At 37.4% G+C, this 234,253-nt stretch overlaps 11 protein-coding genes across 19 annotated transcripts in view; 5 read left to right on the plus strand and 6 right to left on the minus strand.

Moving 5' to 3' along the window:
* LOC311094077 (CUB domain-containing protein 1-like) overlaps window positions 1-2,697 on the plus strand; it is a 10,075-nt gene extending 7,378 nt beyond the window's left edge. Inside the window, exons 8-9 of the mRNA XM_084131815.1 lie at window positions 1,017-1,104; window positions 1,189-2,697. Coding sequence (XP_083987941.1) covers window positions 1,017-1,104; window positions 1,189-1,741 — 641 coding nt within the window. The 3' untranslated portion in view covers window positions 1,742-2,697. The remainder of the gene's footprint in view (window positions 1-1,016; window positions 1,105-1,188) is intronic.
* Window positions 2,696-6,247, minus strand: clec3bb (C-type lectin domain family 3, member Bb). 2 transcript variants are annotated; one of them, XM_084131822.1, is made up of 4 exons: window positions 6,136-6,247; window positions 5,211-5,363; window positions 4,391-4,495; window positions 2,696-3,624 (listed from the first exon to the last, which is right to left on the minus strand). In XM_084131822.1, the coding sequence occupies exons 2-4, from the start codon at window positions 5,299-5,301 to the stop codon at window positions 3,242-3,244; spliced, it is 579 nt and encodes a 192-aa protein (XP_083987948.1). In that variant the 5' UTR covers window positions 5,302-5,363; window positions 6,136-6,247; the 3' UTR covers window positions 2,696-3,241. The 2 variants fall into 2 exon arrangements, with proteins under 2 accessions (XP_083987948.1, XP_083987947.1); XM_084131821.1 differs by lacking the exon at window positions 6,136-6,247 and having other exon boundaries at window positions 5,211-5,440.
* A 277-nt stretch (window positions 6,248-6,524) lies between these two features.
* On the minus strand, window positions 6,525-14,918 carry exosc7 (exosome component 7). Of its 2 annotated transcripts, XM_084131820.1 has the most exons (9): window positions 14,794-14,918; window positions 14,186-14,287; window positions 13,992-14,086; window positions 12,581-12,746; window positions 12,416-12,486; window positions 9,118-9,241; window positions 8,855-9,010; window positions 7,179-7,316; window positions 6,525-7,060 (listed from the first exon to the last, which is right to left on the minus strand). In XM_084131820.1, exons 1-8 carry the CDS (start codon window positions 14,848-14,850, stop codon window positions 7,212-7,214), a joined length of 876 nt encoding a protein of 291 aa, XP_083987946.1. In that variant the 5' UTR covers window positions 14,851-14,918; the 3' UTR covers window positions 6,525-7,060; window positions 7,179-7,211. The 2 variants fall into 2 exon arrangements, with proteins under 2 accessions (XP_083987946.1, XP_083987945.1); XM_084131819.1 differs by lacking the exon at window positions 6,525-7,060 and having other exon boundaries at window positions 7,166-7,316.
* Window positions 14,919-14,983: 65 nt separating this feature from the next.
* hgh1 (HGH1 homolog) lies at window positions 14,984-22,716 on the plus strand. The gene is made up of 7 exons (XM_084131816.1): window positions 14,984-15,060; window positions 15,707-16,305; window positions 17,317-17,417; window positions 17,493-17,591; window positions 18,204-18,295; window positions 18,973-19,095; window positions 20,716-22,716. Exons 2-7 carry the CDS (start codon window positions 15,764-15,766, stop codon window positions 20,890-20,892), a joined length of 1,134 nt encoding a protein of 377 aa, XP_083987942.1. The 5' UTR covers window positions 14,984-15,060; window positions 15,707-15,763; the 3' UTR covers window positions 20,893-22,716.
* Window positions 22,717-51,263: 28,547 nt separating this feature from the next.
* On the minus strand, window positions 51,264-129,284 carry bop1 (BOP1 ribosomal biogenesis factor). Its single transcript, XM_084130704.1, has 16 exons — window positions 129,179-129,284; window positions 128,403-128,666; window positions 115,156-115,311; window positions 73,654-73,808; window positions 73,456-73,573; window positions 71,175-71,276; window positions 70,505-70,717; window positions 69,026-69,187; window positions 67,910-67,990; window positions 67,403-67,472; window positions 60,096-60,228; window positions 59,216-59,396; window positions 58,437-58,728; window positions 55,871-55,955; window positions 55,609-55,716; window positions 51,264-52,052 (listed from the first exon to the last, which is right to left on the minus strand). Exons 1-16 carry the CDS (start codon window positions 129,254-129,256, stop codon window positions 51,899-51,901), a joined length of 2,352 nt encoding a protein of 783 aa, XP_083986830.1. The 5' UTR covers window positions 129,257-129,284; the 3' UTR covers window positions 51,264-51,898.
* On the plus strand, window positions 92,361-98,439 carry scxa (scleraxis bHLH transcription factor a). The gene is made up of 2 exons (XM_084131494.1): window positions 92,361-93,328; window positions 97,749-98,439. Exons 1-2 carry the CDS (start codon window positions 92,759-92,761, stop codon window positions 97,785-97,787), a joined length of 609 nt encoding a protein of 202 aa, XP_083987620.1. The 5' UTR covers window positions 92,361-92,758; the 3' UTR covers window positions 97,788-98,439.
* A 343-nt stretch (window positions 129,285-129,627) lies between the features above and the next one.
* hsf1 (heat shock transcription factor 1) lies at window positions 129,628-155,995 on the plus strand. Of its 2 annotated transcripts, XM_084130967.1 has the most exons (14): window positions 129,628-130,061; window positions 136,687-136,795; window positions 138,237-138,373; window positions 140,973-141,097; window positions 145,907-145,982; window positions 147,156-147,217; window positions 147,989-148,076; window positions 148,171-148,304; window positions 148,730-148,960; window positions 150,547-150,624; window positions 151,250-151,355; window positions 151,643-151,699; window positions 152,248-152,314; window positions 153,923-155,995. In XM_084130967.1, exons 1-14 carry the CDS (start codon window positions 129,936-129,938, stop codon window positions 154,117-154,119), a joined length of 1,593 nt encoding a protein of 530 aa, XP_083987093.1. In that variant the 5' UTR covers window positions 129,628-129,935; the 3' UTR covers window positions 154,120-155,995. The 2 variants fall into 2 exon arrangements, with proteins under 2 accessions (XP_083987093.1, XP_083987094.1); XM_084130968.1 differs by lacking the exon at window positions 150,547-150,624 and having other exon boundaries at window positions 129,631-130,061.
* A 267-nt stretch (window positions 155,996-156,262) lies between these two features.
* LOC311093807 (uncharacterized protein) lies at window positions 156,263-174,732 on the minus strand. The gene is made up of 41 exons (XM_084131400.1): window positions 174,667-174,732; window positions 173,884-173,951; window positions 173,721-173,789; window positions 173,264-173,296; window positions 172,072-172,113; window positions 171,721-171,762; window positions 171,495-171,533; window positions 170,883-170,921; window positions 170,686-170,736; window positions 170,549-170,599; window positions 169,787-169,840; window positions 169,658-169,696; window positions 169,028-169,174; window positions 168,438-168,470; window positions 168,293-168,331; window positions 168,161-168,184; window positions 168,018-168,065; window positions 167,883-167,927; window positions 167,716-167,760; window positions 167,539-167,583; window positions 167,405-167,452; window positions 167,294-167,329; window positions 166,881-166,940; window positions 166,003-166,050; window positions 165,667-165,714; window positions 165,260-165,319; window positions 164,851-164,895; window positions 164,632-164,673; window positions 164,523-164,552; window positions 164,368-164,415; window positions 163,042-163,077; window positions 162,906-162,959; window positions 162,153-162,197; window positions 162,001-162,051; window positions 161,885-161,929; window positions 161,767-161,799; window positions 161,160-161,204; window positions 160,810-160,863; window positions 159,880-159,915; window positions 159,624-159,668; window positions 156,263-156,750 (listed from the first exon to the last, which is right to left on the minus strand). The coding sequence occupies exons 1-41, from the start codon at window positions 174,675-174,677 to the stop codon at window positions 156,716-156,718; spliced, it is 1,908 nt and encodes a 635-aa protein (XP_083987526.1). The 5' UTR covers window positions 174,678-174,732; the 3' UTR covers window positions 156,263-156,715.
* Window positions 174,733-183,124: 8,392 nt separating this feature from the next.
* On the minus strand, window positions 183,125-195,622 carry stm (starmaker). Of its 4 annotated transcripts, none has more exons than XM_084131425.1 (24): window positions 195,479-195,622; window positions 194,760-194,821; window positions 194,459-194,476; window positions 194,055-194,087; window positions 193,908-193,958; window positions 192,871-192,909; window positions 192,758-192,793; window positions 192,101-192,136; window positions 191,266-191,310; window positions 190,938-191,024; window positions 190,816-190,854; window positions 190,687-190,731; window positions 190,163-190,201; window positions 189,814-189,873; window positions 189,374-189,433; window positions 187,826-188,548; window positions 187,703-187,747; window positions 186,777-186,827; window positions 186,319-186,360; window positions 186,168-186,218; window positions 185,891-185,944; window positions 185,607-185,660; window positions 185,456-185,527; window positions 183,125-183,903 (listed from the first exon to the last, which is right to left on the minus strand). In XM_084131425.1, the coding sequence occupies exons 1-23, from the start codon at window positions 195,487-195,489 to the stop codon at window positions 185,487-185,489; spliced, it is 1,722 nt and encodes a 573-aa protein (XP_083987551.1). In that variant the 5' UTR covers window positions 195,490-195,622; the 3' UTR covers window positions 183,125-183,903; window positions 185,456-185,486. The 4 variants fall into 4 exon arrangements, with proteins under 4 accessions (XP_083987551.1, XP_083987550.1, XP_083987553.1 ...); XM_084131424.1 differs by having other exon boundaries at window positions 189,374-189,436; XM_084131426.1 differs by having other exon boundaries at window positions 183,820-183,903; window positions 185,456-185,521; window positions 189,374-189,436.
* Window positions 195,623-206,093: 10,471 nt separating this feature from the next.
* Window positions 206,094-209,892, minus strand: LOC311093808 (uncharacterized protein; the record flags this gene model as incomplete). Its single annotated transcript, XM_084131401.1, has 9 exons — window positions 206,094-206,926; window positions 207,167-207,199; window positions 207,927-207,956; window positions 208,057-208,092; window positions 209,114-209,149; window positions 209,232-209,264; window positions 209,369-209,401; window positions 209,736-209,794; window positions 209,876-209,892. 9 exons carry the CDS (start codon window positions 209,890-209,892, stop codon window positions 206,763-206,765), a joined length of 441 nt encoding a protein of 146 aa, XP_083987527.1. The 3' UTR covers window positions 206,094-206,762.
* A 7,138-nt stretch (window positions 209,893-217,030) lies between these two features.
* Window positions 217,031-231,511, plus strand: LOC311093267 (casein kinase II subunit alpha). 3 transcript variants are annotated; one of them, XM_084130535.1, is made up of 15 exons: window positions 217,052-217,118; window positions 218,694-218,764; window positions 221,071-221,150; window positions 221,769-221,899; window positions 223,049-223,160; window positions 225,429-225,530; window positions 225,640-225,690; window positions 225,795-225,854; window positions 226,972-227,055; window positions 227,376-227,486; window positions 227,626-227,727; window positions 229,283-229,383; window positions 229,460-229,608; window positions 230,801-230,890; window positions 231,108-231,511. In XM_084130535.1, the coding sequence occupies exons 4-15, from the start codon at window positions 221,799-221,801 to the stop codon at window positions 231,224-231,226; spliced, it is 1,182 nt and encodes a 393-aa protein (XP_083986661.1). In that variant the 5' UTR covers window positions 217,052-217,118; window positions 218,694-218,764; window positions 221,071-221,150; window positions 221,769-221,798; the 3' UTR covers window positions 231,227-231,511. The 3 variants fall into 3 exon arrangements, with proteins under 3 accessions (XP_083986660.1, XP_083986661.1, XP_083986662.1); XM_084130534.1 differs by lacking the exon at window positions 221,071-221,150 and having other exon boundaries at window positions 217,031-217,118; XM_084130536.1 differs by lacking the exons at window positions 217,052-217,118; window positions 218,694-218,764; window positions 221,071-221,150; window positions 221,769-221,899; window positions 223,049-223,160 and adding an exon at window positions 223,840-224,215 and having other exon boundaries at window positions 224,955-225,530.
* The last annotated feature ends 2,742 nt before the right edge of the window (window positions 231,512-234,253 follow it).

Genomic DNA, 234,253 nt, shown 5'->3' on the forward strand with positions numbered 1-234,253 from the left:
TTCATTTCACAGTTTAGGGCGTTGTACACTGAGTCCGAAATTTTCAAATGCGTTTTTTCGTATTTGTCATTCGATGGCCCTGAATTGACCCTTCGCTAAGCCACGCCCAAGGGGAGAAATACCGGGCGTGGATCAAGCAGTGTGGGACGCCCCATTCACAACTAAATGTCGACAAAAACACCTACGTTTGCTCCACGACGTGTGAGCAGTAGCCTGGCGCGCTAAAAATATAAGCGGGAGAATGTTATCATTGCAAAGTGGTCAGGCTAATGTCTTGTGTTTATTCCACTAGATTTATGGATAAGCTGTTTGATTTATAAGTATTAGATTATTTTCAAATGTCACTTCCTCTGCTGTGCATGAACATAGCTGTTCCTCAATCTGTGTGTCTCCCATTTGAATGGTCCGCGTATGAGGCGACTGCTGCTTGCGCTGGGACCTATAGGCTTTAGCTTCAATTTTTATGAAATTATTCTCTAATCGGTTGCATATTATGTTGTGGATATACCCCTCGAACGCATACTGCAGTCACTTTTGTCTTGCTCTCTCAGATATTTCACCTGTTCGCCAAAAAAAATTACTTATTATCTCCTTAGGAATGTCTGACACCGGTGCATACATACTGTAATAGAGGTGCCAGGCGCGAAAGCTTGTCAGGCGTAGCAACAGTAACTAAGGAGGGCGGGGCTTAGCGAAGGGTCAATTGTCAAAACCCCTCTCAAAATGCTCTCTACAGATGCGAAATACTTTCGATTTGAAATACCCGATTTGATTTTTTTTTATGACAGACGAAAGTTTCAGAGGCAGTGTGTGAACGTGATTGAAATGTGAGGTCGTATTTATTTTTTAAAGTGCAAAATTTTTGAATGAGAATTTCAGACTCGGTGTGCAAGGACATTTTTGTCTTCATTTGAATGAATTTGTGCATTGATCACACTATACTTGGTGTTGTTGTTGTTAGAAGTATTGCAATGGAAGATAATCAGACAATCATTCCTTTTTTCCTCCCCTTACAGAGAACTTCCTGAGCATTATCTTGGCTGTAGTCGGCGTTCTGCTTTTGCTGCTAATCATCGCACTTATAGTTGTGTGCGTCATTCGAAAGTGAGTCTGAATTTTCTTCTGTATTCTCTTATGAATTTGAAAATACAATGAAATACATTTTCAAACAATTTTCTTCTCTTTTAGAAGGAAAAACAAACCTAAGACCAATAGGTCCTCCATCTTTTTGCCCAGAGGGAAACCTTTCCTTCCAGGTAATGCCACCTTCCCAAAATCCAGAGCAGACAATGAGTCCCACGTCTACGCCTCCATTGATGACCCAATGTACGGAAATTATGCGGACAAGAACCAACCAGCAGATGTCGACAACGGAGCCTGGAGCAACGGACATCCGGTGGACGCGTACCGTCCGTTCACGGGACCCTCGGACTCAATCCCGTCGGCTAAGGATTCGTCCGCTGAATATTCGATAGAAGGAAGAGGAGGAGATAGAGATGCATATCAGCCTTTCCTAAACCCGCCCAACACCTTCAATCTCCCGAGGCCTCGTTCGCCACTGGTATCACAGGGTAGCTTAAGATTCGAAGATCGTAGGATGATAGATAACGAGCTGCACACTTTCAAGAGTTTCGGGGATATAAATCCCATTCGCCTGTCTTCCGACGAATCCAGACTACAACCACAAATGGAATCGGACACTGATTCCAATGCTGAGCCGGAATACGAGGAGGCAATTTGAGGATAGAGCCGGATGCGGAGTGGATTCATATGATGATTTTATTGGGGGAGCGGAAAAGCTATTGGCTACAAGCCTAGAAAAATGCGCACACAAAGACAATGTTGTTGTGTAAAATTGATGCTCTCTTTTGCCACCCTAGTGGCCACAGGTGTATTTTGCATGTATAGTTTATTAAAAGTTTGGTTTTAAAGATTTTTTTTTTATGGCCTTTTAACCTGAATGTACAGAATTAAGCCGTTTGAGAGTTGAATCCCTTCATGGAAGTGTGCCATGACTTTCTCTATTGGATAATTGTTTTGTTTTAACTGTGATTGTCTCCAGGCTACAGGTTTCATACATGTTTCTGTTTTTCAGTTCTGTATATTTTCGTTGTGCATTTCTAAAATAAATTCTCAGATATTTTAATAGATGTTCTTCCCTGTTTAGAATGTATATAAAGAGTCAAAATAACCACACACAGACCAGATTAAGACATTTTTCATATTTCCCACAATGGATTTGGGGAAAAATCAGCAAAACTAGATGTTAAAAGGTATTATGCATTTTACATGGTAAAATTATGGAAGCACCATTTTAAAAATTATGTCAGATATTGATAAACTAATAATTATTGTCATGCCTGGCAACTGATAAATGGCTGATATTAAAGTATATAGTTTTCTTAATAAATTAAAAAGAATACAAGTAAATGTAGGCATCAGTTAGAAAAATGTATATTCATTTAATTAAAGCTTACATTTAACATTGTTTATGCCTTTGAGTGAGTGTTTGATGATGCAAGGCAATCTAAATGTAAAAAATTGGCAGAAATGAGCATGCAAAATAAAATATTTAATATTGACTGATAACAAACAAAAAAATCTGTAATATCAGCCAGTAACCAATATTGTGCATCCTAAGGTAAAATGTGATGCATGGATCTGACAATTCAACACTCAATTGTAGGTGAATGCATAAAAAAATCAGCCAAAATATTTAATAAATTATGGGCATATACATTTTCTGCAGAACTTTACATGGGCCTGTTTTACACCAAATGTGGTAAATATTATACACACACATATTGAATAAACATTTTATTGAGATACAAGGATATGTTCAGGTTATATCAGGCTAGACATTAGTTTGTTAGACAATAAACAAGTAACAAAGCTAGCTATCTGAAATAATCATCGTTCTGCTGGATTTTATCAGGTGGCTGGACTTCTTACTAAAAGACCATCTGATTTTGGATTCAATAATGTTTGTTTAGTTAGTGTTTGTTTTTGGCTGGATCTGAACGGAGACTGTCCAAAAATGTGCTTTATTACAGTGTTGTGTTCTTGATCTTTGATTATAGTTCAGCTTTTGTATCTGAACATTTTTATGGAGTAGCTAAAGTGACAATCTTTGGTCTCCTCAAGATAAAAAAATATACAATTACGGAGCAAACACAATGCAAGCAGGATTGTGCAATGGAAAGGACAGCTAAGGTCAAGGGGATCGCCACGCTGGATGATCTCAGACGATGTTGAACTCGCAGACGGAGGCCCGCTCCTCGCGACACCGCTCGTCGAGCCACTTCTCGCCGGAGAGAACGGCGCAGTTCTCCGCGATGCCGCCGTCAGGCTGAGTGAGCTTCCAGTTCTGGTAGCGGATGTTTGAGCCGGTCTGGTCCATCCACACGCCCTCGATTTGCATGTCGTTTACGCCCAGCCAGATTTCAGCGTCTGGTCCGAGGCTCTGGCGCACATAATCTCGGAGAAGCGTGTTTTCGTCGGAGGAGAGCGGAGTGCTGAGGATTCCTCCCTTGGCGATGCAGTCTTCGTTGGCCGTGTGGTAGCGCTTCTTCACGGTGTCCACCAGAAAACACTTGCCGGGGATCTTTATGCCTCTCAGGCAGACTAGAATAAAGAAACAGTATTTGCAATCTTTAAATGGCTCATAATGTAAAAAAGAAAAAGAAAAAAAGTGTGTGTTGTTATTTTTTTAAATAAAAAAGTGAAAGTTAAAACCCAGGACATTTTGAGCTCATTAATTACATACATGACTGGCCATATTTAGATTTTAACACCTGCAACTTGCCCCTCCCTTCCTGATACACGGATTGTGAGACACGCCCACACGCACAGGTCAGCCAATCACAACAGAGGTCATTTACATATATCTTCAGGTGCAGAATAAAACAGGCAGTTTAATAGCAAGGGTGAGTGGGAAACGATCATCTAAGATTAAATTATGACTGACTTTGGTGCTGGAAACCTTTATTTACATAAAATGATACAAAAGTGCTGAATATGGCTTTAAACAAACTTGTTGCTTTGGCTTGGAATGGCAGCTAATAAGAGTGATTTTTGGCTTTTGTTTTTAAATTATTAGCCATATAATCTAATAAAATATGACATATTTGTCTGAACATTTCCTCATAGATCAAAGACTGAATTACATCTGTCTCTATGTTCTCCATGGAAAACACAAGCTGTAAGAATCATCAAAAGCCACATGTGGATCTGGAGGCCATGTGTCTTATGCAAGTGGACAAACTAATCCAAACAATATGCCAGTCTATGGTACAATGTGTTCATTTTTAGTTTTTTACAGTTAAACAGACGAGTCAGGCTGTCTGGATGCTTCAGTAACGCAGATAGAGTCGAGGTGTGTAGCTCTCACCCGTCTGCAGAGCCTGCTGCTCCTTCACCAGATTCAGTTCCTCCACGATGTCTTTGATCTGCTGCTGAAGGTCCTCCAGAGCAACGCTGGCTCGAGCATCCGAGTCTGACAGGGACAATCAACAACCACCCAAAAGCACATGAAAAAATAATAAATGATATTCAGTTATAGTGAAAATTAAGCCTTTTTTAGTTTTACAGTTAATCAGTATCTGTAAGTATAAGTGATAAGTAGAATCATTGAGGATAGTGGGAATTACAAAAAAGAAAGAATTGTAAATAAAAAACAGCAAAATGCATGGATGAATTACAATAATTAATTTGTTTTCTTAATGCAATATATATATATATATATATCTTTATTGATTATTATATTTTATTTTATGTAATGAATTAATTTTACAGAGAGCACATGCATGGGAATTACAAAAATAAAAAGTTAAATTCATGGATGCATTTTAAAAGAATTTGTTTCTTAATGCTATAGTATTTTAATAAAAAGTTTTTATTTTGAATTGATTCATATTTTTATATATTTAATACTTTTTTATTACATTAGTTTATTAATAACATCAAATTTGTTTTTTTAACTAATTTTGAAACTTTACAATTGTATTCGACTTAATTCAAATAAGAAAAATAGTTCATTTAAAGATCAGTAATATCCAAATGTATTAAACATATCAATGCTTATTTTCTTCACACAGCAACTTGCGTTTCAAGTGATGCTCTCTGAACTTTCCCAACATCTATGCAGCTTTCAGCTTGAATAACCACACGAATAAATGATCTAACTGAAGACAGAAATCGTCCTGTCTTACCTTTCTTAGCGCTGGGTTTCTTTCTGGAAGTGTTCTGCTGCTGTGAGGTGTGTGTGAGGAGCAGCAGGACTGCGAGCAGAAGAAGTCTCATGGTGAAGTCTGGAGAGCGAGGACAGATCTCTGCTTCTCAGTCCAGCTCACGCAGGAAAACTGCTGTAATGGAAGCAGCAGTCGCTCTTCATCCTGAGAGGAGCGGAGGAGTGACGTCCTCACACACCCACACCCACACCCACACCTCATAGCACACACACACACACACACACACACACACACACACACACACACACACACACTTGTACATCTATCTTTATGAGGACATTCATTGACACAATACAATCTCTAGCTGCTTACCCTAACCTTACCCATCACAACTAAGTGCCTAACCCGACCCCTGACCCTAAACCGACCCTTATCCCTAAAGCCAAGTCTTGACCCTCAAACAGGCCTTTAGGGGTCTCAGAAAGTGAGGACCGGCCAAAATGTCCTCCCTTTACTCTCTTTGTCCTCACTCCAATGGTCTAAAACTCAAACTGGTCCTCACAAAGATAGTTGTACAAGTACACACACACACACACACCTCACAGATAAATTCACATACACTCACACACACACAGCAAACACACACACACAGCAAACACACACCTCACAGCCCACACCCACACCTCACAGCATAATTATTTTTATACTCTTCAAAACTGTATATTCTCTCTCCCTACACCTAAACACACCCATCACAGAAAACTTTCAAAAAACATCACTTAGTGATTTATAAGCCGTTTTCCTCATGCGGACCAAAAAATGTCCCCCACAAGGACAAGGATTTCGGATGCCATCTTTGTGAGGACATAATGGTGTGTGCTTATTTATATATGTGTGTTTTAAATGTATATTTCAAATTAATTAACAATAATAGAAACTGCCTTACCCGGTTCCTCTCCCCAATATGTTTTTCTCTCATTTAAAAACCCCTGATTTATATAGCAGATTATAAAACTGGATCCCTATTGTAACTTGCACAGAAGAGCCGGTTCTCAGAGCAGAGTCCAGGAGCATTCAAGGTCTCATCAGGACACATTTCCCATCATGCATACTTCTGGTGTATGAGGTTGTTATCTGTGCAGTGATTCCCACTGTTTGTTTTGCATTCAGGCCAGAGACCTGAATGCAAAGTGATTATGGGATGGACTAGATCCAGGCTCACAGCAGCTGTGCTCAGATCTTCCTCCGACGACACGTGGCAGAAGAGACACCAGCTCCAGCTCCACACAAGTCTGTGAAGTCACCATGAAATCAAAATGGAAACTTCTTATTTTTCATGGAATATTGCAGTATTTATTATGGTTTATCAGTGCACATCATTATTTTCTAAATTAATGTGCCTCTTGATCTTGAATCAGAATCACTTCCCCTCCCTCTCGCATCTCTTCTCTTCTCTGATGATGTGGGCGGGGCAACCTGTCACTCACATGAGATCCACCAATAGCAAACCACAACCATCCAATCAATTCCTCACAGACAAAATGAAGCCCCGTCCTACATTTGTTCGTGTTCGAGAAGCCGTTTCATTCGGATATACGTCACAATAGGGAAGAAAAGACTATCACAACTTCCGTTTTCATGCAAACATTATTTTTTCCTAACATCTGCAATTAAAACAAAAATATCCTTCCGCTCTGGGACATAAAAATCACCAGCTCACAACAACTTAAAGGATTCTTTTCTACTCATCTACTAAATTCAGGTATTAAAAAGCCTCAAATGCTTAAATTGCACTCAAACCACTCAGATTTATATAAGGGAAACGAAGAAACATTTAGTCATCTGTTAAAAGCACCATTCAAACCAGCCAGCTGGAAAAATGAACAAATCAAAAACAAAAACAGAAACGTTATATAACCTTGCATTAGAGGATTCTGTGTTAGCTGAAGTTATTAAGCAAGACATGGCAAACGTCATAGGAAACTTAACTCATTTATTTGAAAAACTAACAAACAAAAACAGCTATCCAAGGAATCCCACTTTCTGTCGTTTCTTGCCAAGGCTTTCTTCTTTCTGCAGCAGCTCCATGAGCGGCGCGTGAAGAGTCTTTCCCACTCGCTTCCCGGCCTGCGACACAACACAGCATAACAGTGAATAGACGAGTTCATGCAAGTCAGAGACATGTGAAAGTGTGCAAAAATAAAAGCTCGAGACAGGCTCAGACTGTCCGTTCACTGAACGTCTGATGATATTGCACATATAAACAACACGAGCCGGAGGAAATTCTCTAATATACACACTCCAGTGCACAGGTGCCAAAGTAACCCAATAAAGTCTACTGTATCATATATGACCCTGGTCATTTTTTTAAATTGTAGATTTATTCACAAAGCTGAATACATAAGCTTTCCATTGGCGTATGGTTTGTTATGACAGGACAATATTTGGCTGAGATACAACTATTTGTAAATCTGGAATCTGAGAGTGCAAGAAAAAATCGAAACATTGAGAAAATCTCCTTTAAAGTCCATTTATGTTGGCGATTGTGCTGAATTCACTCACAAAAATAAATGTTTTATATATTTACAGCAGGAAATTTACAAAATATCTTCATGGAACATGATCTTTACTTAATATCCTAATGATTTTTGGCATAAAAGAAAAATGGATAATTTTGACCCAAACAATGTATTGTTGGCTATTGCCACAAATAAACCCGTGCGACTCGAGACTGGTGACGTGATCCAGGGTCACATATATGATAAGCAAATAAATTCAAGCCTTCTTAATGATCAGCATGATAAAAACTTTGCTTAGAAACCTGTTGTAAATTCATCTGATTAATAGTTTATCATTTTTTTGCAAGTAAATGCCTTTTACTAACATTTTTACTAAAAACGTTCCCCTTCAGCTCTTGTCTTTTTGCTGTGAAATCTTTACTGATGTTTATAAAGTAAACAGTATAAAGAATAACTTTTATATTGATAGTAAAATGTTGACTTGATTATCCACACAGCATTTTGTTGGGGGGGTGGAATATATAATATGATCCATCAGGCTTTTGATTAACACTTATCTCTCTCAATTATCATTGTATTGAATTGCATTATGTGTTGCCATCCAAAATAAAAACTACAGAGCTCTGATTATAAACTAAGCCTTTAAATATCATCTTAAAACAACAGATTATTGAAAGATATGAAGGGACAACTGATATTTATCTGGATTTCATGATAGCAGTCCCTGTTATAAAGATCTCATTGATTTAATTTACAAGCATCAGAATTAAATCTTACTTTTTGCCCATATAAACATCAGCAAATGCAATTGCATATTTTTGCTCAGTTTGGGCCTCTGAATAAAACTGACTTTTTGTTCCCTCCATACTCTTACAATATAATATTAAATGAGCCATAAAAGTCTGATGATACTTTTAATGATACATATGCAAACTGTTTTGTACGCTTTTGGTGTATATTTTGTCTAAAGGTTCAATAAACTCTTCTATCTTATTTTGTTTATTATGCCATATGTCAGGCTTTGCAGGGTTAGGGCTTTGAACAAACTCTTCATTCTAAATAGGAGTAAAAGTGATTCCTTAGCAAACACCACTAATTACAAGATCAAGACAGTTTAAAACTGCTGTGGGAAGAAACTAAGCTGACCTCTGTCATCTCAAAGATGCTCTCCGGGTCCAGACTTCCTCTTCCCAGCTTCCTGACGCATGTGACCATTCCTTTGTGTGTGACTGAGATCAGGAGACTGGCCACCGAACAGGCCTTTTCCTGCAGTGTGGCGTCCACCACGTGTCTGTGACCGATCTGAAGGGCACAAACACATACGATTTAAAAAAGTTATACATAAACATAACTGTATATGACCCGAGGAGAGTGGTGCATTATGGGTAACGGCCCAGGCTCTGCTGTACCTTGCACAGGGTAACGATACAAGGCACATTCTCCACATTGATCCGCACGCAATCGTACGGGTCGTCTGACAGCTCGATCTCCTTCCCGCCCTCCTCGTCCTCGGATATGTGCACTCTGGGAATTCTGTTTAGGAGAAGGGATGTGCTTACGTTTCACATCACTACATTGAATCACCATTTTGAATGTTTATGATTAATGCATAAAAACTTTTAATAAAATAATTTGGTCACACTTTATTTTAAGGTGTCATTGTTACAGTGTAATTTATATACTGCACAATACAATACAATCATTATAGTTCTAAGTTGTTTACTAATAATTGTATATTGCATATTTATAGTCTGTTATAGTCTTTCATATTTATAAACATATGTATAATCTGTTCATAGCCTGTACATAGCTTGCACATTCACTACAGTTATAGCTTGTATACTTATATTTATAGTATATTCATAACATACTTTCATACTGTGTACATTTGTAATATATCTACAATATATCTATTTTTTTTTTACATCTATATTCTTGCTAAAGCACTTCTGGATGGATGCAAACTGCATTTCGTTGCTTTGTACTTGTGACGTGCAATGACAATAAAGTTGAATTCTATTCTATTCTATTCTATATAAGTACTGAGTAATATTAATTAACTACATGTACTTACTATAGGCTTAGGGTTTGGTTGAGGGTTAGTTGCATGTAATTATGCATAATTTACTTTTATTACTATATTAAGTACATGTAATATTTGTAACAAGGTCACTGTAAAATAAAGTGTTCCCAATAATTTTAGAGTGGATTTACAGTTGAATGCATTAATCCTTGGAATTTATACGATTTAATGGTTAAACTTTTTAGTACAAATATTTTTATAACAAAAAAAGTCCTGAAATATACTAAATATGGCTTATGGGAGAACTGCTTAAACTGATTAAATATTGTAGAATATAATTAAAAATACAGTGAGGAAAATAAGTATTTGAACACCCTGCTATTTTGCAAGTTCTCCCACTTAGAAATCATGCAGGGGTCTGAAATTGTCATTGTAGGTGCATGTCCACTGTGAGAGACATAATCGAGAAAAAAAAATCCAGAAATCACAATGTATGATTTTTTAACTATTTATTTGTATGATACAGCTGCAAATAAGTATTTGAACACCTGAGAAAATCAATGTTAATATTTGGTACAGTAGCCTTTGTTTGCAATTACAGAGGTCAAACGTTTCCTGTAGTTTTTCACCAGGTTTGCACACACTGCAGGAGGGATTTTGGCCCACTCCTCCACACAGATCTTCTCTAGATCAGTCAGGTTTCTGGGCTGTCGCTGAGAAACACGGAGTTTGAGCTCCCTCCAAAGATTCTCTATTGGGTTTAGGTCTGGAGACTGGCTAGGCCACGCCAGAACCTTGATATGCTTCTTACAGAGCCACTCCTTGGTTATCCTGGCTGTGTGCTTCGGGTCATTGTCATGTTGGAAGACCCAGCCGCGACCCATCTTCAATGCTCTAACTGAGGGAAGGAGGTTGTTCCCCATAATCTCGCAATACATGGCCCCGGTCATCCTCTCGTTAATACAGTGCAGTCGCCCTGTCCCATGTGCAGAAAAACACCCCCAAAGCATGATGCTACCACCCCCATGCTTCACAGTAGGGATGGTGTTCTTGGGATGGTACTCATCATTCTTCTTCCTCCAAACACGTTTAGTGGAATTATGACCAAAAAGTTCTATTTTGGTCTCATCTGACCACATGACTTTCTCCCATGACTCCTCTGGATCATCCAAATGGTCATTGGCAAACTTAAGACGGGCCTTGACATGTGCTGGTTTAAGCAGGGGAACCTTCCGTGCCATGCATGATTTCAAACCATGACGTCTTAGTGTATTACCAACAGTAACCTTGGAAACGGTGGTCCCAGCTCTTTTCAGGTCATTGACCAGCTCCTCCCGTGTAGTTCTGGGCTGATTTCTCACCTTTCTTAGGATCATTGAGACCCCACGAGGTGAGATCTTGCATGGAGCCCCAGTCCGAGGGAGATTGACAGTCATGTTTAGCTTCTTCCATTTTCATTTTGCTCCAACAGTGGACCTTTTTTCACCAAGCTGCTTGGCAATTTCCCCGTAGCCCTTTCCAGCCTTGTGGAGGTGTACAATTTTGTCTCTAGTGTCTTTGGACAGCTCTTTGGTCTTGGCCATGTTAGTAGTTGGATTCTTACTGATTGTATGGGGTGGACAGGTGTCTTTATGCAGCTAACGACCTCAAACAGGTGCATCTAATTTAGGATAATAAATGGAGTGGAGGTGGACATTTTAAAGGCAGACTAACAGGTCTTTGAGGGTCAGAATTATAGCTGATAGACAGGTGTTCAAATACTTATTTGCAGCTGTATCATACAAATAAATAGTTAAAAAATCATATATTGTCATTTCTGGATTTTTTTTTTTTTTTAGATTATGTCTCTCACAGTGGACATGCACCTACGATGACAATTTCAGACCCCTCCATGATTTCTAAGTGGGAGAACTTGCAAAATAGCAGGGTGTTCAAATACTTATTTTCCTCACAGTATTTTTAATTATATTCTACAATATTTAATCAGTTTAAGCAGTTCTCTCATAAGCCATATTTAGTATATTTCAGGACTTTTTTTGTTATAAAAATATTTGTACTAAAAAGTTTAACCATTAAATCGTATAAATTGCAAGGATTAATGCATTCAACTGTAAATCCAGTGGGAGAACTTGCAAAATAGCAGGGTGTTCAAATACTTATTTTCCTCAATGTATACATATTCACTAAAGAAAGGTTTGCTATTCTTATTGTTAACTAATTTTTTTTTTAATTAAATAGAGTTAAAAAACTTGATTTGGGAACCAACCTAAATAAGTTGAAGTACTAAAATTGCTAAAACTGAAATAATAATTATGCTAAATATAAATTTTTAGAAATGACAAAAAAAAAACAAAAAAAAATTAAAACAAATTAAAATTAAATATCATAAGTATAACAACAACAACAAAATCTGACTTTAAAATGACTTTACAGGCCTGGAAACTTTTTTGCTATTGTCACCTAAAACAATTGTTAAATTAAATATAAAGCTGAAATAAAATTAAATATAAATATTAGAATTTAATTAAAAAAAATAAAAAAAATAAATAACAACTGAAAATATAGAAATAAATAAGAAAATATTCTAATAGTATATAATTAATACTAAACTAGCACACTGCCAGTTGTAACATTTCTCGATGAAACCTCACAGTTCTGATGGGAACAGACACACAGTGACTCACCGTGTGTTAAACAGAGCAGCTTTGATTGCGATGGAAATGGCGTCGAACAGGTTTCCGTCACACTGCAGCAGCTGTCGAGACAATCATGCGTTTATATGAAGAATAAACCAACAGCATATAGATGTCTCATGATCTCTCCGGATGCTGTGACTCGGGTTCACTCACCAGCACGTCCACGTACAGCACCCAGCAGCTCTCTCCCGGGCAGATGCAGAGCGAGCGCAGGTCCACGCTGTGCCTGTTGTTGAACACTTTATAGAGGACGTTACTGAGCTCCACCCCCAGCTCCTCCCCCCCACGCCCCTCAAACTCCGGAGTGGCGTTTGCTGAGCTGCAAAAGAAACGTCCAGCAGTTTATACACGTCAGGAAGGAGAGGAAACTGCTGTGACTGCGTCTAATTAGCATGCAGATCATGGGCGTTTTCACTGCTAATTTGCATATTTATACACTGAAGCACCTGCACTACACATACTGTATGTACTAAACTGTCTAATAAACTACGTAGTATACGGTCTTATTAATTGTGCTGCATCTCATTCATTAATCCTTGGAATTTATTTGTTTTAATAGTTAATTTTTTTAATATAAATAAATACATTTAAAACAAAAAAATGTACTGAATATGGCTCATGGGAGAACTAAGCTTGTTTCCACCACAGAATAAAAAATAAAAAAGGTCATTACGAATTTTTATCTTACAGTTTTTCTTCTCAGAATTGCGTGACATAAACTCGCAACTGTGTGAAAAATATTGCGAGATAAAAAGTTGCAATTATCTTTCAAATTGTTTTATTCCATGGCGGAAAAAGCTTCCATAGAGAAATGCTTAAACAGAACTTAGTTTTTTTAAATATTGTAGAGTAGAACTTAATTTCTTTTTAAAAAAATGATATATATATATATATATATATATATATATATATATATATATATATATATATTCACTATAGAAATTGCCATGACTTTTCCAGACCTGGAACCAGTGTTGTTATTGTTGACTAATAATAATAAAAAATATTTTTAAAAAAAGTATTACTTGAAATAAAATAAAATCCCAAATATTGGATGAAAAAAAAAATTTTTTTTTTTTTTTTTAACGTTGCCTTCGGCTACATAACATAACTTTACGATGAAGTACTAAAATTACTAAATCTAAAACTGAAATAATATATTTCTAACCCAAATAGAAATATAAAAAAAACAAAAACTAATACAACAAATGACAAAAGCACATAACAAAACTACTAAAACGTAAAACTAAAATTAAAATGAAAACAATAAAAATTTATATTTGTAAATATAAATTTTATATTAAGTTTTAAATATAATTTATTTATCTTTTAATATTATATTATTTATATGAATAACTCGCATATAAATATTAATTATCTATAGCATATAAATAATAATAATAAAAAAATAAAGCTCCCAATATTCATGTAAACACACACACACACATGTCCTTCATGTTCTATTGTTCTTAATGATTTGTAATGATTTTTAAAAGCCACTGTCTTGGTGGAGCTGGTGGTGATTTACAGTGTTTGCTTGATGTGTTCATCTTTAAACACTCACCAGTCCACAAAGAACTCCAGATAACCTTCATCTGGTACCATGGGTCTGGGTTTCCCAATCTCTGCCTTTACTCCAACGAGAACATCAGTGTGACCCTGTCAAACACACACAACATCACACAACATCACACAAACACTGGTGGTGACAGGTAGTGCACTATATGTTATTATAACAAACTGTTTAATTCAGCTTACAAGACTGATTTTAGCAGAACCATCAGTGTTTGACACCACATCCGTCTCGATCTCCATGTGTCTGTAGTCTTCACATCTCCGTCCGTCCAGTCTCAGGTCATCCTGTCAACAACAGTCAGTTTAACCCTCATGATCTAACAATCAAGATCAGGCTGATGCTTCATGATGTTCCCAAATCTCATTAGAACTGATTATAAACTTCATTTCAGGTGGATAACATACTTCAAACATTTCCCATGACAAATGTAAGTCTTTAGGGGTTTCAGATGTTGTAGTGGTACACTCCTGTCAGCTCTTTATTCACATTTGCTTTATTGTACTGTATACATTTACATTTAAGAGCTGTCAATGGGGGCTGTTTAGGCCAGTGACACATTTAAAGAAGGAAAAATAGAAATTAACCTTAAAGGCTAGAGTCAAAGTTTCTATTATTGTCGTGTTTTTATCTGTTATTGACATATCTAGGACTACAAATAGTCAGTCTCAACACAGCATGAGGTTAAAACCCAACACAGACCACATCAGAATACACGCTTTTTTTCAGATGCCCTATTAATTGAAAAATAAATAAATGCAAATTATATTTTCATTCGTAAGATTTCACTTACTCTAACTCCATGCATAAGATAAACCTTCTCCGCTTCGCTCAGTTGAACTGCTGCCATGTTTCAAACACACGCAGTATATTGTGCGTCATCACAAAGCGCGAGGAGCGGGCAGCGAAGGCGGAGCCTGGCGTTAACCAACCAATCATATGCCAGTCCGGGGAAAAAAATGTGCGTAATGTGTAATCTGATTGGATCAGGAATATGTCAATTCCTCCAGCAGGAACTCAGTCCATTCAACGCACATGTTTTCTGTATTTCGCCAATGTGGTATGTATATTATATTTAAACAAAATTCAACAAAATGATTAATTGTATATCACATATTTTCTGCGCTCTATACAGTTGAATATATATATGATAGGTCAGATTTTTGGTTGTGCTTGTTCAGTTTACTGTAAACATGGCGATCGGTTTATTATGATTATTATTTTGCACTTCTTTGATGCTACACAATCATAATAAACTTTGAGTACTTATAAAACCTTTGTACTGTGGTACCATGGTACAGTGATGGCAATGCAATGGGGTTTTGATGGATATACCAAGACTGGAATTTTCAGTCTTTTTATGCCAATTGTAATCTAATTTCTATTTATTTTATTCTTATTTTATTTTATTTATTTTTAGCTGTCTGATATTATTATTATTGTTATTATTAAGGTAGTTCTTAAACTATCAGTGTTTTCTTTTGCAGGTTGAATAAAACTTATTGTTGAATACTGTGAAACCAATAGAAATAGTTCTTGCTTATCGAAATAAAGGTGAAATAAATATTTGGTGAAATTTTAGAAAAATGTAACTTTTACATTTGATCTTTTAAATTATTGATTTGATTATTTTTATTCTGTGATTTTAGCTATCCAATATTATTATTATTATTATTACTATTAAACTGTCTGTGTTTTCTTTTGAGGTTTGACTAAAAGGAAAAAAACAGGATTAAACTCTTGAGTCTGTCCCAAGAGCCACGATGCTTAGTGATGGAGAAGCTACAGAACTGCTGTCATTTCTCACTCTGGAGACCAGAGCTGATGTCAAAGGTCAGGCCTCGGAATACGTCCTGGGCCTCACAGGGAACCGGGACGGGTGCCGGTACCTGCAGTCCAAACCAGACTTCCTCCAAGCCCTGGTGACTCTAACCAGCGACCCCTCCATCGCCATCGTCAAGGACTGTTTTCACGCCCTGATTAACCTCTCAGCAGACGAGACTCTTCACCAGCCTTTGGTCACAGAGACGGGCTTACTGGCCAAACTGCTGCCGAAACTACTGGACCCGGAGTACGTGTTTGCGGATCGGATCTGCACCATCCTCAGTAACCTGAGCCGACACGAGCGGACGTGCAGAGACGTGTTCAGAGCTCTGCAGGAGCAGGACATCGGACTGGACAGACTGGTGGAAGTCTTCTGCAACCAGGGCTTCAATAAGAAAGCTTCGCTCCACTATCTGGGACCCCTGCTGTCTAACCTCACACAGCTGCCCGAGGCACGGCTCTTCATTCTGGACAGGGACAGGTACACCATCATTACATATCAGATTCACAAAACCATGGTATTATTATAGTATGTGTCGAACAAAACATGATATTACAATGGTACATGTCCAAAAACATGGTGTTATCATAGTACAGGTAAAAGAAAACCATAATACTGTGGAACATGTTCAAAAACATGGTATTATCATGGTAGGAGGAAAAATACATGATATTACCATGATAGTACATGTTAATAAACTTGGTATTATCATGGTAGGTGTAAAAATATATATTCTATTACCATGGTACATTCAGAAACATAGTATTATCATGGTAGGAGTAAAAATACTTGATATTACCATAGTACATGTTTAAAAACATGGTATTACCATAGTAGGAGTAAAAAAAATTATATTACTTTGTACGTTCATAAACATGGTATTATCATGGTAGGAGTAAAACAATAGCCTATATGATACTACCATAGTACATGTTAAAAAAACATGGTAGGAGTAAAAAACTGATATTACCATTTTACAAACATTTCAAAAACATGGTATTACCATGGTAGAAGTAAAAAAAAAACATAATATTAATATAAGTTAAACATGTTAAAAAAATAATATTACCATGGTAGGAGTAAAAAATATATGATATTACCACAGTACATGTTCCAAAACATGGTCTTATCATGATATGTTTTAAAAATGCTTGATATTATCATAGTACATGCCCAAAAATATTGCATTATCATAGTACAGGGGAAAAACTATGATATTACAAATAGTTAATGTCAAAAACATGGTATTATTATAGTACAGGTAAAAAAAAACATATTACCATGGAACATATCCAAAAGCATGGTATTAATAGTAAAAAATACATGAAATAACATGGAATTATCATTGAATGGGTGAAAAAATCATGATATTATCATGGTACATGCAACAAAAACATGATATTATCATGGTAGATCTCCAAAAGCATGGTAAAACAGTGGTAGTAGACAGTATGACGGCGGTGATATATTGTCTGTGGTGTGTTTGTACAGGTGTGTGATTCAGAGACTTCTGCCGTACACACAGTACGAGGAATCGAGCACCAGACGAGGAGGAGTGGTGGGAACGCTCCGAAACTGCTGCTTTGACCACGGTACAGAGCTCGTTTTTTTTATATCATTGAAAGTCAATGCAAAAATCTGTGCATTTAATCATTTTTGTCCTACAGCCCATCATGAGTGGTTGCTTAGTGATGCGGTGGATATTCTACCGTATCTTTTATTACCATTGGCTGGACCAGAGGAGCTCTCCGAGGAGGAGAATGAAGGTGATGCTCTTTAAATCAGATTTAAGCCTTACTTCATATCAAATGTGTTAATAATGTAGAAACTAAAAAGCTTCACTCTCCTTTGATTGCTGTTGCAGCACTCTCGCTTGTCCAGTAGATGGCGTTGTTTACTCATTTTGATGTTTATTATATTTCCAACAACATGTGTGAGGAAAATGGAATGAACAGAGTGGAAATACTGCCATTACAGCAGGAAGTTGTGAATTTGCTAAGTTAGAATCTTAGTTCAAAGTTTGCGGTTTCATAAAAGCTGTTTGAAATGTTTATATGCACCATATTCTCCTCTTAATGCACCATTGCTTTCTGACCAAAATAGCTAATAAGCAGATTGCTAAAAGGAGAGGATCCTTCCTAGTTAATAGGTGACCTTATATGACCTTTCTGAAGTGCTTTCATGGTCTGTATCGCTATTAGCCCAAAATACTCATTTAATTTGCAGTATGTTCGAGTGGCAACTTTTCTTATCACTTATACTTACTATTTTCACTTCAGACAGTGTTTTAGAGGTGACGTGTGTCATTTTTGTGCCACTATTTTAACAGTAAAACAATTACACACACTATTCATATAACTCAGTGTCTGTGTTTACAGGTTTGCCGGTGGACTTGCAGTATCTGCCGGAGGATAAAAAAAGAGAAGAGGATCCTGATATCCGCAAAATGCTCTTAGAAACCCTCATTCTCGTATGAACCACATCTCATATCTCATTTACCTGTCAAATCTATAATTTACCTGTGTTTCAATTATTGACATACACTACGTTCAAATGTTTGGGGTCGGTAAGATTTCTTAGTGTTTTTGAAAGTCTCTTCTGCTCACCAAAGCTGCATTTTTGATCAAAAACACAGTAATATTCTGCAATATTCCTACAATTTAAAATACCTGTTTTCTATGTGAATATACAACCAAATGTAATTTATTCCTGTGATCAAAGCTGTATTTTCATCATCATTACTCCAGTCTTCAGTGTCACATGATCCTTCAGAAATCATTCTAATATGATCATTTGATGCTCAAGAAACATTTATGATTGTTATCAATGTTGAAAATAGTTGTGCTGCTTCATATTTTTGTGGAAATCATGATACATTTTTATTCAGGATTATTTGATGAATAGAAAATTCAAAAGAACAGCATTTATTTTAATTTGTTTTAAAAACGGTAACATTATAAGAGTCATTACTGCCACTTTTAATCAATTTAATGCATCATTGCTGAACTAAAGTATAAATTTATTTTAAAAAAAAAACATACTGACCACAATCTTTTAAACAGTAGTGTAAAATCACTATATTTTTCCTTTTGTATGTTGGTTAGTCTGTTCTGTAGTTCAGTTTGTGAATGATCTGTTTGTGTTCAGCTTACAGCTACTAGATTGGGCCGACAGATCATGAAGGACAAGAACGTTTATCCCATCATGAGGGAGTTTGACAAATGGGAGAAAGATCCGCATGTTATTTCAGCCTGTGAGAAACTCGTCCAGGTATTGTAAATATTACTCTGAAAATATTTAGGCCGCATTGCATGTATCCTTTATGGAAAAACATTGCTTTATTCATTAAGCAATCAGCTCAGTGAAAAAAACTCATTCAAGATTGCATACGAGTTGGTATGTTTTTTGGCTTTTAGTATGATTATGTTAGCCTTCAGTTACCGATAATCTAGTGTGCTCCAAAACAATGACAAAATTCACATTTAGAAGACATAAGCATTCAAAACTTCATCAACTTCAAATCTCTCATTTCCGCCAATATGGATCAATGGTTGTCACTCTGCACTTCAGCTCCTCATCAGATTTTCTGTCCAATCAAATGCACTCTAGAATCTGAAGCTCCACCCCCTACATTATAAATAGACGCTGAAGCTGTGGCTGAAATCAGTCACTTGTTCACACATTTACTATTTTCTACATGCTGAATGGCGCACAGTGCACTATATAGGGGATAAGGAACGATTCAGACAGTGTAAATAATCTTTCCATTGGGGCGAATGAAGTCTGGTTTGATGTTAGTGTCACGCAAACCGCTACAGCTTCTGTTTAGAGACACAAAACACAGATCATGTGATCGAGTCGCCGCAGATCCAGAATTCTGAACAGAATGCTGTATTTTAAAGCGATATGGAGGAGATTAGAAGAAGAAACGGATAGAGATCAGGAGGAAACTGCGGCTTTACTGAACTCAACGGCTCTGGACGAGCTGTGATAGAAACTAAACGCTATTGGCTGTTTTATAAAAGGGGAGGAGCTGTTGAATATGCCCCGCCCCTTATTCCTGTTTCAGTGGGAATTATGTGACCACATTGAATAATGCTGCATGTTTCAAGGCCTTTAAAACCCAATTTTAAAATGGGCCTTTAAAATACATTTTTACATTCTTCACGCGGTGACTGCGGGGGCAGGATAGTCCGGGTTAGGGGGCGACGCCTCCTCACGCCCCCCTGCTGTTGCATCTCTATTGCATCACTTTTGCAAGGTCATTGCATGCAACATTTTCTATGGATGAGGATTGTTGTGCTTTGGAAGACCCCAGACAGTATGCAGATCAATTCCAGTCCTCCAAAACCAGGATTTATGAGTTTGGTCGAAAAAAGCAGGAGACACTAATTTGGTGGAAAAAGCCTGTTCCTTGCACCGTGGCAGGCTTATATTTGGGTACGGCCCCATGGAAAAGATGTCACAGGGTCTCCTATTAAAGCATGATATTCTCCATAACGTCTGGGAGATCCCTTTTGAACTCCGGGCCAGAAGCAGTGGTTCGGCCATTTGCCTCAACCCAACCATTTTAATTAGCGTCAATAAAACAGCTAATATGCCAAGCACAGAACGAGGCTAATATTTATGCAGGATTAATGGGTGCTTTTTCATAATGCAGCAGTTTCTAACTAACACGACTTTAACAGCTATCATGTTACTGAAGTTTTTCCATGTTGTCGGGTTCCCGAAATTGGTGCTTGGGAATGACAGTAAAACTCAAGTGCTGTCTGGCATCTCATTAGCTCTTGTCCTGCGTCATTACCACTTTTCTCTTGATATGCGACTCTGACGGAACGTATTCGGGTCCATTAGGGTTTCATGTGCAATTTTTGTGCGTCTTTGATTAAGGTTTTGATTGGAGACGAGCCGGAGGAGGGAATGGAGAATCTGATGGAGGTGGAGATTCCCAAAGACGTGGAGGAAAAACTGATAGAAATGGACGCCAAAGAGCAGGAACAAATGGAAAAGGACGAGCAGGAACAAATGGAAAAGGACAAACAGGAATCCGAGAAAAACCTCAAATAATCTCCAGAAGGCCTGGAGGGATAAATGGACATCAAACACAATAAACAAATGTTTACTTCTTGAAATGGACTCTATCAAGTTGAATGTTTAACATCGATGAATAAAAGGCTCTGTATAACAATGAACACCTGAGGATCATGATGGACAGAACATGTTGTAATGTCTTTGGTTTGATTATAAATGCACAAACCTGGTTTTGGGATAATATTGTTGGTTTCTATCTGTTCTAAGCTGGTTTATGTAGTTGACTAGCTGGTGGTTAAGATACCAGGTGGAATGACCAGGTCATACCATCCTAAAGGTCTAGCGTGAACCAGCTAGAAAACATGCAGCCACTACGTTCCAAAACACAGATCCCATCTGATCCCAATCAGGTTTTAGCTAGATTTTCCAGCAGCTTTAAAGACATTGAATGTGCATCAGCTGGATCTTGGTGATAATAAAAAAAGACTCATCGCAGTCAGGTGTTCTGACTTGAACATTTTTCCACATTTTTAGACATTTTTGAAATTGCTGTAGGGTGATTTATATGATAAAACTATATTCAAATTTAAACGTATATAGACCTAAAAACTTACATTGACTATAACTTCAATAGTTTGTGGAGTTAAACTAGTACAGTATTTTGAAGCTGGTAATCTGTCATCTACACACGTTCATGTAAAAGACTGAAATCTGGGGCTGTTTAGACACAACTATGATGACAGCAAATTGTAGTTTGCTGCTACCATGTGGATATACACATACAGTTTTAAAAAAACTTAAATGTCTTCTTCTAAATTGAGGAAATTCATTGTACGTGAAATTATCCTTTTGTCAGCTTTTAGTTGCTCACTGGCGGCATCAATTCTGTAGAACTGCTTTGAAACAAGATGTTATGTTTTATACAACTAAAATAGATTTGGCTAGAAGAAAAGTGACCAATATTACAACATGGTAAAACTAGTGAATACAATTAATAGTTGCAATTCTGGTGCGTCAGTAAAGCGTTGCAGCCGTGCTAAAATGCGGTATGACGCTACATAAAAATGGCGATTGCTTTAGTAAGACTTGAGAAATTAGAAAATGCCGGGCAGTCTGGTTGAGGAACGACCACTCCCCGAGAAGACAAAGGACCTTTCTGGAAATTAACATTTGAACTCTCTCTTGTGAACTTAGCATCACCATTTGAGATGTAAGTCTCACCTCAGAATACATCTCTTCCCCCACTCCCTCTCTCTCAAGCTGAGATCACCTGAAATTCACCCAAAAATCTATATGATTTAAATGTGAATTATTATCATACAGTTTTATACATGTTTGGTATCATTTGAAATGTCTCAGTGCGACTGGTATAAAGGTCTCATTCCCAAAGAAGTAAACCAAAAGGTAATAAGGTTTTTAAGAGTTTAGAGATAACTCGCACACAGATGAGGGTGTGTCTTCAGGCGAATGGCCTCCTGCTCCCAAAGGTGTAAACTCAATGCAAATTCCCATTGTTAGCAAATGTTTCCATGTAAATCAACTCCTGTCCCTAGTAAGTCTGGGACGGTGATCGATGCAAATTCCCACTGTGAACTCATGTTTACATTTGAAAAGAGGTTTCTGCCTTGGTCTGAGTGTTTAGGGAGATGCTGAAGAGGCTCGGGGCGATTTGTAACTCAGATCAGCCTGTGATGCTGAGAGCGGCCGAGACTCTCAGCATCATGTACTTTCTAATGTCAGGTTTGCATCTTTTCTCTTTATTCCAGAGCATTTGATGTTTTGTATTTATTATCTTTGAACTGATTATGAAATTGGCATGATACGTTTACCTGACATAATAAATTGTTACATCTGATTTTATTCTGACTGACTCTGCAATTGTTTTCCCAAGTAGATTAAACAGATTCGTATGTTCCCGCAAGTTTTGCGTCAGATTAGTGATGACTAATATTTGGCATCAATTCAAGTGTATGTGTTTTGCAAAGACAAGAAGTGAATTTCCATTTAGAACAGCAAAATGCTGCTTGACCAATCTAAATTTGGGTGTGTATTACCTCTGTTTTAATTTAATGTTACTTTAGATAAGTGTACGTGGGAAACCACGGCATGGCCAATCCAAAGCTATTATGAGAGAAGTAATGTTGGTCAACTTATATCTGCAATAGTGGCCATACCTCTACTGAAGTAAACGTTTAAATGAAATTAAAGTGAATGCAATTCCATGGGGGCTATACCAAAGTATCTTTGATTGTGTAAGTGTGAATGTGACCGATCTCAGGTATATAGCCAGTTACCTCTGTTTGGTGACCAAAACTGATGAGCTTGTGATTGTGAGACCCGCGTTAAAAACAGAAAACATGAGGACCTCTGAGCGACGTAGTTTCCTAATCTAAACGGAATAAAATATACCTAAAGAATAGTCAAGCATTCGCTCACTTTTAATGATGCTCAGATATCATTAAAACCTTTTTTTATTCATGCAGTCGGATGAAATAACGAGGTAATACATATGAGAAAATGTATTTCATTTAATCTTGTTGTGTTGCGTAAAAGGAAAGACAGTAACGCGCAAAGACCTTCACCCGTATTATTGGAAAACCGCCATTGGACCGATAAACGGACTTACACTTTGCTTTTGTTAAAAAAAGGTAGGCTACTAATAGATGTTCTCATGATGACTTCAACTTCCGAGAATCGCGGAAATGTGGAAAAGGTCAATAAGTGCATTTGCTGAACTAAATATAATTTGTAATTAAATGTTTAAATGAAAATCCATTTTAGATAAAAAAAAACAACAACAACATTATTTAAATTTAATTGTAAAGATAAATAGATTAAGAATATGACTGAAAGAAGTCTACATCATTGATGGCATGTTATTGAAAGTCATTTATCTGTAAACCCACAGGTGCCCGAGGCAATATTAATCCTTCTGACAGCCTGGTGAGTTTTAAAGTGGAGATTCAGGTTTGATGAGGCCCTCTGCTGAGCAGGTTGGTGGTATTGAGGCGAGATGTTGAACAGGTGGTAAGAGAATTAACCAGGAAGCCCAGAGAAACCAGATGGATGTACGCCACTGAAAACAGTCTCCTGCGATTCTACAGCAGGCCAGCGCAAACCAGCAAGAATAACACAAATCAGACAAAATATCACTAGTGCTTAAATAAATGTCCACTGGGGTTATCATCCACATTTTGAGGTGTCTCTTTCCATCCTTCATAGAAGAGGTCAAATTTTATATCTTCAAAACACAGGAATATGAAAGACAAAGTCTAACCAGGTTTAAGACTAGACTAAACCAACTAAAAGCCTTGAGGTTGTTATCATGGTCCACAAATGGTGTAAAAAGGAGACGATGACGTGTATCAGCCTACAATAAACCATTTACTTTTAAAACAGTTCACTAAGCTTTGGTAAGTGCAGCTTAAAGGATTATTGTTCAACATTTTATACTCTTTATTCTCTTTCCCGAAAGTTTGTGTATTTGAATTGATCTGGAATGGTGTTACGTTTTCTGTTCTGAGACTACAAGCATTGTTACACTGAAAAAAAATGGCCTTTTTGATTTTACTCAATGTTTTTTACTCAATGTTTACTAAATTAATTTATCTTCATTCAAAACATATATATTTTAGTTGCACTTAATCAATGTTTTTTAGTTATTTCAGTTCAAATACATTGAGTAGATTCATAAGTCTGTGATTTTGAGTAAATGGGAAAGACCTGTTTACATTCAGTTATGTTGTACACTTATAAGACTGTCTGCAACTAGCACAGCACAAGCAGAAAGATGCTTGTTACTGCACTGACATTAGCAACGCTTTATCTCATAGGATGGAGCATCTTTGTACATGCAGTTATCCACATCTTAACCATAAGCTCTACTCTTCAGCACAATGGTAGCCATAAAAACTTCAACATAACTGAAACTCATTAAACATTAACAGGTCTTTCCCTTCACTCAAAAACACATAAAATGTACAAATTTACACTTAATTCCAACATTTACTCTCCTGATCTTATGGCAAGCCGTTTTAGCTTAAATTGTACCCAGCGTTACTCGTCGTAATTGCATTTTTAATAGTAAGAATTCAATTAGAGAGCTCTACAATGTAAACCCTAATGCTCAAAATAATTAATTGGTTTGAGTAGGACAAACTTAAATTAAACTAATTAGTTCAGTCAAATTAACTTTTATGAGTATTTAGCTTTCTTTTTCTTTCAAGTTCACAGAACTGATATATTTTAAGTAAACTGAACTGTTTCATTGTTTTGAGTTTTATGAAATTATTTATTTTAATTTAAACAAACTTAAGTTTAACTGAAACGGCTGGGATGTCTATTTCCCAGCATGCTTTGCCGATGACACTTGAATGGGAGAGTAAATGCTAAAATTAAGTGTAATATAATGTTTGTTTTTTTGTGCAAGATTAATGTTAAGTGGGAGATTGAGTATTGATTAATGTTTTGTTATGCTAATTTAGAATAATTTCTGTTAATGTTGGTTTTAGGATAGTTACCATCATGGTGACAAGTGGTGCATGCGGCTTGATTTGAGAGCAAATAAAATCTTTATATTGTTGCACTCATACAGCAAGTGCTGTATAACATACTATTGTTAGCATGATAACATAATAGTATGTTAGCAAGCTAGCTTGTTAAAACTATAAGTTAATACTAATGAAAGTGTTCACATTGAGATTACATGAAGGTTTTAAGTTAAATATATGAAATAGTGTACTCTGATTTTAATTGTTCTTAACTTGAAATGTTTAAGTACAAACTTAAAATCTGCCAGTTCTGCTTACTTAAACTTTGAATTTCAAACCTTAAAAAAATTGAGGCAATCGATTGCCTTAAATTTTTTGAGTTCTGCTCTCTAATTCAGTTGTTACTAGTAACAATTCAATTGTAGAGCTCCGTAATTAAAAATTAATGGAAGTCAATGGAGACATATGACTAGTAAAAATTAATTTGTATAGCTCTCTAATTGGAATTGTTACTAGTAAGAATTTAATTGTAGAGCTCTCTAATTCAATTATTACTAGTAAAGCAATTACAACGAGTAATGCTGGGTACAATTTAAGCTAAAACGGCTTGCCATAAGACTCTGGATTAGCCTGACGTCGTTATACTCAGATTCTAGTCAGAATAATAGTCGATTCTAGTCAGATTCTAGTCAAACTTCCTGATCTGTTGTGTGCGGGGCTAAATTCGGCTGGCATCCAGGCTAACTCTGGATGAGTAAAGTCAGTAAATTTTAGTCCAATACAATAACATTAACTAGCATTTTTGGGTGCGGGAGAATCCTCTCCGGGTCAAAAAGATGCAAACACAACATGGGGGTTAAAATGAATTGGACTTTCCAATGCTATAGGCTACTCTTTTATAAAAAATAAAAAAAAACATTGATTTATCGTGTTATAATCACGTCATTTACAGACAAATCTATAGCTTACAGTAATTTTGAAACCAGTCTTTGCTAATATAGTCACTGGAAACAATATCCTCCGGTCTTTCAGTAGGCCTACAGCTGCGTGAAGCCGGTTCACCTGAGAAGCAAACTTTGTTATCGGAAAAGAAAAGGATTTCCAAAATCGCCGCGTCTTCCATACGTGGTGACGGGTGATATATTTGCGAATTCTCTCTCGCCTTCTCATGAGTTTTAACCTAAAACTGACACGTTTCATATCATAAACCCCGTTGTCTATAAATCAGGGTAACACCAGTGTTTTTGGAGGGGGAAATAAAGCTCCTGTATCCCAGCAGAATAAAGGCCGATGCCAAATGGCTCCACTTCACGGCGACCTCTGGCAACTGCACCGGTTCACCGACTCGATCCTCCTCTCGCGTTTATTCCCCTCCACAGTTCAGCTTTACTGCCTAATTGGGTTCCTTATACTGACCACAGTGAGAATATCTTTGTGTTTAAACAGCTGTAAACCACAATCGAGCATCTCAGGAGCGCAGTGAACACTTTCAGGGAAATAAGGGGTGTAGGCCTACTCCGTCCCCGATCATCTCATCTAAACGGCCCAGTTTGTAAATCACCAAATTTGATCGTGAAATGTTTAGTGCAGTGGTATAAACCGCACTCTTTCCTGAACGGTCAAGTTCTCCTTTTGTTTGGCCTGCATATTTCTGTCAATGACCGAACAATAATATTTTCATTGCAACCTTGAATACCGCAGTTAAAAGTGCAAAATGTCACGTGTTTGCCTGTTAAAGGAAGATGTCGGGTTCAGTAAAAGCCTGCGTCAACAGCTTTTGTGGCATAATGTTGATCACTACATACACTATTCAAAAGTTGGCTTTAGTATTCAGTTAGATTTAAAAAATAAATGAAAAATTAATACTTTTATTCAGCAAGCATGCATTAATTTGATTACACATTACAAAATACTTCTATAATGCTGTTCTTTTGAACTTTCTATTAATAAAATAATCAACTGTTTTCAACATTGATAATAATCAGAAATGTTTCTTGAGCAGCAAATCATCATATTAGAATGATTTCTGAAGGATCATGTGACACTGAAGACTGGAGTAATGATGCTGAAAATTCAGCTTTGATCACAGGAATACATTTTATTTTAACATATATATTTAAATTTAAAACAGTTAGGCTTATTTTAATTAGTAATTAAAATTTTACTGTATTTTTTATCAAATAAGTGCAGCCTTATGGAACATAAAGGACTTGTTCTAAAAACATCTGAAAAAATATTATTGACTCCAAACTTGAACGGTTGTGAATATTTAATAATAATAATAATAATAATAATAATAATAATAATAAGCTAATGATTATATATATATATATATATATATATATATATATATAGCCTATATATGTTTTATTATTATTATTTTATATAGGCTATTATTATTGTCTTATTATTATTATTACATTTTCACAATATATATATATATATATATATATATATATAACAGATCATAATTAGAGATATATGAGCCTATAGGCCCTACTGTGATAATAATTCTAAAAAATGATTTTACTATAAATATATGTAAAATAATTGCATTTTATTGTTCACCAACAAACGCCATAAATTTTTACCGTTTTCATTCTGTCACATAGACTAAAGTTATTACTTCAGGTTGACATTTGCCATTAACGTGGGAGAAGGAATCAGAAGCACATGTGCATTAGTGCGCGTCACAGTTTAGCGCTTTGTCAACTGAGCATTTCTGCCCATTTTTCCCACGAACTGCCTTTTAAAGACCTGTGATGTTGCGCTACCTGGACTGGGCCGCACGATCCGGGGGTCACGGAGCTCCACCGGTCGATGAAGACTGATGGAGGGGCGTCAACAGCGCTGGGAGTGTCAGCATGGGGGCAAACACGACAGATATTCAAATGATTGAGCCCAGTGGTGCTGTTGCCGCCCGTGACACGTGACACGCTCTCGCGCTTCCGCTGTTAAACGGAACCTGATCCTTCCGCGGGATCCCGGATCCCGGATCCCTTCCAGTCTCGGAACAAAACACAGGCTAATGCAGTCAGTCAAAACCGGGACCGGCCAAGGTCGTCTGAGCCTGTGTCTGAGAAGCAGAAACTAAAGCCGGTCACATTGCGCCTGACCTCGGCCAACTTTCAACGTTTTTTGCACAGAGTAGGCCTACATTTAAGGTAGCCTACTGCACTTTAATATTAATGAATCAATGATATTGACAAAAAACAAGTGAAAAACATGTTTAAATATATAGTTGGCTAACACTTTGTTTTAAGGTGACCTATACATGTTGGCCTAATTACTATTGTAATAACAGTAAATTAGGCTATGCATAATTACAATTAACTAACCCTAAACCAAACGCTAACCATAACTCTATAGTAGCCTAAGTATAGTTAATTAAGATTACTCAGTACTTATTTGAGTAAGTATAACTACATCAACTTAAAATAAAGTGTGACCAAATATAGCCTAAATATCTGAACAGTAGCCTATCCTAAACTTTTAAAAGGTTTTTTGGTTCACTTAAATTACATTTTTATATATTAACTTATTATTAAGTTAACATTAACATATTATTTAAAACATTTTTTTACAGAACAAACAAATGAGAATATTGGCTATTACAAAAAGAAAAAAAAGTTGCATTACAAAACACCAGATGCATTACAGTAATGAGAAACATATAAATAATGTCACAATGCAAAATATGCTTACTTTTCTTTCTTTATTTTGGGTGAAATGTGACCTGGTGAATTGTTTTTGTGACGTTCACTGTTTTTTCCTGTGCCTGAGTTTGAATCTCATCCCCTTGAACATCGACTCTGTGATGCTGACACAGATTTTAAGATGCTTCAAAACGGGAGCGAATCTGTGAACATCTTCTGCTTGAGCGTGAGCTGATGTACACTGACAGATTTAGATTCACATTTGTATCCAAAAGCACTCAAAGGGAACGATCCGGAGCTCACACACAAGCATCTGCCTCCCATTTAGCACGCTGCCTTGAACCGGACCACCTTAAGTGTGATACTGGATTTTAAGAGCTCTCCGGAGGCCTCGACTCGTTTCAGCAAAGCCTCATGGCTCTCTTAAGGTGGCCAGATTGATTGCATTCAATATGAATTGTATTTGGTTCAGACATACATCAGGTTTTACATTTCCACAAAGGTTTACGACCGCAGTAAATTGATATAATTGTTAAGATTTTGCTTGCTCATTTTTTGTGTGTGTGTGTGTGTGTGTGTGTGTGTGTGTGTGTGTGTGTGTGTGTGTGTGTGTGTGTGTGTGTGTGTGTGAAATTGATTGTTTTCAGCTTTTGAGCTGTGGGAGCCGGAGTGTGAGAGAGTGAGGTTTGGCTGTTCCTTCAGCTGGATGTACTTTGGACTAGAAGACGAGAAACACGCTATTAATTGTGACTTGCTTTATTTATTGTGTATTGTAAATTAGGCTAAATGTCTTTTTTGTTTCTTTAAAGGTTAAATACAACATGTGAGCAATGCTGTTGATTACCACAGAAAATAGTTTTGAATCATCCCTCAGGAAACTGAATATGCAGAAATGCTATCAATGGAAGTCTATGAGGCAGAAATGGTTTTTGTGCATATGGTGCGTTTTACAAGAAAATCTTTCTACTTTAAAATTTCATGTTTAATTCAATGCATCTTTGTAATTATTTGTGAAATTCATAAGCAAATCCTACAGCAATCTTTTTCAGTGTTTAAGGTTTAAAACCCCAAATGTGAAGCTTGTTAAATAACTTTCTTGAATTAATCAGCAACACTTTACAATAAGGTTGTATGTGTTAACATTTGGTAACTCAGTAGCTAACATGAACTAACAATAATCAATAGTTTTACATCATTTATTGATCTTGGTTAATGTTGGTTTTTATGTGTACTAATAATTTTCTTTTAACATTATAAGGTGTATATGCTGGTTACATGAACTAACGATGAACAATATAATATTTAAATGAACATTAACAATGAACATTTTTTAAAGCATCTTCGTTAATCCATGCATTCCTAATGCAACTAAAGCCTTAACTAAAGTTCACATATCAAACCTTCTTGTGAAGTGTTATCAAGTATAATATTAAGTAAAACAGTTTATTATTCTGTAAAATTGTCTAGATAATAATAGACAATAACTATTGATAATGACTTGCACAAATAAAGTAGCTAAAGTTGCATTCTAAAAGTGTATTATTGAGGTAGATAGAATAAGTTGACTTGAAACAGAATTAGAGATAGTCTTCCCTATTGTGACATATATCTTGAGTGAAACTGCTTCTCGGACAAGAACAAATGATTGTTTTTGTCCATGGGGAATTGATTGGATGGTTGTGGTTTGCTATTGGTGGATCTCATGTGAGTGACAGGTTGCCCCGCCCTCACTCCAGTAAACACATCATCAGTTATTTTGATTAAAGATTACGTGGCACATGAATAAACAAAAACATTGCACAGATAAATGATTTATAATAAATATTGCAATATTCCATAAATAAATAGTCATTTTTATTTCATTATGACTTTAAACATATCAACTTACTTTAAGTTTGCACGACAGCAATGTACTAAAAACGGAAAGGTTTTTCCTTTTTTACGTTTTTGAAAAGTTCCGCGTACCGACGACAACATTGTAGTAACGATCCGCGAAAACGACTGAAAATGCATGCCAGGCCAGTAGTTGGCGATGTCACTTTTAAAAAGAAACTTTACATGTAATACACATGTGCATGACGTCACCGGTTTCACATATTTGCATTTTTGTAGTTTACACGGTATCGTTTTAAAAGACCTGCACTTTGAAACTCATTTCCCAATTTTTTTTTTGTTTAGAATGTTTCAGACCTTAGATTTCCATTGCAAGTGCACTAATCCTTTTTTAAATTTGTTGTTTCATACGGACATTATTCTAAACATTATTATGAGTGAACTTTTCACCAGTGCCACTGTAATGAAGAGCGCATGTATTTTGTTTGTTTAATGAGAAATGGAGGCTGGAGTTCTGGAATCACCTTTTCCTTCGGAAAACGCTGGATGATGACCTAATGATGGGATAAACTGAAGGAACGGAGAAGCCTGCAGATGAATTCTTGATATGGTGGAGTTGAGACTAATTTTGAGTGAGTTTTGGGAAAATTGGCTCATCCGCAGTGAGGGCGGCCTGTCATTATGCAGTTACATCCACTCATCTGAAGGGATAAACCCTAATCTGAAGATCCTGTGAGGTCACAGAAGGACTTCACAGATGTTCAATCCACCAAAGAAACTCTAAGTCATCATGATCTAATTGGGTCATTATTTCCTCATTGTCCAATAGGAAGTGGGATGATGGCATTAGAACACACACATTGGCAGTGTACACACTTGATCACAACCTGCACACACTGAGTTTGGTTATTTACAATTCACTTCAGTAAAAATAGTAAAAAAAATCCAATAAAAAAAACGTAACACCAAATAGATTAAACATTTAATGGATTAAATCAAAAACAAATTATTATATCGTGTACATGATTTAAATCGCTCACACCAAGGATGATAACTAGTGAAAACGATAAAGGTATAGTTTTAAAAATCGTTAAAATTGTAAAAGAACAGCAGAGTCCACACCACAACTATAACGAACGATATAGATGGAATCACTTTAAAAAGGTTTTTTTTTTTCCAGCTGATTAACGATAAAAACATTTACAGCCAATCAGAATCCATCCTGCTTTTAAGAGCTGGAACATTTAAAGCAGCAGACGACAAAACTGCAGCAAATACTTAAAATAAACAGAATTATATCATTCGCTGGTGTGGATGCTAATATAACTATCGTTAACTATCTTTATAGTTATCGTTATTGGTGTGAACGGGCCTTTAGTAAAACTGTCATGGTTGGTTTTGGGTTTTGTAAATGTTTTGTTTTCAGGTCTTTTATTTTGAAGTCCCTTGTGATCCTGTCATGTGCCTCTTTGTTTCATGTGTTCTGTGTTCTCATTGGTTCATTGTTTGATTGTTCACAGGTGTTCCTTGTTTAGTGATTAGTCCTTGTGTGTATTTGTATATATCCCTCATTTTTCCATTGTCTCCAGTCTTGTGTTGTTCCCTGTACCGCTGTTTTATGTCAAGTTATGTTCAAGTTTAGGGTTCGCATTCATGTGCTCATGCTTATGTTATACTTCTGTCTATTTTCTATCACATTTATAAAACTGCATTTGGGTTCGCTACGCTCGCCTCAGAGGACTACATTACAAAAACAATGGAATTAATTATTATTTAGCTAACATGAACTAACAATGAACAGCTTTTGCTCATTATTAATTAATGAAATAACTAATGTTAACTTATTGTAAAGTGTCACCATTTAATGCAAGACAAATCTGACTGTTTACCACAACATTTGTATTCTTTACTCGGAATTTAGGTGATTGATTTCTCGCCAAAACCTTTAAAAAAAAAATGTATTCAAGAAACAGATGTAAATATACAAACACATTCAGGAGAACATAAAAGAGGTAAAACAAAAGTAAAATAAAAAGATTAAGTACCCTACATTTTCATAGGGAAACAATACTAACAAGAGATAGATAATCAGAAAAAAAAATATATATATATATATGACAGAAAGCTGGTTAAACATGAACATCAGAGCCATTACAAAAGAATCATTCATATAGTTTCAGGAATCTATCACATTTTTTATTGCTAGTTAAATTATAAGATTTAAGCAGTGAGTCTACTTCAACCAAAAAATGTGAGAGAGTAAGAAGTGAGCCCATAAATTTCTGTTTATGGATGAAAAATTTGCCAAACTAAATAAAAAAGTACAAAATATATTCTTTAGATGTGCTGGAGTCAGTGTAATAACAAATAATATCTTTCACATTAAAAGAGTGTGCATGAATGGGGGTTGTATTTAAATGAGAATATACGTTAGACCAAAATTTCTGAACCAATTTACAAGAATAAAATAAGTGTATCAATGTTTCATCCAAGTACCAGAAATATCAATATATTTGGACACTGTTGCATATCTTATGCAGTATTTTAAAGTGGACCTCTTTGGTCTTGTTGGGAATGGGGTAAAAATCACGCTCTTCTCCATCCCAATGGGATCTGCCTCTAGGGCAAATTAGGTCTCTTTTTTGAAAAACCTGGCGGATATGTTTATTATTACATTTCTTATCATAAATACTGATGCCCTCCAATAACAATGCCGACTCCTTCGTATCTTTTTGGTTGTATAATATGTGGCTCTTAACCAGTTGCACTAGACCTGTAGGAATAGCCTTAAGCACAGTATTGTATTCTTTAAAATGAATAGGGAAGTCATGGATAGTCATGACGCGTTCATAAGACAAGATGTTGCCAGAATTGTCAAATAAAGAAAGGATATAAATTAAATCTCTATTAAACCAATTGGGATAAAAGAGAGATTTGTTTCTAACAGTTATATTCGTATTATTCCACAAAAGGGTTTTATGTGGTGAGAAATTGTGGATGTAACACAATTTCCATGCAAGAAGAGCTTGCTGATAAAAATTAGATAGTTTAACCGGGAGTTTATTATACATATAATTACATTTTAAGATAAAAGGCAGGCCTCCAATTTTATTAAAGATGTAATTAGGAATGAAAAACCATATAGAATTTGAATTCATTAGACATCTTCTAATCTAAATGATTTTAAACACATTAATAATGTTGTGAAAATGTAGCACTTCTAGTCCCCCATCACTTCTACAATTGGAAATCACCGCTTTTTTAAGTTTATGAGACCTGTTTTTCCATATAAAGTCAAGGAAAATTTTATTCAACACCTTTAGCAGTGCAGTCATTCACGTATATAGAGAAAGTGATGGATACACGAAGCGAGAGTTCTCGCCAAAACCGTGCGGTGTGCACATGGCCATTATGACATCATCAAGCCCCACCCCTTTACTCACTTTTATCATAAACGGACCCTTTTTTCCCCGTCAGCCCTGTAATTACAGGCCATCTGAAAAGAAATCCGGCTAATGTACAGCAGACAGCCAGTCCTGCCAACCGTCCTCTCCTCAGACTAGCTCTGCGGCTCTCAGGGGGTCTGACCGTCCCCTGCTTAGAAGCTCAAAGCACCCATTAACTTATTTTCTTACCGGCCAGAGAGCCGCGGTCCAACAAACACCACGGTTCATTTTCAACGGTCCGCCTCAGGCCCCGCAGACTGTAATCTGTGATTGACACAGCCGTCCCTCGGCCTGGAAGACAGACAGGCGCTTCTCAACTGGCTTTGCTTCAGCTGGACATCACAAGGTGAACAAAAATATCCTTAAAATCAAATACTGACATGGACTACTATTAGTATAAGTGCTATAATATGCAAAATTATTAACATGACCTGGACTGAAGAGGCCATTTGACCAGTTTGGTTTATAAATTTTGAAGTGTTCTTGAATTTCAATAGTTCATGCTTTCGGCAGCCAATAATTATCAAGACGAAACACAACGTGGTCGATGCAAACCATTTCAACTCTCCTCTCATTCCTGCGATTAATGTAGTTTGGGTCATATTTTCATAAACTTTGTGTAGTTTTATCCATGGTTCCTGAGATTACATTAATGCATTTGTCAGACGTTTATCCGAAATCAATTGGATTCAACTGTTAACTCTGGCATTGCTTGCACAAGAATACAAGAGAGTTGGATGAATAACCCATGATGTCAACAAGATATGAGAAGTGTTTTCTCCTTCCTTAAAAACTTATTTAACATATATTTTCATATTACGAGTTCCTCTTACGTAACTCTACACAATTACTAGGTTATTTGTATTTTATTATTTGAATTTAGCACCGTTTTCCTGCTGTTCGTGACTCAATTTTAGGCTGCAATCCATCGGTTGAGTGCAGCAGGGAAACAAACAAATAGAGCAGGGATGCTATAAAAATGCTTCCGAACCCCTTCACATGGTACATTAAGAATCACAACCTTGCAGGACAAGGGATTTCCACTTAACCCTGTGGGAAGAGGCCAGTTACCCACAATGCATTGTTATATAAAAATACCTTGCTTCATCATCTTGATCAACAAGCCCGGAAAAGAAAAGGCTAACACTTTCCTAATGCTTCCCATCTGAATGTGAGTGATGTACTGTGCAACGGAGAAATGCATGGATTTGCGCTGGAGCAAACCACTTAGGCTAGCTTAAGGATCACGTTGCTCCGTCCCCCTCGTCTCGGCAACAAACACCCCCAGCTTCCTGCAGGGAATGCACTTTCTGAACACTGTCCAGGTAAGGATTTAGGGGCTCAGATTTATGACCCAGACGGGACCCCACAGCTGGGGTGGGGATTAGCCCCGGGCCGGAGCAGGAAGGTTTTTTGGGGAATAAATCAGGGGGTCTTGGATCAGCTGAAGAAGAATATTGGAGAAGAACGGAGGGATGGGAGAAAGATGATAATCACGGAGAGAAGAACAAGTGAGGAAGGAGCCAGTAATATTTTCATTAGCTTTTAGTTTGAATGATCTTTTTAAACTGTGTTATAAAATAAACTAAACATTTGATGAAGAAAATTTGTGATATTCATTATATTCGGGATATTGCATTAAAAAAAAAATCCGCTGGATGGAAACGCCAAGATGTGCATACAATTTTAAAAATGTGCATAAGACTAAGATGTGCTAAGACTTGAGTGGTTTAATTGAGGAGTTTAGTCAAAATTTTCTGATGAGAGACTATCGTTTTATCGTGAACAGATTTAATTTAGGCTTTTATTCACAAATAAACATTGATAAGCGAACATAAACAGAAGCTCAACTGAACCTGCGTAACACAAGAATGAACCTCATTGGTTCTTGCTGAAGCTCAAACGTGCTGCGTATCACGAGAATGAACCTCATTGGCTCTTGCTGAAGCTCAAACGTGCTGCGTAATACGAGAATGAACCTCATTGGTTCTTGCTGAAGCTCAAACGTGCTGCGTAACACGAGAATGAACCTCATTGGCTCTTGCTGAAGCTCAAACGTGCTGCGTAACACGAGAATGAACCTCATTGGCTCTTGCAGAAGCTCAAACGTGCTGCGTAACACGAGAATGAACCTCATTGGCTCTTGCAGAAGCTCAAACGTGCTGCGTAACACGAGAATGAACCTCATTGGCTCTTGCAGAAGCTCAAACGTGCTGCGTAACACGAGAATGAACCTCATTGGCTCTTGCTGAAGCTCAAACGTGCTGCGTAACACGAGAATGAACCTCATTGGCTCTTGCTGAAGCTCAAACGTGCTGCGTAACACGAGAATGAACCTCATTGGCTCTTGCAGAAGCTCAAACGTGCTGCGTAACACGAGAATGAACCTCATTGGCTCTTGCAGAAGCTCAAACGTGCTGCGTAACACGAGAATGAACCTCATTGGTTCTTGCAGAAGCTCAAACGTGCTGCGTAACACGAGAATGAACCTCATTGGTTCTTGCAGAAGCTCAAACGTGCTGCGTAACACGAGAATGAACCTCATTGGCTCTTGCTGAAGCTCAAACGTGCTGCGTAACACGAGAATGAACCTCATTGGTTCTTGCTGAAACTCAAATGTGCTGCGTAACACGAGAATGAACCTCATTGGTTCTTGCAGAAGCTCAAACGTGCTGCGTAACACGAGAATGAACCTCATTGGCTCTTGCTGAAGCTCAAACGTGCTGCGTAACACGAGAATGAACCTCATTGGTTCTTGCAGAAGCTCAAACGTGCTGCGTAACACGAGAATGAACCTCATTGGTTCTTGCAGAAGCTCAAACGTGCTGAACTTTTTGAAGTATCAAAGTAGGAGCTGCATATAAAGGGACCATACTGTCAATAGAGGGATAGAAAGCTCTCAGATTTCATTTAAATATCAGGTTTGGAACAACTTGAGAGTGAGTAAATGATGACAGAATTTTCATCTTTTTGGGTGAACTAAGCCTTTGAAGATTTATAGCAAATATTTCACAATATATTGGTAAAGAATCCATTTGATTATTGTCTGACACTGGTTGATTGTCTAAGGTATAAATTTTCCCCTTACAGTTGAGCTTAGTCTAGAGCCCAGGCTTACAGACCAAGACACACACACACACACACAGAGCTTGTGACAGACAGACACGCTCGATTTCATAAGAGTCCCTGCAGGCGGGCGGGCCGTCATAAGTGAAGCAGCAGGCTGACTGACGGAGTAGAAAACAGGGTAACAGGAGCCGGGCCAGCGCTGGTCATCCGTCTGCTGCTTAACTCGCTCCCCACATCCTGTTTTCAGAGAGATGCCTATGTCAATTTACAGAAGAATTGGTGCCGAAACAGGCCGCGCGAGCCAGGACGTGGGCACTGAGGCATTTTTATCGCCCACTGGCTTATACTTCAACATATCCCCTGACAAACCCACACAGAAGAGTGTTTAAGGTACGATCTAAAAAAAAAAAAGAGTTATTAATCTGTACAACATCCTTAAACCTCCACATGAAAACTCCCAGGAGTGCTGTTTGAGAGAGAACTCTGTGCCAGGGAATCATGGGATACGTGTAATCTCAGCCAGAGCCACAAACGCTATTGTAAATTGTGTTAAACTACTGTATGACTGTATTTAAAACAGCACACAAACCCACGGGGCCGAATGTGACTAAACGCTAATGATGTTCAATTACCGTGGATGGCCTCTCCATCATAATCTGTGTGGAGAATTTCACAAACCTCAAATTACAAGGAAAATTACCCAAGTGCACTCAAACACTACAGGTTATAAAAACAACAGACACCGCATAATATTGTACTCGCATAAAGGGACCGTTCACCCAAAAATGAAAATTCTGCCATAATTTACTTATGTCGTTCCAAACCTTTCTTCTGTGGAACACAAACTAGGATGTTTATTAGTTATTCAGTGAAAGGCAATGCGGTTTTGGAGCTCAAATGTGCCACACAAAAGGAAAAATGTTTATGAATGTCATATATGTACATATATGTTTACATACACACATTTTCGTCAATCCGAATGAATCCAAATCCGATTTCAGATTCTGAAAGTTTTGGTTATATTACTAAACTTTGTATTCCTATTCACATATTCTTTTACATGTGCATTAAATGTATTGCAAAGTCATAAACATTCAAAAAAAAAAATTAAATCAACATACCAAGAAGACTTAAAATGTATGTAAACATGCATATTGCTCATGTTGGCAAATTATTTTTGAATCTGATTGAGAAGAAGTCAGATTCAAGCGTTTACATGCTTCGTTTTTTCCTATTGATCAGATTATTGCAGGTCTACAACCCTTTCAATCTGATTGGATCTATGAAGGCTTTTCGCTCTAAGAGCCATCAATCTGATTGCTAACGAATTATTTGGTTGCTTGTAAAATTAGCTTGTGACTTTTCCCAATACAATGGCAGTGGATAGTGAATCACTTTCAAGCTTCCAAAATCATGCAAAATATCATCCATGTGACAGTCATCCAGTTATGGTGAGAAACAAATTGAAATTTAGGCAGGAATAGGGAAACTTCCATTGTTTTTTTCTTTAACTGGAAGTTCAGTGCTTTTCACAGAAAAAAACATACTACATATTTCCTTGACACGAAGCCTCTCTTAAGCGCAAAGGAGATCTTGACAGATGTATAGATTTTTTTCCCCACAACAAATAACGCCTTCAGAAGACTTGTTGTATGGATGGACTACTTTTTATACTTATTGCATCCTTTTGAGCTTGAAAGTGAGTCACTATTCTCTGTTATCCACTTCTGGGAGGATCATATTTTTGCAAAACATTTACATTCTGTGGAAGAAATAAAGTTATGGTTTGGAACAACATGAGGATGAGTAAAGGATTTTTGGGTGAACTGTCACTTTAAGACCATACATAGTGTTAGAACAAAGTTGGTCAGTAAATGTCACAGGTTTTAAAACCACTAACATTTGTTTAGAAAGGGAAAGTCTTTTTACAGTGATTATTTGATTAGAAAAGGCTCTGAAAAGCCCAAAACTGTCTCATCAACTGAAAAACATCAGCAAGGTCCCTTCAGAATCACAGAAAAACAAACGGACTTGTGCCAGAGTAGGTGAGAAAGTCTCAAGGCACTTCTATTCAAACACACACACACACACACACACACACTTACGGGTCCGTGCGTGTCCAGATAATAAGAGACTGCCGCCGACGGGCCTCTCTTTTCAAAGCTTCCCCTTCCATATCAAATGTGCTGCTTAAAGTAACCAGAGAACAGCCTTTTACTTTTCTCTAAATTAGCTCAGGCAACTCAATTTCGGTGCGGTTTCTCTTCCACCACTGTCTGCACGGCTCGAGTGCCATGATGTCATCGCGGGGTTGTAAGCACATGTGTGGGGAAAATGAAAAAGGTTCCTCTATTTAGCAGTAATTTGTAACAGATCTGAATGAAGGCGGCTGCCAGCAGTTCACAGGGCTGTTTTCCCTCCAATTAAACGCCCGTAAACTCCCAGCGTTCGGCTTTCCGCAGGTGCGGCAAATTGGGGTCAAGGAGGATCAGATCTGGCTGCCCTCTTGGTACTCTTTAGAGGTCTTTAACGTCAGAGACGTGGCCCGTTGGTTAGTGCTCATTGGGTCTGGGTGCTTATTTGGGAAAGTCCGTCTAGAGATAATTCCAGATCTCTTTCTCCCATAATTTCCTGTGCTCGCCCAATTTTTGGAGGTTTGACCATTACCACCTTGTTTTTAAAGTTTTGACTCAAATGAATCAGTTCTATTAACCTGTCTATCCATCCGTCCATCCATCTATCTATCTATCTATCTATCTATCTATCTATCTATCTATCTATCTATCTATCTATCTATCTATCTATCTATCTATCTATCTATCTATCTATCTATCTATCTCCATCCATCCATCCATCCATCCATCCATCTATCTCATCCATCCATCTATCTCCATCCATCCATCTATCATCTCCACCCATCCATCCATCTATCTATTTATCTCATCCATCCATCTATCTCCATCCATCCATCCATCCATCTCCACCCATCCATCCATCTATCCAAATATCCATCCATCTATCTATCTATCTATCTATCTATCTATCTATCTATCTATCTATCTATCTATCTATCTCATCCATCCATCTGTCTCCATCCATCCATCCATCCAACCATCCATCAGTAAAATATAAGTATTTTTTTTATATTCGTTTGACTTTGAAATTGACAAGTTAATTGTATTATTACAATATTCTCTATTACATGTTGCACCAAAAACGTTTATATAAAAATGAGATGCTATGAATGAGGTAGGGAATTTATATATTTTTTACAGTTTTTACACAAATGATTATGTATTATATCAGGATGTAAACAAATTTCATAAAACAGTTGATGCTATTCATGTGCTTAATGGCTTTCTGTGCCAAAATAAGTGCTGAAAACTCATTTTGATTAAATTACTAATAAATACAGGCACTTATTCAGACACTTAGAGTACATAAAATAGTCTAAATATGTCTAAATGTCTTTAAAAATGTCATGTTTAAAACTTTAATCGGTAACATGCCATTTGTAATGATGCAAAGAAGAAAATCCTTTTATTTTTTGAGTCCCAGGAGGAAAAATAAAAGTTGCAAATAGTCTCTTAACAGAATGTGGACACTTCCTTTTGGTTGGGGTAAAAAAAAGAAAAAAAGAACAGGAATGTGTTTCCTTTTTTTGCAGCATCTGCCAAAGTCTTCAAAGCTGAAGAAGGGCTTCATTGTCAGCATGGACAGACTGAAGATCTGTGAGACAACGGTCTGGCCCTGGATGGGATCTGGAGTTACTGTGCTGTAAACGAGCTCGGAGCATCCCAGAATCCCCTCCCCTCCTTCCTAAAGACGACACACTGAAGAACAATCAATGGCAGCATCCTTCCACAGGCTCAGTCCAAGGACACATGCATCACAGCGGCACGGCGAACGCTGGCCCAACTTGAAGGCCATCGAACGAGTGGATCCTTCACAGCGTAGCCAATCCCAAGATTTATTGTGTACCGGAGACAATTATTGACAACAGACAGAATTACACTTTGAAATATACTGGGTTTCAACTTACTCAAATGTCTAATGATACACATGTAAAAAAAAAAAAAAAAAGCAACCCTTTAAAGCAGTTCAAATGTTGATTTTATAGTTAATACTCTTTATGATGTACATAAATGGACCAAAGTGAAGATATTTAGACAGTTTGTGAACCCTGTTTTGTTTAATATAACTTTCAGTTATAAGTCCAGTACAAACATTAGGAAATAAATAAAATGAAATAATAGAAAAAGATAAATTAATAAAATAATAATAAAATATAAAGTAAAAAACAAAACAATAAAATATGAATAAAATAAAGACATTATTAATAAAAAAAAATAAAAAAAGCCTTTTCTACATATTTTTCATATTAATTATCCGGTTTCAATCAGAAAGGTCACATTACAGAAGTATCTATTTGGGTTGTTAAAAGCATTTGAACTTTTAAGGGTCTTTGATTAAAGAAGCGTTTAGTCTATTTCCAGCGTAAATCGAGCCATATATGGAAAGAAGCATCTGTGAAAGCCCGACAACATAAAGAATCCAGTCTGAGTGCTGGCGTGCGGTTAGGAAGAGATTTACACTGGTTTATTTATACATTAACACCGAGCTTTGACTGCGTTGATTTCTCGGATAAACCAGGTTGTATTTCTGCGTCAGGACCAGACCCCTCGGAAAACCACTTGGCTTGGAGTCGCAGGCTTCATCTCCTCACTGTGGTCATGATGAGGCAGAGGAACTCCAAAAAAAGAATGACAAAGTCTCTCAAATGAGATGCTAGGAAAATATTAATGTGCCCTCACTGTGTCAATAATGTGTTTGGCTGCTACCGTTTGGAATGACTCAACGACTGAGATGCAAAAAGAACCGTCCATCCATCTTTGGCTTTGCATGCTGAATGTTCAGGCTCGGATTTCTCAGTCGGTCACGTAAAAGCTTCATCTCTCCTCCCGAAACTCCTGCAACAAAATAGCCTGTCATATTCACGAGCGAAGCCTTACTGACGGGCCAAATGCACTCGCGTGGGTAAGAGTTTGACCCAGACACGACTGAAGCTCACCTGGTAAAGCATTTTATCACTGTTACTGACAATAAAAGCCAGAAGAAATTATATTTTTCAACTGCTGGTGTGCTGCGGCGCAGTTTGCAGATAAGTATTACATTCAAGAGCAGAAACTAGAAACTCCGTTCAAAACCCATTTTCCTTCATAATGCGCTGCATTTCTGGGTGTAACAGGATATTAGATGGGACTTGATTTCATCCATCAGGATTTCATTGCATGGTGAAAAGTGGCAGAAAGTTGAAAAATAAGAGGAATCGATGATGTTAGTCATTATTACAGTTTGTGAATGTAAAATATCTGCAAAGATTTAAAAATCAAAGTGCAGATAAATGGACTTATTGTCTCCTAAACAAAGAATCGATTCTGAACTGCTGAAACGAGTCGTCGGTAATTCCAGTCTCACTTCCTGTTACCTATGTAACAGTGTAACACATTTGCATAATGCCAGCCTATGATCTTCATTGGCTGACGGTGAATAACATCTACTTTGACCCTCAAACACTGCAGTTGTAGCTGAGACTGGAAGAGTTTGGATCATGTTGTCCACATGTTGAGAAGACGCTGTTTTCTGTGCTGTGAATCCACTTTCTGCACTTCAAAAGAATGAGACTCGTGCTGGAAATGATACGGAAAAACCAACGCCATCGTTACTGTTCGCATCACTGTGAATCAAGTGCTGAGGAAGATCCGGAGCTGAGATTCAGATATGGTAATGAGTGTTTTGTTTACAACACGGGCTGAAAGAGGTCGACCAATCACAAGAGACTGGGCTGTCTGACCAATCAGAGCAGAGTAGCTCACAGAAAGGAGGGGTTTAGAGAGACCGAATGTTCGAACAAACCGGTTTCAGACTCTTCGAGAAAAGAGGTGATGTGCAATCTATATTATGAGAAAATTAAACCTTTTTGACCTTTGATGCATGTAAACCTATTGTAGGAGACTCCAAAACAAAATTAGAAACCTTTAAAATAGCATGATAGGGGCAATTTAACACACTTTTGGAGTAACATTCACTGATGAATTGTTCACAATGAGTGTTCAATTTTGATTTCATGTTGACTTAAAGGCTTTGGGATCCAGCATTGGTATCATTTACATGCAGAACTTCACTAACATTGAATGTGAATAATTAGGTTACGAAGCCAGAGGATCAGATGTTTGACATGAGTCACAATGTTCAGCCAGTTTAATAAAACTGACAGACTAGTCTGCTGGTACACTCAATCCTTCTAGTATCCGTCTCCATCCAGGCTACAACTCCATGTAACAAACCTCACTCGCTCTGGGAGACATTCCCTTCTCGTATAATTGGAGTGGGTTATTCTTTAGGTTCGATATCACTGCATTCCCAGCTGACAAAATTCGCTGTTAGAGTTAGTGCAATATGTCCAAATACATGTTGTGTTGTTCTTTTGGAGTATCATCAGCAACCCACAGAAACTAGACCTTTCTCAAAACTTCTGAGCCCTCAATATTCAAGCCGAAACTTCAACTTGTACTTTTATTTTCCAGCCCAATCAAAAGCAGAATCTTCTAAATGAATCAACTTCTCAATATGAAATGATTTATGAGCATTTAAACACTCTGTTTAGGGGTGTTTTAATATATATGGGAACAGGACCCCGCAATAACCTCTTTTCCACAGACATGGTGTTAGTTCTGCAACTCAATCTGGTCATAAACCAGAAAATGTTTTCTGGTAGCCAAGTAAATTTTTCAGCAACACCTCCTCTTCCAAGACTAAACAAAATTATATTGTTTGCATTACAATCAATGAAACCGTCTACAATGGAAACACGGCGTGCGGTAATGCAACATGTTTAGTTGATGGACATCCTGTTCCCATGCATTTGACTTTTTCACTGTCCATCCAATGAAAAATTATTTTGTTTACAAATATCATGTGCAAATTGATTGCGGTGAATTCTTTTTTCATCATATATTTGAATAACTTGACCGTTGCATCAAAAGAGGCTCGTGAATCAAACGACTTTGGATGTTAAAATGTCCTCAAAACTCAAACAAAGACGGTGATGTGAGGTGCATGATTATATGAGCACAGGGTATGTCATCATTTGGCTCTGAAATCAGTGGAAATGCAGGACGTGTAATGAGAAACAGCACCATTTCTGTGAAAAGTAAGAGTAAATACACCTGATTCATTTAAATATCTAATTAGGTTAGATTTGGTAAACATCCTCCTAACCTATTAGTAATCATTTTTTGGTCCAACACTTGATTGTAAGATTTGAAACATGCATTTACTGTAAAGCTGCTATGAAATGATGTGCACGTGACAAATAAACATGAATTGAATTAATAATCTTCAGCATCAGTTTCGATATGGCTGAACTCATGGAAACTTGGGCTGTGTTTAACTACACTTTTAGACACACTCAAACTTCCCCAAGCCATTTTGAAGTGTGTTCAACTTCAAGTGGACGAGGGAGGTTTATTTGGACAGACCCTCAACCCCTCAATTTTAACAGAGGGAGCGAGTCTTCTCAACATGGACACTTCAGGCAGATCCATAGACCACAATGCAACACAACTGTGACGTCACAACAGCACCATAGCAGATTTCAAGTGATCAAGAGCTTAGGCCGTTCCATTACAAGGGTTCCGTTAGTAGTGGGCACTAACGTGAGAAATGAATGAGTGAATGAGATGGAGGGAGTCCTAAAAAAGGCACTGGCTGTGTCTGAAATCGCCCCCTATACCCTTAAATAATGCCCTTTTTAAGGGGACAGCCATTTGTAGTGATGTTCGAAACCGGAATGGACGTTTTCAAGTGCACTCCTTCAATCCCATAATGCACCGCAATAATGAGTGTACAACAGATCTATGCTCAATGGCTAGAGAATGCCCATAATGCACTGCGAGAGTCGCTCGTCGGATTAATTCCTGTGTCTGACCAGAAGATGGCGCTCACAGCTGAATCATCCATCCATCCATTTTCCAAACCGCTGGTCCAATGTGGCTACAGCGTAATATCATACAGGTATAAATTCCTTTTTAATTGATTATTAAATTGTTTAATTAAGGGTTATACATGACAGAGCTATACATCTTTTCATCTTCCTACTGGAGCTGCCAGTTTGCTAAGGTCATCTGTTGGCCTTGTCAGGAAGCAGCTCTGCCAAATATAAATGTATAGTTCATGTTAAAATTAAAATTCATAATTTATTCACACTCATGTTGTTCGTTCATTTCTTCTGTGTAACACAAAAAATAAATGTTTAACAGAGAGTTCCAGCTGTTCATAGGGAAAGTGAATGGGAAAAACACCATAATATATATGCATTTTTTTCTATTAATAATCTGACGGAAGAAATCTCAGGAGTACAATTTAAGTTAGCGTTATTTCATTAAGTGAAAATCTTCAGGCAGGGGTTAACTTATGGGTTCCTCGAGTTAAAACCCATCGGTCTATCTGGAAAACTGGCACAGCTGCTGTTCAGGTGGGCTGATGTGGATTCGGGTCAGAACACTCTTGACGTGGGGCATTCCGAAGAAAAATCCGCTGACAACATCGTTCCTCGCCAGCTCCAAATCCTACGGCTCTCAGCGGCTATCCCAAATTAACTTAGTGAATCAAAGCCTGCGGGAGCTGCAGGACTCCGGCAGGGACTCTAATTTTTTCCACTTATGCTGGAATGTGGCCTTCCAAGTGCCCAAGTCTCTCAACACCAACTATTTGCTGTTTGTTTTGACTGTTTTCCCTGCGGGGAGGGTGAGCAGAGGAGGAAAACGGTTTAGGGAAAAGCAATGGAAACACTCACCGACTGCCAAGACTGCATCCATTTTCTCCTGAAACTATTCAAAATGATGCAATGGGACTGTTATTGGGTTTCACCGACAGGAAAACCACAGGTACACACACACACACACACACGCACAGGCTTGTGGGCGAGACGCACCATGATAGACATCCAGAGCCTCCGAAGGCTTTTTTTTTTACCAGACAGTTTCAATGCCACCGTCTGAAGTCATACTCCAATTATGGAGCGCCGGGATGCAAAATATACGGAACACTTCATGAAACGTCTCTGTGCATAACCTGAATTTAACAAAACCCCATTCACTGTCCACTGTCTAGCAGAGCTTGTAAAAGATCAGGGGGTTTTTCTCACTGTTGGACAGACGCTCTCTGATGTCTCGTCAATGTTGAGTGTCTGACAAGTCCACTAAGAGGTCCCGACCGGAGGAAGTCATTATGAGGTCACCCCCGGTCCTCCTGAGCACTTATGATGTCATCTCACAGACTGGAGGTTTTTCCCGGGAATGCGTCTCGTGCCATTTTGGGGTCTGGAACGAGTCTGTCACGTCACGTTTTTTTTACACCTCAGAATTCTCTTGCCTCATGCAGGTCTGTCAGTCAGACGCCTTATGGCCTCGCTGGCTGTACTTGTACTGCGAATTTGGAGAAAATCCCTTTGCATTGATTAAAAGTAATTTTATGTTTCCTCCTCGTACATAACGTTATAAAAGACCCAGAGGAAAAAGAGCACGGGGATTGACGGCTGCAATCAATTGCGCAGTTTCCACGACTACTGACGCTTTTAATTGATAAATGTGGTTTGGTCGACAGAGAACATTTCAGCAGTGGAAACATATAATGGAGAAGTGTGTTTTATGAGCCCTGGCGTCCCCACCACCACCTCATCAAACAGCTTCCACCTTATTAAACGGACATTTGACCCAAAATATGGAAATTCTGTCATCATTCACTAACCCTCATGTTGTCCCAAACCTGTATGACTTCTGTGGAATGCAAAAGAAGATATTTTAAAGAATGTTACAACTGTTTTTACCCATACAATGAATGTCAGTGGGGTCCAAAACAACACATTTACTTTAATTATATGAACAAAGAGACTTTTTAGTGAACTAACCTTTAACATTTTAGTCAGAGACATTAGCTATGATTGATTTGTGGCAGTTTTTCTTTGTGTAGGAAAGCTGCAGTTATCATTTGTCTGTCCAAATATACATGAAGTGTCGTGTAAGTGAATATGTGAAGGATTATGTTGCGCCTCTTTGGAGTAACAAGTGTATTAACATCCTGAACAAAGCTAAAATCTCTCTGCAAGTCCTTCAAAATCTGGTAAAATTCAAGTCAGACTGAAGGCCTGTTCACACCAAGAACAATAACTATAACCATAAATCATTCTAGCTAGCTGCAATATCACACCCTGAATATAATGAGGAACAATATTGTTGGAATTATTTTCATCTTTTTTTTTTTTTACCTTCCTACTTTTAAGTGCACGCTGCATTTATGTTCAACTTAAAGTCGGCATGAAACAGAAGTCGCAATAATCTTTTCTTCCACATTGTGATGTATATCTGAGTGAAACGGCTTCTGGGACAAGAACAAATGTAGGGCGGGGCTTGATTTTGTCTGTGTGGAATTGATTGGATGGTTGTGGTTTGCTATTGGTGGATCTCTTGTGAGTGACAGGTTGCTCCGCCCACACACCGGTAATATTTTAATTAATGATTATGAGGGTACATAAATTAAAATGAAAAAGATGTGCACGGATAAAACATTTATAATAAATATCGCAATATTCCATTAAAATTTTTTCATTTGATAGTGACTAACTTTTAAAGTGCATGTTAACTTATCCAGGCCGCAGATCGGTGCCAGGGTCCACGTTAGGGGTCAATGTCCGGCTGGTTAGCGCTCAGTTAACCCCTTCTGGTAGATAACTACACCATCTGAGGGCAAAGAGCATCTTTCTCCACTGCTGGTCATGAAGTATCTATGTATTCTTATGAAAGACATCCTCGCTTCCAAAACTATCAGCCAGTTTTCCACAGTTGCTTTACAAAAACTCATCCATGCTTCCTGTTTAGCAACATTAATATATATATATATATATATATATATATATATATTGCCAAGATAGGCATATTTTTCGTGCATCAGGCTTCAGTCTCTTTCCATGAGCACAAGAGTCACGCTCCGCTGAATTACTGCTACCGCATTCATGTTTTTCTAGAGTTGAGGGAAAACCACTGGAGCGCTGACAATGACTATTTCTACAGTTATTTTTAGATATCTGACTTTCCAAAACAGAATGTGCCTGGCGTAGTGGATGCTAATCACATAAATAATATAAAACTTTCCAGGCAAACGCACACGCTGCCCCCACTGGACTGACATGGTGAAAACGTCAACTCTGGTTGAACTGATCCATGGATAAACTCAGCACTGACTGGTCATTCGGTTGGCAATCTGTCATTCACCGCTAAACTAATGCTGAAGCAGCGCAGAAGAAAAGAACAAGCGCTTTTCTGAATAGCTATGTGTGGTATGACAAAATACCACGGTGGTTCATGAACGATTCGGTCATTGCATGAAGAATGAAAGGCTCGGGAAGTAAAATAATCATTCATACCATTACCATCTATGGCTGCATTATGATTTCCCAGTTTACAGGAAGAAGAAACGTTCTTCCAGTAACGTCAACAGAACATTCGTTCAATGTTATCTAGTCTTTAATTACGTTCTAAAACATACGCACAAAAACATTATTTATACATCGTACATGGAATGTTTTTTTCTGAAATGTTTTAATTGGACATTTTATAAATGTTACTACTTGTTTCCGAATGTTCAGAGAACATTCAAAAGTACCATTCCCATAACATTTGAAATATTATAAAATGTAAAGTTTCCTTAAAGCTGCAGTCTGTAGTTTTTCCTCTGTGTCGCCATCTCTGTTCAAAATCTGCAATTGCAGTTATCCGCGGAATTATCAACTTTGCGTGGGTTGTGCCTCGGCATGGCACAGCGCGGATGAATCCAATGTTTTGAGGAGAATGTGCGGCTGTCAGTCACGGCGCAGGTGTTGATACTGGCATTCAGAATCACAGATTCTACTTTTTGGAAGTATGACCAACATAAGAATTTTCACCGGAAAATGTCTTCTGAATAAGTAACATCCACTTTTGTTCTGACCAACTAAGGAAAAAAAAGCATTGCAGTAAATCGCGCCGATTAAATCTAACGATCGCTTATCATATCACGTCAAACCGTGCAAATTATACTTTGTTCTCAAGTTGTTAATGTTAACAACATCAGCACTGCGTGACTATATTTAATGCACTTCCGATATTATCCTCGTTTTCGCATGGGCCGGTTTCAGTCTCTTTTTTTCTGTAGACGCTCTTAAGTCCGAAGTCTTTTGCATTTTACTACAGGTGAATCTCCAGTTGGTGACTGTCATTTGAATCTTTCTGGATCCGCCATCAAATTGATAAGTTTAATTATATCAAGTGCTGTGAGAAAAGGCTATAAATCTCCTCACACTCATAGCCTACTAGCCGAGACACCTTCGTGTACAGATGTGACACAAAGACATGCTCGAATTTCCCACGGAAATCCAGTACCACTGGAATTAAAAACATTATTACAAGCTTACCGTTTTTGAATCGCACTACGGCAAGCAGAGAGTTTTGAACACTGGCTGGTTATGTACTTGCTCAAATTGTAACCCAAAAAAAGTTACGGAATGCAGTTTTAAAGTTCACATAATCAAGAAACAATTTTAAAACATTTAAAAAACTGAACGTTTCGAATGATCAGTGAACATTCAGAAAATGTCCAGTAAAACGTTCTCAGAACATATTTCGTTAGCTGGGATCCTAATTTGGAATGTGATCAAAGATAGTGCATGTGAACGTGTATAGCGACTATATTAAAATATACCATACAGATTTGTTCATTTTGCTGAACGAGATCAAACGAGAGTTGGTAAAGCAATCCGACACTGGTAGATGTAGTGTATCAGACAGGCTATTATTAGCATATAACATGGTTGCACTAATATAAAAGTCAGCCGATGTGCATTCATTGTAATTCAACTATTTTGCAACTACTGTGAATGTGGCTCATTCAGTCAGTATTTTGAGTCATACAAATTCATTTTATTCATAATAGTATTTTATTCTGAAAAAGAAAGGATTTTGGATCTGGATATTACCTCACTAGTGAGAAATTCATGTAGCTTTTAAGTTGTGAAAGTATTTTACTGATAGAATCGTCAGAGCAGCGCTGACAACACCTTTCAACACACTTACCGGTAGAGTGTGTGCGCATTTGAGAGGGAGAGAGAGAGTATATGCTGTCCATACATATTAAAATGTAACTTTGTGGCAAAAAACATGTAAATAACATGTTTTTATCCAATGTTTACTATATTTATTTGCTTGTTCAGTGCCGTTCTGGGTTTTGGTTCTTTTGCTGTTGTAGTCTGAAATAACAAATCATTTGGCGAAGTGATATAGAGCTGTAATGCGGTTAGGATCTCTCTGAAACTACTTTAGCCGCGCGTTTCCCTGAAAATAATTGCACACCTTAGAACGTGTCAACAAATCAGATTCAAGCATTCAACAGCCCCATAGTACAAGATTTATTATTACATGAGAATAATGGAGCCATGCCAACATCAATACTACATCAAATATTAAATGAAGTATTCATGCTTGCGGAGCAATTTTGTGTTGTAGTCTGAGATCATATTATCTAATCTACACTGGAAAGTCTACAAACACGTCATTCCCTGGAGATCCTGGCAAATTAACAAAGGACTGCGACCTCCACACGGAGAGACTCGCAGCCTTGAGACTGACGAGAAGGACCCGCAGGTGGACGGCCTCCACGAAATATGATCTATAACACACACTGGCGTCTGATCAGCAGCGTCTGGGTCTCTCGGCGGAGGAAACGAAACCTATTCCCAGAGTCTCGCTGCATATAATTCAGGAGTCCTGAAAATCACCCTCGCTGACCTGTGGCGAAAAAGAGAAAACAAACTCCAAACGCTCTTCAAGAAACACCATGTTTAATTAAAAGGTAACTGGTCTCTGAAATACAACTGGTAGAGGTTTCAAAAGTCAACAGGTTAAGGTAAAAAAATAATCAAGACGTTAACAGCGGTGGGTGGCGACGGCAGCAAAAAATCTGGATGAAACGCTTCGTAAAGGGGTTTAAAAAAGCATCAGGAGGTGTAAGTGAAGGACAGACGTCTGCAGCTTCGTTTCATGTCTTGTTTCCTTTGGCACGGCCTAACGTCGGACATTTGTTTCATTTCAAATTCAGCTTCCTTGTCCAGGGATTAGCGGTCGGGCTTGATTTGCTGCGGGGCACAGACGGGCCGATGCGGAAACGGGCCTTTCCGAGCGATCACGGTTTTGGGTTTGAAACCAAACCTGTCTCTCTTTTTACAGCGTCAGTTACTCTGAACTCGAGTCCGGTGGGAATCTGCGAGCGGCTGGATGTATTTTCTTCTAACATAAAAAAGGCAAAACATAGCTCAAACACATATTATAATGACATGTTCAATATCAGATCAGGCACATGATTCCTGCCAGCAACATGTCGGCGTCCTCAGAGAGTTGGAACTGCTGTGTAATTTCTGGGTTTGAAAACTGGAGGGTTGTGGCTGTTCTTGTCTCGTTCTCTAGGTGAAGAGACGGACCGTCCCGTCGGCCCCCGAGGAAAACACCCAGGGTTGAGTCGGGTGGAAGGTCACATCGAGGACCCCGAGGTCGTGAGTGATGGTGTGACCCTTCAGAACCTTCACGGGAACAATCAGAGGATTCTGCAGCAAGTCACTGTAGGATAAACACACACACACACACACACACACACATTAGAAGCGTTCGAATAATCATTTTCATGATGTTTGGCTCCAATAACGGTTCTTGAATTTCTGAACTCTTTTCTGCCAATGGACATTTCTTCAACTATGAGAACTTTTATTAACCAGGGGTTGATTTTTATTAAAGCTAACAGATTTTTATTATATGAAGGTCATATTAAAAACATTCTATTTTATATTTGAAACAATTATTTTAGCTACTTTTTAAGCGTCTTATGTAATTAAATTATATTACAACTTTTTAAATGTCCCAGGTACATATTGTATTGTTTTTATTTGTTGAAAAAATGTATTAAATTACATTTTAACACTAAAATGTCTAATTATGAAATGCCTTGTCTACAGATTTTGTATGAAACAATTAAATTACATTTATTAAAAAACAGAGCGATTCCAAGAGGGTCCTCACACCATCGGTGCTCGGGCCCTAATTAATCCCTACATTTTAAACTGTGATACTGAAATGATTTGTTTTTCACTATTCACTCACTTTGTTTAAATTATTTATCAAAAAGGTTTATATAAATTTATTTCCAACCATTCATCATTTGCATCACAAAATTGACTATTAGAACAAAATTCACTAATTTTAGCCCTTACGCTTGTTTTCAGAGACATATTTCAAAAGGAAATGCGGCAAAACAAAATGAATAAAACGGCGCTCATCAAGCCATTTAATTTTAACATACACACTTAAAGGGTTAGTTCACCCAAAAATGAAAATTCTGTCAGTAATCACTCTCCCTCATGTTGTTCCAACCCCGTAAGACTTTCGTTCATCTTCAGAACACAAATTAAGATATTTTTGATGAAATCTGAGAGCTGTCTCACTCCTCCATAGGCTTCTCTGGGATCGAAACTTGCCGGCCCAGAAAGTTAGTAAAGACAATGTTTAAAATAGTCCAAGTGACTATAGTTGCTCAACCATGAGTTTATCAAGCGACGAGAATACTTTTGTTGTACGTCAGAACGTAGGCTCACTATTGGCCGACGCTGGTCATGTGTGATGCTGGCCAATAGTGAGCCTCCGTTCTGACGCACAACCCAGAAGCGCTGCGCTGTTACACTACGTGAACTCACTCAGAGGCACACACAGAAGAAAACGAATAGTTGAATAAAGTCGTTATATTTGTTTGGTTTTTTTGCGCACAAAAAGTATTCTCGTCGCTTGTTAAACTTAAGGTTGAGCCACTGTAGTCACTTGGACTATTTTAAACATTGTCTTTACTAACTTTTCAGGGCCGGCAAGTTTCAATAACAGAGAAGCCTATGGAGGAGTGAGACAGAATCAAAAATATCTTAATTTGTGTTCTGAAGATGAATGAAAGTCTTACGGGGGTTGGAACAACATGAGGGAGAGTAATTACTGACAGAATTTTCATTTTTGGGTGAACTAACCCTTTAACTCTTAAATATTAAAGCTAAAATAAAAAGTAGAATAGAATATGATCTACCTTAATAAAATAGTCATTTTTAGACTAGTCAACTACCTTAGTAAAAAAGTCTATTTTTAGACTCGTCAACCATCCTGTCCCATCCCAACAGAAATAGTTTTTTTTCCCTCTACCAAAATGTGGTGAGAACGGTTGGCCGGTCTGAGGGCCATAAAGGCCATAAAACAGTGAATTCTGGAAATATGGTTTGCTGTATATGCATCAACAGTTTGACTGGGGAAAGTAAGAAGTGGAAAAATAACATGACATCCTGTGTTAGAGTTTAAAGAGATCTATTAAGGCCAGCTGATGAAGGGTTTTCATGCAGATCTGGCTTGCCCTCCACCGTACACGGACCATTAGCTCCTCTCAAAGAGCGTTCCTGACTGTACTTCGGGAATGATAGTCTAGCCCAGCAGAAACACTGGACACAAGCCCGATAGACAGACAGACCGAGAAGAACAGAAACAAGAGAGAACTACACAGAGTTAAGAGAGATCACCACACTACTCTGTTTATGCAGTATGTACTGTATACTAATGTTTCTCTATGCATCAAATAGCTGGGAGACACTAAAGGCGTTTTAACACCTGGCTTGTTTGGAGCATTTGTTTCGGAAGCTGGTGTGTTCTATAGCTCAGTTCGGTTCATTTAGGCACATATGAAAACTGTAATCACGCTCGGATCCACACCTAAACAATCCGAGATCGCCCGAACGAAGTGGTCTCGGCCCGACTGAAAATGAACTCGAACTCCAAACAGAAAGCAACGAACATAATTCATAATAGGAAATGTGTCATGTAAAAAGCAGCAGTATTATAAATAAATATATAATTGATCAGTTGTGTGTGTGTGTCATCTTGATGGATGACGCAGAGGAAACTGACCAATAAGAGGACAGTTTTACTCACATGTGACCTGCATACACACATTCTGGTACGCTCTGAAATGTTGCCTTGTGATATCGAACCATAAAGAAAATGCAAAATACGAAATGATCTACAGGTCTGAAAACGCCCAAAGTGTGCAGTATAGAAACAGAGCTCAGAATACAGTTTCCCACAATGCATTGCCCTTTCCAATTCCAGTGTGAAGAATTTTACAATTTTCTCTCCTCATTATTTGATTGGACTGTGTAAAGATAAAACATTTTATACATACAATTAGATAAAAAGTCAAATAATTTATTCATGTAATTTCATCTGCATAACACTGTAAATTGAACATGAATATAATGAATCTGTTTCACACAGAATTAAGTTAATGCTTAATTCACTGAATTAAGCACGAGATATAATTGAAACAATACATCGTTTTTAATATTTATAATTACATACTGCACAATTTAAATACATTTCATTATACTATATTTATTAATATTTATATTTTTTTAACTAACATTAAATTATTAAAATGTATCATTGAATACTGCATAAAATTGTAAAGTATATTTCATTATTAATATTTATATATTTCAAAAGGTCAGCAGTGCACAAACATTACGTTTTTAGTATTTATCACTCCATACCGCATACAATTGTAATTTAATTATCGATATTTATGTATTTTAAGTAGTTAGCAGTACACATAATACACAGTATGCACTACAGTACACATATAGCTTATGTTAAGAACAGAATACTAGCTTATTAGCCTATGATTTAAAAAAATATATATTAATTGAAACAATATGCATTATTACACGATGAACCTTTCAAACAATATTATGCTTCATTGTCACATGACCTAATTTCAAAGTTTTGGCAGTCCACTAAAACAATTAGCCACAAAATCACATCTGATCTTAATTTCAGTTCATTTGTCACACTGATAAATGGAAACTCGAGTGCATTGCATTGTGGGATACAGCATTCCTGGAAATGCACTCTTTTGAATACTTCACATATTCAGGTATAATATGCATAAAGAAAATTGTCCAGTATATATTCAATTTACTGCAGCAACAGTACGGATAGTTTGGTAGTATTATTTAAACACAGCCATAGAAAGAAGAGAGATTAGAATATTAAAAAAGAAAGTCAAACAAAAGCCGGAGAGGAAGAGGATCAGACTCACTTGTAGACCATCCCGTGACAGACGATCACGCTGCCGTCATCAGAGCCCGACGCGAACAGTGGGTAGCGGTTGTGGTAGGCCACGCTCCTCAGAGCCTTCTTGTGATGCCTGTGCGGACAGAGACACAAGACAGACCCGTCAGCACACGTTACACAGAACCCAGGAGACATTCATTCATCTGACAGCGCCAGCATTAGCAACAATTTCCCTCGAGTCTGACCCAGACTGCCCAAATTATAAAAACCTGCTCGTGCTGACTCACCGGAGAACTTTGTACGGTTTCGTGGACAAGTCCAGATCGAACCAGGCCAGACGACAGTCGTAGCTACCGCAGATCACGTTGTCACCTGTGGAAAATGGGCGAGAGAAGAAACCAATCACATCTGACTTGCAGAAAGTGGTCACTGATGTCACATCACTTTGGGGACATTTAGATTCAGATTAAGCCAGAACAACTTTCCTCTGGTCAACTTCAAACACTCACTTTTATATAATATACTCTAACTGGCTGAGGAATGTGCCAGTTTTCATTCTGAAAGGTTACCGTAAAACGCTAACGTTCATAATCGTTCATCCAGAAATGAATTTCTTCTCGTTTATTCACAGACATCTCATTCCAGACCCATATATCTTGCTTTCTTCACACAAAGTATTTTTAAAAGTCTCCAAGCTGCTATTCTGCATTCATTCAAAGCCTATGCTGGATCTCTAAAGCTCCCAAAAAGACAAAAGAGCGCCACTGACCATATGACCCGAGTCGTCTGAAGTCTTCAGGAACAGAGCGACATTTACATCAGCATTCACTCAAAATCGTTCCCTCTGCTGTGGCTCTCAAATCTTTATGCATTACATTCTTTTATTCCAGTAAGTTGCTAAGGCAAAATTTCTAATTTTATTTTATTTTATTTTCACTTTATTTCAATTAACTTGTGGCTTTAGTTTTAGCTAACAACCCTTATTCAGAGGTGGACAAAGTACACAACGTCCTAACTTGAGTGAAAGTACAGATACTACTGGTCAAATATTACTCCGTTACAAGTAAAAGTTGTAAAGACCGATTCTTACTTAAGTAAAAGTACAGATGTACTTGTTTTTAGAAGTACTTAAGCATCAAAAGTAAAAAGTAAATGTCAATGCATTGTTTTATTATTGTTGCATTGTTGAATGTAATACTTACAGTACCTTATGCCTCTGAATCTATGCCTGCCCTCATATCAATATCACATTTATTTCTAGAACACAGTTCCAGTAGTGGGATTGAATATGAGATTGAATAAGTGCACTCAATAACGTCTACAATGGTTTCGGACACCCAAATGGCTGTTCCCTCAAATAGTGCCCTTGGCTTAGTTTTTTGGTTTTGACGTCAACCCGACTTTCATTTCCAAACCAAAATCATCCCCTGACTGACGTTACTACTTTCTACTCAAGGACCTTGACAGAAATGTAGTGGAGTAAAAAGTATGATATTTGTCTTTCAAATGTAGTGAAGTTAAAGTAAAAAGTTTCCAGAAGAGATAATACTCAAGTAAAGTACAGATACTCAAAAAGTGTACTTAAGTACAGTACTCAAGTAAATGTACTTTGTTACTGTCCACCTCTGCCCTTATTGATGCAAAAAAAAACAAAAAACAAAAAAACAAACAGAAAAGGAAATACAAGTGGTAGTTTCTGGAGAAGTCAATGTGGCTCTTATTAACTGGAAGATCATGTTCTTGACGAACCTCAGGTTTGCAAGCGATTAGTAGCTGATGGCTTCTATCTGTAACATTTAACATGACTATTCTGATGTGCATCAAAGAATACGTAAATGTGCTACCATCTTAGTTTATTCACATGAGTATCTCTCTTACTTCAAGCTTGCATTTTGTGCATTTGATATTAAGTTTCCATCGTTTTCATGCAAATTTTGAATCTAAAAATGCTGGATGGAAGCAAGATGCAAATATAACGTCCAAAATGCAATATCTGATCTAACATGTAGGAACTATGCAGAAACTGAATAAAGTTAGCAAACACTTCACAGTCTTCACTGTATGAATTATAAATTTGATATAGATTAATCCTTAAAAAGCTACAGATGTTATTCAGTCAAGAGCAGCGAGTGATTTTCTCTGTCTTTAGTTCTTTGATTTATATTAAATGACAGACATCACAGCAGCAGCTTTATTAGGCTGCTATCACTAAGATCTGAAGCACATCCTATTTTCTCACAACTCTTTATGGTTATTTAAGATTTTATTTAACTAATTTAAGACAGAGCTTACGAGGATCGACAAAGCTGGCGTTTTGACAGTTTTGTGTGTTCAGGAGATTCACTGACAGCACGTCAGCACAGATTCAAGTTCTTTTTTTGCATCTTATCGTGATTGAATGGCTTGCATGGTTTAATAGCACTTGAACGAATGATAGCGTTATCATATACTGTAGCGCAGCCAAAGGATGACAGAAAAACACGTTGTGTTAAATATTTACACGTTAAACTGAAAAAAGTAAGTATATAAAAAGTAAGAATGTGCATAGGTAAATCTCTTTGCAACAGGAAGTGCATCAAATTGTTCATTGCGCTGACTCTCATTAAAACGACTGGATTTTACTCACAAAATTTTGCCAAGCCATGATAAATATAAACCGCACTCATACCTTGCTCTTTTCATTTGACAGCCCCTGTCTTTAATCGCACAGAAAACAGAAGCTCTGAGATCATCCAAAACTACTACTATTATGTTTTACAGAAGAAAGAAAGTCATACAGTGTTTGAATGAAATGAGGGCGAGTAAATGACGGTGAATGTGAATTAACCCTCTCAGAAACGTCTTGTTACGCACCTGCCGGGTGGACGGACATGCTTGAGATCCATTTGCAGTTGGCCATCAGCTTCTTGGTGAGCTCCTGCTTGATGAGGTTGTAGACTCGCACGTATCGCTGCGTGGCCACGAAGAAGTAGGGCCTGACGGGGTGGAAGGACACGCACTGCACCAGACCCTTGCTCTTGCGGAAGGGGTTCTGCGTCCGCCTTTTGCTCACCTGGTGGATGACCACCTGCAGGTTGCTGCTGTTGTCGGGCATGACACACGCCAGGTAGTCGCCTTTCCCGTGCCACGTCACCTGCCTCACGGCCTTCACAGAGAGACGAGAGAGAAATCGGCAGAGGTCAAAGTCATTCTGTGGTAAATCCGCAGACGATTAATCCAATTATAACCTCAAAGACACGCTGGGACTAAATTTACTGCCGTTATTAACACCGGCTCGGCCTCTGCCAGTCTGCCAACGCGTGTCGCTGCTTTGCTTTTTCCAGTAGTTTTAATTGGACACTAGAGGCGTCTTAAATTTCTTTCCATTTCAGGAAAAAGACGACCACAGGCTTGTGGCTTCTGCCAATAGTTAAAAGCCTCTGGCTGCCGCTCACGTGAGGGACGGACGGACGCTCTCACAGGGGATACACGAAAGAAAGACATTTTCATTTCTATTGTTAACTGGAAAATACTGAACTGAACAGAGGAGAAATTTGCCTGGCTAATGGTTATCGTGATGATGTCATTCCTATGAATATAAGAATGAATGGTAACGCTTTACCATAAGGTCTCTCTGTGTGCGTTTTGATTACCTTGGGGTGTTTGAGGACGAGGCGGTGACCCTGCTCGTGACCTTCGCCCTCTGAGACGGCCCACTGCACAGGCTGGTCCTTGGCTTCCTCTGGCTCCTCATAGGAAGAGATCAGCTGATCCGTGGCGGTGCACAGCAGCCGGTCGCCCAGGCCAGGGTTCAGGAGGAGGATCGTGTCATCACTGCACACACACATCAAGTTAAATCTGATCCGTCTCTCATCTATCCATATGTCCATGTATCTAACTAACCTATCTATCTATCTATCTATCTATCTATCTATCTATCTATCTATCTATCTATCTATCTATCTATCTATCTATCTATCTATCTATCTATCTATCCATCTATCCATCTATCCATCTACTCCTCCATCTAAATCAATCAGTCTATCTTTTATTTCTAATCTATCCATCTATCTGTCTGTCCATCCATCCATCCATCCATATGACAGACCAAACCATTTATCTAACCTACCTAGCTATTTATCTAATTCTATTAAACTAACTAATCAACCAGTCAAAATAATAATGTTTATCTATGCATTGTATCTAACACTATTTATCTAACTTGCCTTCCTATTAACCAACCAACGAATGATTAATATGAATCACTGGCTAAATAATAACAAATACTAATTTATATACTAATAATGTTCCTCCCTAGGAACATTCAGTTTTTGTAAATGTGTTACTCAAATTCTGAAATGAACACTTCTCATAATTGGCCTTTCCTGATGCTGACCAAATTAACTGCAGCTCTAAACCCATCCAAACTAATGCTGCATAACTTCTGCTGTAAAATAATAAACAGCACATAATGAAGGTTACAAATACAGATGAACAACTTTCAGATGCAGAGAAAGAGGAGGCGTGTCTTACTAGCTGACAGCGACCAGACAGACGGCGGGATTGGGATTCCAGGCCACGCCCTTCACGGCTCCGCCCACATCCAGAGTCTTCAGGCAGCGCGCCGTACTGACCTCCCAGAAACGCACCGTACAGTCATCAGAGCCTGAGGTCAAGGGGGCAAACAAACATGCTGATTCATACATACACAAATTTGTTTACTATCTACTGATCTATTCAGCATTCTAGAATGTTTCGGAGTGAAATGCCTTAAGTGTGAATGTGTGGACACAGACGTTCGGGACGCTGACAGCTCTAAGACCCAGTGGTCTCAAGCACAACAAAAGCGTTCTGTCAGCTCGATGGCACTTTGCTCTCATCGGCACACATGGAGGATAACTCATCCTCGCTCTAACGCAACCACTAAGACAAATACAGCAGCGCTTTGGCATGAGTGAACAGTAATAATACAAGATTACTGTAGGTGACAGAGACAAAAAAGTCAGGTTTTTAAAATATATGTGCGCTACTGCTGTTAAGACGGTCATTATTCAAAAAAAGAGCCATTTATGTCCATTGTATACAAACAGTGTGAGTAAAATGACTAATAATGAATAGCTGATTGTATGTGTTAACATGCCCTTTTCAGTTGCACTTTATTTTACAGTACGTGCACTTGCATGTACTAACAGTGTACTTACCAAGACATTACTGGTAATATAAGGTAACTACAAGGGTTAAGGTTAGGTTTAGGGGTAGTACCTAGTTATTACCCAGTTTTTGTAATTACTATAAGTATGAAGTATGTACATGGGGAACAGGGCTGTAAAATAAAGCACTACCCCATTTTCAAAACAAATTTAAAAATCCAGCAAATAAACAACTTGTAATTGAAAAGTTCAATTTAATTTAATCAATGTTAAATTGCTTTTCCAAGAAGCACCATGTCGTTTTATAAACTGAAAAACGTTACCATCCTCAAAGTAATGAAGGCATACAATTATAACACTAAATAAAATATATTTATTTTATGGATGGCATAATGCAATTTATGAACACTTGATGCATTATTTATCTTTAAATTCACTTAAAAATCATCTTATCTAAAGGCAAACGGCTCTGTTTCATTTTGCAGATGGGAAACCCCATCCTCGTATCAGCCACACATCGAAATCTGCCGTAAAATCTCATTTTAACTTTTATACCTGCATGCTTCATAAACGCAGGAAAAACAACACGGGGGAAACGGGCCAGGCCCGGAGGGTGGAGTGTAATAACTCCAAAAGCCATAATCACTTTTTAAGTATTGAGCTGTATGGCGACAGATATAGCAGGAGGGACGGGCTCTGTGGCGGACACCCGCTGGCGGTCAGAGAGGCCTGTCTGGAGCACACACACGCCGATGTGTGTGTGTGATGCAGGGGACACCGAGACTTTCCTGTAGACGCTCAAGTATGGACTCTGACCATAAATAAGATGGAAATGAGGGTAATATTTGCCTTTATGGAGGGGAAAAGCAGCATGAATGTTAAAAGTCCATTTTATAGGACAGTAATGGCGCTTTGAGACTGTAATGTGTCCCAAAGGATGACAGAAATGAGACGTTAAAGTCAACAAGAAACAGCATTTGCAACCCATTTTACTTCAATAATGTGGCATTTCGGAGTGTAACAGAATATTCAAGAAGGAAAAAATAAGTCTATTATAGGACAGGGCTTGAATTTATCAGTATTTGCTCATCAAAAGTGGGAATGGAGCCCGACCTGAATGAAAGCTTGCCAAAACTGTTCACAACTGATTCAAATCGTAAAAGAACCAGAACACGAATTTAGGCAAAACAGTACAATTTTGATTTCATTGTACGGCTATTTTGTGCCTATAAATGGCTGAAAAACGACAAACTTTAATGGTCATGTCGTGAACACTTTTTGATCTTTAAAAGAATCCACTTCCCATAGTTTGTATCCGGAAACACCCCGGTATGACTAGGGTTTCTCACACAGCGTCGTGTGTGTTGTGTAGCGTGTTTTTGGGAGCGTATGGATGTTCCTGTGGCTGAGCAAGGCTCCCGCCAACCACTCTGATCTCTTTTAGCCGCTCCGTTAATTTGTAGTTGTGTTTCTGGACAGAGCCCAAGAGATTCATTTTTATTTTAAACTCCAGCTTTATGAAATGCACCCAATGTTCATGCTGACATTCAATCCCCACATTTCTTCATCAATCTGTTTTTTTTCTCACAGTTACATCTCACTTAGAGCTGGGTGTTCATTACAGAGAGGTGTAAGATTTGTTTTCTTAATTTTTTTTACTTATATTCAGCAAGGTGACATTCAAAAGTGACATTAAAGACATTTATAATTTGCGAATAAAGCAGCGTTTCCATCTCATGTGTTCAAGATAACAAAATTGTAACTTCCTGGGAAATTGGCGCAAAATATCTGTAATAAAAATGGAAATTGCTGCGATCGGGGAAGAAACAGTGTCTCTTTTTCCCTCCATCATAAATGACTTGCGTCTCAGAGCATGCAGACGAAACGCAATGAACGCTGTCATATTCTCATGCGTTCGGGAACACAATTCACGTGAGACGCTTCTGGGAGGTCATTACACACAATCATTCTGATGACAGACTTTGGCTCAGGCATTTCAGAATCATCAAACCAACATTTGAGATGCTGTGCGATGTGATTGGTCCACTGGTTAGTCCAGTTATCCAATCACATCTACTTTGAGTACATGAGTTTTTTTGTTGCACATTGAGGGCTTTATTCTGTAAATGTGTTTTCATTGTAGTTCAGTCTTTTTATCTGATACAAAAATGTCTTCAGCTCAATTGAGTGAATACGTTTTTTAGGGGTATAGAATTTATGTGCATCATGGCATTGATTTCCATCCAGTGTTTTTTTTTAATGCGATATCCCAAAATGTGCATACAAATAGCTATAGAATTAAATAAACTGATAAAACATAGCTATTGATAGTAATACCAAATATTTCTTGAGCAGCAAATCATCATATTAAAATGATTTCTGAAGGATCATGTGACACTGAAGACTGGAGTAATGATGCTGAAAATTCAGGTTTGATCACATGAATAAGTTACATTTGAAATTATATTTAAATAGAAAAAATATATATATATTTTTTTTTAAATGGTGAGAATTAGAGACTTTCCCCACAATTTTTCAACAGTATATAATATATACCATCTAGTCTCAAGTAGTTTTGATTTTACAATGGTTTTAAATAAAAAAATGTAGTGTATTCATTAAGCACACACTCTCACACTAACAACTTCTAAACATTTGAGACCCCTTAAACATGGTAAAATCACTGCCATGTACAACCTCTGATGACCTCTAGTGTTTTTCTTGCTTCATTAATTAAATCATTCAGTTCAAAACACTCATATCCCAAATAAAAGAGTTTCCAGAAAAGGAGGTCCGCATCGATTAAAGCAGAACATGCGGATCACAGCGAGTTCATGGTGTCCTGAGTGACAGTCAAGCTTCAGTTTATAATGTCACCGCTCGTCTTGGTTTTGCCACATCATTAGTGAGGAATGCCCATTTGAGGCTCTCTCGGGCCTTGATCTGAGCTCCGTAAACGTAAATATGCACACAGTCGTGTAACCTCAGGCCGTCCTCACCACATTCTCTCATGCCGTACACTGCAGTCTGACTATAGCGCAAAAACTGTAACTGTAGGTTTCACGTGCTGTAATTGCAGCGTTTTTGGTTTGCAAGACTGTAAACAAAATTCTTGCAAGATTCTCATCATTGATGCATTTCTGAAGTCTTTAGAAAAAAAATGACAGAAATCTTCACATCTTCTAAATTTGGTCTCACCAATGTGGGAATTTCCGCTTGTTAAATCGTCGTTCGGGTGAAAATTGTACGTCTGAACACTTAGTAAGGTACAGTACGAGTTACATGCCAAAGCTGTAAGCAAGTTTAATACTTCGATTTCCATGCAAAAGTCGTCAGAGGTCAGTAAGATACTTTTATTCCACAAGGAAATATTAAATTCAAGACTTTTATATTGTTACAAATTAATTATATTTCAAATAAATGCTGTTCTTTTGAACTTTCAATTCATCAAAGAATTCTGCAAAAAAAACCTGCAATGTTTTCAACATTGATAATAATCAGAAATGTTTCTTGAGCATCAAATCATCATATCAGAATGATTTCTGAAGGATCATGTGACACTGAAGACTGGAGTAATGATGCTGAAAATTCAGGTTTGATCACAGGATTTTTTTTTTTATTGTAATAATGTGTTAGCCTGGAAATCCAGACCTGAATCTGAAAGATTAATGGTCTGGCATCGACTAATGAAAATCGTCCAGCTCGAGGGGCGGCACCAAACATGCATTTGAAAATCTCACTGCACGCAATTGGATAACACTACAACCAATCACAACAAGCCCCATACGCTTAGCTACCAGCGGACTCTTGCCGTATCCGGTCGGCAAAACAGCAAAAACGCCCTTCTTGCAAAGGAACAATTCGAGCACCGTCTTCTGTTCCTCTTTTAGATGAAAAGCGAGGTCTAAATCGTTTATTGTAGCGGCCAAAGCCGTTTCAAACAACTGGTCCATAGCCATCTTGCAATGTTTACTAATGACTTCAACGTCGCAGCGCTGTCGTCATCTGTTTAGCTCGCCTCTGGCCCGCCTATATCAGATAACCCGATGTGATTGGTGCAGCTCGGATCGAGGGGCATATTTAATGAGCATCATTACTAGACACCAGAGTAACTCGCTGAACAAATTCAACTTGTGCTCTCGCGAGAACTCTGGATTACCAGGGTAATAATATGTCACAATATTGATATTTTTATTGTATTTTTGATCAAATAAATGCAACTTTTGTGAGCAGAAGATGACTAAAAAAAACTGAATGTTAGTGTATGGTAATACATTTGATCAAATCACTAACCCTAAAGAACCAACTTCCACTACTAGAATTTGTGATGCTTGACCTAGTAAACACCACTGACAAGAACAAAAACAAATCTGTAGAGAAAATTGCTGGCGCTTCCTGAAATTTGCTGGCATTTGCAACAAATTAGTCCTGTTTTTACAACCACTGGCTGTACAATCTTTTCACAATAAGACTTTCCGACTTGCAAAACCCAAATCAGCAAATGCAAAATTGGAAAACCCCAATGCAGAGAGCGAACAAAGACCAGGGACAAAAGACTCACTAGTGCTTTGTCATCAGCGCCCAACCCATTGATATGGAAGAAATTATCTCTATTAAACACACACACTCACACACACACACACACACACCAAACAAACCAAAGGAAAGTTGGGCCGGCCCAGGGCGAGAAGGGTTGCGATGCTTGGGAGGTTGTCAACTGCCATTTTTTATTGTGGGAAAGGGCATTTTATTACTGCTTTAATATATTTTATAGCTAGACAAAAGAGCAACCCCTCACTGTAGTGGTTTTGCATATGCGCTTTATGAAGTTCTTTGTTATGGACGGCTGAGCAGATATTGCCACTAAACTGCAACCAGCCCCCATCTACACTCTTTCCCCTGCTTATCTGCCTTATTTGAACACCAGCTGCAATGCATTCTGGGAACCCATTGCCATTCCGCGTCTGAAAGGCCAGTATTGTTACCTGGATCACCTCATTCAAATCAGATGGGCAAATTCAACCACATTTTCATACTGTACGAATATCATTTGGTTTCTGTGGATTTGGCCACACCGCTGCCATTGGTCACCCTGAGTGAAATTGACTGCTTGTGTTATTAAAATGATGCTTTCTGCTCGCTTCGTTCGAGTAATTTATATCCCCCTTGAGTTAATAGCAGTCAGATGGCGTCCCTACTGAGGGAATACTCGGGATTATAGCGTGCATTTATGTATCTAAAGGACCTCAAACCTAAAATACGGATAATGATCAACAGACTGCACTCGAGAGAGAGGCCTTTCCTCCATTATGAATGAAATATTTTTATAACGACACAAATTATTCTCACAGAACTGGAATCACATTCGCATTTTCTCCTTATACTGGGGGAAAATCGAGATTTAGAAAGTGTTGTCCAGCATTCAAAATGACAAATAACTCAAAACGGACACAACAACAAATCATGAAGCAGCTAACAATAAACAGGGCTGCCAAAAGCCATAAAAGCACAACTGAAATCCATCTAGAGGGGGGAAAAAGAGAGCCGTCACGTGTGGATGGTGATTGATTTATCCGCGTCGCGGAGCGCCAGTGAATGTGGACATTTGAGGCGCGTCTGTACTCATCCTGGCTCTGCCCGGGACCGCAGGCCCGTCCGAGTCTCTCTCATCTCCGAACGGGTCGCTCGCCTCCCTGCGCCAGAGCTCTGACATCATGGCGGGTGAGTGAGGAATGGTTTCAGCAGCTTGTTAGCTACCGCTGAGGTAAGAGCGCTCAGACAGACTTCACCTCAAATGGTCCAATCACACCTCAGATACAGAGCAGGGGACGCATTTACCATGACAAAAATATTCCTGAATCTATCCTAAATGATTTTACAATCACACACACACGAAAACATACTTATATTCACAATCTAGCCTGGCCTTGAGTGCCATATTGCTTAAAAACATAATATAACATATATAATATAATCTTTTTTAGAGAAAACTATATATATATATATATAAAATATTCATTTATATATATATATATATATATATATATATATATATATATATATAAATAAATTACATAAAATATTCATATATATATATATATATATATATATATATATATATATATATATATATATATATATATATATATATATATATATATATATATATTCATATATATATATATATATATATATATATATATATATATATATATATATATATATATATATGTGCATTGCATAACATATTTATATCAATAGTAACAGATTGTTAAATTACGATAAATGCACACATATACAGTAATTTAATAATAATAATAATAATATAAATTTCATACTAAATTGTAATTATAGAATAGAATTATATATAAGTTTCATTTAAATTATTCATAGAAAATGTCTGTATTAAATACATCTGTGTATATCTATCTATTTATCCATCCATCCATCCATCCATCCATCCATCCATCCGTGTATATATATAGGACAGGAAGATAGATGGGAGAAGAGATGGAGATGAGACTGAACGTTGCAAGCCAAACTGCAAACCTGCATAGACCATTCACGCACCATGGAGCAATGTGTCAGAGTACATGCAGAAACCACTGAGCAACGGCTGCAACAACGTCTTTCGATAATCACAGTTTCAGCTGCAATATCTGCATAACATCAGGGTGAGACAAGACTCACCGGATACAAGCCACTGTCCGCTGGGAGAAACGCTGATGCTTCGGACCAGACTAGTGTGTCCGCGGTACACCTGTCAGACACAAACACACACGTCAGAGAAGAAAAGCAGACAGAGCAAGATCATTCCAGGACACGTTCAGGACTCTATTATTTCACATTAGTCCCATTACCAGCAAACATATTTGGGTGATTTATGACCTTTTTTTGTTCTTCTCTAATCCAGTCCAAAAGAATGACAAACCCTGTTTCATGTCTGCAGTTTTACAGCCACGGCTGTCTGAAAACGCTAAGGTTTCAACAACAAAAATATTCGTCTTCTGATCTTTTTCACCCACGCGGTCCAGTAAGTAATACGGTTTCCTGTTTAAATAAAATCAAAGCTCACTGTCCTGCCATTATAAAGTCTAGTCCAGAAATATCACAAGTTTCTGATCTACAAGCCTTGGGCTGTCATCATCACAATCAGGCTGTAAAAACTGATCCCAGGCCAGCTCAACACTGACGTACCAGAGACTGTGTGGTTGGGAAGGGCTGCAGGTCTTTGGGTTTGGGAAGTTTGGGAATCAGGTCTTCTGGGTTCACATTCACCTGGACAAAGAAAAAAAGAAATCAAAAACTGGTCAATATTGTCGTTAAAGTACCAATACATTTAACGCTTCAAATTCAAGAAATAATGAAGGGAAGAGCTCAGTTTTATCACGTCAATGTAATTGGATTGTGAAATGTTAAGCTGTTATAATTTATAGGTCAACATTTTTAAAACTTCTTTATGCAAAAAAAAAAAAAAAAACTCATTTTGGAAAGGAAGAAATGTATTACTTTTTAATTAAGTTATGAAAAAGTAAACTTTAAAGTGTAATTAATTTACATTTATGCATTTAGCAGACGATAATGTGTAAAGAAGTGCATTTCTGATCACAAAAAAAACAACTTTGTAACAAATTATGAAATTGGAGTTCAGTTATTCACTTTAAATGGCAATGAAAATGACCTATTAATTGTCATTAAAGTGAAATTACTGAACCTAAATATATGAGCTCGATAAAAATGTTCATTTTAGAAGAAAATTTCAGATGGCACTTAGAGGCTTTTGCTTCTGAAGTCTTCATATATAGATATATAAATATATAAAATTTACACCGCTGATTAAATGTTTGGGGTCCATAAGATATTTTTGTTTTTGAAAGTGCATTTATTTGATTGAAAACACAGTAAAAGCTGTAATATTGTGAGATATTATTACTATTTAAATTAACTTTTCTATGTGAATATAAATGTAATTTATTCCTGTGATGGCAAGCTGAATAAAAGTACTCATTTCTTTAAAAATAAATAAATACTGATACCAAACTTTTTAACAGTAAGGCATGTAATTAATATATTTTTTGATTTATAAAAAACTCATAATTTTTCTTGAATTTTTTTTCCACATCAACAACTCAATTCAAACATGTAAATCTCTGAGGAAGATGAATTTTGACTGAATAAAATGTTTTTGTTGTTGGTGATTTCATCATTCATAACTCCGTTTGGTGACATCGATGGTACAGAAACGGCCCAGTTGATTTTTAAATCTGGACTGTGGAGTGTATTTGTACGGGACAGGGTGTAGAGGCGTCTCACCCTCATCTTACGCTGACGGGGACACAGGTACAGGTCGAGGCAGCGCTCGAAGCGCTCGTGGATGAAGCGCGAGTACGCGGGAACGGCCCGTAAGCAGGCGAACTTCTGCGGCAGGAAACTCAACTTCCTGTCCTCGGGGTCCTGCTGCTCCCATGCCAGTCTCTGAACACCACACACACACACACACACAACACAGAACAAACGTTAGGGCAACTCTGACAAAAGCCGGACTAAAGAACAGGTGCAGTCAAAATTGGGGTCAAAATTTGGTTATATATAAAGATTAACTAGCAGAGGGGATGCACGTGTTCCCTGGAGTTAAATATAGCATGTAAAACATACGCAAATGACTTATAGGCAAATTGTACAGGCCTAATGGAGATGGAGTTGGAGCCACAGGTGTGAAATGATCTTGGCATTTAGCCAGAGACATTTTAAAGGAAGAGTTCAATTGGTCTATTTACTCGCACTCATGTTGTGCCAAGCCTGTGTGCGGTCTGCAAAAGACTGATATATGTTTAATAAGAGACATTTTTCCCCTAGTGCATAATTTACATTTATATTTTTATATGCATTATGAATGAATGCATTTCCATTTTGAATAAAGTCTCCGAACGGCAGTCTCAGTTAAATTACTTCGGAAAGCGAGTTTATGCACATAAAATAGATGGAGTGCAAGAGTGAAAGACACTGTAAATTTAATATTTTAATTAATTAATTAATTAATTAATTAATATTAATGATAATTATAAAATTATACATATAAATTTGATGTAGTTTTTAAACATATATATTTTTTTCTATAAATATATTTTAATTAAATATTTTTTCTTGGGCATTAAATTAGAAAGACAAGGCTGCATAAATGTAATAATATTAATAGGTAATAATGAAATACATTAATATTAATTGTATTTATAAAATTATAAATTTTTAAATATATTTTTATCTATAATATATTTTAATTAAATATTGCTTTCTTAAGTGTTAAATTAAACTTAAAACAGCATTAAACAGATGGGTAAAAACTTAAAGTAAACAAATTTAATATTTTAATAGATTAATACATTTAAATTTAAAAAATATTTTAATTGGAAAATATAAATATTAATTTATTCAATATAAATATTAATAATCGTATTTTTATTTGTTTTGTTTAAAAATATATATATTTTCATCTATAAATATATTTGAATTAAATATTGTACGGTAAATTTTGGTTCTAAATTGACCATATTTAAATGAAATCCTACATGTAATGCAAGTAAAATAATATAATATAATATAATATAATATAATACTATAAAATATAAAATATTATATTATTAATGCAATTGAAAAGAAAAATGCTCAGTTATTATCTGAAAATGTTGCACCAGGTTTGATGTCATCGGACGACTTTTATGGTCCGTTTTTTAAGTAGTTGCTGTATGAAAAAGCGCCGTGAACAACAGATGTGCCATATTTAGGTGAGCGCACCTCTTCCTCCGACATAAGGTATTCTGGAGGAGGATTGTATGACTCCTCGTGCCCAGGAAGTTTCATCTTGGGCGCTGGGACGTGCATTTTGTGGCGTCCCAGGATGCTGTTGGGGTCCTCCTTGGCCCACAGGTCGTAGTACTGCGGGGTGGTTTCCTTGGGTCGGCGTGGCTTGATCCAACCCATCTTTATGGCATGGACCAACTTACTGACCTAATAGAGAGAGAGAGAGAGAGAGAGATGGATGCAGTGACGGTACAGTAGAGAGAAAAACACACGCACAGTAACACATCATTGTCGTGATTGAGAGCACATGTGTACGATCATTACTCAAAACACTCGTTGCACACGTCGCCAGTTTTTACTGGTTTACTGCAGGAAACGCATTACATATAGTGACCGGAATCAGCCGGAATATCTAAAGAGGGAATCTTATTTTTACCGAAACGTTTGCAGGTTTGATTTCCAATTTCAGATCCCCATTATGCCGGCGTTTCAGACCTCTTTCCACTTTAAAAACTATGTGGGAATCATTATTGGTAACGCGGCACAGCTGGGAGCAGTTAGCAGACGAAACATGACTATTCTCATGCCGTTTCCTTTTCACAGTAAATATACGCTTTCATCATAAACGTAAAACGTAAGGTGTGATGGGGACAGCCAATCTTACCTTCTCTTTCTCGATAAGCGATGGAATAAAGCTTCGCTTGTCCTGAGGCCTGTTGGTGACGGGGTGAATCATCACTTCGTTGGAGAAGAAGTCGACCGCAGGCTAGAAAAACAAACAAAACATTAAGAATCAGAAAGAGGAGAACTCAAAGTGAAAAAAAACCCCATCAATATTATCCCAAGGGTGTTTAAAGGTGCGGTAACCAATGTTTTACACTTAAAAAAAGGAAATTAAAAGTCATTAAAAAAAAAAAAAAAGCTCAGATGGAGAACAAGAACCCGTCCTGTGCAAACTGCACCTTAACACAGTAAAGCACAGCATGCTAAAACCCCCTCGGTTTTAAAAGCCCCCAAGAGAACTTGAATTTTCTTTGGTCTTTTAGATTTTTTGACATTTATATAAATACGGAGTATAACGATCACAAACTCGAAAGTGAAATTAAAACGCGAACTTATTTATACTTTTTATTTCTATGTTCAATTTGTGGAAAGGTGTTCAATTAGGAGGTCAGAGACGGTCTCAATCAGAAGTTCTGGAAACTCATAACTCATGTACAGTAAGGTCTGAAGAGACTCATGTGAAATCATGCAGGAGAGAAGCCAGTTTGTTTTCTCCTTCAATTGAGTTTGTGGCCAAACATTTTACAGTGCTTGTATATTGCCGTCTTTTAATGTATATGATAATTCACACTCAGAAACTACAACTGAAATGCCATTCCTTACAAGATGATTAGTTAAAACATTTCAAAATGCACCTGCACCTGTCTAAGTATTATCTACTGCTGTATTCTATATCTTTTAAGGGTGTATTATGTAGAATACTTAATACATATGGAAAGTATGTAGTACGCAATTTTATTGGATGCGGTTTTGGCATGTGACACGTTCTCCGTTACGCATACACAGCTGTCAGAATATGACGTATTTTTTCCTGAGTGCAGGACAAAAGTTATCGACGAAGTGAGTTTATTTTCTGACTTTATATTTGTAATACTGGATGTTTATCCTGCTGAGATTATCTCTAAAATTAAACCTGTAAGTCACGGGTGTTTCGCAATCTTTATGTATATTAGTTTGTCATGTGAAACGCACGTGAAAGTGCCTTATCTTGCTAATCGTGGCTTATCTTGCTAATATTGGCCATAGCTCGTTTAACTATGGTTATGCATCTGTATAAGATATTCTATATTTATTATTCTTCAATACCATAATGAGGACGCTGTATAATGTACCTTAAGTTGATTATATGCTCTTATATTCTGTTTACTTGTTTCCTATTCTACTAAACACACTTTGAGAGAGCTGTTGAAATTGTTTAATTGGTAATGTACGGTTTATCACAACAGTATGTGGGCATGTATGTTTAACATTTAGTTATTTATTTCTGTTTGTTTGATTTTTGCAGAAACTACCTCCAATGCATAATTAATAAGTTCATATGGTGAAACCCTGCACATAAATAAAAGGTGGAAGAGATATTATGATTCCTACTCCCTGATCACAGTAATGAAGTGGTTAAGACCATTAAAGAACCGGAATTCAGTGGGACAATCCCCAACATTGAGGATTTCTTAAAAACTCAGTGCAAAAATCTTGTCTCATCTAGTTCTCGTGAACCCAATCTCATGTCTCGTGAGCTAAGTGTCTCGTCACACCCCTAAAATAAATAAATAAATAGTTGTAATATACATACATACACGTATAGTGTATATACACACACACACCCCGAACACAACCAAACAATTTGTATTCTGTTTAATTTGGCAATGTGAAACAGAGAACATCTGGCCTATCAACCAGACACAACAAGTCCCAGTCAGATGACAGGTGGCTTTTTCACGCTCACAGTCTTTAAAGCCTGTCTGAGGTCGACTAACTGATCACAGACAGACCCAAATCTGGAGTGACTCACTTCCTGTTTGTGCCAGAAGAGACGGCGATGCACAGTTAGCACTGATGCTTGTAAAGTGAAGCCGCTAAACGACGGCCTTGACACCATCCAGACTCATTCCCTCCTGCGCTGTTTTTCTTATCACGGCTAATTGTGCTTGTGTTAATGTTTCGCTACTTCATTTGTCGGTGGTGAGCGCAGACTGTGGCTTCATAAATGAGTAATTCGACGAGGTTCATTTTTTCCCCCATCGTGCGCTGGGGTTATTATCTAGAAGCCGTTTTAAGAGGTTTACACAGACCAGACTGCAGATGTTAAGGTGACAAATTCTGTTACTGTCGGATCTGCGTTGAATTCAACACCAACAGAGCGGAAAACCAGACCGAAATACCTCATATTCGTTGAAGTTGACGTCACCGAACTTGCCCTCCTGCAGACGGTGCACGAGGTCCACCTGCTCATCCGACAGACGGATATCAGCGCCGGTCATCTTGTCTTGGACGGTACGCCTAGTAATGACAGGAGAATGAGTGAATAACCAATTATAGAGGTTGAATGACTTGAAATGAATGTTCCAGACGCTCCTCACCAGTAATCGGGATTCTCCATCTTGTCGAGAAACTCATCCAGTTCATCTTTGTTCCTGATTGGCTTAAAGATCTTCTTGCCGTCCAGGTCATATCCGATGTGGGGATAGTCCTTGTACCACTCCATAGGGATGTTGCCGACTGTGTTACGGATGTCCTGTGAATAGACAGAGAGAGTGGTAAAAATCAATAGGGAAACTCATTGAGTTTAGAACACCAGGGGATATTTTACGTTGCTCTAACACCTGCAGAAAAAGATTTGTTACTATTAAAGCAAGTAAAAATGGTATACAGCTTGGTACAGCTATTTCCTGTAAAGCTCCCGTCTACATCAATAGAGAAAAACTAATTATCTCCAAAAGTGTTTGGCAATCACATATCAATATTACATTGAAAATATTGGATTGTTCAAATCACCGTCATAAGATTATTTTATATATATATATATATATATATATTAGGGCTGGGAATCGATAAAAAAAATAATAAAAAAAACGAATTAATTGCACAATTTGCTGTAATTAATTGCAATTAATTGCATTTCCCCCAAGCTTGTAATCATCAATATTTAAACTTAGAATCACATAAAATAGCCCTATATTAAAATAACATTAAACATCAATATATCAATATATTATTCTTTTTCAATAATCAATCAACATAATCAATTTAACAGATTTTTTTTTTTTTTTACTAATTATCGAAATAAAATATAGTCCTACAAAGCTATTATTACCAGAGCATGTGATCAGAGCAGGTAATTTTACCATTGTTGCCCAGCATGGCTATACCAGCTCAGCAAACAGAAGTCTACTACAGAGAAATTTGACGTTATCTGAGCGGACTTTGCTTTTCCAGTGCGTGATCGGTCCATGATTCGAACGTTTGGGCCGTTAACGACAGAGCAGAACCCTGCGCAGTGCAAACACGGAGCAGAACATTGAGCAGAGAGCGCAGCGCGCCGACACACACACACACGGAACGGAAAAGACCCGCTCATGAAAGCTGCGCGAGAATGAAACCTGATCGCCGAACACGGAGGGGCAGGACGGCATATTTTTGGCCTTTTCAATAGCAGCCGCAACAGGAAATCTTTAAAACGAGGCAAAAAAAAAAGTGCTGCGTTAATTGTCTTTTTTTAACGCGTTAAACGTCTCAAATTAATCGCAAAGATTAACACGTTAATTCCCCCAACCCTAATATATATATATAAACTGGAAAGGAGGGAACATTTTCCAGGTTCAGATTTGCAAGCAAATATAATAAAACACAATATATAAAAATTATATTAAACATAATACAATACAGAATTGTATTATTTATTTCCATCTATCCATTCATCCATCCATCTTAAATATTATGATTATATTAATAATATTAAAGAAAAATGGGAAAAAAATGAAAACACAAATAGGGAAGAATTGTAAGCAAATATAAAATAACATTTTATAATTAAAATACATTAGCAAATAAAATACAACAAAATATAAAAGTCGATACAAAATCCAAACCCAAACGAGCTCAGAATATAATTGTGAAAAGCAGTGAAGTCTAATGCAGATGAATAAAAAACAAGTGGGTAAAAGTGGAGTTTTTAATATCTTTACAATAAAGAACTGCAATATTATTATATTGGGATCCAGATATCAATATAACATTGTCCCATCAGTTGCTTCACACCCCTAGTAGACTTGTTTTGCTAGTCTCGTCTCACACCAACCAGTTCTGCTATTGTCTCTACCAGCTTTACTCGCAGTCACAGGGTTAAACCAAGTCAGTCCTGCAGGTGCAGAACATTTTAACTCTCTGTACTCAAGCTCACTAACCCGCCCCACTTTACAGTACGCCACAAGAACGTTACACAACTAGGACTGCTAGCTAATAAACCAAACAGAGCTTTGGTCTGAAAATAGAGATCTCTTTGTCTGGGAAGGACGCACACACAAACACACACTGGTAACGGCAGACAGCTGAAAGTTCTCAGAGGTTGCGAGCGCCACTTTAAAGTGAGGCCTACACCTGTGAGTGATTTCAATAAAAACACCCCTACCATATCCAATTAGGTCCGAGTGGGCAGAACTGTCACGCTTTCACACACACAGCCGACAGCAGCTGTGCAGGCCACGCCCACTCATCTTCAAAGGCTCGCGTCTGATTGGCTGACATTCTGATCGTAATTTAATCTAAATGTCTACGAGACACATTCACTGTAATCTCAGTGTCTGGCCGGGTGAAGTGCTTGTGTTGTCTGGCACGATTGGCATCCTTGCCAGTTTGAAGGAATCAGTGCCAAGATGGGGGAAAAAAAAGAACGACAGAAGCAAAGACTTGCTAATCTGATACTTCCTCTGCGGAGGCGTTACAGATCGTCACTGGATCTTCACACAGTTTCAAAGATGAAAAAATGAGGGACCCTTAAAGTGCTTCTAGCACTGAGACTAGCATTTTGGTCATTTAAACCGGGTAAAATCAACCAAAACCAGCCAACTTTCAAAACATTGCTTCACATTAGTTTGAGCTTCCCATCTTGACAGTTTGTACCCTAATGTTGTAAGTTAAAGGGATGGTTCAGAGTAAAATCAACCTAGGGTCCTTTGCACCATGACCTTGAGCCAACTAAGCTTTTTTTCCCTTGGTCGAACATTATTAAAGTTAGAGCTTATTTAGAGATATCAGCCGAATGGCTTAGTGCAGGCGCTAATGGAACCTAGGCTCGTAAATTACCCCACTAATAATGCCCAGAATGGTACCAAACTTCTACAGTAGTACAAATAGGTTCTGTACTCATAAAACGAGACATTGGAAAGTTTGTAAGTACATCAGGAGTTTATTTAAATAACACTTGCCTGACGGCTAATGCTACCGCTAACTCGGACATCGACGTCACTTCAGTGATTTGGGAAAAGCACATAAAAATCCTGGCAAAAAGCGATGCATAAGGATGTAGAACAATATAGTATCCGAGAACAATATAGGTAAGGTAAGGTCATTTATTTATAAAGCACAATTAAAAACAACGGGTAGTTGACCAATGTGCTGTACAATTTGTAAAAACATGCAAAAAGCAAATGTACAAAACATTTATACAATATTATGCGAATATCAAACTACTCTCATAAAACAATCAACTAACTCAGCTATTTGGTTTAGACAGGAAAGCCAGTGAAAAAAGATGTGTTTTTAAAAAAGATTTAAAAGATACCACTGTGGAGGCAGTTCTAATATAGTACAACTACGTAATATGCTTACACAATCTTTAATACATTTGAAATATTTAAAAAAGGGTGAAGATCATCACTTTTGGTCACTACTGTATTTAACAGAAAAAAAAATCAGCAGTAAATAATGTAGGGTTGAACCTGAATGTATTAACTGCGCTTTACAACAAATTAGACCTGAATATAATTATAAGTTATATTTATATTCGAGGCATAGATTGCCTTAATTATGTCAGCAGAAAAAATATGAAGAGCAGTTTATTTAAACCTCATTCACATGGACACCTGTTCCCGGATAACATCACTGCTCATTTGCATTGAACTTCTCAAGAGCTCGGCTTTATGCAAATGAGCAGTGACGTGATCAGGATTTCCAACAGTCGTTGTCTCTCACAATGTCGGAAATCGCATTTTCTTTGCAGCAAAATGGTGGGTTGAGTTATGAATCGGGCACAATAAGCTCAATAAAATTCATTTGGGATTTCATGACTAGGCTACAGTTTGCAGATTAGATTTCAGAATAAAAAGGTCAACAGGGTCAATCTGGGCTCTCTAAGTGGGACGGTCCAAGAGAACTGGACACGGAAAAACATCAGACGCACAGCTCACCTGCTTTCAATCGAGCGACTGAACGCTGCCTTTATTAAGTGTCAGTCAGTCCACAGCCTGAAAATCTGCCCCTTTTACCACACGCTCTTATCAACTTCCTGTTCAGACTGCGGTGGGGACGGCGAGGGGAGATCAACTGCTGATTGTGTGTGTGTGTGTGCGCGCTTCGAGGGAAGACGGTCAGAAACCTCACTGCTGGCAGCCTGCACCTCTACGCCTGATATTTCCACACCACATCATTAAACTCCCAGAGACAAGTGGAAAAAATTCCCTCTTCGTAAACCACCTGAGAAATCAGACTGTCAATCCTGAAATATATGCGCAGAGCTTTAGAGGACAGTCTTCGTGACATTTATCAGCGTTGAAAAAAAGTCACTGGCTGAATCTCAATTCACATACTTCACCTACGCACTGAAAGTACATACTTCACTCCTGATGGGAAGTACATACTTTAGAGTATGCTGTGCAACAGAAGGGCAGTCCTGGGATTTAATTCAACATCATAAAAGTGTGTCTTTATTCCATCAACTCCATATTCATAACTATGTGCTTCTGCATGCAGTGTTACCATCTAATCATTAGCATCTGACTCATTTCATTACCTCAAACTCCAATACTCCGCTTTTAAGGTTCATACACTTAAAAACCTGCTTCAGGAGCATTTTACTGTACCTCTTATGTGGTTATGAAGTGGTTGTGAGAAATAATATACAATGCTCAGCCAAATAAAAAAAAGGCGCTGTTTGGATTTAAACAGACAAATAGTTGAAGAGTCAATGATTGGATCATTATTGCAGTGATTATTATGTTTCTAGCATGTTATATGTTTGCCAACAGTTCTTCTAACCCTAATTGATGGAGTGTGTAGCTTTCTTTTCTTAAACAACCATGTAGGAAAGGAAGACACATCAGGGCTATATTCAGGATAACAATGTCAAGATTCATCAGGCTCAGATTGTGAAAGAATGGTTGTGAGGAGCTTGAATAATCATTTCCAGATCTTAAATTCATTGAAAGTCTTTGGGATGTGCTGGAGGAGACTTTACAGAGAGCTGGACTCTAGCATTGTCAATACAAGATCTTGACCAAACATTGATGCACCTCTTCTTGATGGAAATAACACCACAACATTTACTTCCATCAAGAAGTGCATACATTTTTGGTCAAGATCTTGTATTAACAATGCAAGCACTCTGCAAAGTCTCCTCCAGCACACCTTATATATAAATCCCATATAAAATACTATCAATATACATAAAAGCAGGCCAACAAAAAGGAGAGCCTTAAAGGTGCTCTAAGCGATGTTGGGTGACGTCACTTCTTGTTGACGTTCAAAGTATTGTCAAACAAAATGAGGCCAGCTCAACCATCCCTCCTCCTCATCCCATCCTCTCCCCCTCCCTTCCGTGCTTCCTTCTTTTCCCTCTTCTTTGCTATTTGTTCATCGGAACGTCGTCTTTGGTCGTGTGTCGGCCATGTCAAAATTCAAGAGAATATAATTCTAACGTTAGTCATTGTCTAGGACATCTCTCCTCTAGCTAAAGTCCCTCTTCATGCTTCTCTCTCCTCCACTCCACACACCCCCATTCATGTGCACGCGCACTAACCCCCCAACCCCCACCCCCAAATCATTCTTGTCGGTTATTGGCTGGAACACTGTTTGTTATGTTTCGTGGTCCAGTCTGGGCCAGTTTGTTTTTGTTGTCGTTTGTGGAGCCTGGGCTGTTTACAGAGACCATTTTTACAGTGTGTTCAGGGGACAGGCAGCTAGCGGATAGTGAGGAGATGTTTGCTGTAGGGGTGGGGTAAAAAATCGATTCTTAGATGCATCTTGATGCGGACGTGTGGACGATTCTGAATCGATTCACAAATGTCAAAAATCGATTTTCAAAAAAAATAAAATTCTTTTCTAATAACGTAATATTGACGGAACGCAAAAGGCGGAACTCTAAAGCGGACGTGCAGTGCGCGAACAGTCAGTGGCGTGCACATAACAGACGCATGATGGCTGAGCGCCAAATTCGAACGGCACCCTCTTCGTTAAAAGCTAACGTATGGAAAATTGGCAATTTCATTGTTACCTATTTAGTATTTTTTGTATGAGAGCTGCTTTCTGTATTGTTTAGTTTTCAAATCAATATACTGTAAACTGATCTGTTACACGTATGTTATAATGCCCTGCAATATGTGCAATGCCAGTCACAAAAAGTTACATTTTGACTGTGCTCTCTGCAGATGTTCATTCACTTTTTTTGTATAAGCTGTTTTTGATTGTGGTATACAGCAAACATTTCAAGTCATAACTCTTTATTATTTAGTTGTGTATAAGAGCGGCTTTGTATGTTACTAATTATTCAGAATATGCGTATGTCCACAAGCATTATATGAGAGCTGCTGGTACATAATTCTATATTTTTGAACGAAAACTGTGTGATTTTGCTACAGCAAAATGTTTTTTGTCTGAAGGATTATATTGCTCATTGGAAATAACAAGAGGATGTTGGTTAGAAGTCTATTATTAAATGCTATAGATTCAGAATATGCTGAAGTTTGTATTAATTTACTAATTAATTTAAGTATGCTGCTAGTACAGGCACACATTTATTTTCCTGTTGGTTCATTGCAATGTTGGGACATATGCTGGCAAATGTAACCTTACAGTTGACTTGCCAAATCACTTCCATTTGTTTCATTAATAAAATTAATATAGGAAGTATTGGAAGTAAGTTCGTTATGGGTCATCATAAATACTTTGCTTTAAAAGTACCAAGTAAAAAAAATAAATAAATCGTTAATCGATAATCGTTACCCCCTGAATCGGAATCGAATCGAATCGTGAGGTGCCTAGAGATTCCCACCCCTAGTTTGCTGTATGTGACAAAAAATGTTTCAGCCTAATAAACGCATGGCATCGCTTAGAGCACCTGTATGTAAAAAAAAAAAAAAAGACAAAAAAAAAGACAAAAAAAAAAAGGAAGTGCAGATTGTGATGAGGTAATGTTTTCTTCTTTACGATGTCTCTGCTAGGATGCCTCACCCATGAAACGGATTCTTTACAGGACAACATCAAACAGAGCAGGTCCACCTCTCACAGAGGTGCCCCTTGATTTCACACGTTTCACAGGCCACAGAGTGAACATGACCCCCTAGATTTTCACGAGGGACACTCGTAAAGGGGCCTGAGAGACCCTGGAGAGCCGGAGAATTAGGCCACACTGAGAGCCACAAACCTCACTGAGAAGCAGAGCTCACTAAACCGCCTGCAATGAGGGAAATGCACCAGTGTGTTGTGTAGCGCTGATGCAAACCTGAATGCTGTGTGTTGTGTAGTTCGATTTAATAAAACTGCTCTGCTACTAAAGCATTACTGCTGGCAACAGATCATGGGTTTGATTCCCAAGAAATGTACTTTAGGTGATTCAAACTTATTTGACATTTCTCTATTTTACTAATGTATAAAATACCAACCATAAGATGATGTAAAATACACATTAATCAGTGTAAATCTCAGCATGTACTAATACATTATTAAAATCAAAAGTTGTATGTGTTAACATTAGTTAATGCACTGTAAACATTAACATTTTTATTACTAATAACTACCATTAACGGGTTAATAAATGCTGTAAAAATTGTTTGTTCATTGTTACAGAGTTAGATTTTAGTATTTTGTTTTTTAACTTTAATGGTTTAGTAATTTCTTTGCATTTGTCATTTTTGTATACAAAATGTTTTTATTCATTTTTATTTCAGTTTTAGTTATTTAAGTATTGGTACATCAAGAAATATTACAGATTTAATTTTAGTTAGCGGTAATATCCCTGAGGAAGACTTGAAACATTGCAGAAGAGTCATTTGCACTACGTTTATGGTGCTTTTCTTGTTCTTTTTGGAGCAGCAGCACATTCATTTCCATGAACATTTCCTTTAAGGCAGCTCAGCAACAGTGAGTTTGGTGTCAGTCAGCGTGCAGACGCAGGTTGCTGAGAGCTCCAGCGGTGAATGATTGAACGCGTCTGATCATTAAACGGACGACTCTAGCAGGTGGCCTGCTTTTGGAAAGGACGCGGCTCTCTGTGGGGTTCCTCGGGTTCACAGGCCAAAGAGGCATCGGCCCGTCAAGACGCGTGGTGGCAGTTGCATGACAGGTTAATCCATCAAAACAGGTCAGGAGTCCTCAAATACCCCAATAATAACAGGGTAAAAGAGGCAGTTCTCTCCGTGATATCCGTAATCCGCTCGGCCAGAGCTGTGGGTAAAAATAAAGTTGGTGGTGCTCTCAGAGGAGCTGAAGGAAAATCCGCAGGTCTGTCTTTCAGGAGTATCGCTCACATTTTCCGCTCCTCGACACAGTTGACCTTTGCCTCACGGTGGCGGAATTCCTTGGCTGCGGGAACATCCTTGGAAATGCAGCATGGAATTTGCGAAAGTTGTGACTTCATCTTTCGTAATGAGGTCAAATCAAGAGATCGAAATAATATGGCAAAACAAACAGTATTCAAAATAATTCCGCAAGAACGGTTTGTTTGAATAAAGGAGAGTGTGTATTTTAACTAGTGTGTAGTTTACCTCATGCAGAGGTAAACCAGAACAGATACGCTGTGTTATAACCTAATGAAAAGTGATGGTGTATTTTCCAAGACTTACAAAACAGATCCTTGTGGTCTAAGAGGTGTGATAGTGCATAAATGTGCCGTGGAATGAATGGAAATGAGGCTGAGGCTGAAGAGTTCCTGATACTTTTGCTGATAGGAATAGTAAAAAGACAGGATTATGAGGGGGAAAAGAAGGGAAGGTGTTAGGGAAGTGGGACAAAAGACACAGCTGAACAACACAGCTAGTCCAAGGCTTCATTGAGACTGAAAGAATCTGAATCAACACCGGGTTATCAGGACTGAAGTCCTCCAAACACTAGGGTGATGCTAGGATGTTATGGTTAGAGATGTGAATAACTAAAATACTTTCAAAATCAACCAGCCATAACATATTGGCCAAAAACATCTGAAAATCAGGCTTATGGAACATCCTTGAATCTCAATGTCGTCTTAATTTTACCGCTGTATTCCCGAGAGGTTTGGTCTGTCTGACAGGTCATTACGTCATGAGGGAACCCACCGCTTCTTCAGCTCGAATGAAGAAAACAGAAAAAAAAAAAAAGAAGATGACTCATAGTCACTTTTCTCGACCTGAAGCCGTCTAGACAGAAGGAAAGAGCAGACGGCTCAATGCTACCAAATGCATCAAAGTGTTCAATGCCCATTTCCAGCAGACGGCTCCAAGCCGCAGAGAATTGCCTCCTGACACAAAACAGAAAAGATCTCTAACAGGAGCAAAACACACTGGAATAATGACACGGGACACGGCGTCTTTCCGCAGAATGGAAATTATACGCTTGCTGAGAATGCTACGTCACCGTGCGCCGCGCTGCCAAAGTGAGCCAGGCCTACGCTCGGATTGGTGTTTGAAGTCGGACAGAATGGGCTCATGGGACAAAGTTGCATCCTCCCAGTGTCAGTAAGAGTGATTCAGGTCAGGCTTGCGTGTGTGAGTCAGGATGAGCCGTAATCCATCGTGGCAGAAGACCGAGCTGCTTGATGAAGGTGCAGAATCGCAGCTACAGCAACTCATTCATTTTTCTTCTGCTCTACTCTTCTTTCCGCATTTCTCCTTCGCTCAAAGCCAGAGCGCAAACCATCCCACCAGCGTGCTGTCATTTGGGAGCACTGAATGGAAGTTGTTTTTGGAGCGGGAACCGCATGCCTGGAAGTGAAGCATTCCCGCTCGGCTGCCTGACCGAATCCTGGAAGTGCGAGGGAAAATATATATACGTATTCTCGAAAAGAGTTAAAAAAAAAAGGAGTCTGCTTTCATTTGCAATACTATGTCACACTATGTGCCCAAAAACATCTGCAGCTCATCGTTTACGCAACTGTTTGGGGCCAGTCTGGCTGGCAGAAAATCACGAGTTATCACCCATGTTTTAGTCCCAGGTTACATTAAATAATTGAATAAATAAAAGAATAAAGTACATAAATACATAGAAAATAAAACACTAACTTAAAATAAAAGAAAGTAAATGAATGATTTAAAAAATAAGCAAATTTCTTTTGACAAAATACATAACTGAATGAATAATAAATAAAAAAAAATAAAAAAAAAAGAGTAAATTAAATCAAAAACTTCAATAAAAGTTAATGAATGATTAAAAAAAAGTAAAACAAAAGAATAGGTCAAAAATAAAATAAATCAACAGATAAATGAAAAGTAAATGAATGAATAAAACAATAAATATTAGGGCTGGGTATTGACACAAATTTCACAATTTGATTCGATTTCAATTCACAAGCTTGCAATTCGATTCGATTTCGATTCCGATTCGATTCAATATGGATTATTTTGGATATCTGGTACAATACATGGCAAATTTTCTCAAAGAAAACAAAACTCTTAACTAATGCTGTAAACTATGGGAGTCAGTTGTAGCCTACAGGCTTCATTAGCTATAATATTGAAGGTACAAATTAACTGATTTGTATACAAACACTTAAATTACACTTATTTATTTTTATAATAATAAAGTTATATGAAATCTAAACATTTAAATGGTGGCTTTAAAAATAGAAGAACATTAAAAATTATAATGAATATGTAATATGGTGCATATATTTAGCAAAATGCTCCTCTCTAGAGTTAATTTTTCTAGCTGACTAAGACGTTTATGGTCACTGGATATGGTTTTTCTGAGGTAAATGTGACGTTACATGACATTGTTTACACGCTGATTTACTGACGTCTTTCCATGGTTGAAACGCTGATTGAGCGATTCCATGTCACATGATACGGATTTCGATAAGTTGTACTCTACCTTTTAACATACTTTCAGATGCTCATTCATGTTTATTTCACGCTGAAACTGGTATTATTAAGGCGGAAGAGAAGATCATGTGCGCGCTGCTTCTTCTCTAGAGCTGAGCTGAGCCAGAGCGATCTCACAGCGCCTAAACGGTATGTTTTTGAATTTCGTAAGAAAATGGATGTAATTTGAAATCTGAGACTTTGTTTCATAGCAATAGTAACAAAGCACAAAGATTATTGCGATTTATTGGATGGGATGTGCGCTACATGTTACATTCATTCATCAGCTGAAAACAGGATGACTAATCGATTCTTGGGATTTAAGAACTGATATCGGTTCGTAAAAATGAGAATCGATTAAAATCGAGAAATCGATATTTTTTACCCAGCCCTAATAAATATTAATAATGATAAATAATTATGTTAAGAAATAATGAATGAATAATTAAATGACTGAATAAAAGAACAATAAAATAAATATATAAATGGACAAGAGAATAAGGTAAATGAATAAATAAAAAAAGTACACATGGAAAAATAATAAATAAAATACACAATTAAAAAATGTAATACATTAATAAATATAATAAAAACCTCAATAGATAAGAGTAAACAACTAATGAAATGAGTAAATAAAATAAATAAATGGATAAAAAAATAAAAGTAAAATGAATATAACGAATGAATAGAATATAAAAATAAAAATACATAGAAATAAAATTAAGTAAACAAATAAACTGAATGAATGAGTCAATAAATGAGCAAGCAGATTTTACTCTGCGCACACAAGTGTCCTCCACAGCACAGCAGGTTTTGTAATAACGGATACGCCGCGGTCAGACTCCGCTGGATGATCGTCTGTAGCAGCACAGACAGATCAAGACCAGCACATCTGCTTTATTTCTCAAAACACTTCTTCGCTTTCATGGATCTCATCTACGGAGAGTCAAAACGTCACGTCGACATCCAAAGATGTTCCTGTCGACGGATGCCAAACAAACAACACATTTACAGCGAAGCGAAGACTCTGAAGTGACTGACTCGGTGGCAGCCAGGTTTTCTCATGACGGCTAGTGAAAGTAATCATCCAGAGTGAATCAACACGTTATAAGGGGCGGTTATTAAAAACATCTATATATTAGATCCAGACTCTGATAATGCCTTAAACAGCTGAAGGAGGCTTACGGATGTGGCGTATTGACTGCAGGGTTTGCGGTCGGAGTCCCTGGTCCCTGTACAAGCAGAGAGGGTCTATTAGGAAAGTGTGTTTGATACTTCAGACGTTTATGGATGTGTCTGGTTGACCAGGCCGATATTGGGTGATACAGCACCTGTACGTCTCGCACCAAAACCACGTTTGTCAGATGGATGGCAGTGAAAGTCCAGAGGGACGACGAGACCCTTGTTTTAACTCAGAGACTGACTGACCACCAACACTGACAGACACAATCTTGAAAAACAAGAAGATTCGGAAAAAAACTCATAAGAAAAAGCTTGGCTTTCTATGAGATTATTCTCAGATGTTACGATTTCATTCCTGAAAGCAGAAATCGCAGGTTTGTTTTTATTTTAACGTGGCACGAAAACATTGCATGAACAATGCTGATGACAACAGATGAACTTTGTAATTTCTGCACCATTAGTGGCACCAAACTGCAACAATAATGAGCGTTTTAAGCCATTTTCTGCTATTGGGAGACAAAAAACAAGTAGTCCTGTTCCACAGTCATGCAACAATGACAGATAGCAGCATTAACAGGTTGCAATACCTTTAATGCAAAGCCTTCCTGTGGCTCAAACAGTAGAGCATGACCATCACAATGGTCATTGGTTTGATTCCCAAGGAAATGCATGATTTGAAAAAAAAAAAAAAGCATAGCTTGAATGCAATGTAAGTCGCTTTGGATCAAACATCTGCCAAACGCATACATTTAAAAGGGGCTATATGCAACTTTTTCCCCAAAATAAACGTAACAATAGCCTTTTTATTTTACCATTTATGACTCAAACATCTCCTGATGAGCATACTGACACCTTGTCCGCTCACAGTGGGTGCACCTATAAGCCTGTATCCTATTTTTCCTATTTTCTGTCGGGTCGGATTTTTCCCGCGCTGTCTGCGGATGTGACGTCAAGCGTGTTCATGTTAAACGTTTCAGATCACTCTGCCACCACCGCTAGTCAGCAAGTAGCCTACACTCGCAAGCAGTGCAATGGAGAAACTTACTCTTATCAGTGTAAGAGAACACTTATCTCAAACAATATATGTATTTGACTGTTCTTACCTCTGTAAACATAATGTTGACCTCCTTGCAGCAGATGACTTGTGAAGTGTGCACGTACGAGAGCGAGCAGAAAGGAAGAGCAGTTCTGTTTTTTGGCCACAGGTGTCAGTCGCGAGTTTAAATTTCAGAAAAACGCATATAGCCTCTTTAAATGTAAATGCATACTTAACCGAAACTGCGATTAGTCCATAATCAAAATTTGTTGGTAGAAAATTGGCTTTTTTGATTTCCTTCACATAATTGCAACACACTTAGAGATATAAAGATGTAAAGGGTTCGGTGAGCATGAGGGAGACTCAGATTTGAATCGTGGCCAAACACCATTCAGCTCAGGGGAATCCAACAAACAGAAACGCTGTAAAAAGAGCATTTTACATCTTCTATGCACAGATCTGACTCTCCTTTGCAAATCAGCAGGGCCTCTGTGGTGAAACACCTGTACATTTCTGCTGTTTGCTTTGCTCTCGCCTCTAAAAACTGGTGCATTTATAACATCGATCAATCTGTAAAATTCTCCAGGGAGCTTTTAGAAAATCTAGCTTGAAATTGAAAAAGTGGCCATTTCAAATCCAATGATGCGTTTAGGTGCATTAAGTAACTTGATTTATGAATTCATGCTGGCACTGAATATTTTCCAGTAGCAGCGTTGATTTGATGGAGGGCGTTAAACGCCGGGTGACGCTCACTCTCGATGGGCAGGCACGGCATCAGGAAGGAGAACTGCTTAAGACCGGGATTTATGGAAGCGGTTCCACGGCTTACCCGCTCGGCACGGGCCACTGAGCGACAAGCCATTTGCAGACGGAGCAGCCTGCGTCTCCTCCCCACAAATGCAGGTTTGCATTTCCCTCTAATGGGATCATTTATAATCCCAGTAAACTCAAACTCCGCAGTGGAACGCTGCCACCTCCACACTTTCCATGAGGTCCATCCAAACAGGGCCATGCGTCTGCAGCAGGAATGCGTGCAGACGTGTTAGCGCACCGCATCCCTGTGCACGCGAATGTGGGTGAGTGGCAGCTGCGCGCAGGCCATTAGGATGCCGCTAACATCCACCGCTAACAGCTCGCTGGAAAAATCGAAATTGGAAAATGATCATGGAATAATACCCAAACCCAAGCATCCTGCGTAAGGGAATATGAGAAAGTGAGCGAGGCCCAAAAGAGCTCTCCAAAACACAGCACTTTTCACATTTGCTGCTCACTTCATTTTGAGTTGTAAAAAAAGCATATTAAATCGTCAATAAAAGCAAGCACCCTCGAAAATAAAAACAGAAAAAGATGTGGAACTACTGATGAAGTACAAACACTCATACAAACATTTAAAGATTCATTAGTGCACTGTCCCGAGTAAGATTTTGGGGCTCCTGCATTCTGCTACACAACGCCACTTTCAGCCATTCAGTCAGCTCCTTTGTCACTCAGAAATGGGTCAAAACACAGAATTAATATGGGCTACGTAGCCAATTCACATTGATTTTACTCTTGACACTAGACTTGGACTACTAAAAGGTCCCAATATGTGAGCACAAAACAGAACTGAACAACAAATCTGGTCAAAAGCAAAGAGCAGCAGGTCTTGACAAACATAGCTCAGTCCAGAAACGTGTCGGTGGACGTGTATAAAATGCACGTGTGTGGACTGCTCTCAATTAGATCTTCCGGCCTTCATATTACAATGGAAGAAACAAACTCAAGAGTCTCTGTAGTTTCGGCCTGTTTATAAGCTTTACGCACAGTAAATGTACCCGAGAGAAAACACGTCATAAAAAAGAACAGGCGCTTTAACAACGGAAAAGTCACAATAAGAGCAATTTCGACATTAGTACAAAGGCCTCGGCTGGTCTAATTGCTTTTATTTTTTCCCCTTCATATAACCCCGCCTTCTCTTTTGAATAAATTAACTGAAGTCCTCACCGCGGTGACCTCAGCAGTTTCGTGAGCCAGATCACGTCTGGCTTAGATTAAGCGGTGTGTGCTGGTCTGAAAGCGATACAGCGGCTCTTTTCCAGGACGTGAACCCGTCCAGACAAATCCACACACAAGCTTACGGATCCGAGCAGCCCATCGCAGTCTGGTGCACCTTGGGTGTTTAACCAAACACCAAAAACTCTGCGGCCTGAGAGGAGCAGAGCCCAGAAAGCGTTTTTCTCCAGACGGGGGGGCTGGATTAGATGTCGCAGAGCACCAGAGGAGGTCAGTGGGAGCTAATGGCAGTCAGATGCGATGCCGTTCCTCGTCTTAAAGCAGGCCGGGCCCCGCGTGACGGCGAGATAACGAGCGTTGTCATTCGTTACCCCAGAGGTCGATCTTTATGAGGTAGCGAGACATTCCATCTCTTCTGTGGTCTCGCTCGACCCTAATGAAAGTCGTCACGTTATGACCCGGTTCCTGTAATGACTCGTCCCGGGATATACGGACTGCCGCGGTGAGGTTTTCTTTTAATGACTGAAAGGTCGCAGCTGGAGTCTGGAAAGAAATATCGCCGTGTCATTGCGGTCGTGACTGTGACACTAAAAGATATTAATATTTCATGCAATGAGCATCTTTCTCTATTGCGTACAACGATAAATGCACTTTTTTCCTGCTAAATATAGGCTTAAAAACCTTTGCATCAGGTGCAGAGCAAAAACATGTCAAACAAAAGATTGGCAGGATTGCAATATGATTATATTGGCACCGCTTTAAGCAATGAAAGCACTTGAAGGCTACAGCTAATCATTTAGATGGTTGATTTCAATGATAAAACAATTTATAGAGAGTGAACTCACGATTCATAAACATTCACAAAAGCCTCCATGTACTATATCACATTGCTGTATCACGTTATATTTCTAATACGTCACTCACTTCACACTTTGACTTCTAAACAAATTTCTTAGAAGCAATCTATAAATGCCATGCAAATGGGTTTGAACAAAATGATTAGTTCGCATAAGAAGCAAGCACATGCACAATATTGGAGACTTCAAAATGGAGACTTTCATAGTGAAGGGCTTGCTCGCCTCTTAACGAAGACACAATCTTTGCAGACGTGCAACTGATACTTTTCAGTCTGGGGAGAGAATACGTCTGACTAGTGACTGGTAAAGCCATTCTACTTCAAAATTGGTTTCAAGGAGGGAAAAAAACATCTTTAAGGTTTTATTCTAATTACCCTGAAAAAAAGAAGAGGAAAAGTCTATTCAGAACAGGATAATCGTACATGTTTCGACATGCGGAAAACATTATTTCAATACAATTGTGTTAAAAACTAAACTAGTGATTTACTGCTGCTAGTTAAACCAGGTCAAAATTCCCTTTTACAAGATTAAATTAAAGAGTGCTCTCCCACTCAAAGGAATATAAATCTCTTCACTCACAGCAGCCATTAACAAAACCGTTTTCATTAATGAAAACATGAAACACAAAGGCTCCATGCCCCAACAGACTGGGAACGTTTTCCATCTTAAATTTAAAGAGAAAGCAAGTTTCAGGTGTTAAGTGTTACGTTCCTGTTCTTCATGACGATGGGTTTCAAATGGCTGTTTCAGGGAATAAATGAATGAATAAATTCTCCTTAAAAAGGAAAAGAGTGTATAGTCTAGCTTGAAATGTAGGTATCAACGCTATTAATAATAAATAACAGATTAAAATGTCCCAAAAATGAGACCTAAAAGTACAGAAACAAAGGTTTGAGAGGATCCGCCCCTCTTGCGGGTTTGACCACGAGCAAACGCCGGAAATCAGATATCCTGTCTGGCCTTTAACTCGCATCGCTTATTAATGAGGCTGCGGTTCAAAGAGACTAAACACGAGACGGCATTAATATGGATTTACCACGTCCTCAAAACGTCTTTTTCATCATCTCCATCTCAAGCCATCATTTCCAGAGAAATGGTACGAAAGCCACATCATTACGCCGCCAGACTAGTCTTGAGCTAATGTCAAAAATATGAAATCTAGAGAAAATGAAGGGGGGGGAATGACAAGCCACCATTCATATCTTAATATTTTCCAGAGGGTAAATAGGAGTTGAAATTATAATGACATCAAGGAGTGCCCTTAAAATCTATAAAAAGGTTGCGTTGTACAGAAATGCATTTCGTTTTTTTTTTTTTACCTTGTGCCTCTATTCACCATTACAACAAAAAGAAAACATTAGGATGAGAAAAGACCTGTGAACTTGTCTAACCCATGTGCTTTACTTTCTGTTCTGGGAGAACGAGCACGGTGTTCCTGTGTGATTGTCCTTCAATGAAACCTATAAGGATAGTAAAGTCAATATTTGAACATTTAAACAATGTTTTGGGAACAATATTTTTAATGACTACCAGCTATAAAGTAACAAAACCGTGACAGAACTTATAACAGGTTCAGACAACTTTTCCAAGCTTCCACAGTAAAACCATGCAAGGTCATATAAATTTCCTCAAAATTATCCTCAAAAAGATCCAGTATATCCTTCCCTCAAAAACCAACATGACTAAAATCCGTTTCTCAGAGGGCTTATCTTCATTTCATCATAAACTGATTGCTGGTAAGGACTGAGAGAGGAACAGGTGCTACAATCTGAGTAATAGCCCCGCTGGATGATGTTATGTTGCAATTTCCCTCCCGTGACTAAACAAGTCCAGCCAGACAAAACCGCAATGTGTTTAAGTATGAGACGACCAACTCATCTTCATGGACAACAGGGTCCATCAAGCTACTGGAGTCACTGACTCAGAGCGGATGAAAAGTGCACACTCACTGCAAAGGACCGGCCCTGAGAAGGTCCTACTCCGACACATTGGTCCCTGAAAACCAACCACTGATATAAGTTGATGACTAGAGAGTTCAAGGGGAGGAGGCAGAAAGGGTAGAAGAATAACCCACACTTTATAGATCTCCAGCGGAAAGCCCCGGAGTGTTAGAGTCCCTCTAGGACGCAATATAACTGCAAATGAAGTGGAAGAAAGCAGTGAGGGAAAAATAAAGATAGAAGGTGTCAAAGGAAAGCTAGCAAGCAAATAAGGCAAGAAACAAAAAAAGGAATGAAGGAAGAAAAGGAAAGCTTGCAAGCAAATAAGGCAAGAAAGAAAAAAGGAATGAAGGAAGAAAAGAAAAAGAAAGTAAGAAATAAAGTAGGAAATATTTAAAATCAGTAATGGAAACAAATAAAAACAAAGAATGGAAAAGAAAAATTAAACGATCTCACAGAAAGAAGCAAGGAAGCAAGAAAGGAAACGAATGGAACGAAAGCAAGTGATTTTAAAAAAAATCAAGGAATTAAGGAAGAAAGGAATAAGCTAGCAAGTAGGATTTATTAAAGAAAGAGAAAGAAAGAAATCAAGCAAACGAGCAATCTTCAAGTAAGCAAGCAGAAGAAAAATGAAAGACAAAAAGTTAGATAGGAAGTAAGCAAACGAGAATGAAAGCAAGGAAGAACGATTTAAAACCACTAAAGCAGGCTAGAAAAAAAGAAAGGCTATTATTAACTGGGAGTTAAAAAAAACTGATGTTGATAGCTGTATAGAACCACTTTGCTCCCTGCCTGAGCCGCCAGCTGGGATATTTGCATAAGCAGTAAAAGAGAAGGATGGACAGAGTGAGTGAGAGAGAGAGAGAGAGAGAGAGAGAGAGAGAGAGAGAGAGAGAGAGAGAGAGAGAGAGAGAGAGAGAGAGAGAGAGAGAGAGAGAGAGAGAGAGAGAGAGTGTGAGGGAGGAATCATACCAGACACTCCCACAACCTATAAAGCACAACCATACTGAAACACTCAGTGAAACCACACGTGGGTCTCTGTTCAGGGGGGAGAGCCAGCGCTGCACAGGGACAGAGAGCCGGAGAAGGAGTGAGCATGTGTGTTTGAGGAAGCAAAACGGTGATTTCAGCTCAAGTAGAGAAGCGCTTATGGGATGTGAGTGAGTACAAACAACAAGTTCAACCCTTCAGGATCAATTCTCAAAGTCTGACTGTTAAGAAAAACTAAATTCAAAGGGTCTGTAGTGGCAGAGCAATGTAATACCAGAGCGCAACTGTGCCAGAGGACTATCCGGAGAGCAAACAAGTGCAGGACTGGTTCCAAAGCTAAAAACCCCATGCATTACGAACTCTAGAGTCTTACAAGAAGCAGTCGAGATTAGTGTGGAGAGGTTTGGAAATTTCAGCACCTGCTGACAATGTCTTTCACGATGGTGCGACAGGCTCCCAGCCGATACCTGTACTCGGAGATCTCAATGATGTCGGAGGACGATGAAAACGGAAGCGAGAGCTCAGGCTCAGACGACCGCTCGTTTCGCTTGGACGCCTCAGGGTACGACGTTAAAGTTGGAAGAAAGAGAAAACCTGGAGTAAGTGGAGGCGGACGGATGATTGGGCCACCAGCCATTTCCGCCAGCTTTATAGGTCCGTTGCCCGAGGGCCGTCAACGCAACGCAGCCAACGCACGGGAGCGGGACCGCACCAATAGCGTCAATACGGCCTTCACCGCATTGAGGACTCTCATCCCCACAGAGCCCGCCGACCGGAAGCTGTCAAAGATCGAGACCTTACGGTTGGCATCCAGTTACATATCTCACCTGGGAAACGTTCTCCTGGTGGGTGAAGCATGCGGAGACGGCCAGCCGTGCCACAGCGGAGGGCCCTCGACCTCGAACTACTACCACCACCACGGCTCACCCAGCCGGGACTCGGAGAACTCGCAGCCCAAACAGATCTGCACGTTTTGCCTCAGCAACCAGAGGAAAATGGTGAGTAAGACGCATGCAGGTGTTCTCCGTTAAGGTTGTGCAATGATCTGGACATGTTCAAGTCCACAAACAAGCTGAAGAAATACTGACAGAGGTGTGAAATACAGCTGAACCTCAGGGAGGGACAAGAACGTGTCTGATTTATTCTTTGCTAGTAAGGTCACTGAGGGCAATGACTTGAGGCAAGGTTAGTCAGGATACAGTTGAGATACAGTGAACACTATCAAAATAAATCCTTATGTCCAATGTTAGAGAATAAAGGCTGTTTAACTAACAAGAGTGAAAGTAAATAATCTTTTTTGAAAGCCCAATGAAAATGTGTTTTTTTTTACAATATCTTTCAAAACAAGTAGATGCAAGGGTTTGTTTCTTTTCTGCAAAGTATTTCTGTAAATCTAGCTAACCAAAACAAAACAGTTAAAACACACGTAAATCATACTCCTTACTTCTAAAACTGGCACTGCAAAAACTTATAAGACTACAGAAAGCTGATAAGGTATAATTTGGTACATGTTTTCCGAAGCATGAGCAACTAGTGGTTTTAAACAGTCAGTCATGAATGTTCCTACAACAGCCAACTAACTCTTTTAGCGAATCTGCGTCATAATTCCAGCCTCCCCAAGATAACGTTTGACACTGAAAACCATCCTCAGCTCTCTGAAGCTGAGTTATGACTTCATCCACATGTCCTTTTCCATCAAGAGCGATATCTCTGTTACAGAGTGCGCTGCTACCATGACCTCATAGACAGATGCAGTGAAAGATCGGATTAAATGTACCCCGATGGAAAATATCCAATCAACAAAGAGACTGTCAGGTAATATACAAACACATCATCCATCTCTTCCCGCGGCGAGCGTGACTGCACTGACCTTGGCCCGTTGAGCCAACACCGCAGCACATTAAAAATAAAACTGTAAATCACACTCTGGCTGTGAGGAATACAATGACACCAAACCAAAAACAGGGGGAAAACTGTAATTTAAACTTGCATGGCGAAGAACTGTCAGAGGTTGAAATATAACACACGCTCAAGACAATTACACTCCGCCATGACACAAGAGCATTTTTGGTCAGGGTATCTCACCACCGCAAAGTGTGTTTAATCCTTCCAGAAGCCATTGAGTTAAATTTTCTTTTTCTGGATCTTTTAAAAGTAAAGTCTGTAGCGAAGGAAATAAACAATAAAAGAATAGCAACAATAGCAGGAATCTATTCCACAGTGGAGACTCGGCACCGCACGGGTGAATTACAACGAACCTAGTTTGGGCCATTCATGACAAATGAGCAAATGGGAGGCATAAATATGCAAATGTAAATGGTGCGTGATCTATATATCAAGCCATGAGAATCTAGGGAACATCTGCAGCAGGGTATTTTTCCCCAAGTAGCCGTGCACCAACCTCAGAGTTTCACTCAAACATCCTGTGTTGTTCTTAGTCTCTTCCTTGTTGCCCAATTAATATCTCTGTCAAGCACGATACGCAACCTTGCTTTCAACATCGTAAATCTTTCGGAGAAGGATTATCACAGATTTAACACAGTGGTCTTTGCACATAGGCCTGCAGTTGAGAGAGCCAATACCAATTTCTCAAATGCAACATCAATTTGAGCTTACGGTCATTAAAATATGAAGATTTAGATGGATTTATCTTGAGACAAGAAAACCACTAAGTACAAAAAAGTGAAGAAGAAAGTGCCTGTGAATCCCTAAAAACTGATTAGTAGTTCTGATAGACCAATTTATATTGGCCAGAATTGATTTAATCGGCTGCTATTTAATCATTTTCTGCAACAAAATATCTCAGTTGCACTAAAGTATCAACTAAAACAAGGCTTGTGTGTCCAATTCATGTAGTCAGTGGCTAAATATCGGCTATATATTGGACATCGGCCACTGTTGCTCTCTAGAAAACAGTTAACCACAAATTAGCAACTCAATGAGCATCAGTAAGTATCCAAATCTAATCCTTAAATGTTTGATATTGTACAAACCACACCGTATATAAAGAGACTGACACAAATGCACACAACATAGCCGTTCCTTTTACTTGCTAAACTGTTTATGGTTAAACTGTTGTTGAAAATCATATAGAAACCACACGGTTATGAACAACAACAGGCCAAAGGCCAACACTCCCATTTCAGGCAGTAACCTTAATCCGTACAAAACGAAATGATAGATCTTTATAAGTCCAACCGAGAAGTACGCCCATGTCTTCGGGATTCCAGTGGCAGGCAGATATTTGAAACAGACCGGGCCTTGCCTTTGTAGTGCACTTTCAGAAGTGGGTCTGTGTGCTCCAAAACCACACTCGTCTCTTTTACCCCTACTTAGTGCTCATTACGCCGTGAAAGTATAACTCAGCCAAAACGCACAGCTTTATTGTTTCTAAAGAAAGAGAAAGACGAAATAAAGAACACACACACACACCAGGGGAAAGATGTAAAGGTATAACTGAATTCAAATGTTCGGGTTTTCGCCAAAGTTAAGCGTCTGTAAGCTGACACAGAACAGACAGCTGCGTCGAGATTCTCCAGCGAACGGGCGAAACAGACTTTTAAATCAAACACAGACAGTCGTGCGGCAGAAAACTGCTACTATTGTCTGCTAAGACGCTCAAGACTCAAACAGATTTGTGTCTATATAAAAATGATAGATTTTACCCTAACATTTTCCAGATTTTGATTCATCTGGCATTTTTATCTGCATTTATTTTCATTTTGGACTACATCTCAATATTTGCACATGCACACTGCCTCACGCACTAACTAGTATTGTCTACATCTCTACATGCACAGGGCTCTACCACAAACATGACAGAGTGAGAACTTTACCATTTTTGTATTGTTTTGACATCTTCTAGCCCATTAGGCTAATCCACACTAGTGTGATTGCATAACAAGACTAAACTATTACTCAGAAAATTGGGGCAGATGGGACGTCTTCCTCACAGTCATGGCGTCTGCTGAGATGGTAACCAAATAAGAAGTAACATGGGTAATATTTTCTGGATAATTATCAAGACTTCTCTCATTGCCAGCATATGGAAGAGTTTAGAGTCTCTAACGGGAGCCCGAACATTTGACACAATATGAAATTATTAGAAGTATTAGCAGCACACACTAAAGAGCCAACATTTTTTCCTCCGTAAAATGCCATTTTATTCGAATGAATCCTGAACGATTTGGCCAAAAGCGGGATCTTATAAAACCGCCAAATGTGAATACTTCAATACCTTCTGGAAAGTGAAGCCACATGAATTAAAGTTGGGCTGGAATTGGGTCATCCTTTACCACAGGTGGGGCGGTACGCTTCATAACCATAAACGAAGGGAAACTAGTGTTTTCGTTTGTGGGCAGCAGCAAAAAGGTCTGTGCAAATACTCCGGAACACTATAAAAACAATCAAAAGCGTGTAAATGGCGCATTCAAAGGGTGCAAAACTCATATATTGGGATTAACTCAAACAGAAGACTGGTTTTAATAATCTACCAGGTCCTGTCACCACAGAGAGGCTAGAGTTACACGACTAAACACATGCATGCACACACACCGTCTCGTTATGATCTTTAGCAAGCTGTCAACGTTACCCGTCAACCTAAGGTGAAGCCAAATATTTGTGTTAAGAGCCCCGTAGATGCTTGAAGGGGGGGGGAAAAAAAGAAGAGGTGAACACCAATTTATTGATATAAAGATATTTGAGAATTTGCCGTGATTTGTTTCCTGCCTCAAAGTACTTGGAAATAATGTGTTTATAAAGGACTTCAGACCAAGGGGAGCGAGCGATCAATCTGGGCATTTGGACGTAAGCTCCAGCAATAATAATTTCTTTACGGCGTGTTAGACAGGATATGAAAAGCAAATGTAGGCAAAATCCTATTAGTTTGGCCGTAAGTGATCCCTGGAGTCAGAACGCTGGTGACTTTAAAGTGGCACTGAACTTAAAGGAGGGGATGGGAAGAAAAAAAAATAGGAGCGAGAAAAAAAAAAAAGGAAAGAAAGAAAAGAAAGGAAAACGTTGAGGGTCAGGGTTATTTTCAAATGGGATTCTGTCTGACTTCATCAGTTAAGGTTGAGTGTTTTGACTAGAAACTCCGCCTACATCAGATGGGGGCCGCAGGAACGATGGCATTCCATCTGCTCCTGTTCTAAGCAAAGCAAACTGGGAAATGTGAGCCAGGTGTGTGTGCGCGTGCTACCGCAAACGGAAAGGTGATAGGAGAAAAACAGCAGGCACATTAATGCCAAACCAACGGCCTGCAGGGAGAACGATGACATGAACCCTCAAGAGTCAACAACTCTGAAAAAAAATAAATTTTTAGATAAATGATTGACCTAAATGAAATTAACAAATGACAACAAAAAAGTAGTTGCACCTGACATTTCTTAACTAATGGATTGTTTTCTTTCATTGCAGAGCAAAGACAGAGAGAGGAAATCAGCCCTGAGGAGTTAAGCCACGACGTGAATGGATTTACAAAACATTAGCATCACCAGTGTACATAAACTGTTGACTGCAAATGCAATGTTATGGTGTGTATATATGCAAATATCAATTCATATTTAATTATTTGTAAATCGCCTTTGGACTGGAGCATTTTTATTGGAGAAAAAAAAAAAAAAACATGACTGGAAAAAGACCAGACTGCAGCAACTTGATTACGCAAGAGCTGAACATCCCGCTACGGACTTCATCCACTTCCACCTTTTCCATGCTTTTACACACCAAGCTACACCAAATGTTTATCTTTGACCACAGGGAGTTGAGGTAAAGCTATTTGCCAAAGACTATCCAAAGAACAGGACTGCATTCACAAGGTTGCAAACGATCACAGAGAAGACACAGCGTACGGAGCCCAACTTTGCAAAGCAAAACAATGACAGAACACCCTGCTATATTAAGGATTCTCGGATTGTGCTCATATCGAGGGCATGAATGGATGCAAACTGATATGTGACACGATATTTCTGACAAAAACACGAAAAGACACTTAGCCTGGCTATGAAAACACAATAAAGTCAATAAATGCAGTATATACTGTATGTCTAATATGGGAAATTACATATATTCTTCATTGTTTAAATTAAAAATTACTGAATGAACAAACGGAGTGAAAACCACCTGCATTTCTTTCTAGCACGATTCAACATGTCACGAAGATGTTCGAATATCTTTGCCATCAAGCAGTTCTGTAATTAATTAAGACCAACACATCAATGCAGCTATAAAAACAGAGTCCCTCCAGATAAAGATCAACACTTTCATTTTATCATCTCTGTAGATCATCTCTCATCACGCGTCCTCGAAGTCTAAATATTTAATTTCACATTCTCTTTCTGGTTTTAATCTGAACGTAGTTTATTCTTCCTAAGGTTGAGAAATGCAAACACATATAGAGTCACTCATATTGTCTTATATTTCACAAACTCAAAGACACGATACTTCAGATTTTTACGGTATTTACAGTTGTTTATGATCTATAGCAGTGGTTCTCAACCTTTCTGACTCCAGGACTCTCTATTGTCCACAACAATATTCAAAGGCCCTGTGATATTTCCAGGTTTTCATGATCTAAGGATAAATATTTGTACAAATATTTTTTACTCAATTTCTATCAGATAAAATTAGAACTAGAAAAGCACTATATTCATTTTATTATTATTATCAGTTCTTAATTCTTAAGAAGAATTTCCAGGTCTTGAAATCACACTTTAAAATGACATATCTTGATTTTTTGTGTGGTTTTGGCCTATTTTAAATGCTTGTTTTGTCCCAATACCCCCTTATACATGCATGCATACATACACATGTACATGCATATGCATATCTGTATATATATTTAACAATCAAAATTTAATTGGTTGAGAACTCCTAGTCTATAGTCACTGTTGGTCTTTAAGAACTAAGAAACACAATATAAACCTTATAGGATCATGGATATTTATCACATTCCATCATGCTGATTTGCTTAAAGGCAGAAGTTGGTAAATAGGAATTAGACAAAGTAGGATCAGTGTTCGTTTATTTCACTGCGTGGTCCTAAAGTAGGCGTTTTACCTGGATAACTTATTTATTTGGATTGCCGCCAAATAATGATGCCAAAAACAAAATAAAATTGTAAATCAATACCTTCCAAAAAATGCCAAGTCATTATAACAGTCGCTACGCCGCTGTTCCTAGTGGTGTTGGTTGGATCTTGTGTGTCAGAGGACAGAAGGAAGTGTGAGGTGAAACAGACGACCGAACTGAGGTGGACGGCACAGAAAGCGAGGCCTGTCAGACGGACAGCTGTTGCGTGTGGTGGCGCAGATGGGATTCACAGGTAAAGCTTTTGGCAGCGGTCCTGGCAGCGTCCACCCCTGACAGCGCCAAAAAAGGGTGAGAGGAAGTTCGGACAAATTTTGTCTTGGTCTTGAGAGTTTTGACTCGCATATCACCTTCTACACCTTCCAAAACCTGCTCGGCAAACTAATATCATATCATCTCTCATCTCGGGTAACTAAAACGACTCTCTGCTTTGTTAAACTAATCTAAAAAAAAAGCTCTATTTTAATCTTTTGACATTGTGTTAATATAATAATAATTGCATTCCTGTGATTGTTTTTGTAGTTAATGCCTAAAACATTCAGCTTCTTCTTAAGGGGGGAAAAAATATATGTTAATACACAAAAGAGCAGCTCATGGGTGATATTTCATACTGAGCTTCAATGATATTTCAATTCGACCATTGCAAAAACAGCTAATTATTTAACTTTTGTTAAACGCCCCATCTGGATTTCATTTCTAAATAAATCTGCCGTTAAGAAGTTTCTCCACGATTGGCGCAAGAACCGCAAAACTTTGCGATGAGACGCACAACCTCTGGAGTGTCATTTATTGAAGAGCTGAGAGGAGATTGTTTTTCAACTACATTATCGATTGTTTTCAGTTTAAAAGTAAAATCAAACTAGTTTGTTGTCAATGAAGCGGTACGTGATCTTTTCTGATGAGGCTGTGGAGGTACGCAAGACGAAAGAAAAGCATTGGGCGGCATCCCGCTGAGTCTTACCCCTCTGTTCACCCCGGTCTGTCATTCTGTCATCCCCTCATATCTCACCAGCCAGCGCACACAGAACAGCTCCATATCCACACACATGAACCCGGTTACCTGTGTGTCTGACGCAGGCCTCGCATCCAGCTACTACAGACATCAGCACTCAGACAGAAGAACGACGACGACTAAGGAAGTATTCAGCATCGACAACGCATTCAAATGCACTTGTCTGATTCTAAAAATGAAAAACCATTCTAGTCGCTCATGGAAATTCAATTGCAGTAGAGCTCAAAATGTCACAGACTACAAACAGAGGACCGACTAAAGAATAAAATCAACTATGGCCACCTATATGGAAAAGATATTAAACTTAAACAATAAAATGAGTAACCTGAAATGTGTAAAAAATTTATTATTTCTAGTCGCAGTGGTCAACCGACATGCCCAATACTGATACACATTAAATAATATCATAAAATACATAAATCTTTTATTTAATCCCATGAAAATGCAGATCCTGTTGTAAATAATAGTGAAAATCGCTTTTTAAAGCTGTTCCATTAGCCCTTAGTATATTTTGCCTCGTATTATATCACATCATATCATATTATATCATTAAATGTATATCTCAAAATAAATATATTTTATATTTAATACACGTCATTTGATATAGATATATATATATATATATTAAAAAAATACAAAAAATATATAATGGCAGCAAATGTGAATTACATAGATCCGTGAACAAGAAATAAATGCTTATTTTACACCATTTACTCAATTCACAGAAAAAAGATGAAAATCAAAACTGTTTATTCATTGGCGAGACTGTCTGTATATTTTGGAACGGACACAGTGGGAACTATGAACCGCGTTCTCCAACGTACACCAGTACAAATAATCATAAAATGATCAGTTATCGGCCGATTAATCTGCTTTACTCATCAGTCACTGCTTAGAAGTGTCTGAATTATGTTGTTGCACAGCCAGTATCCAAAAACTTGTCTGAAGGGATGTTTCCTACAACCAAACAATGAAAGCATCATTTTGCACATTTTCTTTACATCATTTTTATCATTCAATCATGCCGATATTTAGCTATTGCAAGTTTAATATGATGAAATGTACCACTTTTGTAAAGCAAGTATAATATATGTTGAGCTTTTCTGTTCGGCATTTAAGTTTTTTTTTTAGTTGGGTTGCTTAGGGTGTTCTCACACTTGTAGTTTGGTTCTCTTGGTCGAAAAAAGAAAGAATACTACATTTAGTCCAGGTTCACTTAGCATCGACACTGTCATTTTTAACACCGAACCTAAAGAGAAGAAAAAAGCCTTTTTTTCCCCGTAAATTGTATAAAAATTGGATTTTGATTTATCGGCCAATATATCGGTCATCGGCTTTCAAATATAAATAATTATTGGTTATCGTTATATTTTGCGATGGAACTTACCGAACATCCAAAATTGGACAAAATGTACTCGTTAATGTGCTTAGCCTACGTATGATGGTATTTTGACCAGTTGAGAACTCGTGAAGAGCTTATAAAATGTGTAAAGGAATCAAAACGGCGGCAGGAATTCCTCACGTAAGAAGATCTGCTGTGAGGAGATGCGTTTCCAACGCCTGTACGAACTGTAATGGTAATGTAGCTCTCATGACAAGAAGAACCAGGTGTGCTTGAGCATTAGGTCGCATTTTGTGACATCACATCCTGTTTTTGGCTTGTTTAGATGTCTTTGGTCCGTGTTGCATTCATATTTCATTCATGAACCGCACCCGAGATCGTTTGGAAGTCGCTCTGTTAGTGTGTCGCTCATTTGAACAAGTGTGAACGCTGCCATCCGAACCCTGATCCGCACCAAAAAAGTGGACCGAGACCGCTGAAAAGAAGACACTTTCTTGCACTTTAACAGAGCAATCGTACCAGAGTTTTAGTCAAACCAAACCTGCAAAGTGTGAACACACCCTAATATTCATTAATATCAATTTGACTGATATCAATTTGACTGATATCAATTTGACTGATATCAATTTGACTGATATCAATTTGACTGATATCAATTTGACTGATATCAATTTGACTGATATCAATTTGACTCCACGCTATTGAATGAGAACAAAACTTGGGCTGGACTGTTTTCAGCAGAGCTGCTTTAAAGCTGAATTGATTTTGTTTCATAACTGATGAACTTTGCAACATTGACACTGTTACTGAACTGAATTGAATCAACACCGAACAAAATTTAGCTGAATAACACCACTATTGTCTTCTGTAGAGCTGCTTTACAGTTTTATAGAATTTAATTTGTTTCATAATTGTCGACGTTAACACTTATAGAAACTAAATGAACCAACACTGAACTAAGGGAGCGTTTACACGACACCATTTTCAACTAAAAACTTTATGCGTTTTGACCGTTCATTTACACGAAAGTGCTGTTTTGGGGGCCTGAAAACGGAAATGTTTGAAAACGATACCATTAATCATCTCCGTGTAAACTACAAAAACCTGAATTTGTGGAAACAGTGATGTCATGCACATGAGTAGTGCACGTTCAGACTATAGACATGTAGTGTTTCTTTACAAAGTGACATCGCCATCTACTGGCCTGGCAGCAGAATACAGCGTTTTTAATCGTTTCCGCAGATCCGTGAGAACTGTCGTCTGTGCAGAACTTTTCAAAAGCACAAAAAAGGAAAAACTTTCTAAATTGAGCTGAATAATAACACTATTGTCTTCAGCAGAACTGCTTTATAGGCAAAACTGTTTCATAAATGATGAATTTTGCAACATTAGTGTAATTTTTCTGTTGGAGTTGCTTTGAAACAATCAGTACAGTATACTAAAGCACTTGAATAAATGTGACTTAACTTGATATGAGCATATTTAAACTCTACACTATTAATCTATGCATTTAGCAGATGCCTTAATCCAAAGCCACTTACAAAACAGAGAAAAAACGATAGTGTTTCACTAATGTCAAGGCACAAATTGGAAGCAACAGCATATGAAACCTGAAAACACATTGTCCCCCTCATTACCGTCCTAAACAGTTTAAAAACAGAGCAGGCCGATGACCAGAGCAGACGCAGTTCTTTCCATGAAAGGCTGGACGTGGGGGTAATAATCCAGCCTCCCCCGGGTCCCGCGAGACCGTCTGGAGGATGGCTAACAGATGACAGCTGCACGGTTCTCGTCTGTTCAGCATCAGAGCGCTTCACCCGGCGAGGACGGTGCCATGCTGTCGGCCGGAAGAACGGATCCCCTTCACCTGACAGTTCTGCAGAGCCCACTTTTAATATCCCAACTCCTAATACAGCACCAAAGGCCATAAAAATAAATCCCGTCATTATTTCTAATATAGCGAAACCGCAAAGGAGGTCGTCAAAAGGTCAAGCGCTCATTACTTACGGCAAAAAAAAACAAAAAAACCCCATCCTGCACCACACCGCCCCGATAAATAAATAATCTGCAGATCTTCGCACACGGGGCTTTAACCTTGGAGGACGCATGTGGAAAGTTTGCGTTCTGGCAACGTAGGTTTCAAATGGGTTTCCCACCTGGAGCATCCGGTACATCATTCAGAAAGTCATTATTTATTGAAAATTAAATATCTAATGAGGCCCTGAAGCTTTTCCTGCACAACGACTCTGGTCGTATAACAGAAGAGAAAGCCATCGAATCAAAGCCACAAGAGCGAAGCGCTTGACTTTTCCTTTATATCATTAACCGAAACATCCCACTGAGTGTTTTTTCCTTCCACTGTCCTACAAGTTATGATGAGCAGTTATGGCTGCAAAAGCATATTTTGGTTTTAAAATTTGAGGGCAAGCCTGGAGAAAGTCTGACTGAAGACATCTACGTCAGAAACAGAGGAGAGACGCTGAACGCGGAGGTGGTAACGGGCCATATTTCTTTTTTCCTTTATTATTTTTCCACCTTCGTTGTACAAAAACATGCATCAAATACCTATAACACAACGTGGAAAAAACGCCTCTGTAAAATAAGAGATACAAGCTCTGTTCCAAAACCTAGTGTGTTTCCTACATAGGGAGCATGTTAAGGCATCATTTACTGTAAAGGAATCGTTTACACAAATATAAACATCCAGTCATCAGTCACTCACCCTAATATCATTTACAACATGTAGGACTTTTTTCTTCTTCTGCGTAACAAAGATTTCTCAAAGATTTAACATGTTGAAATAAAATTGTGATATATCAATATGACAATAAAATAATGATAAAAAATTATTATAATTATTATTAAAAATAATGATGACTACGACTACATAAAAAAATATTAAAATAGAAAAAAACAAGCATTTTATAATAATGCATTATTATTATCAAACTTTTATTTTACAGAACAACTGTAAAATTACTTAATATTTATGGATTCTTAATTTCTTAATTTTCAACCATCAAACTTTTATTTTGACAGAAAACTCACAAAAAAAGGAAGTCATATGCGTGAGTAAATGATGAGAGAATCAAAGAAATACATCAAAAAGAAAATGAGAAATGTTGCCTTGCAACTTTTGCAACTTGCCTTGTTCTTTTGATATTTTATTTATTTCAAAAAATGAAAATGTTTTTACAATTACAAAATGTAATAGCCCTGGCATATTTTTCTTTTTTTTTCTTTTTAAGAGTGATTAGTGTACTGCACCATACGTTTGTTTTTTGTTACAAATCACAAGGTTACTGCCTTACGTAGAGCGATCCAAATCAATCTCTTGTGATGTTTCGTTTAGGATGCTGTCAGTACAATGTAGGCAGCCAACTAGGTTTTGAACAGTTGTAGTCGTGGGATTTTCAAATGAAGTCTAGCTCGTCTCCTTCCTGTATCTGAGGTAAACATTCAAGTGCATGCGTTCTCCATATCTCCATTCACGTCCTCACAGAGACCGAGGCAGCCCCCGCTGGCAGTTGGTTTCAATCAGGTCTTCTGGCAGGATGCATGCTGGGCCAACTGGGAGTTGTGCTGAAGACCGGATGAAAAGGAAGTCCTAAAAACTGTGGAACGACAGGTGGCTACTTTGGCTGCTCTCGAAGAAGAAGGAGGGAAAAAAAAAGGCCAGCTTTCCAACGCCTACCCCCCACCTCCACACACCTGCAAGAGACCGCAGCCTGGGGTCCCGTTTGCTCCGTCTGACCGGCACGCGATTTATCCGAGCGCCTCCTCCCCGTCTGACCCTCCACCCCCGGCCCTCTGGATCAACATTCCCCTCTGACTAAGAAAAACACATCCCCGCTTCTCCTTAAATAGACTATTAAAAAGAAATTTCCTGCTGACAGCGGCGTGTCAGGCCAAGATTCCACATAATTTACCGGCGATCTGTCAATTTTATCAGCCTATTGATTTCAGTGGAGCGCGCTGGGCTGAAAGAAGACCTTTGTGTCCTTGGACAAGAACACTTTGGAAATCACTTCATCCTCAGAAGACAACTGAGACGTTTCAATCCATCCCAGAGTTTTTGGACAGCAGCCCGGAGGAGTGCTGCGCGTTTGCTGATCGATATCATTTTCATCTATTCTCTGACAACTTACAACACTATGGCCAAAAACATACTCTACACTAATGGTGCATTTGAAGAAAAACTGGCACACTGTGGCAGCAACAATTTCAGTACTAAAGAGGGCGACAGAGTTACCTTCAGGTAGCTAGTTACTAACATTAAAACAATATTATGGGTTCAGTGAAAATTAAGCTCAATTGAGCTTTCAGTCCAGGAGTATTTTACACATTCATTTTTTTCTCAATGGGATTAAAAAAAAAAAGTGTGTTAAAGCAACACTAAATAACTTTTCCTCTTCGGTCCCCCTATAGGTTGTAAGCGGAATTGTCCATTACCGCTGTCGTAAATAATTTCGCCGCCCGCTTTGGAATGAACGACGTCCACAGACAAGGTAGAGTATGTTGCATGATTTTATGAAAGTATGATGTATTGCGACATCAGAAACGAAGAAAATCAAAATAATGACTATTGTAACGCTTGCCGTAAAGCAAGTCAAATTTGTAGTTTTGAAAAAGTCAAAAAGTATTTGAAAATCAAAGCAAAAAGACAAAGTTCAAGACTGAGCATGTACTTAAAAAAACTCATTACACATAGGGGTGTAACGGTACACGTATTCATACTGAAAATTTGTATTTGGTATGGCACGCATGTGTACCGTACGAATAGTAGTGTTTTAACCACTACAAGTGCGGAAATTCTCTCTGTGCGGAACGTAATTTTAAACTCTGAGTTTCCACCCAAGGACAGCACAATATCCTTTATATCGATATACTTTGGTGTTGCGAACACATCTGGGAAATAACGAAGAACAGAGAGTAAGTGCACGATCCAAGTTGTCTTAAACATGAGACGTGCTTTACATTTAGCGCTTCAAATTAAATCACAAACCTTGCCCTACTGTCAGAGGCGCGCGTTATTTAATGCGTTTGAGACGCATGTTACAAGGATAAGGATAAGGATTATCCTAACAGCAAACGAGTCTACTTTTACCTTCTCCGAGTTCAGCGAACATGTGCACGTCATATAGTCGGAGCGGATTCGAATGGGAGTGCAATAATTCTAACCTTATTCTAAAATATTTTGATAACACTTCACTAATTTTTCATGCAAACTCACTTTAATCTCCTACTAGACTCGCATCATCTTTTCCCTATCAATTCCAGTCCTATTTCTACTGTACATAGTGACAAAAAGCCCAAAAATAATTAATAAATGTGTACAAATATGAATTAATCAATAATAAAATGGAGAAATATGATAAAACCTAAGATATTGCGCAATCCTCTGCTCTAGGTAGTGGCTTTGAGACGCTTCTCCCCTCTCGAACACACACAGGAATACATTCGTTCAGTTTACGGCTCCAAATAGCTTACACGTTTGCTTGACTCCTGCCAGAGGGAGGAATTATTGGCCTGACTCTGATCTGGAAGGTACGGCGTGGGTGTGAGGACTGTGTGGGGACCAATGGCTCCCGGTGGGATACAGCCCTTAAATCCCCCCTTTACCTTGCTGTATTGCATGTGCAACAGAACACCACCCACATTCACTCGAGTCTAATTTGATAAATCTAAAGAGCGGCTCGATCCAATGGATCCGGGAGAACAAAACCGCTCTTTGTATTTTAATAGTGCAGACGTTTTTGTAAAAATCCATGCCCGTGTCTGCTGAAGCACAAAACATATTAATCATTCTCTTCCCTGAAACGCTGAACCCAATGGCGTGCTGGGGGGAAAGACAAAGAGAAGCATAGAAACTACATGAACAACAGACGCTGGCGGTGCTTTTAACAAGATTTGAGAGCAGAATAGGAGCAGGGTGCAAGACAACACCTCGGGCCAACAAGGCACGGACACTGGAAAAGTTCAAAGGTCTATGGGACGAGCTAATGCACTGTACTTCCAACACTTTAGACGTTGACTTCCATTAAGGAGGTTTTGGTGAAAATGGTACTGAGAAATTAGGAATGCACAATTTCAAAAAAAAAAAAAAAAATTAAATTAATGAAATTGTGATTTTTCGGTCAAAAATTGTGACTGTGATGTAAAATATAATTTATAAAAAAATTCCAGGTTTGCTGTGCTTATTTGTAGGTCCGCACAATCATATATCAATATGGCAATAAAAATTATTGCAATAATAATGGATATCAATTTCTATCTAATGATAATACTTCTTATTATTAAATAAACATTTTCTTTTTGTAATTACTATTGTAATATTTCACTGTAAAAGAGTATTTTAGAAAAAATATTTTTATTTTACATTACAACTGTAAATTATAATATTAATATTTCTCATATCTTACTTCTCAAAAGCTAACCTTACCCTAACCATCAGATTTTTATTTTGATTTGGCAGCCCTTAAAGGTTTTCTTTTATTGATAAGCGCTTCTCATTACAAGTATAGGAAGACGCCTGGCACATGATGCGGGAACGAGCCGCTCTGGGATGCTGCAAACACCAGCGAAACGCAACGCCGCACTTTACCCTGAAAATGCAGCGCATACATTCATTTAATTAAACTGAAGACTTTACGATTCGATGACACTAAGCAATATCGCGATCAGTTTTATTTTGGTTAATCATGCAGCCCTACTGGAAATACTACTTGTCTCGGAAATCGTTTTAAGTAACTTTTTTACTTTGTGGGTTCATTTTGAAAGCTGTTATGGTAGAAAGCAAGCAAGGAAAGTGAATGATGGGAAAGTGCACCAAGCAGGGTTCTCATTTCACTTGGCGTATGGCAAGCAGACCAAGACATAGAAGCAGTAAGAGATGCCGAATGCTCTGCAGAACGCTGAGGGTCAAAGGTTGTGCTGAGTTCAGGCTTCAAATGGTGTTGGTCTGCCAAGGATGAATGGATACAAACCCCGGTTCCTGTTTCATAAATTGATGTGAATTTGCTGCTGGAACGGAGAGCCAGGACCCCCCCCCCCCCCCCCCCCCCCACGTCCGCTTGGAATGGAGAACTTTGTGAAAGAAACATCGTACAAGAGAAGCGCGTTGACGGCTTTGATTACTTTTAGGCATCCAGGACAGCAACCTGTGGACAGCGCCAATCTCCAAATGTACATTCAAGCCGAGGATACAGTATTCAGCGACGAGGGGAAAGAGGTAATGATGGCCTCAGATGAAAATCTCTTCCTCCACCGAGTGTCTTGAAACATTTCAGTGCCCATCAATTTGGGATTGGTTGGTTAATTGGCATTTTAACGCCACGCCAGCTTCCTTGGCTATTTTCATCATGGCCAGTTGAAATGCTTTAAAAGAGCAACTACATATGGTTTTTGAAGTTTTCTTTGGATACTATAAAACAGATTCAGGGTTAATTTCTTCAAAAGTTTCAATTTCTAAAATAATATAAAAGAGAACTTAAACCCATCAAAGTGGGAACCTTCAATGGAAAGAGAAAAGGGAACGAAAGTAACATCGGGAAAGGTAAACCGCTTCCCCCCAACTGAGCAGCATTGGGTCGTAATCATGCTGTGCTGCAACTTATAGATCCAGAGATACATGGAAAGGCTGTCAATCCTAGTAAGGATGGGGTTGGGAAATGGGGTTTCTTCCCTAAATTACCCTCTAAGAGCCCAGAACTGCTAAAATTCAAGCTTTTTTTCCCTGCCATCAGATTGACCGCAATCATTTGAGATCCCATCTGGAACTCATCAGGCAGGCGTTTGGAAATGGGCCCAATCATGAAATTAAACTTTGGGATTACCAAAATTTAGAGAGCAAAGCAAATAAAATTCACCTCGAGATATGTGCTCCGTGTCTCGGTTTTCTGAGGAGTGGGTGGCACAGATCCCCGGAGGGGGAGGCTGGGTTCCCTCTTAACTCTCGAGCAATCTGGACACCTGACCACTCGGCATTACAGGTTGTGTTTGTTTTACTTTGTACGGGAAAGCAAACAGGGCTCTTTTCTTCAGACAGCGTGGGCCGAAAACTTTCTCAAATCTCCGGGTGGAAATGACAAAGCCAGTCCTTACCTTCCTGAGTGAGATTCGACCACCTGAAGAAACTCTCTACACCGCAAAACCTCCTGAACATGTAATTACTCTGACATCATTTGGGACCGGAGGAAATCGCTAACTAGATCCATCAAATGCTCACCCATGTCCCTCAGCTACAGCAAGAGTCTCGCATTATAAATCCAACCACATATGCAAATATATCCGGCCCTAAATAAAACCTCCCAATTAAAACAAAACAGTTGCCACGCAACCACTGAGGTCAGAAAAAGGTTTTAAACGTGCCTGATTCTACATAGTTGCAAAGGATGTAAAGTTTCCTGCGCTCATGACAGCTCCTCAGTGGGTCACTGGACCGGAATCTGGAATCAGTCAGTCGATGTGATTAGCAGACGTGACCTCGATCCGCTACCTGTCACTAGAGCTTTACGTTAGAGCCCGGAGAGAGGGCCATTCTGAAAAACCTCAAAAGAGAATCACTCATCCATGGCTTACCGCACACTGGAAATAAGATTTCAGCCGTGTGCCTGCCGGGCAGACAGCGGAAACAGCGCTGTGCGCACAGTGCAAACTGACTTTCTGAAAAGGCAAATTTAGCACTATGATTATTAAAAATATTTAATTAATATACTAATATTAAAAGCAGGGTTGTACCACATTCAGTTGAATTGAAAATGACTTTTACATTTTATTTAAAAAAAATTACAAAGTGGATGCAGAATTGCATTTTCAATTTGAATGTAACGTACAATTAAAATTCTTTTCACAAGCAGATATTCACAAATATTCTTTTGACAGACAGCTAGATGGATGTAATTTTGTATGGAGATGCATGGATGGGTGGAGTCACTGCAAAAATTGTAGTTTATATCACAGACATGGATGGATAGATATTTAAAACTCAACTTCATGTGGGATGTATCAATGCAGACACCTTTTGTTGTTCACCGCTTTTAGATGTAGTTCAAGTAGTTCATCTCTTTCAAATCACTCCTGCTAAAATAGTAAAGCTAGACCAACATCTAGATAAACACATTAGTCAACCTATTAGTCAGACTCAACAAATTAAAACAGATTTAATTAAACTGTTTGAGTGTTCATTTTAAAGTTTCAAACCTAATGCTGAACCCAAAACAGTCGATACCAAACTAACGAACCAATCCGGTTCATCCATGATCAGAAAAATTAAAAGCACATCAGGTTGAATGACATCACTATACAGGTCAATCTGGATTTAAATCACAAATCTCCCATCAAATTACTCACTTTACCGCCTGTTGTAAACTTAAAACACACACACACACACACCTTTCTAGGCTACTGTGCAGGTCTCAGTCTTTGAGAGCGGTAGCTGTTGGCCGGCAGGAAGCTGAAGCTGCGGCCGGGAGCCAGAGCCCCTTTTCCCCTTAATTCCACAATGTGTCTTCATTCATCTCAAAGAGCACATGGAAAAGCCATTGCGGGGGAAAAGCCCCTTCCTGCCGGCTCGGTCTCGGACAGACGCTGCACTCTCGCGTATTCCCTCTCCACTCGGCTAACAGGAAATAGCCCTTTATTACAAAGGGGGGACATGAGGATGAAAAACGGGGGATTTAGAAGTCTGGAGTTTTATTTGTAGACAACTTGTGTTGAGAGCAGCGAAGGGACGGAGAGGCAACCCAATCTGCCGTCCCCAGACAAGGGGGGGCCTAATTTAGCGTACGCCAAATGGCCGCGGGACCACCGCCGATATGTGAGGCGCACGCAGAGATGCATGACAACACCGCTGAGATCAGGCCCACAAACTCCTTCAAAGAGGGATGCCTGAGGGGTAAAAGACAAGACTGACAAGCTAATGAGATTCACACCTTCTCATCTCCATGTGAGACTACCGAACTGAGCACAAAATGAGAAAATGAGTAGAAAATTATAATAGAGAAGCCACCGTGTTTAAGACAGCAAGAAACTGTGCTAGCAATGCATTCATATCTGATGCAGAGCAGTGCAGTGGGAAACAATGTCTACTTTATCTAGTGGGATAAGAGAAAGGTCCGGGATTATAGAACATAGTTTTTGGACAACTAGTTTTAAGACTATTAGACTATTATACAACTAGACTGTTTGTATTGATCATGGATGTTGGCTAGTATGTTCATCTCCATTTAGCTTTGATGTTTTTGGCTGCAGTGACTTAAAGAGGATGAAGTTCTAGAACTACATTTAAAAGTCAACTTTACAGAGAGGATTTCACCATACGGACAGCGTTTTAGTGTGCTAATAGTCCAATGGCATCTGGTACGACGCATCAAAATTAAAAATGATTGGCACATCATGATGCGGCAAGTTTTTTTGTATAGCAATTTTCACAATGATTAGCAGCTTCAAAGCAGCTTAATGACATTCAGCACGACAGTAGCTATGCTATAAATTTGTGAATTTAACTTAAGCAGAAATTTGGAATATCATGTAAAACATTTGCAAATAAAGCAGTTTCCATCCCAAGTGCTCAAGGGAACAAAATTTCCTGTGAAACAGGCGTAAAATATCAAGTTTGGTGCAACTAGACGAGCCACTGTGGCTCTTTTTTCCAACATCCTGATGTTTGAGAATGCAATTTATGCGGTATATGTGCTTCCATCAAGGTATACATGCATAGGCTTATGTTGGTATCAGATTTTTTTTTTAAATCCGCCTCAATTGAGCAAACAATGTTTTTTTATGTGCATCTTGGCATTTCATTCCAGTTTTTTTTTTTTTTTGCGATATCCCAAAATAAAAAAATAAAAAGTGGAAACATAGCTAGTGATAAATTTACTGATGAAAATGTTTGCTGAACATGCAAAAAATAAAATTTTAATTGTCATTAAAAAAACATACTGTTGAAGAAATTATGAGAATTTAATATTTACTAATGCTTTTGAATTTTAAGAACTTTTAAATATTTGGTAATAATTTGGTATGTTACGGTTTGACCGCTTCTGTAAATTTGCAGATTGCAAAATAAAAGTGATTTTTGTTGACTAGAACTATAAAACAGCTAAAGGGTAAAAATGGACTAAAATAAATATTGCATGACAAAATACTGACTTCATTCAAAAGACACTTTTGTCAAAATGTGAAAACATAAAACTTTTTAGTTCTTTACAATAACTGATAAACGCTCCACGATAACACAAAAAGACATGTACGAAGAAAGTAAATAAGCTCAACTTTGATTTAATGCTGTCATTAAACTAAAAGAACTAGAGGAAGCCTCCAAAGACAGCGGAAATGTAAAAAATTTAAGTACTTTCACAAACTAAATAATGACAGCACTCATCGTTTCTGATGCGTTCTGAACGACTACGAAGGGGGGCATTAAAAAGTCAAATCGGGTATCTACCCAAGAACAATAACACTTCTGCAAAACATTCCTGGTCGGAAGCAGATTGCCAAGAACAGTTTTGGATAGCTGCTGTGTTTAGGTTGTACGGCCTGGCAAATTATCCAGACCGCATCGTGCCAAGGTTCAACGGTTTTCAATGATGCATGTAAATTAAAGAGCTGAAAAGGAATTCTTTAATGGTCCTAGATGTAAATATGAGACGTTGCAGAGCTCCTTACTGCAGAGATGCTTCACGGTCTCCCTTAGAGAAAGCCAACGGAGACATTACAGAAATGCGGTAACGTCTTACAGGCGTAAGGGAACGTATCAAATACTGCGGTTCAGACACTTCCAGCCCAAGGAACAGGACTAAAATCTTTTTCCTTTACATGAAACATTACACAACTAACCATATTCCCCTCCACGGAACAATGAAGTAATCATGCCTGTGCAAACGTTGCACAAAGAGCCGCCGCTAGATTTAAATTGAGAATGAGATTTTTCTTACTGAAATCATAAAGATATCCTACTTGTCATTCAGTCATTTCCATTTCCAGATTTCCATTATTGCTGCTTCAACTTTAGATTAAAGTTTACACTATAACTTTGCCATCAGCTGGCATTAACTAGACAATAATATCTGAATAAAACTAAATCTAATGTGATAACACAAGAGAGGCAAAAATGGACATTTTCCCATCATTTTGGGTTCTGCGAAGATGATGGTATTTCACACAGTGTGCTCACAAAGACTCAAAAATAGTCAAATTATACATTTGTTATGCATCCAAATAAAAGTCAAAAGAGTTGAAAGTCAAATGGCCATCTGGAAACAAATGATAGGAGGACAGCATGCAAAGGACACATCGCAACAGATGCAGGTGCACCAACAACACCTGGACACACTGGTGATATCCAGACTCGCTGAACTGGAAAATGCAATTTATTAATGGAAATAAGAGTTGAGCGCAAACACTCTTCCATGGATTTTCCGCCACCTGAAAGGGATTGGGGTCCAACAGTCTGAGAGCACTAGTGAAAATGAATCAGTTTTGCATTCTTTTCTATTTGAATACAACATCTTTGTTGATGTTATAAGTTGCATAACAATTTGAGTGAAAAGTTGCATTGAAACATCTAAAAACCCGATAAATCTAAATCCAAATTTGTATATAATCTGAGAACCCAAAAGTCTCAAAGCCATGTCCCAAACACTCAATTATAATGACGTTCTCATTATAATATTATGTAGTCTATATGACAGACTTGCGCTGCACTTGTTGCCTTTAGATGTATTTTCCTTTTAAAAGTGATTCCAATCATATTTCAAGCAAGTCAAAACCATCATGGCGAACAGTGCGCATCTGAAGTGTGTCAGCTAAAGGAAATAATACCTTATTTATCGGCTATAACATATCGGTCAAATGTTCTTATCGTGCCAATAACGAAAACATTTAAAATGAACATATATCGGCCGATTCCGATATGGTGGCCGATATATTGTTCATCCCTACTTTAAAATATATTGAAATATTTTTTTTTTAAATCGAAAACTTTGTTTATTTCCATGCCAAGAACAATAACAAAAAAAGTTTCAATACACCCACTTTTCAACAAAAAAAGTGTTTCCATGGTAACCATAGTTCCCACAAAAATGATATTATTACTAATGTACTTCCATAAAAATGGATATAAGATCTCTTGCAAACAGTGTAAAAAACATTCAGGATATTGGTTTCATTTTAAGTTTAAATGGCTGTAATGGCCAATATCACAGTACCAAAGCTTTAACTTTGTTATTTTACTATAAAATGCATTTACCATGGTGCATTTTTATAGGGCAGTGTTTTCTTTAGATCACAGAAAGCTATGGAAAAATAGCTATCAAACCAAATCAGACTGAGTTTTTTTATTAGATGATTGTTCTTGTTGCAGATGACGGACAGATTCTTACCTCCTCATCGGACGTGTCGTGCTCGTACTCGTCCACCTGTGAGGAAACCTTGAGGCCGCTGTCTCTGTCGGACACAACACGCTCTTCTCCACCCTCCTTCCCAGCGGCTTTCTTCTTCTTCTTCTTCTTCTTCTCCTTTGAATTTTGGCCAGAACTCTGTAGAAAAAATTAAACCACGTTAGTTGTTACCGAAACCTTAGCTTATGTACTCAAATACGAACAATTGTTTTCTATAAACAGGACTATAAATAAAATACTTAATTTATACATGTTTTCTATAAAATTGACTTTAAAAACTAAGTATATAAAAGAAAATCCCATATTTTGTCCACCCCAATCAAGGTTTTCTTCTTCCCCATACTAACTAAATTCACATTTGTAATGTGAAAAATGTGAAAACTATTTTAATCTGACAAAATCTAATGATCAAGATCAAAATCTCAATACTTTAATCAATAACTGTTAACTGTATCTTACTGATATTAATATATTTATACACCAAATAGTAGTATCTGTTGTACTCTCTTTACTTTAGGCAGATTTAAATTTAAAAAAATGGTAAATTACACTAATTTACATTTAAAAATGACTGAACAAGAATCAAGAAAAAATTGCATTAAAAAGCAAAAAAAACAAAAAAAAAACAAAAAAAAACAACAACACACTAGGTCTGTAACTAGTAGCAGTGCAAAGAAACACTATTTTATAGTGTCCAAAACCAAACCCGGTAACACTTTATTTTATATCATTTTTACATATGTTACATGTAATTACTGTAGTAATAACTATAAATGATGCATAATTACATGCAATTAACCCTCAACCAAACCCTCATCCTAATCCTAACCCTATAGTAAGTACATGTAGGCCTAGTTAATTATTATTACTCAGTACTTAAATGTATAATTACACTGTACTACTGACACCTTAAAATAAAGTGTAACCCCAAACCCTAACCTAAATTATATAGTAAGAACATGTTTTTATTATGTGCATAATTACGCTGTAACAAGGGCACCTTCAATTTTAAGGTGTCATTGTTACAGTGCAATTATATTTTTAAGTACTGAGTAATATATTAAGTAACTACATGTACTTACTATAGGGTTAGGGTAGGATTAGAATTTGGTTGAGAGTTAGTTGCATGTAATTATGCATAATTTACTGTTATTACTATGGTAAGTACATGTAACAAGTAACAAGGACACTGTAAAATAAAGTTACAAAAAATGCAGTACTCATGTAACTAACCAAGGTAACATACTGTAACAAGCACTAGTTATTGGCAAAGCAATGGTGTGCAACTAGTATGTGCAGCGCATTGTGCTTAGTCATTAAAAACTAATGCAAAAATTGTGCAAAACCGTTTTTAAAACACTCAAAAACACACTTCAGTACAGCATTTCCCAAAGACCCTGTTTTTTACGGCAGCATGACAGTCTACATGCTTCAGATATGCAGTTTATTTCAGTTCGCGCACAAACTTCCTGTGGGTGATTTACACGTGTGCCATTGAAAAGCAGTCACCAGAACCTCACATCCTGGCCGAGACGCCGGGACCTCGGGATGAAAGCTCCCAGTACCGCATGTTATTTACCACAGCCCATCAGTCACGAGAAGGCCAAACGGACTGAACATCTCCTAACAGTGTCGAGAGGAAGAGCAGCTTTGAGCCGCCGCGTCTCCCTCGAGCCCGAGATGGGGCAGGTGAGCAACCTGTGCTGATTTACGGCTCCTTAACGTCCCGCTATCTCTTGGACTGCAGAGCTAAGTGAAACACTTCCTCCCTGAAGCCCAGTTAAATCCACATCAAGACGCTCGAGCCCTGCGTTCCTGAATGCCTCGTGCAGCCCGGGGGACGGCCCATTTTTCCGCTAGCACTGAAGATCTAAAAACAAGCTGAAACAGAGTTTAGGAGAGGAAGAGTTGGGGGAATGACACCGGTTGTTCTGAGTCATTAAACCGCAGGCCAAATCAGGACGTGACCTGTTAGGATAAGCAGCCATATCGAAAATTCACAGTGAATTTGCTGCCAATTCAAAATTGTGAATATCATGAGGACTTCAGTTTCACTGTGCCAGTTGATTCTTCCTTGCATTGAGTATAAAAGCATTAAAACAGATGTTTTCTCTGATTTCAACAAACACCACTGAAGTTTGTTCACAAATCAATTCAAACCATGAACTAATTCATCGATTCGCTTACACCCCCTGAAAGTGATCATGGAAGTAATTGAGTGTTTTAATAAGAATACTGTATATGCACGTAAAAATGAGCCATTTATGACTATGCTTTGTTATATTGATGTATATAAATGAAAATGATTCAATCTTATTCTTCCCTGTGTTCATGTAACGAAAAACACCCTCAAAACATGCACTCAAAAGTTTTCATATACCATTCAAAAGTTTGGGGTCAGTAATATATATATATATATATATATATATATATATATATATATATATATATATATATATATATATATAGGACATTTATTTAGCAAAGATGCATTAAATCAGGGATGCATCGATATAAAAATTGTCCGATAACCAATAATTCTTTATATTTGAAAGCCAATAACCGATATATTGGCCATTTGGCTGATAAATCTAAATCCAAATGTTTATAATTTTTGAGAGCCTGATTACAAAAACAAAAGTCTCATCATTACAATGTTCTCATTATAGTTTTATGTAGACTACAGATTTTGCGCTGCACGTTGCAAACTGTGTTTTCCAAACTGTAAGTTATTCCAATCATATTTCAAGCAAATTGAAAACCATCATGGCGAACAGTGCGCATCTGAAGCGTCTCGGCTGAAGGACATAATTCATTATTTGTCGGCTTTAATATATCAGCTATACTGGTAGCCGATATATCATGCATCTCTACATTAAATTGATGAAATTTTGCAGTACAGACATATATAATGATTTCCATTTCAAATAAATGCTGATCTTTTGAACTTTCTATTCATCAAAGAATCCTGAATAAAAATGTATCACGGTTTCCACAAAAATATGAAGCAGCAGCACGACTGTTTTCATCATTGATTAATAATCAGAAATGTTTCTTGAGCATCAAATCGTCATATCAGAATGATTTCTGAAGGATCATGTGACACTGAAGACTGGAGTAATGAAGCTGAAAATTCAGCTTTGATCACAGGAATCAAACAACATTTTACAATATATTCACATAGAAAACAGTTGTTTTAAATTGTAATACTATTTCTCAATTTTACTTTTTTTTTTTCTGTATTTTTGATCAAATAAATGCAACCTTAGTGAGCAGAAGAGACTTCTCTCTTACAACGTTAGTGTTTATTTACATATATATTTTTACTGGGTAATATAACATGTGTGCATATAAATTAAACTATCAAATAGTCTTGCATGTGCACATTTGGTTATTAATTTATTAAAATAGTCTGGAAAACATGCTTTAACGAGATATTACTTTTTTAAATTCTGAATCTAATTGGCAATAGTTGAAATAAGTAAAAAAATAAGTAAAACATACAATTAAAAAAGTATTTTCAGGCCCTTTCAGAACAATCACAGGAAGAGATGAAGCTGAAAATGTAGACATTATTTAGCTATACCTCAACCCAGGCACATTTTGCCAAACATGCACAGGGATACTTCACACATGAAATGAACACACTAGTTTCTTACTGCAAGAGTCCGGTAATAAAAGAAGGATGTGGGGGCAGAGAAATCAGCTTTTGACAGATGATTTGACCAGATGATGTTCGAGTAGAGCTCACGGTGTGGATTCAGATTAAAAACAAGCTCTTCAGGACGTCTGGCGGCCCGTGGCCTAACGCCAGAGCAACCGCAAAACCCATGTGGGCTGAAGATGTTGCAGACCAAAAGCATGACGACAAGCACTCAAGACTCGAAAGTTACAAAAACCCGAACGCACTCTCACACACAAACTATATTACATTATATATTAAAAGAAATGAATACTTATTTCATTATATTTCATCTTGTATATACTTCTAGTTGCTTTTATTCAGCTAGGAAGGACACATTAAATTGATCAAAAGTGACAGTAAATTTCTATATAGTTTTGTTCTATTCAGTAAAAAAGATTTCTATATAAAAAATCCTTGGGAAAAAAAGTATCAGGGTTTCAACAAAAAATATGAACTGTTCTCAACATTGAGAATCATAAATATTTCTCAAGTCATCATATCAGAATGATTTCTGAAGGATCATGTGACACTGAAGACTGGAGTAATGATGCTGAAAATTGATCACAGGAATAAATTTCATTTTAATATATATTCAGATAGAAAAACATTATTTAAAATTGTAATACGTCACAATATTTCTGGTTTATTGTATTTTTGATCAAAAAATAAAGTCATATTATAATATTTAGGCTATACATATATAATAGTTTACAACGGTTGTGTTAAAGCAATATATTAACATACATTATCTATCCATCTATCTATCTATCTATCTATCTATATTTTACTGGATACTACAATATTTGTGCATTATTACAATTATTAAAATATATTGCTTAAGCAATGTATTGTAATATTACTCCAATGAATGCATGAATCAGACAAAGAAACGAACACACTGACAGGCTTTTGGACCGCATCTCGCATCCGTTTCGAACCTGCACGCACACATTCAGTGTGTGTAACGCCGCACACCAACGTTTGCACAATAACGTGTTTTTAATGTGTGTTGGCGGACTGTCCCGGGTTCCGCTCCGAAGGCCTCGAGTCACTCATTATTTCGTTTGCTTCCTCTGAACTGTGGTTGAGTTATAGAGTGAGTGAGTTACGGATGGAACAATCCGACGCCACTCATCAACATTCACGCTGATACTTAATTAAGACCGTGGCTACTCAATTAAAGCGTCCCGTCTGGCCCGTCACGTGTGTCGGCGATGGAAGCGGACCAGCCGTGTCTGCAACGCGTGCTGTGTGTGGGCGTGCGTTAGAGAAAGAGCGAGTCTGACGGTAAGATGAGACCCTCTGGTCTTTCCCTCCCCCGTCCCGGTGCGAGCGTGAATCAGACACACGGCTGCAGGAAATCTCGCAGGAATCGTAACGTCTCCGGCAGCCGCGTTAACTTCAGCCTGGTGTGCATCAGTCAGAGTCTTGATCCATCTCTCAGAAGACCCTCAACAAAAGAGCGCAGGGAAAAAAACACAAGCCGGGGAAGCGGATTAAAAAGTTGAGACAGGAACAATACGTCCCACGGCCTCCGCTGCAACGCCAGACAGAGATTTCAAAGCTGCAAATTTGATCGTGTCCCGCGGTAATGTCAGACACATCCGCTGGTGCGCAACACTTTGGCCCTGAAGCTCACACTGCTGATCCTGACGAATGAGAGCAGAAAGAAATGCTGCTCACATGTGAAGAGGCCTAATGTACACCAGTGATGGACCATAAGACCAGCATCATCTTCAGCGAGTGCTGTTAACCATGAACACTTGGCTTAGCTCTTTCTGGGCCTGCACTAACAGTCTTGTCAACGGACACTGAATAATGTTTATAAATCATTTTAGAAAGTTAGTTTTGGCACAAGACGTATAAGAGCTGTTGGCTCGCGTGGGCTTAGGGTCGGGTCTCACTTTCCCATCAACATTGATTGCTCTATAAAAATAGATTATTCTATAACAATAAAGGGGAAAAGCCCAATAAATAAATAAATAAATACAATTTTACATATACTTGATATGCACACATGTTCTAATATGCTGATTTGGTTCTCAAGAAACATTTATTTTATTATTAAAGGTGCTATAAGCGATGTCACACGTTTTTTAGGCCAAAACATTTTTTTTCACATACCGCAAACACCTCAGTATTCGCTAGCTGCCTGTCCCCTGAACACACTGTAAAAAAAGCGGTCTCTGCAGACAGCCCACGCTCCACAAACTGCAGCAAAAACAAACTGAGCAACAAACAGAGCGACACGCAGCACGAAACATAACAAACTGTTCCAGCCAATAACCAACGAATGATTTGGGGTGGGGTTTGAGGGGTTAGTGCGCGGATGAGGAGAAGGGAGGGTCTAGCTAGCCTCCGTTTTGTTTGATAATAATTCAAACATCAACAAGTGACGCCAACCGAGATCGCTTATAGCACCTTTAATGTTAAGCACAGTTGTGCTGCTTAATACTTTTGAGGAAAGTGTTTTTTTTTCCAGGATTCTTTGATTAATAGAAAGTCAAAAGAACAGAATTTATTATAAATAGAACTTTTTTGAAAATATTTATTAATTTCAAAAATGTCTTTACTGTCTTTATCAATTTAATGTGTTTTTTAAATCTTACGTACCCCAAACTTTTTAATGGCAGTGTATCATGATCATGACAAAGCAGCTAAAACTGTTTTCAACATTGATGATAATAAGAAATTATCTTAGAACGATTTCTGAAGGATCATGTGACACTGAAGACTGGAGTAATGATGCAACAAATTCAGCTTTGCATCACAGGAATAAATTATATTTTAAAATATATCACAACAGAAACCAGTTAATTTAAACTGTAATAATATTTCACAGTATTACTGTTTTTACTGTATTTTTGATCAAATAAATGCAGCCTTGGTGAGATTAAGAGGCTACTTTCAAAAACATTAATGTTTCCAAACTTTTGACCAGTAGTGTATAATTTATAATATTCATATACATTGTGTAAAAACACTGATATTGATATCTGATACAAGTTTTGCATTGGTCAGTATGTGATATGGCAGGGCCGATGGCTGATGAATTGCGGATACACATACTATGGTAAACGAGATACTGAAAAAAACACTGAATTTAAAACAACAACAGTAACATACTAACAACAACGAATACCACTTAACATTTACTCAATATAACCTATTCATTGAAAACTAAGGTAACACTTTATTTTACAGTGTCCTTGTTACATATGTTACATGTACTTACCATAGTAATAACAGTAAATTATGCATAATTACATGCAACTAGTCAAGTCAAGTCAAGTTTATTATTTATATAGCGCTTTTCACAATACAGATTGTATCAAAGCAGCTTCACTGTATTAAATTAAAATAATACATCAATGTTTGTTTCTAGTGGAAACGTCCACGTTTGGTAATGCTGATCAATAGTATTGTTGATTGATTCATTAAATTAAATATCCCCAAATATCCCCAACTGAGCGAGCCAAAGGCAACAGTGGCAAGGAACCGAAAAACTCCATCAGGTGACCTAATGGAGAAAAGAAACCTTGGGAGAACCCAGGCTCAGTCGGGGGCCTGTTCTCCTCTGGCGTTTATGAACTAGAGGCCGGATTTAACTGTAAGATTAAAAGTATTATATGAATGCCTGACTGAAGAGATGCGTCTTTAATCTAGTTTTAAACTGGGAGAGCGAGTCTGAGCAACCATAGTTCGAATTACAGGGGGTACTGGGGGGTACTATACCCCCCAATGAAGACCCCCCCAAAGGGACAGAAATATCAGTTTTGGGGGGGTCAGATAATTCTTCTGATATTGTGAAAAAATATAATTACAGTTACAATACAAGTCAACTCCTATTTTCACTGTAGGAACATTTTAATGTAAAGCGATTTCAGACACCCCTATTGTGGACCGTACCATTTTTAACCACCGTGGCTAGAAGCAGCGGAGATAGAGAACGACTTCAACTTCTCGAGCAAGTGTCAACGAATGACAAACGCTAGTTTCATAAAGTAGCATTCTTTTCAACATTCCTTATTTGTATATTCAAAAATATTTAAAATAATCTAATTTAATACAGTTATAATTTTTCAATGTAAATTATTTAATTTTATTGGTAACAGTAGGCTGTTTATTGTCTTATTATTTCAATTGAATATATTTATCAAATTTAAGAATTTGAAATGAAAGATGGAGCATACATTTAATAAAATTAGGGGAAAATGCCCTTTATAAAAGGTACAAAAAATTATTCTGAGTGTTTTCAAACAGTGATGTAATGAAACATTGACAATTTAAGCTTGAAGGGAGTAAAGCTTCTGTTTAGGCTATTAAGGAAATGTAATTTTGCCAAAAGAAGAACTTTTATTTTAAATAAATGTTCATTTTAAATCAGCCAACTTCAGTGTGATATGTTACTATCATGCTTAACACTGAGAATTTGAATAATTGTAATGTGATGATCAGATGCAGATATCTAAATCAAAGAATATAGGCGGTTTGCGGGTGGATTATTTATTTTTAACAGTGGATTCGGGTGACTCAAACTGCACCAGATTAATGAATTTATCTTTAAAATCGACAAAATTTTCTGACCCCCCTAGAGGTACCAGGCTCCACCCACAAAAAAAATGTGGGAAACACATTAGGCTATATGATGATCTACAAAAAAATAAACATTTAATTATCTTATTATTAAAATACATTATTATGATTTTACCACCTCCGTCTCATTTTGAGCCAGGAAAAACCCTGAAATAGGCAATAGGCTTCTTGTAAAGGTATTACTTTTACTAGTAATTATGGTATTTCAGTGCACTTAACTTATAACTTTTGGGAGTTGATCAAAACTTCTCTTTTGGATATATAATAACAATGAGATATTCTGTAGCCTACTGATTATCAGTCTGTCGCATGTTTAGACCTTGTATGTGTGTTGCACAACGCATGTTGCACTTGGCGATCACGGTGGGGATTGATATGGTAGTGGACCATGATGGTCATAGAAGAAGTGAAGGCGCAGTACCCCCCAATTATGGTGGGGTAATTCGCACTCTGTGAGCAACTAACCCTCAACCAAACCCTAACCCTATAGTAAGTACATGTAGTTAATTAATATTACTCAGTACTTAAATGTATAATTACATTGTAACAATGACACTTTAAAATAAAGTGTAACCAAAACTAATTGTGTTCTTCTATCGAATACAACGGCTGAGGGAGTGAAGGCAAATTTAAAACGCTCTCTCTTCTGACTGCTGTAATCAATCTCCCAAACTAAAATGTAAGACAGAATATACAGTCGACAAGGTTGCTGGTAGATTTGTAACTGACATTTCTTTTTTTAACTTTGTAGATTCTGAGCTTTGTAACCCTAACAAATCATGATCTAGAACACATGTCCTTTAACTGGCGATGCACACCAGCAATGTTTTAACGTTTTGAGACGCAGATTTCACAAAAACGTGTCATTTATAAAGCATAACATGAAACTCGAGTTCTCTAGGGGAGTGATGTCATCGTGATTGACAGCTGTCGAGTTCGGAGTTCACCAGCGGACTGAGGCAGCATTTTCACTGCTACAGATAAATATTGACTTTCTTCTGTGCCAGACACCTGCCATTTACCAAGATCACATGATTCTCTGTCCATGACTCCAGATCAATGCACACAGAATGACAGTTTGACAATCTACTTCCTTCTCTCAGACGTCCACTGATGCAGAAGCAGAGGGTTTGTGAAGAGCTGGCATTCACACTATCAGTGATGCAGCATTAGGGGGCGCTAGAGAGTGAGGATCAGAGGTAGAACTGAAAGATATACAGCAGCCCAAAAATATTTGGACAATTCAAAATGTTTCAATGTCATTGCATTAGATAATAAAGCATCAAATCAAGTGTCAGTATCTGAGCTCAAAAGCAGCAAGATCTTTTCTCAAAGCTGACTTCGCTTTTCCTATCTCAGGTCCGACATCTACAGAGTTGCACAATAAATTTTTCTTAATTTTCACAACACTATGTTTTATCAAATCCAAAAAAAGTTATTTTTATAAAATAATTTACATTTTTAGAAATGTCTTCTGTGAGCACTTGACTGAATCCTGTTGATGTTAATGCTCTAAATGAAAATAGATAAATACAACTACTAATTAACTAACTAAATCAATCAATCTCTATATGCTTGAACTTTTTTTTTATTATTATTATTTTATTATCCCTCATTGTCTAGCCTGTAGTCCAGAAAATTGACAAAACAATTTTTTAAATAACACAAAATAGCTAAAAAAAATATTTTGTATTTTAATTTGTTTCCTCAGTCTTGGAAAACCAGTATAGTGGATTTGAAGTGTATGAATTAATTTTAAAGGTGATTTCATGACCTGGAAAATGTCATAATGGATATGATTTTTTTTTAAATATTTTATAAGACATAAATGGCTATTTCTGCATAAAAAAGTATCCTTTAATCACAGAAAACTGGAAATGATATGTAAATTGATTGATCATTTAAAGTGTGAACCCTGAAATACATTCAGTATTTTAAATGAATTCATAATTACTTTTCTGTAATAACAGCTGCTTTTCAGAAGCAAAAAATAACAGCTAGAAATATCTTGGTTTACATTGAGGGCTTTGAATATTGTCATGGACAAAGAAGGCCTCGACGTCAAAACAACTGAGAACCAAAGTTCTAGACGATGTTTGAAAAGTTGTATTTTTAGCACTTCTCGTGTTCTCGCCTCCTTATAATTAATTGCTTTTTAAATATTTAGATAAAAGCATCTGCTAAATGAATAAATGCAAATATTAGCGTGTTTTTAAGCAAGCTGCTTTGATATCGCGTTACACAATGCAATGACATGCAGACATTTGTCTGACTGAAGTGTCCAAATATTCTTTGGAGTCACTGCACTATATTCCAAAACACTGTCTGGAAATGTGACACTCCATATGACAGAAAGTCAGCTGAATGCAATACATTTGGCAATAACAAATACAGTTCTAATGGAAATCCCATCTGTATAAGAGCTGCAAACGCAGTAAAGCACAGAAAACTAGAGGTTCTTAGACTTTCATGCCACACCATGTCTGATCAAAACAGATCATGCAACTAACGCCTACAGTCACCATAATATTCCCTCTCAGTCTGTTTTCTGCACTGAACTCTTTAACGTTTTTGGGATCCACATGTAAATCTGACAGACTCTGGATCCCTGACTGCGTTTCTAGAAGTCCATAACTTATTGATAAACTAACATGATAAATATAAAAGTATTTAAAGCAACAATAGTTCACCCAAAAATGAAAATTATCTGGTAGCACTTTATTTTACAGTCCTGTTCCCCATGTACATACTATGTATTTTATAGTTATTACAATAACTGGGTAATATCTAGGTACTAACCCTGAACCTACACCTAAACCTATGTAGTTACCCAGTACTTTCTTATGCAAGTAAACTGCAAGTACAGTAAAATAAAGTGCAACCAATCATTTTCATTTTTGGGGGAACTATTCCTTTTAAACAGGTAACAATAGGTAACATATATATATATATATATATATATATATATATATGGACTGAAATCAAATAAAACCAAAGGCCTACATCAGTCATACATCGCTCTTAGGACCACACGTCTCGTGACAAGTTTGACGCCATGGAAATAATAATGTGATGTGTTGTAACATAACTGTTGCATTGAAACTTTTGCTGAGAGCTCAGTTAGAATATTTTAAACTTACATGTGAAAACAGACACGAAAGGCGAGCCCGAGGATATCACACAGGCAATTTGCTAACTGCACAAGAAGGTGATGGTGCTGGTGAAGGAGGACCCGTTCACACCTGCTATTAAGATGTGTTTTGGTCGGTCGGATCACAAGTGGACAACGCTAAATACAGGTGTAAACGGGGTCTAAACCGCTTTGAGCTTGTCCACTTTCGACCGCTTCCAGAGGAAGTTGAAAACTCATTCGACTGGATTGCGTTCGTAGTGTAAACGCTCATGTGGTCGAATAGCCACAAAAGACCGTCTACTCTCCGCCAACTGAACTAATGCGTGAACATTATGAGAAGAGCTCGAGCCAGACGGGCTTTAAACTTTGTCGGCTGGAGACTTAAGTTTGGTTTGAAGATGAAAAACGTACCAAGCACAATGTTCTCCCACCATTCCTGATTTCTAACACACACTCACAGCGTTCGGCTGGTCTTCAGCTGTCAGGGCAGAAACTAAAGCTGATGCTCTCCGTGTGTTTTTCCGTCATCTCCGGTCACGTTCATATGTAAATTGTGCAAGTTTATTTTGTCCATTGTATTGAAAGATCTGAAGAAACCCATATATTTACCCGCCTATAGACCCTCCCCTCAAAGAAATCAGGACAGAAGTGGTTGAAAGTGGACAAAAGAGACGGATTAAACACCAGGAGTAAATGGGAAAGTGTCTCCCTCGTCTACTTGTGATCCGATCGACCAAAACGCATCTCAATACCAGGCGTAAACAGAGCCTGAGTCTCAAAACACAAATCTTTACGGACATTGTCTGCTGGCATAAGGTATTTATTCAATCGCACTTTAACAAGTAATCTGAACAGCCTAGTTCATGTGCAATATTCAGTGTTAAATGTTATGTTGGTGTTTGAAATTGAGCTGCTTTGTTTATCATTGTTGTCTGATTGTGCGGACCTCTTATAGGCTGCTATTAGCTATATATTTTTATTATAAAATAACAAGAATATTAACAATGTTATTGTGTTGTCGTACGTATTATTATTATTAGGTCTATCATCAATGTTTTATGTTAATGTAATATGCAAAGAAAATGAAATGTGGAAGAACAACGATGCTGTTTTCAGCATGCTCAAACATCTGTTCAAGAAATGCTCTTTTGTGAATATAGGTTTATCACACTGAGATTCAATATTGACGTGGGCTGTAGTTTTGTAGTCTGTTTTTAAAGCGTCTACAATGAGGAGTAGCCTAATCCTTATTTTATGAGCGTGTTGGCGATGTGCCGAATATATGCTGTGATGTTAACGTGAAACTTGGGTGGGAAATTTGATAATAATAATAATAATTTAATACATTATGGGAAAACGAGACAAATATTGTCTTGATATCTCAACTGTTGTCTATCGGCACAATATTGTGCATGAAGACGATCATAGACTTTAAAAGGAAAACGCAAAATATCTTGCTTTTATGCACCTAAAACGTTGCAGATTTGGGCTAAAGAATAATAATAAACAAGTTTATAGTCTACATACAAGTCTGATATTATGTGTGATTACATGCACAAGCCTAAAAATAAGTATTGTGATTTGTATGGACCAGTAAGGAGTCTTTCACCTAACCCTTGACTCAAGACCCTTTATACCATCACACAGAGTTCTGTACAATATCAATAATGATTTATTTTTTTATTTTTAGGGTGTTTAGTTGAGTTTAGGGTGGATTTCAGCTCTTTAAAGGCAGAAGAGATGTAACTTTAAATTGCAGGGCACCAGAAAAAACACATTTTCCGTGTCATATGATATTATGCTGGTTCATATTACCTGAGGTTTGGTCACATCTTTGGCAGACAACCGATCGTCTCCATCACAGCTGGCGGCTTTATCTTCCCCGACATCAGAGCTCTTTTCTTCATCACCATCCTCCTCTTCCTCATCATCATCCTCCTCATCTTCATCATCACTGTCACTGCCTGATTCTTCAAGTCCGGAGAAGACGCTCTCTTCACTGTCTGACAGATCAGCCTGATCTTCATCACCATCATCTAGATGAACATCTTTCCCGCCATCCTTATCAAAGATGGGCAGCTGAGAAAAAACATAAAAGTTTCAGTGTAAGTGTGAAAGTATCAGCAGACCATCACAAATGCAAACTCATTACTGCATAACCCTATACAAATATACCTACTTTTACTTTTGTAATGAAAATCATACATGGATCAAAAGGTTTTCAATGACATGAGAAATATATATTCAGTCATGTGCTTCCAAACTTTAATAATATACTATTGTTATACCATATAACATAAAATATCACACCGTAGGTAGAAAGTATAAGCAGTAAACAGAGTAGACAAATAAACAGGGTAAACAAACTACAAGAGAAAGCGTTAAACGTACTCCGTGAAGTGTCTATTGGTAGTCATTATTAAATGTATTATTATTGCCAGTTGTATTATTATTCTCTATTTCATTTAGTCAGAACGCTGCAATTTAACCTCGCGCTACATAAACACGCGTGTTATCATATAACGCGTTATATATAACTACTGTCTGACTGCTTTAAAACAACACTATATCAATATAGCATTAAATCATACCTGGTCGTCTTCATTCTCTTCTATATTTCTTTTTTTATTCTTTAATTTAGTCATGGTGCCGCTGTGAGTTGGACGCATGCTGAAACTGCGACCATGTGGGTTTGAATCAGTGACGTCAAAGGTCAAACCATGACGCGTTTGTTTTATTTCTCATTCGTTTTATATAAAACGTTTTAAAATATCATTAGTTTTGTATTTCCTTCCAACTGATCGTTTTTTAAAAATAAAATGCTTTCGATTTGATTGCGTTTAATTAAAACCATGTCTGAGGCAAAAGGTTAAAGTTCACCATTGAACACGTGCACATTTAAAACCTTTAATTTGTCAAATTAATTATTTTTAGCGCATTAAAACTAATAGAAAGAGAAGTATATTTGTTTTTCTTTATGCGTTCAGTATTTATTTATTTTCTAAATTAGTGTGATATTTTAAACAGGCGTCGCAATTGCGTCATTATAGCGCGACGCTTATCAGCGCCCCTTGTTTTCTACGCAGTTTCGTCGCGATGTGTATTTAATGGAAATTTCCACTCCTTCTGAACCATCATAAACACCTATTCAGATTAAATTATGTTAAATATCGCTCTTTAAACGGGATCCGGACACTCTGAGGGGGAAAGATAATCAAATTCGTGTGTTTAAAGAGCGCAGTCTGTGTTCGTTCAGTAACACTTTTAGTTTGTAACTCTGCTCTTCTTCATCAGTGACTCAGTATAGAGATTTAATCGTCGTCAGAAATCATCACTAAACTGTCTCTGATGGAGTATCACAGTGTGGGCCCTGGAGGGGTGATAGTCTCGGGCAACAACGTACCTGCGTTTCTGACCAAACTCTGGACGCTGGTGGAGGATCCGGACACAGACCCGTTAATCTGCTGGAGTCCTGTGAGTTCTGGTTTTGGGTTTCAGGTGGTTTGGGGAAGGTTTACAGCTCTGGATTATAGTTAGATTGTTTTGAAATGAGCAAATTTAGGCCTAAACCAGTACGTCTTAAAATAACCTCTGATATGGAGGCGCTGGATCCTGAATTTACTTTTGTTTTGCCTTCTATTTATAAGTGGCCCTGATGATACTTGGGCTAAATTGGCTTGAGACAGTTTACAGATCCGTCTTTTAGTTTAGATTCAATCGTCATGAGCCAGTTTAGACTCTTAAAAGGTATAACGCATTGCTTTAATTGTATTTGTATCCTGTCTAAATCTGGAGTATTATAAGTGGATTTGCCTGGTGTTTTTTTAATTTATTTTTAGGCTGACTGTCAGGACAGACTACAGATCTTTAGGTCACCGTTTTAATCTCAGAATCTTTTGACATTTTGTAGCTCTGTCATTGATTTGTTTGTTTACTAAACTCTTAGGCCAAGTTTCACAGGCATGGCTTAGAGTAAGCCAGGATTAGGCCTTAGTTTGTTTAGAAGTAGCTTTAATAAACGTAAATAATATTACTGGTGTGCATCTTGAGACAAAACAACGGCACTGACATATTTTAAAGATATGTCAGTGCAAGTTGCTTATCAGTTAAAACAGCTCAAACGTGTTGTAGTCTGGGAGTAGGCTTAAAGGGATAGTTCACCCAAAAATGAAAATTCTGCCATTAATTACTCACCCTAAAATCATTTTTAACACAGAAGACTTTTGTTCATCTTTGGAACACAAATGAAGATCTTTTTGATGAAATCTGAGAGATTTCTATTCCTCCATTGACAGCCACGCAACTACCACTTTGACGTTTCAAAAAGTTCATAAAGTGATCTTAAAACTAAATCCATATGATTTGAGTGGTTTAGTCCAAATTTTCTTATGGAAGCTCAAACGTGCTGCGTAACACGAGAATGAACCTCATTGGCTCTTGCAGAAGCTCAAACGTGCTGCGTTACACGAGAATGAACCTCATTGGTTCTTGCAGAAGCTCAAACGTGCTGCGGAACACGAGAATGAACCTCATTGGTTCTTGCTGAAGCTCAAACGTGCTGCGGAACACGAGAATGAACCTCATTGGTTCTTGCTGAAGCTCAAACGTGCTGCGTAACACGAAAATGAACCTCATTGGTTCTTGCTGAAGCTCAAACGTGCTGCGTTACACGAGAATGAACCTCATTGGTTCTTGCTGAAGCTCAAACGTGCTGCGTTACACGAGAATGAACCTCATTGGTTCTTGCTGAAGCTCAAACGTGCTGCGTTACACGAGAATGAACCTCATTGGTTCTTGCTGAAGCTCAAACGTGCTGCGTTACACGAGAATGAACCTCATTGGTTCTTGCTGAAGCTCAAACGTGCTGCGTTACACGAGAATGAACCTCATTGGTTCTTGCTGAAGCTCAAACGTGCTGCGTTACACGAGAATGAACCTCATTGGTTCTTGCTGAAGCTCAAACGTGCTGCGTAACACGAGAATGAACATGAGAATGAACCTCATTGGTTCTTGCTGAAGCTCAAACGTGCTGCGTAACACGAGAATGAACCTCATTGGTTCTTGCTGAAGCTCAAACGTGCTGCGTTACACGAGAATGAACCTCATTGGTTCTTGCTGAAGCTCAAACGTGCTGCGTAACACGAGAATGAACCTCATTGGTTCTTGCTGAAGCTCAAACGTGCTGCGGAACACTAGAATGAACCTCATTGGTTCTTGCAGAAGCTCAAACGTGCTCCGTAACATGAGAATGAACCTCATTGGTTCTTGCTGAAGCTCAAACGTGCTGCGTAACACGAGAATGAACCTCATTGGTTCTTGCTGAAGCTCAATCATGCTGCGTAACACTAGAATGAAGCTCATTGGTTCTTGCAGAAGCTCAAACGTGCTCCGTAACATGAGAATGAACCTCATTGGTTCTTGCTGAAGCTCAAACGTGCTGCGTAACATGAGAATGAACCTCATTGGTTCTTGCTGAAGCTCAATCATGCTGCGTAACACTAGAATGAAGCTCATTGGTTCTTGCAGAAGCTCAAACGTGCTCCGTAACATGAGAATGAACCTCATTGGTTCTTGCTGAAGCTCAAACGTGCTGCGTAACACGAGAATGAACCTCATTGGTTCTTGCTGAAGCTCAATCATGCTGCGTAATACTAGAATGAACCTCATTGGTTCTTGCTGAAGCTCAAACATGCTGCGTAACACGAGAATTAAGCTCATTGGTTCTTGCAGAAGCTCAAACGTGCTGCGTAACACGAGAATGAACCTCATTGGTTCTTGCTGAAGCTCAAACGTGCTGCGGAACACGAGAATGAACCTCATTGGTTCTTGCTGAAGCTCAAACGTGCTGCGTAACACGAGAATGAACCTCATTGGTTCTTGCTGAAGCTCAAACGTGCTGCGTAACACGAGAATGAACCTCATTGGTTCTTGCTGAAGCTCAAACGTGCTGCTTTACACGAGAATGAACCTCATTGGTTCTTGCTGAAGCTCAAACGTGCTGCGTTACACGAGAATGAACCTCATTGGTTCTTGCTGAAGCTCAAACGTGCTGCGTTACACGAGAATGAACCTCATTGGTTCTTGCTGAAGCTCAAACGTGCTGCGTTACACGAGAATGAACCTCATTGGTTCTTGCTGAAGCTCAAACGTGCTGCGTAACACGAGAATGAACATGAGAATGAACCTCATTGGTTCTTGCTGAAGCTCAAACGTGCTGCGTAACACGGGAATGAACCTCATTGGTTCTTGCTGAAGCTCAAACGTGCTGCGTTACACGAGAATGAACCTCATTGGTTCTTGCTGAAGCTCAAACGTGCTGCGGAACACGAGAATGAACCTCATTGGTTCTTGCTGAAGCTCAAACGTGCTGCGTAACACGAGAATGAACCTCATTGGTTCTTGCTGAAGCTCAAACGTGCTGCGGAACACTAGAATGAACCTCATTGGTTCTTGCAGAAGCTCAAACGTGCTCCGTAACATGAGAATGAACCTCATTGGTTCTTGCTGAAGCTCAAACGTGCTGCGGAACACGAGAATGAACCTCATTGGTTCTTGCTGAAGCTCAAACGTGCTGCGTAACACGAGAATGAACCTCATTGGTTCTTGCTGAAGCTCAAACGTGCTGCGGAACACTAGAATGAACCTCATTGGTTCTTGCTGAAGCTCAAACGTGCTGCGTAACACGAGAATGAACCTCATTGGTTCTTGCTGAAGCTCAATCATGCTGCGTAACACTAGAATGAAGCTCATTGGTTCTTGCAGAAGCTCAAACGTGCTCCGTAACATGAGAATGAACCTCATTGGTTCTTGCTGAAGCTCAAACGTGCTGCGTAACACGAGAATGAACCTCACTGGTTCTTGCTGAAGCTCAATCATGCTGCGTAATACTAGAATGAACCTCATTGGTTCTTGCTGAAGCTCAAACATGCTGCGTAACACGAGAATTAAGCTCATTGGTTCTTGCTGAAGCTCAATCATGCTGCGTAACACTAGAATGAAGCTCATTGGTTCTTGCTGAAACTCAAACGTGCTGCGTAACACGAGAATGAAGCTCATTGGTTCTTGCAGAAGCTCAAACGTGCTGCGTAACACGAGAATGAACCTCATTGGTTCTTGCTGAAACTCAAACGTGCTGCGTAACACGAGAATGAACCTCATTGGTTCTTGCTGAAACTCAAACGTGCTGTTTAACACGAGAATGAACCTCATTGGTTCTTGCTGAAGCTCAAACGTGCTGCGTAACACGAGAATGAACATGAGAACGAACCTCATTGGTTCTTGCTGAAGCTCAAACGTGCTGCGTAACACGAGAATGAACCTCATTGGTTCTTGCTGAAGCTCAAACGTGCTGCGTAACACGAGAATGAACCTCATTGGTTCTTGCTGAAGCTCAAACGTGCTGCGTAACACGAGAATGAACATGAGAACGAACCTCATTGGTTCTTGCTGAAGCTCAAACGTGCTGCGTAACACGAGAATGAACCTCATTGGTTCTTGCTGAAGCTCAAACGTGCTGCGTAACACGAGAATGAACAAGAATGAACCTCATTGGTTCTTGCTGAAGCTCAAACGTGCTGCGTAACATGAGAATGAACCTCATTGGTTCTTGCTGAAGTTCAAACGTGCTGCGTAACACGAGAATGAACCTCATTGGTTCTTGCTGAAACTCAAACGTGCTGCGTAACATGAGAATAAACCTCATTGGTTCTTGCTGAAACTCAAACGTGCTGCGTAACACGAGAATGAACCTCATTGGTTCTTGCTGAAGCTCAAACGTGCTGCGTAACACGAGAATGAACATGAGAACGAACCTCATTGGTTCTTGCTGAAGCTCAAACGTGCTGCGTAACACGAGAATGAACCTCATTGGTTCTTGCTGAAGCTCAAACGTGCTGCGTTACACGAGAATGAACCTCATTGGTTCTTGCTGAAGCTCAAACGTGCTGCGTAACACGAGAATGAACCTCATTGGTTCTTGCTGAAGCTCAAACGTGCTGCGTAACACGAGAATGAACCTCATTGGTTCTTGCTGAAGCTCAAACGTGCTGCGTAACACGAGAATGAACCTCATTGGTTCTTGCTGAAGCTCAAACGTGCTGCGTTACACGAGAATGAACCTCATTGGTTCTTGCTGAAGCTCAAACGTGCTGCGTAACACGAGAATGAACCTCATTGGTTCTTGCTGAAGCTCAAACGTGCTGCGTAACACGAGAATGAACCTCATTGGTTCTTGCTGAAGCTCAAACGTGCTGCGTAACACGAGAATGAACATGAGAACGAACCTCATTGGTTCTTGCTGAAGCTCAAACGTGCTGCGTAACACGAGAATGAACCTCATTGGCTCTTGCTGAAGCTCAAACGTGCTGTTTAACACGAGAATGAACATGAAAATGAACCTCATTGGTTCTTGCTGAAACTCAAACGTGCTGCGTAACACAAGAATGAACCTCATTGGTTCTTGCTGAAGCTCAAACGTGCTGCGTAACACGAGAATGAACCTCATTGGTTCTTGCTGATGCTCAAACGTGCTGCGTAACACGAGAATGAACCTCATTGGTTCTTGCTGAAGCTCAAACGTGCTGTTTAACACGAGAATGAACCCGAGAATGAACCTCATTGGTTCTTGCTGAAGCTCAAACGTACTGCGTAACACGAGAATGAACCTCATTGGTTCTTGCTGAAGCTCAAACGTGCTGTTTGACACGAGGATGAACCTCATTGGTTCTTACTGAAACTCAAACGTGCTGCGTATCACGAGAATGAACCTCATTGGTTCTCACATGTCAAGCAAACATGCTTGAGCTTCCGTTTACCACAACTGATGTGTGAGAGCACGCGTGTCTTAAACAAAAACGTCCATTGCCATAACAACGTCAGCTGTCCTGAGGCTTCCTACACTGTAAACTAAAGACAGTAACGAACAATGACATCGATTTTACCAAATCAATCTGAGCACGATGATGAAACACTGGAAGAATTCAAACCCGAACCTCCATCGCAAGGACGACTCGAGTAGGACTCAGTGTTTCTCAGTGATGCACTTCTCAGTTTGAGGTACATTATGAGATGTTGCAACTGTATTTCCTCACCATCAGCATTAACAAGTGCATGTCCATCAACAAACCAATTATTTTACTTATAGGCCTACTTATTTATTTACGAGTATTTTTCTAATTTTTTGCGGTGAACATGTGGAAACTGTATCAATAACAGTGGATACATTAGACGAGCTCTAGCGTGAATGACTGATGTAACATAAACATTGGTGAAACAAATCTTTCTCCATGCTTAATCTTTCCTCAAAGTAGAGAGAACGACAGACAATCTGCATTAATAGACACAGTTATAGGTAATAGTGGCCCACAACTGATTAGCAGCAGTATTTCAGTAAGACAGTGAGACCTATTATAAAACTCAAAACTAAGTATTTTGAACACCATCTTTCAAGAGCAAGCGGTTTACGAATCCTACATTGAACTCTGAGATTTGAGAAGCAGTCGTCAGTGAAATAAAGGGAACACAGCAAAAGTTTAGGATTCTACTGCTGTGATATCGTGGTAAAGATGAATTTTAACCACTGATTCTTCACATGCTCGTCCTTGGTCCAGTGTCCACAGGAATCAGCTGCAGGTTTGAGGGCGTTCAAGTTTTCCCTGGTGTCTGCGTGCACAATATGCTAATGTGTCGTCTTGACGTTATGACTCGTTTGAAAAACAATAAATTTTTTTGACTCCGAGTCGACTCCTACTTTTGAAAGACAATAACTTTATATACGGTGCACTTTCAGATTTAAAACTTTGCAGGATGTTTTCATTCACTTAGAGCTGTTACACACTATATGAAAGGTCATTTTCAAAAATCCATAATAGAGGTCCTTTAAGATCTCTTTATGAACTTTTTGAAGCATCAAAGTGGTAGATTGATTTCATCAAAACGATCTTCATTTGTGTTCCGAAGATGAACGAAAGTCTTACGGGGTTCGAACATCATGAGGATGAGTAAATAATGTCAGAATTTACATTTTTGGGTGAACTATCCCTTTAAACCTTGTCTGTGAAACAGGGAGCCACTGTTTTAATCATTTCTGATGTGTTTTCAGAACGGCACCAGCTTTCATGTGTTCGACCAAGGAAGGTTTTCCAAAGAGGTTTTGCCGAAATACTTTAAGCACAACAACATGGCCAGTTTTGTTCGCCAGCTCAATATGTGTAAGTATACGAGCAGCCCGACAACAGAATCGTTCTGTTTAATCCTTTGTACATTTTGACAACATAATAGACCTAATCGACCAACCCAGATGATGTCATTATGCTCTGCACCTTAGACAATATGTATGATGTTTCATACATAATAATTAGTTTTACATCCTGAATGTTTAGAATAAATGTTTAGGTTGATATAAACACTCTAAACTTTTGTGTGCAGTCAACATGAAAGGTTTTGATTTGTTATGTTCAAAGTCAATATATTCTGTCAAGTCAATTTATTTTGTATTGTCATTTTCAGCTGTTTAGAATCATTGTATTATTGGTAATAATAATACATTTTATTCATAGAGCACTTTTCACATTTTAACTGTTTTGTTTTCTAGATGTCTCATTAATTTGTAAGCAGAAAACATTTAAATAGGACCTATTATGCCCCTTTTTCCAAGACATAATATAAGTCTCAGGTGTCCCCAGAATGTGTCTGCGAAGTTTCAGCTCAAAATAACCCACAGATCATTATAAAATGTTGTAAGTCCCCATTTTTTGATTGAAGTGAAAACATACTGTTTTCGTGCATGTAGCTTTAAATGCAAATGAGCTGCTTCTCCCCTCCCCACTTTCCAGAAAAGGGCGGAGCCTGTACAACTCGTGCCTCTGTCCGGATACTCTGCCAAAAACTAACAAAACATTGGTTATCATCTCAGTCGTGTGACATTGCAGTTCTTTGTCATCATTAAAGACTATTATTTGCATTTTAAAGCCATATCAGTTTAAACTTCTGATAAATGGTTTTCTGAGCGCACACATCTGAAGCGCACGCACAGAAAGCTGCCTGTCAGACAGCGTGTTGCGTGAGTATTAAACCAAGTTCCCCTTTAAGTCTTTTTGCACTTAAACTGTCAAATACACACAAGTTTGTCAAAAATACACAAAGTTCACTTAAACACAGTCGGTTATGTCCGTATATTGTGTGTGTATATTAGTTCTGTGTTAATATGAACCAAACGATAAAAAAACAAAAACAGAAGATCACTCACTGCTCTTGGCTGAATAACTTTAGTAGCTTTATTAAGAATACATTTCTTACTTGAATGCTGCTGTTAAATGCTCTGGCGAGGAGATAAACATGGCAGACTGTGTACAGCTCACTGAGGGGAGGAGCTAAGCTAATAGGGCAGATTCTGTGGGCGGGGCCTAAGCATATGTTATGTCACATTGGAGCATATTTCTGAACGGCTCATTTTGAGACACTGTTTCAGATTTATGTGGAAAATAACAAACGGAGTGGATGGATTTTTACCACAATACGGTGGTTGTGTACACACACTGCAGACACACACATATGTTCATAAACAATATGAAAGTGCATTTTGCCTAATAGGTCCCTTTCAACATGACAGAATGTGTGCTTATAACACACACGTTAATGTCTTTCTTGTAGATGGTTTTCGGAAAGTTGTCCACATCGAACAGGGAGGGCTGGTAAAACCGGAGAAAGACGACACTGAATTCCAGCATCCGTATTTCATCCGCGGACAGGAGAATCTGCTGGAGAATATCAAGAGGAAGGTAACAACGGTAAGTAGGAACTTCTCTTATTTATTTGGGGAAATCTGCTCTTGCTGAAACATCTGAACCTCTTCGATATGCATGTTTGTGAGATATGCGTCTCAGTGACCTTGAGTTTCGAATGGTCTCCAGGTTTTTATAATTAGTTGTTATTTCTGAGGTTTTTTTAAAATCCAAAGCAGCTTACACTCAGACTGAAGTTCATTTAGGACACGGTTCTGATGTCAGACCAGTAATGCGCTATTAATTGGTCTGGGTTCTTGGGGGATTCCCTGCTGCTCGTGTTTCACTTATAAATGAATATTTACCAGAATTATATTCTCCCACAGGGAAATTCTTAATAAAGTTGGATTACAAATGAACTTTTCTTACTGAGCAGAGGCTTTTCCAACATCACGTGTAGTTTGTAATGTAGATGTGCTGCTGGCAGAGACGGCTTTCTTCTGCTGTTTTCTCTCTTTTTTCTGTCATGTACACTTGATTGATTTGACTGATATTTTTGCCATTTTCTGGCTTTTAATAAAGCTTTTTCAAACTAGGGTCCAGAATTAGTTTGAAAATATTTAAAATGTTGTTGTTGTTGTTTTTTTACACGTCAAATTTAACGTGTTATCTTTAAACATATTTTATGGATTTTTTTTTATATATATGATCTAAATTTGATCCTATTCTTCTTATTTATAAACACTGGTCAGAAATGATTTAATCGAATTTATGATTAATCCAGAATTGGATTAATCATAAATCAGTTCATTGTATTCGTTGACAACCCTAGTTTGTAACAGTCAGAAATAAAACACAAATCTCCATATAGTTTTCTGTATCATATCCCATAATATAACATAATAACTTTGTATCATCACATCGTGTCTTAAACTATGTAGCTGCCTTTGCACTCTCATTGTTTTTTTCCGGATCCTTGCCATTTAAAATAGTGAAAAATATGTAAATAAAAAGCTATAGTTTAAATAGTCACTGTTTAGCCTGTGCTAACTATATGTCCCATTTACTGTAGATACTGTATATATACTATTACTGAGGAATATACAGACCCTTTCCAAAAAATTAGAATATCATGGAAAAGTTTATTTATTTCCATAATTCCATTCAAAACGTTAAACTTCCATAGATTATAGATTCAGGGCTCACAACTTAAACAATTTCAAGTATTTAATTGTTTATTTGAACATAATTTGGGCTTCCAGCTCATAAAACCCACGAAAACAGGATTTCAAAAAATTAGAATATTACATGAAATCACACAGTAATTACACAGTGATACCATGGTCATTGAACCAGGTTTTGGTTATTTTGGCAGTGTGGGCAGGTGCAAATCCTGCTGGAGAATGAAGGAAGCATGAAGTGCTCTGAAAATATCCTGGTAGACGGCTGCGTTGGCTCTGGATTTAATAAAGCACAGTGGACCAAAGTCCTCTTTTCTGATGAGAGCAAATTTTGCATCTCATTTGGAAACCAAGGTCCCAGAGTCTGGAGGAAGAATGGAGAGGCACACAATCCAAGATGCTTGAAGTCCAGTGTGAAGTTTCCACAGTCTGTGTTGGGGAGCCATGTCATTGGCTGGTGTTGGTCCACTGTGCTGTCCACTCAACGCAGCCGTCTACCAGGACATTTTCAGAGCACTTCATGCCTCCTTCAGCAGACAAGCTTTATGGAGATGCTTCCTTCATTCTCCAGCAGGATTTGCACCTGCCCACACTGCCAAAATAACCAAAACCTGGTTCAAAGACCATGGTATCACTGTGTAATTACTGTGTGATTTCATGTAATATTCTAATTTTTTGAAATCCTGTTTTCATGGGTTTTATGAGCTGGAAGCCCAAATTATGTACAAATAAACAACTAAATACTTGAAATCGTTTAAGTTGTGGGCCCTGAATCTATAATCTATGGAAGTTTAACGTTTTGAATGGAATTATGGAAATAAATAAACTTTTCCATGATATTCTAATTTTTTTAGAAAGGGTCTGTATATAGAACAAGTAATTACATCAAGTTTAGATGTGTTAAATGAAATTTTCTTTCAGGAAATCTGAAGCTCATTTCATGAAATCAGATATTTTTTGTGCAAATTTTTGAGAAAATGGAAAGCAGGAATTACCAAACCATTTAAAAAAACACTTCAGTTCTGTCTGGAAATCTGCGGTTTGGGTTTTTCCAGTTCTCGATGTGCCGAGTCTGGTGATGGGTAACCAAATCAAGTGAAAGTGTTTTTGCTCGCGATGATTTCCATGTGCTCCGGGTTTCCTCGGTGTCCCTGTTTCCCGTTGGCTCGGTGACAGATTGTGATAATCAGCAGGTCTGAGAGGAAGCCAGCTGGAGACGTGTGGATTAGAGGCCTGAGGTTCTGGGGCACTTAATCTGGCGTCACTCTGATGCTCGATCGCCGCCACTTTCCAGCCCTCCCGATTTATAGTCTTTCCTCTCCCGCTCTGTCCAAATGTCCAGCTCAGGGCGGAAATCAAACCGTTAGCACATGCTTTCCACTACGTGAGGGTTCAGAAACGGGTCATGACAGACTCCTCTCACCCCTCCAATCACATGCAGTGCATATCTCCATCTTTGACATTTTCATTGTGTCCATCTGCAGGTGTCGAATATTAAACACGAGGACATCAAGTACAACTCTGACGACGTGTCTAAAATGATCACAGATGTCCAGCTCATGAAGGGCAAGCAGGAGTCGATGGACTCCAAAATCAGCACCCTCAAACAGTAAGTCACGCAGCACGTAACGCTACCGGTCAAAAGTTTGGAATAATTACGTTGTTTTTTTAAAATGTTTTTGAAAGGGTCGATTCTGCTCACCAAGACTGCATTTATTTGATCAAAAATACTGTAAAAACAGTAATTTTGTAAAATATTATTACAATTTATTAAAGGGGTGGTTGATTATGATTTCACTTTTCTAACTTTAGTTAGTGTGTAATGTTGCTGTTTGAGCATAAACAACATCTGCAAAGTTACAACGCTCAAAGTTCAAAGCAAAGGGAGAGATTTGCTTTTAAAGAAATCGCTTTTTAAGGGCTACAACAAACGGCTGGTAGGGACTACACAAGCTTCCTCCCGGGTTAGTGACATCACCAGCCCTAAAATTTACATAAACCCCGCCCCCAGAACACGATTTATAGATTATCATGACAGAATATACTAATCAATGACTGGAAGATATCTACACATAAGCAACATAAATTCATCAACTAACCATTCAGAAATGTTGCTTCTACATGTTGTCACTTCTTCTCGAGTCTCTCCATCATTGTCTGACTCCGGTTTTACTCCGGTTTGTACATAAAAGGCTAAAAGTTTTGAAATTTTCAGTGCATGTCTGTGTGAGGGAAAAGCACACAAGCTGTAGAAGCTCCGCCCCCTGTGCCGGGAGCAGCAGCTCATTTGCATTTAAAGGGACAGACACAAAAACGGTGCGTTGTTGCTCACCCTCAAAAAGTGACAATTTTAACATGCTATACAAAAATATCTGTGGGGTATTTTGAGCTAAAACTTCACATACACACTCTGGGGACATCAGAGACTTATTTTACACCTTGTGAAAAGGGCATTATACCACCCCTTTAAAAAAATTGTATTATGTATTCAGCAAGGACACATTCAATTGATCAAAAGTGACAGTCAAGACATTTATAATGTTACAAAAGATTCTATTTCAAATAAATGCTGTTCTTTTTAACTTTCTATTCATCAATGAATGTATTCTTGAATCAGCATATTATAATTATTTCTGAAGGATCATGTGACACTGAAGACTGGAGTAATGATGATCACAGTAATAAATTACAGTTTACAATATTCAAATAGAAAACAATATTCCTGTTTTTATTGTATTTTTCATCAAATAAATGAAGCCTTGATGAGCCAAAGAGACTTTTTTTTCTTCAAAAACAAAAAAAAATCTAAATTATTCCAAACTTTTAACAGGTAGAGCAGGTTTGGCAAAACGTATGATTTCCACTTCCTCTTTCTCTTCTGGTTTAGTTTAGTATCTAAACTGACTTCAAAGGGATAGTTCACCCAAAAATGAAAATTGTCATCATTTTTCTTCTGCTGAACACAAAAGATGATGTCAGAAATGTCATAAACCACACCGTTGATAGTAGCCATTGACTTCCATAGGATTTTTTTTCCATACTATGAAAGTCAATGTTTGCTTACCCATAGTCTTCAAAATATCATCTTTTGTGTTCAGCAGAAGAAAGAAACTCATACAGGCATCTACTGAACTATCCCTTTAATGAAGTGCGTGTTTGACTGATGTAGCAGTTGGCTTGTTGACAGCCAAGCGGTTAGTGCTCATCCAGTGTTGCGCTTGGTTGACATCAATAGCTGTTCAAAGTGTACCGCTTAGGACGTGAATGAGGGTTAATCTCTGCCGGGTTTGTGGCCACTCATTAATGCTTCACCTTTTTCAACCCTGTTAGTCATGGCTCGAAAACGGCCAGGCGTCCTCACGCCAGTGTGACGTGGCTCGGCAGCTGCTCTGAGCTTTTCCAAAGGCATTTTGTCCCTTTCACTCACACAGCTGGACGGGTCTCTAGGGTTTCGGTCACGTGTTTGTGCGGTCAGCTGGTACACGCAGGCTAAATATTACTGATGATTTCAGCATGAAAGCATCACCCCTGCAATAATGAGTCCTCTGAATTGGTTACAAATTTCTGAAATCCGACAAATTATCTTAAATTTTTTTAATAAACATCAATCAAAAATTTTATAACGTCAGTCTATCTCATGTTCCAGGACCTTGAGTAGGTTTAAAAAAAATAAATATTGATTGTACGGCTGCTGAAGATGTTAACATGTCAAGTTAAGGGAATTTAATGTTAAAAATATTTAAATTAATTTATTATTTATTATATTTATTTAAAATAATATTTTTTGTGTTGTATTTGTGTAAACTAAAGGCTAGTTTATTCATAAATAGAGCTGCATGATTGAGAATCATGATTTTTTTTTTTATAATTATTTTATTTGTTTGCTTAAAAGAGAGATCACAATTCTGAAATCACATAAAAAAATAAATTTCATGTTAAAATAACATGAAATTTATTAGAGGTTCTGGAAAAAATGTTAATTGGTGCAGTCTATTTAAAATATTTAATCAATTTGAAGGAATTAATTGATTCAATGACTCGCTTATAAAGACTTGACGAATCAGCATTTTTAAACAAATAAGTTGAACAAATGATTCAATGACTTGTTGCCACCTACTGGTGTAATGATGTAACTGATACAATCTTGATTTGAAGCGTCAAGTTACTTTCAAAAGGTGTTTTACTCTATTTTGATTGCTACCGTAGACATCAGGGTTTATATCCAAACTAAACTTTTATCACAGTACTTGTGTGACAATCTGAATATTTGTCAAACAGAAATAATGAGACTGGTTTGTGAAGCTGTTTCATATCTATATATGATAATGTTCTGGTGTGATTTTGTCAATGTTTTAATAGACACTGTCATTTTGGAATAAGATCACGTGGATGTTTGACTCAAGATTGCGATCTTTTAGTGATTAATCATGCAGCTCTATTCAGAAATCAAGTTATTATTGAAGTTCAGTGGGAAATATCAAACAATGAAATATAGCGTTCATAATGCGTTTATTGCTAAATTCAATTATTTCAGAATTTTAAGATGTACAATTACTCACGTTTAACTTTAAAAATATATATTTATATTGTTGTATTCTTTTCTGAAAGTCTGTTATGGCATGCAGGATGTTTTGAAGGAAATTGCCTCCAGTTTGTGTCTCTTTCTGAGTAAATGGAGAGAGGTCTAAATCCTCCTGCTTACAGGAATCCACACCTGCCCCTGTTAACCCCCGTCCCATCTGCTGAGGGGTGAGCGGGGGGGCAGGACACATGATCGGAGGAGGGACTCTTAAAGAGCTGTTTTACAGACGCAGCTGAGTCCTCTCGTAATCTCCATATAAGAGACCCGTCCGCAGGGAGTCCACGGCCCTCTGATGTCCCAGAGATGAGTCACATCATCTGTGCCTCATTTTCCTCATATTTTACACTGGAAAAATTAGATTTACTTTGAAACCATTTTCATTCAGAAATTGCTCCCAAATACTTTCACAAATAATTTGAAAAACTGAAAGCAACACATTGAATTAAATGTGAAATTTTGAAGTAGAAAGACTGAAATAGTATTTTCTTATAAAACATTTTATTTACAACTTATACTCAAACACTGTTTGTGCCTTTTACGTAATATATCAACTTTTTATATTTCTTAAATGGATAGTTTACTTAGTGAAATCTAAGCATTGTTCAATTAGTTTATAATGCATTCCAATAAATGGATTTATTATATCATGAGATGTAAAATCATATGCATAAATATTTATATTTAGCTTTTATCATGTGTATATTTCTATTTGCACTATTTATAATTTGTCATTTATAATTTGTACGATAACTTATTTATATATATTTATTTATAATATAAATATATTTGGATATATTTTGATTTGATAGTAGTGATTTGAAGTTGTAGTTTAAATATAGTTTAGTTATTGATTTACATTTTTAATTTTTCACTTTTTTTTTTTTTGTTGCCATGATTATAGCTGTGTTATCTGGTATTATGCTAAATTATAAACCATCAAACAAACGGGTAAAGTTTCCTATATGTGACCCTGGGTCACATAGGTCCATTTTTTAAAAAAATTGAGATTTATACATCATCTAAAAGCTGATTAAATAAGCTTTCCATTGGCGTATGGTTTGTTATGATAGGACAATATTTGGTCGAGATACAACCTTTTGTAAATCTGGAATCTGAGGGTGCAAAAAAATCTAAACATTGAGAAAATCTCCTTGTGCTGCATTCACTCACAAAAATAAATGTTTTATATATTTACGGTAGGAAATTTACTGAATTTCTTCATGGAACATGATCTTTACTTAATATCCTAATGATTTTTGGCATAAAAGGAAAATTGATAATTTTGACCTATACAATGTATTATTGGCTATTGCCACAAATATACACATGCTACTTATGACTGGTTTTGTGATCCAGGGTCACATATTTTGCGCTTCCTAAGCAGATGAGCGCAGCTGTGCTGATGGAAGGCCCGTACATAGACCACAGGTTTTTATTTTTAGCTTTTGTGTCTTAAAAAAAAAAAATTGTTCATGATTTCAAATGTCCCCTTTATTCATAGGAGTTCTCTGGCTTTGTTGTGTTATTTTTCTATTTACACCAGTGTGATGTACAGTATAGCCTGTGCGTTTGTTCCTCTGCTGGTCTGTGTTCAAGCCGTGTGTCTGTGGCCATACTGGACTCGTGAGCGCACTTAAAATGGCATTTTATCAGTGTCCGGGGAGCCGAGTTTAAGAGAAGCAGGCCTTGCTCAATCACCCTAAAAAAAACACCAGTCAGTGACATTTACAAAGATTAGTGCTCTCGTTCCTCGTGAATGAAACATCAGAACATGAATGAAAATTTCACATTTGAACTGTAAAACTTGATTAAACCTGGTCTGTCTGTGTCCCGCAGTGAGAATGAGGCGCTCTGGAGGGAAGTTGCCACTCTGAGACAGAAACACTCTCAACAGCAGAAAGTCGTCAATAAGGTAAACTCAGATGAACTTTTTCCTGCTTCCAGAGTGACGCATACTTTTGTTCCTCAAAGTATTTGAACCTTCTGCTTTTGCAGTTCATTCCAGCCTCACATAAGCATCCCAAATTTAGATGTGAAATGGTCATTTTACAAACACTTTTAAAATTGTTTGGTAGTCTATTTGTGTCTTATAGTCTTTTATTTACAATATGGAAATATTTAAAGCGTAACTCTCGCCAAAATGCAACCTAGGGTCTTTTTGTTAATCAACCCGAGGCAAACTTTCTTTTAAAAGCATAATTAGAATGGAAACGCCACTTTTAAGTTTGACCGTATTTTCGTTTTAGGTTAAATACCTTGTGAATGGGAGTGCTTGGGGCACTTTTATGATAGCATCTAAAATCGCTGTTTTTAAAACACTAAGAAGGCTCGACACAACATGAAACTTTGCTCGAAGTATCACCAGGGGCTCTACACATGAACTCCAGCATTGACAACATTGTTTGTGTACACAGAGTTTACTTAAAAGAAAGATTTTGAACAACTCACTGTGTTTACGTCCGCCGGCATTTTGTCAGTCAAAAATAGTCGATCTCCGTAACAGGGAGGAGAGTAAAGATGGAAAGCTCCTAAAGATCAGTTCCATATAAATTCAAGGATAATTTGTTGTTTTGTCGTTAGTGAAAATCAATATTGACCTTGTATTTGAAAAAGGATCCTCATATAAGAAGCAATACTAAAATTCAGAGTCAGTTCATTCAGATTCGGAGATCGACTATTTTTGACTGTCAAAATGCCGGCAAACACAGCTACAGTGAGTTCAAAATCTTTCTTTTTAGTAAACTCTGTGTACACAAACAATGTTCTCAATGCTGGAGTTCATGTGTAGAGCCCCTGGTGATACTTTGAGCAAAGTTTCATGTTGTGTCGGGCCTTCTTAGCATCAAAAATCTGTATTTTTAAAGCACTATCATAAAAGTCCCATGCACTTTCATTCACAAGGCATTTAACCTAAAACTTAAATACGGTCAAACTTAAAAGTGGCGTTTCCATTCTAATTATGCTTTTAAACGAAAGTTTGCCTCGGGTAGATTAACAAAAAGAGCCTAGGTTGCATTTTGGCGAGAGTTACCCTTTAATGTCAGTTAAAACATGTCAAGCTGTATTTCTTTCTTTGTGTCTACAGCTCATTCAGTTCCTGATCACACTTGCGCGGTCGAACAGAGTCCTGGGAGTGAAACGAAAGATGCAAGTCCACCTCAATTTAAAACACTCAGACTGATCCACATTTATATCTGTCACTGTCTTCCTATTTAAAGAGGACCTATTATGCTTTTTTTACATTTTTCAACCTCTTTTAGTGTGTAATGTTGCTGTTTGAGCTTGAAAAAGGTCTGCAATGTTCCAAAGCAAAAAGTCACTTCAAAGGTAATTATGTATATCAGTGTGACACTGTTTCTGAACTCCCTGAAACGCCTCCGTTGAAGTCTTGAGTTTTCTTCTGGGAACGAACACATCACAAAATTCCTCGTTTAAATAATTCCCATCCAAGGCATGTGCTGTAAAGTGGACGAGGCCTGGTTGAGTTAGTTAGTAACTTGAAACTTAAGGTTATGATAAGGGGCGTAACATTTCCAAAGTACGCTCGAAGTGGTGGACCAATCACAACGCACTGGTCCAGCCGACCAATCAGAGCACATCCTGCTTTTCAGAAGGAGGGGCCTCATAGAGACAGGAACTAAACAGAGCGTTACTGACAGACTGGGAAGAGAGGAGCTGCAACAATGGAAAATATGGGAAAAAAATGTTTTTTAAACATTCAAGCATGAAAACCTATTCTAATAGAGACCAAAAACAAAATCAAGACTTTCAAAAAGGGCATAATAGGTCCTCTTTACCTATAGTATTGCAGTATGTGAAATTTTTGAATTTATAAGATATTCACCCCTTGTCTCTTGCCTCTTTATTTTTTGGGAGGTATTTTTCTCTCTTTCTTTCCTTCGTTCTGTTTGGTCACAGGCCCCTGATGTTGAATGATGGCAGCTCCACACACTCTATGCCCAAATACTCTCGGCAATACTCGCTCGAGTCGTCTCCTGCCATCTCTGTGAGTACTGCGTGCTTCGGTCTCAAACCGGGAGCTGAATTTACCAATGATGACCAGATGTTGTTGAGTGTAATGTGTGTTTTCTTGTCCGCAGCCCTCCAGCACAGCTTTCACAGGAACGGGTGTTTACACCTCAGAATCGCCTGTGAAGACAGGGCCAATCATCTCTGACATCACTGAACTGGCGCAGTCCAACCCTGTGGCCACGGAGGAGTGGATTGAAGACAGGCAAGTTTGAGATTCTCTCATAGGGCCAATGAGTTAATCTCGCAAAACTGGTCAAGAAATTTATTTTAAACATTTTATTTTGTTTTCAAAAACTATTGTATCACTTTTTTTTTTTTAGAAGTACTGTAATGCAAATCACAGTTGTAAGTAATGGTAATTATGGTCATTAAATTTTCAAAAATAATGTCACAATCCATAACATCTTAATGTTCCTGAAATACACCTTTTCTTTATGCAAACTACAATTTCAAATGACCCTTTTTGCCTCTATATCGAACTCTTAAATATGTATGTTATCTGTGATTGCCTAACCTCATCAGAGTATGGTTGCATAGATTCATTGAAAAGAAAGAGAATTTATGAAAATGCACTAATGAAAGTCTCATGCTATTATTATAACAAGTCTCCTCTCTTTTTCATCACAGAACAAGCCCATTGGTCCATATCAAGGAGGAGCCGTCTAGCCCCGCCCACAGTCCTGAGGTGGAGGAGTGTCCTGTTGAAGTGGAAGTGGGGGCGGGATTGGGTGTACCTGTGGACACGCCCCTTTCCCCCACAACCTTCATCAATTCCATCCTTCAGGAGAACGAGCCCATCAGCGCCCCGACCCCGCCTCCCAACGAGCAGAAGTGTTTGAGCGTGGCCTGCTTCGACAAGTGAGCTTTACCAACATGTTTACATCAGCTCAGAAGAGACAAACCACTGCTTCTCGGCTCAGTTTGAGTTGATAGACTTCCCTTGCTGAGTACCAGTTTATTCCCCTAGCCGGCTTTCTTAGTGTGATCCTATAATGGCTTCAGCTGGGATTGATCACTCAAAAGTGAAAGTTCTGTCATCATTCGCTCACCTTCAGGCTGCTTCTGTGGAGCACAAAGACGTTGCTGTCTTCAATAGTCAAAGTGGATGGTGGCCTCTCTTTATGGCACTTTCATAATACATGTGAGAGTCAAAAGTTTGTTGGCAGTTTCTTCTTTTCTTTGTTCTTCTGCAGTGACTTCTTTTTTCCGACTGTATGCAAACAAAAATTCTCACATTTATCATAAAACTTAATCATGTAAATAAAATCACAAATGAGATTTGAAACCGAAGGCAAGGTTTTATGTGTTCGCACAAAATGAGCGCATTGCTCCAAAAGACTTGAAATATATTGAATTAATTGAATGGCCTACATTGACACTTTATGGTGTTTTTATGTCCTTAAACTATGGTCACCATCCACTTTCACTGTATGGAAGAGAGCGTCCCATGCGTTCTGCCTTGCGTTAAAAAAAGGCAGGTTTTAATGACATGGGTGAGTATTTAATGACAGGATTTTCACTTCTAGATAAACTCTTTCCACATCAAAAATGTATTTAATTTTTTTAATGGGCAAAATCAGAAAAGTTAAACTAATGAGCGGCTGCTTTTTTAAAGAGTCCCGCAGAAGGTTTGCTCTTAACTAACTGTTCAGCCGGACTTATTTGTGGCATTTGGCTGCTCGCTTTAGCCTGGCAGACTGGCATAGTGACTAATACTAATACTTTTCCAGATATTCATGTGAGCCAGCACATTTCCAAATGACAATTCATCTTCTGACACATAATTTGAGGGCCCTCATTTATTTTATAAGTAATTAAAGTGGAGGCGAATGTATACTTTATTGATTTTTGATTTTTTTTGCAGATGAATGAAACCCATAACCTGACAGCACTATCTAGCATGAACGAAATGCCCAAATTATGCTATTGGGTTCCCTTGAAGACTAAACCTAAAGGTTTCATGCGGCTCCACATGAACTGAGTTTGATTTGCTCTAAGTTGCTGTACAAATCTAATGTAATCAGTCTAATTTAAGTCATTATTTGAAAATTAGGACTAATCTGTGCTTAACTGGTTTTGGCAACTATATTGGTTCACCTTCACACAGATTGGCTTGAAGATCTAAGACTAGAGCTTATTAAAAGATATTATTTTTTTCAAACGAGTTTGAGCTTTGTCCAAGAACATTCATTGAGGAAATATTTTTAATAATGCAGTTTTACAACCTCAGCCAACCTGTATAACCATTCGGCAGTGTCTGGTGGCTTCGAAACACCTGGACTCATAAAAACCCAATTCAGAAGATGTGTAATTCATCTCCGCCTGCATTGGCTCCAGTTCCCGCTCCAGCTAAAGCGGCCCGTTTTTGACTGTGGCAGAGGCCCGTTGATGTGTGTAGCGCCCCTTGCTGTCTCCAGTACCATGTTGTGCTTCTGTCTTTTCAGTTATCCTCAGATGTCTGAGATCTCTCGCCTTTTCTCCAGCTTCTCCACCTCAGCTCTCCACCTCAGGCCTCCTCCCGGGTCAGCATTACAGACGGCCGAGCCGTCCCCAGAACGTCTGACGCTGTGCTTGATCCAATAGATGCTAACCGCACTTAGCTTGTACTATCAGAGCTCTGGTTGCCATAAACATTAGCTCATTTCTGCCCCATTATACTTGAGACACGCTGAATGCTGATTGGTCGGTTGGTGGGCTCAGGTGTGTTAGAGGTCGTAGAGAGCGTGAATAGGGTGTTCGGGGTCTCCTGAGCTTAATTTGATAAGCGTAACGGAATGAAAGTGTGTCATGGCATTTGAGCGAAGACGCATGTTTTGTGCTCCCATTGAAACTACCCAATCACCCTTTGACCCCTGTTCCCTTCCTACCTCTGATTGGAAACTAATGTGATGAGGTCAGCAGCTTTCTCTATGACAACATCATCATCATCACCACAGTTTTGATCTTTCTGGGGACCGGCCTGTCTCCTGTTCTCATTGGAGTGTGTTCAAATGCTTCCTGTTATTGCTGAAATGAATTTGCTGATTTTTATCTGCTGCTTTTTTAAAAAGTAATCATTAAATGAGATTTGTTTGGGCTTTGGCGAGTGGAATTGTCTGCTTTTTGTGCAGCATTTGAGACATTTTCTTTGTTTCCTCTTTCTTTCAGGACAGAACTGAGTGAACATCTAGAGACCATTGACTATGGATTAGAGAACCTTCAGCAGATCCTCAATGCTCAGTCCATCAACTTCGACACCTCGCCTCTCTTTGACGTAAATATTGTTTTGAATATAATTTTAACAATTATCAAAAAGTGTGGGGTCAGTTAGATTTGTGTGTGTGTGTGTATGTATATATATATATATATATATATATATATATATATATATATATATATATATATATATATATATATATATATATATATATGTGTGTATATATATATATATATATATATATATGTGTGTGTATATAGCAATTCATTTTATTAGTTATATATTACTGTATGTCAGCACTGTATTCTTGATGTTGTTCTTGATCAGTTTGTTGTGTTTCACAGATTTTCACATCATCATCATCATCTTCTGCTGATGTGGATCTGGACAGCCTGGCTTGTGTACGTTTGATTTCTTTCTTTTTTTTTGTAAGGTGCTCACAGAATGAACAGAATGTAAAGACTTTGAACAAACCCGTCTGATCTGTTTAACAGAAAAAATATTTGCTGTGGTTTCAAACATCAGATAGCTAGAAGTACAGATGTGTAACTGCAGATTCATGCCTTTCCACACAGTTAACTTTCACTTTAGAAAAATAAATATATATATATATATATATATATATATATATATATATATATATATATATATATATATATATATAAATATATATAAATATAAATATATATAAATATAAATATAAATATATATAAATATAAATATATATATATATATATATATATATATATATATATATATATATATATATATATATATATATATATACATACAGACATATACAGACATTGAGAGTATAGCATATGCAGATGTTCATCTCGGGTCCCTAGAAAGACTTTTCTCTAAAATGACCAACCCCTGTTAACATTTAATCTGCAGAAATCTGAAAAATTGCTAGTCTTTTAATGTTGTATCTGCGGTCTCTTTACAGATCCAGGATCTTCTGTCACCTGAACCAGTGAAAGAACCCGAATCTAGTGCAGACACTGAAAATTCAGGTATTCTGGATGTATTACATTTTGAAGGGGTCATGACATGAGATATCAAATTTGTCTTGATCTTTTGACATATAAGAGGTCTTTGTACCATTAAAACATCATAGCGTAAAGTGTAATAAAATAATTTATTTAATCAAGCTCCAAAAATGGCTCGTTTTGATATTGGATGACGTGATATCACACGAGCAAATAAATTCGCATATGACTGATGCCTCCAGAGCAAGACATCGATGAATAGTTTAACATCATAGGCCCCGCCCACTGGCGTTCATTTGCTGAACGGTTGACATTTGCCTGCACTGGATGTGAGCATCGCGTCAAAAGCAGAAAGAAGCCATTCTAATCACTGACGCTGTCTACACTGATACTAGGGGTGTAACGATACCCTAATTTCACGATTCGATACATATCACGATACTGAACTCACGATACGATATTATTGCGATACTCCAAGACATATAATAAAAGGTTAAGAAAAAATGTACTGTTGATTAAATGCTAAATTTGATAACATTGTGGGTGTAAATGAATAGGCTTGGACAATGGTGACACCAGAATAAATATATTCATGATTCTGAACCTGAAAATACAGAATTATTTTAGACAAATATGCTTGCGCTCTGTCACTGGCTAGATATATTTCAAATAATGTAGGCCACTTTTTACTGGTAACATAAGCATTATCAGGACCCACTAATATTCCCCCATTATTATACATTATATTCAACATAATATATTGTAGTTTAATGTAGTACTGACTGAAAACTTCCATTTTTTCTCACAGGGTAATTTTTATTTTGGGTGAACTATCCACGATACATATTGTTGCATTTTTGTATTGCGATATATTGTGACACCCCTAACTGATACAGTACACAGATGCGTGTTCAGTTTCTGACATCACACACTGGAGTCTGTCAATAACAGGACAAATGGAAGAGTTAAAGAACATTTGCGTTGATGTGTCTAGTTTAAACTGCTCGTTTGCGTCTCTGTACAGACTTCAGAAGGATCCCTGCATCGGAATCAAGTGGTTGGTTTATATTAATGGCGTCCTGTATCGCGTCACGTTATATGTTTGTTCGGAGCATTTGACTGTGAATTTGTTTTGTAAACGAGGCACAGTGTAATGGAGATTTCGCGAAGCAACTTTTGTTGACCGAGATGAAGCTGTATTGGTTCTGACAGTAGCCTCGTCACAAATCAAATCATCAAGTAAACGATCATAATGCTTTGTCTGTAAATGACAGTTTTATACAGATAATGTTTTCAAAACACTTACTCGTGTGTAATAGCGAGTGGGCGTTGATACTGTTTCCTATACAATGGCATTAGCTAATCATAAGTCAGAATGAGGGTTGAAAATAATTGTTTTTCCACACACACACACACACACACACACACACACACACACACACACGTGTGTGTATATGTATGTATGCATGTGTTTATTTTGTGTTCAAAAAATCTTACTGACATTATAAGTGACACTCAGGGAACATATTAAAATAATAAAATTTAAACACAAAGACAGATATTTTGTGGTGTGAAGGGTTGTGGTGCCACTAGCATGATCAACTGAAATTGCAAAAATAAATGTCCTTTCAGGCAAGCAACTGGTCCAGTACACAGCTCAGCCCGTGATTCTTCCCGACCCGGTCACGACTGAGACCTGCGACACCGACCTGCCCATCCTTCTGGAGCTGGAGGACGACTCGTATTTCGGCTCCGAACCATCCGAAGACCCCACCATCTCCCTCCTCGACTTCCAGTCCTCCGTACCTGAAGACCCCAAACTATCATAGAGAGAGATGCTTTTATAAAGGGATTTATGTCTGTGTGGGTTTTTTAAATTTGATTCTCTACATTTTATTTTATTTTTGGTCTTTTATTTAACACGTCAGGGCTAGTCATCTGAATATTACTCTGGTATTTCCCTTCACTTTTAGCCTGGGGAAAAAAAGTCTCTAAAAGCAATAGAGAAAATTCAGTATTCCTTCTGTCATGGAGTCAACGTTAATATCTAAATATGCTTTTATTTGTCGGCTCAGTAGTTTCCTTGTTATTCCAGCAGCGAGAGAACCTCAAACTAAATGTGTAGTGCTAAATATAATGTATTGAACACACTTCCTCCTTCTATTTGTCCAGATTGGATTTGATTTGCAACAATACGCAGAGATCTATACTAAGCGGCTCTCTTGCAGTTCGTCACGACTGCAAAACTTCCAAAAACTTGTTGTAAATGCAGTTTCCTGCTTGTCATTAGTTGATCTAATTATGTTGCAGTGACCCCAGATTGTAGTATTCGATGTCTGGTTCTCATCCCGTTAAGTACGCCAAATTTGAAATCTCCAGATTTTATTTGCGTTTTTCATCTCATGGGTATTAAGGCTAAAAAAAAAATATTAAGAAATGTCACACTAGTCACCCAAGTTCTGTAGCCAGAAAATGAGGTCCGTCTAATCAGACAAACATGCAACAAGCATCAACGGTTACGTAAATTTGTCCATCATCCCACCAACTTCTTTCAAAGCCATAGCTGTTACTCATCATACAGTGTCTGATCCTGGTTAGTGATGATGGGTATGTATTATGATGATACCGGTTAAAGGTGCATATTTAGTGTCGGAAGAGATTTTAATGAGATCATCTTTTGCTGTTGAAAGTTCTAATTAGACAGCCAGTGATGCCGTTTATAGGACGTATGTTTGAATATATAGTTTGGATTCTGTATTGATGTGTTTGTTCTGACGAAACAAACGCATTCAAACACAGTCGACAGGACTGAATTACACGATAGGTGTATTATATAATGACAGTTCATTTTTTGCATTGATAACATGTCTATGCGCGCCCAGTGTACAATACATATTACCTGGGTTTGTATCTGATGATCTGATTTAAAGAATTTGTGCAATAATTCAACTCTTAACCAGCTTCAACACACACTGCTTTCTTTTAATCTCTTTTTTGTTTGTTTGTTTTTGTTTGCTTTGCTAAAGGAAGTAGAGAATATTATAGGAGCATCTTGTGAAGATCTTGGCTGGGCTTATTCCACCTAAACAAAAAAATATATAGGAAAAAGTTTTTGCATTCTGATGTTATTTTTTATGACACGCTCGTTTTCTCATTAATTCCAAAAAGTAACAAATCACTTACAATTCCATTTCATGCAAATATTTTTAAATGAAGTTTAAAATGACAAAAACTGGCATATGAATTACACTTTTTAAGTGTAACTTTTCCATTTAAACCATTAATGGTTTCAAGAAAAAAAAAAAGGCTTCATTTGATTTATGCAAAATATATATTAAACTATAAAATATATTTTTTTTCTTGTGATTTTGGTTAAAAAGTTACCCAGACCATTTCGTGAGATTCACCTATGTAAATTGGAAACCAAAATACAGACTTAAAATGGTATTTTTTGGTGTGGTTTGTACTCATGCTATGACCTATAGACTTCTATCGTTCATCATTATTTTTGGATGGTCGGCGCAGTAGAGGAACTGGGAGAGGAATGTCAATTGTTGGTGATGCTCATCATTTTCAGTCACATTTTAGTCACTGGATGACTGTCGTAGCCAGAGAGACATTGATACTAGGCATAAATTATTTTATTACGCATGTGAACAACACTTTGTGTATTGGTATGTTTCAAATAAAATGTTTTTGAAAGTATTTGGAAGTAGATTGGGTTTTATTTGCCTTGCTAGATCCTGCTAAAACCAGCTATTGATTGGAGCTGGTTTTTCATGGTTTCTAGTTGGTATTAGCTGATCTAGATCGGCTTTCATCTGCTGGACCTGGTAGACCACCTTGGATAACCTGGTTTGGATTGGTTTGTTTGGTAGACCACCACCAGCTGTTTCAAACTGGTATGTTCGTGGAGTTCTTCATAACGTTGTGCGTTTCTCAGGTAAAATGACAAATATTTGAATTTGATGTTCAAAATAGATGTTCAATTTAATGTAAAGATTATCTTCAAATGACATACATTCAGCAATATACAATTTGTGACATTCGTAAAGAATAGTGCTCAAACATCTAGGCAAGAAAATACAGTAGCGACATTATAGGGGGGAAAACTTTCATTAAATTTACACTGCGCATTTAATCTGAAAATACGTTTTAAATCGTGACTTCTCGTTCAAAGTTTGATTTTTGTTTCTGCACACCAATGAATAAAATACTTACAGGGCACTTTTATAAACAGGCACAATAAAAAGTTAAGTTACAGTATCCTCTGAATGTTTAAATAGTCAAAAATAAAACAAACGGACACACACACAAAGGAGAGCTAAAGTCTAGCGGGCGGGTTCACGGTTCCTCTGCCAGGCGTACTGGTCCGTACACTGAAATCTGTAGCGCAGAAACCTCACTCGCGGCTTCATGTGGAAGTCAGCAGGTATCTTCCAGTTCCACATTTTCTGCACCTTTCAGAAAGTGCAGAGATCAGTTCAGAGGTCAGAGGTCAAGCTAGCAGGACTGTCATTTACTGGCTGAAAATTGTGCAGCTTTTGATTTAAAGGGACAATTCATCCGAAAATGAAAATTCTGTCATTAATTACTCACCCTCATGTCGTTACAAACCCGCAAGACTTTCGTTCATCTTCAGAACACAAATGAAGATTGTTTTGATGAAATCTGAGAGATTTCTGTCATTAGCTATGTTTCCATCCACACTTTTTTATCCAAATTAAGTGATATCGAATGAAAAATGCCTTATGGAAACAGTAAAATTCGATTGAATTTCATGAATTTCATTTCGGTCTCATTGGATTTTATCTTGATCGATATACAGCTTATGCGATAAACGCTGATGGAAACGTTATTTGCCGAATAAATAATGAATTGCAATTAAGTTTTAGGTCATTTTATGGTTGCAACCCGCAACTCGTTGATTTCTTATTATAGCTTGATATGTTGCTATCAGCTGGCACATAAGCACTATTACAACTTGTGCAATATTGATCATTTGTTGGTAGATGGCCCGATCCATTTTGTCTAGCAAAACTTTGTTCGCAAATGTTTGCTTGAATGTTGTGCGATTCAGTGCGAAAATGAATGGAAACACCTTAAAATGTCTCAAATCAATTCGATATACCAATTTGATCGCAAAACAGCATGTGACGTCATTACACACAGGTTTTTATTCGCTTTAAAGCCGTTGGATGGAAACACTTTCACCAGCTTTATTCGCATGAGTTTTACCGAACTTCAGATAATTCGATTGACAAGTGGATGGAAACTTAGCTATTGACAGCTACGCAACTACCAGTTTGACGCTTCAAAAACTTCATAAAGAGATCGTAAAACGAATCCATATTAATCGAGCAGTTTAGTCAAAATTTTCTGTCAAGACTCGACCGTTTTATATGATGAACAGATTGAATTTAGGCTTTTATTCACATATAAACATTCATCAACTCACACATCATTTATGATAAACAGAAGCTCAAGCATGTTCGCTTGACGTGTGAGAACCAATGAGGTTCATTCTCGTGTTATGCAGCACGTTTGAGCTTCAGCAAGAACCAATGAGATTCATTCTCGTGTTACGCAGCACGTTTGAGCTTCAGCAAGAACCAATGAGATTTATTCTCGTGTTACGCAGCACGTTTGAGCTTCAGCAAGAACCAATGAGGTTCATTCTCGTGTTACGCAGCACGTTTGAGCTTCAGCAAGAACCAATGAGGTTCATTCTCGTGTTACGCAGCACGTTTGAGCTTCAGCAAGAACCAATGAGGTTCATTCTCGTGTTACGCAGCACGTTTGAGCTTCAGCAAGAACCAATGAGATTTATTCTCGTGTTACGCAGCACGTTTGAGCTTCAGCAAGAACCAATGAGGTTCATTCTCGTGTTACGCAGCACGTTTGAGCTTCAGCAAGAACCAATGAGGTTCATTCTCGTGTTACGCAGCACGTTTGAGCTTCAGCAAGAACCAATGAGATTTATTCTCGTGTTACGCAGCACGTTTGAGCTTCAGCAAGAACCAATGAGGTTCATTCTCGTGTTACGCAGCACGTTTGAGCTTCAGCAAGAACCAATGAGGTTCATTCTCGTGTTACGCAGCACGTTTGAGCTTCAGCAAGAACCAATGAGATTCATTCTCGTGTTACGCAGCACGTTTGAGCTTCAGCAAGAACCAGTGAGGTTCATTCTCGTGTTACGCAGCACGTTTGAGCTTCAGCAAGAACCAGTGAGGTTCATTCTCGTGTTACGCAGCACGTTTGAGCTTCAGCAAGAACCAATGAGATTCATTCTCGTGTTACGCAGCACGTTTGAGCTTCAGCAAGAACCAATGAGGTTCATTCTCGTGTTACGCAGCACGTTTGAGCTTCAGCAAGAACCAATGAGGTTCATTCTCGTGTTACGCAGCACGTTTGAGCTTCAGCAAGAACCAATGAGGTTCATTCTCGTGTTACGCAGCACGTTTGAGCTTCAGCAAGAACCAATGAGGTTCATTCTCGTGTTACGCAGCACGTTTGAGCTTCAGCAAGAACCAATGAGGTTTGTTCTCACTTCTCAAACAGGTTCAATTGAGCTTCTGTTTATGTTCGCTGATCAGTGGATCATTCTGTTCATCATATAAAGCGATCGTGTCTCCTCAGAAAATTTGGACTTCATATGGATTAGTTTTACATCCTCTTTATGAACTTTTTGAAGTGTAAAACTGGTAGCGTAGCAATGGGACAGAAATCTCTCAGATTTCATTTAAATATATTCAGTTGTGTTTTAAAGATGAAAATCGTATGGGTTTGGAACGACATGAGGGTGAGTATTTAATGACAGAATCTTCATTTTTGGGTGAACTATCCCTTTAAGCTTTTGGTGTGGTGTCCAAACTCATTGAGCGTCTTTCATGAAACACGAGGACAACGGATATCTGTGCAAATACTCTGTAAACCTACTCTTGCGTATATTATTGGCACAAAAATTGCACAGAGAGTGGTTTGCATCCTATTAGTGTGTAATAGTATACTATATATAAAATAGCATATGTGCTATTTTGTGGAAACTGGCATTTCTTTTAGAAACCTTAAAAAAAATACATTTAATGTTAATTTTGATCAATTTTATGCATCCTTGCTAAATAAGAACATTTTACTGAGCCCAAACTTTTGAACAGTAGTGTACCTTAAAATAATTCCTTATTGACAAACATCTGTATCGTTTATGATGAAGGTTCAAACATAATATTTCTGAGATGATTTGGACCATTTGTTTTATTATGCTTCTGCTGAATATGCAAAGTGCATTGATATTTCAGCATGAAACGGTGTGTGTGGAGAGTTTCAGACCCACCTTCAGGACCCTGACCAGATGTGTGGTACTGTTCACCTGCTGATACTGGACAGAACAAGCAAAACAGAGAAAAGAGAAGAGCTGTTGAGCATCTGTTCACCATCACAGCATCTCCATCAGACATGAATTTATTCACAAGGTTATGGATGATAAGTTTCCATGACAGTTTTGGCATGGCGGTGGAGGTGAAAGCAAGATACGGATTATCATCAGAATCATAATTCATGTGACTGAGGTGAACTCCATTGAAGCTTACCAGCTGGCTGTGTCTGTTCCGTAGCACCAGGTTGGCCTGTTAGAGGAGAACAAACCATGTGACATTTGGAGATGCTCAGATCAAAACAACTGATTTGATGAATTCACCCTGTTAACATGCAGTTTAGCAGGTAAAGCAGGTTTAGAGATGTAGTGTGATTTAAAAACACATTTGACATGAAGAATCTATTTTGTGGGGCTAGATATTTTATCGCAGTTCAGTAATTAATCCAAGCAAACAATAAATATTAAAATAAACCTAATTTATACAAAATATATATATAATTTAATCATTTATAATTTATCATATAAATATGTTTATGGTATATACTATGTTTACCATGGTATATTTTGGTATATTTTCATAAGGGCAGCCTACCTGGATAGTCAGTATATATACATATATATATATATATATATCAACAATACAGTAAAAACAGAAATCTTGTGAAATATTACATTTTAAAATAATTTTCTACTTCACTATATTTCAAAATGTAATTTATTCCTGTGATCAAAGCTGAATTTTCAGCATCATTACTCCAGTCTTCAGTGTCACATGATCCTTCAGAAATCATTTTAATGTGATGATTTGCCGCTTGATTATTATTGGTTCTCAATTATTAATAATGGTTCTTATTGTTATCATTCTTGAAAACATTTTGTGGAAACATTTTTTCAGGTTTCTTTTATGAATAGAAAGTTCAAAAGAACAGCATTAATTTGAAATACAAATCCGTTGTAACATTATAAAATGTAATGCACTGATTTAATGCACCCTTGTTGATCACAAATATTAATGTTATGATTGTGTATAATATGCAATTTGCAGATATGTTATAAACTTCTTTGGACTCCCAAGAGTCCCTTGAGGTTCAGCTGAAAAAAAAGTTTTTCCTTGTAGTTTGTGTTGTAGTTGTGTGTCACTCACCTGTGCCCATGGCGTCTGTCTGTGAGGAAACCCCTGTGAATGGATCCCCTGTGACTGGAGTTGAGTTTAAGAAAGGTTTGGTTCATTTTGATTTTTTAATAATGTTTTAAAACAATTTCTGCTTTGTAAGCGAACCCTTGCAAAAAACTGACCATGGTAATCATAGTTTCCACCAAAATCCCATTGTTATTGTACTGCAAAATCACACAGAATTCCCTTCAAACTGGCCTTCGGTGTCTTTCTGTCATTCTCTGCAGAAACTATGTTTACCATGGTATATTTTTTATAAGGGCAGCTTACCTGGATAGTCAGTCCACCTGATGAGACAGATGTTTTCAAACGTAATTTACCTGGTAAGTCTGTCTGAACCATGCTACTATGTGTCTCTGAGGCATCTGAAAGTTTGACAAGAACATTGATATGCCAGAGGAATCATACAGAGATTGTTAATGAAGCTCATTATTACATTTACACTATTTAACATACCCTTATACTGTATGTAAGTGCATTAAACGATTTTAATGTACAACGTGAAGACACAGAAACACCTGATGCGGAGTGCATTCAAATCGTTTAATTCACAGTTAGCCGTGGATTATCCCGCTTATACCATGGTCATTTACCAGCATTGACAAGTTAAAACTGTTATTGATTGTTTGCAGTGCAATATTTGACAGTCAGTTGCGGCTCGTCAGATCTAGCATTCTGCCTGCTTTGAATCAGACGCATCGATAAAAGTAGCTAGTGCAGAAAGATTAAATGTATTTGAAAGAATTACAGCATCATCTGAATTAAAAATCCAGAGAGAAAGAGGGAGAAAGATGTGCGTGTGAATTACCTGCGTCTGTGCAGTGTCTCACTCAACTTAAAATGAAACTGAAAGTTTAATACTTCAAAAACAGTGAAGTTACCCCCTTGTTGTGTGTGTGTGTGTGTGTTAAACTAAAGGTAACTCACCTGTGAATCCAGTCCCAGTTGCATGAACAGAATCTGCTTTTCAGAAACACACACTACACATGAAACCCTGCCCTGATAGACTGACATGTGTCTGGATGAGCTGAGGAAACGTGGTTACCTGTGTAATTCAGCATGCCGTCAGTCACAGCTAGGTGTCCCTGCCCTGAATAACAGGAAATAGCATGTTGTAAATATTTACTACTTAAAGTACTCATTTGCATGTTGTTTACTCACCTGTCACGTCTGTTTGAGCCTGTCCTTCAGTCACCGGATCACCCGCCACACCTGATCACAGCGACAGCTCCGTTATTACACACCAATGCTGCTTTTACAATCACTCATGGTGGATTTATTCAATATGTTTGGTTAAATTTTAAAGATAATACCTGCCATATCCGTCTGCGCACTTCCACCGGTGACACCTTCAAGTCCTTTGAGAGGGCGAAACAAAGTTTATTTATATAGCATATTTCATACACAATGAAAATTTAAAGTGCTTTACATAAAAATACTATAAAAAGAATCATACAACAATCTGTGGAAGACAAATTTGAATTAAAAAGTTGAAATTCTGACTTATAAAGTCGTCATTATTATTAGTCATAACTTCTTATATCATAATTTCAACTTTAATCTCATATGACAGTAATAATTGACTTAGTATGTCATAAATTTGACTTCTTATCTCATAATTTTGACCTTTTCTCATATTATTGGCTTTCCCATAATCATAATTTAGTATTTCATAATTTCGTTTTAGTAGGCTATGTCAAAATTATAACTTAGTATGTCATCATTTTGACTTTTTAATCTCATAAGTATGTCATTATTTCGATTTGTCATAATTTTGACTTTTTAATATCATAAGATCTGTCATAATTTGTACAAATCTTTTTTTACATATATTTTTTTCAATTTTAATGTCATAATTTCGCCTTTTTATTATGATCTAAAAAGGCATGATTTTTTTTTTTTTTTCGTCTGATGGGCTTTCATAACAATCACTGTAGATGCATAAGAAATACAATAAAAAATGAAAAATAATAAAAAGCAAAGAAGTAAAAAGAGAGATGCATTAAAATGAAGAAATCAATTTTATGATTTAACCTATAAACATATTAATAAGGATGTTTTCTTACCAGTCGTGTCAGCGTAAGGGCTGAGGGTGTGATCAACTAGATCAAGTGCGCCAACTGAAAATAAGAAAAATAGCATTTCTAAAGATGCTAACTAGATTAATATTTGCGCAAAGGTGATTGATGTGATGCCACTGACCTGCATCTGGATGTGAGCTGACGGCATGCTGGTCTCCTGTACAGACAAGTAAGTTATTATTACTTATTAGCTCTGCTTCAAAACTTAGAGAGCTGCATTGCTGTCTAGATCAACCGCTGCTGACTAGAAACACTCAACTCACAATGTTATGAGTTTGGTGTTAGCATGATGCTAAGCTAATGACACAAGCCTAATTAGTATAAAAACGCTTAAATATTTGTCTGTTTTGATTAGATTAAACTATTTTATAAATAACTTTAAGTATTCATTGTAATAAACTTTGTATGGTATTTATGGTATAATTTATGTTAAACATATCTTTATGTCAATTTCACCATTTTGGATGGGTTTTATTAATCTCTTCTCTACAAACACCTTAGATAATAATTTTAGTAAAACCATAAAATAATACTGCCTACTTTTTGGAACAACCCACTAGGTTTTGGAACAATTCATTTTAGCGAAAACGCCACAGGTTAGTATGGAGAACATTTTAACTGATACCACACTTCCCCAGTTAGGACAATTAAAACAAATAATTAATGAGGCTTTATCTAATTAAGTAGTCTATGCACTCATTTACATCCATTTCTAGAACAGAAATATGAACATTGGATAAAGCAAGTTTTAAAATTCTTGTTTCATTTTTTTTGACATAAGAGTTAAAGATTTTTACAGAGAATCTCTCTTTTTATCCCTTCATAAATTAGAAAATATTGTCAACAGCCTTAAAAAATCACCATATTTTAGGTGTAATAAAATATTAATAAATAAATAAAAAGGACATGTCATTTTTAGCAAAATCTTAATATTGACCAGTGCATGAAAAAAACAATGGTTTTGCCTGTAGGGTTTTGACTTAATTTGTTCATTAACAGTTGTGTATGGATGAAATAGTTTGTTACAAAATTAGTTATATTAAATATTGGCTACATTAAAGACACCATAAAGTGTTGTAGCATAGTTTTGCAATCAACATATCAAAAAGCATGTCCTTTTTTAAATAGCTTTAGTTACATCAAATGATCCATGATTCTTACATTTTAAATAATTTCGTCAACTTTAATATTTAACTAGCATATAGATATTGATATTGTTAGGGTTACAGACGTGCACCAAAAGCCACAAATCTTTGATTGGGATTTTCTGGCGGCTTTAAACCTGCCGTGAGAAATATTTTCCGTGTTGAGCGCACAGGCATTTGGTAAACCCATGCAACCCCACTGGTTATAGACCGACTAGCCAAGAGAAGACGCATAAAAATTGAATTATGGCTAACAAATCAATAGAGTTTCAGTGATGTCATGGAGCCGGCTGATATAGTACCAGCTGTGTGATGCATCTCCGTCGCAGCCTCATGATGGCCTGTTCCGCCTGTCGGGAAAGATTCACATTGATTCCAGGATATTACTCTGTCAATAACATGATGTTGTGATTGTGTGTTGATTGATTAGTTGTGTGTTTTATTGCTAGACACATACTGACGTCGAGATGAACGGCTGGAGGGTCACCTGTGAACGAATCCAGACACACACTGCAGTTCTCTCTCTTTTAGATGTTTTAAATGCTTTTATAGAGATATGAACGTACCTTTCTGTATGTCTATAGGTTTGTGCCGACCGTTTCCGTTTCCTGTAATGCAGAAATAAACGATGTGTCAAAATAATGTCGTATGATCATATCCCTGCTGGACAAACCAGGTTGTCAATGTCAACCATCTCAACCAGCTTGGACCAGCTAGAAACCATGCAAAAGTAGCATTCATTTTCCAGAAAGGAAAGGTGAGTTGACATGTTGACTCGAGCTTACCGTTCGTATCGGGTGAATCTGCACCATTATTATCGGCCCCACCTTCTGAGGAGAACAAGACCACAGAGGAACATCATGTCTCATGTCTATATTGAAAATACACTTTACAATAAGGTTCCTTTTATTAACATTAGTTACCTACTTTAGTTAATATTAATAAGATTAATAAATGCTGTGGAAGTATTTTTCATTGCTAGTTTAAGTTTTCAACATTTGCTAATACATTTTTTAAATCAAAGTTGTATCTGTTAAAATTAGTTCTTGCTCTACTAACATGAACTATTGCATTTTTGTTAACTAACATTGACAAAGATTAATAAATGCAATATATTGCTCATAGTTTGTTTAAATTATGTTAGTTAATGCATAAAGACCTTAGTGTAAAGTGTTAGCAAAATAGGTGTCGTACCTGAATAGTCTGTGAAGGAATGACCCAGATGTGACATCGTGTCAAAGACAACTGATGAATCTGTAAAAATCAGTCTGGTTTTAGATTCAACACACTTTGGCCTGGTTCCACAGACAGGGCTTAGATTCAGCCAGGATTAGGCCTTAAGTTTAATTAGGAGATTTAAGTCGCTTTTATAAATGTGCCTTAGAAAGAAACATTACTGGTGTGCATCTCGAGACAAAACAATAGCACTGACATATTTTAAGATATATCAGTGCAAGTTGCTTTCAGTTAAAACAGCTCAAACTTGCATTTAAGTCTGGGACTAGGCTTAAACCTCGTCTGTGAAACCGGGGGTTTCTGTTTTAGTGTTTCAAGTCGCTCTTCACCAGACCATGCAGGATTGTTGTTCAACATCAGTTTACCTGTTGTGTCGGCCGGTGATTTTGATTGGGCTCCATTATCAGACGTGCCTGAAGACACAAGTGATTATTTAACCACATATTGACCTGCACTGGGGCCCGGATATACCCCAGATATACCCCAGATACCCCGGATATACCCCAGATACCCCGGATATACCCCAGATACCCCGGATATACCCCAGATACCCCGGATATAACCCAGATACCCCGGATATACCCCAGATACCCCGGATATACCACAGATACCCCGGATATACCACAGATACCCCAGCCACGGCCCTGTCTGTTAACACACTATGAATCTAATGCTAGTAAACAGACAAATACTTCACTTACTGATTGAGTGGGTATAATCACCATTCCCATTGTCAGCAGAGACATAATCTGATATACACAACAAGAGACGGTTAACAAGGTAAATTATTGCTTTACTAGACATGTTGACGTGACTATTTAAAGATGATTTTTCTTTTATTCACACTATTTGGTTTAATGATTTTATAGCATTTTTTATAAATAGATTTTTTATCTATCTATCTATCTATCTATCTATCTATACCTCTCTATCTATCTATCTATCTATCTATCTATACCTCAATCTATCTATCTATACCTCTCAATATCTATCTATCTATCTATCTATCTATACCTCTCAATATATCTATCTATCTAGTGTTCTATCATCTGTCTGTCTGCCTTTCTATCTATCTATCTATCTATCTATCTATCTATCTATCTATCTATCTATCTTATCTATCTATCTATCTATCTATCTATACCTCTCAATCTATCTATCTATCTATCTATCTATCTATCTATCTATCTATCTATCTATCTATCTATCTATCTTATCTATACCTCTCTATCTATCTATCTATCTATCTGTCTATCTGTCTGTCTGTCTGTCTGTCTGTCTGTCTGTCTGTCTGTCTGTCTGTCTGTCTACTCTCCTACACTCATTCAGTAAGTTGAGTTATGATTTCAGTGATCAGTCTGTGTAATCCATACAGATGCATGAAACCCCAGTGACCTCTCGTGACACTAAAAACGTCTCTGAAAGTTGTCATTACACCCCCTTTGGAGCCCGTGTCAAGACTGTGAGTCTGACAGAGTTTATTAGACGTGTGCTGGGATAATCCCATGGCTACTGGGGTAAAAGCACTCTGAATTTACAGGACCTAAAGGAGGCCAGAGCGGCAGCCAGCAGCCATTACCTGGAGGAGCGTCTAGAACCGGGCCGCCACTGGACGGGTGCCCTGGACTCAGGCCAGCGGCTGGAACGGAGAGCGAGTGAGAGAGAAAAGACAGCTTTGATTCACACCAGTCATCTTTCAGTAAATTATTAGGTAGAACACAGAAACTGGCTGGTTTATTCTGTCAGTGCAGCCCATAATTAGTACAGCGTGACGGCTGGACGGATTGGAGGAAGGCTCTCAGCGCCGTATGTGAGCCGTTTCACAGCATGGGCATAAATGTAAATCATGTAAATTTAACTAGTGCGGGACGTCCTGTTTATTACAAGGCCAATGAGATCAGCAGAAAGCAATTCTGGTGTCCGCAGCCCAAAAGCCATAAACATCAAGCCTCTCTGGTTATAAAAAATGGACAACGTGAAGTGGACGCTTACCTGCCGAATCCACCTGAAATGCGAGTCCCATGTGATCTGTTGAGACAGCGTCAGTTACTAGGCATGTGGGCGGAACGTCTGGAGGAGTGTCTAAGAGGTCTAAAAGCGTACCTAGACCGTCTGTTTGGGTGTCTGGACCAAAGCTCTCTCCTATTCCACCTGTAGAGGGAGACATTCTGAGTCCAAACTGAGAAACAGCATTCAATATTCCCTCCACTAATTAATCAGAATGAAGGAATGCTCACCCATTAAGCCAACAAGGAAGTCATGGCTTGATTGGTCTATTATGCCTGCAATGAAAAGTTTCTGCTATATTCAGTTTGTTCTGATGCTCACATTATTGACTGACTGATAGATTCAACTCGGTAAGTGACAAAATAAAATTTATTTTTGTAGGCCTGAAGAGTTGAACTGATGTTTACCTGTAATTTCCAGATGGGGGCTTGTGCCAAATGAATCAAAACCACCTGAGATGTACACAAAACAAAAGATGCACATGTGAGGACTAAAATCACAACTGAAAACAGTGTAAGTATCTTGGGAATTAATGGTCCTTCCATGTTCAGGTTTTAAATCATGTTTTTTATACCTGTTCCTTGAATCTGAGTTGTGCCTGGCATGAAATGATCCAAACCTGCATCAAAAACAGCAAAGATATTGCTATTTTTATTATCTGTTTCATGTTGTATGTAATGTCAGTCCATAAAGAGCATTGTTTCCTCACCTGTGAATCCTGTTTCTCCTCCATTCAGGAGCTGTTTGTGCCCATTACCTGTGAGAGGAACCCGATTAACGTGACTAAATCGCTCATTCTGTTTAATATGGTGCACAATATTGTGTATTATTATAACACACAATAATACTCACCGTTAGATTCTATCTCTGGGATTTCTGAATTTACAAGACAAAAAGGATACAGTATGACATCAGTTATCATTTACCAGAAAACATTTGTTTTCCTCAGGTAAGCGGTGTATGTAAAACTGTGACGTTTTTCACCTGGAGACTCGATTTGAGATCCGTCATGAGCCGTTTCCCCTGATGCAAGAAGACAAGATCTGTTCTCGTATAAGTGTGTACAGCATTTAAGAATTAAGAAATGACCTCCATGATGTACAGTAGAGAGATCCTGTTATACACATACCATTTTCATATTGTGGAGAGAATCCCTCTGACCCTGAACACATGAACAGAGCATTATTATAACTTTTGCTTATATCATTTTAAAGAGGCCATATTATGCCCTTTTACAAAGTTTTTAAAGTTTTCATGCTTGAATTATAATTATTATTTTTTATACATTGTACATTATTGCAGCTCCTCTCTTCCCAGTCTGTCAGTAACGCTCTGTTTAGTTCCTGTCTCTATGAAGCCCCTCCTTCTGAAAAGCACAATGTGCTCTGATTGGTCGGCTGGATCAGTGTGTTGTGATTGGTCAAACGCTTTGAGCGTGTTTGGTAAATGCCCCGCCCCTTATCATAACTGTGAACACACTACTAACTATCTCAATCAGGCCCCGCACCTTTATTTTGCGTATGTCATGGGTGGGAATTATTTAAATGAGGAATATTGTGATGTGTTCGTTCCCGGAAGAAAACTCAAGAATGGAGGCGTTTCAGGGAGTTTAGAAACAGTGACACTGAGAAGGTTGAAAATGTAAAAAAGCATAACATGTGCTCTTTCATGAGGAGGTCACCATGTAAGTCTTACATTTGATGGTTTTGATTTAAATACCTTCAGGCTGTGATTGGACCTCGGAGGAAACGACACCCACACCACCTGACGTCTGCCCTGCTGATGGTCGGTCAAACGTGTGGCTGGATGACATTGTTGACCCATGACCTGCTGCTATGTGGCCTGATGACCCTTGACCTGATGGCACTGTGAGATTGACAAAGATATCACATTATGTGGTGCGATTAACCCCCACTTTTTTAAAAAGATTAACCCCCACTTTTTCATGCACTAGAATATTCAGAACATTTCTTGCAGACTCTATGTATAATGCATTATAAAGGTATTTATAATACATTATAATGCATTATATAAATGTAACCAAAATGAAAATGCGTTATAATATCTGCAGATTCCTTGCTACATCTGAAATTGGTTGATTCTCATGTGTTTTAATGAATTTCACTTTGTGGTTACAATTCATGAGATCACACAATTATGCAAGGCATAATTAATGCATTAAAAATATTTACATAATGCATTATACATGAAGGCTTCAAGTAAAGTTTTAGAGAATAATCCAATATTATTAGGCCTTTGGATATATTGTGACTTGGTGTGCATAATATAAACAAATGATAAAATATAATATAAACCCTGATTGCCAATATAAACAGATCGATCTCTTACCAACAGAAATGGACACTGAATGGACTCCCCCGTCTGTGCCTGAAACGCATTCAATGTATTAGTAAGTTTCTAAATTCTTTGAAATATCTTATTTTGAACAATCATTTAAAGGTTTCTGAATGTAATTACCAGGGACTTTTGATCCTGAACCTCCATTAGCACCCGTTCCTCCAGCTCCTACACCTGAGAACAGGTTCCCTGGTTACTCGTCATGTTACACACTACTGCTCAAAAGCTTGAGGTCAGTACGATTTTAATTATTTTTTAAAGAAATTAATACTTTTATCTAGAAAGGCATTTTTTATTTTGACAAAAGTGACAGTAAAGACATTGATAATGTTACAAAAGATTTCAAATAAACTGTGTTCTTTTGAACTTTCTACTCATTGATTAGTTTCCACAAAAATATGAAGCAGCACGACTGTTTTCAACATTGATAATCGGAAATGTTTCTTGAGCATCAAATCATCATATTAGAATGATTTCTGAAGGATCATGTGACACTGAAGACTGGAGTAATGATGCTGAAAATTCAGCTTTGATCACAGGAATAAATTACATTTCACTATATATTCACATAGAAAACAGTAACAATAATATTTCGCAATATTTCTGATTTTACTGTATTTTGGAGCCTTGATGAGCATAAAAGTCTTCTTTTAAATACATAAATATCTTGACCTCAAACTTTTGAGCAGTAGTGTATATTAATTATATGTGTAATTATATTATAAACACTTTTATTATATAAAATGTAATATTTGTATTGAATATAGTGCATAATATGGCATTTAGTATTAAAGTATTGTTCGTTTTTATGCAATACCATAAGAATGTGTAATTTTACTTGCTATATGTTTGTTTTTCAGGTCAAAATCAGTGATCGGGTACCTGAAGGAACTATCTCTGATTTGGACCCCTCTTGTCCATCGTAACTTGCACCTGTAAGTGAAATAAATACGGTGATTAGGAAAACTTGTCAGGGTAAAAACAAAGGAAAGCATGTTTACCGCAGGCGAATACCGTACCATGAGAACTTGATCCAGGCGGGCGAGAGTAACCGTCTCTACCGTTACTTCCTGTAACCCACACAGACGCATTACTGAGAGGCCATTCTTTCTACAGTAATAAAACACTGTCGTCCGTCTGAAAAAGGCTTCAGTAATCCAATGACAAGCAGTTAAATGAACAACAAAACATTATTATTCTGAGTGATGCTGGTTACCGTTTGCTCCATCTGAAGCTGCTGATGTGCTGCTTGATGCTGGAATGACAAAAACACTTTTACTTTCTTATTGGACATGGAAGAGAAGATATCAAAGTTATATCAAAGTATCAACCTTACTGTCATTTTTAGCACATTCAATGGATAAAAACAAAACAGTTTCTTCAGAAAACAACACGAGGTCATGAGGAAATGCCACAGTAAATATGGACAATGAATACTCTCAATAGTACCACAAGGTATACAGAACTTTGGCTAACGTTCTGGTAAGGTTCTCTCAAAGTTACGAACGAACATTCTTCCAGTAACATGATTAATGATACATAATGAACTTTTTTTTTCTTCTGATTTTTAAATGTTTAGAGAACATTCAAAAGTAACATTCCCATAATGTTTGCAAATTGAAATGTTCCCATAAAGTGCGTTCACATGACCAAGAAAAAACTTTTTTTAAACAAATTGAATGTCCAGAAATAGCGTTTTCATAATGTAATGAGCGAAGCGTGTTTTTATAAAGCTGGGGTGTTTTCTACACAGGGTCAGTCTGTGTTGCTCTTCTAAAGTAGGACTTGTGTGAAAGTTTTGCCCCTGATAGATCAGGTTCACACTTACAGACTTGGCCAGTTTGAGTGCCACCATTGAGTTTCTGACCTGGGAAACAAGAGCAAAGGTTTTTGTCAAAAGATGTATTGGACTTCAGGAACAGAAAAGCGAGGCCTGAAAAGTGGCCATTTAACTTCCAACAAATTCACCTTTCACCAGAGGCCATGAGAGGCTAATGCACTCCGAACAGGTTTTAAAGAACTTGTTTTTGCGTTATCGAGTAGACTTTCCTTACCATTTGGGGATTCGCCCGCGACGCCGCTGCCAGGAGTCATACCTTGGAGAAAAACAGCCTTTCAGTCTAAACAAGGCCCCGAAACATCAGTCCCACAAACATGCCCTCTCACTGCGCTAGGCCCGTGCACCTGAGGCGGCTGATGATGTTTCATCTTTCCACGTTTATTAATAAATCGAGCAATGCCGTTCAGCCACTGTGGCAAAATCTCCACATACCTGATCCCTAAACCAGATTAAGTACCGATTGGCTTTGCTTTCTGAGTAGGGTGCACCCAGTGAACTATTTTCCAGTGCTGAGAGGTTCAGTGTTCTCTGCCTCCAGCTCTAAAGAGGATTAGCTTCACCTTACCCAAGCCTTTGGGTGCTGCAGTGGCCTGCTGCGATCCGGCTCCTTTGGGAAAGAGGGAGAGGAACAAGAAACATATTCTTAAGACTCCCAGAGATCATTTCTCACAGGTCAATCAATCAGTTTCGGCCAGGTGGCCCTCTGGAAGAACAAAAACTCTCTTTTTACATGCGCATCTCGTGTAAACCAGTTATATACATTTTAAGTTGCTTTTATAGGCTTTTATGAGCATTTTAGATATGATTTTAGTTTCTTTTTGTTGCGTCTAAAACCTCCAAATCTTTGTCAATTTTTAGTCTTTATTCACATTTGTAATTTATACTACTGGAATATTTGGGGTCTGTAAGATTTCTGTTTCAAATAAAATGCTGTTCTTTTGAACTTTGAATTCATCAAAGAAAACGTTTCGCTACTATTTTCGACATTGATAATAATCAGAAATGTTTCTTGAGCGGCAAATCATCATATTAGAATGATTTCTGAAGGATCATGTGACACTGAAGACTGGAGTAATGATGCTGACAATTCAGCTTTGCAATAATATATGTAATAATATTTCACAAAATGACTGTTTTTAGTGTATTTTTTGATCAAATAAATGCAGCCTTGGTGAGCAGAAGAGACTCTTTAAAAAAAACTTACAGACCCCAAACTTTTAAACGGTAGTGTATCTTAATTACCTTACAAAAAGTACTGTGGTACCTTGGTTGTATCAGATGGTTATACTATGGTATTCCAATGAAATTCAATGGAAAAACTTTGTAAATACTATGTAAATATTACATATTTTGGTAATACTATGGTATTAACATGAAACCACAAGGTTGTTCAAAGAATAGCATACTTTCCAAAAAACAACTACATGGTTTTACCATGCTATGATGTCCAGTTTAATATATACCATGATACTACTTTAATGATACTGTATGATTACCATATTTATACAACATGGTACTTTAAAATCATAATGAACGAGGTATGACAACTAGTCCAAAAGCACATTATACAAGAAATAATACCATTGTACTTTTTTGTAAGTGTAATTTTTGATGTGATTATGGCAGAACCCCAAATGTACATAGCTCAGCCTCATTAAGAAAGACTGACTTTTAAAGCAAATTATGACTCATTATGTGATTATTAAAGATGACTGAGGTTTTGCACAATGGTGGTAAGTTGTGAACTTGTCACCCACCCTTCATATGCTGACCTTTGGAGTCATCATCATCTGTAAAGAAAAGGGAAAATCGATACAGTTTATAACAACCGCTCCTTTGTTTTGCCCTTCTCCTCTTTCTGTCCTGAATCCCTCACAGATCTGCTGACTGTTATCAGAATATTACACGAGTCCACTGAGTTTAGGATTCACATTCATCTATTGTCAGTTAAAGGCTCTTTTATTTTCTCCTAGAAACTGTTGCTTTACTCACTTTAATGGTGTTAAAAACTGGGTTTATGAAGCTTAACGTATTTAAAAAAACGATTCAAGAAACTATTTATCATGAACGTTATAGTATTAACTTCTCATTTTGTCCTTTTGCAGGATCATGTCGTATCAAATTGCCCACAATATGAGCTTTCTGATGTGGTACGATCAGCTCTCCTCGGGACATTTTAATTCTTTTACTATCTAAAAGACCATCATCTCCTACCATCTTCCTCCTCAGACAGTTCTTCTTCACCCTCTTCAGCCTCAAAGTCATTTTCCTCGGGCTCCTTATCTGTCCGGAGAGATCGTGTAAATACGTGTGGCCGCTGTATGCTAAACACAAGAGTGTGTCATTAAATGAAGCCCTCTGGGAGAAGAGCTCGTACCTTCAACAGGAGCCGTTGATATGGTGGACACCAGAAACACAACAGCCACTGAAGCAATTACAAGATTTCTGTGAAAGCAAAACGATAAGAGTCCAGAATGAGCAAACGTGAAGCACAATGACCCCCCAAAACTAAGTTAGAAGCTGTTTAGGGTATAGATCATGCAATTTATCAATGCATATTCTCAATAACAGCTGTGAAAATGGCCAACTATTCTCTTGAGAAATGTATGTTTTTAATATTATTTTAACTTGGAAAGTAAATTCAGTGCTTGGGTGTTTTTTTTTAATACAAGTATGGCTTAAAAGCAATACTTAGCACTGAGTTTACAACAAGATACATATTTTTATGCTAAAGTATTGTAATATTCAGAAAGCACAGCTGTAATTGGACAGTATATCACTTAATGAGACTCCCAACATCAAAATAGCACAGACTCTAAACTATAACCAGATATAAGTCATATGCAAATGTCATTGAAATACAAAATTATTAAATACAAATCCTACATAAAACATGCTTTTGTGGTGCTTGCAACACCGAGGTCATGGGTTTGATACCAAGGGAATGCGAGAATTGATCCATATACCTTGAATGTAAAGTCACTTTAGATAAAAGCATCTGCCAAATGAATGAATGTCCTCATACAAGCACCTTAATAAAAAAAATCCACAGCTCCTCTCTGCTATATATTACTAATTAGCTATCAATTGTTCCACTATAATCAATGAAGTCAATTTAAGAGTCAGACCGGTTCTTATAAATCAAATGCCATTGACTTACCGTGACAGCATCTTTAGCACAGGTTTATGTGGGAAACTGTGCAGCAGACATAAAGCAACCAGCAAACGTGCTTTTGACTTCCTTATGCTTGACTGGGCACCAAAATACATTTTATACCCTTCCAGCCCCCCATCTTGTTAAGGGGCAGGACTTGATGTCTAACCCCAACCCGTGCCATTCAAACTACTCCCTCTGAAGAATGAAACCACAGGTGAGTCCTGCAACGTTTTTAAATTCATAATTCATTTTCAGATCAGGTCTGCAGTCTTCAAGCATTAAAACGCAGAAATGCTGATGAATATGTACTGTACATTGGCTGATGACTAATGATGCCAAAGATTAAGATAAGAAGGTCTTTATTTATGGCATGTCCCATCATCCTCTTGGGCCGGCAGTGGGATCAGTAAGGCGGATCAGCCAGTGGAGGGCACAGCCAGCCTACACAACACCACAGCAACCACAGGGTCTTACTGGGTTTCTCTCATCTGAGCATGATGACCTGAGTTTAAGATCAGAGGTTTCCAGGTGGTTCTTTGTGATTTAGCACTTACAAAAAATATGATCCCTTTCACTCAAAAAAAAAAAAAAAAAATGGGTGAGTTTATGATTAAGTGTTTGCACTCAGTCAAAGGTTTGGAATAATGTTTTTGAAAGATCTCTTATTCTCACCATGGCTGCATTTATTTAATCAAAAATACGGTAAAAATTACAGTAATATTGTGAAATATTTCAAAATAACTGCTTTCTATCTGAATATATATTAAAATGTAATTTATTCCTGTAATGAAAAGCTGATTTTTTTTTTTAGCATCATTACTCCAGTCTTCAGTGTCACATGATCCCTCAGAAATCATTCTAATATGATGATTTAATGCTCGAGAAACATTTCTGATTTTTATCAATGTTGAAAACAGTTGTGCTGCTACATATTTTTGTGGAAATTGTTTACATATATACCAAGAAATATTGTTTCAGCATTGATAATAATAAGAAATTGAGCAGCAAATCAACATTTTAGAATGATTGATCTTGAATTCTAAATTATGTTTCAGTCTGCTCAAATACTTTTTATAAGGATGTACAGCTTTTGGTCTCTTTTGCCTGCTGAAAATGTGCTTTGCTGGTTTAGCTGGTCAGTTATTTGATCTCCCAGCTCGACCAGCTGACAAGTGTCCAAAACCTCTAAAAAAAAACCTTCAAACCTGACTGACCAGTTTTATTGCCAGCTATGACTAGCAAACCACTTTTGTCTGGTTTTATGCATGTAGCCTATCTATAAATTTGAGACCAGTGGTTGCCAGATATTTCAGGAAAGAAAAGAATGGGAAAGCTAGTAAACTGGAATGGCTTGTGATGTGTTAATGGATTAGCATGGCCTGTTCAAGTGCTGTGGTATTCGTATATGTTGCATAAGCTAATGCTCCTGTCCCATAGCAGTAACTGAATCGCTGGCAGCTCACGGGAAGATTGCATTCCTGTACAGCGAGCCAGTTCACATCAAGCCCGTTTTACAATGTAACGAACACCAGCAGGCCTTGAAATGCATTTCTGTGATAAACTCGTCCTGATGAGCTAAATGGACGTGTGTCGTAGCAAAGCTAATGAGCTCTTGGGCTAAACAAGCTTTCTTTGTTGCATTGTGAAATGTGATCTATGTGTGTGTATTCTGACCCTGAATCCACATAACGTAATGTTGCATGTGCTTTCTGAAGAGGTTGCGAAACACATAATTGAGATGGGGGAAATAATGCTAAATGCAAATAATAAGATAAAACTAAGCTAATCTAACTAACCTTAAATAGTTAGGATAGCAAAAATAAATAGGTTTTTCAACATTTAAAGCAGAACATTGTTCTTGTTGACATCAAAGGCCTTGTAAACTTCTTAATCTAATAAATGCAATTCTGTTGTTGGTAATGCATTTACAAAATTATCTATTCAGCAGAATAATAATGTACGGTAAACACATGTACAATGTATAATACAACAGTAAGGCAACAGTAACTCATTACAACTGAGGTCTACAGAAGAGCATCTCACAACACGTTCAGCCTTGAAGCACATGGACTACACCAGCAGAAGACACACTGTAACACTCCTGTCAGATAAGATCAGCAAACTGAGGCTATGTTCACACAGACTCAACAAAATCAGACAATAGAAGATTGGAAAAAACGTTGCCTGGTCTGACGAGTCTTGATTTCTGCTGCAAAATTGGCATAAACAACATGAAAGCATGGATCATCCTGCCTGTATCAGTGGTTCAGGCTGGTTCTGGTGGTGTAATGGTGTGATTGATATTTTCTTGACACACTTTGGGTCTCTTAGTACCAGTTGAGCATCATTTTAATGCCACAGTCTGAGTATTGTTGCTGAAAATGTCCTTACCTTTATGACCACAGTGTATCATCTTCTGATGGCTTCTTCCAGCAGGATTACACACCATGTCACAAAGCTCAAATCATCTCACAGTGGTATCTTGAACATGACTATAAGTTCACTAAACTCAAACTCCACAGTCACCAGATCTCAATCCAGTAGAGCGGCTTTGGGATGTGGAGGAACAGGAGATTCACACCATGGATGTGCAGACGACAAATCTGCATGATATCATGACAAGATGGGCCAAAATCTCTGAGGAATGTTTACAGCACCTTGTTGAATCTCTGCCATGAAGAATTAAGGCAGTCCTGAAGGCAAAAGGGGTACAACCTGGTACTAGCAAGGTGTACCTAATAAAGTGGTCGGTGAGTGTGTATTTTCAATGCTAAACTTGCATATTGTTGGGCCAATGCAGCAGATTCAACTTGTATGGTGGGTCGTCACATGAAATGAGGACCACTGTAAATGTTAACAATTACTGGTAAAAAAAAAGTCCACCTGCTGGTACAGTATCTGTCAAAGTAGCAGTGTGGAATGAAAAGACATACTGACAGCAGTATTATTAAACATCTGCTGGTCTTGCTGGCAGATGTGGGCAGATTTCTCTTCACCAGTTTCGTGTCCTGTGGCTTCCTTCATTCCTGCAGGCCTGCCTGCGCTCAGACAAAAGCTCTCTGTTCGGTGCTTGAAACCGTAGCGCTCTCGGAGCCAACCTTGGGTGACGAGATTAGAAGCGCAGTCCTGGATCGGTCCAGCTTGACCGATGGGGTCAGGCGGTACAGCGGCTCAAGACATATGGAAAAGGACGGACCACCACAGTTGTAGCCTATATGGCAAAAATATATTTATTTCTTGCTAAAGTATGTAAAAAAAAACACTTTTATTTTAGAATCGATTAATCGCGATTAACAGCACAATTTTTTTTTAAATCTTGATTTTAAAATATTTCAAAAGAGATCAAATATTTCAGAAAAAATCAGCAAGATATATATATTATATAAATATATTTTTAATTCATTCTGATAAATTTTTTTTTAGTGTATTGGTGTGTAACATACATATATATATATATATATATATATATATATATACACACACACACAAATAGACTTATAATAAATAGATTTTCTATATTTATGTAAATTTTCATTAATTATATCGTATATTATATTAATTTTGATCAATACCATGTATATATATATATATATATACACACACACACACACACACGTATACATATATAAATATAAATAGATTATATATATATATACATATAGTTTTTATTTTTTACAGTATTTAAATATCAATAAAATTTTATATTAACATATAATTAAAAAGTATATTTCTAGATTGAGTATATCAAAAATGTTAAATTGCATATTTACATAAATATATATTTTTAATAAGTATTTAAAAAAATATATGACAAATATAAATATAGCCTACTTTCCTGATTGACAATTTTTTTTGCATAAAATTTACAAATATTTTCCTATTTTTAAAAAAAAAATGCATTAACTTCAACACAAAGATCCTCAGAGACCGCAGCAGATCACAGGAGAGCATGTAGGAAGCAAGAGGTGAGTTGCACTGTGGTCCAGTACAAACACACAGATTAAACCACACACACACATACAGACCTGTTTTCTCATACAGATTCCTGTTCTGTTCTCAAATTTCAGCTTCATCCAGAGCTCTGTTAGGAGTTTTTGTCTCACTGGTCACGAGCCACCTCTGATCGTACTGAAGGAGCCAATCTGTTTAGAAACCCGATCGGTCTGAAATGACTGCGGCACTGGAGTTTTGGGTCCCTGAACCGCTCTGTAATTAATCACCGTGGGCCAAATCTAATATGTCGTACAGCAGGACAGAGGAATAGTGTGGACAGGTGGATGTTAAACTTAATCAGAGGGTCAGACTAGTTCTCATTTCCTGCCCAGGTTCTCGAATTAATGTTTGCAACGGATATTAAACAACTACAGAATGATTTTTGCATTGCCAAGTGTTATATTGGGCCTATTTCATTTACTTTCTAGTTGGTTTCAGTTTTTGTCTGTACCAGCTCTATATTTCATAGGTGAGTGATATGAAAGCTTTGTGTGTGAAACAGACCCACATTTACATCTTTATGGAAGATCTTCAAAAAGTTATTTTATTATCCGTCCTGTATTTTTGAACTGGCACATCATGTTGCATCAGTGACACTGAACCTGATGCAATGTATTGATGACCTAAAATATATTGCACAAGTCGCACTATGATACTTGTAAGGCAAGACACCACAAGTGAATAAGACTATGTTTTCATACTTCCCCAGTTGATTTATCAGAGTGCATTAAAGGGGCTATATAATTCAGAAACCTTGTTTTTGGCGACACTGGTGGCCGTTAAGTGAACTGCAGCCGCAACTCGCACACGCGCACATGTAACGCACAAGAGACTGATCGTGATTCAAGGCCTGAAATACTCACGGAAGTTATTTTTTGTTATTTGCTTAGAAGTAAAATAATAAAATAAAACAATAAAAATGACAGCGGTGAGAAAGCAGCAGTTAAGAAAGCATCTGATCATAGTGATGTGGATATGTTTGCACCAGCTCTACAATTCACCGGCATCGTGTTGACAGATGAGGTAGGCCTAATTAAAATTACACTATTATGATTTTTATTATAAGGTATATTGGAGACTTGCCTATACTACATAGTTGTACTACACTGTGCGACTATAGTTTGAATTAATCTCTTTTCTTTGCATGATGGCACATTGACATTACAGAATGTCTATTTCTGCATTATCCTGAACATTATCATTTGTTTCATGTGTTAATAGAAGAGAGGCTTTCGGGAGCGCGCTTAACCGTCACACATCCTTTTGATTTTCCCGGCAAAAACGTCCCCAGTCTTTCACATTAAAAATCAGTCTACAGGCTTTTATAGACTTAAGAAGTCAGGAAAGGTCTCGTTTTTAAGATTTGTTACAAGCTGTTCACACATTTGGCAATAAAAAGCGATTAATACATGAAAATTCTTACATAGACAATTGTTTTGTAATACAAGTTTTTTGTTTAAATAATGTTTTTTTTATTTATTATTTGTTTAAATATGTTGTTTAAATATGCAAATGAACCGTTATCTAATAAATATGCCTTCATTTGCATAAAATTCCAGAACAGAAATCTTAACATTGGATAAAGATGGTGCAAAATTCTTGTTTCATTCAATTGCCATATTCACTCTTAAAAACCTATAGGTTTTTCCTGAGAGGATTTTGGATTTCTTTTTTATCCTTTCATTCTTATCCTGGATTTCTTTTTCTGGGTCTTGCCTTAAGGTGATTTCAAAGTGTTATTGAAAAGAATTGCGTAAAAATGTTTGCGTTTCATAGACAATCACAGGATGTGTGCTTTTGGAATGACAGGATTTTCCTTTGTGGCTGAACTTTTCTTTTAAGAATGACTGACAAAGAAATGAATCGAATAAGTGAAAATGAAAGAGTGTGTGGACAGAACTTATCAAACATGAGTCTTGACCTCAGGAAAACCAAACACGGTGTTGAAATCTTGAATTGCCACTCAATGGATTGTCAACAGAAGCTGATAAATGAGTTCAGATAACGAACACTCATATGAATATGTCTTTTTGGAGTTTGATAGGGTTTTCATCTAGCAGCTAGTTTTGGATATTAGTCAAACAGCAATGCGCTTGATTCTTATATTACACGCAAGAACCGTCAGCTGAGTGCGTCGCTGTTCAACAGGGCCTGTTTTTCAGTAAAAGGTAGGCCTTTTCTCACAGATATCAAGCCACCAGATCAGAGTAGATGTTTAAACCCTCTTACGCCTTAAATTAAAGTCTAATATTTCTCAAGGCTTCTCGCGTCCTTCCGCCCCCCTTCGAAGCTGTCGGGAAAGTGGGCCGCGGGGGAAACTAATGCACTGCGAGGGTCAAGCTTCACTTGCCGTCTCCATTTTGAAAGCCAGCCTTTGGTTTCATCGGCCTCCCGTAAGTTTGAGAAGGCCCGTTACAGGGGTGACGGGAACATTTGCACACAGAGCCCGTGAGTCACGCTCGGACAGGCGGCCCGCGAGCGCTTTGTCCTGAGCTGTTTGGTGGCTTTTGTCTGGGGTACACCTTCCTCTTCCTCCTCATCCTCGCGTTTGTTCACCCTCGGGCCAGGTTTAGACCACCGAGATGTAATGTGAGATTGTGTCGTGCTCCAAAGAGCCTGTGGAGACGCACGTGGAAACTTAACTCTTTCTCTGTGTAAGGGTCAAGGAATCTAGTGTGCTGGTTAAATCTGAAAAAAATTAAGACATCAGAGCTTAGATAAGACTTTCTTTCTTTGACTAAAACCGCTGAAATATGACACATTCATAGGGCCATTCACACGATCTGGCCATTCACACGTGCAAACTCTACTTGCTTTGCTGAAATGTTGAAGAACGCAACGAAGACATTTCAGATTATTTTTTCATTTAATTCTCTAATTATAATTTAAACTCTCTTAATATGAAATTTCATTTATTTGTGTACTGATGTTCAGCTGTTATATGTTATTGTCAACTTATTTTCGGATCATCAAAGCTCGGTAAACACTGGTCACAGACAAGGAGATGTAGGCTACCTTTAATTTCATCAAACTTATTGCTCACAAAAAACCCCCCCACAAATCATGTTTTCAAACCATCTCATGTTTGATTTTGATGTGACATAAAGTGGTGATATCTAAGAGTACATTTACATGACAATGATGTACTATATCATATCATTTCTTTGCGTAATTTACATACCGACGACAGCGTTGTCACAGATCCGCGAAAACTACTAATAACGCTGCATTATGCTAACAGGCCAGTAGTTGGCGATATCACTTTGTAAAAAAAAACCCATTACGCACCTAAATAGACCGAACACATAATACACATACGTATGACGTTCACAAATTCGCGTTTTTGCAGTCCACATGGAGACGATGACGGTATCGGTTTCAAAAACGTGCATTTTGAAACCCGTTTTCAAAAGTGTGCATTTTCAGGCTCCCAAAAAGCCATTGTCGTGTAAACGAATAACTAAAGCACATAAAAAGCTTTTCGTTTTTTTTATAAAAATAAGTTGCCTTTAATTGTAGTTGAAAACGGTGTCCTGTCAATGTGGGTGAGTTGTTTACTTACTTTTTATTTCGTCTTCCATTGACACCATCGTTTATTCATTCATATTCATGAAAACGAGAGGTGGGATTTATCGTTTATCATATCCACTCATATCCAATCATATCCAATCATAGCGCATGGAGGCATTGCCTCCTCTCACGTGACAATATATATATATATATATATATATATATATAAAAATGTATAATATAATTGTATAATATAGCCTATATAATATTTTTGGTTGCATTTTATTTTACAGTTCGTGTACTTACAGTGTACTGAGTCTGACCTAAGAAAGTACTGGGTAATATAAGGTAACTACATGGTTAGGTTTAGGGGTAGGTTCAGTGTTATTGCCTAGTTATTACCCAGTTATTTTAATTACTATAAAAAGTACATAGTATGTACATGGGGAACATGACTGTAAAATAAAGTGCTACCGCATTTTTTTATATTTATAGAAGAGCAAATATATAAACAATTTGGTTTAATTTGAAAGACAAAAACAAGTGACCTAAAACCAGAATATTGATGTGTTTAAGAAAAAAAAAGCCTTCATTCAGTTAATCAGGTGAAACACCACCTTTATTTGATAATAAAGTGTTTTTTGTCCATCAGAATGAATTAGTAAATCATTGTTTGTCTGTAAAATTTTGACATTTTACTAATAAAATAAAATTGTTATACATTTATTCTATAGTATTAATTGGATTGTCTCGGGCACTGAAATATTTTTTTATTTTATTTCTGTTCTCATGACTACATTTAGTTGAAAATTGAGTAATTAAATAAAAAACAGGATAAGATATGCATGTGCTTGTGGTTTAGTTTACAGTACACACACAGACACACACACACACACACACACACACACACACACACACACACACACACACACACACAAAAGTCTCCATGGTCACTTGGTTTTCTGACAACCCAGTCTTTATTAGATTTGCTCCCTGTGTACATATTAAAACGACTTTAAATCTATACAAAATTATTTTTTAACAGTTTTCAGAACAATCTGTGCTCTTACATTGCTAGTTTATTAGTATTCCTCCACAGAGACATAGACATCAGAGATTCTGTACAGTCTTAAATCTTTTTTTTTGGGGGGGGGGGCAGAAAATATCTCATTCTGTGCGATTTCAGGCCGGCGTTCATCTGAGAGTCAAGAAAAGAAGGTTGTCGTTGTAGCAGCTGCAGTCTTTCAGTCAGTGACACCATGTGGACAAACCAAAGGAGCCAGGACAGGTTTGATGGTTCGAGCAACATTTCTCCAGACCCGAATCGTTTGGTCTCGGGAGCTTTCTCAAAAATTCCTTCAGTTAGTTCTACTCTCTAGGTTTAATGCGTCACTTTCAAATGAAATATATTTAGACTCTACGCAAACAGACAAACACATGAGGTTCGAAATTCCAGACCCTCATTGTTCTTCATGCATTTCATGCATCTAACATTGGTAAAATGAATATATCAAACGTTCTAGAATTAGGACAAAGTAAAAAAAAAAAAAAGGAATGTACACCAAACAGCCGAATAATTTAATCTGCATCCCAGAACCCTTAGAAAGGAACCTTCACCATATGAGAGAGAAAGACAGAGAGAGGACGAGAGGGACGTGTCAATGTGTTTTAATGGGACGTGAAACTCTGGTTATCATGACTGTCTCAGTTGATTCTTTTACGTCTCTCCAGGAAAATCTGCAATGAGAAAGAAAAGCAATCATATAGTGAATATATCTTTTTTTTAATGAAATTATTATTTGTTATAATTTGTTTTTCAACAGCCTATGTAGACAGCATTTGAAGGCATCATGTGCACTATACATTTTTGGGCCGAATTCTTAATAGTTCATGTAAGTAAATCAATGAGGTCATGAATGTTCTTGTTCTTGTGTTTTTCTGGCAGTAACACTCCAAGACTCCAGGGGGCGATAATGTAACTTCAAATCTGCGTTGGATATGTTTCAGGCCTACTTCAGGTAGCTATCAATCCTCTTTTTGATTGAAAAATGATAATGATGCGATTTAAAATATGGTATATCGTGAGTTTACTCATCATATATAGAAAATTCTTTATCCAGAAATGTAAATGGGCAACACACCTACTTTTACTCATTTGAAAATGAAAGGTCTCTCTACCTTCATACATTAACAGAAAAGAGAAATAATGAAAAAGTTACTGTAAAGCCTTAAATCTATACATTGATAGATGTATAATGCACAAATTGCTTATCAAGATCCTATTTACCCTTTATTTTTATTTTGTTTGTCTTAATATTTGATTTGATATAGGATCAACTATATCTTCTAGTATGTTATAGTATGTTATAATTGCCTTTAATTGTATGTTCATTGTCCAACAGATTGCAATAAAACATTTTTGAAAAAAGCGATTTATCATTCAAGACGGCGGATGAAGAGCCCATCCTTTCAGTAAAAAAGAGCCAATCACCTTTTGAAAGAGGTAATGCTTGATTATTTACTCATTTCACTTATTTGCATGGACAGTATTTTAGCATATTTGAATAATTTATGATACCATGTTGTCAGATTGTATTGCTGATTTGAAATATGATTTAATATCTTTATAAACAGTTCGATTTCTTGTGCTTATCAGTGTAGAGGCTATTTTTGTAGTTAGCTTAGCAACATGTTAAACTCCATACTGAAAAGTGTCCATTATCTCATTGAAAAGATGATTTAATCCAACATTTTTATGTTTATAAGAGTATTTACAAAGCAGCATGCTTATTCCAAACTCTATTAGAATAAAATGTTAGCTGTTTAATATTCATGAGTGACCATTACAAATGTTTCTGAATGTAGAGCGTTTCAAATCAGCCAAATCAGACATTTATAAAGTAAGGCTTATGTAAACACTACACTACATTAATATGAGGTATCATGACTTTATATCTCATATATTGTGACTGCATATATCACAATGTGACTATATTTTCAGTTGCTACTTTATCTCACAATGTGACTAATATCTATATCTCTCAATTATGACTATATCTCACAATTGTGACTTTAAATTTCAAAATATTTGCTTTTTATATTGCACAAATTGACTGTATATCCCGCCTGTACTGTATATAAAGGCTTTATATCTCACAGTGAGCCTTTTTATCATCTTTCATCAGTCACTTGTGAGGTTTCATGACTTTTAATAGAAGTATATGAAGTAAGGCCTATGTAAACACTACATAGGTTTGAACCGAGCTTTTAATACGTGATCACATGATACCTGTTACAATGTCTTTGTAGAGTCCTGGTTGCTAGGAGCTTGGCATAGGGGTTTTGCTGCCATCATCTGATCCTTAGGAAAGGCAGGAGAGGACATTAGCATGTGTAAAGTGGAAGTGTTTTAAGCAGACGCCTCTTCACAGCATCATTACCTTGTGTTGTGTCATCAAGATGATCTGGTTCATCTTGTGTTTTAGAAGCAGCATCTGTAAACAGGACCAAATTGTCTACGTTTATTATTACATGTATGCATTGGGCAGACACTTTTATCCAAAGTAACTTGTATTGTAAATGTGTTTTTATAGTTCATGTATGTTAGTTATGTTGTTAGTGCCAGTCTTATATATCTATACTCCTACTGAATGTCAACATCTGTCTTATTTGTGTCTCCTCAGGAATTTTGGGAGGAAGAAATCTCAAAAGAAAATTGGCTTACCCGTGGCATCTTCAACCCCGACTTCATCATCATGGGTATCAGTGTCATCGTCATCTAAACATGCAAAGGAATTGAGCTTTTTCCCATTCAGAGAGTAGTGACCATCTAACAGGTAACAGCTACTTTTACAGTTTATCATTATAAAATATTTGACATAATTTGGGGAAGTTGCAAGCCAAAGTTTAATATTAGGTTCAAAAGCAATAGTAATAATGTTAACCTTAGCAAACGACATAACTAAACCCACAATGAAGTGCTTTAGACCCATGAGACGTACCGTCTAAAACGGCATGGCTGTCTGGATCAGTGATTTCATCAGTGTGTTCCTCTAGAGTTGGCAAAAAAATTAAAGAAACATGCATTTAATACTTTATAAATAATAACGGCATCATGTGACTCTTACATACTTAGTTAATAAACATATTTACCGTGGGATGTCGTAGTATCTGTTGAGTCATTGTCAGGTTCATCTAGAAGAAGAACAAGATTCAGGTTCATCATGTCTTACACACGTGGCTTTAGTGAGAAGTCATTTGTTTGTCCGTGCTGAAATCACAAATGCTGTGCGATGCAACTTTGTTCTCCTTTCAGAAGTAGCAGTGTATTCTGGCTAGCAACGTACAGTAAAACTCACATATATTTAATGATTTTACATTGCTTAACCAGTGCCTGATTCTTTCTTGAGGCTTTATATGTTTCCCTGTCAGCTGTTTTTCTAGTGAACTTGTGAAGAAAAGAAGAAAACTCCTCAGATTTACATGGGGTAGACGGGATTTATCACTTGTTGTGTTGTGCATCACATCTGGTTCTCAGTTAGCACTGAAATATGATGCTAATGTTCATTCTTCACATAACATGTGAACAGTGAATGCTGTGGTTGGCTTACCGTGGGAATCAGCAGAATCATGTGTCTCTATTGATGCATCATCAGGAGAATCTGTAGGTTTAGACATTTATATATTACACTTTCCTAACTTTGTTCTGTAACAGTGACTAGTTTAATCTATAGACGCCGTTTTCTTTATTTCTTTTTATTTCACAGTGTGACTTTATATCTCACAATATGACTTGGTATGTCACAGTTGTGACTTCATCTTCAATTGACTTTATATCTCACAATTAAGACTTTATATCTTCAATTATGACTTTATATCTCACAATTATAACTATCTTACAATATGACTTAATTAATCACAATATGACTTATATCTCACAAAATGACTTTAAATCTTCAATTATGACTTTATACCTCACAGTTATGACTATTTTCAATTATGACTATATTTTCAATTATGACTTTATATCTTCAATTATGACATTATATCTCATAGTTATGACTTTATATCTCACAATTATGACTTTATATCTTGCAATTATGACTTTATATCTTCAATTATGACATATCTCATAATTATGACTTTATATCTCACAATTATGACTTTATATCTTGCAATTATGACATTATATCTTCAATTATGACATTATATCTTCAATTATGACATTATATCTCATAATTATGACTTTATATCTCACAATTATGACTTTATATCTTGCAATTATGACTTTATATCTTGCAATTATGACTTCATATCTTGCAATTGTCTTTATATCTCACTATGTGACTTTAAAATCGTGACTTTATATCACACATAATGATTGTATACCATGCAATTATGGTTTTATATCATAACTTTAAATTTCTCAGTTGTGTCTTCATACCGCACAATGTGACTTTATTTCTTATTTTAAACTTTATCTGATATAGTTTTCACTGTGAGGTGGAAATGGGCCTGCATATATGTCAGTTAATACCTTGCTTCTTTTTTTCCACACTGGAGTCATTGTCTTCATCGGTGTCTGAGGGCATAAACGCATCAATCAGTCAATAGATATAGTGGTTTGATGACTGTAAAACAGAAAGGATGAAATGTTCACCTTCCCCTCCTGTTTCTGAGCTGTCCGCGTCGCTCTTGCTGTCACTGTCAGAGCTTTCTGTGTCTGTGGACTCTGTGCTGCTCTTGTCTTTGTCCTGGTCTTTATCTTTGCTGTCCGAGTCTGAGTCCGAGTCTGAGTCTGAGTCCACGCTGGAGTTGTCAGAATCTGGTTTGTCTTCCTGCTTGTCTTCTGTCTTTTCCTCCCGCTCGCTCTCGTCAGACTGACTGGCTGTGGCGTCTTCTTTCGAGGCGGCGTCCTCCTTCTCCTGTTCGTCTGGTTTGGATTCATCTTCTTTATCTTTTCCCTCGTCGCTGTCCTTGTCATCGGTCTCCTGCTTTTCTTGGGCGTCCTTCTCGCTGTCTCCATCGTCTTGCGTGTCTTTGGGGTCGCTGGTGTCCTTGTCTTTGTCCTCAGCGCTGTCTTTATCAGGGGAATCTGCCGTGTCCTGGTCCTGAGTGTCGCCGTCAGAGTCCGGGTCTTTCTCCTTCTTCTCTGCGCTGTCTGTGTCTTTCAGATCTGGATCCTGGTCTTTAGAGTCGTCTGAATCTTTCACCTCATCCGAGTCGCCGTCTGTGTCGCCTTTCTCTGGCGTCTCAGAGGTTTCTCGGCCCTCGTCTTCTGAGTCTTTGCTGGAGTCTTTGCTGGAGTCTTTGCTGGAGTCTTTCTCGTCTTTCTCGTCGCTCTTTTCATCTGTGTCTCTGTCTGTTTTGTCTTTGTCAGAATCTGGGTGTAAAAAGTTCATTTTTGTTAATATAGATCATCTAACTGACATTAATTATTATAATTACAGACAAATAACTTCATGAACCAGTGAAGCCTAAACTTACAAAAAAGTACAATGGTTAGTTGATTGTATCAGATCAAGAATAACATGGTACTACCTTACCTATTACCATGGTAATACCATTGTAAATTGATAAATATCACCAACGTACTATTCATGCACTATTTACATAACAATCCAAGGCACATATTGAATGTCAAAAAACATGGTATTACCATGGTACACATGAAAAAATACATGGATTTACCAGGGTACCAGGTACAATAAATGTTCATTAACAAGTATTTTATTTACTATGATAGGCATCATAAAATTCAAAAATTTTGTTTTGAAGCAATAAATATTTTGTCACGTCATGCTGGATAGCCTCGCCCTCACTTATTTAATCACAATTAAATATCAAATATGTTCTGACAAGGGTTATTATATTTATTATATTTAACTAAAACTAAAATAAACTTTCTGGTTTTAGTTATTAAAATTGTAGTTATAGTTATATTAGTTATAGTGTAGTTATAGTGTAGCTAAATTAGCATATATATATATATAAAACTACAAAATATTAATAAAAACTATAATAGTACTTCAATGATACTAAAATAACACTGGTTCTGACTGGTTTTGAGTACTTGACACTGGAAACTTGTTGCATTGGACCTTGTTAGTGTTTCTTTTAAGGACTTTTTTAAGCGCAATAATCATCTTTTGTTTGGTTATGAAGTATAGAAGTGACACAGATGTTCTTTTGTGTATTTTAAGCTCACCATCAGAGTCCTGCTGCTCATCTGTGTCTGAAGAGTCTTTCTCAGATGAATCATCGGTACCTTCTGCATCAGAGCAAATACAATATAAACATCTCTAACGTCAGGCTGAATCACACTTTCATTCCTTCAGTAAATCAAAACTATTGTGAAACATGTTTTCAAAATTGGTAACTGAAATAAAGCTGAAATAAATAAAAAAATATTAGATGAAAAAACTACTAAAACTTATACTGAAATAAAAATAAATTAAAGCTAAATAGAAATATTTAAATTATATATGTATATGCATATATACATATATATATATATATTAAACAAAAGCACATGACAAAATTACTCAAATTTAAACTAAAATTAAAATAAAAATAAATAACAATTGTTTGCATTACAAGTGTTGTTGCATTACAACACTGTTTGAATTAAAATGGTGATTTCTGCACCTGTAGAGGTTTTGTCTGCATCATCAGACTCGTTCTTCTCCACACTAGCAGAATCCGCGTCTGAAAGCACAGAGCATGCCAAGATTGTTTCAGTAACAATGTATCATTTCGCTGTGAGAAAAGAGTGACTGTGTCAAGTAGGACGTGTTCCTGGAACATCTTTAGTTGGTGCTTGAACAATGTTCATGGCAACAAAACATAGTCCTCCTCCTCCTCCTCCTTCTCCTCCTCCTCCTCCTCCTCCTCCTCCTCCTCCTCCTCACTGTATAACCATTAACTACCGCCAGAGGGAATGACGGAACATGAACATCAACTACAGGAACATGTTCTGCATGAGGAAACTCTATACCTGTGTCCACTGAACCAGGGGCCAGCTTCTCATCGGAGTCTGTTTCATAGTGAGACAGGAAATCAGTATTTTCATTACACACACACACACACACACACACACACACACACACACTGGAATATAAGAGTTTTAATTCTCCATTGTTTGGAAGTGCTTGTTTTCAGAACTGACATGTTGTTCTCTCGAAAAAGTTATTTTGAAACTTTTTTTTATCATTCCAAAACTATGATATTATTTTTCAATGGAACAGAAATTGATCAATTAAAGTTTCTTTAAAAATGATTCTTTTGTGTTCCATGAAAGAAATAACAGGTGAATAAATAATAGTGTTTTTGAAGTTTTCATCTAATATTTACATTTTATTTTCAATATTCAGATTTATTTCAATTACTTTATTTATTTTATTTATTTAGTTTTAGTAAAAAAAAAAATAATGCCAAAAATCTTTTTTTAGTCAGTTATGGGCGAGTTATTAATGTACCGTTTCATAATCACATGAGTTGACTCTGTCTCTGTTTGTTTACCTGCTGATTCCTTTTCCATTGAATCTGTATCAACATGATCTGCATCTGAAATATTATACGACACATTTAGATTGACTTAACACCATCTAATACAATATAGTCTGTCTCATTTCACACGATCTCTCCTACCTGTGCTGTCCTCGGCTGATGCTTTCTCAATGGTCTCATCTGCAGCAATAATAATAAAGGAAAGTATTTTGCACACATGTAGATTCTGTATATTATGAAAGACTGATTTGTGTTTCACCGACCTGAATCGCCCGTCTTCTGCTGCGATGCGTCGGTTTCTGTAGTAGTTTCTGTATCTGTGTCTTTGTCCACGTCACTATCTGTTGTGTCTGATAAAGACATTTAGAAATATTTGTTTTTGCATCTTACACCTGCTATTGTTATGAATTATATATCTGAATGGAATGTCTATGTGTTTTAATTGCGTATCCTTTACTTATGGTAATACCATGTTCCTCTTTTAAGGGAAATAATACAATGTTGTGTTTTTCTAAGGAAGTGAGGGATGCATTTTGATATTTGACCAAAACAACACATTGCGTTGTTGTTGTGTGTTCAGGAAAGTTGTACCTATTGAGTCTGGGCCGCTGGTGGCTTCATCCAGGCTTGTGTCACCTGGAATCAGTCGAGCTGTTAGTTTGAGCAATGCTTCCCTCAAGTGCATCTCAAACAGAGTAAAGGATTTGCTAACTCTTTATTTTGATACAAGTAACTTTGCAACTTATTCTACTAACACCTTACAGTCTACTAATACTATAATGAGAGTTAGTTGACACGTAGTTGCCTTTGCTGGGTAGTAACTGATTACATGTAATCTGGATTATAGATATATTTTACAAAAATGTGACTTTATTGATTATATGACTACATGTTATTCTCACAATGTTAGTAAATGATTCATAATTCATTGATTCTCCTTAGGCTACTACTACTTTTTTATCTTTTACATTTTCCTTTCTATAAAAGTCTATGCTTATCTACGTTCAGAAGCTCTTCCAGGTTTGTGGAATCGCACACACAGACCAGACACTATGGTCATGTGACTATCACTGAAAACTGAGACGCACAGCATTTGATCACTGGATTTATAGAAATCATTTCACTTTTAACCATTTAACCATGTATTAATGTCTTCAGAAGGCTTTTGTCTTTCAAACACATTAAAATATTTCATATTTCACATATTTCACATGCAATGCAGGGATTCTTCAACCTTTTTTTTTTTTAAGCTGGACCTGTTTGACTTAATATATTCACTCAAAGTACCTCCTGAGTTAACAAGTTAGGTCAATAAAAAATCAAGTCAATAATAATAATAATATAATTAAATTAAGTTCACTGTTCTTTGATGTTGGGTAATCATCAAAATAAAGTATAACCAAAGATGTGAGAAGTGAAGTCTTACTGTTCGTGTCTGGTGTGTCAGGAGCTCCATCGGCCTCTTTATAAAGGGAGAAAATTAGTAGAAAAGAAAATTATAAAGGCATCGAGTTATTTTATTCATCTTGTTCCTAGTGTCATTAAAAGTGTTTTTCATTCCTTAAAATGATTGCTAATGTGTTAACATACAAGTATAGGCCTGTATAATTCAACATCAGAATGACTCAGTACAAGAACTGAATCAATTAAAAGAGTGTATCCTGGTTCACAGCATCAACAGAGATTACACATCTCCATCCTTTTCATTAATCATTGATTTCAATGTGAGTCATAACTAAACACTTCTGTTGTGTTTTCTGTCCTGTTGCCATGGCATTATTCAGTTGTGACACTTTTGGACAGCAAACATAAATGATTGTTTTAATTCATTTAATCTTTTCCCGTTGACTGACTTTGTCCTGCTTTTCCAACTAATACCAACTCTTCTAGTTCACTGATGTTGAACAGACAGCGGTTAAACATTAATCCGTGTGTATTGTGTTATCACACTCATTCATGTGTTATCTTGATATCAGTGCTTTCTGTTGGCACTTGTGAAAGCTGTGTGCTTCAGCGCTCAGGTCATGCGTTCTTTCTCTCTTTTATGTGCTTTATGTCTAGACGCTCGATACCAGAAACCAACCTAGTTTTTCGGTGGTGTCAGACGAGTCGCTGGGACCTGAAACACACAGAAGTTTTGGTGTCATTTTGAAGTGTGGTGTCATGTTTGTTACCTGTTTGGAAAGAGTTTCTTACCTCCATGTTTCTCTGATGAATCTTTCCCATCTGTAGTTCCTGCAAAAGAAAGTTACATTTGAGCGTCTGTCTAGTTAAAGATGACTTTGCTTTTATATCATTTTAATATTTCTTTATAGCTTCAGTATATTTTTACTCAGTTTAAGTACATCAACTAAAACTGACTTATTTCAGTTTGTTGCTAAAGCAACATTTCTAATATTCATTTAACGTTTTTTAAGATATTAAGTTTTGGTATTTTTTTGTGCGTTTGCCACTTTTATTCGTTTTCTCAAATTTCTATTTAGATTTATTTAATTTTTTAGTAATATACTTCAACTTATTTTAGTTCAGTTAGTTACCAGTGCAACATTTCTAATTTTTGTTTACATTTATAACGTTTTTCATCTAATATTAATATTTTATTTCAGCTTTATTTTAATTAATGAAAATGTTGTTTCGATTTTTTTATTAATATGTTTTAATTATATTTTAATAGTTTTAGTTAAAGTCCCCTGTGGTGAAAATCAAGTTTTTAATGTTGTTTGTATGTCTATGTGGTGTTTTTAATATGCTTTAAGACAAACCATGTGTAAATTCATAAGTCGACAGAATTTCTGAGTATTTTCTCCTTAAAACTGCAGTGAACCAAAGACAGCCTCAAAAACACGCTTTGAAATCGCTGGTGTTTCTGACGTCACAAATGACCTTGTAACCAATCAGATCAACGTGTGATCGGCAACGATCTCTGAGCTGATGCGAGCGAGTGTGTGGAGGCGGGGCTAATTTGCATATTAATAGAACCACGTATACTAGATGAGGCAAGGGTGTAGAGTTACATTCAAGCTATTTTAAGGCATGAATAAAACATTTTTTCAAGGAAAACCTGTTTAAATATGTAATTTTGGTGTTTGGAGTTTTAAGGGATAACATTATTGACTACTGGGGGACTTTAACCATAACAACACTACCATCCGTCTAAATATCGATGTTCATGTAAGTGGATTTTTCTGCAGTTTATGTAAAATGTTTATAGCAAGACTTATAGCCAGACCAACCTGAGTCTCCATTTACAGGGACTGGAGTCGGAAGAGCTTCAGTAAACTGACCTGAGAAGAGAGGAAAAACATGTTTGTCAGATGATCTGGAAAACCTTCTGCGGTCCATTGATTCATGATTTATAGATCAAATTCATTGCGACCTACCAATGAAGATGTCTGACAGGGCCGCAGCCAACTCTGAGATTATAACAGAATAAAACACACAATCAGTGACATAAACCAGATCATATTCGTTCAGAACCAGATACTTCCTCTTTTTAACTCTTAAACTGACTTTTAATTGCAAGTGTTGCTGAAATCTCTTCTGAAACTCTAAAGGAGACACATGATGTGAGATTCCTGGGGATTGTGATTTCATCCCATTTCTATCTTGGAGTAACAACTGATGTTACTTTGAGTTTTCCATCTGTAATGTCTTTCTTGAACAATTGTAGTGGTACAAAGCAGATCATTGTTCTTACACAGCTCATGCATTCAGGGGCAATACGTAACTTAAAATGTGAAATCATAATTATGAAGGGCGATGTGCATACAATAAATACTCTTACCGTCATTATCGGTCCCATCTGTATCAAAGCAAAAGACAAACAGTTAGTTAGTGGTGTGAGTGCATTGAGCTATAAGACTGGCTGTCCTATAGAGGCCCAGGCTAAATGTACCGGGACAGGTGAACAAAACTCTTTTGTGTCCTGTGAAGGGCTCTGATTACACTCTCATTATAGGGAGGCAGAAAATGCTTCATGTTACTTAGAAAGAAGAGCTGATACACGTCACTAATAATAATTTAGGGATTCTGTGTTATCTGGTACGGTATATATGTGACAGATGTAACGATGTCAGATTCCTTACCGTTTATTGGTGCAGAAATAGAGACACCCACTAATGCAAAGATCAACGGGACAACCAGCGTCCTTTATAACAAGAGGAGAGAAAACTAAATCATGTGAGTGTTCACAAAAACATCTCATCTAAAATAAATAATCTAAAATTAAAAGAATATATATGTATATATATATATGTGTGTGTGTATTACAATCATTAACAATTTCAAAAAACAAATTAATAAACAAAGTTAATACATCTTTTTAGGAAACAAAAACACAACACTGATTAAAATCGAGGACCATCTTTGATGCACATCATTTTTATCACACAATTGAACATCTCAGTAAAACATGTACATTTAAAATCATAGAAAGATAGATTCTGCCCTGATAAACTGTGGATAATAATTGGTCTAAATGTTTGGCGTGATCTCTTTTGTTTATAACCTGTGAGTTAGTAAAGATCCATGCAGATACAGACATTAGCCTAGTTAGAAATCAGTGCACTGCTGAGTTCACTAGTTAACCTTCATCAGTATCAATTACTCCCATTGTTTTTGCGGACTTTTGCATCTCTGTAAATACTCTGAAATACTCTGAACAAAAACATTAAGTCAGGCCAGGGCTGCGTTTCTCAAAAAACACTGTGAGCGAAGTAAATCATCTCTCGATCTACTCAGGCTTACGATGCTTTTGGGAGACCTAGCCAAGGTTGCTGAGAGTAAAGGAGACGCTTGTACTCACCGGGACAGCATTGCAATAGGACAGGAGTGCAGTGTGAGATTGACGCAGGTGATCAGGTCTAAAGCCTGAATGGAGCAGCTCTCAGATCTTTTATACCCTCTGAGGGGGTTGAGCTAAAGCCTGAGGCGTTACACGAGAACCTCTAAAGCTCCTCTCATTAGAGCAGGGTTATGAAGGCAGGCCGTCCTGCTATTGTTTGTGTTTTCAAACAGCCTTTGTAAATAGTGTAGCTTCTGTGTCCCAGTCCTGGTGTCTCTGTCTCGACGGGTCTCGCCGCTCCTTTGTGATTCGCTCCAGACATTTGATTTAGTTGATTTGAGGAGTTCTTCTCAGGAACGAAACAAAGAGGAGCTGGGCAGGACATGCGGATGGTGTTTGCGTCAGAACTTTCTTTCTTCTGTATGGCACAGAATGATCTGTTCTGCAGTGTTTTTAATATACTTATTTGCATTTAAACAACAATTGCTGATTTTCACATAAGACCAGTTTCACATTAAACTCAGCGTTTAAGGCCCGATATACTCACGGCAAAGTTCTTTTTCGTTCTTCCGTAAAATGAAGTTCGAAATACGTGACCAGCAAAATACTGTTAGCGAACAAATGACACCGCCCGCACTGCTGAGAGTGGCGTTTAGATGTGATAGATGTGTAAATAGATGCATAGATAGATATGTTTAGATATGTAAATAAGTGCTGCGCGCTCAATAAAAAAAATAAACACAATAAAATTGAGAAAGCAGCAAACATTTTAATAAAACATAAGAAAAGCATCTGAGCATATGATGTGGATGTGGATGTGTTTGCACAAGCTCTGCAATTCCAGCGCTATCTCACGACCAATTCGTACGACAATTCGTGATAAAAAGGTGGCTAATTTTGTACAATTTGTCTAAACCCACGTGATGGGTAGGTTTAGGGGCGGGGTCAGGGGTAGGTCATTCGTATGAATTCATACGAATTGGGCAATTCGTAAAATATGTACGATTTAGCAAAAATCTTACTAATTCGTACGAATTAGCCACCTCGTAGAATTCGTACGAATTCCCGTGAGATCAGGCTGGCAATTCAGCACTCCAGTACGTCACATTTATTTATGTAGCACTTTATACAGTACATTGTTTAAAATCAAGCAGCTTTACCACATTAAACGTACAACAGTGTCAGTATCATATTTCATCAGAAGAACTTCATTTTCTACTATAAAGCAACTCCTCCAGTGTGTTTATGATTTTACTCACAGACGTCTGACCTCGACGAACTCAACAGAAGAAATGAACCGGAAAAGATTTCAGCGTGACAGAAGGCGGAGCCTCCGCGCACACCTACGTATTACATAATCGTCCCGGACCTATGGTAGAACAAAGGTGTTTATCAGCCGGAGCGAACTTTTCCGGAAAGTTTGCTTTCTCCCAAAACAAACTCACATTTGTTCGAAAAGACGTCACATCAATTCGTTCTTCGATTTCGCTTGAAGTATATCGGGGACAACAATGTACTAAACATGGATAAAGTTTATCGCGTACAGGCGACAGTGTTGTCAAAATGATCCCTGTTCACGCGAATCCGCGAAAACGATTAAAAACGCTGTGTTCTGCTGCCAGGCCAGTAGATGGCGATGTCACTTTGCAAAGAAACGCTACGCGCTTATAGACTGAACATGTAATACGCATGCGCATGACGTCACCATTTTTACAAATTCGCATTATTGTATTTAACATATACTAACAAGTTAGCTTGCACTTTGAAACCCGTTTTCACAAGTTTGCGTTTTCAGGTCCTCAAAACTCTGTTGCTGTGTAAATGAACGGCCAAAATGCATTTAAAGTTTTCTGTTTTTAGAAATCAGTTTGGTTCCAACCCTGCTCCTATAAGGCTGATTAGCTTGATTATAACGTGATTAGCTGGATCAGGTGAGTTTAATAAGGGTCTAAACTCAGCTGGACTGTGGCGCTCCAGGAACTCAGTTTAACACCCCTAAGGTGTTGTGGGGTTTACAGCGTCTGTCTAGGTCAGGAATGGGCAACTTCGGTCCTAGAGGGCCACAGTCCTGCATATGTTAGCTCTAATACACCCGAGCAAGCTAATCAGTGTCTTCAGGATCACTAGAGTTTTCTCAGGTTTGAAGCTAAACTCTGCAGGACTGAAGATCCCCATCCCTTATCTAGGTTGGTTATACCTTTTGGTTTCTACTTTAGCTGAAACCTCTAACAAGTTACAAAACACATGAACTCATAATTACGGAGCCCCTGAAGGGACATGGTGAAGAAGGAAAATATGATATGGGAGTCAATGCTTTTGTGTTCTCTCTCAGAATGGCTGCATTTTCATGAGAAACTTTGCATTCGCTTTCGAGTAAACGCAAAGTTTCTCGGAAAGAACGCAAAAGCATTGACTTATTATTTTTCCTCCCATATCATAGTGTTCGTCTTTACCATGTCCCTTGGGGCTCTGCACATAATCATAGCCATGTGACTTGTGTTTTTCATTGCAATCTCATTGCATTGTTTTTTTCTCCCCAATATTTTTTGCATTTTCTTTAATATTCTTCAATATTAGTAATCTTAATTTAAATAAATAAAAAAACAATTGAATTTAACAAATTATTTTTTAAATATTTTTTTATTATTTTTAAGCTTGGTATAATAAATTATTTTTTTATTTTATTTGTTAAGCTATCAGTAGTCTTAATTTAAATTAAATAATTTAAATAACATTTAAATAAATAATTTTAACTAGTTTATTGAATGTATTTATTAAGCTATTTATTTATTTCTTATATGCTTATTTGCATAGCCTGTAAGGTCACCTTAATATTAAAATAACAATTTTAATAAATTATTTATTATTATAATTTTATTATTATAGCAATTTACTATTATTTGTTTATTTGCTTGCTTGCTTAGTCTTATTATTGTGGCATTTTATATTTTTATTGATTTACCATCATTTTGTCTGTTTGTTTATACTTTTATTTTTTTTCATTTATTTATTTTTCGGAGTAGTCTTGGATCACATGTAAATGAATGTTCCTAATGTGGTTTAAAGAACGAGTCCACATGCAGTAAACCTGTGTCTCTCCGTTTGGCCGGGAAAAGCTTCCGTCTGTCCAGTTGCTCCTCACACAAAGCTTCTTTGTTTCTCCGCTGAGAAATTGATTGAGCTTAAAAAACATCCTTGTTGAGGAATAAAGCACATATTCCCGTTACAGGTTAATCATTCGCTTTTTTCTCTTGCACATCCATTCATATTCAACAAGCCATTGATGCATCAAAGCAGCTTTAGTGTGATTAAAGATGCAAACGATGGGAAAATAGAGCAGTTTTAGGATGTAAATGAGGTTTTGTTGAGGAAATGAGGTGATTCCTGTGGCCTTTCTAAAGGATGGCGGGAGAGAGTGTGTGAGTGTCACGGCCGTTCCTCTGCTCTTCGCACCGCTTCATGATGATGCACTTCTGACATTATACTGGCTAAATTGGGAAACTTGTCTTTTTGAAACAAACTTGAGCATTTTTCTCCTGGAATCCACCTAAAGCCGCGAGTAACATGAGAATCCAGCAGATCTCGAGGGACATTCTCCCAGTGTTTGAGGGAATCAGGACACTCCTGGAGTTCTAATAGTTAATGTGTGTCAGTGCTGAACTTCTGAGTCATGAGGACCAATCATTCTTTATAGCCTTCAAGACCGACTTCCTCTTCTTTATTTTTCTTCCATCTGTTTTCCTTAGTTTTTGCTACTTCACATTTATTTCCTTTCTTCTTTACTTTATTCATCTTTTCTTCAATTTCAATTTCTTCAATCCTTCAATCTGTTTCGCTTCCTTCATTCATTTTTTTCTCCAATTTTCCTTCATTTCTTCTTTCCTCCCTTCCCTCCTTCTTTCATTTTTCATTGTTTTGCTTTATTCATTTTACCTTCCTTCCTTCTTTCCTTTCTTATTTTCTTCTACCATTTTCCTTTCTTCCTTCCTTCGTTCCTTCCTACCTTCCTTCTTTCATTTTTTAATTTTTCTTTCTCTCTTTCCTTCCTTCCTTAACTTGTTCTGCTTCTGTTTTGCTTCATTCATTTTACCTTCCTTCCTTCCTTCTTTCATTTCTTCTTTTTTCTACCATTTTCCTTCATTCCTTCTTATTTTTTTTCATTTGTCTTCCTTCTCTCTCTCTTTTTTCTTCATCTTTTCTGCTTCTGTTTTGCTTCCTTCATTAATTTTACCTTCCTTCCTTTCTTTCCTTTCTTTTTTACCATCTTCCTTCATTCCTACCTTCCTTCTTTCATTTTTAAATTTTTCTTTCATTCCTTCCTTCTGTCATTTTTTTCTGCTTGTTTTGTTTCATTTACTCTTTCTTCTTTCCTTCCTTTCTTCTTTTTTTCAACCATTTCCTTCCCTCCCTTCATTATTTTCCCCTTCCTTAATCTTTTCTTCCTTCCATTTTCCTTTCTTTCTTCATTTTTTCCCTTCTGTTTTCTTTTCTTGATTCTTTTTTCTTTTCCCTTTTTCTTTCCATCCCTTTCTTTCTTTTTTCTTCCATTTTCCTTCACCAATTAAGTTGTTCCTTCCTTCCTTCTTTCTTTCCTTGATTTAATCCTTCCATATTCCCACCGTTCCTCCATGTATAGTGGTTCTGTGCTGTCTCAGAGAAGCGTGTGCTCTATAGTCTCTAGATCTGGGCCAGTAATGGAGTTGTTCTGAACCACTCTCCCCTTGATCAAAGCACTTTAACTCAGGTTGCTTCAAGAGGATTTTCCCTGTCAATTTAGTTTTAACTAAATTATTTAGCAATATTCTATCGTTTACATTTTTTAAAACATGATTTTCTTGTCCTGGTCTCCATCTGTTCTCTCGCTCCATCTCGTTCAGATCTCGTGACCGGTGATCCAGGACGAATGTGAGATCAGCACGTCTAAGCGAATGACCCGCTGACCTGTTAAACACTCTCACAGGGTCCTGTAAGACTCAAATCAGCTCACTGTGACCATCTCTGACTTTTGCCATTGCTGTAAACCTACATAAATCACATTGCTTTCCCATTTAAAGCAGAGGGATGAAGAAATGTCTTTAGTTTGTTGCTTCTTGATCAACCACAGAAAACAGTCTGAAAAGAGACTTTATTGCTTCACGAGGGCGTTTTGGTGAGACAGCAGTTTTAGTTGTTACGACACTTTTCCAGAACCTTCCACTAAGATACAGTTTTCCTTGAAAACACACATCACAGAAGGTCTGTTGAAGATGCAGGGCTCAGTAAAGTCCCGTGGCATTGTGTGAGCTCTAAATTTACTTGACATTTCTGTTGGACAACGACTGGCGATCATTGAAATTCTGTGTTAGTCACCTAAAATCCAACCACTAGCTTTTAAATACTGCTGTTTTTACTCCGTAAACAAAGGCAAAGACAACTAGAAGTTGATGCTTATTGCTTAGTTTATTAACTTAAAGGTAAATCATATGCTGAAGGAGTTTAGATTTCCTTTTTCTGTGATCAGCCTTTAAAATGCACAATTATGCATATAGTTCAAAACAACAACACAAACTATGTACAATTGACAAAGATCTGATCTTCATTTATTGATTTCCAAACATTTATTGCATATATATTAGTCTGTTGCTTTGAAATAAGTGGAATATCATATAATCATGCATGGACATCACAGTTCATGTTATATATTAAAAATATTATATATTTGCCCGCTTCATCCATAGATTCTGTTGTATTCTAGGGTGTTTCTAAGGTCTTTTGTATGGTTTCAAGGCGTTTTTGTTTCCTTCCTAGGTGATAAAAGTGATATTCATGTCTCTATATATGACTCCACTTTCCTTCAGATTGCGTCTGGGATTTTAAACCTGTTTTATTGTCTAACAGGTGAAAACGGTGTCTGATATCTCCACACAAGTTTCAGTTCATTAATGTGATTTAGGGTTTCTGTTATGTTTGGATGTGTACAGTGTCAGATTTTCAGGTCTTCTCGACCCCGTTTGAGAGGGAGTCAGTGGTAACAGCATCTGAAATGTAAGAATGTCTCTCAGTAAAAAGGCTGTTTGTGCTCGAGCTCTTCGACAAATCCATCTCTCCGTGACGTCCATTGAGCCGACAGCACAGTCTCCGTCCCGTGATGGGGACGTTATCCAACACGCTTCTGTAAAATGACCCATGTTTATAGCAGTCCGCCCGACTCAGAAACCCTACAGGAATCTCACTGGAGTTATTACCGTCGTTTGAAATCATGGGAATTCTCTTATAGAATTCTAACATATTACAAAATAAACAATTAGAACATATAACTGACCAAAGAACTGTTATGATTCCCAATAGGACGTCAAAAAGAATTTAAAGCACACTTTTGTGATTATTCAAATTAATTAATGAAATTTTTTTTTGTTCTTTGGCAGTTGTATAGTTTTTGTTTTTGTGTATTATATGCATAAATATGCATTTATTTTGCTTATTAAAAATAAAATTGATGTGTACATTTTAAAATTGAATTAAAAAAAATAAGATTTTTTTTAGGAAATCTTCAGGATTTTAAAACTCTTTCAGCATGAGATTTACATTTCAGTGTCCCGTAGCAAGACTTTGTTTTAAATTAATTAGAATTCTGATGATGTTTACACGATATCAGTATAATATCAATATGACAGGACTTTAAGAATCAAGTGATAATAAAAATAAATTCTCAGTTTATTTAGTAGGACCTTATTAGGATTCCCATTATAGGATTCCAATATAAATACTGTACATCCCTGTAGTATTTCGGGGTTTTAAATAATATTCATAGTTTATCAGAACACCTCATTGAGTGATTAACATTAAAAGTTTTTATACATTATGATTTTTTTTTAAAGGTTTTATTTCAAGTAGCCTTTTGTGCTGTAATACCTCACATGACCATGAGGAGGCGGTGGTCAGTTTCTTCACATTTGATTTGAGAAAGGAGCTTTCCCTGACCTGACAGAAATCCTGCACTAATGCAGTGTGTACTAAACATGCTTTCCACGCTTAACAAGTGTGACACGTTCCTCACAATTTCAAGCCAGTCATCTATAGAGAGGCCGAGGTATTTCCATAGCTCGTACCAGTCGGGCTGTGGTTCCAGTAAAGCCCAGAAGCTGATACGAGAGGAGACCTGGATTCACGGCGCTGTGGAACAGAAGGCCTTTGTTAATGAAACTCCTGCACGTCTGAGATAATGTCCCCTCCAAAACACTTAACAGCTTGTTTTTCATGTTCATTGAGTTCAAGTGATGTTTTTGTGATAGGAACTAATAGCTGCACTTCAAACAAGCTTTTGAAAGTGGTTCATTTACACTTTTGATTTTATTTGAAAGTGAAAACTATAGCTAAAGTATTAACAAAAGCAGTTTATCAGTGATACTGAAATAACACTGGTGTTGGTCTTATTGCTTTCAGAAGTTTTGCACTGGATGAATTAATTTACTGTCCCGTAAATGGAAGTTTAAAGGATGATTGTTTCTTAATTTCCACTGAAATTACCACTAATTGTATTTATTAATTAAACATTATTGGTTTTATTTATTTATTTTATAGTGTTATTTTATATTCATTCAAGCTATTTTTAATGATTAGAAAATTATTATTTGTATGATTATGATTACTTTTCCTTTGGTTTATTGTTCTTTTTACTTTTAAATGAATAACGTTAAGTTATTTAATTTATTAAACTCTGTTTTTGTTTATATCTATGTATTTTTTGTTATATTTTGGTATTTTTTATTTTTAAATAATAATTAATAATAATAATAATAAATGACCACTAATTTTAATTAATTAAAATTGTATTTAAAATGTTATTTTATTAATTGTTTATTTTTGTGTTCATTTAAATTATTTAAAAATAATTATTTATATTAATAATAAATAACCAATAGTTTTGGTTTTATTTATGCATTGTGTTATTGTCTTTTATTCTTTCGTGCTTTTTTTATTAGTTAGAAAGTTATTTGTATGATTCTGATTATTTATTTGTGCATTGTTGTTATTCATTTAATTTAAATGTTTTTTTTAAGTTATTTCATTTATTAAACATTTGTTATTATTTATATCTGTGCATTTAAAGTTATATTTTTGTTATTTGTTTATTCTTTGTTTAAATTATTTTAAAATAATCACATAATAAGATCCTCATCATCATGAGAATTTGCCTGTATATTATGCAGTAAAAGTCTTTAAAGGGATAGTTTCCCTGAAAATGAAAATTGTGTCATAATTTACTCATCTGTCATTCCAAATCTGTCTGACTTTTATTGTTGACTTCTTGTCCCTGATCTCCGCCTCTTGATCAACGATTTGCGCTGTGAATGTGTGCGTTTGTCCTGATATTCTAGAAGGTAAATCCCGTCGCTGTGTGTGTGAGATTACAGAAAAGCTCTCAATCTGACCTTGTGACCTTTACCAGGCGAAAGGTTGTGTGTGGCCGTGGACGTCACAGGAGAAGCCCAGAAGCCCAGACGGGTATCAGCTTTAGCGTGAGAGAACGGCCCGACCTTTCGGCTCAGAGCGTCCCGGACACGTACAGCAGAGGTATAGGGTTCTGCGGAGAGAGAGCCTATAGACGCCTACAGTTACAGCCTACAGTTGAGTCCAGGCCAACACACACACACAACACCTTACACATGCATCTTACTCTTTTTTTTTTTTTTTTTTTTTTTTTTTTTGAGCAAGTGGAAATCATTATGAAGGATTTTGATATAGCACTTTTTCCTCTACTTTCCCTCTGAAATCATTCATTTAAATTGCTAAAAAATAAAGATAATAGTTAATATAATAGACTTATGAATGTTTTTACTTTTTTATTATTAGGTTATTTAGGTTATATTGTAATTAAGATAACATAAATTTAATGTGTGTGTGTGTATATATATATATAAACATACATACATACAGTATATTACATTTTTAAAACATTATTTTTTCTATATTTCTTGTGTAATTTACTTTTTTATTTATTATTAAACATTATTATTATTATATCTATGTATCTGTGCTTTTTAATTTTGTTATAAAGTACAGATGCATAAATGTTATTTGTGTATATATATATACAGTTGTGGTCAGAATTATTTGCCCCCTTGGTAAATATGATCAAAGATGGATGTAAAAATAAATCTGCATTTTTTATCCTTTTGATCTTTCATTCAAAACATTAGCCAAAATCGAACCTTACATTGAAGTAAAAGAATTGAAAGTGGGGGGGAAATCACATTATCAAATAAATGTTTTTCTCCAAACGTTGGGAACAATTATTTGCCCCCTTTTATTAAATACTTTTTGCAACCTCCTTTTGCCAAGATAACAGCTCTGAGTTTTCTCCTATAATGCCGGATGAGTTTGGAGAACACCTGACGAGATCAGAGACCATTCCTCCATACAGAATCTCTCCAGATCCTTCAGATTCCCAGATCATGTTGGCGCTTCTTCTCTTCAGTTCACCCCACTCCTCTTCTGTTGGGTTCAGGTCAGGGACTGGGATGGCCATTGCAGATGCTTGGTTTTGTGCTCAGTGACACATTTTTGTGTTGATTGTGATGTTTGTTTTTGGATCACTGTCCTGTTGGAAGATCCACACATGGCCCGTTATAAGACTTCTAGCAGAGGTTGTCAGGTTTTGATTTTTTATCTGTTGGTATTTGATCGAATCCATGATGCCATGTGTATCTGAACAAGATGTCCAGGGACTCTGGATTATTAAAGATACAGCAGAGTATTTCATTTTACACATGGGTACTTTTTTATCCCTGTATGAAGCAAACCCATCTTAAGTGTTTGCTGGCAAAAAAGCTAATTTTTTTGTTTGTTCCCAAACAAATTGTTCCCAATGTGTATAGGAGAAAAACATTTATTTCATAATGTGATTTTCCCCCCACTTTCAATTCTTTTACTTCAATAAAAGGTAAAAAAAAATCAAAATCAAAAAGATAAACAATGCCGATTTATTTTTTACAGCCATCTTTGATCATATTTACCAAGGGTGCAAATAATTCTGACCAGCACTGTATATAATATATATTGGTTGAACTTATGCATTATTGTTTCCATATTGTATATTATTTCTTGCTATTTTTAATTATTAGAAGATTATAGTATTATAATTATTTTATTTATGCAGTGTTGTTTACTTTTTTGTCTATTTAACATTAGTACTATATCTGTGCATCTGTGCTTAATTTAGTTAAAAAGCACAGATGCATAATTGTGATATATATTAATTTTTAATTTTATTGTTTGAACTTATGCATTATTTTTTCATATTTATTATTTATTTATTCTTATTTGTTCTCATGCTATTTTTAATCAATACGAAATTCTTATTTTTATGATTATAATTATTATTTTCTATATGCAATGTTGTTTACTTTATTATTTTTTATTTTTTATTTATTAAACATTATTATTTAATTTTTTTATTCATTTATTATTTGTTAATTTAACATACTTATATAGTGTGTTTATGAGCATTTTTGTACTTGAATATTTATTTCAAGTTACACATTTTGTTGTATTTACTAAAGTAAAATATATTATATCGTTATTATGCAAAATAATATTTCATATTCCGTGTTAACCAAAGACCAAAGCATAATGAAGACACACTGTATTTCTATTTAGCATATTCATTGCTTTTATTTAGGGGTACAATAAAAAGAAAGAAATGTTTCAGAATCACATGTTATTGATTGTAATATTTGTAAATTCAACAATGTTAAATACTTTGCGTATAAAAAAAAAGTAACTGAAAACAAAGAGAGAAACACTTTTGATTGAAACACTGTCATTGTGAGGAGAGCGAAGGCTAGGATCATGGCACATCTGAGGATGCCAGCACCAGTTTCTCATCAACTCTGAGATGTTTAGATTCAGATCTATCCTAGAATTAATCAAGCAAAAAAGAGCCATCTATAAATTTTCATATTGTAACAATATCATAGTCTGATCTAAAACGAAATCAATCCTATAAAGTGTCCAGGTCAGCCTTGCCTCTGGGTAAAGTCTGAAGAATATTTGGCAAGCGCAACTGTAGCTCACATTAACAGAGACCTCACAGAAAAACTCCCATGAGGCCGTAGAACCATTCACACGCGCGCGCACACACGCACACACACACACACACACACACACACAGTCAAACGGATCAGGACATCACAGAGGATAAAGTCTAATTCAAGATTCTCAAAACAAAAATGCCACTGAAAACATAAACCGTATAGTTATTTTTCTGCTTCTGTCACTGCCTTGTCATTGCAGCTCTGCCCTGTTTCTCTCCACAGTTCACGTCTCAGGGACGGAGGTTTCTTGATCTCTTCTTTGAGGCGGACACGGGCTTGCTCCGCTTGCGTGCTGCTGATGCATTATGGGATTTGGTGGCGCGCTGCTGGACTGGGACTGGAGCGGGTTTGACAGCCGCCACCGCTGCCTCATCTGAGTCTGGAGCTTCATCTTCTGCACAGAGAGAGAGAGAGAGAGAGGAGAGAGAGAGAGAGAGAGAGAGAGAGGAGAGAGAGAGAGAGAGAGAGAGAGAGAGGAGAGAGAGAGAGAGAGAGAGAGAGAGAGAGAGAGAGAGAGAGAGAGAGAGAGAGAGAGAGAGAGAGAGGTGAGACGGACACTTTACATCTCATTCAAAAGATATGGAGTTATTAAGATTCACTGATTGCATGTGTGTGTTTATGATATGATATTTACCATCATTTTCTTCCATACTGGATTTGGCTGCATCTAAAGATTTAAAAGAAGAAAAAAACAAAACAATGCATGAGACACATGGGATTTTAGGAGCAAAATTGCCAGGTCATAATTCACCCTTGTCAAATTGTGAAAGTGACATAAATAAATAAAATGAAATAATACAATTTACAATACAATTTCTACATTAGTTTTATCCATATTTATTATTTTATTTTTTCATGCTATTTTAATTATTACAAAATGATTATTTTTTATTTATGCATTTGGATTTCAGGAGTGAAATATCTGGTCATATTTCAGCCTGAAATGAAAATTAAAAATAATAATAATAAATTATGTTTGTTATTTTAGGATAATTTCTTTTAGAAAATTAAATAAATTAAATAAACAATACAAATAAATAAATACATGTAATACAACCATTTTTTTTTTAATTGGCATGAATTAAATTTAGCATTACCATGGTATATGAATACTTTACTATTTAAATAAATCATAACAGCAATAATATTGTTTTTTATTTGTTTTTGCATTACAATAATGAGAATTTTTGTGGAAAATGTGCTTAAATGTCATGCCAATAATGTCATGCAAAAATCTCAGTCTCAAGTCTGTATTTTTATCCAAAATGTCTTTTTCCTCTTTTATTTTTAGGGTGAAATGTGACCTGGACATTCTGGATGTTCCTGCACTGGCTACAGTAAAAACTGGACTAAATATTTTGGTAACATATCACACATTATAAAAACTGACTCACCAGCTTTGGGCACGTCGTTTACTTGAGGTGCTAAAAAAAAATGAGACTCATGTCAATTTTTGGACCATATTCGCTTTCAGTTTATTAGTTGGAACTATATTACTACATCGTTCACTCTTCTGACACTCACCGCTGTTCCCTGCCTCAGCACTGGTGCTGCTGGCATCTAAACGACACAGAACACATTTATTTTTAATTATCTAATACTTTTTATTTCTGAACAATTGACATGGTTCTTTCTTTAGGCTACCTGCAGCTGCTCCGTTGTAATACAGAAGCTCATCTGTAGCCATAAGAAAGAGAAATCACAAAATGAGATCTCCTTAATACCTCAGTGGATTATCATAGACTGCTTTGAGATTAAATGGAGAGCAAATTTAACTCCGAGCAACACAATTTCCTCTGGGTTGATCAGAATAGAGAGAATTAAAGTTTGTTTAGTCACCACTAGATGGCAGACTTGTAAAGTTTTACTCAAATTGATTAAAACTACAAACGCGAATAAAAACTGTTGAAAACTACAAACATGGCGGATGTGCTAGTCCGACGGTTAAGGTTAATAATCAGTCTCTAACCTGACGAAAATATATTTATTCAATGTTATCCACATCATATTTAATCTGCAACAGCATTGTAAACTTTTAGAAAGATCCGTGTGGTCATTAACTCTTAAATGCAAACACAAGAGGAGAGTCTCCACAGGAAAAACACACGACTGGCAGAGCAACATGCTACTACTACATTTCTTTACGCAAGTATGACGAATATGTCCCAATTTAGCTTACATACTCAAAAGTATTTAGTTCTTCTTCAGAAAAACAGTGCATGCTTTTAGGGCATAGTTAAAGCAGGCAAATTGGGATGCAACATTGGTGTTTCATTATAAGTTCTTTAACGTGCCAGAACCTGCTTTCCTAAAGAACTAGAGGATAAAAAGTTCTTTGTAAAAATGAATAGTAAAAATCTTCTCTTGTGTTCAAGAGTTCAAACGCTCTTCCAGGCAGTAGGCCTAGGTTTATTCCTAAGAGCAACTTGTCAAACACTTTGTTTAACTAACAATCATTCTCTCTCGTTTATCAGGAACATCAACCAGTCTGGTTCACAAATCAAGGGTACGGTCTAATCCATTCATAGCTAACCCTCTTTCATCTGCTTCCGTCCTACCCTGTGAAGGAGTGATCACTCACCGTTGGGCAGGTCGGGTGAGACCAGGTTCATGCTTTCTGTGAATGAAAACACAAGACACTGCAGTGAAGACAGAAAACAGACTGTGACTCCAAAACAGAGAGAGAGTGAGAAACTCACCAGTTGGAGCTTCATCTGAGGTTGAATCATGATCTGTGGGTTAATAGAGGGATTCTTAGTTCTTAGCTGTTGTTGTTTTTTTCATAGATTTGCATGCAACATGTTTTAATGTTACCGGTTTTATGATTTATGATTACCTGTGGCAAACATGGCTTGGGACCCCCCTTCAGCTACAAAAGAAAAACAGATAGGAAATGGTCGTTTTTAAACAATTAATATCTTAGTCACATTCTTATATACAGAGATTTATACAGATTCATCATATTACATTTTAAAACTTAACAAAATTACATTTTAAAGATTTGATGGATGCTTTTTAAAATTTTATGGATGCTCCATAATTTTATATACATATATATATATATATATATATATATATATATATATATATATATATATATATATATATATATCACAGATATGATGTTCTATTAACTCTTATTCTATTAACTATTGTTCTGTTAACTCTCTTATATTACAGGATAAAAATATTTTCTCTTTCACCTGCTTCAAGGTCCGCTTTAACCAGTACCAGCACCAATGAGCAGAGGATGAGAATGTTCCTGTGACAAAAGACACAAATAAATCATTTCATGAGTCTCATAAATCTGACTTATACATAAGCAGGTAAGGACCAAGCCTACAGTGAACGTTCTCGCATCTTGAGCTAATGTTCTGGCAAGGTTCTCTCAACATTATGAACAAACATTATTCCAGTAACATTAATAGAATGTTTGTTATCTGGTATTTAATATTGTTCTCAAAACGTTAGCACAAAAACGTTAACTTTTTTTTTCTGAGATGCTTTAGTTGGATGTTCATTTAATGGATTTTTTAGTTTTTTTTTAAACAGTTACTACTTGTTTCAGAACGTTCAGAGAACATTCAAAAGCAACATTCCTGTAACGTTTCCAGAATGATAACATTGAATGTTCCCTTAATGTTAACATAACCAAGAAAAAGAAAACATTTAAAATCCTGGATGTTTTGAACGGTCAGTGAACATTCAGAAATAACGGTTTCATAACTTAATGAGAGCGTTAGCGAAACGTTCATAGAACATATTTTATATTTTAGTGAAAGTGTTTGATTAATAATGTGTAATGCATTCATGCAGTTGAAGTCAAGGCATGCAATAATCACAGATGACAGCATTGAAAACCACTCTGGATTTCTGCTTGTTTCGTTTCTTTTTTAACTCTCTATATTTGATTGTCATCTCCAAAATGTGTTTTTATATTAAGAAAGCGCACAGTATCCTATATTAAAGTACATGTTCCAAAATGTGTTTAAATATTTAAAAATAATATCATCTATAATGTATAATAATTACTGTATAAATTAATTTGGTGGAACCATTTTAGTGAATTCAAGCTTTATGTCTTTACACAATGGCATACAGTTTTCAATTTGTCATCTTCAATTTTCTCAATGTGTGATAGTGATAATAAATCGGATGTGTTTGCGTTGTGAAAGATGTAGAGTTACCTGGTCAGCATGGCTGGAGGTGAGAGACTGGGTCCGGTGGTGTACAGTACACAGTGTAGTATTGCACATGAACTGGTCCTGTGGCGACAGCAGCCGTCAAGGCTTTTATACCTCCTCAAAGGCCATTGAGAATGTGGGAGGGGAGGGTCTCTTATTGTGAAAGAGAAGACGTGGAAAAAAAACGCTTCATCTTGGATTACATTAATTGCATGGCTTAATGTAAGGATTGATATGTCTCCTTCCCATGTACATTCCCACTGAAGGATTCTCTCTCGCCTCCGTTAAAAGGGAAAATCTTTACCTCACAGTGAACCTTTTGTTATGTTGAAATGTTTCTCTCCCGCCAAAACAAAAAAAGAAGTCCTGCAAGTGGAAGGTTCAGGTGAAGCGCCATACCAATGCCAAGGTCACGATAGTTGCCCGCCCGTGACCTGGCGATCGCGCCGTGTTGACATGCGCTCAATGCTGGGGATTCCCTGGGTCACTGAGGCCAGTATTTGGGGAGAAATGCAAACCTAATTGCTCTGTAAAGCAATAGCGAGCTGGCAGGGCATAAATAGAATTTTTCCTCTTTAAAAGGTTGGTGTTGGGGAAATGGCGCTTGTTTTTTTGGCCTCTTGTTGTCCAGATGCCAGCGATAAGGTTGCTACTGATGGAGGTATTAGTGCTCAGTGCTGCGGGAGAGACGCTGGGATCTGTGTTCAGGAAATTCCACTTTCCCCCCCCCAGCTTTCCTTGAGATTAATTTTGAGAGAAAGACAGTGTCGGGTAACATCCTGGGCCAAACACATGACCTGTCGGTTTTTTAGGTACAGTGAGTTCCAGAAATGGTACCAAAAGGTCGGGAATTTACCCACAAAGGTTGGAAATCTACCCCAAGGTCAGGTTTAGACTCGGAAAGAGCTGGGATTCGAGCCGTATGATGTAACAAAGGGACTCCGTGATGACTTCGTGATGAGATACGTTTCCGAAACTATTCTAAATGTCAACGATCAGAATAAAGCACGTACATGAAAATGGTTTTGTTATAATATTCTTAGTGTTCAGAAAAAGTCCAGGTTCTTCCTTCTTTTAATCATCTTGCAAACCTTATGTGAATGATACTGTTGAATGTTCTCTGAATATGTAACAAGTAACATTTTAAAAACGTTAGACAAACATCCAACTAAAACGTTTCAGAAAAAAGCTTTCCATGATAGTGTTTTTGTGGTAATGTTTTGAGAACAATATTAAATACCAGATGACTTTGAACAAACGTTCTATTAACGTTACTGGAAGAATTTTTGTTCAAGAGAACCTTGCCAGAACGTTATAGCTAAAGTTCTAAGAACGTTCCCTGTTAGCTGGGGAAGGTTTGGTCACATTAGTGAAACTTTGCAATATACACTCCCCAGACAAAACTATCGCTGTTTGGATTTAAATAGGCAAATCCTTGATTGGATGATTATTGCAGTGATTATTATGTTTCTAGCATGTTATATGCTTGGCACCAGTTCTTCTAACCCTAATTGATGGAGTGTGTAGCTTTTCATTTCTTAAACAACCATGTAGGAAGACACATCATATTCCAGGACAATGTCAAGATTCGCAGGCTCAGATTGTGAAAAAAATGATTGTGAGAAGCATGAAGAATCATTTTCACCTTAAATTCATTGAAAGTCTTTGGGATGTGCTGGAGGAGACTTTACAGAGAGCTGGACTCTAGCATTGTCAATACAAGATCTTGACCAAACATTGATGCACCTCTTGATGGAAGTAAATGTTGTGATGTGATTTCCATCAAGAGATGCATCAATGTTTGGTCAAGATTTGGTCTTCCTACATGGTTGTTTAAGAAATGAAAAGTTACACACTCCATCAATTAGGGTTAGAAGAACTGTTGCCAAACATATAGCATGCTAGAAACGTAATAATCACTGCAATAATCCAATTTATTTGGGGGCCGGGCAATGTTTGTTCATTGTCTATTGTCAATAGTGTTAGCGATATATGAAGCACTGCTCACACAGCAGTCACTTTCAAACCAAGCAGCTTTTTGATGATCAACACGACAACTTTGTGTGGCCAACTTGGATATGAACAAAATCTAAATGTGTGACCTCACACAAACTCACAGTCGTGCAGATTCCTTTTGGAATGACTGGATTTCGCCACAGTAGCCGCACCTTAAGGCTGGAATTGGCTATACTTAACAACTTTTAAAATTGGGAACATGTATTTTTAACCACTATAGGCTTCGTACACTTGCTGCATGGTAAGTTGTTACAGAGAAAAACTGGGCATCATACACTAAACGATTGAGGATCATTCACACACTACCGCCATGACTTTCCAAGTTGTTTCAAAAGCAACAAACGTGCGCAGAAACTTGTGCCTTGTTGCTAGGAGACGTGTGACAAATGAAAACAAGATTCTAAAATCTAAAAACATGTTTGATCTCTGACTGATGGAATCATAGTCTGAAGCTTAGAAAAACATCTGCGTTGTCTCGTACAGACTGCAAATCGGAGCAAAAATCCGTGCAAAAGTCATGTAGTGTATTCCAGCCTTAAAGGGATAGTTCACCCAAAAATGAAAATTCGGTCATCATTTGCTCACCCTCAAGTGAGTATTATTCAAGATATTTTTAAGAATGTGGGTAACCGGACCCCATTGACTTTAGTATGGAGAAAAAATAGATACTCTGGAAGTCAATGAGGCTCATCAACGGTTTCCATATTCTTCAAAATAACTTCTTTTGTGTTCTGCAGAACAAAAAACTTCATACATGTTTGGAACAACTTGAGGGTGAGAAAATGATGACAGAATTTTCATTTTTGGGTGAACTATCCCTTTAAATTCGGGGAAGTCGGAAATTCTACAAGTGACCGATTTCACATGCTAAGACTAAATAATCCCTTGCACGTCCCAAGCAGAGTCTCATCCGTCCGTGGACATTCGATCTGTTGGCCATTTTTCCCTTTTATCAGACGGAACTACTGCCAATGGAAATGAATGGGCCGTCGCTAGACAAGACAGGAAGTCTACCCATCTGGGTTTTACCTTTCCTGTATTTCTATGGGCGCCTGTGGTAAAGTGGAACAGGCCGCTGTGGAGCAGAACAGGGGTTAGAGTTTTGATAATGGGAGAGAGTGGTCCTGTGTAATAGAGTTACATTTGACATGTCCTCCACTCTGGTATTTAGGAGGGCCTTGCCTACTATCAAAGAAGTCCTCTGTGTGCACGCTAAAAGGATTTTTCTCTTTAAAAGCGTAAATGGATAATTAACCGTTGAGGATCCCTCACTAGGCCACATTATGGCCGGTTAGCTGTCTTTTCAAGAAACACACTGTTGAGGGAAGTCTTTGAAAGCTGGTAAGGTCAGATTTACATGTGTATGTGAAAAAGGCCCAAGGGCACACGGGACCTCGGGATTTTCCTTTTAAACATGGAGGCTGAAAGGAAATTGCCGGAACCATGAGGTACAGAACGTACTCTCATGCTTGACGGAAAAAAAGAAACGCTCCGCGGCACTTTACATTAGGGAGTACGAGCTCGCTCGGGTTACAGGACCATCAGGACCAGTTTGAACTTAGAAACCTCTGTTTGATGTGGATTGGGTCACGATTTAGAGAGAAAAGTGATTAACAAACTAAATGTTTGTATTCAAGACAAAGTTTCTAATTTTCAATTTAAAAAACGGCTTTTGGAACAAGAACAAATGTAGGACGGGGCTTGATTTCATCCATTGGGAATTGATTGGATGGTTGTGGGTTGCTATTGGTGGATCTCATGTGAGTGACAGGTTGCCCCGCCCTCGTCATCAGAAGAGAAGAGACGTCACTGCAAGATGGAGAAGTTATTCCGATTAAAGATTATAAGGACACACGCATTAAAAAATGATGTGCACGGATAAATCATTTATAATAAATGCTGCAATATTCCATAAAAACAGGAATTCTCAAAATATCATCCACCCAAAAATGTCATCATTCTTTCACCATCATGTCATTTCAAACCTGTATAACTAACTTTCTTCTGCTGAACTTTGAAGATATGTTGGTAACCAAACAGCTTTGGTTCCCATTTAATTCCATTATGAACAAAAATTCAATGGGAACCGAAAAGGTTTGATTACCAACATTCTTCTAAATATCTTCTATTGTGTTCAGCAGAAGAAAGAAAGTCATACAGGTCTGGAACGACATGAGGATGAAGAAATGATGACAATATTTATTAGGCCTATATCTGTTAATCTAGCTATATTCTGGTAAAACTGACCGAAATATTAATAACTCATCTTGCACTCACAGGTGTATAGAATTTGTTGTCCAATGGAATGGACAAAATATCCACTAGCACTGATTAGCATTAGTATTATAGCAAATCGTGGTTCATAATTCTGACATGAACTAAATCTTATTGGCTATAAAAAAATGCCAAAAAACAAAACAAAAAAAACTTTGATATGGCCCGTCCCTGCTTCATCTTTCCAAAGGAAATACGTCAAAACAGTTGACATTTACTGTTCGCAACCCTTGAACATATGGCATCATAAACATTATTTCAAATTGTGACCTTGCTAGAATCATGTTTGGCATCCCTCATCACCGAATGTTAATCTGTGTGTAAGTGTTGATCTCTCCTGCTTTTACTCTCTGCCAACTTGGTAAATGAACTGTCATAATTTCGAGGCAGTTTCCATTGCCTTCCATCATCATGAAAAATTGCACTCTTTGGCCAGCACACATACCAGACAGGATTTATTCAGAGGCTGATGGGATTGAATAGCTTTTTAATATAGACAGAGTATCACATGAGACCTGTCTGATGGGAAGAATAATCTGTGGACAATTACTCAGCATTTTAGCAAGTAGTTTGATGGAAGGTTTACTTCTCAGGTATTCAACTACAAAGCTATCCTAATGAATATTTCAGCAATTTCCTAAATTAAATCACATAATGGTGTGATTAAGAGCATCAATAGATTGAGCAAAAGGGTTATAACAGACTAAACAAGTGTTACACTGTGTGATGATGCACTCAATGTAATTTTAAACACACTGAATATAACTAAATCTATGTCTCTAAAGTCATGTATAGAGAGCCAGTGCTTTTTCATCCAGATGAAGTCAAATCCTATTTCAGAATCAATTAAGATTCTTCCATCACTTGCCTGTGCCCATTACCGTGGATTATGAATTGTTAAATACGTACAGATGAGTTAGCTGTCATCAGGTAAATTAGCCTATAACACCAGTCCTCTTGACAGTTATCCATTAACTTGTCAGACAGGCATTCATAGCCTGCTAATATTCCCTGTACTCTAGTGTGTCCCACTTCTGGGCTGTAATTCTGTCAAATTAATTAATGCTGGAGAGGACGATGGCAACAAAAAGAGAGAAAGAGTTTCAAGAGAGAAAAGATCATCTTGGAATCCCACACATTCTAAAGTCACATGGTGCTCATCGGAACTTATGATTGGCTGAAGCAATGCCATTTTGATTCCATCAAGCTATCTATCTATCTATCTATCTATCTATCTATCTATCTATCTATCTATCTATCTATCTATCTATCTATCTATCTATCTATCTATCTATCTATCTATCTATCTCAAGATAATCTATACAAAATATTAATTTACAATATATATACAAACATTTTGGGTGGGTTTTGCCAAAAATAACAAAACCATTGGACAGATACATTTAGACAAAAATGTATGAAAATCCATTCATCACATCTGGATCACGAAAAAGCCTAACATTTATGCATTTATGTTCATTCTTAATTACAGAAATAATAATATTAGAAAATATAAAATATTATTAAAGAAAATATTTTCAAATATTGCGCAGTCAACAATTATGCAAACAAACAAAAAACAAACAGAAAAAGAACAATAAAAACTACAACAAAAAAATTACATTGTTATCAAATATTCTACATTCTACAATCGTGCATACAATAAAACTACAACTACAAAAACAAATATATAAAAAGTGCCATAGAGGAGTAACCTAATAATATAGAAAGCGGAATATAAAAAAAATACTTTGTAGAGCACACAAACTTATGCAAAGAGTCTCTATACTGTCTGTGTACATCCTTACTTCAGTCAACAAAACCATAAATTTGGGGGTTTATTACTAAACTTGCTTTTATGGATGTGAATTTCGGTCAAAAATACAAGTAAATGGATCAAAATGGTTTTTTTTTCCCCACAAATTTTATTAACATTTTGTCAAAGTACAATTTTCAAAAGCCTGTGTTCAACAGGAGGACAGAAACCGATCGAGCGGAAGCCAGTCTCAGTGCCTCGCGCCGCTGCCTCGCGCCCCCTGCAGGACTGGAGGAGCGTCGCGTCTCCTCGCGCTAACTGCCTTTGCCGCCGCCATATTAACACAGAGCTGAGAGGTAATACAAACCGCCCTTTATTTCAATACTTCGTGTCAATCTATACATACTTTTAATATATATATATGACCATTAAATCATTTCAGGGACGACGAGGGGGTTTTGTATTGTGTATTATGCTCTTTTGTGTCTTTAGAAATGTGTAATGTGTAGATGATTGAACGTTAGCATGGCTGTGGCTAACGTGATGATATGCTAATGATATATACGAGTAACTCGATGATTTTATGCCTTTTAAATTGTTTAACATTTAAATGGTGTCGTAAATGTGTTTACGTGTAGATGTATTTGAAAATGAAGTAACTGAGTGATTGCGAATGTGTGAATTAAGGACAGGCTGTTAGTTTAGCTCCTAACTGATGCTCTACATCCTGATCTGAATGAGTGTTTCAAGCTCCATGTCTGATTTTGGTCAGTATTCTCTTATTTAACCTCTTATTCCATTTTAAATCTGTAAAAAGCTTCATAAAGACTTAAAATATTTAACACCATGTATTTGGGTCATCTATGAAGAGGCTTTAAGATTGTGTTTTAGGCTCATTGGTGGATATTTCATTAAGACAGACAATATTTAAAGGGTTGAAAGCGTTATTTTAAACACATTTTAAAGGTGCATTTGTTTGCATATGTGGTTAGAGGTTTATTGATTAAAAAAAAAAAATGTTTAAAATGTTTTTAAATTCTTTTATCAGTATCCACTATCATTCTGGAAGGTGGTGAACTGGTTTGATGGTTTAATCCAGAGAAACACTCCTTTGATCCCAAAGCATAATTATTAAACCTAGTGAGATAACTATCCAGGCAGCATTTTTAGGTATCATAGACACATTTAAAACATGCCTTTGATGCCCAAAAATACAGACTATGGGCAATGGGACACTTGACTTTTCCCTGGCCAAATAAGTGTCGCAACAGTGATGGAATACTTTATCAAAATTGGTGGGAAAACCTGTCACTCACATGAGATCGACCAATAGCAAACCACAACCATCCAATCAAGTCCTGCCCTACATTTCTTCTTCTTCGAGAAGCCGTTTCAATATTGAATATATATTTTTCTAATTATTTTCAAAATATATAATTAGAGCATCTAATTATGCTATAAAATATTTCAGATGCTATAAACTGGTCTTTGTAAATGCAAGCTGCATAAAATAACAATAAAAATCCTATTCAATTGGTCAAAGTGTGGGCTTGTTATTAATTTTAGTATGATTTAAAAAGTCCTAAATTAGATTTTAAAAGCTCTGCAAATACCCTGGTGTTTCATCCTGGTGAGGTCGGTTGATCAATCTCTGTGCACTTAGTGACTGAGATCGACACCGTTCTGACGGACAGATGGAGAATGTTCCCTAATGAAAGTTTATGATTGTTTTTCACTGAATCATCACTTGGTGTGTTCAACACAAATGTTGTTTTGAGAGGGTTTGTGCCAGTGTCCTGGTTTGGCTGCACACAACAGGTTTACATACATACAAACAAACACAAACACACACACATCTGTGCAAATCAGATACTGCCGTCAGTGGCGATTCTTAAATTCTTAATGTTGTTTGTTTTTGCATTGCCTCACAGGCGTTTGGACTGTCGTCCTCTTGTAAATTCAGCACAAGATTCCCCAAGGCTGCCCGCAAGTACAGTTGAAGGTGAGTGTGAGTTAAATGTCCAAACCTCATTCGACACATTGGGGAACATGTAAAATGTGTCTGCATATTTGTTCTGTAGATTAGATCATGTCATTTTTGCTCTGAGATACTGTAATGACTGCTGGTGAATACAGGCTTTGTGAATCATGTGATATCAGGTTCAGCGCTCTTCTGAGGCGGCAGGAATCTTTGGTGACCAAACCCAAATGCCATCTGGCAAAACAAAATTATCCATTGTTGCTGATGGTACACTCCCATGAATGTCATTTAGCATCATTGTTATTTGTGTTCCAGCATTCCTGTTTTGACTAATAAATGGGGATGTGCCAAACAACATACTTTTAAACTAGTTGGCGAGTATGGAGGACCAGGAGTGCCACTTAAAAATAAAATGAAGAATCAATTTAATAATTCAAACATAAAAATGTATATAAACAAATCACTTTTAAATGGACAAATAAATAGACATTTTTAAAGTTTAATATACGTTTCAAATTAGGCGAAAGCTGATTGGTTGCTCCCACGTGTGTACTGTCCAATGGCATTTTTTAACTCGATTGACAAATGGATAAAGAAAAGCATTTGGCAAATGGATAAAGAAAAGCGTAGGCGAGTTGTCTAAATGACTAGTTGATGAATTGGTCTTAAGGAAACGCTGTATAACTAGGCAGGTTTTAGGTTTACTTGACCCTGACCCCGATGCATTTCTTCAGCAGCGTTTACATAAGATATGCTCAAGTGTAAAATTTTGTAAAAAAGTGTGGCTATTTTTAATATTAAATGCCATCTTAAAAACACAATACTACCTTTAAAAAAACAGCATGAGACGTGATGCAAAGCTAGAGATGATCGTCTGCATGTGTATGGCTGTTGTAGAGATGCAGATATTTAGGCATGTTGCATGTCTTGTATCTTGTGCCCCTAACATTTAAAGAGCAACTTCACCAATTTTCAATCAACTCTATTCTTACAATGTCTGTAAGATAGATTTGTTAGCGTTTTGCGTCTTTGTACGCAAGTTTAGTCTTTGCTGCTGACCTTAATAATCCAATTTAACCATAAGCAAACATCATAGTGAAACATTACATTTGTGTTTCTTTTTTTATTACTGAAATAAGTGTTGCATTTTATTTTCCTGCATCCTATTCTTCTACAGTACAGAATGGAAGCAGAGCTAAAAGGTTTGTTTGCGGTGCGCTCTCTACTGTACAGATGTGAATTTGCAGTTCCTTCAGCCTGGTTTAACACAGCTTTTTTTGTTATTAAAAAACAAACAAGCAAGCTCAGCCCAGGTGAGAAAAAGTAACGTAATGTGACGCATTACATTCCATAAAAAGTAATAAAGTAAAGAAGTTAGTTACTTTTAGAAATGCAATATTGTAGCACGTTACTTTTTTTTAAAAGTAACTTTCCCCAACGCTGTAAATGAGGACATCTGGGTGCAGGTTAACAAAGAGAAAGACTACACATTGTTCATTTATATACTTCTGACATTGTAACTAACAATGCAAAGCTGGTTGAAAACTAGCAAACTTGTCCTTTTAATGATGATATGAGCAGGCCATATGGTTTCCCTTATTCCCTTCTATTCTCAACTAGTTAAATGAAATTACAGTAGTACAGACATGAGTGAAATCTAATCACACTATGTCCTGCAGGCCTGATTTCATCACAGCACTGACTCCAGTACTGTATCAAAATGGTTTATTAAACAGGAGGTTCCTGGCTTAAAATGTGATGAGACATTCACAGCTCTTGTAAAATAGATTGATTTCTATTTTAATGTGGCAACGCTGCTTTTTTAACTAAAGTGCCTACAGATAAGTTGTTAATATAGCATGGCAGACATCTTTTTATTGGAGTTATTAATATATTTTTACATTTTTAAACATTAACCAACCCGTATTGCCTTGAATGGTGTTTTCTGAAGCATTATCAGATGTAACGCTTACTTTTGATCTTTTTCACATCTGATAATGGGGTTTTCAAAAGTGGAAGTCGTCATAGTTGGGTAAACTTCGATAATGGTGACTACAACTACAACAAATATAATTTTTGCACACTTCCAAAAAAAGGAAAAAAATCTTTGATTGATTACATTGGTCAGAAGAGAGAAAATGTCAATGTTTCAATGGCAATGATATCAACGCCGAAATGAAATGAAGTGGTACAGGTCAGAGCTTTTAAGTTGTTTATGTTCATTATTATTGTATTGTTATGTGCTTTGAGACATGAGGTAGTTTAACGCAGCGTCTCTCGTGACGCTTTTGTTTGCTCCCTGCTGTACGTGTTCATGTGTTTCGAAGGAGGCGTGGCTTTGGAGACGCTCTGAAGGGAGGGTGGGATCTTATCTCTCCGAAAATTGCCTACCCTACCTTTAATAGATGTATGTATGCAATTTCTCACCAAAAAAAATCCTAAATGTCTAAAATGTAAACACTTATAGGCTTACCATGGGGAACGAGGGTGAGAAAAACACGTTTTTGAAGGATCGATGTCTTGAATCATTATTTAAATTGTTAATTTTGAACAAAAAAAAAAAAGTTGTGTACTACAGCTCTAGTTACTTAAAATGAATAGAAAGCCAAAAAGAAAATGGCGCCAACTTGTGTTTTTTATTTTTATTTTTTATGTGTGTGTGTTTTCAACCCTGAAAGAATGTGCTGACACCTTTTGGACTGCGGTGGTCGAGTCTTCCTCGGTCTGCTTGCATCTAGATTAAAACTTTCCTCCATCTGGGCAGAGTTTCAGAGCCTTAATCCAATTTATCAAGACAGTCAGGGGTCCGTGTCGTGGGCGGGGGCCTGTAAAGCCGAACATCCCAGTTGTAGAGTTTTTTTTTTTTTTATCCTTTGTTTGTCCACGTTCAAACGGGGCCACATATTTCAGGCCCCAGGCATTGCATTGCAGTCAATGTTATCGATGTGCGTTGGCCTGATAGTTCTGTCCTTGTATTGATTGGTTATTTGTGTGTGTGTGTGTTTGTGTTTGTATGTGTGTTCAGCCCTGACAGGCGCAGCCACACACACAGATCATGTCCGGCCCTGTCACGAGTCGATCCCGCGTTTATCCAGACGTCAACACACAGAGGCCGCGGGAATACTGGGACTATGAATCTCACGTCGTAGAGTGGGGGTGAGTGCTGAGACAGATTTATTTTTTTTAGTGTGTGATGGCAATGCCTGATATTGATGTGAGAATGATTGTGGGCTGATATTAGACTTCTGGAATGTCGAAGATCACAAAAATTAAGTAAATTACAGGGTTGTTATCAGTCAAGATTGGATTGTTTTAATAATGTTTTTCTAAGCCTGGAAATTGAATATACACTGTACCATTCTGAAGTTTGGAGGCAATATATACATATATATTTGTATACTTTTACTCAGCAAGCATGCATTCAATTCATTAAAAGTGACAGTGAAGACATTTATGTTACAAAACATTTCTATTTCAAATAAATGCTGTTCTTTTGAACTTTCTATTAATCAAAGAATCCTGATTTTTTTCAACATTGATAATAATACAAAATATTTCTTGAGCATCAAATCAGCATATTATAATGATTTCTGACGGATCATGTGACACTGAAGACTGGAGTAATGATGCTGAAAATTCAGCTTTGATCACAGGAATAAATCACATTTTAAAATCTATTACAATACAAGAGTTATTTAAAATTGTAATAATATTTCACAATGTTGCTGTTTTTACTGTATTTTTGATCAAATAAATGCAGCCTTGGTGAGCAGAAGAGACAATAAAAAAGGTAAAACTTGCTCACAATCCATAGTGATTGTTTGATTTGTTAGTGAATCGTTCTTTTGAGTTGGCTTTTTTTTAACAAGTCAGTGTAACAGGTTCACAGATTGCTCTCGCAAAATCGGAAAGGGGTAGGATTGTGCCAGCGCAGTAATGTATTGAGATATATCACAAGATTTGCTCTTTCTCTCGCAGTGACGCTGATTCTCGATTGCGTGTTTAGGGCAGATTTAATCTCAATTAAATGCAGTTGAATTGAACAGAACACAGGGGTCTTGAGGACTTTATTGTTCACAAACACTGTGGTAATTGCAAGCTAATGGTGTTTGATTCATTAGTTTGAACACTTTACATGGCTAATGATCAAATATTAAGTATCTTATTAGTTTTCATTCAGTGGTCAGAGTTTGCAGAAGGTTGTGTGAAGTGTTTCTCTGTAGGGATACAGTGCTGATGTCTTTTGTTTGTCTGGATCGGCATTTCATTTGCGCTTGTAATAACAGCTGTCGGTCTTGTCAACAGGAATCAAGACGACTACCAGCTGGTGCGGAAACTCGGCCGAGGAAAGTACAGCGAAGTGTTTGAAGCCATCAACATCACAAACAACGAGAAAGTAGTCGTCAAAATACTCAAGGTGAAGAGCGTTGTTGTTCCAGACAGCTTTAAAGGCGTTCGGTTGGGTTCAGGTTGGGAAGACCCGCAGACTTCATTTTCCGAGTCGTTGACAAGAACGTATGCTGAGATAAGCCTGTTTACGTTATGGAAGGCAGTGGACGGTATCGAAACCAGAAGCTGCTGGCCGGCGTTCAGATGAACGGGCGCCTGTCGAATTCCTTCCTCGCCCCCTCCTCCTCTAAACCAGAGAAAGCTCTAGATTCTAGCGATAACACCCGACGAGCTGAGAGCTTCTTTTCAAGCTAAGTGATAAATAGTTTTGAAGATTAGCGCCGTTGTCCCGTAATGTAGCCAGTCGTGTTTAATGAACTTCCCCTACCTGGAGACACGGAGGATGAAGCCGCACAGATTGAGTCTAGACGCAGTTATATCAGATGTCTTTGCGTCAAACTCATCTGTACTTCAATACAAGATGAAATTGAAATTGGGCTTATTTACTTCCTTAATAATCTACTTTACTTTGGTTAGGAGCTGTGGCGATACGAGTCCAGCTTGTTCCATTCCTTCTCAAACCCATTATCAAAGTGAAATAACTTTATCTTACTCTTAATAAAATGAGTTCTTTTCTTCTGATGTAACCAATTCCATGTTGGTTGTGAAAAAAATAAAATAAATTAACCAATAATCTCTCCACTTTTCATGATCCAATCAAGTCAAATCAGCTTTATTTATTTAGGGCTTTATACAATAGATTGTTTTAAAGCAGCTTCACTAGAACTGGGCATTGACACGATTCACAAGCTTGCGATTTGATTCAGTTTGATTCGATATTGATTAATTTGGATATATATCAGGTACACTGTCAATTATTCTTAAGGAGAAAAAACCTGTTAAAATTAATAACTTATTTCAATACAAATATTTGAATTGCACATAAGGCAGTTTTTATAATAATAACAACTTTTTAATGACACAATTATGTTTCTTCTCCAATTCGTTAAAACGTTTGCTGTCATAACTTGTTTTAATGACAGATTTATTCAAACATGTATGAAATTGAGGAACAGGTTAAAGGTGCAATGTGTGATATTTCTGAGGATCTATTGACAGAAATGCAATATAAGATCCATAACTATGTTTTCAGTGGTGTATAAAGACCTTACTTAATGAACCGTTATGTTTGTATTACCTTAGAATGAGTCATTTATATCTACATAACCGCGGGCACACCCTTCTATGAAGGTCGACATATTGTGACGTCATGTTTCTACCGTAGCCGACAGCGAACAAACAGCGCTACAGAGCGCGTTTCGTCACTAACTTGAATGAGAAGCAGCAGAAAAAGACGCAGCAGAATACTCAGGTTGTCCCTGACTCTGCAAACGTGGAGAAAAACATGCTGTCTGAACTGCCTCGGACATCGTAACGTTAGCTATTTCCCCTTACCAGCTGTTTTGATGCTCTTATCCGTAGCTCTTATCTTATACTAACTAGCATGGAAACAGGCTATGGTAAAAGTCAGTGAATAAAAGACTAACACAATGATGAACAAGTAAAAATAATCGCAATAACGTGGTTTTACTGAATAATTAAGTAAATATGATTTAATATAAAATATAATATAAAGAAACCTCATTGCTTGACTTTCTACTCTCTGCTGACTCAGACGACGACATCTTCCGATCCTACGTCGACCACCGTAGCTTCTCCTTCGAGTTTGCAATTTGAAGGATTGGCCTTGAGTGACTGACTGTTTGCAATTCGCAAATCTCACCACTAGATGCTGCTAAAAATCACACACTGCACCTTTAAGTAAAAATATAATGAATATTTAACATAGTGCATATATTTTTTTCAAAATTCTCCTTCATTTAATTTTTGATTAAAATGAGAATCGGGAAATCAATATTTTTAACCCAGTCCTAAGCTTCACAGTAATAAACAGGTAAATAACAGAATCAATGATAGAAATTTTCAAATATGAAACACATTCAAGTTCTGCTGTAAAGTAGCTCTAAAAAAGTTTATTCAGCTCAAGTCTGTTCAGTGTTGATTCAATTCTGCTCAATAACTGTGTAAAGTTCATCATTGAGCTCATTTCAGTTCTCATCTGATAGTGTCAGTGCAGTCAAACAAACACAGATGGATATGATCAAATCCTGCCCTATGTTATTTCCCACTGAATATTCAGTTTAACACATTATGGAAGTTAAATGTATTGCAAATGCAGTTTTTATCTTGTCTTTAATGATTTTGTCGCATGTTTTGTCATTATTTCCACATGCAGCCAGTAAAGAAGAAGAAAATCAAGCGGGAAATCAAAATTTTGGAGAATTTGAGAGGCGGCCCCAACATCATCACACTTCTAGACATTGTCAAGGATCCAGTGGTCAGTTGGATTTCTTGAAGATGATGTTTGATATGAAAATGTTCTGTATTGTTGAGAGCGACGTTTCAAATGCGTCTTTGACTGAAGTCTCTTGTGTTTCTCCCTCAAGTCTCGAACCCCAGCACTGGTATTTGAACATGTGAACAACACAGACTTCAAGGTAAATCATTTCTGCTTCCTGCTAAATCAATTCTGCCACCAAAATGAAAGACAAAAAAAAATCAGTTCGATTAAACTCAACCATCCGCTTGTTCTGTCGTGCAGCAATTGTATCAAACGCTATCAGACTACGACATTCGGTTCTACATGTACGAGATCCTAAAGGTGAGTTCCTTCAGATATCATCTTAAAGCTGTTCACAGAAACTCCAGAGTATCTCAAGTCTGTGGCCACTTGTACCTAATTATTAGTTTTGTTTATACCATTTTTGTTTATACCTGTATTTTTCCAATCTGTTTCAAACTCTCCCCAGATCTTATTGCTGCACTTTTAGTATGTTGTTCATATACATTTGCTGTTAGTCAGTTGTGTGGGAATCCTGGAGTTCATGGGTTCAGGTGTGTTAATCTGAATCAGGTAAAACTGCGTCACTGCAGCAGAAAGAGCATCTGTCCACTGGCTTAACCTCTTTACCTTTACCACTCATTGCCCCGTTGCCCTCCCTCTGTTTCTCGCTTTGTCTTTGATTCCCAGACCCTTTTTGTATTAGGATCAACAATCTCCTGTTTATGTTATAATATTGTGAAATTTTCTATTTGAATATATTGTAAAATGTACTTTTAATCCTGTGTGATTCAAAGCGAATTTTCAGCATCATTACTCCAGTCTTCAGTGTCACATGATCCGTCAGAAATCATGCTGATTATCTGATTTGCTGCTCAAGAAACGTTTTGTATTATTATCAGTGTTGAAAACAGTTGTGCTGCTGCTTCGTATTTTTGTGAGAAAAGGATTCTTTGATGAACAAAAAGTTTAAAAGAACAGCATTTATTTGAAATAGAAATCTTTTAATGTCAATTTTGATCAATTTACTGCGTCCTTGATCAATTAAATATTATATATGGGGATTTTTAAACGCATAGAAGACATTGTATTGTGATTTAATATATAATATACAGCTTTTCTTTGGGTGATTTTACAAGATAAAATTAGAATGTTCTCTAATGTTTTAATGTTCAATCTTTTAAAAATAATCTTCAATTTTACTTATGTAAATTTAAATTGAGTTAAATTTTATAGTAGATGAAATTTATTTTAAAAATATATTAAATAAAATAATACAATATTTTTAATATACATAATTTAATCAGCTATCATAATTTTTTTTTGTTAAAAAATAAGTAATCCAGTAATCACAAACGATTAAATAATGATTTATTAGTGAAAAGGCGTGAGAAGCCTGGTGTTTAAGTCTGGTTCTCTCTCCCTGTCTCTCTCTCAGGCGTTGGACTACTGCCACAGTATGGGAATCATGCACAGAGATGTGAAGCCACACAATGTAATGATCGACCATGAACACAGAAAGGTACTTCCCGCTCGCGTCACGGCTTCTCACTCCACACGTCTGATTGGCTGAATGACGCCGAGCTCGCTTGCGTGCACCAATCACAGACCAGAGATTGCTGTAGTAAAAGAGAAGCTTTGTTTGTTGCTGTGACATCAAGCACATTACTTTAAGCTAGATCAAAATTAAAAGGTCTATTAATTTTGCAAGTTTCCTGCATCATCAGGGACAGTCCTATGAGATGCTGAGTGAATCACTAATTGTGATTTGAATCATTAATTATTCCCCCGTTGACTGAGTTCACATCTGACTCTTGTCTGATGGTGTGTTTTCTTGTTTAGCTGCGTCTGATAGACTGGGGCTTAGCGGAGTTTTATCACCCCAGTCAGGAGTACAACGTCAGGGTGGCGTCTCGATATTTCAAAGGACCTGAACTGCTGGTGGACTATCAGGTGAGACCAGATGCAAACAAGACAAAAGCATCTGTTCAAGCTTCTGTTGAATAAACATGCACATACAGAAACAGTGTAACATGAAGTCGTCTGTTTTGTTTTGCTGCTTTTTGACGCTCATGTTGGTTTCGTCCCTCAGATGTATGACTACAGTTTAGACATGTGGAGCTTAGGCTGCATGTTGGCCAGTATGATCTTCCGGAAAGAGCCTTTTTTCCACGGACACGACAACTATGATCAGGTGAGACCTTCTGCTTCTAGGTCTTTTCAAATATTCATTGTTGTCTTGGCACTTTATAGTGACCGATGTTTGTGGCGTAATCACAAAAGATTATTAGAATTAATTTGCCTCAAACAGTGTTGGGTGTAATTAATTACCAGGTAATCCAATTACCTTTCCCTTGAAAAAGTAAAGTAAGGGATTACTCTTAATTCTGTAGTTTAATTACAGTTAATTCTGATTTAATTGCATTATAAACTGTATAGACTAGAACAATTCTATATAAAACAATAGTGGATTTAACATCAAAATTTTATGTTAAAATGTATGTTTTTATTGTAACCTTCATCCTTTACGCACTTTGGTCAGTTCAAGAATAATTTATGCAATTCTATATTGTTTATTTGAAAGAATTAAAAGAGCAGATTATTGTCTGTCCTTGTATTGTTCAGCTGGTCGAGGTTGATATGGGATTTAGAAAGTAATTAGTAATCCAATTCTTTTCAGAAAGAGTGTAATTGGTATCGTAATTTAATTACACTGTTGAAGATGTAATTAGTATCTAGTAATTAATTACTTTTTTAGAGTAACTTACCCAACACTGGCCTCAGATCATAGCATGGAAGACGATGTGCTTGGATGGTGGAATATTTCTGAAATATGCACATTTGAGTATTTTATGCTCTAATATTTCCCACAATCCCTTGTGTTCACAAATAGAAAGATTTGTGACTGCTTTCCGATGTTATCAAGATAGTGTTATATTTTCTCCCAGTGTCCTACTGTCTGTCTGCATAAATTAAAGTGCAGTACATACTTTGTATACTCATAAGTGTTTGAATTATATTAATATAAAATATATTAGTGCTGCAACAACTAATTGAACTAATCGGCCATTATCAATAATGAAAATAATTGACAAAGAATTTGATTAGTTGAGTCTGTATAATCGACAGATTAATCGATTATCAAAATCATTAGTTGCAGCCCTAAAATATATTATTATATATAATTATATAGAAATGATCTAACTATATATAAAATTATAATTTTAATGATTATATTATAAGCATATTTTTTTTTTTTAGGCTGAAAACGAGTGAATTTTAGCACTTCCGGTCTACGTCCTGAAGTCAATGGGGTTTTTAAATGGATTTGTGGTTAAATGCCTAAAAAAAGTTTCTTGGTGAACACAAGTTCAATATATTTTCACATTTTATTCTATGACATAAATACATCACTAATACCCCCTTGTGATTTAAAAACAACAACAACTGGCTAAATTGGAAAAGCCTGATGTTTACAATCACGTACTTGCAAACTATTCTGAATTTAGGCTTCAAAATTTATCTAAAATTTTATAAAAGTTATCTCAATCTGTGAAGGTTTTCATGATGAATAAAACAGGCAAGAATCATAAACTTATTTTCTGCAATAATCCAAAAGACAATGGAAAAATGTTTTTTGTGTGGAGGGAACCAGTGTAATGCTGACTTCAGTTGTCAGCTGGTTTGATCTGTTGGATGTGTGTCTGCTGCCCTCTGCTGTTTTTAACCAGTACTGTGTCTTTGTCCAGCTTGTACGGATTGCCAAAGTCCTGGGCACAGAGGACCTCTACGACTACATCGACAAATACAACATTGAGCTCGACCCACGGTTCAACGACATTTTGGGAAGGTACGTTGAGATGTGTGATTGTTTTATCCATGTAATACTTTGACCTCACTTTAAGGATTTTACCATCTCTCTCCAGACATTCCCGGAAAAGGTGGGAACGGTTTGTCCACAGTGAGAACCAGCACCTGGTCAGTACCGAAGCGTTGGACTTCCTGGACAAACTGTTGCGCTACGACCACCAAGCTCGCCTCACCGCCCGCGAGGCCATGGAGCACCCTTATTTCTGTGAGTGTCTTCATCTACAGACACTATGAAGATCAACTGCTGTGCTCCTCATGCCGGAGTCTAGGATCTCTTAAACCTAGTAAATAGTAGGGGTGTAACGGTTCACAAAATTCACGGTTCGGTTCAATACGATACACTTGTGTCACGGTTCGGTACGTTTTCGATACAGCAAAAAGAAAGAAATGCCAGAGATTTTTATTTTTTTAAATTAAAACTAACATTATAAAGTATTACTTTGAGCAATGATGGAGCTATAATAGACTCTTCTTAGGATCATATAAAACAAAACAGCTCCTTGGAAAAAATGAAATGTAATATTGTAGTAGTTATAAACAAAGGTCTATTTTAGTTCAGATTAACATTTGAGGGCAGCAATTTTATTCATAATGTCAAAATAAAACCGATGTAATGTTACTTGAATTCATTATAGCCTACTATTCCTGCCAAACTTCCATTGTTGCAGTTAGTGTTACTACAGTAAATCCATGGTAAATGTTGCAGATCTGTGGACACTGGATAGTTTGTTCATGGCACAATGTTTCTTCCTGGCTTCCACGCACTGTTTAATCCGTTATTATAACAGAGAAATGTGAATGTTTCTCACTAGATCTCGCAGCGATGTTATTACTTCAGTGGTGAATTCAAATTATTTCTTTACTGGATCTCTTAGCGCTGTGTAGTAACAGTGTCGCTTGATCACCATCGGCTCGCGCTGCACTGGTCCAAACTGATAAACGGTCCGTCAACCACACAATAACGAGTAGCTCAGTTTCGTTCTGCCCATTTGATGTTGGACAATGTTGTGGTCGCGCCGGCGTCTCTTACTTTATGAGCGTGCTTGTCACGCGTGACCCGCCTACATTTGAAATTTTGGCTGGTTCGAACGGTTCAATACGAATACGCTTACCGTTACACTAGTAAATAGCCAAGGAAGCAGAACCAATATCCCAATCTGATTCAAAAACACATTTATTTGCAAAGTTGACATTTACGTCAGTTTTGTGATGAAATGATTGAGAAGTGTGAACAATATCTCTGGAGGAACTAAAGGGTATTTTCTCGCTCATTTGAAATAAAAGGTTAATTTGCATCATCACTGTGCCCATATGTGAAGCGCTTTGAGTACCCAGAAAAGCGTTATATAAATGTAACGATATATTATTATTATTATTATTATGATGTCTTGTGTCAGATCCCATTGTGAAGGACCAGGCGAGGATGGGCTCCACTTCAGGACTGTCCGCTGGATCCACTCCTGTCAGCACGTCCAGTATGATCACAGGTCAGTCATGTGACTCCCTCCGGGGATCATGCTTATTGAACTGAGAATTACAGACTATAATTAAGATTACAGAAGTATTTTTCTGTGTTCATGAGAAACACGCCGTTACTAAAAGGCACTGATCTGCAGGTCTTCAAGGTGTCAGAGTGTCAGCTGATCCTTGACGCATTGCAAGTGTGTTTGCTTCTAAAAGCTGAGTGTGTTTGTTTGCCTGTAGGAGGCGTCACATCCATGTCCTCGTCCCAGCCGATGGCCAACATCGCCGGCTCTCCTGTCATCTCGTCTCCCAGTGTTCTCGCCACACAGGTTCCTGCAGCCGCCGGTGCGCAGCCCTGAACACACACACACACACTCTCTCGCTCTCTCTGCCCTGGGCCACAGTTTTATGTTGAGTGTAAACAAACTAAAGAGAGACTAAACTAGGTTTCTTTTTTTTTTCTTCCTTTTTTTCTTGTTTTTTTTTCCATACAATAATTATATATTGAAGCTGGGACACACAGCAGACAGTTGTTATGTTGCATCGGTGTCTGGCAGTCTTTCCTGATGATGGTGTCTATATAGAAGCCACTACAGTGTAGAAATTCAGAAAATGGATAATAAAATGTATTTTATATGTCCCTATTTTGGCTTCTGTTTGTTATTTGAACAATATGGATATTTGCTGATGAGACTGTTGTTCATCCAGGTTTTTGGGGATTTAAAACGACAACATACAGTTGTGTTCAAAATAATAGCAGTGTGTTTAAAAAAGTGAGTAAAGCTCAAAATCCTAATAATAACTTTTATTTCAATACACACAAATGCATTGGGAACATTGCACATTCTATTCAAAATCAAAACATGAAGAAAAATGTATCAAGTTTGTTATTACTTTCTATAAAGTGAAGAAAAGGGAATATTAGGCTGTTCAAAAAAATTGCAGTGTCTGCATTTTTCTTTACAAAGTCAAACATTTACTGTATAAACTGAAAAATGCTTGAAGATTTAGCTTTCTTGTGAATCACTGAACTAATATTTAGTTGTATAACCACGGTTTCTAAGAACTGCTTCGCATCTGTTGCATGGAGTCGACCAACTTCTGGCACCTGTGTGAACAGGTATTCCAGCCCAGGACGATTGCACTACAGACCACAATTCCTCTGCATTTCTTGGTTTTGCCTCAAAAACAGCATTTTTTATGTCACCCCACAAGTTTTCTATTGGGCTGGCCACTCCATAACGTTAATCTTGTTGGTCTGGACCAAGATGCTGCTCGCTTACTGGTGTGTTTGGGGTCGCTGTCTTGTTGAAACACCCATTTCAAGGGCATTTCCTCTTCGGCATAAGGCAACATGACCTCTTTAAGTATTCTGATGTACTCAAACTGATCCATGGAAACATCCCCATATCATGATGCTTGTGCCTCCATGCTTCACAGTCTTCACAGTGTACTGTGGCTTGAATTCAGCGTTTGGGGGTCGTCTGACAAACTCTCTGCGGCCCCTAGACCCAAAAAGAACAATCTTGCTTTCATCAGTCCACAAAATATTGCGCCATTTCTCTTTAGGCCAGTCAATGTGTTCTTTGGCAGATTGTATCCTCTTTAGCACATGTCGTTTTTTCAACAATGGGACTTTGTGGGGGCTTCTTGCCGATAGCTTGGCTTCACATAGGCGTCTTCTAATTGTTACAGTACTCACGGGTAACTTGAGATCTTCTTTGATCACCCTGGAGCTGATCATTGGCTGAGTCTTTGCCATTTTGGCTATTCTTCGATCCATTCGAATGGTAGTTTTCCGTTTTCTTCCACGTCTTTCTGGTTTTGATATCATTTTAGCTGAGCAGCCTATCATTTTCTGCACTTCTTTATACGTTTTACCCTCTCCAATCAACTTTTTAATCAAAGTCCGCTGTTCTTCTGAACAATGTCTGGAACGGCCCATTTTATTCAGATCTTCAGAGAGAAATGCACTATAACCACCATGTACAGTACAGTACTGCCTTCGTCCTTAAATAAGGGCCACTTATTGACACTAGTTTTTTCACAGAATAATTAACCTCACTAATTGAACTCCACACTGCTATTATTACTAACACACGCCTTTCAATTAATGATTCATTTATACAGAATTAGCAGCATACATGTCATGACTGTTGGGTCTATTGTTTTTCTATTACTCTACTACACCTACTAGTAAATTATTTGCCATGTAGAAATATAATTTTTATCAAAAACAGTGATGTAGGACTGTTATTATTTTGAACACAACTGTATAATTCATAGACAAATATCAAGGTGCAAGAACCATTTTCACATTCATGCATTGGGCAGATGCTTTTATTCAAAGTGACTTGCATTTCTTTCTAAGTTTACATTATATTCCTTTTGGATAGTAATGACTCAACTTTCTAAAGGATCTACTAATTATTTGGATCAGTAATCTAAAGTGAAGATCCTGGTAACCCAATAGTAATGACTCAAGTGTTACTAAATCCACCCTTCCAGAGTTTAAAGGAAATCAAGCATGATTAACTACAGGTGTGGCTGATGACAGAACCACAGGAACTAACGAGGTAATCAGAGAAACAGAAACCAAACACAGGAAAGAAAATCAGAAAATGGAAACTGAGAATACATTTCAACACAAAAGTCCTTATAAAACACAGAACCGGGATCATGACAGGGTCCCACTTGACGTTAAATTGTCTTCAGAAATTACTGTTTCTTACAGAAGCTCAAACGTGCTGCGTAACACGAGAATGAACCTCATTGGTTCTTGCAGAAGCTCAAACGTGAAAGAATCTCATTGACAGAATTTAATTTTTGGATGAACTAACCCTTTAACCTGTTAACAACTTCAAATATTTTTGTTCTTTTTTTTGCAGTTATTTAAAACAGACTCTGGAGTCTGAGGGGTTTTTGGGGTCCTTGAGATGTTCTGACATGCCCTGACATTTGTGCTTTTTTCAGTTGCTTATAAACATATTAATGGCAAAGGTGTAAATTCACTCTATTTAGCACAAACAGGGCTACCATAATATGTGAACAACTTGCATGTACATGTTTGTATTTTTGATAGAATAATGTTTATGCATGGTTTTTTAAAAAACAAAAAACTAAAGTTTCTGAAATAAGGCCATAAAACACATTCTAAATATATGTAAATAAGACTTTTGACTAATGGATGTCGTTGCCTAGTATTTTTTCTTCAAAATTATGTGAAAATCGTCCTGCCTAATCATTCCCATAACACAATACATTGATTTAAATCTTGTAAAACACTTTTTGTTTGGAAAGGCCATATGCGGGTGGGCGTGATTCACACCTATGGAGTCAATGGGGCCGCATAATGAGGCTGCATAGGTAATGAGCCTTTCATTCAG

The sequence above is a fragment of the Abramis brama genome, assembly GCF_963993115.1.
Source record: "Abramis brama genome assembly, chromosome: 12".
Taxonomy (NCBI): domain Eukaryota; kingdom Metazoa; phylum Chordata; class Actinopteri; order Cypriniformes; family Leuciscidae; genus Abramis; species Abramis brama.

What these genes read in the sequence shown, in the direction of transcription:
- clec3bb (XM_084131822.1), bottom strand. Translation starts at nt 5,301, where the DNA reads ATGAGACTTCTTCTGCTCGCAGTCCTGCTGCTCCTCACACACACCTCA. An exon ending in GAAACCCAGCGCTAAGAAAG is followed by an intron (nt 4,496 to 5,210) that starts GTAAGACAGGAC and finishes TGTCCCTGTCAG; the next exon opens with ACTCGGATGCTCGAGCCAGC. An exon ending in GCAGCAGGCTCTGCAGACGG is followed by an intron (nt 3,625 to 4,390) that starts GTGAGAGCTACA and finishes TCTTTATTCTAG; the next exon opens with TCTGCCTGAGAGGCATAAAG.
- exosc7 (XM_084131820.1), bottom strand. Translation starts at nt 14,850, where the DNA reads ATGGCAGCAGTTCAACTGAGCGAAGCGGAGAAGGTTTATCTTATGCAT. An exon ending in GTTCTGCTAAAATCAGTCTT is followed by an intron (nt 14,087 to 14,185) that starts GTAAGCTGAATT and finishes TGTGTTTGACAG; the next exon opens with GGTCACACTGATGTTCTCGT. An exon ending in TGCTGTACGTGGACGTGCTG is followed by an intron (nt 12,487 to 12,580) that starts GTGAGTGAACCC and finishes TTGTCTCGACAG; the next exon opens with CTGCTGCAGTGTGACGGAAA.
- hgh1 (XM_084131816.1), top strand. Translation starts at nt 15,764, where the DNA reads ATGCTTAGTGATGGAGAAGCTACAGAACTGCTGTCATTTCTCACTCTG. An exon ending in CTCCGAGGAGGAGAATGAAG is followed by an intron (nt 17,592 to 18,203) that starts GTGATGCTCTTT and finishes CTGTGTTTACAG; the next exon opens with GTTTGCCGGTGGACTTGCAG. An exon ending in TCTTAGAAACCCTCATTCTC is followed by an intron (nt 18,296 to 18,972) that starts GTATGAACCACA and finishes GTTTGTGTTCAG; the next exon opens with CTTACAGCTACTAGATTGGG.
- scxa (XM_084131494.1), top strand. Translation starts at nt 92,759, where the DNA reads ATGTCTTTCACGATGGTGCGACAGGCTCCCAGCCGATACCTGTACTCG. An exon ending in TCAGCAACCAGAGGAAAATG is followed by an intron (nt 93,329 to 97,748) that starts GTGAGTAAGACG and finishes CTTTCATTGCAG; the next exon opens with AGCAAAGACAGAGAGAGGAA.
- bop1 (XM_084130704.1), bottom strand. Translation starts at nt 129,256, where the DNA reads ATGCGTCCAACTCACAGCGGCACCATGACTAAATTAAAGAATAAAAAA. An exon ending in ATGGAGAATCCCGATTACTG is followed by an intron (nt 73,574 to 73,653) that starts GTGAGGAGCGTC and finishes TGTCATTACTAG; the next exon opens with GCGTACCGTCCAAGACAAGA. An exon ending in CCCGTCAGCGTAAGATGAGG is followed by an intron (nt 67,991 to 69,025) that starts GTGAGACGCCTC and finishes TTCTTTGTCCAG; the next exon opens with GTGAATGTGAACCCAGAAGA.
- hsf1 (XM_084130967.1), top strand. Translation starts at nt 129,936, where the DNA reads ATGGAGTATCACAGTGTGGGCCCTGGAGGGGTGATAGTCTCGGGCAAC. An exon ending in AGCAGAAAGTCGTCAATAAG is followed by an intron (nt 145,983 to 147,155) that starts GTAAACTCAGAT and finishes TTGTGTCTACAG; the next exon opens with CTCATTCAGTTCCTGATCAC. An exon ending in CACCTCAGGCCTCCTCCCGG is followed by an intron (nt 150,625 to 151,249) that starts GTCAGCATTACA and finishes TCTTTCTTTCAG; the next exon opens with GACAGAACTGAGTGAACATC.
- LOC311093807 (XM_084131400.1), bottom strand. An exon ending in GCCTGGATCAAGTTCTCATG is followed by an intron (nt 170,600 to 170,685) that starts GTACGGTATTCG and finishes TTTCACTTACAG; the next exon opens with GTGCAAGTTACGATGGACAA. An exon ending in CAGCTCACATCCAGATGCAG is followed by an intron (nt 162,960 to 163,041) that starts GTCAGTGGCATC and finishes TCTTATTTTCAG; the next exon opens with TTGGCGCACTTGATCTAGTT.
- stm (XM_084131424.1), bottom strand. An exon ending in TTCATCAGAGAAACATGGAG is followed by an intron (nt 192,794 to 192,870) that starts GTAAGAAACTCT and finishes TGTGTGTTTCAG; the next exon opens with GTCCCAGCGACTCGTCTGAC. An exon ending in CAGCCATGCCGTTTTAGACG is followed by an intron (nt 185,945 to 186,167) that starts GTACGTCTCATG and finishes TTGCATGTTTAG; the next exon opens with ATGACGATGACACTGATACC.
- LOC311093267 (XM_084130534.1), top strand. Translation starts at nt 221,799, where the DNA reads ATGTCCGGCCCTGTCACGAGTCGATCCCGCGTTTATCCAGACGTCAAC. An exon ending in ACATTGTCAAGGATCCAGTG is followed by an intron (nt 225,531 to 225,639) that starts GTCAGTTGGATT and finishes TTCTCCCTCAAG; the next exon opens with TCTCGAACCCCAGCACTGGT. An exon ending in TTCAACGACATTTTGGGAAG is followed by an intron (nt 229,384 to 229,459) that starts GTACGTTGAGAT and finishes ATCTCTCTCCAG; the next exon opens with ACATTCCCGGAAAAGGTGGG.